The sequence below is a fragment of the Oryx dammah genome, unplaced genomic scaffold, assembly GCF_014754425.2.
Source record: "Oryx dammah isolate SB20612 unplaced genomic scaffold, SCBI_Odam_1.1 HiC_scaffold_4, whole genome shotgun sequence".
Classification (NCBI taxonomy): domain Eukaryota; kingdom Metazoa; phylum Chordata; class Mammalia; order Artiodactyla; family Bovidae; genus Oryx; species Oryx dammah.
Window position 1 is genome coordinate 59,345,425 of NW_024070188.1, and position 288,358 is coordinate 59,633,782.

The 288,358-nt window shown below is 40.4% G+C and overlaps 2 protein-coding genes across 5 annotated transcripts in view; both read right to left on the reverse strand.

Annotated features, from left to right (window-relative positions):
• The window catches only part of SLC2A12 (solute carrier family 2 member 12), a 67,483-nt gene extending 53,782 nt beyond the window's left edge, over positions 1-13,701 (reverse strand). The window contains exon 1 of the mRNA XM_040239267.1: positions 13,368-13,701. Coding sequence (XP_040095201.1) covers positions 13,368-13,482 — 115 coding nt within the window. The 5' untranslated portion in view covers positions 13,483-13,701. The remainder of the gene's footprint in view (positions 1-13,367) is intronic.
• Positions 13,702-101,726: 88,025 nt separating this feature from the next.
• Positions 101,727-211,822, reverse strand: SGK1 (serum/glucocorticoid regulated kinase 1). Of its 4 annotated transcripts, XM_040239270.1 has the most exons (14): positions 211,504-211,822; positions 166,108-166,323; positions 130,262-130,337; positions 106,952-107,027; positions 106,436-106,511; positions 105,920-106,024; positions 105,733-105,816; positions 105,500-105,631; positions 105,122-105,234; positions 104,660-104,783; positions 104,127-104,222; positions 103,513-103,668; positions 103,320-103,409; positions 101,727-102,916 (listed from the first exon to the last, which is right to left on the reverse strand). In XM_040239270.1, the coding sequence occupies exons 1-14, from the start codon at positions 211,570-211,572 to the stop codon at positions 102,749-102,751; spliced, it is 1,581 nt and encodes a 526-aa protein (XP_040095204.1). In that variant the 5' UTR covers positions 211,573-211,822; the 3' UTR covers positions 101,727-102,748. The 4 variants fall into 4 exon arrangements, with proteins under 4 accessions (XP_040095204.1, XP_040095207.1, XP_040095205.1 ...); XM_040239273.1 differs by lacking the exons at positions 130,262-130,337; positions 166,108-166,323; positions 211,504-211,822 and adding an exon at positions 109,821-109,990; XM_040239271.1 differs by lacking the exons at positions 130,262-130,337; positions 166,108-166,323; positions 211,504-211,822 and adding an exon at positions 108,076-108,524.
• Positions 211,823-288,358: the final 76,536 nt, after the last annotated feature.

Here is a 288,358-nt window from a genome sequence, read left to right on the forward strand (position 1 = left end):
AAAACAGTACATGCAAAACTGCAACTTCTAGAATGCACCACTCCACTGGCTTGTCTGAGCGTTGTCTCTTCTTAACACTGATTTTCACATTCTAGAATACCACTGTCCTTCACTTGTCTAGCCAGAGTTGCTGAAATCTTGGAAATTGTAGCCCCTAAGAGATATAGAATGGGAAGTGATGGTGATAGGACAGGGTGGGAAGAATTATACCATGGAGTAAAACCTTCTGACCCTCTCAAAAAAGCAGCTCCAAGAGGTCTGTGGAGATGTCATCCTTTGATTGATGAAAATTCTCTCAGTAGGGATGCTCAGTGACAGATTGTGGAAAGCTAAAATATTACTCCTTGTTTTATACATTGGGCTTCTCCAGTGGCTCAGGAGTAAAGAATTCGCCTGCAATGCAGGAGCCCCAGCAGATGTGGGTTCAGTCCCAGGGTGGGGAAGACCCCCTGGAGGAAGGCAAGGCAACCCATTCCAGTATCCTTGCCTGGAAAACCCCATGGACAGACGAGGCTGGCGGGCTATAGTCCATGGAGTGGCAAAGAGTCAGACACAACTGAGCAACTAAGCACAGCACAAGTTCTAACCCACTGATAAGTATATCTGGCTTTAATGTTATTGCAATTTTGCATCTCTTCCCATCTTTTCAAGAGGATTTTCAATAGACAGTTAAAAGGGGGTGAATCTGGAAAACAAACCAGCAGCCATTCACCCAGAGACCTCTGACATCTCCAGGAAGGAGATTCTCAATCTGTGTGAATTGTGGTGAGTGAGGCACATTTGAAAACTGATAAAGTCTTCAAAAAGGATCTTCATCCCATCAACACTTACTAAACATCAGGAAAAATAGCAACATACACATTTGTCCTTCAAGATTCCATACATATGTGTAGATGTGCTGAAATAAAAGGTTTTAATTCAAAGTGTGAGTGAATGCAGAGTAGCTGCCTACCATTCTATATTTTCTAATCATTAAATGTAAAACTGTTAAAACTATTATGTGAGAATTTGAAATTATTTTTCTGTTTAAAAAGGAGTCCAAGGACTCAAAAATGGTTGAAAGTCATCCTCAGTGCTTTAAAAATTCTTTAATTAAGGAAATGAATAGGGAGGAAATAACATTGTAAAGCTTGTGGATGTAAAGTTCCTAGGAAGAGCATTTATTTACTAAAAACGAATACCTGTAGGACCACCTCAGGGTTAAGGGAAAAGGCCATGGGTCATGTTGATAACACAGAGGTGAGCCATGGGAGGGAGAGAGAGAAAGGGAGAAAATGCTAAGAAGCATGAATTTGTGTGTGTATGTGTGTGAGACAGAGAGAGAGAGAGCTCAAGAAAGAAAGAACAGAACCCAGAAATAAGACAAATGGAAAAAAGGTCAGGAGAATTTGTCAACTTGTAGAGGATGCGTAAGGATGAGGAATGAAGATAAGAGAAAAACAGTACAAGAAGTTTGTAGCTTCTAGCAAAAATTGGTTGACAAGAAAGTCCCTAAGGTGGATTTGACAGGAGAATTGTATGAATGGGTCCATCTAATATTTAATTGCACTATAGCCCTCTTCAGATTGTCAGTAGGAATCTACCAAGAACTTGAGTGAATGGGATTTGAGTATATGAAGGAAAAGATTGTAATCCATGCGTGGACTAGAAGAAGGATAAGAGAAAAGACCAGCTTTGGGAAGCAAAGGGCAAGAAACCAGGGTAAATAAGAAGTTGGTGCAAAAAGTGATCAGAAACCACTTTCTGATCCTAAGACTCCTAAAGTACACCAGTATACTGTGTGTGTTTGAGGATGGGCAGAGAGCTGGGGAACAAAGAGGCATGTGACTTTAACTTTATGGGAGCTGGAGCTATTTTTGTTTAATGTTAAAAGAATAGTGGGACTTTCCTGGTGGTCTAGTGGTTAGGACTATTTATTTTCATTGCCAACGGCCTCATGTTCAATCCTGGTTGTATCACAAGCTGAGGTGCAACCAAAAAATAAAAACTAAAAGAATGGTAAGGGTTTAGAGGCATGCAGGAAGAGTTTTCCAAGACCGCCTAATTCTGTCACCACTATCATCACGTTCAGAAACTTTTCTTGATTTCTGTAAACCAATAAGATCTTTTCTCAGTAATTCCTTCTGTCATGTTACTTATCACACAAAGGTTGCATGACATGTCCCTACTTAACACCTTCAGATTTGTTCATAACCTTCTTTCTCCTTCTTTGAACTCAGAGCTTTCATCAGACAAAAATATTTGTAGTTCCTTGAATGTGCCATTCTTTCCTCTCCAAACTCATATACAAGCTATTTTCTCTGCTTAGAATGTTCTCTGTAAACTTATTGGCCTCAGTGATACTTTCTTGACTCAGCTTAGACATACTGTCTTATAGGATCCCCTGTGCACTACCAAGGCATATGTGTCTGGTCACCTCCTCCTGTCTACATTTCTTGATCTCTTCTCTCTCATCACCCATTGGTAATTGCATCTGCATTACACAGATGTCTCTGGTTTACCATTGGACCCAGGTTCTAGCATCAGGTCTGATTCTAGGAGATGCTCAATATTTGCCAAATGATTGTCATTACTTAGATTCTTATCTGTCTGATGAGTTGGTAAAACTTATGGACCCAGACAGTATTTTAGATATTTTTATTTTTTACACTGAAGTATCTTGCACTGTACCTCTTACACAGTAGATAGTCAATAGCTATTGCAGAATTAGAATGGGCTTTAGTTTAACTCAACAAACACTTCACTCATTCACTGATGTAACAATTAAGCATGTACTCCATGGCAATACCATCTTGGACACAGAAGGCAGACAGGTTCATCTGGATGGACAGTGCAGTCAGCAGGGTGGGCGTATCGAGCACTGTGCGGACACATTTCCTAGGCTACAAGGTAGCGTTACTTGTGCCGTGTACACATGATCCCTGATGGCAATACAAAGGAAAAGGCACAGTTCCTACCTCATATGAGCCATACAGTACTTTCTAAACAGCTAGCTCAGAGATCTGATAGGTTCAAGAATACATATTTTAATCCAGAAATTTATAATCTTATAGAAAAAGACATATCATATGGAAAATTAGGGTACTAGTTAAAATGAGATGCAATGAAGTTCTGAAACAAGGGTAATGGGGACCCAAATTCACAGATCAGAACACAGAACAGAGCAGAAAGTAGAGACATCAGTGTTGGATGGTATTGTTGCTCAAGCGCAAAACCCTGGCGTGGATTTAGAATGTGCAAAGTGAAAGTGTTAGTTGCTCAGCCATGTCTGACGCTGTGCGACCCCATGGACTGTAGCCTGCCAGGTTCCTCTGTCCGTGGAATTCTCCAGGCAAGAATACTGGAGTGGATAGCCATTCCCTTCTCCAAGGATCTTTCTGACCCAAGGATCAAACCCAGGTCTCCTGCATTGCAGGCTGATTCTTTACCATCTGAGCCACCAGAGATTTATAACACTGAGATTTAGATCTCTAGGCTATTATCCATGCTGCATGGAGCAATCATTTTGCTTTTCTCCCAGAGGTACCTCGGCTTAACACTGAAGGTACAGTTTGGAATCAGAGTACCTGGTTAGTTAGCAGCTAGACTCTGACATGTCTAGTTTAACCTTTCTGTTCCTCTGTGTCCTAAAGTACAGATAATAATATCACATACCTCATAAAGTTATGAGAATAAATGAAATAGCAAAGTAGCTGGTGCACACTAGTAAGTGCTTAGTAACTGTTAGCTTTTGATCTCTTAGCTTCAGTTTCCTTATCTGTCAACCGGGGGTAATGTTACTTCATGGAATTACCCACAATAATCATTCAATAACGATCTGTTTAGTCTGAATGGAGTTTTGCCAAGAGAACACACTGGTCATAGCAAACACCCTCTTCCAACAACACAAGAGAAGACTCTACACATAGACATCACCAGATGGTCAACACAGAAATCAGATTGATTATATTCTTTGCAGCCAAAGATGGAGAAGCTCTATACAGTCAGCAAAAACAAGACTGGGAACTGACTGTGGCTCAGATCATGAACTCCTTATTGCCAAATTTAGACTTAAATTGAAGAAAGTAGGGAAAACCACTAGACCATTCAGGTATGACCTAAATCAAATCCCTTATGATTATACAGTGGAAGTGAGAAATAGATTTAAGGGACTAGATCTGATAGATAGAGTGCCTGATGAACTATGGATGGAGGTTCGTGACATTGTACAGGAGACAGGCACCAAGACCATCCCCATGGAAAAGAAACGCAAAAAAGCAAAATGGCTGTCTGAGGAGGCCTTACAAATAGCTGTGAAAAGAAGAGAAGCGAAAAGCAAAGGAGAAAAGGAAAGATATAAGCATCTGAATGCAGAGTTCCAAAGAATAGCAAGGAGAGATAAGAAAGCCTTCCTCAGCAATCAATGCAAAGAAATAGAGGAAAAGAACAGAATGGGAAAGACTAGAGATCTCTTCAAGAAAATTAGAGATACCTAGGGAACATTTCATGCAAAGATGGGCTCGATAAAGGACAGAAACGGTAGGGACCTAACAGAAGCAGAAGATATTAAGAAAAGGTGGCAAGAATACACAGAAGAACTGTACAAAAAAGAGCTTCATGACCCAGATAATCACGATGGTGTGATCACTTACCTAGAGCCAGACATCCTGGAATGTGAAGTCAAGTGGGCCTTAGAAAGCATCACTACGAACAAAGTTAGTGGAGGTGATGGAATTCCAGTTGAGCTGTTTCAAATCCTGAAAGATGATGCTGTGAAAGTGCTGCACTCAATATGCCAGCAAATTTGGAAAACTCAGCAGTGGCCACAGGACTGGAAAAGGTCAGTTTTCATTCCAATCCCAAAGAAAGGCAATGCCAAAGAATGCTCAAATTACTGCACAATTGCACTCATCTCACAGGCTAGTAAAGTAATGCTCAAATTCTCCAAGCCAGACTTCAGCAATACGTGAACCGTGAACTTCCTGATGTTCAAGCTGGTGTTAGAAAAGGCACAGGAACCAAAGATCAAATTACCAACATCCACTGGATCATGGAAAAAGCAAGAGAGTTCCAGAAAAACATCTATTTCTGCTTTATTGACTATTCCAAAGCCTTTGACTGTGTGGATCACAATAAACTGTGGACAATTTTGGGAGAGATGGGAATACCAGACCACCTGACCTGTCTCTTGAGAAACCTGTATGCAGGTCAGGAAGCAACAGTTAGAACTGGACATGGAACAACAGACTGGTTCCAAATAGGAAAAGGAATACATCAAGGCTGTATATTGTCACCCTGCTTATTTAACTTCTATGCAGAGTACATCATGAGAAATGCTGGGCTGGAAGAAGCACAAGCTGAAATCAAGATTTCCGGGAGAAATATCAATAACCTCAGATACGAAGATGACACCACCCAGAAAGTGAAGAAGAACTAAAGAGCCTCTTGATGAAAGTGAAAGAGGAGAGTGAAAAAGTTGGCATAAAGCTCAACATTCAGAAAACGAAGATCATGGCATCCGGTCCCATCACTTCATGGGAAATAGATGGGGAAACAGTGGAAACAGTGTCAGACTTTATTTTTGGTGCTCCCAAATCACTGCAGATGTTGCTTTCAGCCATGATTTTAAAAGACGCTTACTCCTTGGAAGGAAAGTTATGACCAACCTAGATAGCATATTCAAAAGCAGAGATACTACTTTACCAACAAAAGTCCATCTAGTCAAGGCTGTGATTTTTCCAGTAGTCATGTATGGATGTGAGAGTTAGACTGTGAAGAAAGCTGAGTGCTGAAGAATTGATGCTTTTGAACTGTGGTGCTGGAGAAGACTCTTGAGAGTCTCTTGGACAGCAAAGAAATCCAACCAGTTCATCTGAAAGGAGTTCAGTCCTGGGTGTTCATTGGAAGGATTGATGCTGAAGTTGAAACTCCAATACTTTGGCCACCTCATGCGAAGAGTTGAATCATTGGAAAAGACCCTGATGCTGGGAAAGATTGAAGGTGGGGGAAGAAGGGGATGACAAAGAATGAGATAGCTGGATGGCGTTACCGACTCGATGGATATGAGTTTGAGTGACCTCCGGGAGTTGGTGATGGACAGGGAGGCCTGGTGTGCTGCAATTCATGGGGTCGCAAAGAGTCCGACAGGACTGAGCAACTGAACTGACCTGAACTGATGGAGTGAAATCTCTCTAACAAGTAAGTAAAACTTTGAAACAGTCTCTTACTGATAGCAAAGGAAGTAAAATGATACCTTGTTTCCAGCATAAAAATTCTGCCTTTTCATACATTCCTGAATTCCTTTTTTTTTTTTGGCAATACCTACACAGTTCAGTTCAGTTCAGTTCAGCTCAGTCACTCAGTCGTGTCCGACTCTTTGCGACCCCATGAATCGCAGCACACCAGGCCTCCCTGTCCATCACCAACTCCCGGAGTTCACTCAGACTCAAGTCCATTGAGTCAGTGATGCCATCCGGCCATCTAATCCTCTGTTGTCCCCTTCTCCTCCTGCCCCCAATCCCTCCCAGCATCAGGGTCTTTTCCAATGAGTCAACTCTTCACATGAGGTGGCCAAAGTACTGGGGTTTCAGTTTCCGCATCATTCCCTCTAAAGAAATCCCAGGGCTGATCTCCTTCAGAATGGACTGATTGGATCTCCTTGCACAATGGGACTTACGTCATGAAAAATTCTTCCTGTGATTTTGCCATGAGTTTTCCACAATTTTGTTTCCCAATAGAAATGAAACATTCATTAGCTACGGATGCTCTTTCACAATACTAACTGATTAAAATTGCAACTTTCCCCCCTACTCTTTGTCTATCATCTCTATTTTATTTCATGCCCTGTGGCATGTGAGATCTTTAGTTCCCCAGCCAGAGACTGAACCTGTGGCTCCTGCAGTGCAAGGGCGGTGTCTTAATCATTAGACCACCAGGAAATTCCCTCTCTTATTCTTAAAAAGCCTTGCACTTCTGAGGCTGAGATGCCATATATAAATTAGCATTGCACATGGCTCATAACTTGCACAAAGTGTGTGGAAACAAATGCATACAGGGGCAACACATTATAAAATAACAATAATATAAATAAAATAATACGGATGGAGCTAATAGCCACAGAGCCTAATAATGGCAGGCAGACCTTCGTCATGATAGTTTTTGAAAAACAATTACTTCCAGTTCAGTTCGGTTTAGTTGCTCAGTCATGTCTGGCTCTTTGTGACCCCATGGACTGCAGCACGCCAGGCCTCCCTGTCATCACCAACTCCTGGAGTTTACTCAAACTCATGTCCATTGAGTCAGTGATGCCATCCAACCATCTCATCCTCTGTCGTCCCCTCTCCTCCCGCCTTCAATCTTGCCTAGCATCAAGGTCTTTTCCAATGAGTCAGTTCTTCACATTAGGTGGCCAAAGCGTTGGAGTTTCAGCTTCAGCATCAGTCCTTCCAATGAATATTCAGGACTGATTTCCCTTAGGATGAACTGGTTGGAGATTACTTCCAAGGGATGCACAATTCTACAATTTAAATAATACTTGATTTTCTTAAGGGGAAAGTAAATATTCCTATAAGTCAAAAATTTGCATTTTTCTCCCTGATACTTCAGGACAACAGTATAAAGTGAGTCATGGTCAAAAAGAATGAAAGTTCCTAAAGTGAGAATAATGTGATAAATTATTTTAGTCTCATCACTTCTACCTAAATCGTATAGAAAAATTAGTATATCACTGAATCATAACCATTTAGCAAATGCATAAATGAGCATGCTGTGATACAGGAAGAACAGCTTTACCAAGGAGCCAAGACAGAAAAAAAAAAAGAAAAAAAAACTCATGACTTTACGTTTACTATAAAGGTGGTATATTTGGCTCAACATTTCAGCTGGGAAATACTTGCAGGGATTTCAGGTTCTGTATCTTTTTTTTTTTTTTTTTGCCATGCTGCTTGTGGAGTCCTATTTCCCTGACTGGTGATTGAACTCAGGCTCTGAGCAGTGAAAGTACAGAGGCCTAACCACTGAACTGCTCTGGAATTTCCAGAGATTGGATACTTTCTGAGGGAAGACAGGATAGGGAATTATTCTCATTTGGTATTTGGTCAAATAGCTGCTTGGAAAGCAGTCTGTTTCAACTTTTCTCCTTTCTCACACCATGACTTGGTGTACTTCTAGGTGGCTTTCTTTCATTGCCTTATTTTATTCGCTAACTCATCCACTTAGGGAAGGCTGTTCATGAGAAAAAGCTGAATTTGGGAGCCCCGATTCCATTCAATTTAAATGCTTGTGCTCCGCAACAAGAGGAGCCAGCACCATGAGAAGCCGGAGTACCGCATGGCAGAGTAGCCCCGACTTAACACAGCTAGAGAAGGCCTGCACACAGCAATGAAGACCCAGCACAGCCAAAAATTAATCAGTTTTTAAAAAAGAACTGACTATTCTTCAACGACAAAATATCCCACACATCTATAGCAATTAAAAACTGCATTTTAAGATTGGCTGATTCACCTTTAATACATACATGAAATTATTTTCCATAGTCACCTCCAGAGTGGACTCGTATTTTGAGTTCTGTTTTTCTCAGCTGCTACAGGGTCTAGACCACTAAAAAGTACTCCCTAGAGAATACATAAAAAATATACCTGAGGGCTCCCAGTAGGGTTCCTTCCAGCTATTCACCAGGGTTGTTCCTAAGAACTCAGTCATTCAGGTCCTGCCGGCAATCTTACTAGACAGAAGGGTGATGTTGAAAATATCTAACAACCACACCAAGGTACTGTCCTATCAAAATAGACATCGGCTTTAAACCTGCTCGGGCACGCTGGTATCCACAGGCTAATTTCAGGCCCTCCAGGCCAGGGGCACTGTTGGTGGCCCCTTGTCTGCCAAGCTCTGCCACCACAGGCTCTCATCAATGCATGTCTGCTGCTGTGGGGGCAGCCTAGAGGTGGTTTGTGACAAGTGGCAATCTTCCCTGACCTCTCGGGGTGACGTGATACTAAAGGGGGAAAGATCCCTGCTGTGTGAGTCAAACACCATTCACCCAGGGAGCAGTGGAACAGCTCCCGCCATATTTGTTTAGAGGTTTCTCCCTTACCTGGGAAATCCAATGGACAGAGGAGCTCATACAGTCCATGGAGTCACAAAGAGTCGGACACGACTTAAACCACCACCACCACAGGTCCCAGAGAAGCCATTTACCCAGGTCTCACTGTCACAAAACCCCTCAAATTTATATTTTTGATGTGATTTCCAAATGAGGTGAAATGTACAGACCCAGAGATAAGCTGATTGAAGAGAAAGAGGAGATGGTTATCTTTAAATTTGGTCTTATTTTCAGCAAAAACATCTATACAGTTCAGTTCAGTCACTCAGTCGTGTCCCTCATAAATTCAAATGTCTATAAATTCTGCCATTTCCTTGGGAATATCAAGCCATACACAACTTTTTTGTTTTTGCTGTTGTAACTGCCATTTATTTGTTAGATGCACATGCTTTTAAAAGCACAAGTTTTGTCACAGGTTTTGTCACTTTTTCTTTTGATACATATATACTGTATACGGTTTATTTAAAAATTTTTCCCTGCTTTTTTAAAGGTATAGTTGACTATATATTGACTAAATACCTAATATTATATTAGTTTCAGATGTCACTTTTTAATATGTGGAAAGCCTGGGAAAATGGGAATGGCCAAGGTCTGGGTCTTCCCAAAGTAACTTCCCAAAGTTGGTCTCACAGTCAAAGCTCTGTTATCAGGTCAAGGTGGTCAGTCTGACCTTCTCTTCTCTGATAACAAGTCTATTCCCCAAAGTCTTCTCAGTCTATCTTACAAGTAAACTTCTCCTTGAGCTGTCTGAGGAAGCCTGAGAAGGCCAAGCCTGACTCAATTCAAGAGGGATCGGTTTAGGCTGACTCTGAGAGCCCAAGGCTCACAGTAGGAGCACAGTAAAAATGCCCCAACCTCGAAAACATGACCTGCATAACCTGAGCAGTGATGGACCTGAGGGTTGCTAATGTGATCGTGAGCCAGGAGCCGGCTCAGGGCCACAAGGGATGCGAGGGGAGCAGAGAAGCAGCCAGGCCACAGGGCTTTCTTTCTACACTCCCCCCTTTCCACTAAAGAAGCGCCATGTTTACCTGTCTCACGTACTGACCACCTACTCAGACTCCATTTGCGGAAAGGAGTTCGCAGCTTTAAACAAGGCGATGGCACCCCACTCCAGTCCTCTTGCCTGGAAAATCCCATGGACGGAGGAGCCTGGTAGGCTGCAGTCCATGAGGTCACTAAGAGTCAGACACGACTGAGCGACTTCACTTTCACTTTTCCCTTTCATGCATTGGAGAAGGAAATGGCAACCCACTCCAGTGTTCTTGCCTGGAGAATCCCAGGGACGGGGGAGCCTGGTAGGAGGCGTCTATGGGGTCGCACAGAGTCGGACACGACTGAAGCGACTTAGCAGCAGCAACCATAGTGCAGCCGCCTCGCTAGCAGAGGTGTGCATTTCGTGAATCCCAGACCATGGGACTGCGGCAGCTCAGGCTTAGAAGAGTCTGGGAGGGGGGAAGTGTCGTCAGTGTCGCTGACTCAGTGAGCCTAGTTCCAGCGATCTGGGTTCCAGTACATCGGGCAGCTGGATCTGCGGTGTGGAAAACATGTACTCACACAAGTATTGTGCTGTTTCTGACCTTTCGGGCAGACCTGAGAAGGAAAAGCAGAGCGAGTGGGGTAATGGAGGACTTAAGGAAACCCCCTTCCTAACCAGTTGTTGAATCATGAATTAGAGGAGCCTGGGAGACCCAGCTTCTGAGGTGAAGGAGCAGGCCCCGCTGGGCCACAGGCTGCCAGGGTCCGCTTTGATCAGCCACCCCCTGAACTTGGGCCAACCACACATCTTCTGGACTCCTGTTCTCCTTGTGTGAGGTGCTCTAGCCATCCATGTTTCACACCTCATCTATATCTTGCTGGCTTTAAGTACCAAGATTTCAAATTAAGCTCAACCTTGCCCTACAAGGTCAATTATAACATGTCTATGAAAGCTGAAATGTTTACTAAAAATGTACCCACTTAAGCCATAACTTCTTGAAAATGAATTTTAATTCATTAGCTTCTAGCCACTGGAACAAAGCATTCCTTCCAGTTTAGAGGGTTTGGCCAAGGAAAACCTGCCAACCCTTCTCACTATGCACAATAGCATTAAGGGGTGCAGTCACAGGGCTTTTGTTCTGTTTCATTTTTCAGGATCTCAAATGCTTTAATTACCTTATTCTGGGTTTATAACTCATTCCTCTTTGCACATTGTTTTTCATCTAGGAATACAGAACAACTTGCTACCTTCAAATGCAGGAAAAGAAGGATAATTATTAAGCGTATTTTAAACACTTGAAGTTTCCTGAAGGAAGCTATGGAAGTTTAAAATATAAAGAGGTTGAAAAAAGTTTTTGTCAAATATTTCATTTGACATCTTTGTAAATCAGACAAAAATACAACCCTGATAGAAAAGGCGAATTAACTTGTCAAAACAGCTGAGCAAATCCATACTATGTGTTAATTATATATGTAGATCTGTATAATTGCCTTTGGGTACCAAGAATGCCTAAGACAATTTAGGAAAATTTATGAAAGTAATAATAAGGTTTGTATTTGTCTAAATACAAGCTACATATAGCACCCATCAAAGCTGTATTCATTAAGGAGTTAAGAAAAGCATTTAGGTTTCTTCTTCTACATGATAAAGATTCATTTAAAGTTAAATGTAAAAGACAATTGATGGTATTTATTCACTTAGTGTTTCTTTTCAACAGTTTAAAGTTGTACTTTAAACTGAAAGTTGTGTGTGTTCAGTCTTTAGAAGCACACATATTTGCTTTCCATTGTGAATTTGGACAATCTGACCTATTAAAAGGACATTATGCTTTCAAAGACACATCATAACTAGTCCATTTTTGATTGTTACTGTGGAGCCCCCTCTAGCATAAAATTTGTTTTCAACTTCTTTGTGACATTTATCACTGACTCTATATAGTTAATGCTTTTGTCGCTATTACCACCTCAACTCATCCTCTAGCTCAATCTTGCGAGAATTGAGAGAGAAGTTCACCACTCTTTCTCTACTCCCCAATACAAGTTTCTTTTGTTTGTTCTTAGACTTAGATCACACTTAGAGAAAGTGGTAGCTCTGCTGAAGAGAGGACTGGGCCATAGTGTAAGGGACCCCAGATATTAATTCTTGACTAGAAGGAGGGAAGTTAGAGAGGGCTGAGCTGGAAGAGGGCAGGGGAGAAGGAAAGCTTCTCCATTTACGAGGAGGGATTGCTTGGTGCCTCAGTTCCAATGTGGATTCAGTTCCAAGATCAGACAATCCCACCATGAAAACCTAAGCATATAGGGGACTTCACCTGGTGGTCCAGTGGTTAAGACTCCGCCTGGGAATTGGGGAACTAATACTATGCATGCAATAAATAAATCATATTAAAACAAAATTCTTTTAAAAGAACAATTGTTAAAAAAGATCCATCCCAAGGTGAAAAATAAATGCTTTTTGTATTTATTTGGTGGTTTGGATTATTCATGAAATTCTAATATATGGCCTGGGAATGTATTATATGTTTAGAGGGAGCAGAGCTGAGAGAAGCAGGGGAAGGGGGTATTATTTGTGTTTGATTTCATTTCATATTACAATGAGTTCCTATTCCTTTGAAGACTAATTGATCAGGAGAGGCAACTAAATGTAGGCAGTGTGTTTGTGAAAACTATAAATATGGAAGTGAGGAAAGGCATTTGGTTTAGCAAAGTTAACTAAAATGAATGAAAACTTTTCCGAATTTCACCTCCAAGGAGAAGTACTAAACAAACCTCAGTCTAAGATGCCAGTTTTAAAGAAAGCAGGAGCAAGTAAGCAGAGGTTTTAGACTCCAAACAATGCTCAAATTCATTACAAAAAGATGCTGGGCACTTAAAAAGAAAGTTGAATTTATTGATTATGTAACTAATAATTTTAGGAAGCCTCCTTAAAATGCTGGTTTTTAAAATGGTGGTTAGAATGTCCAATTGTTACAGATTATCCATGTGTGACAAGAAATGAAAAAAAAAAGTGTATGTGGGGGTGTGTGTGGGTGTCTTCATCGGCGCGATTATCTTGCCAGTCAATTTCTCCAAATGAAAGAGATTTATCCCTAATACAGCCCACACAGAGGAGGGGACCCGGCTTAGGAGTAGAGAGACTTCAGTTTTCACATTAGAGCTCCTTGTCGCTTCTCCCACGAGATCCTGTCCCCTTGTCTCCAGGCACCTTGCACGCTCACGTGGACACACACAAGCACACGCACACACACGAGTGAGACACGCGTCCAGCGCGCTCCTCTCGCGGTCCCCCAGCCAGGCTGCCTCGCTTTACCTCGCGCCCAGGGAGGATGCGGGCCGCCGCTGGCTCTGTCGCTGCCATCAGTCTCCGCCGCTCGCCCCTTCGGTTTCAGCAGACTGGGGCCCTCTGCGTTTTCAACAGGTACCATGGTCACGTAGAAGTTACAGCCGTTCCCTGGGCACCAAACCACCCCGACTTCCCCAACTGACACGAGCGGTCACTTTCCCCATAGTTGCATGCTAAAGAAAGGTGGGGAAGAAAAAAAAAAAAAAAAAACTTCGAGCAAAGCCAATGTGATTTGTGACCAACTTTGTTTCTATTTCCGAAAGCTTTGCCCTTTTCGGTGACACAGGCTGTTGCTATTCCAAGCAGCCTATCACAGGCAGTGGGAGGGCCGAATCTCCGGAGGATTGTTTTCGCCTGCAGATGAAGAGTTGGAAGCAAAGGATTTCAAGGCTTGGGAACCTGAGCTCTGACAGTGTTTGGCCCTTAGGTGGTGGGGAGCTCTCCTCTTCCTGCACCTTTGAAAAGAGGCAGAGAAAAGAAACAGGCAGATCCAAGCGCAAACTGAGGGAGGACCTGGAATACTCACAGATGGTATTAATCTTGCAGAGGGAGGAACAATTTATGCAGAGACACACCAGAAAGGAAAGTGTGTCAATTTTTCTGCAAGGCTGTTATTCCAAGAGTCATGACACTTGGGGAAGTCAACAAAGCATGAAGCATAGTCACTGTTTCAACCTGATGTTACCCTAGGTAAACACTATACATACTCGCTCTCTCCAAGGCTTGTCAGACAAATCAAGGCAAAGTCATAATGCACAGATTCTGTGGACTTTTTGCACCCTGGGGTTACAGCAAGATAATCCAGTTTATTTATGCATAGCTGTCTAAAGGAGGAACTGACCCTAAATTTCTTGTTGCGTTGCCCGATAGCCTGATGGCAGAAGGAGGGGCATTTCCAATTCTAAGAGGCTAGACTTTATGGCCCATGGTGTGGCTGTGGTATCATCCAATCTGGAGCAAAATCAGGGCCTGAGAAGAAGGACTTTTCCCCCCCTGATTTGTGACTATATTTCTATAAAAGACCTTATAGAGTCATGACATTTTACCCTCAGTTACATACTTAGCAAACCATATTTCCTGAAAAAGCTTAGAGAAGAAATTGGGATCATTTTTGAAAATCATTAAGAGTAAAAACTAAAGTTTATGGGAGCACTAATGTGCCAGAAATTATGCTGAGGGCATTAACGCAAATGATTCTTTTTTGGGGGAGGGGAGAAACTGTGAGGCAGGTACCCATACTACAGAGAAGAAAATGGAGGCAAAGTGACTTACCTCAAAAATAGCCGCTAGCCTGTGGTGTAGCTGAGACCAGGAAGCCAGGTGATCTAATGCCATAACTCTTATATCCTAACTGTCAAGCCTTGTGCTTCTCTGATTTTCTTGATTTCTGTCACTTTCAGCACTTCTTCACCTGAAGAAGATGAACCGCAGCTTTTGGTCCTTGTCATTCCTGTGGAGAGAGAAACAAGTTCGTGCTTGCAGAGGCAGAAGCTGAACTGTGCAGAACTCACTTTCATCATTTTGGCTGGATCCTAACACACCTCTAAATTAACTTATGATTTATACGTTTCCTTTGCTCATCTTTAGATGTTTCCATGTATTTCTTTTCCTTCAGAGAATCAGGCAGCAAATGGAAACAAACCTGTGTTGATTCAACTAGTGTTTATCATGCACCTATTATATGTCAGCTGCTAGTGCTGGAAAATGACAGTTATTTGAGTGTAGCCCAGCCCCCTTCCGATTCAGAGGTGAGTGGTTCAGACTCCAGCAGATTAGCCTGTCCCCACTATAGAATGTGTGGTGCGGTGATGCTGTGGCTTGTATTTGTTCCCAGGATGTGTTATCACTGTAGGAGCAACAGTTGTTTTTTTTTTTCTTTTAATCTTCAAGACACATGTATTCTAATCAGCTCTCGATATTCTCTTGGTTTCTGTCTTCTCTCTGCTGGGAATCAGTGACCTCGGCTGGGGACATGTTCTTGCAATGGATCAGCTGTATAATTGCTTTTGTTTAATGATCTCAGGCCCTGTGTCTCCAGCAGCTTCCTGGCACCATGGATGTGTTCGGGTGTTTTCTGTAGTCTTTGACCAAGTAGAAGATAAACCTAATTCCAGCATCCCTTACTATGGTGAAGAGCAGTTCAGCAATTCTCAATTTGCTTTCTGTAGCCGAACCACATAGGACCTCCTAAGGCAGAAACCAAGGAGACATGCAAAGCAATAGCACGCATTGTGACTGACCACACTGCTCCCGGTCCCTCTAATTCTGTTCTTCATTTCCTTGTTGACCCAGTGGGGGCCACTGGTTCTCCCCAGCTCTATTCTGTGCTCACTTCTCTCTTTTAAACAGAGTAAAGTTTAGGAGAAAAAGTCTTTTCTCCCAGACTAATGGGAAATATTCTTCTGACGAAATTTCCTGAAGAACACTGTACTTCTCCTTCATAGTATTGTGTACACTTACCGTGATACAGTTTCATTATAGTTACATACAGCAGTTTGATTCAACCTTCCTTTTTTCTGCTGGATCACAGGCTCTGTGACAAGGGACTGTGTCTGTTTGGGTCATTACGGATATTCCAAGTTCCTGGCACAGAGTGAATGCTCAGTAAATATTTGCTGGATGACAGACTGATTCCTGTAAATCCAACTAACTTTAGCATGACTAGAATGTAAGCTCCATGAGGGCAGGCCCCTATGTCCATCCTGAGCATTCATTCATCTCTGTGTCCCTAACTCTAAGCATAGTGCCAGACATGCAGCAAACCTCAATAAATACATGTTAAATAAGTGACTGCTCACATATGGGCTCTTAGTGACCTGATTAACTGTGTAGTTTTTAAAAACCCCTTTGACTACTTTCTGAAACACTTTGTCCTTTTTTTCTTTTTTGGTACTCTCTTTAAAGCAAGTATCGCCACAGGCTGTCCCTCTTTAAGGGAATTTGAGCCACTACTATCCTTAAAAACTGTTCCTCCACTTAAGGAAGATATAATCAACAGATGGACAGTTCATCTCCCATAATTTCAATAATTTTGCTACATACCATTTCAGACTGGGCTTCCTTGATGACTCACTGGTAAAGAATTCACCTGTCAATGCAGGAGATGGGGGTTTTGTTCATGGGTTGGGAAGATGCCCTGGAGAAGAAGGAAGTGGCACCCTACTCCAATATTCTTGCTAGGAAATCCCATGGACAAAGGAGTCTGGCAGGCTATAGTCCATGGGGTTGCAAAAGAGTCAGACATGACTTAGTGATTAAACAACAGCAACCACCACTTCAGACCACCTGCTCATAGTTAATGCTACCAAATCCCAAACTATACATTACAGCTTATAAACTGACAAGGCAAATAAGAGGAGATGAAGAAGAAGGTAAGCAGCATCACCTCTGCTGTATATCCTCCATGTCTATTTTTATGATGATTTTTCTTAAACCTTGCAACAACTTTGTGAAGTAAAGAGTACTGCCTTCATTTGGCAGAAATTGAAACGTGAGAGGTTTATGAAACAAGTCACAGATCAAGGAAAAAAAAAAACACTTTCCAATATTTCATCCTGAAAATTTTCAATCTAGGAAAACCTAGATTCTATAATCAACATTTTACTATGCTTGCTCTTTCACCTGTGTATCTGGATTTTAATCCCTCTATCCATCCATTGATTCATTTTAGATTTTATGCATTTCAAAGTTGGTTGAAATACTTTGGTATGTATGTCATTAACTAGAGTCCAATAATTGTTTAGGTTCTTTTTATTTCCTTTGAGAAATTTTACATACAATAATATGCACAAATCCCATGTGTAACATTATATAAATTCAGAGACGCACATACATATGTCCACTCCAAACCTCTACTAAGTTACAGAACATTACTATCATCCAATTAGCCCTTTATGTCTTATCTGAGTAACTTCCCATCAAAACCCCTAGCAGCAACCAATGTTCTGATTTTCTCCACATGGGTTACCATTCCCTGTTCTAGCTCCTCATAGAATGGAATTAAAGAGTATATACTCCTGTGTAAGGCTTCTTTCACTGACCATAATTTTGACATTCATCCATATGTTTGTGTGTATTAGTAGATTATTCTGCTTATTGCTGACTAGTATTCCATGGGTAAATATATCACAGTTTATCCATTTTCCTATTGATGGGCAACTGTGCTGTTTTGTTAGGGCTATTATAAATAAAGCTCTTATGAGCATTCTACAAGTCTTTTTGTAGAACATACCATTTCAAAGCACAGCAGTCCAAATCTATTTGATTCCAAAACTCACATGCTTTTCACTACACCCTGTTGCTTCTCTGTGTTACATCCCATTGCCCTATGTTTTTGTGAAATGTACCTCCTGAGTTTTTATCCTAAAATAGTTCATTACAATATAAACACAAATGGCAAATATGATCTCTGGACAAAAAATACCCAGATACCAATGCAGGTCTTTTTAGCCATAGTCCAATAAAATATTCAACTTGGTAGGAGTTTTTTGGAAGAATATTTATTATTTTACATGTTCATATTATCCAAATAATTTTTTCTAAGGGTATCCAATATTTTTTAATGGGTAGAATATTAGTAGTTATAACATTTTGATTAAATTTCCTCAGATTACAAAAGAAGTCTGATTAAATTAATTCTATGTCCATTTGATATAAAATTATAAAATGAATTGTTAAAAGAAGGATAATATAGCAAGATAATAAAATATTATTTGTATTATTTGAAATGAAAACATCAGAGGAGAAAATTACATGTTGATTACCACCATAATAATTTTTTTAAGTATGCATATTGGCAGAGACTAGAAGGGAATTTGGAAAAATTGAAAATAACAAATACACTGACAGAGTAATCTTAGGTCACATAGGAATTTAGACTAGTCCTAATCATGGGTAAATCATGTGTAAAACGTATTTTCTGAAAAATATTTTCTTAATGTTGTTATAATACTGTCTATCTAATAAGTATAAATCTGGAGAAAAAGTGCTTCAAATTAGGGTTGCCATATACTGTTGTGCAGTAGGTACATCACACAATTATAGGTGGGTCATTCACATTCCCTTAGACAGAAATTTGTTTGTTTACAAAACATTTTCCATAATCAAAGTTAAAATGTAATTTGCACAAAGATCCACTTGGGCAGTTAATGGGGCTGTTCAAATTATAATCTTCCTCTGCTTTGCAATGTCTTATCTGTTAGTTCGACCTATATCTGCTTTTGTATTGCTTAGCTCTATGAGCACTCTTCTCCATTCTATTACCTATTTTTCCAATTAAATTATTCTTAATTTTTAAATTTTCCTCAGTACAGTTACATCCTCTTTGGATGGCAGCATCCACAAAGAGTTATTCAATGACCAAGCCTTTCCTTTAGGCTATCTTTCTTTTTATGCCATAATGGCAGAAAAAAAATTACTCTTTATTCCCCATACTTGGTAAATATTTGGTTTGAGTGTCTTGTGCAAGTTTGCTAAGTAAGTTCAGTTGTGTCCAACTCTTTGCAACCCTACAGACTCTAACCCACCAGACTCCTCTGTCCATGGAATTCTTCAGGCGAGAATAGTAGGATGGGTTGCCATTTCCTCCGCCAGGGGATCTTTCCAATCCAAGGATCGAACCTGGGTCTCCTGCATTGCAGACAGATCCTCTGCCGTCAGAGCCACCAGGAAACCCACCCCCATCCCTACTGTCACTCTCTAAATCCAGACCACTTTCCACCTCCCATGTGGACAGCTGTAGTGACCTCCAACTGGTCTACCTCACTGCCTTCTTTGATCCCCAAAGCCCACTTTCCTTGCTACAGCCAAGACTTTTGTCTAAAATCTAAACCCTTAAAAGGTTCCAGTTGTTTTAAACCTTTGACCAACTGCCAACTGTTCTTGGGCCTAGTCTACATTTCTTAATGAGTCCTAAAATGCCCAGCATGATCTGGCTTCAGCTGATTTCTCTGGCTGCATCTCCTGCTGTTTCCTCACTGGAAACTGCAATCTAGTCCCAGCTTGGACTTTATGATGGGCCAGTGCCTCCTCGACCTCATACGCTTTTTAGACATTCTTGTCTCACTCCTCACTGTAGTTGCCTCAGTCTCACCCCCAGCACAACTGACCAAACTAAGAATAGAGTTCCCATGTTCAGGGAGCCAAAGGGATGAGCCAGGATCCTCTCTTTGGGGGTCTTCGCTCTCTAAACTAAATTAGAGATTGGTTATATGTCAGTCAGATTTCTCTTTGGGAATTTTAAACAGGAAGGAATTTGACACAGGGAGCTGGGGGCTTATAAAATCATTGGAAAGCCTGAAAGATTCAATTCCAATCATTGAGAAATGACTCCCAGAATAATACAGAGCCGACTCATCAGCTGAGCTCCTATATCTAAGGCTACCTAATGGAGCAATGAGTTCAAGATGCATTGTTTAAATCTAGACATCAGTTTTAAACACAACTACCCCACAACTGTGGGCTTCACAAGTGGTACAGTGGTAAAGAATCCACCTGCCAATGAAGGAGATATAGGAGATGTGGGTTCGATCCCTGGATCAGGAAGATCCCCTGGAGGAGGAAACGGCAGTCCACTCCAGTATTCCTGCCTGTGAAATCCCATGGACAGAGAAACCTGGCAGACCACAGTACGTGGGGTCACAAAGAGTTGGACAGGACTGAGCATGCACAACGCACTCCACATCTGCATTCTCCAAGAAGTTGTGGATGTCAAATACCGCCTCAGGCAAATCTCACATTCACTTAATCTCATAGGCTAGTGGAAACTCCCAAGGAGGCAAAGAAAATAGCCTCCCATCATATCTACCTTCTTTTTTTTTTTCCCTACCATTTTGCAGATACTTCCAACCAACCGATATCTAGAGCCTGATTGCAAAGAACTCTAGGAAATGTAGTTTTCTACTCTATCCAAGCAGAAGGAACAGGGAATGGAAATTGAAAGGGCCATCCACTGAATCCACCAATGGTGGGTATGTTTGGATTAATATGAAGTGAAGCCTGGGGTCAGAGCTACGGCAGGCCATGGCAGGCCAAAATCTGTACAAGCCCGAGTTATGGTAGAGGCAGCAGAGGAGATGTGCAAAATAAGAGAAAGCTGGGTGGAGAGGAAGCAAGAGAATGAAAAATCACAGAGTGAATCAGAGAAGTGGAACTCTCAGGTCAGGCCCCGGGAGAATTGGCTTCTGTCTTTCTATGAGGTCTGGCTGGGCTCTATACTTGCCCTTCAATACTTGAGGAATTGGGAGGTACGATCTTTCCCTTCCTTTCCCACTTCCTCCCCATCTCCCTCTGCCAGATGCCTCAGTCTACTCTGTCCTGCCTTTCCCCAAGTTGGGCCAAGGACCCCACTCCCTGCTCCCATGGCATAGAGTGCACTGCTGACATAAGGTGATGATTTCCTAAACTGTTCTCCCTACTAGACTATAACCACTGTGCCCACCCGGCAAGTTGTGATCACATGTTCCCTGTCACTCCTCCAGAGTCTAGCGTGGTGGCTGAAACCTTGAGTCACTCATTAAATATTTACATAAAGAAACACAGGAGAAAAAGATAGAGATGAGCAATAAAAAAAAGATGAATAATAAAACTTCAAATTGATTTTGTATTGGTTCATTATAAAGTCACTTTGAAAGTAGGTTCTAGGACTAGCTTTGGTTTTAATTCTGGCTGCATCACTTACTAACTTGGGAACCCCTTTATGTCTCAGTTTTCTCATCTCTAAAATGGGATAATAATAGCACCCATCTCTTAGAGTTCTTATGAAGATTAAATGTATTAGTATAAAGAAAGTATTTAGAACAGTATCCTACCATTGTTGTTGTTGTTGTTGTTGTTCAGTTGCTCGGTCACGTCTGATTCTTTGTTACCCCATGGACTGCAGCATGCCGGGCTTCCCTGTCCTTCACCATCTCCCAAAGCTTGCTCATCAAACTCATGTGCATTGAGTCAGTGATGCCATCCAACAATCTCGTCCTCTGTCGTGCCCTTCTCCTTCTGCCTTCTACCTTTCCCAGCATCAGAGTCTTTTTCAGTAAGTCAGCTCTTCGTATCAGGTAGCCAGAGTATTGGAGCTTCAGCTTTAACATCAGTCCTTCCAATGCTTCAGCATCAGTCCTTCCAATCCAACCATAGAGACCCTCAATAAATAACAGCTGTTGAATCCAAAGGGCTCCATGGAAGTACAGGTAAGTCTAGGAAAAAAAAAAAAAAAGATTCAAGAGTAAGATCATATAAATGCTATTGTATTTTTTGTTTATTATTCACTTGACTTTAAGCCATTCAAATGATTCTTCTGGGCTATTTCCTTATCTCTAAGATAGCAAAACATACACTTGCTTTGCCAAAAGCTGATAAATTTTGCCATGCAGCTAAGCTCCCTTCTTTTGGCAAAACCTTGTAATTTTCTGTTGGGAAATGACTTGCCATTTTGACCTGCCAACTAATGTGCACCATCCCTTAGCCAAGGGGTAGGCTTTTAATGCCTGCCACAACAAGTAAATGTTCTATCCCTGGAATGTGAGTCTTGAGGGGTGACACAAGGTCAATACCTGAGTGGAATAGTCACTCATTCCTGATAACAGAATAGAAAACACCACCCACTATTACCTATTTCTCCAGAAGTTTCCTGGTTTCTCCCAAGACTTCGTTCTTCCTGTTTTTTCCTGCAGTCCTATATAAACCAGTCAGAACCCAGCAACACATTTGTTTTCGGCTACTGTTGACCAGCGTCCAAAGATTCCTTAGCAAAAATTATCTCAAAGGACTGTGGTTAAGATAAAATCAGAGAAAGTATTTGAAAGTACTTTGAAAACTGTTCAGGTGCTATATAAATATAATTTATCCACTAATGCAATAGCAGTAGCAACCATAGAAGAGAGTCAAGTTAATAGCAGTTTATTTGTTTATCCAGACAACGTCAGGCGCTCTTTCTAAATAAGGACAGATACAGCATATGACAGTAGACTGGTAACTGACACAGTGGTGATCAACTAGAAAAGTCCACGCATCTCCAGCCTCTACAATAGCATGACCTGACTCAACATTTCACAGAGCCACACACCCAGCTGGAGGCCCCAGTGAGATCTTTAACTCTCAGACGAATCTGGGGCCTGGTCTCACTACCAGAGGATTTCCCAGGCGGCTGGGTGGTAAAGAATCTGCCTCCCAATGCAGGTGCTGCAGGAGATGCAGCTTTGACCCCCTGGGATGGGAAGATTGATTCCCTGGAGGAGGAATCCCACTCCAGTATTCCTGCCAAATAATCCGACGGACAGGGGAGCTTCAGCTGAGTGCCGAAAAATTGATGCTTTTGAACTGTGGTGTTGGAGAAAACTCTTGAGAGTCCCTTGGGCTACAAGGAGATCCAACCAGTCCATCCTAAAGGAAATCAGTTCTGAATATTCATGGGAAGGACTGATGCTGAAGCTGAAACTCCAATACCTTGGCCACCTGATGCAAAGAACTAACTCATTTGAAAAAACCCTGATGCTGAGAAAGAATAAAGGTAGGAGGAGAAGGGGTCAACAGAGGATGAGATGGTTGGATGACTTTACCAACTCGATGGACATGAGTTTGAGTAAACTCCAGGAGTTGGTGATGGACAGGGAAGCCTGGCGTGCTGCAATTCATGGGATCACAAAGAGTCAGACACAACTAAGTGACTGAACTGAACTGAACTGGGGGGACCCTGCTGGGCTACAGTCTATGGGGTTGCAAAGAGTTGGACAAGACTTAGTGGATGAGCACACATGAATGCTTACCACCAGGAGAGAAGGGGAGAAGAGACAGTGCCAAGAAACAATCAGGCCCCATCTTTCAAGCCCCATTTTTAGAGCTTACTTTATGAAATGGCAGGGGTCAACGTCCCAGTCCTTCTTTCCGTGTTGGTAAAGAGAGTCAGTACCTTAAAGTGGAGAGAATCAACTCTGGAGTCAAGATAAGAATGGATTGGCTAGGACTGAGCCCATGTCTCCTATAGCTCCTGCACCGCAGGCAGATTCTTTTCCTCTCCTAGCCACCTGGGAAACTCTCTTGGGTAGGGTGGTACTTCCTATTTCCTCTTCTACAGAGGTTTGAATTATTAACAGACATTCTGAGGAACTGAAAAATGAGGGGGCTCTTTTATTGTCCACAATGTTTGAGAAATTCCATATATGATATACTGTACTGAGAAAGAAAGTGAAAGTCACTCAGGGAAGCCCATACTGTACTTAGGACACCAAGAAACATTTTATATTTAAGAAAATTTTCAGTATAGACACAAAATAATTTAAAGGTAGATTCTCAGCCTCTGAGAATCGTGTTAGAAGAAATCTAATTTTAAGGTAGATTTCCCCTAACTTCTTTAATTTTAATCCTTCTTTTCTACACAAAAAAATAAATAAAATTTTTAAAAAGCATTAATTTTTAGGAGGACACAGTTTGGACAATCTGTATTCAGATGCTGGTGGGATTGGGGTGGTTTTGCTCACAACAGCCCACGCCCCTGAATTTACTCTTCTCTGCTGCCCCCTTTTGATAGACAGAGGGAAAAGCAGGTTTTCAGGTACAAGGGGCTAAAGGACCCTGGAGACTGCAACAGTACTTGCCAATGTCTGCTGGGAAAAGAGAGCACCACATTGATGGGGGCGTTGCCTTTGTCAGCTGCTGTGTGCAGTTTTGTGGGTCTCGTTAGCTGCTTGCTCCTGCTGCCTGCCTGCCTGCCTGCCTGCCTGGAGTAAAGGGAACGTAGTTGTTCTTTCAAACACTCATTCACCCGTTTTCACAAATGTCATGTACTATGCACCCAGCCCAATGCATGGTGATGAGGTGGAACAATGAATGCAACTGGAAAAACTCACGACCTTTCCAGTTGATCTGACTGCATTCTTTGTACCTGTGCCCTGACCTTCATTTTGACTCTAATACTCTTCCTTTCTAGACATGGTTCTCTGAGACTGGGACTTTTGATAGAGGGTTCTTACAGGCATTAGTGTTAAACAGGCATTAGTGTTAAATCAAACGGTTGAATCAGTTCAGTTCACTTCAAACGCTCAGTCATGTTCGACTCTTTGCGACCCCATGGACCACAGTACTCCAGGCTTCCCTGTCCATCACCAATTCCCAGAGCTTGCTCAACCTTAGGTCCATCGAGTCGGTGGTGTCATCCAACCATCTCATCCTCTGTCGTCCCCTTCTTCTCCTGCCCTCAATCTTTCCCAGCATCAGGGTCTTTTTCAATGAGTCAGTTCTTCGCATCAGGTGGCCAAAGTATTGGAGCTTCAGTTGGTTGAATAACAACTTATTTTTTCACCATGAAATATAAGCTCATTCTTAAGTTCAAATAACCACATTAATGTGTATCTTTTATGGCACTCATCTCCTTTTTTTAATTCTTGTTCTAAAATAGAGAGATAAGAGTTGGAGAGAAGAAGGGATGTTTGCATAAGCTAGAACTTGAGACCTGAAGTTGGCATGAGGAGCAGGCAGGCCTAACACACATCTCATGTTGAAAAAGCTGCAAAAAAGAAACTGGAACTCTCAAATCATGAAAAGATATAAAGGAGCCCTGAATTTCTTTTAAAAAGTAATCTTTTCTAGGAGTATAAGAGCAACCCCTGTATCTTCCAGCCTGACCAGAAAGCCCGAGTTACAGGCTAAGCTTTTGGAATTCGTTTGAGGGTGAGGGGAGTCCCTGATGGAAATTAATCAGGGAATAAGTGACTATAGGTCCCAGGCTGAGAAAAGTGGGAGGATTAAGTAGATGGTGCCACATTGACAGATTTCCAAGGCCAGAAGTGATGTCAACTGATGAGATATCCCAGGTGTGTTAGTTAGCAAACTAACAAAGCTACGGTAACAAAGTACCACAGACTGGGTGGCTTAGACACAGAAACTTAATTGTCTCATAGCTCTGGAGGCTACAAGTCTGAGATCAAGGTGTTAGCAGAGCCATGTGTAACCTCAGTCTTCAGATGGCATTCTCCCTATGTGTTCATGTGTCTATGTGTTCTCTTTTATAAGGACACCAACCATATTGGATGAATAATGACACAAGTCTCTTTATAAGGACACCATCCTACTCCCGTATGACCTCCTTAACTAACTGCATCTGTAAAGTCTCTATTTCCAATAAGGTCACATGCTGAGGTCCCGGGGGCTAGGCCTCCAATATATGAATTAGGGGAGTGGGGTACAATTGGGACCCCACTTGGAGAAACCTTTCTTCAGACATTGTGTCTGATGTCTGAGAACTTCAGAAAAGGATTCAGAGTTGACTAAAAACCAGAGGATGCTGCAGGTCAGTTCCCTAAGTCCACTCTTGAAGGCTGTTGAAAAGGTTGAGATCTGTATTTAAACTGGAATTAGAGTCTTTGGTACAGAAGCGACTGGTCTGGGAGATACACACCTGTAGCTCGAACTTGCTCATTTAAACTGGGCTTGCACACACCCACCGCTGAGTGCCTCATGCTGCTGCACGTCCACCCTCACTGAACCTGTGTTCCCTCCCCCTACCCAAATGCTCTCCTATCCATTGAACTAGGTGAAGGAAAAGGGGAGAAGAGAGATGAGGAGCCAATTGCTCACTTCCATGCAAACTGGAGCGAGACATGGATGAGTTGACTTCAGCAGCCCATATCTTGCCTGCTGTGGCAGATGGGAATTTAGCAAAGCAATAAAAAGCCCTGACTGCTCTTGTGCACACTTTGGGGATCTTATTGTGGACATCCTTCACCTGGGTCCCCTGGGATGGGGTGGTGCTGAGGCACAGAGAGTACCCTCTGGCCTGGTTCATCCCTCTCCATCTAAGAACCTGGTCATTGAAGGAGTGGCCTGGAACCCAAGTGAAAAGACCACAGCATGGAGCAAGCCCCTAGTGGCCCCAGTGGAGACTAAGGGCCCTGCTTATCCCAGTGTGGGAAGATATAGAGAAAGCCACTGAGGGATTAGGGAAGCCCAATGGCTTCGTGTTTCCTTCTCTTGTGGTCGATGATGCACAAGAGTGACTTTGCAGCTTGGCAGAGGCAACTCGGGTGCATTTGCAGTGATCTCAGCAAATTAGGGAGAGAAGCAAGGAGTGGGGGAGCTCCGCACACCAAGAAATTAGGCTCAGCTGGCTCTTTCTGTGTTCTCTTTTACTCCACACTACAGGGACCCCCCAAAATGAAGGGAAGAACAGTGAGGAAGAAGAGGGCCCAGTCCCCGGTTAGGGGACAAGATCTGGGTTTGTCAAAAATGGACTCTTCCTCTCTGGCTGCCTTTAAGCCAAACATTGCTCCCTCAAATTTCAGGTTTGTTGGGGCTTCACTGGGTGAAGAAAATTCTAAACCTGAGATTCATGATGAGCTGGGAAGTTGCCTTGCTGGGAAACAGACCTGGGCCCCTGGGAGGTATGACAAAGCCGGGAATACTGTTTTCTTTTCAGAGATTCCCGGATTGTGCAAGAAGGTAGGAGAGAGAGGAGAATGATAAGATTGTTTGAAAATAGCAGTTTGCGTCTTGCTGCTCCTGTGTGTTTACCTCCCCCATTCCAGAAGACAGCCAGGCCCCAATGTTCCCAGCAGCCGCTTTGTGTGGCGAGGCTGGAAGGAGCGGTTGCCAGGCACCCAGAAGACACCCCTCCTCCTGGCTTTTGTGTTGCCTAGGCCTGCGCTGATCCCAGGGAATTGTGCTGCCTGAGAGCGAGAGCCAATGGAGTGAGTGCTCAGGGTAAGAAAGACCTAAGCGCCTGAAGGGACGTGCTCCCCTCCAGAACTGGGGAGTGGAGGGGGCTTTTGTGATTCCACATCCATTGAAGCAGCACTCTTCACCCTAACATATTCACAATCTTGAGCATTTAGGGGCAGAATCTGAGAGGAACTGATTCTAGGTTCACCCAGAGGGACCATTCCTTCCCTCCTCACCTAGTTCTTCCTGGAAATCATACAGAGCTGCCCCAAGCTGTCCCTCTCACGCTGGGGGTTGGTGAGCAGAGTCAGTCAGTCGCTCAGTCATGTCCAACTCCAACTGCACGCCAGGCTTCCCAGTCCATCACCAACTCCCTAAGCTTACTCAAAGAGAGCAGAGAACAGAATGCATTCATTTCAATCCCCAAAGGCTCTTTCACATACACAAAGCTCCTCAGGCCTCCTCTTACCACCCAGTTCTTTAGAGTTATTTTTAGTTCTCGTATTGGATTTTTTCTCTGGCCTCCAATTCTCACTAGAGCACCTCTCAGCTGTTATAACCAAATGAATTTTTACATTCTCAGTATTTATAGGGTTTATGTTTTTAGTGTCTTCAGCTCCAATTAATGTATTCATAATTTGTCTATGTGTTACCATATTGGTCGACTGGACTGGGGTCCGAACCCCTGCTGAGACCCTTTGTCTTGGCCAGGAAGGCTGTTTCTCTTAAGTGGATTTGTGCAGCCAATAATGAAACCAATGATGAGACTGGAATGGCACAAGCTTTATTCAATGGCCAAAGAATGGAGAAGCAGGAACCTAGTTCACAAATCAGCTTCTCATCCCAGTTTGGGTGGAGACATCAAATGCATATGATGATTGAAGTAATAAAGGAGGGAGTTGGCAAGAGTGGGAGGAATATTCATGACATATCCAAGAACAGAGGTGTGCTTTGGTCCCATATCAGATGCAACCCTCCTTTTCATTCCTCATATGGGCTTTTCCCGTTGTTGTCATGGCAGTTTTCATGGCCCTGGTTGGTGTGTTATTTAGCATGCTGATGTGTTATAATGAGGGTATAATGAGGTTCAAGGTCTGCTGAAAGTCAAATCTTCCACCATCTTGGGCCTAGCTGGTACTAACCAGTTCTTTTCCTCTTTGCAGCTTCCTCCTAAAACTTCAATAAGAGTAATTGGTTTCCATTTAAGGGAGAGGCAGGGGTGTGATTCTGGGGCAACAGCCTTGGTAATATACAGAGTGACTTTTAAAACTGGTATTCACCATACAGCAGTTATAAGATGATGATTCAGTTCAGTTCAGTCACTCAATCATGTCCGACTCTTTGTGACTCCATGAATCGCAGCACGCCAGGCCTTCCTGTCCATCACCAACTCCCGGAGTTCACTCAAACTCATGTTCCTTGAGTCAGTGATGCCATCCAGCCATCTCATCCTCTGTCATCCCCTTCTCCTCCTGCCCCCAATCCCTCCCAGCATCAGAGTCTTTTACAATGAGTCAGCTCCTCACATGAGGTGGCCAAAGTACTGGAGTTTCAGCTTTAGCATCATTCCTTCCAAAGAACATTCAGGACTGATCTCCTTTAGGATGGACTGGTTGAATCTGCTTGCAGTCCAAGGGACTCTCAAGAGTCTTCTCCAACACCACAGTTCAAAAGCATCAATTCTTCGGTGCTCAGCTTTCTTCACAGTCCAACTCTCACATCCATACATGACCACTGGAAAAACCATAGCTTTGACTAGACAGACCTTAGTCGGCAAAGTAATGTCTCTGCTTTTGAATATGCTATCTAGGTTGGTCATAACTTTCCTTCCAAGGAGTAAGCGTCTTTGAATTTCATGGCTGCAGTCACCATCTGCAGTGATTTTGGAGCCCCCCAAAATAAAGTCTGACACTGTTTCCCCATTTATTTTCCATGAAGTAATGGGACCAGATGCCATGATCTTAGTTTTCTGAATGTTGAGCTTTAAGCCAACTTTTTCACTCTCCTCTTTCACCTTCATCAAGAGGCTTTTTAGTTCCTCTTCACTTTCTGCCATAAGGGTGGTGTCGTCTGCATATCTGAGGTGATTGATGATTATGAATATACTATTCATTAAAGAACTAAGTGAATAATAAGTCAGGATACATAAAGAAATGTCTTCATATGTCACTAAAAGCTGTGACACAAGGAGAAAAAAACATGTTCAAATGTTAAAATCAAATAATTTATTGTCTTATTCTTTATTAAGTGCTCAAAATCATACCATGTTTTAGATTGCTTTTTATTTGAACCTATAATTTCTTATAGATTTTTTTTTTAGTTTGTAATTTTGCCTACTTTGTAGTCTCACTAAAAGAAGCATATACCTTTACCTTCTCACTAAAGTCATCTAGCTTCTTAATATTTGTCAAGGTGAATCCACTCACCTTCTTTGACTTGTTTTAGTTTGAACAGGTTGTTTTCCAGATCCACTGCATATTCTTCATCATAGTTTACTTTCTTCTTTCTTGACCTCATACCTTCTTCATTTGATTCATTTTAAGTTTTCCTGAAGTATAGTCACAGTATTTTTTTCAAAAAGGTAAATAGTAGAAAACTATTTGAACTATGCAGTCTAAGAATCCCTTTATTTTGTCTGCATGTTGAATTAATGATGTGAGTAAATACATAACTAGGTTAAAATAAGAACTTTGAAGGCATCCAGCAAGAGGATGTCTACCTAATTTTCCTTCCTTTTAGAGAAACTTGCATTTTTCTTTCCCTTTCTTAAAATCTTTTAAGCTGTTTTACTTATCCCTGGTATCCTAAATTTTTATATTTTGGTATGAATTTTTTCCAGTAGTCATGTATGGATGTGACAGTTGGACTATAAAAAAAGCTGAGCACTGAAGAACTGATGCTTTTATTTTTTTTATTTACTAGGATATGTATTTAATACAATTAATATTTATTATAATGTTATGATTAATATTATGACTTTTTCCATTAGACGATAAGTGTATTGTTTTAATTTACATATTTGATGACAATTTTTGACAGAAGTACCTAGAAGTACTTTTCTCTAATTCTCAAAAAGGCCTCATCTGGGCTAGTGGTGACCCTAACAACCCATGGTAAGGGAGGTTTTATAAACCAGAGTTCTTCCCAAATTTTATAAAGTATCCTGGGTTTTTGAATGCTGATCAAATTTCAGTAGTACGTCTTGTCACTTTAGGCAAGTCATTTAACTTTGTGAGACATATTTTCTCTTCTGTAAAGTCAGAGCTGGCCTGATGATAATTTTGGTCTCTTTTTCTCTATAACTACTTTACGACTCTCCTTATGGAGCAGATACATCTATGACCTGCCTGAGAGGCATGGATCCTTGAGGAGTCTTCCAAATGTATCCAAAACATTGAAAAATATCTCAGAGCTAAAATATCATTATCTTTAATGTAAATTTCAAGCAAATTGTTATTGAAAAAAGTATTGCAAAAAAAAAAAAAGAAAAACTAGTATTTTTGAACATCTACTAGACATCCGACTCTTACATTCTCTCAGACCCTTTATAACCATGCTGTGGGTTATTGTTTTCCTCAGTTTGTGGAAAAGGAAAGAGCTAGTATGTGGTAGAAACAATCACACTGCTTCTCAGAGGAACTTCTAGTGTCTCATGAGTCTAGGATAAGGAAAACGGGAAATATAAATACCAGTTTTGTCTGAAGGAGGCCAAAAACGGTAGAAAAATCTGGAAGATGTGAGCATTAAGCCTATCAAAAGATTTAGACCAGGGATTCACAAATGTAGCTCAAGGGCTAAGGGCTAAATTGTTATCTATCCATCCCTACCCAGATCCTACCACCGCCACCTTTACTACTGAAATCCTTGCTGGACAGCTTTAATTGGAGGATAATTGCTTTACAATGTTGTGTTGGTTTCTGCTGTACAACACGGATCAGTCATAACTATATATATATATGTATATCCCCTCCCTCTTGAACCTCCCCTCATCCCACCTCTAAGTCATCACAGAGCACTGAGCTGAGCTTCCTGTGCTATACATCAACTTCCCACTAGCTATCTATTTTACACACACACATATATATATATGTCAATACTACTCTCTCAATTTGTCCCAACCTCTCCTTCCCCCACTGTGTCCCCACAACTGTTCTCTACATTTGTGTCTCTATTCCTGTCTTGCAGATAGGTTCGTCAGTACCATTTTTCTAGACTCCACCGGTATGCTTTAGTATATGACTTGTTATTGAGAGCCAATGCAGTGTTTCTATCAACCTTTACTCAAGCTTATTGACATTTCCTTTTCTAGCACTAGATCCTCCTCTTCAATCCTACCCCTTTATCACTTAAAGCCCAAACCAGTTGCTATATTATCTTAGTGGGTTCCCCCTCCCACCCTAGTTCCCTAGTTCCCATGTCATCTGAGTGCTCTTCCAGACTGCAAGTGGAATCAATGCAACACAACGTTGTTGATGTTCAGTTGCTCAGTCGTATCCGACTCTCTGTGACCCCATGGACTGCAGCATGCCAGGCTTCCCTGTCCTTCACCATCTGCCAGAGCTTGCTCAAACTCATTGAGTTGGAGATGCCATCCAATCATCTCGTCCTCTGCTGTCTCCTTCTCTTCCTGTCTTCCCTCTTTCCCAGCATCATGGTCTTTTCCAGTGAGTCAGTTCTTCACATCAGGTGGCCAAAGTATTGAAGCTTCAGCTTCAGCATCAGTCCTTCCAATGAATATTCAACACAAGCGTTATCTCCTAACTGATTACATTAAAATGAATGGTGTAATTAAAAAACAGAAAACTGCCATAACAGATATGTCTTTACTTACTTATAGATTATTGATCGCTACATAATTATTTTTGACAAGTGGGACTAGGCCTTAATCAACTTTGATCCTTTTCAAATAGCACAGATATTTTCTCAACTGCCATATGTCTCAAGTATCATACCTGCTTATTCTGATTAGTATCATATGCCAGAATATGAGCACAGTCTCGCAGAAGGTTTAATTTATATCCCTCAACATAATCATTTTTCCTTCAAGGAGAAAAATAAAGGTTTATTTGTACAACTTGATAAATAATTCTCACCCCATACAATTCACACAAAGTGCACAATTCAGTAGTTTTTAGTATAGTCACAGAGTAGTGCCTCCATTACCACAAAATCAGTTCTACAACATTTTCATCATCTCCCTCCCCAAAACCCTAAATTCATTAGCAGTCACTCCCACTTCTCCCCAACATCCCCCATCCCTAGGCAACCACTAATCTACTTTCTGCATATAGAGATTTAACAATTCTGGACATTTCATACAAATCAAATCACACAATATGTGGCTTTTCCTGCCTGGCTTCTTTCACTTGAAGTTTGTCCATGTCGTGGCATGTATCAGTACCCAATTTCTTTTTAATTGCTGAATAATATTCCATTGTCTGGATATGCCACATTTTGTTTATTATTTGATGGGTATTTGACTTGTTTTTATTTCTGGCTGTTATGAATAATGCCACTATAAACATCTGTTTACAAGTTGTGTGGGTGCATTTTCATTTTTTTCTGTAGCTAAGAGTGGAATTACTGGATAATATGGTGAAAGTGAACTCGCTCAGATGTGTTCAACTCTTTGCAACCCCATGGACTGTAGCATACCAGGCTCCTCCATCCATGGGATTTTCCAGGCAAAAGTACTGGAGTGGGTTGCCATTTCCTTCTCCCTGATGCTTTTAAATTGTGGTGTTGGAGAAGACATTTGAGAGTCCCTGGGGCTGCAAGAAGATCCATCCATTCCATTCTAAAGAAAACCAGTCCTGAATATTCATTGGAAGGACTGATGCTGAAGGTGAAACTCTAATACTTTGGCCACCTGATGCAAAGAAATGACTCATTTGAAAAGACCCTGATGCTGGGAAAGATTGAAGGCAGGAGTAGAAGGGGACGACAGAGGTTGAGATGGTGGGATGGCATCACCAACTTGATGGACCTGAATTTGGGTAAGCTCCAAGAGTTGGTAAGGGACAGAGAGGCCTGACATGCTGCAGTCCATGGGGTCACAAAGAGTCAGACACAACTGAGTGACTGAACTGAACTGAACTGAATTGGTGAATCTTTTCTCTCCCCACCTATTATTCCACATGAGCTTCTCTGGTGGCTCAGACAGTAAAGAATCTCCCTACAATGTGGGAGACCTGGGTTCAATCCCTGGGTTGGGAAGTTTCCCTGGAGGAGGGCATTGCAATCCATTCCAGTATTCTTGCCTGGAGAATCCCATGGACAGAGGAGCCTGACAGGCTACAGTTAATGGGGTTGTAAGAGTCAGACATGCCTGAGTGACTGAGCACACACATGCATTAATCCACACAACAGTTTTCAATCTAAGTAGTGAGATTTTTCTTTATATTTCAGAATTTTTTCTCTGTATTGGGTTGAAAAAAAGTTCATGGAAAAACCCAAATGAACTTTTGGGCCAAGCCAATATTTCTATTTCTGGAACTCTTATGGACCAGATTTTGGTTTGATCTATCATGTATTAGCTAGCTATTGCTGCACGACAAATCATCACAGCTTAAACAGCAGCTTAAAACATGTACTATCCCATTGTCTAGCACAGCTTATCTAGGTTCTCTGCTCAAGATCTCAAAAGGCTGTGGTGATGTCAATTGGTTTACAGTCTGATCTGGAAGCTTGCCTGGGGAAGGATATGTTTCCAAGTTTGGCAGAATTCATTTCCCTTCAGCTGTTAGTCTGAGAGCCTCTCAGTTTGGGGGGAGTTTAAATCCTGGAAGCCCCTCTCAGATACTTGCCACATGGACCTCCCAATATGGCTCTTTTTCAAAGCCACCTGGGGAGAGAGAACCCTGAGCACTAATCTAGCAAGAAAAGGTCTTGAATAAGGTAATGTAGTTCCTTATTACATGTGACATGCCATCACGTTCATTGTAGCCGATTCACTGGGAGAAAGTTAAAAGTCCAGCCCACACTCAATGGGAGCAGATTATACCAGAGTTGTGAATGCTAGGTAGGGGGTGTCATGAAGGGGGCCGCCCTAGAGTCTGTCTGCTGAACCCCAAGTATCTCAGTCAAACCCCCTGAAGCCATCACACACAGTTTTTTATTTGTAAATGTTTTTAATCTATGCTCTGGAAGATTTCCTCTTTGTTGTTCCTGAAAATAAGAGACTTGTGACGGAGGAGATGTGACCTAGGTATGTCTGACCTTGACTGGACCTTCTTGTAAACATATTAATGATATTTACTGTCAGATGGGGCGGGGGGAGCCAATTAAGGTGGTCAGTTAAGACAGCCTTATTGTTGTTCATTGACTAAGTGGTCTCCAATTCTTTGTGACCCCCTGGACTGCAGCACGCCAGTCTCGCCTGTCCTCGCCTATCTCCCAGAGCTTTGTCAGATTCATGTTCTTTGAGTCCGTGATGCTATCTAACCATCTCATCTTCTGTTGCCCCCTTCTCCTTTTGCCTTCAATACTCCCCAGCATCAGAGTCTTTTCCAGTGAGTTGGCTCTGCACATGAGGTGGCCAAAGTCCTTACTTTCACCACCAGACACACCCACAACTGAGCATCATTTCCACACTGGCACAGCTGCTGCATTCTTTCTGGAGCTATTAGTAATTGCCCTCTGCTCTTCCCCCGTGGCATATTGGACACCTTCCGACCTGGGGAGGAGGGTGGTGCTCATCTTCTGATGTCATATTTTTTGCCTTTCCTATTGTTCATGGGGTTCTCTCAGCAAGAATACTGGAGTGATTTGCCATTCCTGCCTCCAGTGGACCATGTTTTGTTAGAACTCTTCACTATGACCTGTTCATCTTGGGTGGCCCTGAATGGCATGGCTCACAGCTTCACTGAATTACACAAGCCCCTTCTCCATGCCAAGGTTGTGATCCATAAAAGGGAAGACAACCTAGAGCTGGAAAATAAAGGCATTCTCAGACAATGTTCTACCATTTACTCTTTGAAAAAAGTATTGATGATTTATCTCAGTAAAACTTAAAATTAATCCCAGGGAGGAAAAGTATCAAGTCAAGATTGTAAAAAAGCATGAGCTTTATGGAGTTATGTGGCATGACTTGTTGCGGAATGGACAAGACACAACTATGCCATGTACCTTGTTTAGAAATCTGAAAAAAAAAAATACATTCTTTGGAGGGAGAAAGAGACGTTTTAAAAAGCTGTATCTGACAGATGGGGGCTTCTCCTGAAAGAAGTGCCACGTCCGTCCCTGCTTCTTGCCAGTAATCTTTGAGTTATTAGTGAAGGTTGGTGCTAGATGAGATCTGTGATTCGAGTGTGTCGGCTTTGACAATTCAACTCTTCTGCTCTGAAGGCAAGTAGGTGGGTAATGGTCTTGTGGGAGGGTGGGCACAATAAAGCTTTTTTTTTTTTTTCTCAGTTCTCTTCGGTTCCCTAGGTAAACTTCAATTTCTCTAGAATTAGTCGTTCTGTTTATTTTTCTTGGTCCTTCTTACTTGATAACTAATTTTGGGAAGCTGTTCTTGGTTACCTGGCAACAAGCTAGCTGAGCCTGATGCTTCACTCTTCCTAGGGGCAGAGCCTGAAATTTCCTCTGTAGGCAAGTGCTCTGCCTGCCTCCACTGGGGTGAGGGACTGGTACCCAAACTCAACTTCTCACCTGCGAGTGCATGCTCAGTCTCTCAGTCATGTCCGACTCTTTGCACCACCGTGGACTATAGTCCACCAGGACCCTCTATCCATGGGATTTTCCAGGCAAGAATATTGGTGTGGGTTGCCATTTCCTACTCTGGGGGATCCTCCTGACCCAGAGATCAAACCTGCATCTCCTTCATTTGCAGGGAGATGCTTTACCACTAGCACCACCTGGGAAGCCCAACTTCCCACTTAGCAGGCCCTAAAATTCTCCAGATGTGGACAGCTAGCATTGCTCAGAAGGCTCTTAAATAACCAGCTTCTAAGTTCAGACTTCTCAGTACTCCAGGCCAAACTTTTTTTCTTTTTCCTCACATTCAAGACCATCATCATGCTCAATTTATACAAAGGATGAGAAAAAGGAGTAAGGGCATCTGTGCTGGGATGCCCCACCACGTGTTCAGCTGCTCCCCAGATCAAGTAGGCCTCTCTACAAGATGAGAGACTGGGGTCCTTCCTGCTTCCAGCACAGGCAGCCTCTGGGGGCTGTCCAGATGCCCCTGGCTGTGTTTTGCTTGTCCTAGGGTATTTTTTCCTATTTCTTTATGAAGGATAAGACTGATGAACAGAGGTGGCTGACACAGTTTCCAAAGGCACTGAGTGCCTCTGTTCTCCCATCAAGGCTCTTCCTGAAACCAGCATGCTGTAGAGGAGGTGTGTGTGGATATGTGCACACACACACACATGCATGGAATGACAGGGTTTACCTTTGAGTGGAAACTCTGCAGAGGACATTTAAGCTAATTTTGTTGGCAAAAAGGCTAGGGCTTCACTCTTACGTCCACTCTTGTTAACCCTAAGCCCAGTGTGATAAGTCATCCCTTTCTTTAGATACCACATCTGTGTGGGTTTTTTTTTTTTTTTTTCTCCTAGCATTAACGAGAGTATTAGCCAGTGGCTTGTTAAGTGTGAGGTTAGGGAAGACAGATGGAAAGGCAGCCACTAGCCCACATTCTGCTGAAAGCCTTCCAGGGAATGCCGCCTCCTGCCTCCCACTCCTGCCTTGGACCTGCTGATGCTAAGCTTAGCCTCCCTGAAGCTTCAAAGAACATCTGCCACCTCGCCCATCACCTTCTCCTGGGGTTGCTCAGACTGGCATGTCGTTCAATCCCCAGTCTTCCTTCTGTAGTCCAGAAATCAGCTAAAATATCATTGCCTCTTGTTTTCCTTCCTCTATTTCTTTATTTGTAACTCATATACTCACTTAACATTTTGAACCAGAAATCTAATCCTTTTATTTTAAAAAGAGTCTGGGTTTGAAACAACAGGTAACTGTTAAAGCCTGTCATTTGTGTTTGGATAGAATTTAAAATGGACTTCCCTGATAGTTCAGCTGGTAAGGAATCCACCTGCAATGCAGGAGATCCCAGTTTGATTCCTGGGTTTGGAAAATCTCCTGGGTAAGGAATAGGCTACCCACTCCGGTATTCTTGTACTTCCCTGGTGGCTCAGATGGTAAAGAATCCACCTGCAATGCGGGAGACCTGAGTTCGATCCCTGGGTTGGGAAGATCTCCTGGAAGAGGGCATGGCAATCCACTCCAGTATTCTTGCCTGGAGAATCCCCGTGGAGAGAGGAGCCTGGTGGGGTACAGTCCATGAGGTAGCAAAGAGCTGGACACAACCGAGTGACTAATTAAAATAGGCACTTTTGCTCTCAATTTTGACTACAGCTTCAAAAGGTTGATTCAGATATCATAGGTAACAAATATTCCCACATTTCTGAGTGAGGTGCTGTACCTCCTATATGGCGCTAACAAGGAAGATGATCAGGAGAAGGAGAGGGTGGGATAATTTGAGAGAATAACATTGAAACACAAACATTACCATCTGTAAAATAGATAGCCTGTGAGAGTTTGATGTATGATGCAGGGAACCCAAAGCTGGTGATCTGTGACAACCTGGAGGGATGGGGTGGGCAGAGAGGTGGGAAGGGTCACATCGGCCTGTGGCCAACTCACGTGGATGTGTGACAGAGACCATCACAAATTGTTGTTGTTCTATTGCTAAGTCATTTCTGACTCTTTGCGACTCCACGGACTGTGGCATGCCAGGCCTCCCTGACCATCACAATATTATAAGTATCCTCCAATTAAAATAAATAAATGTATTTTTTAAGAAAGCTATTTCTGTGACCCTTCCATCTTAACATCCACCAGAGGGTGTAAAAAGGTAAGGCAGAAAAGAGAGTTCCTTTGAAAAAAGTCAAGCCAAGTCTCTTTTCTTCCCCTGACACCAGACATATGGAAAGGAGAGGACTACTTCCTCTTTACTCAGGCCTAGTGAGAAAGGCTTCAGAGATACATATGCAAAACTTGATGAGTGTTTCTTAGTGTGTGGGAATATTTTGGGGCTATACATAAGAAGACAAAGCTAAAAGGCTAAGCTGAAGCCATGTGTGAAGACAGGGAAAGGGAAGAGGGCTGCGATGGGGACAGGTGGTATACTCAAGTATGCTTGAGTATACTCTGGACCAAGTGGACAGTGAGGTTTGTAACTAAATCCATCTGGAGTCTACATAAGAGATCAACCCAATGATGTAATCCCATCAGTATCAGGGCAAGGGAAGCCCTCTGGGTCTGGTGCTGAGGGTAGTGGCTGTCACAACTGTTTATTTAGAATATACATCATCCACATCAGAGGGCTGGATGTGAGGTCTCACGAGGGGCCTCTGAGAACCCTTAGGGTGCTCAAAGAAAACTGTCTGCTTGGAACCTCCATTGTTGGTTGTTCAGTTGTTCAGCTGTGTCTGACTCTTAGTGACCCCATGAACTGTAGCCCGCAAGGCTCCTTGGTCCATGGGACTTCCCAGGCAAGAATACTGGAGTGGGTTGCCTTCTCCAGGAACCTCCATTACCCATCCCCAGTTACAGCCTCAGATCAGCTGGTAGAGAGGAGACAGAAGTTCAAGGAAATAGAATGGAAACTCTATGACCATGCCCCTCCTCCCCATTGCAAGTTTCCAGCCTGAGGGCAGCTTGAGCTGCATAAAGAAGAAGCCTTCACTTAATAGTTTTGGAGTTCTTACTATACATGGAACCAAAAATATTGGTATTAAAGCTGTTGCTATACTTAGAAGTAACTAGAGGTCTTCTTTTTGAAAAAATTTTCTGAGAGTTATTATAAGATTTTTAGGACCTGCCTTCAGTTTCAACAGACAGAGAAGGAATACCTCCTCAGGGCAGGTTTGAAAGGCAATGAAGAGGAAGAATCAAGTTGCTTTTCTGCTTATACTTTGTGGAAGTTATATTTCCATTTTGCTTACTCAGATCCAACTTTCAAATGTACTTTTTGAGGAAAGATGAAAATAGAATTAGAGATAGCAGTTGAGATGAATAGATAGACCATATATTGTCAACGTGTCCAAATATGAAAATGTTCATTCATTGTTAATTCATCAAAAATAAATTGATTACCTACTGTGTCCAATGGGAGAGTCAGAAGCACAAACAAATATAGCACAGTGTGACCTCATAACACAGACATAGATACAGAATTATATAGAAGAAATCTTCTCCTAACTCAGGCTGCTCATTTGCATTTCTTATTTGCATATATTCAGAATAAAAGTTTACTTGGGAGATCCACTAATCCTAAATTAGGAATTTCCTAGTAGGGAAATACAGAGACCGTGGTAGAAGAAGGACAGAGAAGGGCCCAGGCCATAAAAAGGTTGGGCCAGAAGACTATTTGCTCACTTCACGACTTTGCTGAGTCAGAGTTATTTGCTAAGGGACAAGTTTTGCAACAACTATTATGCAAATTAAACCCAATATTCTGTGATTAGAGCACGGTAAGAACTGGCATATTCATATGCCTTTTTTTTCCCCACATGTTAAAACAAAAAAAAAAACTAAACTAAAATTATTTCTCACTCCCTTTTTAGGTTTGGCAAACATTATGGCAAATGAGAAGAAAATAGAAAAGTTTTAAATGCTTTTGGCATTTGGCCTTAGTCAAACATAAGAATTAGAAGTGACAATAAGAATAATTTTTATGATTTTAGGATCTTCAAGTCTTTTTTCTTGGAGTTCTGAATTAAGTAAGGATAGGGACTGTAGTGTATTTTTCAAAAGTCTTGAGGAAGATAATTATTTTGTTTTTATTCTGTCATATTAAGTAATATTCACTCTTCAGAAATATGATGTTTTGCTCATCCAGCTATTTAGATGTTCCACTAAATCTGACCACCCTTAAATGAACTTTTTGGATTTCCTTCTCTGTACAATGGGCTTCCCAGGTGGCGCTAGTGGTAAAGAACCTGCCTGCCAGTGCAGGAGATCTAAGAGATGTGGGTTCAGTCCCTAGGTTGGGAAGATCCCCTAGAGGAGGGCATGGCAACCCACTCCAGTTTTCTTGCCTGGAGAATCCTATAGACAGAGAAGCCTGGCGGATTGCGGTTCATGGGGTCGCAGAGTTGGACACAACTGAAGTGACTTAGCGCACACACATTCTGTACAATAATTTTAACAATTTTTGTATGGAGAGAAGAGAAGGCTAAATTTAGCTTTTTATTTTGTTTTTAACATTTTGTGTAGCTTTTTTGGTTTGTTTTCTGAAAAATTATTTAGGAGTCTGGGCTTTTGTTAGAAAAGCCTGATTTTTGTTTGCTTCATTTCTATTTTTTCCCATTATTTAGTATTTTAAACTTCTTCTCTTTGAGCCTCATTTACTCCAGTTTACAATTTCTTTTGCCCAAATAATAGAATAGTTTTGTGAAAAATAACAAAAAAAGATCAACTTTTACACTATCCATGTAACTAGATTGAAGGAAGGCCTTAGTTTTCTGCTTCCTATCCTACCCTCCAAATCTTTCAATAACAGCTACCCTTTCAAAACAAACAAACTAGTAACAGTTATGAATATGAGCTACAGTATTTACATGTGGGAAAGACTGAATTATTCTAAATTAAATACATCAGCTATGTTTTGTGGGGCGGAGGGGTGGTTGTCTGAAGGATCTGAAGACTCATATAGTGCCTCAACAAGAACAGTTTCTGGTTTTCACTACATCACTGTTGTCGTTGAGACACCCACCTGTTACATTCCTACTACTGAGAACTGTGCCTAGCACATGATGGGTAGTTAATGTTTGTTGAATAAGTGAATGAATGATTACTCAAAGTGGACAGGAAGGTCTGTTCCTTAGGTGTCCAGGGCCATGACTCAGTTGTTGGTGTCTGAAGGGGTTAATACATAGCCTTCTCTTTTGCCTCCCGCTTAAAGCTCACGACCAACTGAGAAATAAACGCAGAAATAGTGCAGATGGAGATCAAAGTACCATTTATGATAGTGATAAAGCTGTTGGGGAAAATGGCCAAATGGTTTGCTAACACTAAACTCCAGAGCTAGGCTGGGCTCACCCATCCAGTTAGACTGGTTCACCCACCCAGCCAAGGCTGATCTGGTAAAATTGCAATTTACCTCTATTACAGCAAATCCTGGAAAACTGACAGTAGAACAGAGCAAAGAAAAATGGAGAAGACCCAGGATGTGCAGGCCTAATTCCTTCTTCTAACTCATTCATCAGAAAGGTTGTTTCTCTTCCCACTGAGCATGGAGAGTTATGGATGGAAACAGGTTAGTTTTTGACTCTGTGGTGGCCTCTCCATATGAGAAGAGTCATCAAGAAAAGGAATAAGTGGAATCCCCATACACCAGCATTTAGTTCCTCTATCAGTTTTGAGCCACTTCATAATGGATGTCTTATACTTTTGGGGTTCAGGCACCTACCCATCCTGAACCTCAAACCACCTGTTCTTTCTCAGGCTCTGGACCTAATACTCCCAGCATCCCTGCCTGGCCAGTCCTGGCTCCTCCACTCTCAGTGGGCTATCCTTCCAGAACTGAAGGGCAGGTGGGGGCCGGAAAGGGCTTATTCTGAGCGGCTTCCACCTTGTGTTCTGCAATAAATATATCCCGGAAGCCAAGGAGCACTTGGAATTTAGTTTCTTAGGATGTGAGAGGAGGAAAAACAACTCTAATTCCTCAGTTTTCCTACAGAATTAAAAATAAAATGCAAATAAATACTCCAAAATTTATTCCTCTCATCTTGTTAAAATAGCATTTCAGTTTAAGGGAATGGCATTTCGGTGGATTGATTTAAAATTCATCATTGATAAAAGAGAAGAAAGACTACACAGGGATTTCCCTGGCGGTCCAGTGGTTGAGACTCTGTGATTCCACTTCAGAGGCATGGGTTCCATCCCTGGTCTGGGACCTAAGATCTCACATGCCACTTGGCTGGCCAAACAAACAAGTTTAAAAAAAAAAAAAAAACCTAAAGAAAAAAAAAGAAAGAAAGATAAGGTAAAATTTAACTCTTTCTGAGTGTGTCACTGAAAGTTGAGCACGAGAACTCAGGCTTCATAACTTGTTAAAAAGAAGTCATTTTTAAAAAGATGGGACTCTGCCAGTTACAAAATAGTCAATTCTTAACTTTATTCTTTAAAATGGGCCTTCTGGTGGTACACTCGGTTGCTTGATGAAAAGATATGCCTGACTCAATATGACTTTCAAAACAATTTTGCTGCCAGGAAGGCCAGCATCAAAATGTAATGATGCTGTCTGATGTAATGATGCTTCTCTCCTGGTGGTAAGCATTCAGGTGTGCTCATTCACTAAGTCTTGTCCAACTCTTTGCAACCCACCAGGGTCCCCCCAGTTCAGTTCAGTTCAGTCACTCAGTCATGTCCAGCTTTTTGCGACCCCATGGACTGCAGCATGCCAGGCCTCCCTGTCCATCACCAACTCCCAGAGTTCACTCAAACTCACGTCCATTGAGTCCATCTCATCCTCTGTCGTCTCCTTCTCCTCCTGCCTTCAATCTTTCCCAGCATCAGGGTTTTTTCAAATGAGTCAGTTCTTCGCATCAGGTGGCCAAAGAATTGGAATTTCAGCTTCAGCATCAGTCCTTCCCATGAATATTCAGGACTAATTTCCTTTAGGATGGATTGTTGGATCTCCTTGCAGCCCAAGGGACTCTCAAGACTTTCCTGGAGGCCCAGTGGTCAAGACGCTATGCTTCCATTGTAGGGGCATGGGTTTGATCCCTGGTTGGGGAACTAAGATCCCACATGCTGTGCCGTGTGGCCAAATAAATAAATAAATACAAGTGGGAATGGGCTTTCTCCCTGCGTGTGGTTGGAGAAACAAATCAGATTTATGCAGCTAGAATAATAAAAGGAGAGATGCCAATTCTTAACGACATCTTTGAACTTACAAGTCAAACCAACCCTACTGCATCTTTCTTGTTTGTCTTATTTAATAAGACATCTTTCTTATTTACGCCATTAGTAAGTAGAAAAAAATTAAAAGGAGTAGTAGCATCTTTAGCTATTTTTTATCATAAATTTGACTTTTAAAATTAATTCCTGTCACTAGGCAGGGTTTCAGGAAGCATAGCACAAGATAGTTACATTTTGATAAGGAGGGAGAAAAATAAAAAGATGAAAGAGAAAACAGAAATAAAAACAGAAGGGAATTTTAAAAGCCAGCCTTTGCACCCACATTTTTACCAGACTGAAACAAAATGAGAGAAATAGAAACCATCCAGGGAGTTTTTCATGAAGGAAAATCACTCAATTTAAAAGGTTTTCCTTTGTTTGGAGATTATGCCTTTCTAACTCTTTTTGGTGTTAAAATATCCATTAAAAAACACAAATGGTGGTGGCAATAGTAGTTGCTTTCAACTCCATTTATTTCTCCATTTGAAATAAAAACAGGGCAACTTAATTATGGTCCCTTAATTATTAAGAAAAAAAAAAAAAAGGTGTGTTGGTCCATCATATCCAAGGCTTAAGAATCACTCCATCAGGGGATGGGGTCTTCCCAGGTGGCGCTAGCGGTAAAGAACCTGCCTGCCAATGCAGGAGACGTAAGAGATGCAGGTGTGATCCTTGGATCTGGAAGATCCCCTGGAGAAAGAAATTGCCACCTACTCCAGAACTCTAGCCTGAAAAAAATCCCATGGACAGAGGAACCTGGCAGGCTGCAGTCTATAGGGTCACAGCGAGTCGGACATGACTGAAGTGACTTACCACGCCACCAGAGGATGGGCTGATAGCCAAGAGCACATGGATTCCATAGGAATCTGGGTGAGACAGAATAGGAGGAGGCTCAGCCTGAAAAAGGAGGGAATGAGAACATAGGGAAGTTAAGGCAAAAACATGACGGGAGAGCAGAATTCAGGGGCCTTTCCATCCCCTTCCTTTAGGTTCAGCCTAGTCTGAAGCAAGGACATGTTCTTCCAGCTACATCACATCGCTCAGCATTACCCTTATTGTTAGACCTTTGACTACGTAAATGAAATATGTATGTTTCACAGTTCCTGTACAATGTGCATTATTTAAGTGTTTTCTTTTAGAGGATTCATATAACTAGTCCACACCTAGGTAAAGAAGGAAGACAAAAAAAGCAGAAAACTAAAAAGTAATATTTGATGTTTGGCATCCTCTCTCTCATTGGATAGTCTCACTAACTATCTTTTGATCACCACTCTATAGATGAAGAAATTGAATATCTGAAAAATTATCTGAGGCCATGTATGTGTGTGCGTGCGTACTCAGTCATGTTTGACTCTGCAACCCCATGGACAGTAGCCCTCCAGGCTCCTCTGTCCGTGGAATTTTCCAAGCATGAATACTGGAATGAGTTGCCATTTCTTTCTCCAGGGGATCTTCCCGCCCAGGGATCGAACCTGCATTCCTTGCATCTTCTGCATTCGCAGGTAGGTTCTTTACCAGCTGAACTACCAAGGAAGCCCATCTAAGGCCATAGAGACACTGCAAAGCATGGAAGCCTAGTCTGAACCAAGGACATGTTCTTCCAGCTACATCACATCGCTCAGCATTACCCTTATTGTTAGATGCTCAGTCGTGTTCGACTCTGTGTGACCCCATAGACTGTAGCCTGCCAGGCTCCCCTGTCCATGTGATTCTCCAGGCAAGAATACTGTAGTGGGTAGCCATTACCCTTAACAGAGTTCAAAACTGCTTGTTGTTTTATTTTTTAAGTTCTTATAGTTTCTCTTTAAAAAAAAAATAAATTAGTTTATTTTAATTAGAGGCTAATTACTTTACAATAATGTGGTGGTTTTTGCCGTACGTTGACATACATGAATCAGCCATGGGTGTGTATGTGTGTCCCCCATCCTGAACCCCACCCACCCACCTCCCTCCCCATCCCATCCCTCAGGTTGTCCCAGTGCATGGGCTTTGAGTGCCCTGTTTCATGCATCAAACTTGGACTGGTGATCTATTTCACACACGTTTCAATGCTATTCTCTCAAATCATCCCACCCTCGCCTTCTTCCAGAGTCCAAAAGTCTGTTCTTTATATATGTGTCTCTTTTGCAGTCTCACATATAGGGTCGTTGTTATCATCTTTTTAAATTCCATATATATGTGTTATATACTCCATTGGTGTTTTTCATTCTGACTTACTTCACTCTGTGTAATACGTTCCAGTTTCATTCACCTCATTAGAACTGATTCAAATTCGTTCTTTTTAGTAGCTGATTAATATTCCACTGTGTATATGTACCACAGCTTTCTTATCCATTGATTTGCCGATGGACATCTAGGTGGCTTCCATGTCCTGCTGCTGCTGCTGCTGCTAAGTCGCTTCAGTTGTGTCCGACTCTGTGTGACCCCATAGACAGCAGCCCACCGGGCTCCCCCATCCCTGGGATTCTCTAGGCAAGAACACTGGAGTGCGTTGCCATTTCCTTCTCCAATGCATGAGAGTGAAAAGTGAAAGTGAAGCCGCTCAGTCGTGTCCGACTCTTAGCCACCCCATGGACTGTAGCCTACCGGGCCCCTCCGTCCATGGGATTTTCCAGGCAAGAGGACTGGAGTGGGCTGCCATTGCCATGTCCTAGCTATTGTAAACAGAACTGTTTGTTTTAAGGTGTAAAGTATATTATGATTAAAAAATTTTACTGAAGAATATTAACCATTGATATTGTATTTAATTTAGATTAATTGTAAAATGAAGCTATCAATTTGGGGATTATAAACCAACTGCTGATAAAAAGTTTTTCAACCCAGAAGAGAAGGGGGGTGATGAAGGGCAGAATTTACAGAATTTCCTTTGTTTCTTTGGAATTTAAATTCATTAGCCACAGAAGTATATAATAGTAGTTTGGATTTTGAAACTCCTTTACAGAACTTCCTTAGCATGTTGGAATTAAACAGACAAGCCATCATTTTACATCTTTACTAAAGTGGTACCAGGTCCTTAATCAGCAATAATGTGAAAGGAATACAACAGAAGGGAAGAAGTCTGGGAACTGATTTTCAGAGTTTAATGAAGTTCACTTTAGCTACATATTTTAAGGGAATACTAAGTACAACAGAACAAAACAATGAAATTTACTCTAGAATGTCTTGATTGTGAATGTCCTTTAATCCTTGGAGAAGGAAATGGCAACCCACTCCAGTACTCTTGCCTGAAAAATCCCATGGACGGAGGAGCCTGGTAGGCTACAGTCCATGGGGTTGTAAGGAGTCGGACATGACTGACTTCACTTTCTAATTTCTTTCTTTAATCCTAAACTTTGCCATTGTTCATAAAATGTTCCATATTGATAAATCTCGTGATAGAATCAGAGAATGTCTGTCCGAAACTATAAATTTCAGACATATGATCCAATATGATTCAGCTATATGATTCAATCTATAGCTGAAAAATGATGATTCAGCAGATTCAGCACTTAGTAGTAAAATAAAACCCATTCTCCCAATCCTGATTTCTAATAGATTTATATATCCTTTTGGGCTACTTATAAATCTGGAGCTTTGCATGGTTTTGACTTCCAAGTTTCTCAGCAATGACCACATCTGTCATCAACCTCATTCACCCTTGCTGAAACAGTGGAAACAATTCTTACTATCACAGTAATTCAGAACTTTCTTAATGCAACAAAAATATATGGAGCTTTTGAAAGCTCCATATATCCAAGAGACTTAGAAGTATAGCTCTCTGCCCTTGACTTTCCATGGAATGGAATCAGCTTTCTCTTATATATAAAACACAGGGATTGACTACTTCATATGTTTTGAAAGTACATTTTTTAGTTTGCCTTTCTACTGCCAATTTCTAAACTAGGGTAAAATTGGCATTTTTGGGGAGGACTGAAAAAGAACTCCACACAAAGGAGAGTTATATAAGAACTAAATTTGAAGGCTTAAGTAGTTCAAAGACAGAAATAGAGACTCTGTTCTCTGGAAAACCCCCCTGATCAGCAACATTTCAGCTATGGTGACGACCTGGAAATCGTGGGTTAAGATCCTGTGACCTGATTTCATCTGCCCTTCATCAAAACTGTAGACAGAGAGTAAGAAAAGCGACCTTGGTAGCAGGAAGATGGTCGGTATTATCATTTAGGTCTTGGTTTTGCTAGCACTCAGAGCTAAGTTTTGTCTTTTTCTGTTAAACAAAGACATCAGTTCAGTTCAGTCGCTCAGTCATGTCCGACTCTGAGACTCCATGAATTGCCACACGCCAGGCCTCCCTGTCCATCACCAACTCCCGGAGTTCACTCAAACTCATGTCCATTGAGTCGATGATGCCATCCAGCCATCTCATCCTCTGTCATCCCCTTTTCCTCCTGCCCCTAATCCCTCCCAACATCAAGGTCTTTTCCAATGAGTCATCTCTTCACATGAGGTGGCCAAAGTACTGGAGTTTCAGCCTCAGCATCAGTCCTTCCAGTGAACACCCAGGACTGATATCCTTTAGGATGGACTGGTTAGATCTCCTTGCAGTCCAAGGGACTCTCAAGAGTCTTCTCCAACACCACAGTTCAAAAGCATCAATTCTTCGGCCCTCAGCTTTCTTCACAGTCCAACTCTCGCATCCATACATGAGTGAGTGAAGTCGCTCAGTCGTGTCCAACTCTTTGCAACCCCATGGACTGTAGCCTACCAGGCTCCTCTGTCCATGGGATTTTCCAGGCAATAGTACTGGAGTGGATTGTCGTTTCCTTCTCCAGGGGATCTTCCCAACACAGGGACTGAACCCAGGTCTCCCACATTGTAGACAGACGCTTTACCATCTGAGCCATACATGACCACTGGAAAAACCATAGCCTTGACTAGATGGACCTTTGTTGGCAAAGTAATATCTCTGCTTCTCAATATGCTATCTAGGTTGGTCATAACTTTTCTTCCAAGGAGTAAGCGTCTTTTAATTTCATGGCTGCAGTCACCATCTGCAGTGATTTTGGAGCCCAGAAAAATAAAATCTGACACTGTTTCCACTGTTTCCCCATCTATTTGCCATGAAGTGATGGGACCAGATGCCATGATCTTAGTTTTCTGAAATAAAGACATCAGAATGATGTTAAACACAGGACATCAGCACCAGTCAAGACCTTCTGTGACCATGATGGACCAGGACAAAAACAAATTCACGAAGTAATCATGGCTGAGCACAAACAAAAGGGTAAATGTTCTTTGAGCCAAAAAAACAAAATGAGCAAACTCCCCCACCTCAGCCTGGCATGTAGAAACGATTGCTGCTTCCTTACTAATTATAGCATTCTCTCTTTCTAGATAAGATGCACTAAGATACCTGCTTTTGAAGTCCTAGCCCTCAGTGCCCTAGAATGTGACCTTGTTTAGAAAAGTGGTCATTGTACACAGAGACAGTTGAGATGCAATCATGAAGAAGTGGAATAAGCCCCTAATCCAGTGTGACTGGATTCCTTTTAGGCACAGGAAATTCGGGCACAGACATGCATCCAGGCTGAACTTCAAGTAAAGATTGGTATTATGCTACCACAAACCAAGGGACTACCTGGAAGCCAGGAGAGAGGTCTGAACAGAGACTTCCCCAGTGCCCTCTGAGGCAACATGGCCCTGCCAGCACCTTGATCTCGAACTTCCAACCTCCAGAACTCTCAGATCACAAATTTCTCTCATTTAAAGCAACTGTCTTGTGGTTCTTTGCTATGGCAGCCCTAGGAAGTGAATGCATACTCAAACTCAGGATGATTCTTTTTTTTCCTGGCAGCATTGTATCCAAAGGGTACCTGACTTCCTTGAACTCTGCTGAAAATCACCTAAAGTGAAAAGTGAAAGTTGCTCAGTCATGTCTGACTCTTTGTGACGGCATGGACTATGCAGTCCTTGGAATTCTCCAGGCCAGAATACTGGAGTGGGTAGCCTTTCCCTTCTCCAGGGTATCTTCCCAACCCAGGGATGGAACTCAGGTCTCCCACACTGCCATCGGATTTTTTAAAGCTGAGCCACCAGGGAAGCCCAAGAATACTGGAATGAGTAGCCTATCCCTTCTCCAGAGGATCTTCCCGACCAAGGAATCAAATCGGAGTCTCCTGCATTGAAGGCGGATTCTTTACCAACCAAGCTATTAGGGAAGCCCCAAATCACCTAACACACGCCCACATCCTAAAGTCTTTACTCACGCCCTCTTAACACAGTTCTCCATGCTGTCTGTGCTTTCCTTCATTACAATAAGTTGATAAAACCAACCTGTTTAACTACAACTGTGTTTCTGGTGACCTTTGGCTGAAAGGCATTGACACAACTCAGGAAATCTTCTTTTCCCCCAGTAATGTGTATAATTATTGCTTGTTTCAATTATTTTAGTCACTTCCCCTGCTCCTGCCCGACTCTAGGAAAACTTAATTTCATAGCAAGGATGTCTATTTTCTACTATCTTTTCAACATGGCAAAAAGGTTTCTACACATCACTGGTTGGATTTTATCCCATAACAAATCAACTTCTAAAGTGGATTTATTTATTGTTTCTACATCTTTAAGTTCATTTGAACTGCTTTACTATCTTTCTACTTTCATTGTCTCAGTGCCCTTTTTTCATTTCAATTTTAGCTTTTTCTCTCCTTATAACTTTCTGGTCTTATTTCATATAGGCCATATCATTTTTGAATTTTATTGAAAAATTCACACAGTTTTTTCTTCTGGCTTCTATGATCAATCATTTTTTATAGGTTTCCTCTTAAAAATTTTTTAACATCATGAGTCTTTCTTTTTGAGTCTTTTGTTCTGTAAATCATTTTCAAAATCTCTGTACTGTTTGTTGTGTATATGGTCAGTTCAGTTCAGTTCAGTCGCTCAGTTGTGTCCGACTCTTTATGATCCCATGAATCGCAGCACGCCAGGCCTCCCTGTCCATCACCATCTCCCAGAGTTCACTCAGACTCACGTCCATCGAGTCCGTGATGCCATCCAGCCATCTCATCCTCTGTCGTCCCCTTCTCCTCCTGCCCCCAATCCCTCCCAGCATCAGGGTCTTTTCCAATGAGTCAACTCTTCGCATGAGGTGGCCAAAGTACTGGAGTTTCAGCTTTAGCATCATTCCTTCCAAAGAACACCCAGGGCTGATCTCCTTCTGAAGGGACTGGTTGGATCTCCTTGAAGTCCAAGGGACTCTCAAGAGTCTTCTCCAGTACCACAGTTCAAAAGCATCAATTCTTCGGCACTCAGCTTTCTTCATAGTCCAACTCTCACATCCATACATGACCACAGGAAAAACCATAGCCTTGACTAGGTGGACCTTCGTTAGCAAAGTAATGTCTCTGCTTTTGAATATGCTATCTAGGTTGGTCATAACTTTCCTTCTAAGGAGTAAGCGTCTTTTAATTTCATGGCTGCAATCACCATCTGCAGTGATTTTGGAGCCCAAAAAAATAAAGTCTGACACTGTTTCCACTGTTTCCCCATCTATTTGCCATGAAGTGATGGGACCAGATTCCATGATCTTTGTTTTCTGAATGTTGAGCTTAAAGCCAACTTTTTCACTCTCCTCTTTCACTTTCCTCAAGAGGCTTTTTAGTTCCTCTTCAATTTCTGCCATAAGGGTGGTGTCATCTGCATATCTGAGGTTATTGCTATTTCTCCCAGCAATCTTGATTCCAGCTTGTGCTTCATGTAGCCCAGCATTTCTCATGATGTACTCTGCATAGAAGTTAAATAAGCAAGGTAACAATACACAGCCTTGACATACTCCTTTTCCTATTTGGAACCAGTCCGTTGTTCCATGTCCAGTTCTAACTGTTGCTTCCTGACCTGCATATAGGTCTCTCAGGAGGCAGGTCAGGTGGTCTGGTATTCCCATCTCTTTCAGAATTTTCCACAGTTTATTGTGATCCACACAGTCAAAGGCTTTGGCACAGTCAATAAAGCGGAGATAAATGTTTTTTTGGAACTCTCTTGCTTTTTTGATGATCCAGCAGATGTTGGCAATTTGATCTCTGGTTCCTCTATCTTTTCTAAAACCAGCTTGCTGCTGCTGCTAAGTCGCTTCAGTCGTGTCCGACTCTGTGCGACCCCATAGACAGCAGCCCACCAGGCTCCGCCGTCCCTGGGATTCTCCAGGCAAGAACACTGGAGTGGGGTGCCATTTCCTTCTCCAGCTTAGATTATCACTAAAAAAATTCACCTCTGTGAAGGGATATATCCACTGAGTCCCATCTATATCAGCAATCCCTAGCTGATTCACAGATCCATGGGAATAAATATTAATTGTTGCATGTCACCAATATTTTGTGGTTGTTTGTTATGCAATATTAGCTAATGGTATGCTATGCTATCTCATTTGTTTGCTTGCAAATTTATTGTTCCATGATAGAGATGACTATACGTATCTAGAATCTACCAAATTGGGTGAATGTATACCCTTAATTTTATTTTCTGACAATTGGCTGGTAGCTGAATTTCTCTTTAAATTTGTAGCTTTTAATATTAATAGGTTAGTATATCCAGCTCCTAGCCCAAATTCTAGCAGCTAACAAATTACATTACTTTGTTCTGTGGCACCAATGGGATTTTATCCTGCCCTCTCTACCAGTTTTCTGACACTGAACACAAAGAGACAGTGAAAGACGATTCCCTGCAGAGCTGGCATTCTCTAACTGTCCCACTTTAGTTATGGAAATGCCATATCCCCAGGTTTGATGCCTTTCCTGCTTCTTGTCCAATTGTCTTCCCCAGGTTGCATCCCTAAATGGATGTAGGAAGAAAGGTAATAAAAGGACCACAGAAATGGTGGGTAGACAGGGGAATGGCAATCTTGCACGTAAAAAAGCAACAGTCACGGCGGAGGGTGTGGGGGCAGGGGGAGTGTGGGGGAGAAATACCCGGTTTTCTTTTTAGTCTAGTCCTTATATTTCCAGGCCAGGAGCTGATGGTTTGCAAGGTATTAGGGTTGTGCAGTTTCTCACACCACAGTACTGGCTAGATGTTTCCATCCAGCTTGTACATTAGAGTTAAGAAAATTTCTCTTAGACACTTAATTTTCAGTGTTGTGAGATTTCCTAAATTTCTTTTTTTCCTCATATATTTCTTTTTTCCTAGGAATTTTATTAAGAAGTAGAGACAGGTAAGAGGCTCCTCAGCAGATGTTGTTTTAAATTACGGATTACAAATGAATAGAGTGATATAACCAAAGTATATATTCCTTGTGGGCAGAGACTAAATTCAAATTTCTTAACTAACTTATAGCATAGTATCAGCATACAGTAGTTGTTCAATGGATTTTCTTTGATAGACAAAATCAGTTTGCTCTAAATCATAGATAATCCCTGATTATGCAGTTGGCATTTCTTGGCAACTGAGGAAGGAATTTCATACCCACGGCCAAGGTCAATACATTCCGCTCTTCAGATATCAAGCCAGTTCACTATTCACTTGATGTAAATTAGTACCAAGTTCATAAGTTATTTGTGAGGATCTGAGTATCACTTAAAGCAGCCGTTAAGTGGTGCTTTAAGCACCAAAGTATCACTTAAAGCACCACTTAAGACAGTGGTTGCCATTTCCTTCTCCAGACGATCTTCCTGACCTAGGGATCGAATCCATGTCTCCGGCATTGGCAGGTGGATTCTTTACCTGCTGAGCCACCATAAATTCCTTACTATTAGAGCTCTGGTTCCTATTATTTGTATTAGAAACTGACACGTTGACGTACAGTCACTGAGGCACCAACACAATTAAAATTCCAGAATGATTAACCTCAAAATAGGTAAAATCAACAAAAAAATAATTACTTCTGTGTCAAAGGGGAACTCCCAGGTGGCTCAGTGGCAAAGAATCCACCTGCCAATGCAAGAGAAACAGATTCAATCCTGGGGTCAGGAAGATCCCCTGGAGCAGGAAATGGGAACCCACTCTAGTATTGTTGCCTGGGAAACTCTATGGACAGAGGAACCTGGTGGGCTACAGTCCATGGGGTCACGAAAGAATCGGACGTGATTTAGAGACTAAACAACAACAAACAAAATGTCAAAGGAGATATTTCTTGTCTAAACTTGTTCATGATTTAAAAAATCATTGACAGGCATTAACAGCAAGTAATTCCATATAAATTAGTATCTGAGCCCTAAGAGCAGAACAGAGAAGCTTCCTTTAATTTTGGTGTAGCAGCTCCCTGAAGTATTCAGCCTTTGTAACAATGTTGACATTTATTCAACACAAAGTGATTTTAGCCACTATTAGAAAGCAGAGGTTGAATAAAATCAAGTACCATTGGAAAATCAGGCAAGTAAATATTTACAAATCATATTTACATAAGACAAAAGATTTAAGGGATTTTCTATTAAAGGCTTTTATTTATATTGTGATGCTTCACCTCAGTAAATCTGCAATAATGGAGGGATTTAAAATTTAATTACCCTCTAGCTTTAAAAACCTTTGACTTTGTAGTTATTCAGTTCTGGGGAAGATGTGTTTTGCTTGTCTTTTCAAGTAAATAAGACAAAAATAAATATTTAAGCTTTTGAAGTGACATATGAACAGAGCTACAGTCTGGAGAGCTACAGTCCATGGGACATGGACACGGTAGAGCAGCTAACACAAGGTACATGTATGTGTGTGTGTTAGTCACACAGTCGGATCCGACTCTCTGTGACATGGATTGCAGTTTGTCAGGCTCCTCTGTCCGTGGAATTCTCCAGGCAAAAATACTGGAGTGGGTTGCCATTTCCTTCTCCAACAAGGTATATAAGCATGCTTAAATTCTATTTTCATGCACACACTGTTTCTCTTTGATAAAGTGAGTCCAACAAAAGTCCTTCAGAACTGTTGTGAATTTAAGGTTTCTAGAATTTTCTTTTGCTCCAAGTGTTAATTTAATGCTTGAAAGTTGGAGAAAAATCATAAAATAATAAAGCAACAGTGTTACTATAATAAAGCAACAGCTAAACTCTTCTTCTAAAAAGCCATAAAGAGCTGCTTGTTGTACAGAGCCAGAATTTTCTGTAAGGATCCCAGGTCTGCTGGGCAGACTTTCTCCAGCCAACACTGCCATCTATTGGTAAAATTATGACAGTATCTAGCAGAATGAAATTTTGGTTGGTGACTGAAGGCTTTGTTTTTGATTTGACTTTGGTTTGTGTTTTGAATTTTATTCGAATGGGCCCGGAAAGAGAGGGTTTCTTTTTCTTCCTGAAAGAAGTTCACAATTTGATGTAGTGATTAAGCCAGTGATTGGCTGGCTGAGCTCTTTCTTACCTGTGTGACCTTGGCAAGTGACTTAAGCTCTCTGGGTTGTTGCTTTCTCATCTATAAAATGGATGTGCCTGCCACAGTGCCAGGAATGCAATATGTGTTCAATAAATATTAGCTCTTATTATTTCCTTCTTAAGGCAAATCTGAATGAAAGCTTCCCAGTTATTTTCTAGGGACGTTCCTGAGTTTTAAGATATGTCCCATTCATTTGTTTTTATGTTTCAGTAACTCCCAGTGGCAGAACATGGCAACCCACTCCAGTGTTCTTGCCTAGCAAATCCCATGGACTGAGGAGCCTAGTAGGCTGCAGTCCATGGGGTCGCTAGGAGTCGGACATGACTGAGGGACTTCACTTTCACTTTTCACTTTCATTCATTGGAGAAGGAAATTGCAACCCACTCCAGTGTTCTTGCCTGGAGAATCCCAGGGACAGGGGAGCCTGGTGGGCTGCCGTCTCTGCGGTCGCAGAGTCGGACACGACTGAAGCGACTTAGCAGTAGCAGCCACTCCCAATGGCAGAGTATAGTAGAAAGTCTTCCCTGAAGTTTTAATTTCCATCTCTTGAAATTTTTCAGTCTTGAAATATATTTGATTGAGAATCATCCAGAAAATAGCCTCTTTTTTTTATGAGGAGTAGTTTTGTCTTGAATTTTTTTACACTTTTCTGTAAACCCAATTTATTATGGTGACAAAACTTTAAAAAGATAACTATAAACAAATAAAAATATGTAATGCTTTGGGAAATGCAGCCTCTACCTAACTAAGAGCAGCTTTTAAAATTTAGATTTAAAAAGATTATTTAGTTTGGCTGTGCTCTGTTTTCATTGCTGCAGAGAGCTTTCTGTAATTGCGGTGAGCAGGGGCTACTCACCTCCTGTGGGGCATGGGCCCTAGGGTGCATGGGACTAGTTGCCCCGAAGCACGTGGAATCTTCCCAGACCAGGGATGGAACCCATGTCCCCTGCACTGGCAGGCAGATTCTTAACCACTGGACCACCAGGGAAGTCCTAGAATATGGATATTATTACAGAAGGCAAACAGGGGGCATTCCATGCAGTCTCAGAATGGAAATTCACTGAGCACCACTGTGACATTTTCACATGGCTTCTTTCCTCCCGTTAGCCATCTTGTCCACTTTCTTCCCTTTAAGATTTATTTTGTAAGCTCTTGCCCTTTCCATGGGGCTTCCCAGGTGGTGCTAGTGGTAAAGAACCCACCTGCCAAAACAGGAGACATAAAATTGCCTCTCTTTTTTCAGCTCCTGCCAAATCTTCTCTTCTTTGATTGCCCTTATCAATATCAAAAAGACCCTCTAAGAGAGCCGTAGGGCCCTTCAGAATCCTCTTCAGAAGGTCATGGGGAGGCTAGTAGAGGATGCTTCCATGTTATATACATATTTCATAAATTCCAGTGAACACAGTGCAGTTTACATAGTAACCATGAGAGAGTTGGAGGTTAACTTGGGCTTTTGCTGCATCTCTTGATCTCCACTTGAGAGCTCTCTGAGGCAGGCACCCACTTCTCTTAGAGAGCTATTTTTGGGTTGTGGAAATAAATGAAGACCAACCAATGAGGAAAGCAAATGCTATTTATTCACAGCTGCAAGAAAGTCCGTTATCATTATGTGTGTCTTGGCTGAGACTTGAGGCCAGCAGAGGAGTGGGAGAGCTTTGTAATGGAACAAAGAGAAGGCTGCAGATCTGCCCTGACTGGGGGCTGTTGGCAGGCTAACAAGAAGTGGGGCATCCTATGTGATTGGTTGAGGGTGCACATTTGGCTTTCTTTAGCTAGTCCTAAGTTGAAAGTAAAGACAAAAATTAGGGAAGTGGTCAATTATTAAGTCATGGCCATTTGGGGCCAATTTGTTCAGAAGTTATTGTTTAGCTTCTTGGATTGTTACTAGAGATAGTAGTCAGACTTCCTCCAAATTTGCCATCTAGCAGACTGACTTTCTGGGCTGGTCACTGCAGATAAGGGGGTTGGTTTTCCAGGCAGGTTGTTGCAGGTTGTGAGCCAGAATTCTATTTTTAAGTATGATCTGCTCATTGTCATTTAAATATTGTCTCTTGGGGTAGTGGAGGAGTAGGTTGAGGTGGCTGTCCAGTGCTGGCTTCTTTCATGCCCTTTGCTGTACCTAACTCTGTCCATAGGGGCTGGGAGCTGTAGCTTCCCCCAGGGCACTCTGGAAAAACAGCTCCAATCTCCATGGATGCTCTTTCTCATGACTACATCTATTTTGCTTTGGCTTCTCTTCACTAAGTGCTTCATCAATGTAGTAAGCTCAAAGATTTCTATCTTTTAGAAATTCCTTGAAATTTCTGTTCCATTGATGATACCCTTTTTTTTATTGTGTCCTTATTTTTTTCTGTTGTTTTGATGGCATTTTTGTAGTGAGTGAAGCTAAGTATCTTGATTCCATGATAACCAGCAGTGCTCTTTGTACCAGAATGAAAAGAAGAAACAGTAGTTTTCCACCCTTATTGCTACTGCTTGGAAAAAAGTCAAGGCTCTGGTTCCTAAGAGATATGTTCTTCTGTACTGCCTCCCAATGCAGTGGGGCAAAACTACTTTCGAACTTCTCAACAAATACAAAAGTACTCCTGAACACAAAACTACTCTTGAATTTCCTTATTTTCTAGGAATTTTGCTGAAGAAAACCCTATCTAGTTTAGTTTGAAAGATTAGGTGCATCAAAGAATTAAGTTGAGCTGCCATGGTTTTGAGCACAGAAGGTGAGGACCAGAGGCTGGAGGAAGGGATGCTATTAATCACAAAAACCCACGAAGTCATTCTGTATATCTTATGCAAATAAAGTCAGTTAATAGAAAATCTAAATTTTATTTGCAATAAGGAGGGACTCAAAGTCCCACCAGAATATGGTGATTTGCTATAAAATTATTACATATATTCCTTTCACAGAAAGGACATTATTTTTGATAGGGTCAATGTTTATTTGCTCCAAGATTCTTCTTATACAGAAATGGTTACTAGATTGGACATTCATGTGACACTGTAGACATTATGTCACTTTTTAAATAATTTTAATTTTGAGGAGCTACATTCTTCACTGCTGACCAATTTTGTCAAAGTTACATTCTATAAAAATAAAAGAAGGTTTTCAGAAATGCATCCAGAAAATTATTCCTTAAAATTTTGCTATATTAGGTGATATAAATGCATAAAACAAATAGATTGTACATCTTAAGCTTGTATAATGTTGTATGTCAAATATAACTCAGTTAAATTGTTTTGGCTTTACTGCTAGACTTAAAATAGATCTTAGGGGAAAAAAGCTATACATGGCTGCCCGTCAATAGCACTTTCCTTACTATGATCAGGATTCCGTTTAAACTGGAAGCATTTACATAGGGATAGCAGTTCTGCAAATTACTCTGGTCATTGGACATCACTAAAGTCATGACATTCTTTTGGCTCAGCGACCCTTTCCTTTCAAAGATAGTGTTGTTGTATTCAATATAAGAAAAGAATTAATTTTAAAATTTAATTTTGGCTCATAGATAGAACAGACAGCTCTTGTAAGTTACAGTTGAGATAAATTTTCCTAGTATTTCTAGTGTTTTCTTTGTAAAGTTGGCATTAATATCAATGCACCCTGTCATTTATTTAGTATTAATCATCAATTTTTCAGAAACAAAATTTATTTTTCTTCAAAAACTTTCTTGTACCCTTGATGATTTCACAGTCTTTATTCATTGAATCTTGTTGCCTATTTTCTTTTGCTTATGACACTAATTTCACTTAAGATAGCATGTAAAATTAAAACAGATAAAATAAATTAAATAACATTTTCTCAAATGTTATTTTCTGCTTGTATTCTAAAACCTATTAATACATCAATAATTTCTAAAAGATCATTGCATAGTGCCACTAGTTGAGTTTCAGTGTTGATTTGCCAAACTGTGTTTTACATTGTGTTCAAATGTATGTCTGTTAAGTGCTTTTACATACAATCTATCATTTCATTGTAGCCTAAAATCAATAATTTTAAAGAGATGTCCTGCTGGAATTTGTTTTTTATTTCCAGCTTATCATACACACACACACACACACACACATGAATGACTACAATATGAGGAACAAATTATCGCAGATCTTATAGCTTCCAAGCAAACCTGGAAGGGTGGCTGACCCTTGGCCAACCCCTGGGAATGAGGCCCTTGGGGTGGGGGGTTTCTTTTGCCTGGTGATTGATGATTTTGTTGTTTCCATCTGGATTAATGGATCATTCTGTACCAGCTTGTCAGGCTGCCTTGCGCAAACATCAAGCTTGATAAAGCATGCCTATTTTCGCTGTTGGGGCTCCGAGTTTCAGTTTCCATGGCTGGTTGAGTAGCAGGATATGCCTGTGTGATCAGCATCCCATGAAACCCTCAGGTTCTGAGACTTTAACAAGCTTTCCTGAACATTGGCACTGCACGTGTCTCACTACAGCTCTCCACCAGAGAAAAGGCACAACCTGTGTGGTCTCAGATGAGGAAAGACTCAAGAAGCCCCTCTTAGCTTAGCTGTATTCCACCAGTGCAGCACTTTTCCCCTGCTGTTTTGGCTCTGTGTTCATTGCTGTAAGAAACCTTATTCATGAGCATAATCTGCTATTGAGTCTGGTGAGTCTTTCTAGAGCTTCGCTGAACTTGAAACAATTATGAGAATATCAAAACATGGTATTATTAATTCTATTATCTACTGGACAAAATTCCTCAAATGTTCAAATACAGACATTTTTACTTTCAGTTCAGTTCAGTCGCTCAGTCATGTCTGACTCTTTGCGACCCCATGAATTGCAGCACGCCAGGCCTCCCTGTCCATCACCAACTCCCGGAGTTCACCCAAACTCACGTCCATCGAGTTGGTGATGCCATCCAGCCATTTCATCCTCTGTCGTCCCCTTCTCCTCCTGCCCCCAATCCCTCCCAGCATCAGAGTCTTTTCCAATGAGTCAACTCTTCGCATGAGGTGGCCAAAGAGCTGGAGTTTCAGCCTCAGCATCAGTCCTTCCAATGAACACCCAGGACTGGTCTCGTTTAGGATGGACTGGTTGGATCTCCTTGCAGTTTCCAAGGGACTCTCAAGAGTCTTCTCCAACACCACAGTTCAAAAGCATTAATTCTTCGACGCTCAGCTTCCTTCAGAGTCCAACTCTCACATCCATACATGACCACTGGAAAAACCATAGCCTTGACTAGACAGACCTTTGTTGGCAAAGTAATGTCTCTGCTTTTCAATATGCTACCTAGGTTGGTCATAACTTTCCTTCCAAGGAGTAAACATCTTTTAATTTCATGGCTGCAATCACTGTCTGCAGTTTAGTAACTGACAAATCCAAACATAATCGTCTGGATTATAAGACGTTCTTATATTGAGAATTGCTTATCTAAAATGATTTAACATGTGTATACAGGCTTCCCAGGTGGCATTAGTGGTACAAATCTGCTTGCCAAATCCGGAGACACAGGCTCGATCCCTGGGTTCAGAAGATCCTGTGGAGTAGGAAATGGAACCCCACTCTGGTATTTTTCACCTGGAAAATTCCACAGCAGAGGAACCAGGCAGGTTACATTCCATGGGGCCACAAAGAGTCGGACACGACTGAAGGACTGAACACACAGCATGTATATATTATGTTATTTTTACTACACTGTTTTGAATAAAATATCAGAAGTGTTTTATTCATCACATCACTATAACTTTAATCGCTTGATTTTGTATTTCATCCCCTAAGTGATATATAATAATACATGGCATGAATGTTTATTTTTTTATATAAATGTTTTGCTATAATGTTAGTGCATTTTGGTTTGGTTTCTGCCAAAGGAGTAAAATTCCCAATATCAAACTCAAAAAAGTTTCTTGGATGATTATCTTGTCTCAAACATTGTTTTGCTGAAATCTGAGCTATACGTTCATACATTCATCAATAACCAATACTGTTCCTCACAGTCCATACCATATTCTTGTTTTTTCAAATCAGATCTTAATTTTGAACACATACCACTATGATTGAGGTCATATGACTAGGCTTGCAAGATAATTACAGTTCTCTTGGCTCATCAGCTATGGAGTTGGAGGGATCCAGGTAACATACCACCTACCTTATAATTTACTGGGAAAATAAAGTTCCATTTCTTAAGCACTACCAGAGCAGAAACCTTATCGATTGTGTTCAATACTATATTCTCGACCTGGAAAATTGTTTGATTCATATTAGATCTTCAAAAATTATTTAATGAATAAGCAAAGCATTTTCCCAACTAGCACTGTAATCCTATATAATCACTTTCCTTTTTAATTCATTGTAAAAGAAGCTATCAATTTTTCAAACGCCAGATGGTGATGGTGAGCCCACAGGTGCCATAGATTTTCTTACTGCCACAGGGTATATCTGTGAAGCTCCAATCCTGCATGGTTTACAGGACCTTTGTTCCCTAAGGCAGTGATGCCCACTGATTCCAAATCTCAGTCTCTCACAGGTCCCAGAGGTGCCCCAACTTTGGCTTCTGTATTAGTTTCCTGAGACTGCCACAAAATTGAGTGGCTTAGAAATGGATGTTTCATAGTTACGAAGGTTGGAAGTCCAGAATCAAGGGGTTTACAGGGCCGTGCTCCCTCTATAAGCCATAAGGAAGACTCTGCTCTGGACCTGGTATTTTTCTGGCTTGTGACTGCATGACTCCAGTCTTCATGTGTATAAAGCCTCCTTATGTTTGCATCCATTTCTAAACTTCTTTTAATAAGGATGCCAGTCATATTGAATTAGGGGATACCCTACTCCAGTATAACTTCACCTTAACAAATTACATTTGCAATGGCCCTATTTCCAAATAAGTTCACTTTCTGCAAGGTACTGGGTATTAAAATTTTATAGAATTTGACAGAAGATGCAATTCAATCCATTACAGACTCTAGGGTACAGGATATTATTACAGCTTTTAGTGTAGTCTCTAGGGTACAACTATTAGTTTACACCCACTGGCGCAGCCATTGTCTCCAAAGCATCCTGAAGTTCAGAGGACCTTCTAAAGCTTAGCCACCAAGCTCCCTGTCCTACTGCTGAGCCCAAGCCCCATGGTTTGTCCCCTGGTGGGGCCCCTAGGGGGCCCCTGAAGACCATTCTGTACAAAGGCCATATGCCCACCTTGAGAGAGAAACGTAGAGGAGATTTTAAAGTTAATGTTATCTCTCGGGATGGCTTCATGGCCTTTCTATATTTTGTACGTTGCCCCCCTTTTATATATACTGCAAGCCAACATGAGAGGCCAAGAGAAGTGCCTGCTTAAGCCATCAAAATTTCTGGCTACAGCAATTTGCTCATTGGTATGCTGGCAATATGGACCAATTGGAACCAGACTTTTCTTTGCATTTGGGAGAATAAACGTTCTTTCCTTTCTCTGCACCTGGAGCTCAAAGCAATTAACCCTGAATCTCCATCACACTTGAAGAGATGTTGCTTAAAATAAACCCCGCACAGCCGGAAGCAGGGCTCAGTGTTAGAGAGATTCGGTCTTAAGACATTCTTTAAGCTTCTGGTTCAAGCCCTATCTGATGAGGTTTTTTTCAGTTACATGAAATTCTCTTTTTGTCCCCCTACAAACACACTAGTTAAGCCAGTTTGATTTAGGTTTCTAAACATATATATTAAAAAATGATAACCAGTGAATACTTGTCAGCTGGGGAGCCTACATTTCACTTTAAACCTTCCCCATCTCCTACCTTAGCATCTCCTGAAGGGATGATAAAATGTAGTGTTAAGATGACCTTTCCATGGTAAAACTAGCTTCCTCAAATTACCCCTCAACTAGGCCTGGTAGCATTGCAACCACAGGCAAAATGACCAGGACTTGGAAAACATCCAGAAGTTTTCAAGATTCTTACAGTCTTGTGGACACTAAAAGTAGCTGGCTCAGAGTTGAAGGTGGTTGTGCACGCGCGACCAGAAGAATTCAGAGTTTTTCCTAGAAGTGTTCTCCCGGGTGTCCTATAGACTTAAGAGGATGTAGTTTAAGATATCGAGGTAAAGGAGGAGATAAAATAGATAATGGATATTTTTGTACTAAAATTTAAATTGAGAAATTTAGATTGAAACACCAAAAATGTATTAGCTATTATTCAACTGAATCAAGATCTCAGAAGTATGATTATAGCACTGCATATATTCTGATACAATAATTTAAAAAAATCTCAGATGAAATGAAAGAGAAAAGGTAAGATAAATACTATGAGTAAAGAAAAAATTGCATGAGCTTGGGAATCAAAGTTGAGTTGAAATTGTAATTCTATGTCTGTAAACAAGTTATATAATCTCTTTAAGACTTTCCTCATAGACAAAAGAGGTTTATCATATCTACCTTATATTGAGGTTGTGACAATTAAATGAAAAAAGAATGTATGTAAAATGTGTGGTAGAGTAGGAACTCAATTATAATTATTATTGTATTGTTTTATAAGGAAAGGGTGTTCATATTCAAAGGTGACCTGTTTGATCATTTTAGGTGTTATGAATTATGTGGCAAATATAAAATTGTTAAGACTGGTGGCTCAGTGGTAAAGAATCCACTTGCAATGCAGGAGACATGGGTTTGATCCCTGGATAAGATCCCCTAGAGGAGGGCATGGAAACCCACTGCAGGATTCTTGCCTGGAGAATCCCATGGACTGAGGAGCCTGGAAGGCTACTGTCCATAGGGTTGAAAACAATTGAATACAACTGAGGAGACTGAGCATGCATACAAAACCGTGAAAGCCTTAGAAGTGCAGAATAAATGGGATAGAATTAACTTGACTCATGCAGGAAAAATAATTAATGCAACACGAAACACTTTGAGTTCTACCAAAAAGGACCACACTTAGGGCAAAGAGCTGAAGATTTTCTAACACATAAATGATTGGTTTTATATGATCCCTACATCAGGAATCAGTATTTGGCATTAAGCAGCTATCTATAGGAGAAGGGGGCGACAGAAGATGAGATGATTGGATGGCATCATCAGTTCAATGGACATGAGTTTGAGCAAACTCTGGGCGACAGTGAAGGACAAGGAAGCCTGGTATGCTGCAGTCCATGGGGTCTCAGAGTTGGACACAACTGAGCAACTGAACAACAACATTATCTACTCATCACCGCTAAACCAGATGGCACCAGAGCTCTGCCCAGGCAGGAAGGTTCTGCAATAGATGGCAACAACCTCAGCCAATCAGAGCTCCTCCTTTGAAGTGCCTGAATGGGAGACATTCAGACATGGATATAGTAAATGACATAGAAGAGACGCACACAAAGAAACAGCTGTTAAATAGAAGCCAAGAGGGGTAGAAATCACAAATAAACAAGGGTCAGTCATTAACCATAGGAGCAGGAGAAGCACCCAAGAGAGGAAGTGCTGAAGCAAAACGTTGGAACAGGAAGCCACTAGCACCTGCCTCTGAAGGGAGATGGCCAGGAGCCACTCCAGGCTCCAGGGAAGCAGGTAGAGCACAGAATCTCTGTCATGGGCTCAGTGAGGGGGTCCATCCATGGGAGACCTGGCTGTGCCCCTGCTCCTAGGGTTTCCTGTCCCTCTCACTTCTCAATGCATCCTCACAGCAAGCCTCCTGTGAACTGAGATGCTCTGAGTATGCCTCCATGTCTCAGGAACTAGAGCAGAACTGAAATCGCCTCCTAATTGCACAGCCAGGAACTTTCACTTAAGTGATGCCAGGAAGCTCTCACTACCGTCAGCCGACAGACTGGCTGAGCCTGCCTCACCCGAATAGTAGATCGACAATGTTTGCTCCCATGGGCACTGTTTCCTCTACTTTCCTTTAGCAGTGGCTCTGTTTGGGTAACATTTTATAATTTTCATACATTCTCACACTGATTGTCTCATTTGACACTCTTTTTTTTTTTTTTTTGAGGCAGCAGAGTAATGAATGGGCTGCCCTACTACTGCTGAGGTAAATCTGGAGACATGTACAAAAACTGACTTGAAATTCAACATTTAAAAAACTAAGATCAAGGCATCCAGTCCCATCACTTCATGGCAAATAAGAAGAGAAAAAGTGGAGACAGTGACAGATTTTATTTTCTTGGACTCCAAAACCATTGCAGATGGTGACTACAGCCATGAAATTGAAAGACTCCTTGGAAGAAAAGTTATGACCAGACCAGCCTAGACAGCGTATTAAAAAGCAGAGACATCACTTTGCCAACAAAGGTCCATGTAGTCAAAGCTATGCATTTTCCAGTCACGTACAGATGTGAGAGTTGGACCATAAAAAAGACTGAGTGCTGAAGAATCGACACTTTCAGACTGGTGCTGTAGAAGGCTCTTGAGAATACCTTGGACTGCAAGGAGATCAAACCAGTCCATCCTAAAGGAAATCAACCCTGAATATTCACTGGAAGAACTGATGCTGAAACTGAAGTTCCAATACCTTGGCCACCTGATACAAAGAGCTGACTCATTGGAAAAGACCCTGATGCTGGGAAAGATTGAAGGCAAAAGGTGAAAGGGGCAGCAGAGGATGAGATGGTTAGATAGCATCACTGACTCAACAGACAAGAATTAAGCAAACTCTGGAAGATAGTGAAGAACAAAGAAGCCTGGGGTGCTTCAGTCCATGGGGTTGCAAAGATTAGGACATAACTGAGCAACTGAACAACAATGAACAACAACAAGGTCAATGGCTAGTTTGAAATTTTGCAAGTTCAGGAAGCTGTTTATTATAGCAAACCTTGGACGACAGAGGAAAGCAGTAAGAATGCTGGGACAAACTGGATCAGAGAAGAGACAAACCAAGAGAAGATGGGATGCATATATAGTGCTTGAGGGTAGATGTAATCAAAGGGGTCCCAGGTGAGTTCCACTCACAATCATGACTAGTGTACCTCACGATGGTCCACAGGTCTGAGAACTGCCGCAATCCAGCCTGTCTAGTATTTGTCCCATCTCCTTTCACGTTCAAAATTATCCCCATCTGAACAACAAATTGTATGATTGACTCATAATATGAACCTGAAGTATTGTGAATTCATAAATTGAGGGATATAAAAATATACTTTTTATGTATAAGTAGGATAGAAAAGCATATTTAGAAAAAATAACTTGCAGAAAAGTGTCAGTGACATAAGTTTCAAGGGTCTTCCCTGGTGGCTCAGATAGTTAAGAATCTGCCTGCAATGCTGGAGACCTGTGTTCAGCCACTGGGTTGGGAAGATCCACTGGAAAAGGGAATGGCAAACTACTCCAATATTATTGCCAGGAGAATTCCATGGACAGAGGAACCTGTTGAGCTACAGTCCATGGAGTCGCAAAGAGCTGGACACGATTGAACGACTAACACTTTTACTTTCTAAGTTTCAAAATCAAGATCTGGATCTTTTTTAAGCAGATCAATCAGTCAGAGCAACTCTTTGAATATTTCAGTTCATGTTTCTGCCCACTGTGTCCATTGCATTTGTGCGTTGAGGGTCAAAATCCTGTTCTGATCGGTCTTTGTATGAGATTGGAACTATACATATCTGCTTCTTGTTATTTGTAAAATGTTTAATTGCAATGTTTTGAACTCATTTGAAAGTCCCCTGGAGAAGGGAATGGCAATTCACTCCAGCACTCTTGCCTGGAAAATCCCATGGATGGAGGAGCCTGATAGGCTACAGTCCATGGGGTCACAAAGAGTCGGACACAACTGAGCGACTTCACTTCACTTCACTTTATATTCAGAAGGGCAATTTTTCAGTAGGTAGACATAAAAGTTCTTGAAAGTGTGGTTTCATAACAGCTGAGTTATACTTAAAGGAGTGACTGAGTTTGCCTGATTATTGGAGCAAAGGTTGGTTATGGGCACCCATATTCACTTGGCCATTTTTACAAAAACACTTATTTTCTTCATGTGTGTGTCTCAAAATCAAAGTCTGATACAGTCACATTTGCCAAAGTGATTACTGATTCTCCTACTTTGGGTCAAGATTTTTATCATCCTGGTTGTTAATATTTACATCTCAATAATTCTTTCTGCTCCAGTCTAACCCTCAAGCCAATACATTTTATACAATGTTGAAAGATTAATTTCCCTAGAATACTAGTTTCTTTTAATGGAATGATTTCTTTATTCTACTTTTTAAATGTATTTTTTAATTGAAGGATAATTGCTTTACAATGCTGCGTTGGTTTCTGCTGTATGACAACACGAATCAGCCATAACTCTATCTCTCCTCCCTCTTGAGCCTTCCTCCCACCTCCACTCTCCTCCCATCCCACTCGTCTAGGTCATCATAAAGCATCAGCGTGAGCTCCTTGTGTTATACAGCAACTTCCCATTAGCTATCTGTTTTACACATGGTAATGTATATATATACACCAGTGCTACTTTGTCAATTCACGCCACCCTCTCTTTTCCCCCACTGTGTCCACAAATCCACTCTCTATGTGTTCATCTCCATTCTTTATCTGCAGTAGGTTCATCAGTACCATTTTCCTAGATGCCATATATATGCATTAATATATGATATTTTTCTCTTTCTGACCTACCTCACTCAGTATAGCAGGCTCTTGGTTCATCCACCTCAGTTCAACTGATTCATAATAGTTCTTTTTATGGCTGAGTAATATTCCATTGTATATACGTAGCACAACTTCTTTATCCATTCACCTGTCGGTAGACATCTAGGTTGCTTCTATGTCCTGGCTATTGAAAATAGTGCTGCAGCAAACACTGGGGTACATTTTGAATTGCGGTTTTCTCAGGGTATGTGCCCGGTTGTGGGATTGCTGGGTCATATGGTAGTTTTATTCCTAGGGGTTTTTGTTGTTGTTGTTTGTTTGTTTAAACTTAGTTGTTCTTAAATTTTTATTTATTGACTTAAAAATGTTGGCTACGCTGGATCTTTGTTGCTTTGCATGGGCTTTCTCTAGTTGTAGCGAGTGGGGGCTATTCTTCGTTGCTGTGCACATGGGCTTCTCTTTGTGGCGGCTTCTCTTGTTGTCTTGTTGTGGAGCACAGGATCAGTAGTTGTGGCCCCTGGGCTTAGTTGCTCCACAGCATGTGGAATCCTCCCAGACCATGGACTGAACCCCTGTCCCCTGCACAGCCTGGTGGATTTTAATCCACCGCACCGCCAGGGTGGATTTTTTTAATGAACCTCAATTCTGTTCTCCATAGTACCTGAATCAATTTACATTCCCACCAATAGTGCAAGAGGATTCCCTTTTCCCCACAACGTCTCCAGCATGCATTGTTTGTAGATTTTTTGATCATGACCATTCTGACCAGTGTGAGGTGATACCACAAGGAAGTTTTGATTTGCGTTTCTCTAATAATGAGTGACGTGAGCATCTTTTCATGTGTTTATTGACCCATCTGTATGTCTTCTTTAGAGTAATGTCAGTTTAGGTCTTCTGCCCATTTTTTGATTGTGTTGTTAATTTTTCTGATATTGAGCTGCATGAGCTGCTTATATATTTTGGAGATCTTTTGTCAGTTGTTTTGTTTGAAGTTATTTTCTCCCAGTTTTATTATCATTTCTTTGCTCAAAAATATTCAGAGCCTCTCTGCCCTCTGTCTTTAAAAGAAATTAGACTCACTCCTTTGAATAAGTGTCCAAGTGTTCCATTAGTTGATTTCATCCCTCCCAACACTCCTATGGCTCTACTATTGAGAGTTTTAATTCTTGAATTTGACCGCACACCAGCTTTATATGGCCATTTAATTTTTTCTTAGTGCTAGACTTCATTTTCTGAACAAAACTGAAAGGTCTGTGGTGACAGTGTCCTGATTATTTTCCCTTCTCAGGTACAGGCAATTTACAACTGATCTGCTAGACTCTAAGCTTCTTGAGCATGAGAATGAATCACCTTGTCCACAGACTCTAGCAAAGCATCCGATGTCAAATTTACGTTCAGTAAAATTGCTGAATTGGATGTGTTAGAACGGGCACATTACACAAGCTGAACAATTCACCTTTATGCCAGCAGATGTCGCTACATTTAAGGTGTTTTAGCCTTGGTACTCTTGCCTGGACAATCCCGTGGATGGAGGAGCCTGGTAGGGGGCAGTCCATGGGGTCGCTAGGAGTCGGACACGACTGAGCGACTTCACTTTCACTTTTCACTTTCGTGCACTGGAGAAGGAAATGGCAAGCCACTCCAGTGTTCTTGCCTGAAGAATCCCAGGGACGGCGGAGCCTGGTGGGCTGCCATCTATGGGGTCGCACAGAGTCAGACACGACTGAAGCAACTTAGCAGCAGCAGCAGCCTTAGTTTTAGTTAGGATATTAAACCAGTTTAGGTATTAAACTGTCACGGTAAAGGTCTACCTCATGTTATTATAAATTTCTAGAATTTCTTTTTCATTGCTGTTAGGAGTTGTTCCTTGACGAGTCTCAAATTGTGCATTCCCTTTCCATTTTCTTCCATGCATCGTTTTTTGTTCGCTGGACTCACAAATGATGATGATGGTCATAATAATGACTGAAATTTGTAGTGCTTATTATGTGTAAGGTACAGGGCTGAGCACTTCACATATATTACCTCATTAAAGACTCATGACACACCCCCCGCCCCCCCCAACCCCCATAAAGTAGGAACTCATGTTGCCTTCATTTTACTAAAGAGACTGCAGGAGATTACACAATGTAATAAAAAAAATTTTTTTGACAGATGCAAAGTGACCGAACCAGAATGCAAACCCAGACATTTAGACAATTTTAGCATGATATCACTAAGCCTTTCTTCTGTCATTACACGGTTTTTGTAAACATAATTTTTCTAAAATTTTAACCTGAGTGCCTTATGTTTGTTTACCACAAACAATATATGTTTTAAATTGGATGGACTCATGACCCTCAAGTTTTCTAATAAGCATCTCTTATACTTATTAGATTGCTACATTTTTCAATACCATGTATAATTCCTATATACAAGGGGATACCCAGGGAAACTAGAGAAAAATGATGCTTGAGCTTTTAAGCTTCAAAACCCAAGCTTCTCTCTTAGCTCCAAGTGATGTCTGGTGACAGACATCACTATAGTAGTTATCTTTGGTGGATTAAATGGGAGAAGCTCACAAAGGTCTCAGAGACACTGAAATCATTGTATGATCATGGTTGTGGTTTCATATGTGTGCGTGCGTGTATGCATTCACTAATTTGTACACTTATGACCTGTGCACTTAACTGAATAAAAGGACAATAAGAAGTTCCCAATAGCATCGGGCCTTAGTGAGTCTGGTCTTAAAGAATAAACTATGATTGTTCATTTCCCAAATTGGTGGCAAAGGAAACTGAATCACAGACACATTTAACACCTAGGTACTCTTTGAAATATTTGGGGAGGCAAACCCTGAGAAAAGACTAGATTTCTAGCTAATCAAGCAGACAGGGGCTTCGAGTATCAAGATCTGCTCCAAGTTTTAATGTTAAGTGACCTCATTTATAACAACTGGCTAAAAAGAAACTTTTGGAATCAGCTAGAATTAAAGTCATGTTTGACCATAACTAGCTCAGCCCTAAAGCCAGCTCAGCACATTTCTGGTTTCTAAAAAAGCGTTACTAAGATGATTCATCAGCCAAATGCTTTCACAAGAATGAGCAATAATGAAGAGAAATAGCTTTGTTGGTTTGTGTGTCTTCATTTACAGGTTTCTAAAAATTGCCTTTTCTGTCATATACCTCATTTCTCTCCTTGACTTTTCTCTTTTGTATTTCATGTCAATGTTTGTCTGACAACAGTTAAAGATCAAATTTAAAGCCAGAAAACCAGTGAAAAAGATATTACAAAGGCGTAGATGGCTAATCTCTGATATAAGGATTTCACATCTTCTAATAACTTATGTTTGTGTTTAGAGCTACCAGAAAATTTTTTTTACATGTGTGGAGTGATGAAGCAACTGGTCTACCCCAAGTCCCTCAGAGTAGTCAGTTAAATAGTAATAGTGATGATGATAATAATAACAGCAGTAGCAGTAGCAGCAAATTCTATAATAGTTATCATTTTAGGAGGCTAAAGTTGCTTTGGCATACAGTTGCCGCTCTGTTTTAGTGAGTTCTGCATCTGAACATCAAAAGTGGTTTTTTTTAAATCCCAGAAATTTTCCAAAAGCAAAATTTGAATCCACATGCTGGCAACTATTTACATAGCACTTATATTGCATTCAGTTCAGTTCAGTTCAGTTCAGTCGCTCAGTCGTGTCCGACTCTGCGACCCCATGAATCACAGCACGCCAGGCCTCCCTGTCCATCACCATCTCCCAGAGTTCACTCAGACTCACTTCCATCGAGTCCGTGATGCCATCCAGCCATCTCATCCTCGGTCGTCCCCTTCTCCTCCTGCCCCCAATCTCTCCCAGCATCAGAGTCTTTTCCAATGAGTCAATTCTTCTCATGAGGTGGCCAAAGTACTGGAGTTTCAGCTTTAGCATCATTCCTTCCAAAGAAATCCCAGGGCTGATCTCCTTCAGAATGGACTGGTTGGATCTCCTTGCAGTCCAAGGGACTCTCAAGAGTCTTCTCCAACACCACAGTTCAAAAGCATCAGTTCTTTGGCGCTCAGCCTTCTTCACAGTCCAACTCTCACATCCATACATGACCACAGGAAAAACCATAGCCTTGACTAGACGGACCTTAGTTGGCAAAGTAATGTCTCTGCTTTTGAATATACTATCTAGGTTGGTCATAACTTTTCTTCCAAGGAGTAAGTGTCTTTTAATTTCATGGCTGCAGTCACCATCTGCGGTGATTTTGGAGCCCAAAAAATAAAGTCTGACACTGTTTCTACTGTTTCCCCATCTATTTCCCATGAAGTGATGAGACCAGATGCCATGATCTTAGTTTTCTGAATATTGAGCTTTAAGCCAACTTTTTCACTCTCCTCTTTCACTTTCATCAAGAGGCTTTTTAGTTCCTCTTCACTTTCTGCCATAAGGGTGGTGTCATCTGCATATCTGAGGTTATTGATATTTCTCCAGGCAATCTTGATTCCAGCTTGTGTTTCTTCCAGTCCAGCATTTCTTATGATGTACTCTGCATAGAAGTTAAATAAGCAGGGTGACAGTATACAACCTTGACGCACTCCTTTTCCTATTTGGAACCAGTCCGTTGTTCCATGTCCAGTTCTAACTGTTGCTTCCTGACCTGCATACAGATTTCTCAAGAGGCAGGTCAGGTGGTCTGGTATTCCCATCTCTTTCAGAATTGTCCACAGTTTATTGTGATCCACACAATCAAAGGCTTTGGCATAGTCAATAAAGCAGAAATAGATGTTTTTCTGGAACTCTCTTGCTTTTTCCATGATCCGGCAGATGTTGGCAATTTGATCTCTGGTTCCTCTGCCTTTTCTAAAACCAGCTGGAACATCAGGGAGTTCACGGTTCACGTATTGCTGAAGCCTGGCTTGGAGAATTTTGAGCATTACTTTACTAGCATGTGAGATGAGTGCAATTGTGTGGTAGTTTGAGCATTCTTTTGCATTGTCTTTCTTTGGAATTGGAATGAAAACTGACCTTTTCCAGTCCTGTGGCCACTGCTGAGTTTTCCAAATTTGCTGGCATATTGAGTGCAGCACTTTCACAGCATCATCTTTCAGGATTTGAAACAGCTCAACTGGAATTCCATTAGTTATTTATAAGCAGTCTTATTGTTTAGTCACTAAGCTGTGCCTGACTCTTTTGCGACTCCATGGACTGTAGCCTGCCAGGCTCCTCTGTCCAGAGGATTTCTCAGGCAAGAATATTGGAGTGGGATATTCCTTCTCAAGGGGATCTTCCCAATCCAGGTATTGAACCCATGTCTCCTGCATTGACAGGCAGATTCTTTACTCCTGAGCTACCGGGGAAGCCCATAAGTAGTCTAGAGTTGATTTAAAGTATATGAGAGGATGCATACACGTTATATGCAAATATGCAAATACTATGCCATTTTATATAAGGAACTTGAGCATTTTGGTATTTGTGGGGTGGGGGTGGTCCTGGAACCAATTCCTCAAAGCTATTAAGGGGTGATGGTACCTTGTTTCTGCTTAAGAGGACAGTTTCTCAACCTAAATACTTCTGGTTGCTATGCACTTATTAGTCATATGACCTTGGGCAAGTTAGTTAGCTTCCCTGAGCCTAAACTTTTTTTCATTTAAAAAAATGGAGAAAACCTTATCCCTCAAAGTTTCAGTGAATTGGAAATGTTTTACCACTGTAGGTGTGTTTGATATATAGAGGACAACACACCCCTGTGCTTTCTTTCCCTTGTTCCATCTGGAAGACTGCCATGATACCTTTTGCTGTAAAGGCAATGTTCTACTCTTCTCAATTGTCACATGGGAGTGCTGCTTGTAGATGGTTGTACACTCAGCTGAGAAAAAAACATGCTGAGCTCTGCATGGGGTTCCTGCCTTTCAGCCAATAGGTCAGTGTGGTCTCCTTGCAATGTGTGTGTGCAGTGAGTGAAAGTTGCTCAGTCATGTCTGGCTCTTTGCGACCCCATGGACTCTATAGTCCATGAAATTCTCCAGGCCAGAATACTAGAGTGGGTAGCCTTTCCCTTCTCCAGGGGACCTTCCCAACCCAGGGATCGAACCCAAGTCTCCCACATTGCAAGTGGATTCTTTACCAGCTGAGCCGCCAGGGAAACCCTGGTGTGTGTGCCGAGTGGTGGATAAATTTCTAAAATATTTGACTGCACCAGAACGTATTGTTTTACATGTGAATTGGAAAATGAAAATATAAAAGTCCAGAAATCAGTTTACAAACAAAAAAGGATAGGTCTTATAATGTATTTGGGGAAAAAAAATGTAAATCCTTAGTCATGTCAAAAGTTGTGCATCTCTAATTTTGAGAAGATAGTCATTGACCTGTGGTGATTCATTTATAAATGAAAAGGAAATTAAAAGATACTTATATGCTGGAGCTGCATCACTGTGTCTAAGTAATATTTCTATAGAATATTTAAGTTTGGGGGAACAGCCTTGTATGAAATGAAAAAGCTGGTTATAATGGCTGCATTCACCATATATTTAATTATGGAGTCAAAGATTCTTCGGTTTCACCTTAGGTCCATTGTAAAGAAAGTGAAAGTGTTAGTCATTCAGTCATGTCTGACTCCTTGTGACCCCAAAGACTGTAGCCTGCTCAGCTCCTCTGTCCATGGAATATTCCAAGCAAGAATACTGGAGTGGGTCACCATTCTCTTCAATGCCTCAATAAATAAGTTAAAAATCCCTACTGAGAACTAAATATGTATAAAGTGCCCAGCAGTATTTCACAGAAGGCGCAAACACCAAAAGCCATCTTGGTAGCAGAATGTTTGGCTGTTCCTCTCCTATAGACAAAGGCTGCGTCTGTTTCTAGCTGGTAGAACAACAGTAATGGTCTAAAAGGAACTCTAAGAAGATTTGCAGAATTATGTAGATTTCTCAAAGTACAAGCAGCCTAAATCCCCTTAACACAGTTATCACATCATGGGAAATGATAACCCACTCCAGTATTCTTGCCTGGAGAATCCCAAGGACGTAGACGCCTGGTAGGCTACAGTCCATGGGGTCGCAATGAGTCAGACACGACTGAGCGACTTCACTTCACTTCGTTCCTGTAGTAACACTGAAAACTTGTCCAAAGAAAAGGAAGAAAAGTTCTCAGAAGCAGTGAGTGGAGGGAGGGTGGTTGAAAAGCACTGGTCTGTTATATAAAGAAGGCTCTGGGAACATTAGATGGTCTCTTGAGGAATCCCAAGGGGAGAAGGTACTCAGACAGCCCTGGAAGAACTGAATTTAATTGAGCGCCTTCTGAGGTGAAGAGGCCAATTTAAAGTAAGAGCAGTAATTTTAGCTCAAAGTCCTTGTGACTGTTCTCACATGGGGCACAAAACTATCAGCGTCCCTGGAGGATGTGGAGCTATTTCCTCCATCCTGCCGTGGCCCCACTAGATCTTTCTTCTTTTCATTCTTCCTGCTCTAAACACAGAAATACGCACCCTTCCCTGCTCCTTTATAGAAAAAGTGACTACTGATCTAAATAACTGTTTCCTAGGTATCTTCAGGCTTCCCTGGTGGCTTGGATGGTAAAGAATCTGCCTGCAATGCAAGAGATGCAGGTTCGATTCTGAGTCAGAAAGATCCCCTGGAGAAGGAAATTGCAACCCACTCCAGTATTCTTGCCTGGAGAATTCCATGGACAGAGGAGCCTGATGGGCTACAGTCCATGGGGTCACAAAAAGTCAGACACGACTGAGTGACTAACACTTTCACTTTCACAGTATCTTCTATGAAAGTTCTACTCCTTCTCAGAGCTGTTCATTTTTCCCAAATGACCTCAGTTACTCTCTTCAGGCTTATCTCGCCTCTTGGAGCAAATTCATCAAAGAACTGCATACCTTCCCTGCATTCAGACGCAATGAGCTCACAGATTTTACATGTTTCAGTTATTTTCATTCGAATCCTTCTCCCTCTAAAACATGTGGCATTTAAAGAAAATGCATCAGCAAGTTATTTGAAAATATTTGTGATTGTGTTTCATGTAGTGTTCCCATGAAAAGAAAAGAATATTCATCATAAGAAAATCATTCTTTTGCATCAGAAACCAGCCAGCAGAGTTATCAACCCACGAGCTCACTCTTAAGAAATCATCGGCATAACTCAGATTCATGCCAAATTCTTCCAAATGCAACATTCAGTTATTGGAGACTGATTCCATTCTAATTTCTTTTCATAGTTACGGCACAGAATCAAATCATTTCATATTCTTGACTGGATTTTTGTGTGGAGGGCATTGAAAACCATGAGGACTTCATATTGGGGGTGGGGAGCTGTGGGCCACAGCTGTCCTCAGAGATGCACATGCCAGGCTGGAGAGGCCAGATGTCCTAGCATTGGGGGAGCTTGGGCATATCCCGATTGGAGCAAATAAAAGGGCCTCTCTGTGAGGTGGAAAGGGCAACCAAAATGCAAAAGACTCTCTCTTATAAGCAGTGAGTTACTGGCCTTTCCCAGTGAATCATGGAACAGAGTGTCCTACATTTCTCAAACACTCCATAAACCAATGCAACTGTGCTTTCTGAAATAGGTGGCTTCACAAGAACATTTATGTAGGGGGACACAAAAGCCGAATTCTGGAAAACAGGCTGGGGTGGTTCTTAGAAACGCTTTGAGAGGAATAGAGCTTGGGAAATGCTGGGAACAGAGCAGTGTGGAAGGAGCTAAAGTTACCTCCATGGGAAAATGAAAATATTTATAATAAAGACATCAGGAAGCAAGATTCTGAAAAACACACAGAGATACAAATAGAGTGAACTGTGGATTGCCTGGATTGCCTGGGGCTATTCTTGTTACTATTTCAGAAGGTCCATGAGTCCAAAAAGAGAGTCAATAATTAATTAATATAATTAAGGTAATTCAAAATACCAGAGATCATTTGTCGCTAAACTTAAATCCAGCTTTTCTCACACAACCAAAAATATACACATACATACATAAATATATAAATAGGTAGCCAAAAATTGCAACACGCAAACCCACAAAGGCACACAACGCTTATTCTTCCTTTTGGCTATTTGAGCAATTTTGTTCAAATCAATGAGATGAAGTGGAGCAAGGCAGGTGTTCACACAGGTCAGGGTGACCGTGTGTGAAGTGCGTTCACGTGAAACAGCAGCGTCTTGGTGTGAAGTGTTGGAGCCAGTACAGGGTCAGCTGGAGGCAGAGTAGACACGCGTCACTCTAGGAAGGCAGCCCAGCTCAGGTCATCAGAAAAAGGTGATGAGGACACCCATGCAGGGAGGGGGGTGGCAGGAACAGCGGGAAAGAGGCCCTTTCCTCCTCACAGAGAGGTCATTTTATTTGCTCCAGTCGGCATATGCCCAAGCCCCCCCCCCGGTGCTAGGATAACGATAAAGGAAACAGGTTTCTCTTGTTGCAACAAGGAGTTACAATCATGAGAGAAGACAAGAATTAACTGAATTGCCCATGGAAAAGAAATGCAAAAAAGCAAAATGGCTGTCTGGGGAGGCCTTACAAATAGCTGTGAAAAGGAGAGAGGCAAAAAGCAAAGAAGAAAACGAAAGATATAAGCATGTGAATGCAGAGATCCAAAGAATAGCAAGAAGAGATAAGAAAGCCTTCTTCAGCGATCAATGCAAAGAAATCGAGGAAAACAACAGAATGGGAAAGACTAGAGATCTCTTCAAGAAAATTAGAGATACCAAGGGAACATTTCATGCAAAGATGAGCTCGATAAAGGACAGAAATGGTATGGACCTAACAGAAGCAGAAGATATTAAGAAGAGGTGGCAAGAATACATGAAAGAACTGTACAAAAAAGATCTTCACGACCCAGATAATCATGATGTTGTGATCACTCATCTAGAGCCAGACATCCTGGAATGTGAAGTCAAGTGGGCCTTAGAAAGCACTACGAACAAAGCTAGTGGAGGTGATGGAATTCCAGTTGAGCTATGTCAAATCCTGAAAGATGATGCTGTGAAAGTGCTGCACTCAATATGCCAGCAAATTTGGCAAACTCAGCAGTGGCCACAGGACTGGAAAAGGTCAGTTTTCATTCCAATCCCAAAGAAAGGCAATGCAAAAGAATGCTCAAACTACCACACAATTGCACTCATCTCATATGCTAGTAAAGTAATGCTCAAAATTCTCCAAGCCAAGCTTCAGCAATATGTGAACCGTGAACTCCCTGATGTTCAAGCTGGTTTTAGAAAAGGCAGAGGAACCAGAAATCAAATTGCCAACATCTGCCGGATCATGGAAAAAGCAAGAGAGTTCCAGAAAAACATTTATTTCTGCTTTATTGACTATGCCAAAGCCTTTGATTGTGTGGATCACAATAAACTGTGGACAATTCTGAAAGAGATGGGAATACCAGACCACCTGACCTGCCTCTTGAGAAATCTGTATGCAGGTCAGGAAGCAACAGTTAGAACTGGACATGGAACCACAGACTGGTTCCAAATAGGAAAAGGTGTACGTCAAGGCTGTATATTGTCACCCTGCTTATTTAACGTCTATGCAGAGTACATCATAAGAAATGCTGGACTGGAAGAAACACAAGCAGGAATCAAGATTGCTGGGAGAAATATCAATAACCTCAGATATGCAGATGACACCACCCTTATGGCAGAAAGTGAAGAGGAGCTAAAAAGCCTCTTGATTAAAGTGAAAGAGGAGAGTGAAAAAGTTGGTTTAAAGCTCAACATTCAGAAAACGAAGATCATGGCATCTGGTCCCATCACTTCATGGGAAATAGATGGGGAAACAGTGGAAACAGTGTCAGACTTTATTTTGGGGGGCTCCAAAATCACCGCAGATGGTGACTGCAGCCATGAAATTAAAAGACGCTTACTCCTTGGAAGAAAAGTTATGACCAACCTAGATAGCATATTCAAAACCAGGGACTTTACTTTGCCGACTAAGGTCCATCTAGTCAAGGCTATGGTTTTTCCTGTGGTCATGTATGGATGTGAGAGTTGGCCTGTGAAGAAGGCTGAGTGCCGAAGAATTGATGGTTTTGAACTGTGGTGTTGGAGAAGACTCTTGAGAGTCCCTTGGACTGCAAGGAGATCCAACCAGTCCATTCTGAAGGAGATCAGCCCTGGGATTTCTTTGGAAGGAATGATGCTAAAGCTGAAACTCCAGTACTTTGGCCACCTCATGAGAAGAGTTGACTCACTGGAAAAGACTCTGATGCTGGGAGAGAATGGAGGCAGGAGGAGAAGGGGACGACAGAGGATGAGATGGCTGGATGGCATCACGGACTCGATGGACATGAGTCTGGGTGAACTCCAGGAGATGGTGATGGACAGGGAGGCCTGGCGTGCTGCGATTCATGGGGTCGCAAAGAGTGGGACACGACTGAGCGACTGAACTGAACTGGAATTAGAAAAACTGGTGTAAGTTTCCCCTTTAATCTAGACAGATAAGAGAGATACAGAGCTAGGGCAGAGAAGGAGAGGGAGAGAGGGAGGGAGGGAGACGGGGTGGGGCAGAGAGAGAGAGAGTCCCAGAGAAGTCCTGGGGGTAGTGACACCCCAAGACTAACTAAAGTGACAAGCACACCCAACACCCTTGGTCTTTAAATACCATTTTCCACTAAAAGGAACAAGAGCATTTTGGATAAATGGCTGGTTTCAGGGCTAGATTAACATCTCTTTTGCCAGAAAGTAATGTTCAAATAATATGGGGAATGGTTTATCCCTGGCTGTAATTATACTTATTATGTTCTTACCAAGTGTCATCAAACATTTAAATAAACAACATCACTTCAGCATTAAAAAAATATAAAATGGTGACATGATTAAAGTACATGGAAATCCAATTAGAGAGGTCCCCACATACCAAATTTGGGACAATTCGAGCACCAGAATAATGATAATGGCATTAGGACCTATTAAATAAAGCAAGAAATGAGTATATATTGAAAAAAATGAAGGAATGAGTCAATTGAAAGTTTGATGAAGAATGGTTTATTTACACTGTCTCATTCCTTCCTGTTACAAGACACTCATAGGGGCTTCCCAGGTGGCGCTAGTGGTAAAGAACCCACCTGCCAATGCAGGGGACTCAGGAGACACGTTCAGTCCCTGGGTAGGGAAGATCTCCCGCAGAAGGGAACAGCGACCCACTCCAGTATTCTTTCCTGGAGAATCCCCTTAGTGGCTACAGTCTGTAGGGTCGCAAAGAGTTGGACACAACTCACATGTGCACAGGACACTCATACCAAATATTTATCAAGTATAGGGAATAAAGAGTAATTTTATAGTCTATCACACCCATTTTAACAAGTAGTCCAAGGTAATATTATGGGGATTAGGACAATTTGAAATTCTGTGTCATTGAACAGAATGTAAGGCAAAACCCATTGTTTCTGTGATAATCCTGCCAAAGATGTGTAATTTGAATAGATCATGAAGAAATATCAACAAACTGATATTGAAGGATATTCTACTAAACACCTGGGCTGAAATCTAAGACATCAAGTTCATGAAGTCAACGGAAAAATGGGGAATTGTTTCAGACTGAAGGATACTAAAGACATGTGACAATTAAATACAAGACAGGATTCTGAACTTTTGCTAGAAAGGACACTGGACAAATGGAAAAGCTAAATTGAAGTCCAAGGACATGTTAGATGATTGTAATGTTATCAGTGTTAACTTACTGATTTTGATGGTTGATTGTGGTTATCTGAGAGAATAGCTTTGTTTGTGGAAATAGACACTAAAAAAGCTGGGGGTGAAGAGGCAACACGTTAGTTAGTCTGAAGTAATTCAGGAAGAAAATTTTGGTACTGAAATTTTTCTTAGTTTGAGATTGTTTCAAAAATATTAAAGTAGAAAGGCCCAGTCTTACAGATTAACTGGTGGTGGGGGTTTAGTTGCTTAGTTATGTCTGACTCTTGCAACCCCATGAACTGCAGCCCCCCAGGCTCCTCTGTCCATGGAATTCTCCAGGCAAGAACACTGGAGAGGATTGCCGTTTTCTACTCTAGGGGACCTTCCCCAGCCAGGGATAGAACCCAAGTCTCTTATGTCTCCTGCATTGGCAGGCAGATTTTTTTTTTTTTTTTTTTAACCACTAGTGCCACCTGGGCCTGGTTTTAAAGACTGGAGAGTCAGGCTCTCTAGTGAGGACTGGTTTGCTCATGATCTGATTTGCCTTGGGTTCCCTTCTCTGCAATGCTTCAAACCTGATGTATTTTCAGGTTCTATATTTCAGGTTCTCCTTACTTCATTCTATATCTCACAGGTGACAGTGAAACAGTTTCTTTTTTCTTTATTTTGCTAAGTTATAACTGCTTTGCCTAAGGCTAGACCATGATCAGCTAATGCTGTGAAGATAGCTTTGGAATCTGAAATAAACCTCCGCACACAATTTAATAAGATCTGTTATTCCCCAAGTAAGTAGAGTTCCACTTTTTAAGGGGCAAATGGAAATAAGTTAGAAAAGAATAAAACCAGGCTGTAAGTAAAAGAGTGTCTTGGATAAGAAAGAGCCCAGAGTGTAGAAGGAGATCCCCAGAGACCAAATCCTAGCTCTGTCACTCGCTAGTTATGTGACCTAGCGTCACTTACTCTTCCCATGTCTTAGAATTCTAATCGGCAAAAAGGTTTAAGATGAATACAAACATCATGACACAGTTTTATACCTTGCAATTCAAAAGAACAATGCCTTCATGACCTATTATGGAGTGAAAAAACAAGTTGGTATTATGATGTGATATTTAGGTTGAAAGTGCACTAACTAATGCTGTATATTTGTGTGGGTCTACATAAATTCACATAAAACCTCAAACAAAACTGATTACACAAGAAATTGTTACCTTTTAAAATTTTTTTACCTTCAGAGGAAAGGAACTAGATTAAAACTACAATCAAAGAGAATTTAGCTTAGGGGTAATGTTAGTTTTCTACAAAGAGAATGATTGTATATCATTTACATAATTAAAGGTTGGTAATAAAAATTATGTTACAACATTTCTGTATTATTTTAAGCACATGGTCAATTTTTGATTAGCGTCATAAAAGGAAGTGAACAATGTGCTTGGATCCAAAATATTAAGCTGGAGAGGAAATTCGATGTATTTTCCTCTGGGAAGATAAGAAATGTTATTTGTTGACTTTGTCTCCAGCTGATTTCCAGCTTAGTGTTCTATAGAGACTAAGAATAAAAGCTGTCTTCATTTCCCAGGTGATGTCTAGCCTGGTGGGAAAGGACACCAGTCTGGAGTGACAAAAAAAAGGGGGGGGGTGTGTGTAAAAGGTGCTGTGAAGCTCTGTAGGCTTTGGATGAAAGGTGACAATTTCTTTCTTTGCTCTTCTTGGTTGTTACTGCTGTTACAGCTTGGAGATCTGGGCTAGTTAAGGTTTCATTCCACTGGGGGTGGTTGTGTTGAATGACCTTTGGAAGTAACCAGGTTTGGATTTCTCAGAGAGAACTTTCCACCCCTGTGTGTTTTGCCTCTCTGAATACATGCTTCAGAATGGCGAGTAAACATGTGGTGGTGAAGAATCAAAGCGAGGACCTAGTCATGTTTACAGGGAGCTTCCACCAGTTGTCCTGCAGTTTCTGCACCAGCACCAGAAGTTCATCTGTAGCCAGGAAGAGGGGGTGGTGACCTTGCTGGTGAAATGGAAATGGGGAGCCAACATCTCCCCTTACAAGAACAAGGCCTCACATCCGGGCTGGAGAGATCCCTTGTGCCTTAGCTCTAGAATATTTAACCTCTCACTTTTCCCACTTGTAAAGTGGGAATGATAATAGCACCAACACATGTAACCCAATGCCCCATTTACGAAGCACTTCTAACTCTTAGATTAAAAAAAAAAAAGAAAACTTAGAAAATGCATCTGTATTACTCAGTGGGATAATGGACCAGAAACAGCCTCCTTTTGAAAAAGTTAAACTAATAACATTTTTACTGGTTATTTGATCTCAGTATTTGTGCCAGATGCAATGGATATAATACGATTTCTTATGTTGCTTGCATTTTTACAATGAAGCCACAGAAAGTTCAAAATCAAACCACTGCCATTTTTGAAGGTGGAGAAAAGAATATAAAACAATTTTTCCTGATTTGATAAAACTAAAACTTTGGCTAAAGAGAAAATACAGTGCTTATACCCATTTAGTCAAATGCCTTAACATAAGACTGATTTAAAAGGACTTGAAGTTCAGGAGTTGGCAAAAATTGGAGGCCACCAGGATGCCAGATTTTTCTGATGGGCTCTAAGGAGAAAATGGGATAGAAGAAGCCAGGAGCCAAAGGCTTCCATGAGAAGCAGAAATAATCCATACACAGTAGGTCTCAGAAAAGAGGAGCTTGAGGAACAACAGCCAGTCTCTTCAGTGTGTCTGCTAGCTCTGTCCCTCCCTGACCCTCAGAAATGATGCTAGACTCCTGGGAGTTTCTTCCTGGAAATTAACTCCAGGTTTGGATTTGGAAGCTGCTTCTCATCGGTTAAGGGTTACTCACAATTCATTTTAATTTTTCTATCTAGAAATTGGATGTGACTCAATGCACTTGGTCTGTAATTTTAGGCAAGCACAAGAGCTGGCACGAACCGCCTCCAGAAAGAATGTTATGAAGTTGCCACATACTCAGATGCTGGCAAATGGAGCAGACTTGATCTCCATCTGAGCCTAGTGACTGCCTTGGATCCTTGTCAGCACAGATCTGCAGCTGAAGTGACTTATTTCATCCTCACCCTGTGATCCTAGGTTTGTGTCACTTTTACCTGAGCATCCATGATGTACGTGCTAGAAGCAGGTGTGTTTTGGATGATCTGGATTGCACAAAGTGACCTTTCTCAGTGACTGCCTTAAAGTGCCCCCCAGCAAGTGAGGATCTAGTGTATTTTTAAACTATCACTTCTAAGGAAGGGTTTTGTGTTCAGTCTCCTGCACACTAACTCACAACCCACACTGATGGGGAAATCTGTGATAAGAGCAGTGTACTCTCTTGTGAGAGTTTGGTTGGAGATTGGGGACTGAAGTGGGGAGCCTGGGGGATGTCTATTTCCAGGCTGTGTCCCAGGCTGTTCTGGCAGTTGCTGTGATACTGGTTCAAAATAAATGTTATGAGGCTTTTCCCAGATAATTCCTTAACTCTAATTTCCCTGCGGATTCTTTTGTGAAACATCAGTGGCTGAAATAAATGTAACTCTAGTCAAGCCTCTAAGAGAATGGGATGTGGTCCCTTTGTTTTGGTAGGAAGTAGTCTGTCCCAGCAAGTAAACTGCAGACATGGTACCTCTATATCATGATCACTTAAAATAGTCTACTGAATGGCTTTTTCATTTTCTGGTCACAATCTGATTCTAGGACTCTTTCTTAGTTATTTCAACAAATTGCATGAAAACTTGGGTTTAAGTGACAAAATGTCAGCAGAAATTTTTAAAAGAAGCTAAAAATAATAGATTTATGTCTGTAGAGCACTTTGCTATACTTCTAAATGGCTTTATTTGATTCTTAACATTTCTGAGAGATTATCTGAAGTGTGAAATATTTAGAACTAGAAGGGAATATGGGAGTTACCTGTCCAGGTCTCTACCTGATGAAGGAATTTCTAGTACAAATTGCCCACCACTTCCCGCTTCCACCACCCAAAACAGTTGCAGAATGTGAGGGTTAATTTTATGTGTCAGTTTGTCTGAATTCAAAGATGCCCAGATAGCTGGCAAAACGTGATACTGGAGTATGTTTGTGAAGGTTTTTTTTTTTGGAAGAAATCTGCATTTGAATTGGTAGACTGAATAAAGAATATTGTCTTCACCAATGGGAGTCCTCATTAATGATTGTCATCATCTGATCTGTGGAGGGCCTGGAGAGAACAGAAAGATACAGGAGGAGTGTATCCTTACGCTCCATTCATTTAAGCTGGGACATCCATCATCTCCTGTCTTCTGACTTTGGTGCTCAGGGACTTTGGACTCGGACTGAATTATGTCACAGGCTTTCCTGTTTGTCCAGCTTGCAAATGGCAGATGGTGGAACTTCTCAGCCTCCATAATCATGTGAGCCAAATCTTGTACTAAATCTCTTGTGTCTCTCTGTGTGTGTATAACATACATATGTAAATAAGCATGCATGTACGGTAAGTCATTTTAGTTGCATCCGACTTTTTGTGACCCGTTGGACTGTAGTCAGCCAGACTCCTTTGTCCATGGGGATTCTCCAGGCGAGAATGCTGGAGTGAGTTGCCATGAGCTCCTCCAGGGAATCTTCTCAACCCAGGGATCAAACCTGTGGCTCCTGCATTGCAGACGGATTCTTTACTGCTGAACCACTAGGGAAGCCTGCTTATATATATAGGTCCTATCGATTCTGTTTCTCTGGGGAACTCTAATAACTCTGGGATCACCACCAAGATTTTGCTGTCTCCTCAGATTGTGTCAGCCTCCCTTTGATTTCCACCCATTTCTAGTTCTGTCCTGCCACACAGAATGGCAAGACGTGACTAATTCTGCTCTGCGCATAATTTTTGTAGGCAGCTATCGTGCTGTCCATCTGCATACCCCCTTTACTCCCCTCTCAAATCAAGTATCTCCCCAAACTCATCCTTTCCCAGCTAGATAGTTGCTATATTTGCTTACGGAACCTGCTTTCACTAACTTTGCCATCTTGCTCCTTTCCATCTGAATGGTTTTCTTGGAATACCTTGCTGTTGATAGAAACAAAATTTTTTTCTCTTGGTACTATTTATTGTTAAAAAAGGTGGAGGGGAGAACTGGCTTTTTTTTTTTTTGGACACAATATTTCCGTTAAGAGCAATTTGATTTTTGGAAGCCTCATTTGCACTTAACTCATACTGGAAAATGTGAAAATGCAGTCAATTAAGTTGGCTAATGTTCACATGTACAATTTTTTTTAATTAATTAATTTTTTTTTTTTTTTGGCTGTGCTGGGTCTTCATTGCTGTGTGGTCTTTCTCTAGCTGTGGCGAGCTGGGGCCACTCCCGGCCTGAGTTGCTCCACGGCATGTGGGATCTTCCCAGACCAGGGATCAAATGCATTTCCCCTGCATAGGCATGTGGATTTTTATCCACTGCACCATCAGGGAAGTCTTTCCATGTGCTATGAAGTCCAACATTTTTGTTCGAATAGCTGTGAAGTTGATTCTTTAAAATTTTATCTGAAACTCTCTATATATTTTATAAGCATTTTTCATCTCATGTGATTCAATAATTGTTTTGAATTCTAACTTATATATCATGTTATAGGTCCTTTTCTGTCTCAAGTTTAAATTTCAAGCTATTGAGTTGTTTTGTTCATTCATTTGTTTTGTTGTTTATTTCTTTGTTTTGACTAATTGACCAGTTGTCACTGATGTAAGTACTATCCTCCTTGCTTTTCTAACACAGAGATGTTTTTTAAATGTATGGGAAGTATTGCACAAATGAATGATTCATTCATTCACTCAACAAACACTTAATGAACACCAGGCACTAGGAATTCCAAAGAGATCTGCTTGATAAAGTCTCTGCCCTCAGGGAGCTTGCACTCTACAAAGAGACGTAAATAAACGATTGCAGAGCATGGTATAACAAAGGAAGTAAACATGATGGGGAGACAGAATAATTTCTAAGAAAGCTGCTTTAGACCGAATGGAGAGAACACATTTTCACCGAAATGTAGAGCAGGTGAGGCTGCCTTCCCGGAAGAAAGTGAAAAGTGAAAGTGAAACTTGCTCAGTCATGTCTGATTCTTTGCAACCCCATGAACTATACAGTCCACGGAATTCTCTAGGCCAGAATATTGAAGTGGGTAGCCTATCCCTTCTCCAGCAAATCTTCCCAACCCAGGGATCAAACCCAGGTCTCCTGCATTGCAGGCAGATTCTTAACCAGCTGAGCCACAAAGGAAGCGCAAGGATACTTGAGAGAGTCATTTCCTAGGCAAGTTGATAAGAAATCTAGGGGTCCCCAAGGAGAAAGGGCTCTGGAATTCTCAAGGAGGAAGAAAGGACAAACTTTTTTCCCTTCTCTACATTCCTTCAGTGCAGTTCAGTTCAGTTCAGTTCAGTTGCTCAGTCGTGCCCGACTCTTTGTGACCCCAGGAATCGCAGCACGCCAGGCTTCCTTGTCCATCACCATCTCCCGGAGTTCACTCAGACTCACGTCCATCAAGTCCATGATGCCATCCAGCCATCTCATCCTGGGTCGTCCCCTTCTCCTCCTGCCCCCAATCCCTCCCAGCATCAGAGTCTTTTCCAATGAGTCAACTCTCCTCATGAGGTGGCCAAAGTACTGGAGTTTCAGCTTTAGCATCATTCCTTCCAAAGAAATTCCAGGGTTGATCTCCTTCAGAATGGACTGGTTGGATATCCTTGCAGTCCAAGGGACCTTCAAGAGTCTTCTCCAACACCACAGTTCAAAACCATCAATTCTTCGGCACTCAGCCTTCTTCACAGTCCAACTCTCACATCCATACATGACCACAGGAAAAACAATAGCCTTGACTAGACGGACCTTAGTCGGCAAAATAATGTCTCTGCTTTTGAATATACTATCTAGGTTGGTCATAACTTTTCTTCCAAGGAGTAAGCGTCTTTTAATTTCATGGCTGCAATCACCATCTGCAGTGATTTTGGAGCCCCCCAAAATAGTCTGACATTGTTTCCACTGTTTCCCCATCTATTTCCCATGAAGTGATGGGACCGGATGCCATGATCTTCGTTTTCTGAATGTTGAGCTTTAAGCCAACTTTTTCGCTCTCCTCTTTCACTTTCATCAAGAGGCTTTTTAGCTAATGTATTATGCCTGAGGACAGTCTCTGGATTAAACCTTCTGGCTAATTCTGTAAATTATGGGAGTAGACCTGCTCTTTACAAGGATTATATAACAACAATGTATTATGCCTGAGGACAGTCTCTGGATTAAACCTTCTGGCTAATTCTGTTATTTTAAAATGTAAATTATGGGAGTAGGTCTGGTGAGGTCTTTACAACCTCCAGACATTCTTTGGATTCATTGGAGAGTATATAACTTCATTGCTAATACTAACAAGCGGGTACTCTTTCTGCCCCCTTCTGATGCCTATGTCAGAAGCTTTCTCTATCTCCTTTATAGTTTAATAAAACTTTATTACACAAAAGCTCTGAGCGATCAAGCCTCGTCTCTGGCCCCGATTGAATTCTTCTCCTCCGGGGCCAAGAATCCTGGCGTCGTGATTTAACAACAACCTTTCATACTGAAGTAGGAAGCCCAAGAATACTGAAGTGGGAAGCCTATCCCTTCTCCAGCAGATCTTCCCGACCTAGGAATCCAACCAGGGTCTCCTGCATTGCAGGTGGATTCTTTGCCAATTAAGCTATCAAGGAAGCCTTACAGGAAGAGAGAAGAGCAAATGGGAAATCCTGAGACAGGAAAGACCTTGACCAATATATCCAGGGCTGAGATGCATGATATAGTTTGGTCTCTGTCCTGTTCTGACTCTGACCTTGACGTCCAGCACAGGATTTCTTGGGTTTCCTTGTGACTTCACCTATCAGAGCTCAGGGAGGAGCCATTCCCTGGAGCACAGCCCTGAGTGGAGAACACCAGCTGCTCACCAGCCCGCATCTAGCGAGTGTGGGATGCCTCTCTAATGGACCATTTTAAGGGACATTTCCATTTGAAAGAGCACGTGAAATCTGAAGTCACAGGCTGAGCAGGCCCAGACACAATGCATAGGTTTTGGAAAGTCTCCGGGACTGTCGGAGCTCCGTGTAAGTGTGCCTGCTGGTGCACTGCTCTCACACAGCACAGGGCGCAGGGGATCTTGCAGACAGAGTCCTTCCATTAACCTTATGGCTGCTGCTAAGTCGCTTTAGTCGTGTCTGACTGTTTGTGACCCCATGGACTGTGCCCGCCAGGCTGCTCTGTCCCTGGGATTCTCCAGGCAATCCTAGAAGTGGGCTGCCATTTCCTCCTCCAGGGGATCCTCTTGACCCAGGGATAGAACTTGGGTCTCCTGAGGCTCCTGCATTGCAGACAGATTCCTTATTACCTGGGTCCCCTGAGGCTCCTTCCCTGGTGGCTCAGACAGTAAAGCGTCTGCCTACATTGCGGGAGACCTGGGTTCAATCCCTGGGTCAGGAAGATCTCCCCGAGAAGGAAATGGCAACCCACTCCAGCATTCTTGCTTGGAAAATCCCATGGATGGAGGAGCCCGGTAGGCTACAGTCCATGGGGTTGCAAAGAGTCAGACACGACTGGGCGACTTCACTTTCACTTTCCTGAGGCTCCTTTATTGCAGGCTGATTCCTAACCTTATTACCTGCTTTCAATCTTCTCATGTCGCAGAGATATTATGCCAACTCAGAAGCAAAGTCATCTGGAAAATTAATATCGAGGTCTTGTGATACCAGGCTCTTGCCGAGGTTAGCTCTGTCCTCCAGTTTCCCTTCTTCGCCACATCATATTCAACGATGAGGACACGGGCTGAGGAGGACCCACCCTGTGGGCCTTTCTCAAAAGTCCATGACACAGAGGGGAAAACAGCAAAAATATGGTCAGAGCTCCAGAAGAAGAGAAATATTAATAAAAACTGAGTCTACATGGATTTCCTCCAAGCAGCCAGCAGAAAATCATGTGTACTTATTTTAACAGCACTGCTTTGATTCTAGTAATGTTCTAAGAGGGATTTTAACCACCCTAACTTCCTCTGTAAAAAATGAAGAAACTTAAATTAGCAGCCCGCAATTTCTTGATGCCATGTAGAGTAAGGTCCATGACGGCTGGATGACTGGACATCAAAGAGGGAAATATACTCAGGTCAGTGTGAAACAGGCTCTGTTTTCACCTGTCACTCTTCTGACTGGGAAGCAGTGGAAATATCAGAATCTCTGGGGTCTGCAGGACTGACCTGAGGCCTGTCTTTGCTGTTTACTCTCTATGGAAATGTTATTTGCCCTTGCTAGCCCCAGGTTTTCTCCATAACTCAGGAATGACAAGTACTTACCTGATGAAATAAGATAATGTATCTACAGTGCTTAATACATAGGTAGGTTTCACCTGCTGTTAGCTCTTTCATCTTTCCCTCCCTTCTGAGCTATTTTGAGTTATGTCCAGGACTGTGTATACTTTCAGTAGGACAGAAAACTCTCTTATAACTGGAACAGCATTTGACACGTTTCCTCTGCTCATACATAAGGGGGAATGACCTGAAAATCTGTCTGCAAGGCAAACCTGCCGACAATGTTGAGGAGACTTCTCTGTTCACCTTGCTTGGATATCCAGAAGTAGTCATTCTTTCTGATGGCATTTAAAGAGGCAACCCAAGAAGTAAGAGCCACGTGTTTTAGTTCCATTTCTGCTTTTAACTAGTTATGAGACCTAAGATGACCAATTAAGTTTTGCCTCCTCCTTCATTAGACCAGTTGAATTTGAACATCTGTCTAAGCCCAACTCTTTGGCTATTAAATAAGAATTTCAGTATAGTCACTAGATGTCTTGGAATTGTGAGTAACTTGTATTTGCATTCAAAGACAACAATGTTATATATCATGCTCTTAAAAACACTAATTTCTGCCTGCTTTTACACATTTACATTTTTTCCTATTATTTTAAACTTTTTGTACCATTTTAGAGGCCAGAGAAATATGAGTGATGCATTAATAATCATGGGACCTTTGATTAGATGATATTTTAGGCAAAGTATTAATCACATATTATGTATCACGCACTGTAATAGTCATGGCTTTCCCTCATCAAGGTAGGTATCATCATTATTTCCAATTTACAGAAAAGAAAAAGTGAGTATCAGGGAGATAAAATCATTTGAGTAAGATCACAAGGCCAGTAAGAGAACACAGCTTTATTTGGTGTTTCTGACTTGACATTTCACTGCTTCACACAATTATACTGTAACATGGAGAGCACACTCCTTCCTGCTGATTGTCAGAATTAATTTAAACAAAAGAGCTTCAATGTCTTCCACTGCAAACCCACTGCCTCCCAAACACCCAGATGTATAAGAGGAAAAGTTAGACTCTTGATATTAAAAACAACAACAATTGCAGCAGCATTAAAAACCACAGAGAAACAAATATTCTCAATTCCTGAGCGAAGTAAGGCAATAACTTTTGTACCGTGAATAAAAACGTTGCCTGCCTCTCTGGCAGCAGAGTATGTTGCAGCCAGCAAGTCACTACTTGCCATCCTCCGCCTCACACCCCACCTTGGTGAGCCCTGAGGGAACTGGGGATGAAGACAGTGGGCTCCTCACTGGCAAGCCCTCACCCACCCTGCAGACGCACCCAGAGGGCACTTGCGATGCAAAAGCACAGGATACTGACCCTAGGTGGCTAAGGTGCAGTCAAAGGAATGATTTCAACATCCCAGCCGCTTACATCTTCCCAAACAGGGAAAAAAAGTGCTAACTCATTAACTCAAGATATCTGATGTTCTTTATTTAACAGTAATCATCTGAAGCTCTGACTGTCTAGACTTTGTTGCAAAAACTCCTATATATCCTGGCTCCTCCCTTACCTCTTCAGATCAGAGTTAACTGAGAGGCTGCATCTTGGGCTTAAGTCTTCAGTTTTGTCTGCTGAACACAATATAATTCTCAACTTTTAGGTTGTGCTTTTTATATTTTTCAGTTGACACTGTGATTATTTTAATTATTGTGTAGGTCTTTGACTAGATTGAAAACTCCCTGAAGGCAGGGACCTTGTTCCTTTTTCGCTTGTCATTCTATCACTAGCTCTAAGCTCAGTGCCTAACACTGAAACATACTCAATAATTTTTGTTTTTAATTAAAGCAGTGCTTTGCATATGAATGAGCTTAACAAGAAAAGCTGCAGGTATGATCTCAGCAATTTTAAGCACAACTTATGGGCAAGTCAAGAAGGAATAGGATGGTTCCAATAACACTCCCACCTTATCTCTTCATGTTAAATCACAGACTGTTTATCAAACACCTGGGTTGCAATTCTCATGACAGCTACGAAAGGTAAAGCATTCTGAGTGAAATATGAATTCGTGACCTAAAATTTGGCTTTTTTTTTTCTTTCTGTCTTATCAAAATAAAATTCACTGGCAATACTTCATATAAACAATATTTATAAATAAAAAATCAGAGAGAAATATACAGAATGTGAACAAAATGCCTCAGTAACAGACATGGGATAAAGGTAATATTTACCCCAGACAAGGGGAAGAGACGTAAGAGTCAGGTATCATTGCGTCCACTGGGTGGCGCTGCAGACTGATGCTGACCACTTAAAGAGTGTCAGAAAATTTCTAAAGTTAACGCCTGTATGTAAAAGTTTCATCTTTCATTTGATTCTTACAACAGCTCTATGAGGAATGTAGCCTGTGTATTCCTGTCCCTTAAACACCGACTTTAGACGCCATTAATCATTAAAAACGGCCTTTCTGGAGATCTGTAATACATATTAATGGAGATTTTCTCTTTAAAATGGCCCATTCACTTTTGAGCGGCGTATTCCAAAGTTATTTACTGGTAACCTTTGGTTCCTTTCTCCACTTTCAAGTGTCTGTCTCAAAAAGACAGTCTCTGTGGAAGGGAGACTGAAATAGCTGGGCTACACATTCCTGGGGCTGAGGTGGGGGTCACTGCTCAGTAAAGATACCAGGCGGAGAAGGCAATGGCACCCCACTCCAGCACTCTTGCCTGGAAAATCCCATGGACGGAGGAGCCTGGTGGGCTGCAGTCCATGGGGTCGCTAAGAGCTGGACACGACTGAGCGACTTGGCAGCAGCAGGAGCAGCAAAGATACCAGGGTACTCACAAGGCGCCCCAAGTTCTGGTGTCAGAGCCATGGGCGTTTATTAAACTTTTTAGAGGTTCTATTTTAGCATTTGCAAGAAGGAAATGGAAAAATTTTACCATTTGCCTCACTAGTCTAATAACATAGAATGAGTGTTCTGTAGATGTAGGTTTTCATTTCTCTGGAAACTTACTCCATTTTCATTAAAATTCTTCCCATTCTTTAATGATGTTCAAACGATGAGCCCCATATTGAAGACTCTCTTAGCCTTTCAAACCCAAAGGTGGCTACTTGCTGTGTCTGATCATTAGTTAACTAATCAATAGCAGTATATTTTTTTGCTATTTTCTTTTATTGGACTTCCCTGGTGGCTCAGAAGGTAAAACGTCCTGCCTATAATGTGGAGACCTGGGTTCAATCCCTGAGTTGGGAAGATCTCCTGGAGAAGGAAATGGCAACCCATTCCAGTATTCTTGCCCGGAAAAATCCCGTGGGCGGAGGAGCCTGATAGGCTACAGTCCATGGGGTCACAAAGAATCGGACACAACTGAGCGACTTCACTTTATTACCTTTATAGTTTTATCTTTCGTATTTAGGTCTTTTTCGGTCTAAATGATGTTTATTTTTAAATGTCATGTGAAATAAAGATCTAATTTATTTTTCTTCAAATAATGAGCTAAATTTCCTAACATCATTTAGTAAATTTTCTGTTTTCTCCAAAAAGAATCCTTTTAGATTTACACTGGAAATTTACTGAACATAAATTTTGGGAGGATCAATATTTTTGCAAAATTATGATATCCGGTCCACTAACATAACATACATAACATAATAGAGCTATTGTTTTTTCCTCTATAAACAGAAAAAATTTTTATTTTTCCTGTACCAAAAGTTAGAACTTTTATTGCTGGTAGAGAAACACTGATTTGTATAGGTAGATATTGGATGAGGCATTCTTGATGAGCTTCCAAACAGGTTTTATAGTTTGTTGATCCTTTTGGCATTTCTGTGTAAATAATTACAGCATCTGAAGCCATGACAATGTTGTCTTTTCTTTCCTGATTCTTACACTTCTTATGTCTTTTTCCAGTTTTGTCTTTATTTGTTTTGCATGGCTGGGACCTTGAAAACTATGTGGAATATGTTGAATAATGACAAGGATTCATGTTATCAGACTTTCCTTTTATCTCTCTGTCTCTTATCACTTTCTCTTCCTCTATTTCTCTATCTCTCTGTCCCTTTCTTCATTGTGGGATTTTCATTTAAACAAAGTTTAAAAAATATTGAAATAGAGACTTGCATTTTCTCTGTTTAGTAATATCTTTTTTTGTTAATTAATACTCAGCCTACAATTTACTGGTTGCAGCTGGAAGTGTGGCATGCCTGGGAATCTGAGCACACAAGACTGCTCTCCATGCTTCCAAAGGCACACAGTGAGAGGAGCTGACTGGAAGCCACATTTTAGGTTATGAAACTTACAGACAGAAGGTCTTTGCGGTCCCAGCTCCTCACTCCCCAGGCAAGTACCAACAACACCATTATTTACTGTCTTGTTAAATTAAAATACATTTTTCGCACTCTGACACATTACCTTAGATCTTCTACAGTGAAGAGAAGTGTTTTTAGTCCTAATTTGGGAGAAAAGAAACCAAGGCTCAGAAAGACTGGGTTTCAAGAATTAGAGATTTTCCTAATTTATTACACTGCCATCCCTCAGCATATCTCTTCTTGGCTTCCTGTTCTTTGGGGCCCAGGAGAGCCTGGTCATCATTTTCCTTGTTCTTTTATAGAAAATAGTAACAATTTTAGATGGTTATAAATAATGTGTGAGTCAATGAATGGTCTGCTCTAAAGAGGGTGCCTTAAATATTCCTGGGTCATAAACCAGGGTGCCTCTCCACTTCCTTTCCAAAGCTGGTAATGGAATTCTGATGGACATTGGGGTCATCAGGTGTGTGCATATGGTTAGAAGCTGGGAACAGTCTATGTCAAGCTGGAGTGATGGATTTTGTGTTATCTAATGCCAACCTGGGCTTCCCAGGTGGCTCAGTGGTAAAGAACTCACCTGCCACAACAGAAGATGAAGGAGACACGGGTTCGATCCCTGGATCGGGAAGATCCCCTGGTAGAGAAAATGACAGCTCATCCCAGTATTCCTGCCTGGAGAATGCCCATGGACAGAGGAGCCTGGCGGGCTCCAGGCCGTGGACAGAGGAGCCTGGCGGGCTGCAGGCCGTGGACAGAGGAGCCTGGCGGGCTGCAGCCCGTGGACAGAGGAGCCTGGCGGGCTGCAGCCCGTGGACAGAGGAGCCTGGCGGGCTGCAGGCCGTGGACAGAGGAGCCTGGCGGGCTGCAGGCCGTGGACAGAGGAGCCTGGCGGGCTGAAGCCTGTGGACAGAGGAGCCTGGTGGGCTGCAGGACATGGGGTCACAAAGAGCAGGACACGACCAAGCATGCACAGCATGATGCCAAACTAGTGTCCACATAAGCTTCTTTCCTCCCTGTTGCATGGTTGGGAGAAGCAGAGCTTTCACTCCTCGGTTTCTGGGATTTTGCTTATAGTTGTGTTGCTCCTGTATGAACAGACAAGAATGCAAAAGAAAGGATGGCCCATTGAATTTTACATAATTGCATATGACATTAGACTATAACACTTGCCTAAGTTTCTGGCCGCAAACTCATTTCACTTGGCCAACTAGTGGTTTTTGGTTTTACTACAATTTTAATTTCAATGCTTTTAAGAGAAAACGCATGTTCATGGCTTCTTTTGTCTTAATCTAATCGGATTTACAGCCCTGGCTCCTGAAGGCACTGAGTTTATGACCCCTGGAACTGGTGGTGACTCCCATGTCCTGACATTTTTATGGTTCTATGATATTGGAAAGGACAGGATAGTTGATAGAAAGAATGACTTGAAGGAATGTAGGCATGGTTGGAAGGGAAAGTATTATCCCCCTCCTCAGGTCACTTTTATGAAAACATTCAGGTATGCTGTAGGCACGAAACAGCTGGAAAATCAGGATGATTCCTAGCTGTGTTAGAAAGAGTGTAGCCAGAGTGAAGTTGCTGAGCTGTTAGGTTTTAAGCACTGTGGACCAGGCAAAAGTCATGCACAGCTGCAAAGGGCAACCTTGAAAGTCAAGTCCCCTGTCTCAGTGAGCGTACTGTTTTGTTTGTTCTGCAACATGAAACCAGATTGCTGTGTCTTCATTTCACCAGATGAAAAAGTCGACAAGTGGTTTAAGAGTTGCATTACATAGAAATTTTTTAAGCCCTAGACTCTTACAAGTGAGACTTTAAACTTTTAAAAAGTATGAACAATTAGGACAACTTAAAAAAAAAATCAACCAGCAACCAAGACACTTCTTCTGTCCCGCCTTTAATCCTAATTCTGTGTTATTGGAAGCCTTTATGTTTACCTATGCACATCAAATTTCTGAAAGGATACACAAAAAAGCTTACTATTGGTTATCTCCAACAGGGGAAAATTGGGATGGGAATTGCTGAGCATCGAGCCAGTTGTGAAATTATTACTTATTTTGACCCATCAAGTTTTTACTTATTTACTTTAACAACAGCATATGTTATCCATTTACATATAAAAAAAGAAAATCTAAGAAAGCATCATGTATTTCACATTCTTTCCTCCTCCCTAATTATCTATTCTTCTGTTTGCTATGATTTTAACAGTTGCCACGTATGTTTGAGAGACTGTATTTTCTCTAAACTTATCCCAAACTGTCCATTATTATTAGGTAGCATATAACCAAATTCAAGTATCGGATCTTTTCTGTATGTCCCTTTTCCATGATCTTTCAGAGGAAAATATAATCATTGTTTGCAATTCGGACTTCAAGTTGTTTCCAGATTAACCCTAATTAATCTAATGAAGTGAACTCTAATTAATTATCACCAAAACAAATAGATTTGTCCTGACCTTCACTAGCAACACTGCCACACACTTGAAGTCAGATGGCTTAGGTCTGGCTAGGGAAGGCGATGACTTTGGCCTCTGGAATGCCAAAGTGGCAGTAAAATAAGGTTGAGCAGAACCATATTAAAACCAACTGGATGTCATGAACAAATTGGCAGCCACTCATCTGTTTTATGTATGTGTCTGTAAAGTGACACTATGTCTTCATGCTCATAATCCTTGTCCTGCTGTTGACCAGAGTGATTATCTGTCCGTGTGTTTTCTTGTGAACAGTCTGTACCCTCTATATTGTTGTTACAGCATCGTCATCATGCCTGCTGTGGTACAGTAGGCGGGGCAGAGAACAAACCACACCGAAAGGAGGAAACCGAGAACCCTGCCTGTCAGAGTCCATGGTTTCCAAGCTGCCCAGACATGCAAACGTAATGTTATAGGTAAACACTGAATAAGCATCTAGGACTGCCCTGTTCTTGCTGCTAGAGTCCTTCACAGAAAAGGTGTGGAAAGCAAACAAAACATATGTGTGTGTATGTGTGTATATATATACATATATATATATATCTATATATGAAGCGTGTTCTTATAGAGCAAATATGCAGTGGTCAAAGCAAACTAGGAAAGACCAAAAGTCAGCCACATGAAGTCTCAGCGACAATAATTTGTTAGGTTTGGTGACTGGCTAACAATTTTCAGCAATGTGAAAACACATTTAACCAGTTTCTCCAATTGGGTTTAATTAATGTGGGTGAGTGTGTTTTTCTTAATAGAAGTGTTCTGATTCACAGCAGGTTAGGTTTAACATCATTCTGCTCCCAGTACAAGGCCTGAGGCATACAGAGTAGAATTTTAGGAGCATTTTGATGGATGAGGTGAGAAATGTCTTAACAGGATGGGGTAGAGATTGAACACAATGAGTAACATCTTGCCTTGCCAAGTACACTGATTGATTACCTATTGGCTGATTCATCACATCCTGGGGATATTGGAGAAACTAGTGGGTGGTTTTTGTCCTAAATGTTATTGTTGCAGCTGAGACAACCACTCCAATAAGTGGAGTCAATTACATTAAAGAAATAAACTACATGAATACATCCTTCTTCTTCCTTCATTCCCATCAATTCACAAAGTTCCATTGATTTGAGGCCTTCAAAATCTTTCTCTGTCCTTTTTTTCCCCACCATCAATGGAACGATTGTCAGAAGTCTCCTAAGTGGCTTCCTTATTATTTTTTTAATCCCAAAGCTCTCCCCACAATTACAACTCTTGCCAAGAGTCACCAGAACATGCCTTCTGATCATGCCTTTTCCTCATGGAAAACATCCAAGTGTTTCACTTTACTACCTAGTGAAATCTAAACTTCCCGAGACTTTCAGGAACATCAGTCACAAGGTCCATCTCCCTATTCAAAATGACTTCTTGCCACTTTTTAATACATTTCCCCCCTATAATCTGCTAAGCTCAGTTCAGTCACTCAGTCGTGTCTGACTCTTTGCGACCCCATGAATCGCAGCACGCCGGGCCTCCCTATCCATCACCAACTCCCAGAGTTCACTCAAACTCACGTCCATCGACTCAGGGATGCCATCCAGCCATCTCATCCTCTGTTGTCCTCTTCTCCTCCTGCCCCCAATCCCTTCCAGCATCAGAGTCTTTTCCAATGAGTCAACTCTTTGCATGAGGTGGCCAGAGTACTGGAGTTTCAGCTTTAGCATCATTCCTTCCAAAGAAATCCCAGGGCTGATCTCCTTCAGAATGGACTGGTTGGATCTCCTTGCAGTCCAAGGGACTCTCAAGAGTCTTCACAGGAAATTGAAAAAACTAATGAGTGGGGAAAGATGAAATTAACTAGCATTTTAAAATTCCAGTTCCTTCTGACCTTGTCTCATTGCATAACTGTGAAAAAACAGGCAGGGGATGCCTGTTTCCCCCCTAAAAAAACTGAAGTTAGGAGATGTTTGCCCTAGTTATTACTTGTCCAGTGCAACAAAGTGGGTTGGGGGAGCTGGGATTCTGACCTAGGTCTTTCTGAGATCCACCCTTTTTCCAATATTCCATTCATTGTACTTATACAGGTTACCCTCTGGCACCCCCACCTCAACTCTCCAGACCTGGAATGCCCTCTTTTCTGCCTCAACTTCAAAGCCAGTTGCTAAGACAACCTACCTGGACCCTCAGGATTTCCCTAATTTTCTCTGTCCCAAATTCCCTGAAAATGTAACCCGTTTTCTTGACCCCCAAACTGGATAAGATGTTCCTCCTCTGGGTTCCCATAACACCCTATTTTTATCACATCATATGTTTTTCCATTTTATTTATTTACTTTTAGCTATGCTGGTCTTTGTTGCTGTGCACGGGCTTCCTCTAGCTGTGGTGAGTGTGGGCTCCTCTCTAGTTGCGCTGCATGGGCTTCTCATTGCAGGGGCTTTTCTTACTGCCGAGCACACGCTCTAGGTGTGTGGGCTCAGTGGTTGTGGTACATTGACTTAGTTGCTGTGTGGCATGTGGAATCTTCCTGGACCAGGGACAGAACCTTTGTAGCTTGCATTGGCAGGCAGATTCTTAACCACTGGACCATGAGGGAAATTCCATATATTTTTTAATAACATATTTATTGATATATAACAAGCATATAGAAAAGTCACATAAGTGTTTATCTTGATGATATATCAAAAAGCAAAATCAGGCCTGAAACCACCAAGATCAAGAAATTACCAGTAAGCAACCAGAAGACCAGCCCCCTCGCTTACCCTCTTAATCTCCATTCTCTCCTCCCCAAAGGCAATCAGATCATGACTTCTATACAGCTTTGTTTGCCTGCTTTTAAATTTTATATAAATCAAATCATACAGTGTGGTTTCTATGTCTGTGAGGTTTATTCTCTGTTATTGTATATAGCAATTATCCATTTGTTTTTTTAAAATATGGTATTACACTATATCTATTCATTTTACTAATTATATTTATTTTGCTGTTGGGAGACATTTTGAATTGTTGCCATTTTGAGGCTCATATAAATAGTCCTACTGTGAATATCATTGCAAACTTTTTATTGAATATATGTGGACTCTTTGGGGTGCATATACCATGGAGTGAAGCTACTGGGTCATAAGTTATAAATATATTCATCTTTATTTAGTAGAAAATGCCAAACATTTTTCCAAAATGATTGTACTGATTTATACTCTCACTGCAATGTGTATTTCCAGCTGCATCTCATCTTCATCAGCAACTTATAAATGTCTATGTTATAATTGCAAATTCTTTTTTTTTTTTTTTTTTTTGTCACACCACACAGCATATGGACCTTCTCTGACCAGGGATCGAACCCATACCCTCACAGTGAAAGCGTAGAGTCTTAACCACTGGACCACCAGGGACATTCTATAATTGAAAATTCTTTCTCCCTCCCCACCCCACTTTCTCTTTTTCTCTCGTTACCTTAGCATGACACTTAGAAAGTATCTGAGTAAAAGTCTAGTGAAAGAGTAAGTAAGTGACTAACAAGCACAGAAGTGTTGGCTTCTATATTCTTGTCACTTAAGAGGTGACATTATGCAGAATAGTGTGGTTACATGCATAGGCTTTGGGACCAGACTATCAGGATTTGACTTCTAACCTCACCATGTCCTCACAAATTACCTTTCTGTGCTACTTTCTTCACTTTGACATCAGAAGGTCAATGAATTTTGTATAAAGTACTTAGAGCAACGCCCGGCATATAATATGAATTCTATAGTATTAACTGTTCGTGTTGTCTAAGTCTTAAGGCTTATATCCTTTTAGACTCCCTAGAAACAGAATCTCTAGGGAGATTCTAGTAACCTAGAGAGTTTAGAAGCCTGTTCTAGGCAGCCAACCCCTAGCAGCCAACCCCACAGAGAACTTCTAAACTTCTGAGGTTCCCTTTAGCCCTCATTCTCCACTGGCCTTATACCATGGGTGGGTGCCCCAAGTAGATGACAAATTCCCTAAGCATGGTACTTGAGTTATGTTCATGGTAGCAGTGGTTTCAAAATCCCACTTCAATTTGCGGGAATCTTAGCTGAACACATTCCCCCTAAATCCATATTTGAGAGGCTACACAGCTGAAAACCTATAGAGAAATGAATTGTTCCTTTTATCCACCATCATGCTCAAATGTAGTTTCAAATGCTGACAAAGGTGTATCCCACACCCCTAGATAAAAGATACTTCTGCACATGTACTGCTTGACATCATAGTGTTTAGTAAATATTTGCCTTTTTTTTTTTTTTAATATATTGATCCTTTGTTCTTCCTGGACTTCCCTGTTCTGGCCCTGTTCCCTTCCCACCCACTTGTGTTTGATCTAATCTCCTCCTGTTTGTGTGACAACACTCGGGTCTCCTCTGGCTCTTATCTGCTCTCCAGCAATGTATATCAGGTCTTACATAGCAACTGACTGAAGCCAGAAGCCACATTTCTACCCTCAAAAGATTAAAAAGCTTTGTAATCCATGATGAGCTCCTCTGAGTTATGTCTAATTAGATGGGAGAATGCCAGCTGAAAGACTCATGTTAAGATAAAAATGTTTTAAGTACTTATTGTTCATCGAGGGGCTCTCAACTGTTATTCATCAAAAGAATGAGGGGAAGATACACAGAAAGCCTTTCTGTCAGGCCTAGGATCAATCTTTACTAGGACTTTATAGATTTTCTTTATCATTGTAGCTGACTTTTGAGCTTCCCAGGTGGCGCTAGTAATAAAGAATCCACCTGTCATGCAGGAGACAGAGGAGTCACAAGTTTGATTCCTGGATGGGGAAGATCCCCTGGAGGAGGGCGTTGCAACCCACTCCAGTATTCTTGCCTGGAGCATCCCCATGGACAGAGGAGCCTGATGGGCTACAGTCCATGGGGTCACAGAGTTGGACATAACTGAAGTGACTTAGCAAGCATGTGGTTGACTTTGGCATTTGCGGTAGGTAAGGGGTTTAAAATGCAGCTAGTGTCTAGAGGGAAGAGCAGTAACTCAGATGCAGAGCTTGATCAGGGGCTACCCTTCAGCAAGATATAAGAGCCATGATAAAAGGAAAAATGACTGTCCCCAGGGAAATCCCCGTGCAAACTGAGAGGTCAAGATAAAGGGTGTGCAGTAGGCCTACAGCCGCAAGACCAACTATTGCAGGATCCCATGTATGCGAGGCATTTCTGGAAGGCCTAGAAAAGAGAAAAACTCCAAACAACTTGTGTACAAGATGATGATCTCCTACAATGCTCTTTTCCCTTTTCCCACAGGAACTGTTCCAGTGGGCCGACTGCAGGCGGGCCCAGGCAGTGCTGGGTGCATACCCGCTCCAGAGGCTTCTGATCCAAGTCAGGGATGTGTCCCTTCAGGCTCCTTCTCGGAGCTGACACTGGACTCAGTTCGGCTCTGGTTACTCTCAGGAACCAGGAGTCCTGCCGGCTCAGCATTTTGGGAACAGAGCCACTTATCCTCGTCCTCTTTAGTGGCATTCTCCTAGACTTGCAGACTATTATCTAGATTTCCATTTCAACAAACTGCTTTATGGACCAAGTCTGCCCTTCCCAGCAGGCTCTGTAAGGGCAGAGGTGTGTCAGCTTTGCTCTTGCTTTATCTTCAGTACTTGGAATAGAGCTTGGCCCAGTGACGGCACTCAAGTATTTGTTAAAGAATTACCTGTTACTTCAGACAAGACAAAGGTCGGGACAAACAGCCAACTTCACAGGGCAGGCAATAAACACAGGGAACATTACTTCATGACTGTCCTTGAGGCAGTTAAATGGACAAGGATTTGTTTGGATGGATTTGTGGATAATGACTGACATCATAGAATGCTGGTAAAGCCCTCAGATAGAAATTGGCTTTAGGGAATTCTCTGGTGGTCCGGTGGTTAGGACTCAAGAGCTTCTACTGCCAGGGGCACAGGTTTAATCCCTAGTTAGGAAACTAAGATTCTACAAACCGCACAGTGTGGCCTGGGAAAAAAAAAAAAAAAAAAAAAGACTTTAAGACTGCCCTATCGAAAATCCCATGGACGGAGGAGCCTGGTAGGCTGCAGTCTGTGGGGTCGCTAAGAGTCGGACAAGACTGACTGACTTCAGTCTCACTTTTCACTTTCATGCATTGGAGAAGGAAATGGCAACCCACTCCAGTGTTCTTGCCTGGAGAATCCCAGGGACAGGGGAGCGTGATGGGCTGCCGTCTATGGGGTCGCACAGAGTCGAACACGACTGAAGTGACTTGACTGATTCTCTTCTGGAGTCGGAGGCTGATGCTTCTGGAGGAGCGAGCCACTGTCAATCACAGCAGCATTACCATGGTTTTCGATTTTAAATGGATCTACTATTGTTCCCTTAACTGAAATATATAAAATAACGCCCATGACACAATTTCTGTAAATATTTTTCAAGGTTTTATTGCAAACCAAAGTTGGTTTATCACACACACAAAAAGGTGTGTGGTGGGGAGGGGAGAAAGAATTGTACATATTATAACCATGTTAATTACAGTACATTAAAATGGTGGTTTACATTACAAATAAGCCTGTAAGTTTAAATATACTAGTGTTATAACCCAATGTACAGACTTTCTTTATACAATACATACAATTATCAGGAATGCAAAAAAAAAAACCACAACATAAATAATGCCCATTTTATAGGTGACATTTTTAAACAATGAAAACACCAGGCTCTGACTGACAACTGGGGCATTGGTCCATAAAAACCCTTTCTAAAAATAGAAATATTTGTAGCAGCAATGCTTTCTTTAAGCATCTGGATACAAGTCATTGCAAGACCATTTTCAATAAATTTTAGTTATTAACTATATCTTACAAAAAAAAAAAAAGTCTACACATAAATTTATCTTCCAAATATGGAAGAAACAAACAATGTCCCACGTTGTAGTGTCCTGCAAGTGTCACATTGATGCTTATAACTGAGTCCTTCTGTGAGCAAGCATACCACACTCATACGGCGGATCACACAGGGAGTCCACAAGGAGAAACAGAGAACGAGAACACTCAGCAACAGGAAAAGCTTTGGAGCTAACACGATCTCATCAGAAAAGGCACATTTCATAAGATTCGTTATCGTGGCCCGGACAGACCTCCAGAAGCTCCTTCTCAGAACAGCGTCTGCCTGCCAACGAGACCACTGCATCTGTCTCGGGCGGCCCTCTACTGCTCATTTCAGAGATAGCACCACATTGGAAGGAAGAATAAAGAGGAAACTCTCACAAGCTCACTGAGGAGGATGTGCTCTTCAAAAAGCTTCCAGCAAACAGTGTGCAATAAGACTGCCAAGATGTGCAAGCTTCCAGGGATGTGCAAATTCTCTTTTACGATGTCCTGTCAGCTGGCAGCTCTGCCAAAAGGTTAACTAAAAAAATCCTTTGCAACCAACCCTAAGACCGTTCAGAGGAAAGAGTCCATGGGAGGTGCATAGGAAAAGCCCAGGAAGGCCTCAGCCGCTTCCTTGACGCTGGCTGTGAGAAGGAGGCTGTCCGGGGACCGGCCGATGGAGTTGGGGACCGGCTCTTCGGTGAATTCAGGATCAAAGTGCCGCAGGTCGCTGGGTCCGCTCTGTTGCAGGAAGAGGAAAAAAACAAAACAAAACAAAACATGCTCCATGTCAAGAATTCACAGTGGAGACAAGGCAGGGAAATTCTTGTGCAAGCTTTAGGTGCTATACAGAGACCATCACAAACCATTTCAAGCACAAAACCCACAGGCCACGTAAAGTTTAAACTATGAAGGTCATGTTTTCTTTCTGTCTTTCGCTACTTTAATTTATAAATGTGTTGAAAAATTATGTGAGCTTCATTGAGATAGAAGTTCTACCTTTTCTGTGGGTAAAATAATGGTTTATGAATAAAATATCTGCTAATTTATTCCTTGGGGGGGCCCCCACCCCCACCAATGCCATCAACTCTGACTTAAAAGAGAAGCCCTTGGGTTTCCATACATGCCCAAGAGAGCTACTCACCACATTTGGGTTAAAAGGGGGAGTAATCTTCTTATTAATGAGATCTTCCCAGTTAATTAGGGAGAAGAAGACATGATTCTTAATCTCCATCTGTTGAGAAAGAAACATGAATTTAGATGCCTGAAATTCAGGAAGGGCAGTGGGGTCTAGTGCTCTACCCAGACAGCCTAGGAGGACAGGAAACGTGACTCACAAAGTCATCCTTGGCACCCAGCCTCTTTGTCCTGTCCTTCTGCAGGAGGCCTTCCAGGACGTGTCTTGCAGAGTTTGTAATATTTGGCTTCAACTGGAGGGGCTTGTTCAGAATGTTGTCGTACATCTCAGCTGTGTTTCGGCTATAAAAGGGAGGCTGAAAGAAGGGGGAGGATTACTTACTAGTCAACTGGAAGTTCTGGAGAGCACTCATTACCAATAAAGACTCAGACTGTAATGCATGAAGCTGGATTTGACAAAGTCTATCACTTGACAGGTTTTCTTTGCCCTGGATTTTTTCAGTGACTATATTTTGCCACCCTGATGGGAGGCAGGGGTAGATGCTAATAAGCCATGTTTTTCACTCTCACATACGTTAAGCGTGGTCAAACCTAGTAAAGCGTGAACTTACAAAAGAAAAATCCACTAGATAAGGGTTTATCTTAAGACACCTATAATTTAACCAATATGCTTGTCACGTCAGCATTTGTTAAGCTTACTGATAAATAGACATGATGATCAAGTCTGCAAAGGGGTTTGTGTGCCCAGATGAGTCTAGGGGGAGAAATGTATCAACCCAGGGCAATATTCCCCGATTCTCAATGGGCTACTCACCAGGCCATACAGCATCTCATATAAGACGGCCCCCAGGCACCACCAGTCCACGGTTCTATCATAGGGCTGCTTATGAAGCACCTCAGGCGCCAGATACTGAAAGACCAGGAAAAGAGAGTTCAGAGCCCCTGAAACCAGGCACTGCCAAGACCAGGGGTGTGCCTTCAAAGGGCTGAGACACGCTGGGTCTACTTGGAGGATATATTTCTCTAGACTATTTCCTGATAAAATCAATGCCTTTGAGGCTGACTGTCCACTTATAGTCCTGATATTAGAAAGCTAGTGGGTACCCCTCAGCTACCTTGAGAATTTAGAAACCTTCTCTGATCATGGATCTTATCAACAGCTCATTTTAACTAAAGCAACATGAGGCTTTGGAATTTCTCAGGCCTCCAAGAGTAAATCCATTTTACTTGCACTGAACTGGACTAGAACCCTTCTAAGAATACTCTTTCAGTAGTTAAAGGCACTAGTGCAATGATCTCTTCCTGGAGGAGTGGGTAGACCAGGCACCAAATCAAGAGTGTGCCTACCTCGGGCGTGCCGCAGAAGGTGGACGTCGTGCCATTGTGTTCAATGTTCTCCTTGCAGAGTCCAAAGTCAGTAAGGACAATGTGTCCTTGTGAATCTAGCAAAATATTCTCTGGTTTTAAGTCTCTGTTTAAAAAAAAAAAAGTAGTCACATAATTTAATTTCACTGCATGAGTAATTCTCTGTAAAGATCATTGCTAGGGGTGTTAGAAGCACTTTATATTCACTGTAGTTGTGTTAGTAAATCTAAAAGGGAGTCCTTGTTCTGTTAATCTATTCTGAATTAGGCACAATCCGTATTGGCTAGTTGCCTAGTGGAAGGGAGTCAAGACCAGTCACATGCTGGAGATCTGGTTTTAGATGAACAAGTTATGCCTAAACACAAATTATTTTAAGGTGCTGTCAAAGCTTGGGCTATGGTCTCCTTTACACCAGAAGGGCACCTTAAGAGCTCTTCAACTCACCTATAAACGATGTTCAGAGAGTGTAGGTAACCCAAGGCACTGGCTATTTCAGCAGCATAGAATCGAGCCCGTGGTTCCAGGAAGCATCGCTCCCTCTGGAGATGGTAGAACAACTGTAGAAGACAGAACAGAGTTAGCCTGGGTTGCCAAGCCAGAGGACAATGCATTGAATCAGTCTTGACATATATATAACTAAAGAGGACAATGGCAGGAAGCAGCCCTAAATAGTCTATTAACTATCTGAATGCTGGCAGGCTAAGGGAAACGCTAATTCTGTTCACTTTTCTCCTAACTATCTTTTACAAACTTTCCTCTCAAATTAAATGAAGTGGGCTATGCACAGACTCCCAGGGGTCAGTTCCCATCCCCTCAACTCACCTCTCCACCGTTAATATAGTCTAGGACGAAGTACAGTTTGTCGGCCGTCTGGAAAGAGAAGTGAAGGCCCACCAGGAAAGGGTGTTTCACGTTCTTCAGGAGAACATTCCGCTCCGACATAATATGCTTTTCCTAGAAAAAGGACAATGAAGATTTAGTGGCAAATTTCAACTTGGCGCCAAGATTCCAGTGTAATGTTTAGTGAATGTCTTATCTCCAAGCCCAGCTCATACCTCCTTCTTTTTCAGGATTGCCTTCTTTTGTAAAACTTTAACTGCATAGAATGCTTCTTCTGCTTTGTGTCTTGCCAGGAGAACCTGAAATTTAAATTAAAAATCATTTTCCTGTTCACATCCAGGGAGAATGTAAAATTAGCGTATGAAAGACTATAAACAATGAGAGCTTCAGACGTGAGATTACCTTTCCAAAACTGCCTTTTCCAATTACTTTCAAGAAGTGAAAGTCAGATGGTTTAGCATGAGGATTGGATGATGGGCCCAGGTTGATTTGCTGAGAAGGACTTGGCTGGAAAATAAAAGATTTTCCTTTAATCTTTTCCTTGCTTCAAAGGAAGATTGCGATAGTAAAGTACAGGCAATGTAAGAGATGGGATATCTGCAAATGTCTGGGCAGGTCCCCACACATCTATAGACACATTTCAAAATACCTTTTGTCCATACATGTGCATATTGCAAAACACAGTATGGAAACTGTACACAATCGGGCTGTTCTTAAGCAGGTAACACTTTTATGAAATATGCCTTTCAAAATGCTCCACTGATTCATACTTAAGTGCTTATGTCAGTTGTCTGCTATGAACTAACAAGACATTCCTGCCTTGATACTAACTAAAATGCTATTTTAATTCATCCACGTAGGGAAACTGACTCATAATAAGATTCCTCCATTGATGTATCACGAATAGAGAACACTTACTGGAGGAGAAGGGTTGGCATTCATAAGCTCAGGCTCCTGAGGTGGGGAGATTTTCAAAATGGACTGAACTTCAGGGCTGCAGAGAGGAAAGAACAATTTAGAACATCCTAACTCGCCACAAGGGGGCAGACAACACCAACAGTGAATTTCTGGCTCAACTCCGGAGGATTCAGCGTTTAAACTAAAAACACCCGAATCAATTACCGTTAAAGAAAATAGCTAAAATAATAAACCCAGTTAAACACAGAGATGGGAGTTGTTCTTCAAGGAGAGAGGAGGTGAATGGGGAAAACATGAAAATTTTATCTTGCATCTCTAGTGCAAGCCAAATCAGCAAATTAATTTTAATGATTTAAATGACTTAAATAATTAGAATTTAAAGAGAAAAGGGATCCCCACCCGTGGGAAGTCTTTGGCTTCCTGATCAATATATTAACGGGAAGTACATCTTTACTGCTGGTAAATGGAAACTTCACTACTTATTTTTATTTACCCCAATTCCCCCCGGAAACTTACTGTTTGCATGCATAGGAGTTATTGGCAATCTTCTGAATAAAGTCATTCAGGCCCATCCTTCTCTGTTTCATAAAAGCTGTGAATTAGAGAGGAGAAACGTTTAGACAACGGCTTTGTAACATCCAACGCCACACACACTAATCTGATCCGGGGCATTCAAAAACTTCCACTCCGCGTAACCTAGAAATAACCTAGAAGTCCAGCCGCATCCCTACACTCACCGATGAGAATTGCTACCATGCCTCTCATTCTGGAGTAAGTGAGGGTGTCTCTAGCAGCCTCCGTTTTCACCGTCATCGCCAGAAAGTGAGCACGGGGAGTCGTTACAAAAGGGAGACCGGCTCAGCCAACACTGCGCTCAGTCCCCGTCTCCTGCTTTATAAGCGTTGTGCCGCCGCGGGGGCGGGACCCACGCGACAACGAGTAAGCAGCGCTGTCCGGCCCCGCCCTCGGCCCCGCCCCCAGATGCCGCGCGGCTCGACTGGCGGCAAAGCGGTCGGCTGCCGGCGGTTCCGCCCCCGACGAGAGGGCCAGCCGGGAGCAGGGGTTGAGGGGCTCGGGGACCGCCCCGGGATGGCCCGGCCGGGGACTGTTATCCGCCTCCCTCGGCTCCCGGGCCGGAGACTGGGAAAACCGCAGGCGGAGGGGGTGGGAGGGAGGGAGCAGCCGGGGTAATTTTCCACCTTTCTCATTTATTCCGCCTTGCGAGGAAATCAGAGTCGCGGCAGATCAGGAAATCAGAGCGGTTTCTGCCCGGTGCGCGGCGATCGGGGTGGCTCTGTGCCCGCTCTGGTTTCTCAAACCCTCAGTTCAGATTCACCCCCTGCCCCAGCGCCGACTCTGATCCTCTCCCGTAATTCACAAGGCAGTCTCCCAAGCCCTCGCAGGGCGTGCAGCGCACCATCAACAGTTATCTCAGGCGCAGAGCGGCAGCGCCGGGGGAGGGCGGCCCCTCACGCCCTTATCTTCGGAGTCAGCGTGGTCCCCCGGCTCCCGCCGCCCTCCTTCCCCGGTCCCATCCTCAGTGCAGCCCCAGATACCCCAGCCCCCTTTTCCCGATCCGAGCAACTAACTAGTGGAAGAGTGCGCAAGGCAAGTCTCCGCGTGGCGGCAGCGGCGCTTACCCAGTCCGGTCAGCAGGAAGGACTCGCTCCTTTTCTGCGCCTCGGCCCTCTTTTTGTGGCGGGGCCGAAGCAGGGACTCGAGCCGGGCCCTGGTCAGCGCGCCCTGCATCTCCCCCATGGGCAGCGGCGGCCGGGCGCGCAGCGGGCTGGGGCGACAGGAGAACACTGACGTTTCCTTGAAGGAGCCGCCGTGACTCAGGCCGGGCAAGATTTCCTGCCCCGCGTCCCAAAACAAACAAATGGCCCTTGTGCACGGCCGAGCCGCTTCCGAAAACGCCTTTTTTGTGCTTTTGGCCCAAGCCAAGCAAGGCTGAAAAATCCCAGAACTTGGAAGAGGAGGAAGGAAGGAAAGAAAGAGGGAAGGGGGAGGGAGAGAGGTCAGGAATGTGGAGGGGAGGGGGCGGAAATAAAATTCGTCTCTGCACTAAGGGGAAAAAATATGCATTTCACTTTTTTTTTTCTAATGTAATCTTTGGGAACATTCTGTCCTTTCCGCATGTAATTTTTCCCCTTGCATTTTTAATCCCCGCCATGCTAAGAACACGTGAGGAGGTGGCAATTTAGGGGACCGAGCTGGCGTGACCCGGGATTGGTGCGGAGCCGGCACCGCGGGCACCATCGACTCCCGAGGTTCCCTCTCCCGCTCCCCGAACTGAAAACTCCGCTAGGTCGCACCCCATGGTCTTTGTACTCGTCTTCCCTAGCCCTCCTCCGGTTTAATTCAGGGCAGACCCTGGAGTTTTACAACCTTGCTCTTTCTCTCGAGTCCCTGGTAACTGTGACTCCCGAAAGATTAGCGGGGCGCCTCCTCCGCTCCAGAAAGCAAAGGAGGGAGAGGAGCGCTGCAGAACCGCCGTGCGGTGCCTTTCAGTAACCCCGCCGCTCGGAGATGCCTGGGAGCTGCAGCCTGACCGCCGGTGCGAGGACTACCGCCAGCTCAAGGAAGCCAGGAGCATAGCGACTGGGCCAGGAGCCGGGAGGGGACTGAAAGCTACAAAGTTCGCAGAGTCGAGCGCCTGGCGCTGGTCAGTGATGTCTGCGGCGGCTGCCCTGCCATGACCCCTTACTTGCCAACGGCCTTGCCATTTTAAAGTTGCCTACTGGATCTGACACACTCCGAAAGATCAGCTGTCACACCAAGAATAGCCTGTGAAGGGGTTTTTCTTTAGTCTTGGGTAGGAATTTGTTTTGCAGCCACAACCACCTCAATTTGCCCGAATGTGATCTGTAGCCTCAACTGCTTTTTGGTTTGTTCAGTTACAACAGCCCGAAACTGGCAGAAGAGAACAACACATCCTGGAGACTGGCTGGGAGATTTTGCTCAGCACCCACTCTTTAAAAAGCACTTAACTACTACCTGAAAGGGACACTTCCAACCCAAAGCAAGGTTTTTAGGAAACTCCAAATCGCAGAAACTGGCCCATTTCTGCGTCATCTTCCATGGATTCATCATATAACATGCCTCTATGATCGCCCATGCCCCCATAGCCCATGCTTCACCTCAACAAGTCTAGCCTGGGGCCTGCTCCCACGAGGTTCCTTCCCCTTTTGAGAAAGTCAAAATTTTGAAGAACGCCCAGAAACACCAAACTGCACCAAAGTTTCTGCCAGTTTGATTTTTAAACATTGAGAAACTTCCAGAGACTCACTTCCTGTGCCCTCCCCATGCCAAGTAACCCCAAATCCTCTGCAACATCTTTGTTTTACCCATTCCATCCAAATGATAGTAATAAAAGCAGACAAACCTTTCAAAGGGGATTTTATAGCCTCCTCTTTCATTCTTCAGGTTGCTTAGGATATGAAGGTTGGGGATTCCTTTCTAGAGGCTGGAGGGAGAGCTTAGTTATGGCTAGAGTAGCCTCCCTGCTATGTGCCTTAAGACTGGAAGCTGGGATGACAAGGGAGCATGACTCAGAGGCAACTGCCCCAGCTTTGTTATGAACCCCACTTTATATAAAGGCAATTTCCATACAGGAAGGGAACAAGCTGCAAAGTTCACCACTGGGCCACTTTATTCCCTTCATTGCAACATCACCCAGAAAATTACAGTCATCAGTGTCCTGGGTTTATTACACCCCCAGCAAGACACACAAGAAATGTAACCTGACTGATTATCATCACAAATCAGTGCAGAAAAAATTCAAAACACACGCACAGGGTTCATTTTCTGTCAAAGACGCTCTTTCCCGCATTCCAGGAGGAACGAGGAATTTAAGTCAGAGGGCTCTAAGTGGAATAGAGAAGAGGCACAACCATATGATTTGTGGTTGGAACCGAAAGGCCTTCTCTGATGTGCTCACCCCTCCCCCTCCCCTAATGTACAGCCTTTGGAGACAGACGGTCTGCTAAACTTATCATTTAACGGGGAGAATCAAGTTGTTGAGACTGGCTTTTCTTCCAACCGGATACCTGATGGGTGGAGCAGGCGCCCCCTGTTCTGTCCCAGCAACCTAGTAAGACTTCCGAACAGGAAGGTGACACACGACGGCGGGTGGATGGGGTAGGGGGGAGGTAGTCGCGGCAACTGTGTGAGACGCGCGCCTAACTCGGCACAGGCTTTAGGTTGTCTTGTGGCCACTGTTCCGACGCTTGATCTGTTCTTCCTTCCCGTCGCCAGCCTCTTTCTTTGGTACAGATAGTGCTCCCACCGGGAGGAATCCGGCCCCTTCCCTCCCACTCCGTGAAGGTGAAGTGGCCGGAGTTGCGTCACCAGAATCTGTCGGTAAATACAGTCTAGAGGGCGCTCGCGTTCTCCGGGAGAAGAACTCCCGAAGGCGCGTTTCCGCCACCTCTCTCCTGGGGCTTAATCAGTTCCAGGTAATTTCCTCTACACCTCACGCAAAGAAAATACATAGACGGCTAGATATGAGATCCGCTCATCACCTCCTCACTCCTGCATGCCAGTCGTCTCATTTATTCCTCATACTGGGAAAACTGCAATCAAAACCCCCAGACGGGAATTATTCACCAAGACATAACGTTTGCACTGAAACAAAACATTTCCCAATATATATGTATCTTAATATGAAAATTATTTTAGCTTTTCTTCTTAGTGATTAAGTAAAAATTTTCCTGATTGATGAATTACAAATATGGCAACCTGAGAGTTTTACTGAGATATGACTGTTTCCATTTAATTTAAAGGTCCAGAAAACAAATTCTTGGTATTTCTCAACATATTAGAGAAAGTATTTTGAAACATAACAGGACTTAACTTTTTTTTTTTTACTGTTAAAGTGTGCTAATGTCAACATAAAATAAAATCATGGTTTCACTAGCAAATTTCAGAACACAGACATTGATTTCTAAAATGATTTATCTTCTTCTCAGAAGCCTAAATATGAAAACATACAAATCTTGGGGATTTAAAAAGATATGGCATTTTTTTCCCCATTTTAATACCACTGCAATTTACAAATATGCAAAATAATTAAGTTCCCCTCTTGAGTTACTTCTTTAATGTATTGGCTGTGTTAGTCTTCAATCCTTCATTCCTAGATACAATATCTTCCATTGATAATAGAGCAATATAATTATTTCATATTGCTCAAAGTGTCATAAATTCTAGAACAATCCTGTGCACAGTTTAGGTTCCCATATTTATTGGTTTATTGGTTAGTGTATAGAAAATCTTTTCCTTGGAACATCACCAAAGAAAGTACATCCAGAAAACATAATTATTACTCTAGAGAGCAACAAAATGCATTAGTTTTTGTTGAAGGTAGTCGCCTAGTGCATGTCTTTTTTTACCATATTCATCAAATAGAAAATGATGATGACGAACTTATTCAAGATAGCTGTTACTAGCAATAATAGTAATAGTAATAATGGTTGGATGGCATCACCAACTCAATGGACATGGGTTTGGGTGGACTCTGGGAGTTGGTGATGGACAGGGAAGCCTGGCGTGCTGTGGTTCATGGGGTCGCAGAGAGTCGGACACGACTGAGCGACTGAACTGAACTGAATTACTAGCTGCTGCTGCTGCTGCTAAGTCACTTCAGTCGTGTCCGACTCTGTGCGACCCCATAGACAGCAGCCCATCAGGCTCCCCCGTCCCTGGGATTCTCCAGACAAGAGTACTGGAGTAGCTTGCCTTTTCCTTCTCCAGTGATGATAGTGAAAGTGAAAGCGAAGCTGCTCAGTCGTGTCCAACTTGCAGGGACCCCAGGGACTGCAGCACCAGGCTCCTCTGTCCATGGGATTTTCCAGGCAAGAGTACTAGCAATGGTGGTTAAATCAAAGTCTATTTATAGAACACAGGTTCTATAGTGATTATTACCTTCCCTGTTCATAATTGCCAAAATTGACATGCATAAAGGGGTTAGGAATGTGATACAGCAGATAACTAAGAGAACACATTATCTAGAATAATAGTGTTGAGTTATTAAAACCCACAAAACTACAGGCTTTATTTATGCAGGGCTTATTTTTCCCCGTTAGTGGTTTTGAATAAACAAGACTATGCACTGTAAGATCCTTGGAATAGAGTTGTGTTAAATAATGTAGCTAGCTGTCTAGTCTACAGGCCTTACTTTGTTTCTTCTAACAGCATTTGTACTTTATTAAGGATTAAGCAAGTTCTTTTACTTCTGAGTTGAACAGATGATAGGCAAAATTGTGAAGTAACAATACTTGCTTTGAAGGGCAGATTTATCTCCTTCCAGTAGCCTTCCTTTGTCACTGAAGTAGACTTCTATGCCTCTTTCACCTGCTACCCACCGCAGTGGCACACCCTGTGGTCCCCCAAACTCTGAAATATTGCCTCCTATCTCCTTCCTGTCAATGCCAATTGCTGTAAAGCCCTGCTCTCAGTTAATCATCACAGGAGATGTTGAACTGATACATCCTTCATCTCTTCCTTCCTTCCTTCCTTCCTCTCCCACTGCCTCCTTCCTTGCCATTTATTCATTCCTGCAAGCATTTAGCAAGCATGTATCAAGTAAAAATACTGGTTTGGCCAAAAAGTTCCTTCAGGTTTTTCCATACCATCTTATGGAAAAATCCGAATGAACTTTTGGCTAACCCAATATTAAGATCAAGGAACATAAATATGAGTAATACGGTTATCTAACTTCTAAGCACTCATTCTAAGTGGGGAGACACACACATAAATTATGATATGACACGATGACTGTTAAGACAAAAGAGTTTGAGAATTCTGCCATAGAACAAAGAGAAATTTTCTACTGGGGAGGGCAGTGGACTCAGAATTGTTGAGGAAGGTCTCCACAAAGAAGTGATATTTGTGTTGATACTGGAAAGACCAACTAGGTACAAAAGAGAGAAGTCAGTCTAGGCAGAGGACATAGTGTGCGCACCAAACTTTACGGTGCTGTGCAGCATCTTTGCATAATTTGGAAATATGGTCCTTAGTCACAAGCAAATGAATATGGCCCTCTTGGTGCTACTGCTGAAGTGTGAAAACAGCACTTTCAGGTGAAATAAAAAATATCTTAGCTGCCTCTCCCCTCTTCCTTTCACTGCACCCCCCCCTCCAATAATATGGAATTAATAATGTTTTAGAAAACATGTTCATTTGAAGGAGTGCTGATTATTAGCCTGCAGAGGGACTTTTCTATCTGATACAGCTCTAGGCATGGTGGAACTCATTGATTCATTCACCCACAGATTCTTCTAGAACTATGCATCAGACATTGCGCTAGATGCAGGAGATACAGTAGTAAACATGATCTCACCTGGTAGGGGGCAGGTGCTGAATTACCTTCAGAGGTAGATTGAGTCCTATTGTGAATAGATCTAAAAGCCACAGAGGAAAATCCCTTTTAAGTAGCAAAACATTACAATGTGTTTTGAAAAGTTAATTCAAACCAAAATGTGATTGATCACTCAACTATCACTCACTCCTTAAAAGGATACTTGCTTTTTTTCTACCCTATCTCATTGAAAATGAACAAATTTGCATACATAAGCATATATAAAGAAGTGTTGGAAGTGGGAGTGGGGAAATTTATGTAGTTGGAAGATGGATGAATGAAAGTTTAGACAAGCATAGTTATAATCTAGCAGGCATAGTGACATGCTAAGTCACTTTAGTCACATCTGACTCTGTGACCCTATGGACAGTAGCCTGCCAGGCTCTTCTGTACATAGGATTCTCCAGGAAAGAATATTGGAGTGGGTTGCCATGCCCTCCTCCAGGGCATCTTCCCAACCCAGGGATGTAACCTGAGTCTCTTATGTCTCCTGCATTGGCAGGCTCTTTACCACTAGCATCACCTGGTATGGGCCACTTAATCTGCGCTGTCAAGGTCAGAGCAGCTGGATGGGAATTCCTTCAAAGGCTTGACAAGGTTACCCTCTTTGTTTTTCAAAGTCCTTCATCCTCCCTTGGTCTCCATGTACACAATGTTCCAGAGTAGGCAATAAAAAAATTAAATGCCATGATAACAGAATAAATTCTTACTACCAAGTATTTGAAGTAGAAGCTAAATTTTAAGATGGAAAAAACAGAGAGTAAGCCACAAGCTAAACCAAGGGAGTTTTTGCTTACTCAAGGTGGATGGGAGATAATAGAATGTAAATATGGGTCCATTGAGAAGGGAGAATCAATCAAATCAGCTCAGAGAAGACAAGCAGCACAAAAGATACATCTTCCAGTTGTTTAGCTTACCCTTCAGTTACAGAGAGAGGTATAAACTCCAACCGATGGTGGCCTGTTCTTTAATCTTTCAGGCCTTCATGGAGCGCCTCTTTTGTGCCAGGCACTGTGCTAAGTCCTGTATCTAACAAGGATGCCCAAGATGAGCAGTGTTGCTATACTCAGGGAGGGCAAAGTCTGTATTTAAATTGTTAAATTGAGCAGCACTTTCCCAAAAGCACAAGTATGCTTACATATAGTTCTACTTTTCCTAAGGCCCTGCTATGCCTTAATGCCATTACAATAGAGGCTTGGGCATGTTGAACCCTTTCAATTATCTACTTTTGCAAGTGAATGTGCAGGAAGTTTCCTTGCAACTCTCATACTGTACAATTCTGTGATATCCAGGAAAAGATTAATCTAAAAAGGAGCTTCTGAAGGCCCACGTCATGTGACTTATTTTAATAATGCTCCATAGTCAACTAATTCTTTGCATGCCTCTCCCTGCCCTCCATTGTCAAGGATTTGGGGCTGTTAGTTATTTAAACCTCAAGGGTCTTATTTAACTCTCAGGTGTCTCTCTGAGCTTTGAGTTCCTTGAAGACCAGGCAGCACAAACAATTTATGCTGCTCCTCCGCCTAGCTATTACCGATTAGATCCTTCTTCCCCTTTCCCTTCCAGATTTATGCTGTCTAGGCTAGCTGTTCCTGCAGACCAAGCTTGTATCTGGCTCAGAGAACCTTGTGCTGTGTCCTTCACCTGGAATGCTTTCCTCCCTGGATGCTCACGTGACTGAATCCTTCTTGACATTTGTCACTCAGAGTCAACACCGCTTACACAGTGTCACTCATCCTGTTTCAGTTATCTGCATATTAGTTTTATTAGCTGACTTTTTGAGCACTTGTTATATGTCTCCCCCAACTAAAGATATCTGTGGCTATCTGTGAGCCACGGATAGTACCTATCTCTTCTGCAGAGTATCACTGATTTAAATGTTAATCTCACACAAGAAATAGTCTCATAGAAACATCTAGAAGTGTTTGACCACATACCTGGAAACTACGGCCCAGTGAAATTGATACATAAAATTAACTACCAACAACCCAGCCCTTGTCAACTTGGACCCATATTCATCTCCTTAAATCTCACTTAATCTCTAAAAAGGACAGTGACAAGGTCATGTTTCTACCTGACATGATGCAACTATCCTGCATACAACCCAGATCCTACTAATCCTTTCCCTTAGAAGAGGATGCAAAGCCTTGTAGGTTGTTGACTGTTTTTCTTGAGCACCAATTGGTCTTAAAGGCCCATGTCTCCTTCCAAACAAAACGAGGAACCAGCTGCACTGCTCTTAAGTTCTGCACACGGAAAGAATTCTCCCTCACTACTGGCCCCCAGCTATGTCCCAGGAAGGGGGTATCATACTGGAGCTATCCACGTCTGTGATCAAAGCTGAGGACTCTGATTCTTCCAGTAACTTTGTGGTGTCCTCTATCACATGAGAATAGGACACAACTTCATCTCACACCGTGACACGAAAATGCCAGAACCCACAGATTCGATACTAAGCACCTGGATTTTTATTTCTGAGGTTTCTATATCTCCGTTTGCTTTTTCTTAGTGCTTGGTAGATTTGGGTACATTTCATTATTTTTAAAACATTCCTGGCTGACTTTATTATTTGGGTTCTGTTGTTTTGTAGTCCTCCCACTCTCCTTTAGGCTAATAATTTACAATATTCTTTGTAACCCTATGAAAATTGGGCACTGCAACAGTTCATCAAGCAAAAATTCCACGAAAGATCACTGTGATGCGCTAATTATACTATCTGACATCTACTTAACATAATTTGAAAATATTGAGTAAATGTATGGAAGGCATTGTCTTGACACTACACAATTTCTGTGGGCCATTCAGAAGGTCACCTAAAGCACATATTATATTTTACTCAATGGCAGCACAACTTGGTAATGAGAAGTAGGCAAATATCCCAGATGTCAGGGTCTGAAAAGCCCTGACTTCTTGATCTGCTACTTTGGGAGGTGCCCATTATATTTCTATAATTGGCTGTTCTTAGAATTGCAGAAGTTATGGCAGGAACCCTATTTCCCTACAGCTTTTCTTAAAGTTTTAAAGCCCAGCCCCAACTGTGAGACCAATAATCCCATTGATCTCATCACCACTAGCAATGGCTCCCTCAGCCGAGCAGGAATTTTAGGAATTAGTGTACATGTTTATATTTTTCTAGTAACTTGAGGCACTGAAGAGCAGAATTATTTTGTGTAATTGTCTTTTGTTCCTTCCAAACATATGCCTTGCTTACAATCAGTGTTCAGTAAATATTGGGTATATTTGATGGATAAATCTCTTTGCTGGACCTAACATAATTTCTCCTACTTATCTTTATTTCTCAGATTAAAACCCTAAAATGGAAATTAAAGGATTCAGTTGTTGGCTTAAATTATACATTTCAGTGAGAAATGTTTATTCTAGATTTGTTAATAAGAGTAAATTTATTTTTATTTTTATTTCCTAGATCAGAACTTCCACAATTAGCCATTAGTACAAGTGTTAGTTGCTCAGTTGTGTCCAACTCTTTGCCACCTCATGGACTGTAACCTGCTAGGCTCCTCTGTCTGTGGAATTTTCCAGGCAAGAATACTGAATGGGTTGCCATGCCCTTCTCCAGGTAACCATTGGAGCCTAATTTTCTAAGAGCATATGGTCATCCCATCAGATGATTTTGATAGTACTCATTTGTTTCAGAGTTGGAATTATTAAATGCTTTTAACAAGATTAGTTATTTTTCTGTCTCTGCCTCTCTTTCACACACACACACACACACACAAAACTGTTTGGGACTTCCCTCATGGTCCAGTGGTTACGAATCTGCCTTGTAGCATGAGGCACGTGGGTTTGACTCCTTTTCTGGGGACTAAGATCCCACATGCTGTGGAGCAACTAAACCCCTAAGCAGCATCAACTGAGGGACCACTGCAAGGGAAGATCCCACATATCCCAACAAAGACCCACAACCAAATAAATAAATATTTAAAAAAAAAAAAAAAAGGAAACTGATGGTTTGGCCAGATGTTTCAGGTATATTAACTACTTCTGTTATTTATTTTTCCATGTTTCATAATCACTACTTCACAAAAGGTATAAATAACATCTAGAGGAATAAAAATAAGCTTTCTTTTAAGATCACAAGAAAATTACAGAGAAGAAATTAAACAGATGTGAGCAAAAGATAGGAATCATGAATAATACTTCCCTTTCTACACTAAATAAATATGGTCACTGAAGAAGTTACTATGGTATTATTTGTTTATAGAATTTTATGCTTAAAATTGCTTTCTATTCTATCCTTATTTATAGAAGATTTAAAAGATATCAGACTATTACTATCATTAATATCTACAATGATTCTACTTCACAATTCATAAACTATTCCTTAAAAATCTAAAGCCTTAGAACAGAAACATAGATCATCATGAGAAACCTATTTGAAATTCATTCTTCAAATCATGTTGTTTTTATGTACCAACATAAATCCAGTTTGGCAAGTTCTGCTTAATCAGTTTTTGAATTTACCTTTTAAAAGCAAAAGCATTTTTCTTTTTTCTCTTTAGCTCCTTGTAAATACTGTGCTTTTATATCCACAGCTGCTCTTGTAAGCAACACTGATGGCCCACAGCCTTCTGACTTTCCTTTTAATTATAACAAATAACCAAAAAGCAGAAAGAAGCCCAATGTACATAATTTCTGTCTAAGCCCCACTTACCACTCTTCTCTGCTTCCTATCTCTTTCCACTTTCCATATTCTTTTCTTACAACTTTCATTATTTAAGATTATCAGTTTCTATAAGGTTAACAGGAACCTTATAAGATACTCCAAGATAACTATTCATTTTCCATCTCTTTTCTTAAAACAGTTATATATTATTATGTACATGTATAGATATTATATGTAATATACAGTATATGCCACATTAATATTATTTAAATGTTAAAATTTTAGAATTTAAAAAACACTAGAAAGTACATTTCCAGAAAGAGGTCAAAAAGGAACAAACATATCAGATATAGGTAGAGTACTTCCAGGAATAATAGCAAAAGTTTCCAACACAGGTAGTCGTGTTAGAACATGGTCTAACATATTGCCTTCCCCAGATGAGCCAATTATTTTTCTTCACAGAGCAATTTTTTCTGATATTCACAGTCTGCTTTCTGATCATTTATCTCACAAAGAGACTGGGTGAGGGCATGTGTCTGGACCATTACAGACCCATTGCCATTTCCAAAAATAACCCCACCACTACTCACCTTAGATCTACTGTATTCATAGGCCATGTGTATGAAGGATAGGAGAGTTCATAGCCAGCACATTAAATGCTCCTTTTCTCTTTGTTTTAAAGTTTGAAACCATTGTGTATATATATGAAAGTTGGAGTTTTTATTTGAACAGCACCTCCAGCCTCATTTCATGCTATTCATAGAATTGTGAACAGATTCCATTGGTGTTAAAAGGATCCTAGGGACTATGAACCTCCCTATGATATTCCTGATAACCATTTATTCAGTTTTCTCTTTTTCACTAGACTTACCTCTACTTCCAAGGCTATCTCTACCATTGTCAACTAGCATCAGTTGGTAGAGTTTTTTTCTTAGACTATGTTTAAATAACCTTATGAAATTATTTTAAGGAATAGTTATCCTGCATGTTCTAAAGCCAGGCACTTAGCCAGACGATGCTAACATACTAATAAGCAGAAATGAACATGTTCTTCCCTGTAACTTCCACAGTTTAGTGCATTTATTATAATAGCTAACATTGAATGATTATACTAAGTGGCAGATATTATGTTTTAGTGCTTTCTATACAATTTCTCATTTAATCCTCATAATGACCTTATGAAAAACTGTTATAAACCCCTTATTCATTCTTAAGATCTGAGGCTTAAAGAGATAAACAACAGTAGCTAGTATTGGCAAAACCAGATTGCACAAGGACCTACTGTATAATACAAGGAACTATGCTCAATATTATATAATAACGTATAAATGAATAGAATCCGAAGAAGAATATATATATATTCTGAGCGACTGAGCGACTTCACTTCACTTCATACACATATATATATGTATAAATTAATCACTATGTTGTATACCTGAAACTTACATGATGTTATAAAATCAGCCCTGCTACTGCTAAGTCACTTCAGTCATGTCCGACTCTGTGCGACCCCATAGACGGCAGCCCACCAGGCTCCCCCGTCCCTGGGATTTTCCAGGCAAGAACACTGGAGTGGGTTGCCATTTCCAAATCAGCCCTAGTTGAATAAAAAATTAAAAAACAACAACAAAACAAAACAACCAGGGGACTTCCCTGGTGGTCCAGTGGTTAAGAATCTGTCTGCAGGACGTATATCTGATCCCTGGTGGCTCAGATGGTAAAGTGTCTGCCCCCAATGCGGGAGACCTGGGTTCGATCCCTGGGTCGGGAAGATCCCCTGGAGAAGGAAATGGCAACTCACCCCAGTACTCTTGCCTGAAAAACTCCACGGACTGTCTGCTAAGGAGCCTGGTAGCCGACAGTCTGTGGAGTCGCAGAGTCAGACACGACTGAGCGACTTTCACTTCACTTCACAGGGAAGATCCTATATGCCATGGGCAAATAAACCCCTGCACCACAGCTAAGCCCACACACCTAGAGCTTGTGCTCTGGCTTACCAAGAGAAGCCACCGCAGTGAGAAGCTTGAGCATAGCAATGAGAGAAAGCCCACGCACAGCTTTGAAGACCCAGCACAGCCAAAAATAAACAAAAAAAACAACGCAGAATGCAAGTGTAGGTTCTCATACCAAAAGCTCTACTTTTAACCAGTAAAACAATCTGCCTCTCTGTTTTAAAAACCAATCCTTCATCTGCAGGCAACTATCATGATTTTAACTTGTATTTACACTATGTTATTCATAGCCTACCAGTGACTGTCTAGTTTGTCTACCTAAGCTTTCAAGGCAGAAAACTCTTGCTTCCTTGTCCATAGAGTGACAGGCACTCTTCCTTGTCCTAGCAGAGTGCCAAGCAGAAAGAGATACAGTATATTTAATTTCTGTAAAACAAACCCCTTCTTGGCCTTAATTTTCTCCTTTCACAAGTGCCCCACCCAATGGCAAACTCATAGGTCAGTTAGAATCTCCTCCTTGACTGCTATTTCCTCAAACACTTGTGTTCACATTCAAACTACTTTCATTACAAAGCTCCCCACTTACCTTTTTGAAGCAGTAGAAAGAGAATTGGAGGAGTTTCCAGGAGACCTGAGTTTCCAGCTCAGTGTTTTAGAATGTATGACTTAATATTTAGCTTTGGGCAGAGCACTTAACTTCTTTTAAGTGTCCTCAGGGTTAACACCCATTCATCATAGTTAATCCCTCAGGGCGATTGGAAAGATAAGATTAGGTATGGGAGAACAATTTGATAACTCAAGTATGTTATGTAATTTAATGCCTATAAGAACAGTGTAGCTGAAATATTAATATAAAATTTCCCTTTAAGAGCCAAAATGTTAATAAAGAACTGATTGCCATATGTTTCTGAGGAGAAGGGGTCAGAGTTCTCAATGCTACATTCACTGAAGTCTATTCCAAAGGCCCCAGCCCTGTCTAAACCATTTTTTCCCCTAAATCCTCTTGCATTTTCTTTTTATTTTCAAATTCACACCTTCATATAATAAAGGAACTTCAAAGTAAGAAAGAATCTTAGAATTGATTTACTTCAATAAACTCTCATTTTACAAATGAGTTTGCTTGGGTCTCCCTGCCCTAAATTTTAATTCTATTTTCATTTCTGAGTATCCCAATTTACATAAACCTCCCTCTCCCTAGTTTCAACTGGATCCATCCTACCCCTTCCTTCCTGTACCCTCACTCCCTAATCCTGCACCTACCCCTCTCTGTGGGCCATTTCATCCCAGGGGAAATCTGTTTTCATTACTGTCATTGGCCTATTCTTCTTACATACAATTTTAAAGTTGTAAAATCATTTTTCTTCAAATTTTGTAAGCTATGTTTATATTTGATGGGGCTAAAATATTTCTGTTATTATGATAAAACAGTCCAAAACCCTTTATTCAAATGATATAGATGAACTTATAGAAGTAGACTCAAAGACACAGAAAACAAACTAAAAGTTATTAAAGGGGAATGTGGAGAGAGGGGTAAATTAAGTTTGAGATTAACATATACACCAGTAAGACAGAAATATATGACCAACAAACGCTTACTGTATAGCTCCAGAAATGACACTCAATATTTTGTAATAGTGTATAAGGGCAAAGAATATAGAAAAGAATACATATGTATATATCTGAATCATACTGTTGTACACATGAAACTAACACAAAATAGTAAATCAACTATACTTCAATAAAAAAATAGAATTTAAAAACTTTTTTTTTCATTTATTTTTCCTATGATATACATATTACCTCCTGGACTGTCTTATGTCTATGCATCATGTATTGTAGGACACTTTCTTGGGCAAAAAGAAAGTTGTCAAAAGCTGAATATTTCAGCATGTTTAAAATAATAAAATGCATGAGGGCATTTTAACATTAGCTGTAACTAAAATCCACTAGATTTTTTAAAAATCTACTATTACATCAGTCTGGTATAAACTTATAAAATGAGAAAAGATTTATTAAAATATGAGAAAAATAACTTCGCTAAAATTATTGTTGCATTTAAGCTATTTTGTTTATTTATTTTAAGTGAGGGGATTTCCTGGTACCATTTCACTTGTCAACCACAATATAATGTCCTTTAATACTATGGAAATCAAAGATCTTAGACATGAAAAGAATGATTTGGATAAAATGGGCACAAAGAAGTACTATGATGTGGAAATATTTTAAAAGAATGTTAGGGAATCAGAAAAATCAGCCCTTGTGAAAAAATTGCTAGTGTAGCCTTGAGTTTCCCACATGGCACAGTGGTAAAGAACCCACCTGCCAAAGCAAGAGACAGGAGACACAGTTTCAATCTCTGAGTTGGAATGATCCCCTGGAGTAGGAAATGGCAACCCACTCCAGTATTCTTGCCTGGAAAATTTCATGGACAGAGGAGTCTGGCAGACTACAGTCCAAAGGACTGCAAAGAGTCAGACACGACTGAGCTGAGCATGCACAGCCTCGAGTCAAACAGCAGAAATAACAAGTATTTTGGCCATAATCAAGAGGAAGAGAAAATCATGACTTTAACAAGGAGAGAAACAGACTTTGCTCTAACTGTAAAGCTTCATTGACACAATTCAAGGGAGAGAGAGGGGGTTTCTCTGGAGTGAACTGGCTGAGTCTATAGCCACACCCTTATTCATTCACACACCAGGGAGCAGGACTGTCATGAGATCAGATTTGATAACATTTTGCTGTCAAACTTAAATGCTAGATGCCCATGACTCTAAGTATCCTTAAACAGAAAACTTTTGAAATGACATTTTGTTACTCACTTACTTACAGGAATAAACAACCTGTCCTTGAACTTGGAACCCTTTAAATCAATTTGAACCCTCTAAATCAGTGTAAATGGTTAAAGTTATGCAAAACTAAGCATTTTTGTTTTTTTGCTATATACGGATCCTTGCTGACAAAGGTGATATTTTATCTAAATGACAAAGCAATGTCTATGGTTCTTTATAGTTTGAGGGTTCTTTCCAGTCCAACCATATATTTATTTTCAGAAAGCTTATCAGTGCTATGTGTGGGGACCCAGATAACATGGATGATGAGCTTCTTAGTTTAGGGAGAAGAAAATAAAATAATAAACAAGCAATGGGTTGATTACATGAAATATTGAGTAATGACAAAATAAAATGTACTCTTCTTTCAACCCATAGTTTGCAGACCTTATATATGGCAGGGGGATGAGTGTTCAGGTTTATAGAAATGACATAATTCTTTCTCCAAAGAAAAAGAGTCATCATAAATTGACCACTAACCATATGCTTGACAGAGCTGTAAATTATTAATACCTTTACCTGAATTATCTCCTTTAGTCTTCACAAAAACTATGATCTATTATAATATTCTATTTTTGCATGTGATATCATTTGTGCAAAGTCACACAGGTAATAAGCATTGAACTTAGTGGCAAACTCAGGAGGCCTTCCTCAAGAGCTCACAACACTAACCACAGCAGAAGGTCAAGTGTTGAGCAGTTTTCTGCTGATCCATGCATGGGAGGCATGACCAGATGGTTTGCCGGTCAGCTCTGATGTGAGTCCAGTTGACAGAAAGAGATGCGGTTCAGGAAACTGAGGATGATTGTGGCTTCCTGATCAAAGATGGGGGGAATAAATACCAAGTGTGATTTTGAAAAGTTTGAGTTACAGAGGTAGGGGAGGTCAAAAGCATCCAGGAATGCAGAGTTCTTATGATTATGCCCCTGTCCTTTCCAAAGCCTAGCACCATCTTGCTCCCACCAGTGAACAAGTGCATGGTTACTCAATCGTGTCTGATTCTTTAAGGCGCTATGGACTGTAGCCCACCAGTCTCCTCCGTCCATGGGATTTTTCAGTTAGGAATACTGCAATGGGTTGCCATTTCCTCCTCCAGGGGATCTTCCAGGAATCAAACCTGCGTCTCCTATGTCTCCTGCATTCCAGGCAGATTCTTTACCCACTGAGCCACCAGGAAAGCCCTTCCCATCTGTGACATCATGTGTTATTTGGAATTTTTTGCTGTGGGTAGGGTGACTTTCACTGAGATAGCTACCATTTTCAGTTAGGAACTGAGTAAATGAGGTCAGTCTACCTGAGATCTTCATGTATCCACAGATTTTTATTAAATGGTTTATCTCTAATAGCAAGAGGCAAAAGTCTACACTGGCCAATAAGTATCAGCTGGAAGGTTTCCATTGTAGCAGAGTGTGTTTAAATTTTCTCATATTTGAGAATGTATTTAACATTCTCATAAGATAATGCCATATTTGAGGGATGAAGCAACTGTTTCCTAGATATTAAATATGAGAATGTTATGCTTTTTAAGAAAAAAATCTAGAAATTATGTTTTCTTCATTTTAAAAGATCTGTGGAATGAAGTTTTCCCTCTCCTTATATTAATTCAACGATCTAATTTTATGCATTCTCTGAAACACTGAAATATTTCTGTAGTCCATATGTTTCTAAACTATGAATCATTTCATTTCTACATTTGGTGCAGAAAATATTACTGCTCCCTAATAAATATGAATATTCTTCTTTATATTGATTTGTACATCCCCCCAAATTTGCACTTAATTTTAAAATGTGATGAATCACTATAAAATAGAAAGAGATAATGATAATTCTGAAAATAAAAGGGAAAATTTAATTTTCCCTCTGGGAAAAATTTATACAATAATGAAACTTGCTCTTTAACTTTTGTTTGAATGAAATCTAGACATTTTGAACATCCCAAAGGTAGAACTGCATTTTGAGAACTCAGGGAGAACATGAAGAAGCTACATTTTCCTATCTGGCGAAACAGGTGCCCATTAAAATCATGGCCCTGGCAAAAGAAACTTTATTGTTTAACCACTTCATTATCTGACTTCCTCGAAGTAAAGACCATTATCTGTGTTGCTAATAATAATACCTGGAAAAACACACATTCAAAAAGTGTCGGGAAACTCATCCTACTTTGAAATTCTCATTTAAGAGGATGTTACAGGATACTGCAGGACCAGCAATTGAAAAACAAAGGTGTGCGAAAACAAACAAATCAGGTTTCAAAGCCTAAAAACAAAGATAATAGGAAAAAGCCTAAACTTGTACAGCCTGTTTGTTTTTTGTCAGAACAAATGCTGGGAATGAATGAGAGAGAGGATGAAAGAAGTGTGGTGGGAAGATTATGGCTGGTGAATTTTCCATTTCTTTTCTATAATGAACATATGCTACTACTTTTATATTATGTATTTTTTTTAAAAGCTTTTAAAAAATTACTTTTGTTTCTCCCATCACCATATATGTATATGGCAACTGAGCACACCAGCCCCATCCTCTGGCAATCATGCAAAAAGATATTGAGTATGAAAATTAAGGCCATTTCACCAGATTTCAAGGCAAGCTAACCCTCAGTAATTCCCTACTTCAAAACAAAAGATTTTTAAATTTAACTTCTATTTCTATCAAACCATCTTGACTAATTATCTTCAACACTGAACTCTACTTAAAGCAGTACATCAAGAGACTGTACATTGGATTAAATGAAAACAAAATACTCTCTGATTATGGGTGGCTTTGAATGGAAATATTCCATTTACTGATATATATTTTCTGAAGGAAATGATGAAATCATTTCATCACCATTATTTTAGGAACTGGTAAAAGTTACCCTAATAAAGGGCTTCCTTGATGGCTCAGATGGTAAAAAATCTGTCTGCAATGAGGGAGACCAGGGTTTGATCCCTGGGTTGGGATGATCCCCTGGAAAAGGGAATGGTAACCCTCTCCAGTATTCTTGCCATGGACAGAGGAGCCTAGGTGAGCTACAGTCCATGGAGTTGCAAAGAGTTGGACACAACTGAGCAACTAACAGACACATACACCCTAATAAAATTCATACCGGAACTAGAATATTGTCTTTGTAAAGAATCCATTCGCAGGCTCATAAATTTGCATGTTGCAGAAGGACAGCTGCAGAGTTGCTTTGGCTTGTGCTTACACTTCACAGCATTGAAGGCATCTAGGAGAAGTTTTAGTTGGTGTGCTGATGTCCTGATAAAGAAAGGGCATACTATGGTGTAGAAACTACAATGGAAACAATTGCATCCCTCAGATTCAAATTCTAACAAAACTGCTAATAGACTAGAAGAATGTTTAACTTTCTAAACCTCAGAGATCTACATCTTAAAGAACATTGATTCTAGTCTAGATATATCATAGACAAACTGATAAAAAGCCAAAGATTAAAAACAAATTAAAGCAGCCTGTGAAAGACAGCATACTATAATCAGGATAGCAATAATTTAAATCATCACTGACTTCTCATCAGAAACTATAGAGACCAGAGGCCATGGACCAAATCTTCAAAATGGTAAAAGGAAAAAAAAAAAGTCATCTACTCAGAATTTTATACCTAGAAAAAAAATCCTTTAAGAATTAAATAAAAATATTTTCATTTATAAAGGCATATCATAAAGATAAAAGAAAACTGAGAGATATTGCTAGAGAATCACTGTATCATAAGAAATGCTAAAAGAAGTTTTTCCATGCTAAAAAGAATACAGAATTGTAAAGTAAAATAAAAAATAAATTCATTAAAAATAAATAAATAAATAAATAAAATCTCAAAAAAAAAAGAAAAAAGAAAAAAAGAAATTATTTACAAGGAAAACTGGATCTTTAAGAAAAAATAAAGAACATCAAAAATAGTAAACATCTTGGAAAATACGAAAAATAGTTTTCCTCTTATTTTCCTTTAAATCTATTATACTGTAGATTAATTTCATATGTAGAAGTAATATATATGTAAGCCATAATGTACAGGATGGGAGGATGAGTGGGATAGCAAGTTCTCTTCAATGGTTTTGAAAACTTATTAATTGATCCTCAGAGCCACCACTAAGTCAGTAGATGAGTTAATATTGAATTCTAAAAATACTCAAATGATTTTAGAGAAGTCATAAAAGGAAGAACAGCAAATGAAGAAAAGAAGGAACATGAGGAAAACAAATACTAAGACGGTATGGTTATATCTAACAATTACACTAAGTTAAGCGGTCCAGCCTACTCCTTGGAAGGAAAGTTATGAGCAACCTAGATAGCATATTGAAAAGCAGAGACATTACTTTGCCGACTAAGGTCCATCTAGTCAAGGCTATGGTTTTTCCTGTGGTCATGTATGGATGTGAGAGTTGGACTGTGAAGAAAGCTGAGCACCGAAGAATTGATGCTTTTGAACTGTGGTGTTGGAGAAGACTCTTGAGAGTCCCTTGCACTGCAAGGAGATCCAACCAGACCATTCTGAAGGAGATCAGCCCTGGGTGTTCTTTGGAAGGAATGATGCTAAAGCTGAAACTCCAGTACTTTGGCCACCTCATGGGAAGAGTTGACTCATTGGAAAAGACTCTGATGCTGGGAGGGATTGGGGACAGGAGAAGGGGACGTCAGAGGATGAGATGGCTGGATGGCATCACTGACTCGATGGACGTGAGTTTGAGTAAACCCCAGGAGTTGGTGATGGACAGGGAGGCCTGGCGTGCTGCGATTCATGGGGTCACAGAGTCAGACACGACTGAGTGACTGAACTGAATTGAACTGAAGTGGTCCAAACTTTCCAAGTAAAAAGAAGAGATTGTCAGATAATCTTTAAAAGGAAAATCTAACTATATGAGGTCTGTAATAGAAGAACTTTATAAGACACAGATAGGTTGAAAGTAAATGGATAGAAAAGATATATACCATGTGAAAAGTAGGCATCAGAAGGCTGACTTGGTTATATTAATGTCAGGAAAAAAAAAAAGCAAAAAACTTCAAATGAAGATTTACCAGAGGTAAAGAAGAATACAATTCATCAGGAAATTATAACAATTATAAAAGTGTATGTGCTTAATATTAGCATTTTAAAATAGGTAAAGCAAAAACTGACTGAATTTTAAGAAGCAAAAGATCATTCTATCACTACAAGTAGAGATTTTAATATCCATGTCTCAGTAACTGAATAACTACCTCCCCCCACCAAAGCACTAGACACAGACCTCAGTCTCAGAATTGATTATTGGAAAGGATCTTTATTAGATGACCTGCTACTGCAGAAGGGATACTCTCTGTAACCCCGCTGCTAACAATTTTCAGAGTTTCTAAGGTGGTTAGTTCTGAATGATTCCTATCACCATTTCTGTACATGTCCTGCGTTCATTTTTCTTGTAACATAATTTCTTCATTTCCAAAAAGTACCTGAGCATCATTTTCTGGATCTGGCCTGTAAAGATTCTCTTCTCATCTCATTCTCTTTACTTAACTTTAAGAATCACTTACATTTTAATTGTAATGTTTTGCTCTATATAGCTTCTTTACAACCTAAGTGCTGTAGATCTTAACAGCAGTATTAGCCAGTGGACGGTTTGTTTATTTTGTGGCTGTACTACCACTAATGGACTGCAACGATGGCATAAACAGGCCAATTCACTTTCATGCTTCTTCATCATTCTTCAAAAGACATAAAAAAAGACAGAATATCTTTTTTGACAGATTAAACTGATAACAATTTTAAAATATAAGCCTGGTTTTTTAAAAAAAAAAAAAAAAAAAGGCAGCAGACTGTTTTTCACTCTTCTCTTCAACCCCTCCCGCTTTTGCAAATAGGCATGGTTTTTGACAATCTTTTATAAATAAAAGATTAAAGCACCAATTTAGCTCATGCTGCTTCTCAAAGGAGAGCTACTTCTTCCTAGGGAGAGTAATACAGAACTGAGCATGCAGGCTCTCCATCCTACCACCAGCCCCGGCGTTCTCTGCTCATCAGCTTTGGATGTCAGCTACCCTCTTTCAGCACCTGATCTCATCTCTCACACAATGGGGTGTAAGGACAGGCTACCCCTCCTATTTCACAGGGTTGGCCCAAACCTTGAATTGGATTTTTGCAAGCATACTTTGTAAAACCAGGAGACCTAATACAAATAGTCGGTGTCTCCACTGTTCTTCACTTAATTAGACCCTATTTAAATAGAGAAGGTGAAAGCTCTAGTATCACTGTCTTAATTATTTTGCTTCTTTCTCATTTCTAGTGTCATTACTTCATGTCATTAGGCCTCACGGCTCAATGTGTTTGTGAAAAAGAATGAAAAAGCGTCTTTAATTTCCAGTAAAAGCACACTCTACCTTTGGTCGGAGTGCAGTTTTTAATTATACAACAGAAGCATATTTCCCAAACTCAGAAAGTGACATTCCTCTACTTCTGATTAGATTTATACTTTAGGATTGATAGCACAAGTCATATCTGCCCTCCACTGAGTATATGACTTGCCTTAGGGTTTTTAATGGGCTTCCCTTGTGGCTCAGCTGGTAAAGAATACGATTGCAATGAGGGAGACCTGGGTTCGATCCCTGGGTTGGGAAGATCCCCTGGAGAAGGCAAAGGCTACCCACTCCAGTATTCTGGCCTAGAGAATTCCATGGACTATACAGTCCATGGGATCACAAAGGGTTGGACATGACTGAGCAACTTTCACTTTCACTTAGGGTTTTTAAAACCTTTCTTCACCCTGGAAGAGACACTGGAACCTGTGTATTTGCCCACCTTATCCTATTTCTCTATCCTCTACTCCATGAAATAGACTCATTGCTTTGTTCCCTCAACAATTGGATATACATAATTCATAAACTGTATTTAATGGTATACATGCTTTAGATATTGAAAAAGAAGAGATTTACAAAGGGACTTATAAAAAAGTGATTGTGAAGTACATTCTAGCGTTGCACTAGGTATAATGAAAAAAACAAGCAAAGCCAAAATTTTTCCTCAAACCTTGCCTTTGTGTAGGGTTATTACTAGAGCATGCTTCCTGTAAAGCATAGGGCCAGAATGTACTTTTCCAAAAATACCTGAGTCATCATTAGTCCAGAAGGTTCTTGGGTCAGGCTTGGTCAGGATGTTGGCGTGATTACTTGGCTCTTTCACCTTGAAAACATAAGGAGGAAAGAAGTGATGTGAAAAACTGGCTTCACTGTTTCAGGCCTACAGATCAATGGGCAAGATTCCAAGGTTGAAGTTTGCACATACAGCACATCTCTGCCCTTATTAAGGTGACCTACCCTCCTGGTTTGGCCAGGACTATGCTGCTTGTAGCACTGAAAGCCTCAAATGCTGGCAAACCCTTCAGTCTTGGACAAACTGGAATGGATGGTGACTCCAGACCTGATGCGGTTTCACTGCCAAAGTGCATGGGAACTGGAGTTCCTCTCCTACTTTCTCCCTCTTCCTGTGCCTTTTGTGGTATGCAAAGTGCACGCCTGGATGCAAAAGTCTCTCCCCACCATGATTAGCAAGCTTATTTATGTAATGTGTATTCTTATATCACATAAAAAACATTTTGGACTTCTATATAATAGAAATGGTACTTTCAGTATATATGCTTGGGAAAACACATAATAAGGAAGAGCTACTTTTAATCCAGTTGCACTTTAAAATGAATTCTTATTTTATCATTATAACAGAATCTGTATTTTAAAATAGTAGCACATGCATATATGCAACATATATTATTTATTTAACCTAAAGACTGCCTAATGCACATTCAACTAATAAACTTTTTACAATAAACACCAGAGAACTGCAGACCTGCAATGATCATTTTATTTACTTTGTGTGTGTGTGTGCGTGATTTTATGACTGTGATGTTTAGCTTTCAAACATATTTTCAATTGGAGAAATACAAATCTTAGTGTTAAAGTGGAAGTTACATTTATATATATATATATATGTTGCAATGTGATATTTTGACTCCTGTGAAAATTCCCTAGTATTTATTATTTAAAGGATAAATTTCTTCCATTCCAGCAACAGTCAAAGTACTCTCAAGATACTCAAAGTACACCTTCTATTGCAGCAAGACTGTCACGAACTATATTGTTTGGTTCTGTTGGCATTTTCTTTCCAGAGCAAGTCTTTATTGAAGAAGGAAGCGGTGTGTTCATTTACAGCTTGGCACAAACTCTTTCTCTTGTTCTGAATTACCATCAGGGGCTGTGTAGAAATCAGGATCTCAAGGGGTTCTTTGCGTCCCCCACATTCACTGCAGCACGACTCACAATAGCCAAGAGGTAGAAACAATCTAAATGCTTATGGACAGATGAATGGATAAAGAAAATGTAGTATATACATACAATGGAATATTATTCTGACTTAGAAGGAAATCCTGCCACATGCAGTAACATGAATGAAACTTCAAGACACTATGCTATGTGAAATAAGCCAGACACAGAACAAATACTGCATGATACTACTTACTAGAGGCATTAGTAGTGAAACATGTAAAAGCAGAAAGTAGAATGTTGGTTGCCAGCGTCCGGGGGAAGGAGAAATAGGAAGCTGCCATATCACGTGTATAAAGTTGCAGTTATATAAGAAGATTAAGTTTTAGAAATCTGCCTTACAACATTGTGCCTATGGTTAACGTTACTGTATTTCACACAAAAATTTGTTTAGAGGGTAGACTTCCTATTGTGTTCTTACCCCCACCCACAACAAAAACATCTACTAATAAAATCATCACCCCAGGTCTGTTAGTGTATCAGATATACACACAAAATATTTCATACATAAGTACGTAAGTGGTCTACATTTTATTAATGGAATTTTCTGGTAATGTTGTCGCTGTTCAGTGGCTCCTGTGTGTCTGACTCTTTGCGACCCCATGAACTGCAGCACACCAGGCTTCCCTGTCATTCACTGTCTCCCACAGCTTGCTCAAACTCATGTCCATCAAGTCGGTGGTGCTATCCAGGCATCTCATCCTCTGTTGTCCCCTTCTCCTCCCGCCTTCAATCTTTCCCAGCATCAGGGTCTTTTCCAATGAGTCAGGTGGCCAAAGTACTGGAGTTGCAGCTTTAGCATCAGTCCTTCCAATGAATATTCAGAGTTGATTTCCTTTAGGATTGACTGGTTTGATCTCCTTGCTGTACAAGGGATTCTCAATAGTCTTCTCCAAAACCACAGTTTGAAAGCATCATTTCTTCAGCGCTCAGCCTTCTTTATGGTCCAACTCTCACATCCATATATGGCTACTAGAAAAACCATAACTTTGACTAGATGGACCTTGGTCAGCAAAGTAACGTCTCTGGTAATGTAGTACATTTTTAATTGATAGGAACCATAATTTTAGAAGTCAAATTGTGGTGAAAATTATCATTAAAATTTAAATCTTAAGGGGGAAAAAAAGAATATGCAGATCAGCAGCATTCCATGGATAACATTTTGAGCAGCAAAGCAAAAACCCTCCTCAAACTTCACTAAACAGCTCCAGTCTAAATTCCTTCAAAGGGATTACATCTTCCACTGAAATATTTCTCCCTTTGTTAGAAAATTCTTTACAAGTTGAACTGAAACCTGGATACCTGAAAATTTTTTCACTGGTTCTAGCTCACTCCTGAGTTACATAGAAGAGATCTCCTCTCTCTTTGATAATATAATACCTGGAATATTGGAAAATAGATAATATTTTTCACGTTAACCTTCCCTTCTCAGGTTAGCTGATGCTCTTTCCTTCCAATGTTCCACATGAAATGGTTTTAAGTCTCTTTTTTGAGATCACTCTACTCCAGAATAAATCCTCTAGGGTCTGTGAGCTAATTCCTTAGGAGCTCTCAGGCCAGGGCCAGATAATAGCCTCAGAATCAAGGAACTGGTTTTGAGAAACAACTTGGGAAGGACTACAAGCATTATTTCCAAATGTGAGTAACTAAAATGTTTCCCAAGAACCTGTAAATTGAAAGTACTGTGAAAGTAAAGAATGCACTGTGACTTATCCACACTTTGATACTTCTTTACTTGAAAGGTTCTAATTGATTTTATAACTATGGACCCATTAGGGAAAACTTCCATGTATGAGCATTCTTCCTGCATTCAGCTCTAATTGTGGTGTTTGTGTCAGACATCATTCCTTGAAATCTCATTTACTTATGAATAATTCTTTATCACTTTTTGTTGGAAAAATCTTCTATATTGTTGAAGTTGCTTCTGTTAAACTCAGAGTTAAACTCAGAGTTATCAAGAATGCCTTCTTGCTCTTTGTGTAAGAAGAAAATGCTATTTTTCATGATTCCCAAGCACCAAAGTGCCCACAGCAAGGTCACTATAGAGTTCATGGAGTATATTTTTAGCACAAGTTTATACAAATTCATTCATAATTATATAAACTGCAGTTGTTTGTAAGTTATGCTCTGAAACTGATTCCCATAGTTTTAGATACTTCACAGAATGAGAAAAGTCTATATCAGATGTCAGTCCTGCTGAGTCTTCACAAGACCTTTCATAAGTGGCTGAAGTAGTGATAAATCCACAATAGGTTCTTTGGTTTTTTTCCTTCTTTCCCATCTTAGGTTACATGATGTTCAAAAGTAAGCAAGAAAATTTATATCCAGAGAAATGAAATTTTTCTTCTCAAATTGCTGTTGTAAGGCTTTAGAAATGTCCCTTGGACACTACCACAGGATGTAAAACCATCCTGCAAACATTAATTTTGAATTCAGTTCTGTGTATCTGGGAGGAAGAAAACCCTTCCTTGATCTTTTTCTCTTGGATGGGTTTATTACATTCAAAGCATATTTATTAATCATTTATTTAAATCCCAGATGCAACCCTGATGTTTATAAGGACACAAAGGAAACTTGACCATTTGGATTTTATGTTCTGATTTGGGAACAGCATATAGATAACCACAAAATCATATGCAGCCTGATATTAAGTACCTCTAAACCCAATGTGAAGAATGTGGCATAGTTATTAAAACTGGTCAGTTTAAAGGAGGAAGCAACAGTGTGGGCAAAGCTGTCATACAAGGCTTCAATGATGAAGATTTGACATGCTTCCAAAATAGTGACAGGACTTCCCTGGTGATCCAATGGTTAAGACTCCGTGCTTCCACTGCACGGGTCACATATTTGATTCCTGGTTGGGGAACTAAGATCCTGCGAGCCGTGTGGCATGCCCCCCCCCCAAAAAAAAAAATTACTGGCAATATTTGGATTGGTGGGGAGGCAATAGAAAAGTGTACAAATTGGCAGAACAATACAAAGGCGTGGAAGCACGATTTAACAAGGTGTGCCTTAGCAACTGTTGGTTGAACAATTTCATGGGAGTAGAAGGCTCCTGGGAGAAATGATTGGGGACTAAGTAGAAGCCAGATAGTGGAAGGCTTTGAATGTCAATGAGTCCTTCACCCTGAGGAAATTCAAGAGCCTTGGCAGTTTGTGTGAGAGGCCAGAGTCAGAAAAGACCCAAACTGAGGAGATTAGGGGGCTGCTGTACCATCAGAGGGTAGTGGGTGACAGCAGGAATGGGGACTGTGACTATGGAAAGGAAGGGATGGTTGTGAAGGGGGACTGGGATCATTTGGGAAGGCTTGATAATAGGCTAAGCATGAGGGAAGATAGAGGAGCCCCAAACATTCCAGAACTTCGGAACCTGGTGACCAGGAGGATGGTCAAATGTGGTCTCGGCTGTCCCTAGTCTCTGGCAGCTAAAGGGACCATTTGCACTGTGTTTCAGCTAGCATGCATGGCAGGCTTGCCAGGCCCCGGTGATCCCCTGTGTATGCGCTGGGTCTTCAGTCCTCCTCGGAGCACTTGCTCTGTCTCTTATTTGCTCAGACTACACCCTCTTGGGGTATCTAGTGGTAAGGTTTCAACCTACATAGTCATGGGTAGGTAGGTTTCACTGGCTTCCACCCCTGGGCTACAATCCTGGGCTACACCCAAGACTGATCTCCTTCAGAATGGACTGGTTGGATCTCCTTGCAGTCCAAGGGACTCTCAAGAGTCTTCTCCAACACCACAGTTCAAAAGCATCAATTCTTCGGCACTCAGCCTTCTTCACAGTCCAACTCTCACATCCATACATGACCAGAGGAAAAACCATAGCCTTGACTAGACGGACCTTAGTCAGCAAAGTAATGTCTCTGCTTTTGAATATGCTGTCTAGGCTGGTCATAACTTTTCTTCCAAGGAGTAAGCATCTTTTAATTTCATGGCTGCAGTCACCATCTGCAGTGATTTTGGAGCCCAAAAAAATAAAGTCTGACACTGTTTCCACTGTTTCCCCATCTATTTCCCATGAAGTGATGGGACTAGATGCCATGATCTTCATTTTCTGAATGTTGAACTTTAAGCCGACTTTTTCACTCTCCACTTTCACTTTCATCAAGAGGCTTTTTAGTTCCTCTTCACTTTCTGCCATAAGGGTGGTGTCATCTGCATATCTGAGGTTATTGATATTTCTCCTGGCAATCTTGATTCCAGCTTGTGTTTCTTCCAGTCCAGCATTTCTCATGATATATTCTGCATATAAGTTAAATAAGCGGGGTGACAATATACAGCCTCCCTTCTGAATTCTTAGTGTTGGGGGAATGAAATGATTTAGAGTAGGGTCAACTCAGAGTAGCTGATGTTCCCATAAATAATTAAGAGTAAAAGAAACTATTCCCCAGCCCAGGCTGATCTGATATTTAGTTTTTGACACTGTCATCCAAACCACTTTTTTTTTCTCATAAAAATGCAGAAAATTGTGTAGGCTATACTCCATTACTGAGTATATTTGTTGGAAAAATTATTAATGAATGGCTTTCATCTTTCAGATTATTGTCTGTGATAATAACACACTATGTGGCTTGGAAAAAGTAATCTTCAAAACTATCTGTATAGATTCAGACTCCATCTGATAAATCATTTAGATTTGTCCATGACTGATCCATGTCTAGTCCTTGATTAGATTTCTTTCCTCCATCTAAGCACATGCTTTCCCGTGGTTTTCAATCATGGAGGAACTTAAAAAATAAACACCAGTGTCAGGGCCGCAGGCAAGAAGAGTGGAGACTAAAGTGTCAGTATAATTTTAAGCTCCCCAGGGATCTCTAACATGCTTAAACCAACTTCAACCAAACAGAAATAACATGGATTAAGTCGTATTTATCTATTAGGTACAGGGAAGAAACTAAATATGATTATTTCAAGGTCATTGTACATTCTAAAGGTAACATAAAGAATGACCCCCAGACTGAAGTGAAACGATGAACAAACATCCACACCTAGGCTTTCTGGGGAAAACAAATGTTTTGAATATCTCATTGCAAATGAAAATATATTTCTTAGTAATTTTCTCCTTGAGCTTACCTCCGAAAAGGTACTTGACAGGAGGGGAAGACAAAATAGAAATTTGGATCTAGACTTTGTGTAAGATTCTAGGAGAAGTATTTCTACTGCTTCTCTATACAGAAGCTATGTCAGATTCAAGGCCAATATGATTATAATTTGCTCTGTGCTATATAACTCTTAATGTTTAATTTTCTTTTAATAAAAAAGTCTGATATTCAATTCTCTAGTAACAGTGTAACCATAGAATCTAAATTGTCAAATGCAATTGCCAACAAATGCACAGTTTATTTTTTTTCCCTCTGTGAACGGAACTAGACATCTTCATTTAAGTGCCCAATTTTTTTCTCATGCAGTGGACTAACTGTACAGTATTTAATGGTCCACAGGTCTAAAAATATTTCTTATATGCTTTGGCTTACATAGACTGCTTCTGCAAAAACAGTTAATAATCTTGCCCTCCCATGAGTCCAGAATGTTAATTTTTTACAGAGGTTCCCAGATGTGCTGGAAGACTCACTCACAGCAGATCCGGCCAACATTTTTTTTTTTTTTTTTTTTCAGCTCTCATTTGACCTTTCTTGTATCTGATATGAAACACATGTTAAAAACAATACCTGACAATTATGAAATACAGTTTTTGCATAAGCAAAACCACCATAAATACATCTTTTACAAAGTTTTGAATGGCAGAGATAGAAGGTTTTCATTGCAAAACTGTGTTAACGTTTAGCCAAGTTAATCATACATCTTGACAATGATTCTTTATCCCACATCTCTTTGGTATTCAGTGGGTAGGTCATTAGGCCTATGGAGAAATAAGTAGGAGAATGTCCAGGGAATGAAAAACATCTATATAACATGTGGAGAAGTGGATAGTCTTACTGAGTACTAAATTTCAACTTTAAGAGATGCAAAGTTCTGATCCCAGCCAGATCGCTTGAGCTCTAACTTCTGGGAAGTAAGCAGAATAACAGTGTGAGTCTGAGTATTCCAAGGAGATCCTGCATGGGTTGTTTCCCTTTGCAGGCATTCCACATGCAGCTTTACTTTTACCTTTTCTTTCTGTCTATATTTTCTTTTCTATTTATTCTTCAGTGGGCTCTAGGAAATCCTTACATGACTTGAGTTCATATTTTATCATTTCTTATAGAGATCCTATAATATTTATGAAATATAATTGTGGATCCAGAGTTTGGCCAAGGATCAAATAGACATTCCAGATATTTAAAGGCAAGAGACTACTATTAAATAAGCAATAGTGCTACCCTTAGCTATCTTAAAAGGGAAGTAAAGGTTACTACAATCTGGTATTGAAATTTTCCTTAACTTAGAATATCAAGCATTTCAAGTCAGTTTATTTCAGTATAATAATTACTATATATATATATATATATATATATATGGACTGTTTACAATGGGCCAGGCACATGAATTACCTCATTACTCAGTTTAGCCTCAGAACAACCTCTGGGTATTCTTGTCTTTTTTGCAGGAAAGAACAAAGTATGGACAAGCTAAACTTCAAAATTTTATCTAGGAAGGTGTCATCAGCCAAATGGCAGAGCATGTACCTCTAAGCTCCTGACCCTGATAGAAACATCAAAAAGTAAACAAAAATTATCAACTAAATTTGTTAAAACTCTGGAAAACAGTCAAAGGTTTACAATCAAAAACAATAAAAAAGGGAGAGGGAGCAAGTTAAAAATTATAAGAAAGCTTTGTAATGTTTTTAGCTGCCTGTACTCCACCCCCACCCCAGTTTAGTGACAATCTTGCAGAGTTGCAACTCCCCCACCCCCACAACCCACATTCTTAGTCCTTGTTCTCAGGTGGTATGTTGGTTGCTGAGTGTATGTCCCTTGGAACTTGTCTGGGAGTTACGTAAGGGCTGAAGCAAAGCGATAATTACCCATCCAGCTCAGAAAAATGGCAGATATTGCTGGAAAACCTTGTAAGGAGATAAATAAGCTGTAGCTTTCCAGGACAAAAGACTGTAGTTAAACCAAAGGAGGAAATGCATTGTGTTCAATGTGTTTCACATACACTAACTTGCTTTATGCTTACAGCATCCTTATGAGAAAGGTATTATTATCACTTTCGTCACTTTACAGATGAGGAAACTGAGGTACCTTGGAAAAGGTAAAATTTTCAAGCCCATTTGAAATTTATCAAGCCAGTTTTAATTGTTAAACCACACTGCCTCCAAATATATAGGTAGTTGAAGTCAAATGACTTATAACTGTTACACATGAGTATATTAATAAAATCTTATTTGAAAATTAAAAAAAAATTTTTTTTTAAATTAGGGCTTTATATCTCCCTTTTTAAGCTGTTTGAAAGAGAAGAACAAATGAAATTCATTCTCAGTAGCATCAGTGTTCACTTTCTTCAAAGGTGATATAAAATATATTATGGTTTCAATCATTAGTTTGTTGTGGGGAGATAAAGATGACATTTCTTTTACCCTAAAAAAAATCAATATTGAAGTCATTGAAAGGACTGATGCTGAAGCTGAAGCTCCAATACTTTGGCCACCTGATGCAAAAAGCTGACTCACTGGAAAAGACCCTGATGCTGGGAAAGATAGAAGGCCAAAGGAGAAGGGGGAAGCAGAGGATTAGATGATTAGATAACATCACTGACTCAATGGACATGAATTTGAGCAAACTCCAGGAGACAGTGGAGGACAGAGGAGCCTGGCGTGCTGCAGTCCAGGGGGGTATGAAGAGTTGGACATGACTTAGTGATTGAACAACAAAAAAGATGATACTTGTTCACAAAGTAATCCTAAAAAATTGAGTAAGGATAAGTCTCCATTTATAGGAAATAGAAACAAAAAAGGGAGAGAGAGGAAGCAAAACAAAGCACAAAAAGTATACTTCCTGAATAAAAAGGAGTTTTTCTATTGCTTGTTACTTATAATTTAGATCTTACTAGGTTATAAACTCTGTAGAAAAAAGACTGTTCTGAATTATTCACGAGTTTCCAGGGCTATAGCATAGTTGCATACTAGCATCAAACTTAGTAGGCAATCAATTGGTAACTTTGTATATAAAGGAATGATAAACTGCGGTTTTACTTTTAAATATCTTATTACTCAGTTTTGCTCAAAACAGAATTGTGTCCTAGGCAAACAGATACAGGTGATTGCTCATGTCACTTTATTTTCTGTGTATCCGAAGGTTTCCCATGGTGAATTCCAAACACTCTTTACAAACAGAAGGAAAATTCAGGACTCATACCTGCTGTGGTTGGTTGCTACAAATCACTGGAGTCATGGAAGAGAGAGATTAAGGGGTAGATTTATGACAAGGCTTGGTTTCATGTATACTGTGGTTGTCAGTTACCTTGACTTGGTCCCTAAACTCTCTCTTATGTTTTCTGTTGAGTATTCTAACCTGACAAGAGTAAACCTGTAGCTGGATTTCCCTGATGGAACAGTGGTTTAGATTCCATGCTTCTACTGCAGGGAGTGTGGGTTCAATGTTCAATCCCTGTTTGGGGAACTAATGTCCTACATGCTGTGTAGTGTGGCCAAAAAATATTTTAAAAATATTAAGAAAAAAGGAAGAGGAAACCTGTAGCATTCAAGTGCATAAAGAAAAATGAATTGGAACAGTATGCTACATCAAAATCTGCTAAAGTCACTCCACTTTCTTATATTTACTCTACGACCATTTATATTGATCACATATGCTTAGTTTTTTAAAAGCGATAGAAGAATAGTCTGTCTGAATATTCATGAAAGTGATCCATTTCTTAACTAAGTTGATTATTAAGGGGAGGGACTGCTCCTGATTATCTGTCCCCAATCCTACACCACGAACTGTTTCTCATGGGTCTTCCAAAAAAGGTCCGGGCATATGGACACAAATACATATTTGCAATGATGTCTTCTGTGTGTGAGGGCATGTGTGTGTACATGCATGCTTACACATACATCTCTAAATTTTGCTCCCTGGAGAAAAGAGCAAGAATGGGGCCTTAGGGTCAGAAATGGGGAAATCAAATAAAAAGGAAAAGGTTTGCTTAGAACCTTTGCAATTCTTTCCAGACTCAATACTTCTTTCACCAGTATTTTGTTTCCCAGTTTAAGCCACTAAGAATCTGTACACAAAAAGTCATTTAGTTCAGAGCATAAGAGTATGATGTGATAATTAACAGAATCTGACCTTGCATTAAAACTGCTGAGTAAGGCTGGAAGAAAGTCATTCAGAACACATTGGTTTATGTAACTCTCCTTGAGATGAATTAGACTTTAGCTTTTGAAGTTATGGAAAATCTGCCTCAAGGATTACTCAAGTAGATTATAATTGAAGACCATGCACTGGTTTATCACTACACTCCTCAAATAATTCAAGCTATTCATTGGAAAGCTTAGTGGAAAATGCCTGCTCAAATATTTTCAATAAAACTTATTTGAGTCTTTCCCATGTAAGAAGACAAGTTTAGCAATGATGGTATTTGGTTAGAATATTCATGTTTCAAAAGATAATTGTTTTCATAATAATATTCAGATTAATTTCTAATGGCAATATTTAATGCTGGCAAGGGTTTAGGAAGACTAGTATTCTCATAGGCTGTTCATTTTAATTTTCATAACACTTTCTGAAAGCTATTATAATTTAAGAATTTTAAGATCCTCGATACTTTTATTTGCTTCATTTTAGGTAATTTGTCCTTAATAAATAATTCATATGATTATATGCACAGAGCTATTTTAACATTGTTCACAATTACAGAACGCAGGTAGCAACCTAATTTTTAATGAGAAAATGACTGAGTAAAGAAAGACATAGCCACTAGTCACGTGGTGCCTCTGAAATGTTTCTGATGATATGGAGAAATGTTACCTATATTATGTTAACTAAAAGAAATCACAATATAACATGGTATTTCAACTGTGTATAAAGGATAGACAGGTCAGTGCATGAAGCAATGTTTGTTGTTTTACTGTAGTGGGATTATAGATGCTTTCTTTTATTTCTTCTTTGATTTTTCGTAATAGTACATTGTCTTCATAATTTAAAAATTATTTAGCATCTACATCTATAAATGTCTGCCTATCTATCTGCTTATCTTAACGTAAATAGAACTACTTTGTCCATATCTAGGAAGTGTAGTATAGGAAGGAATGTCCTAAGGATCAAGAAAGGCCCTGATAAAAATTGTTACTATAAAAACAATAAATGAACAAATGATATGCCTTTTGAGCTATAATCTCATGCTTCCTTCAGCACAGAGTTATTGATAAACATGAATGTGTGTGTACCTCACCTCTAGTTTTCTCTTCGAGTTTGGTGTTCTCAAATTTCTCTGGGCCTGTGCAAAGACAAGGCCCTCTAGCACAAATTCACGACAGGTTTATTTTATGTCATGGAGAAAAAGGGGATGGGAAGAGTCAAAGTTCCCCTCTGAAGATTTTCCTTTAAGCTCTAGGACTTTATTTCCATTATTTTCATTGCCTACTTTCCCCATGGAAATAATTTTTTCTATTGCCTACTTTTCCCCATGGATCTGATTCTCTTCCAAGGTAAATGAAAATACACATGCCAGGGCAGCATTTTACTGAACTTCCCAAAGACCCACACTGAATAATGCCAGTGTCAGTCAAGGTTACCAGTTATGAAGGTCTGAAACTTCAGAGGGAGTAACAAAATTAATGAACTACAAATTGTATACTTGCATCTACTATAATCATTTTCAGCCTGATTTCCAAAAAAAAAAAAGGGGGGGGGGACAATAAACCTGAGATTCAAATATAATTCATGCAGAAATAGCTCAAAACATTTCAAAAGGCTCTAAATTTGTTCATAATCACACTGATGCCAAATTAAATTGGCCTAGTTATTGTACTGGTATTATGCAGCTAGTTTCTGGGTTGGTGTTTTTGTTTTTTGGCTAGAAACTTACTGGAAAAACATAGAACTGGAAAATTCATCCAACATTAAATGGAGAGAAATATTGGGAACAAAAATTAAATAGAGAAACCATAAAGATATTTTAGCTCTAGTTATAATTTCTATAGATGTTTCCTGGATAAATTTTATGTAGGTTATGTTGCATTAGACACCCATACTTGAAACCAATCAGTTGCATTCAAAGCAAATCTGAATCTAGATTCAAAAATCATGTTTCTTATAATAAGACATTTAAAAAGACCAATATAAAAGTAAATAAATGTAAAATGAGAGTATGAGGTGAAGGAGTCATAGACGATCTTAATACAACCCTGAAAGCATGAACTCCTGGAACCCATGTTTGGAGACTTAATTAGAGAACTTAGAAATTATGTAAAAGATAACCAGGAAGAAAGCAAGATGATTCAAGTAAACAGGGCTGTTATTCATTTTCTTGAAGAGAAGTCCAGATGGTAATTGAACACATTTTTTGGTGTATGGAGAGCTTTTTTATTAGGAGGTGGTGGGCTATCTGCATTATGCATAAAACAAGAGTAAAAAGGCAGGGTTTGAAGTATAAAGGCCTAGTTAAACAGAGTAAGGCCTTCCCTGATGGCTCAGATGGTAAAAAATCTGCCTGCAATGTGGGAGATCTGGGTTCGATTCCTTGGTTGAAAAGACAAACATCCGTCTAGTCAAAGCTATGGTTTTTCCAGTAGTCATATATGGATGTGAGAGTCAGACTATAAAGAAAACTGAGCGCCAAAGATTTGATGCTTTTGAACTGTGGTGTTGGAGAAGACTCTTGAGAGTCCCTTGGACTGTAAGGAGATCCAACCAGTCCATCCTAAAGGAAATCAGTCCTGACTATTCATTGGAAGGACTGATGCTGAAGCTGAAGTTCCAGTGCTTTTGCTGCTTGATGTGAAGAGATGACTCACTGGAAAAGACCCTGATGCTGGGAAAGATTGAAGGCAGGAGAAGGGGACGACAGAGAATGAGATGGTTGGATAGTATCACTGACTGGATGGACATGAGCTTGAGCAAGCTCTGGGAGTTGGTGATGGATAGGGAAGCTTGTTGCGCTGCAGGCACAGGGTCGCAAAGAGTCTGACATGATTGAGCAACTGAACTGAACTGAAGCAGAGTAAGAGTATTTCTGTGTTAAAGTGAGACACAGGTTGAGGTTGGGCAATCTTCTGTAGAGCCATAAAAATAATTATTGTGTGGTATCTTCCTTGGTTGGCTCTTTCTGAAGGGAAGGGACATACTCACATCCCTTCTAGGACAAAGATTCTAGTCCCTGAAGAGAATCTTCTTCAAGCCAGGGAGTTATTGTACACTCTGAAGCCAAATTAGCTGAACATGGTAAACCAAAGAGAAGAAAGAAAATTAAGGTAAAGATGAAAACGTAGCTTCAAACTCCTTTTAGAAAAAAGAAAAGGGATTACTAAAAAAAATCATGAAATTCATTATCAAAAGGTTTAGAAAGATTTTGAGAGAAAGGAAGTAGAAAACAATAACTATTGTAAATAAAGTAAAAGATCAAGTGTTTCACCTAAATTATGAGCTCAGTACTTCTAATCAACTCATTTTTCCAAACAAACCATGACGAAACTTAATTTCAAAACAGAGTTGGACTTCTCTGGTAGTCCAGTGGTTAAGACTCTGTGCTTCCACTGCAGGAGGAAGAAAGAGGATCCCACATGCCACAGTGCATGGCCACTAAATAAATAAAGAAAATTTTAAAAATGTACAATTAAAAACAAAAACACAGAAAGTTTAGGTCAGCCTGGACTTGGAGGTTAGATGTTCCATGGTAACACAGGGCCACATATATGAAAGGCTCCTTAGTCAGTCTTAGCTGATTATCCCTTTAGTTTCTGACTTCTCTGTGTGAATTCTAATGTGTAGTGAAAGGATTGTAGTACTGGCAGTTTTGTCCCAAAATAAATTGCGAGTCAGTTGTGAAGAGAGGATTCCAGGAACTAGAATTTAAGAGTGAAAGAAGTTAAAAAAATTTTTACATATGACTCAGTTCTAACATATTTTACATACGATTGGGTATTTTCTCTTCCTATAATAGCTTCTATGCTTCATCCCCAGAGTTAGCTGTTTCTATCAATAGCCCTAGATAAGTCATTTTTAAAAAATCATTAAGAAATGACTATTCTGCAGTAGCTTGCCAGCAACTCAAATATCCGAAATAGCTATATTGTAACTAGTGAATGTTAAAGGTTTTTGAGATTAATTATACTAACTGCAGAATGGAATGGTCTGCTACCTTTTGAGTTCCAGTTTTCTCCTTAAAAATTAGGAGGATATTAACTCCCAAATACTAATGGGATTTAGGTAGAAGCCACTGCTACCGTTTTTTTCCCTATACCTCCTACATCATTGCAGTTGCACAACAAAGCACCCACAGCAAGCATCTCTAATGCTGCTGTATTATTTATAAATAAAATCATTGTTGAGTGAGTACATTCCACTCTTGAGATTCATTTTCATTGGCCTTATTTTTATAAAATAAACTCAATTCCAGTTATCCATGCACTTACTTCTTAGGAAGGTTTTACTTTATTTTATGTCTGCTTGTCTGGTCTGAATCTACTGAAGCAGCTTGCCCCAAAATATTCTCTTTTCTCAAGCAAAAGTAGACTGAAGGGAGCAAATAAGTTAACATGTTTGCAAATCCAGAGAATTGAAAATAAACTTGCCGTTGAGAATAGTATACTGTAGATAAGGGGCTTTTCAGGTGGCCTTGGTGGTAAAGAACCCTCCTGCCAATGCAGGAGACACAGAAAACACGGGTTTGATCCCTGAGTCAGGAAGATTCCCTGAAGGAAGCCATGACAACCCACTCCAGTATTCTTGCCTGGAGAATCCCATGAACAGAGGAGCTTGGCGGGTTACAGTCCATAGGGTTACAAAGAGCTGGACACGACTGAGTGACTTAGCACATACATAGCACATACTATAGAGAATTCATATAACACAAAATTTGGTACCTGTCAATGTGTAAATAGAAAATTACCCCCCAATATGAAGGCACCCTCAATTTATGTGACTTAATAATTATTTAAGGTATAATTGTTCTGGAATCTAAAAAAAATTTTTAAGAGATTATATATATCTCTGGGAAAGGATTCCCTTCCAGCTGGAAAGATAATCTTTCTTCCATTCTCCCACCTTTTGCATAGAAAAGTAAATAACTGACTTCCTGCCTAAGCACACCTGGATTATTTCTCATGAGAGTAACAAATGGGTTGATTTAAGAATTAGAAAAATGACCCTAAGGTCTAAGAGAATCATTGACTGAAGGATCCTGAAAATCTGGTTTAACTCTTTCATAAATGAAAAGAATTCGGTATGAAAACTGCTTTTCAGAAACCTATTAGCTTCAGGAGGAAGGTGAGTCTCCTTTCAGCATTAATTACACTAACTGCTATATAAAGAAAAAGGATTCTGGCAGCTACTTCCCACATGGCAGAAATCCAGAACAGACCTGAAACCAAGGAAGTAAGAACGAAAGTCAAATGGACTGACATAAAACATTTTTTTAATCGAGACTAAAGAATATCAGTTCTCTCATATGATTCCCAAAGTCAGTCAGTTGTTTTTTTTTTTAATACCCTCAAAACTTTCATGCATCACAAGATGGTCTTGAGATACTAGCATGGAAATAATTAGTACTTTTAATTATTACAACTGGGAAATGAGGCAGACCAGCCTTAATAAGGGTTTTCAATCTGCAGCACATTAAAGTAAAAACTTTTTCCCCCTAATATTGAAGTACATTCTACTGACGAACATGCAAAATGAGTTATTTTGCAAACTGGAAAGAATATAATTGAATTCAGAACAAGTTTGATGTGTTAAGAAAGGAGACATCTTGGAACTCTGGGAATCAGATTGTCTCAGATATTCATTAATACATTTCTAGAACACGTTATTCATACAGCAGTGTTTGTTAACTACTTAAACTCTAAATATATTTAAATACTAAATAATGCTTATTTTGAGGATCAAAACAGAAATTGAAAATTATCATATGCATTAAGAGAATACCAAACAATATATCTGAATATAGTCTAACAGCTGAAAAGATACTTGGCAAGAACAGAACTGGCATTACATTACCCCAGATCAGCAGTAGCAAGCACATCTGGAATCCTAATGATCCCAGGAGCTCTGGAGCCTCTGGGGGACAGCCATCTGGTGCAAAGGAAATCTAGACTGAGTGTCCCACCCACCCAACAAAAAGAGCCTCATTGTGCTGCTGTGAAAAGCAGTGGGCCCTTCTTCCTCTGATTACATATGAGCTTCTCAACCAGTGAGTAAGCAAGAGAATTATATGTGCACTGGGGGTTCATAACAGACTTAGATCTAAAACCACAACAGCATGGCAGATAAAAAATAGGGTTGTAATGGGGAAGCAAATCTCTTTTTTTAAAGGACATCAGCACATTCTGTTACCTTTATCTAATCTTTCTGCAATTTCTTTTCGATAATATCAGTTTGTGGGCTTCTTCAGGCCTCCATTCTTTATCTGTAAAATGAAGGGTTTGGGCTACATGAATTTTATGGTCCCGTCTAATCTCAACATCCCCAAGTTTGTGATTGTAGAGGCTATACTCTGGGCGCAGAGAGAAGGGGCTATGGAGAAGTAAGGGATGATAGCAAGCATGTGAAGCTGGTTCTGGAAGAGCTTGGTCCCTAGTGGCACCAGATCATTGGGGGAGAAGGTGATACTCGAAGATGACCTCTCAGATGATGATAAATGTGTTTTATAATCTTGCCATGTTATCTTTGCTCTAAACTGTCTACAAATCATGCCTCTCTTGTTGGGTCCACCTCACATCAAACACACTGTAGGAATCTCTGGTAGGTAGTTAGAGAGAGGACCTGCCATTTCAGCAGATAAAAATGAGATCTCTGTGATGAAGAGTAGGGGTATAAAAGAAAAGACTGGAGGGCATGATGAGGAGAAGAACAGCCAGTGAAACTGAGGGAGGAAGGGCTTCCCTGGTGGTCCAGTGGATAAGAATCTGCCTCCCAATGCAACATACATGGGTTCGATCCCTGGTCGGGGAACTAAGATCCCATATGAGGTGGAGCAACTAAGCCCGCATGGCACCAACTACTGGACCTGTGCACCAAACTAGAGAAAGCCTGTGTGCCACAGTGTAGACCCAGAATGGCCAAAAAAAAGGAGAGAGGAGATGGGGGAGGGTACAGAAAGTCTTAGTCAAGAGAGAACTACAGAATATAAAACTTGGAGAAGAAACAGTATAGGATAATCATAAGATGCAGCAAATGTCCATGCCTGTTGGTGATGTGAAGTGGAGGTACAGAGTTCTGATGAAAGAATTTGAATAGCTATAAAGCAGGGAGAACCTTGTGGATCTGCTAAATATGGCTCTGAATCCTGGTTCTGCTACTTAATGTTCTGTGTAAACTTGGACTTGTTCAATACTGTTGTTATCTTCATCAGTAAGCTGGAAGCAATGGCATGTCTTTTTCTCACAATGCTTGTGGACATTAAATAAGATAATACATGTCAGGTGTTAAAGATTCTCATTGGTGACCAGAAGACATTCAAAAATAATATATCAGTGATTATAACTACTACCGTTGTTATTTTTGGAGAAGGGAATGGCAACCCACTCCAGTATTCTTACCTAGAGAATTCCATGGACAGAGGAGCCTGGCAGGCTACAGTCCATGGGGTTGCAAAAATCAGGCATGACTGAGCAATAGTGGGGATGGGAGGAAGGGAATTGATCTGAATTGTTAGTATTAGCTGAATCATACAGAAAATATTGAATCTGCACAGAATGATTGCTTGTGAAAGAGTAGAGAAGAAAATTATTAATCAGCCACCAAAGTGATTAAGGAATAGGAAGAATTGTCCTGGAGGTTAGTAGATGAAGACCATAAGGCTGTAGTTGAGTAAAGGTGGTGAAGTTTCTCAGAGGTTTTGTTAGAGAGCACCTGCCCAGTTCTTGGCCTCTGGGCAGAAAAAGCTGGAAAAGAGGACATTTCTGCTCAAGAGTGCGGGAAAAGCTGTGTCATCTCCAGTAAAAAGCCAAGCCACAACTAAGGCAGCACTCTCCTAAGGATGTTTCTTTATAAGAGATTTTTTTGGTTCAGTGAATCCAGATAATACTCAGGCTATTCTGTCTTGGGGATTCACAGAGCACACTGTCCAAATGGAGGTGATGAGAAATCTAACCTGGCTTTTTCAAAGCACGATTGGCAACAAACCCTATTTAGTACATGGCACATATTGCCATGTTGCATAACAAGGTAAGAAGGTGGAGTGAGGGTTTTGAGGAAAAGTTGATTGATGATATGATGGCCTTTACTGACAACAGTCCCAGAGGATGCTAAAGAAAAGGAAAGTGATGGAGGTTGATAGTGTTGCTGAGTGAGAAAAACAACAGACCAGAGATGAGTAGGATGAAAACTGAGACAGGGATTGAGAGGGCTGGAGTGTTTGCTGTGATGCTGGGACTCAGGCATCACTGAGCTGAAGGAGGAGAGCAGTGAGAGGAATGTGAGGGCAGGTTGATGGATTGCTGATCTATTAACAGATGTCTCTTTGACTCAGTGTTGAAATGGAACTTTGAAATCAGGGATAAAAGTGAGGCACATAGGTGGCCTGGGCCAGTGGTGGAGCTATTTTGAATATGTGAAATTTATCCAGTATAGCTTTATAGCTCTTCCAACATTTAGAATTTTTTGTTTTCAAAATAGTAACCTGTCCTTGAGTATAAACTAGATTATATAGTGACAGTCTGAATTCCAACTAGTGATAAAAATCCTTAAAAAGATTCTCAAATCTTCCAAATAAAAAAATACTTAAGTGTTGTTAATGATACGTTTTCCTATTTAGCTTTTGCCTTCTGGTATAAGAAATGTAGAATCAGTAATAATGGATGACTATGAGAATAATAAAGAATATATGCCATCTTTAACATACTAATGATTAAGTTTTAGTTCTAAATTGCCTGAATGGAGGCAAATTAAAAGTACATTACAAAAGTATAATTGGGGCAATTCATTATATACGAAGTTATGGTCCTGTTATTTTCATTCTAATTTACAGTTTTAACCTGAAGAAATTAAATTGCTAGTGGTTTTCTAATCTATGCTATTCATTAACCCTGCACAAAGGAATTCTACTGTCTGGCTTGTTCTCAGAAAGCTTAGGATGTTGCTTATTAATTTAATAATTATTATTTATGTTTTAAACATTCTATTGCATTTGTACCTTTATGCGCAAAGAAAAATTGTCTTGATAAGGTTAAAACTAAAGGTGAGAAAACTCTAAAGAACAATCTAAAAACTCTAGGAGCTGTGGTTTTATTCATATTTTAGGTCCTAATAGTTTAGTCTTCCAGGCAGTAATTATTTCCTAGAATTAAAGACACACCTGCTTGAGATTATTTTGAGATTATATAGAAAATCCGACTTTCTGGAAGGAGCTGCAATTCAATGGGAAAAAACTGTCAGTGAAATTATTTTTCTGTGAGAATATTTCAGGTCACATTGTGGGTTGAGCAAATAATCTGTGTAGCTTTGTCCATCATAGGTATTCAGGAGAGACCTAGCGTTCAGAATTGGGCTAGGTAGCTCAACTGGTAAAGAACTGCCTGCAATACAGGAGACCTCGATTCAATTCCTGGGTTGGGAAGATCGCCTGGAAAAGGGACACGCTACCCACTCCAGTATTTATGGGCTTCCCTGGTTGCTCAGATGGTGAAAGCATCTGTCTGCAATGGGGGAGGCCTGGGTTCTATCCCTGGGTTGGGAAAATCCCCTGGAAGAAGGCATGGCAACCTACTCCAGTATTCTTGCCCGGAGAATCCCATGGACAGAGGAGCCTGGTGGCTACAGTCCATGGGGTTGCAAAGACTTGGACACGACTGAGCATAGCACACAGGCTTCAGAATCGGGGGTGGGAATACTAAAAATTCTGCCCTAAAGAAAAGCAACCTTGATGATCTTTCCTCCAGTTTTCCCACCAGTTCCATTCAAGAAATTTGGAAACGAGACTAGAAATAAGTTGACAGAATACCTTGACTAGTCAAAAGGTCACTTGTTTTAGAAAAGTAACATGGACACAAGATTGTTTAATAATGTAGCTGTTCTGCAACCTTTACTTCGTCTTTTAATTCTCTTTTTACTGAACAAAAAGACATAGGTCATAGCCTTTGATTAATAAGTGTAGTAGCCTATGCATGTAAATTACAAAGTAAAGAGATATAGCCCATTGGACTCATGACACATAATTCAAAATCACCACATGATATTCTCTATTAGACCTGTTTGATTTCTTTTAGACTTGGGAAACTATGAAGGGGGTTGGGGGAGAATGGAAACAGAGAAACAGAATCCATGTCTATACATTCTCTTGTTGAAACTATATAGCAACCCTGCTCAGTTTGTATTATATCCATTTTATAGATGAGGAAGCTCAAGAATACAGCTGTTAAGTGTCAGCAATGGGCTTTGAACTGAGATCTGACAATAAAACCATGCTGGATACAAAAATGAGCTGGTGATAACTTTTTTTTCTTTTTTAAATACCTGTCACTATCAAGTAGGATGCCCAGAGATATGGTGGGCTGAACAGAGTGCTTAGGAGGTCTTGTTCTCACTGCGTGTTCTACACAGTAACCCTCAAACACCCACAACTCATTTCCTACCCTCACCACCTGACCCCACCCCCTTCCCTGTCACTCATGACAGGGAAAATCACTAACTGTTTTGAGAACGTTTTTGTACTGTAGAATTGAAGAAGAGGAAGAAAGCAATGTGTTCCCTCCAGAGAGAGAGGGGGAAAATCCATCTTTGATGAGACATCCTGTGTGGTAATTGTGAAGCTTGGACTTCCCCAAAGTGAGGGAGGGTGGCATGCTGCTGCTTGTCACATGGCCTCAGTTCAAAGTCACATGTGCTGTGGCCTTTTGTAAAATGTATCTATATATGGCCCACACAAATCCACAAACACAGAATCCAGAATGAAAGTCACCCCTGTGGTGCTCCACAGAAAAAAATAGCACTTTTTTTTTTTTTTTTGATGAATTAAGTGTATGGTATATGCCACCAGGAGGAAATGAACCCTCTGAGCTTAAACTTGCACATCCTCTCAACCTGAAAGGTTAATTTTGGTGGTTAAGGTTAATAAGACTATGGTTATTTGTGTTTTGATATGAGTGTAACTTGACTGATTGGGAAAGCAGGTGCTGGGTTGATGCACCATCCCCGAGACCCATGAGTCATGCCACTGATTTACAAGCTGTCCTTACCATGAAAATGAAAGCCAGAGCCAACTTTATGTCATACAATTTATGCCATTCACTGAAATTATAGATAATTTCAGCCTGTGCATTTGTGAAGCAGTCTATGCTGTTTGTGCTTTAAACATCTTTTGTACTTGGTATTTCTGACTTGTCGAAATAAATATTATCCTTCATAATAACCATTACCAATCCATTATGAGACTTCATGAAAGTACATACAGCTTTTAGGCTTAATCCATGAAATAAAGCCTTATGACTCCTCCTTGCATCTTTGATAAATAGCCAAGTTCCCACAGCTGTTATGATTTCCATTATGAAGAAAATTGGAACTTTTGCATTCTTCAGTGGCTGAAAAATCACTATAAACCCCCCCACTTCTTCAAATGCTATTATTTTCTTTCTCCTCGTGTGTCTTGCAAACCATGGATCTGATTAGTGTAGCTGATTAGAGCATTGTGCTATAAGACCATGGCCCTTGTTTAAGCCCAGGGAAGGTCAGTCAGATTAACCCTCCAAGTCTACTGAAAATTTGTACTATTAGTTTTCTGTGAGATTAGGCAAGAGAATATGAACAGATCAAGACAAATCCAGTCTTTAATGCTAGGAACCATGCTCACCATTGATACAAGGTCAACGGTGTCATCTTCCCATACAAAGACTGATGACGCTGGTGCAGAGGCATTTTAAAAACATCCACTTTCCTTGGCCTTTTACTTTTTACTTATAATCACTCCCAACAGAAAGAACTCCCTAAATCTGGTCCACGTAAGCTCTGCCTCTGCAAGACACAGTTAGGTTCCTCAAGTCAAACACAAAATGGCTTAGAGCTTGTGATCATTATGTATTCCCTCTCTCGTTTTCTGTCTCCCACTCCCTCCAGCTACCAAACTTTGAAACTTTCAATTCTTCCACATCTTCATTTTATCTTTCCTTTTCAGTCACTAAAAGACAAACCCGGCAAATGACAAAGTTCATTCATGGTTTCAGACTCTTCTTTTTTATCCTCCTCCCTATTTTAATAATGAGGAAATTTTTAGTAATTTGGTTAATGTTACCCTTTTCCAAATCTGGAATCCTTGTTTTTCTTTGCAAAACAAGAATCAAGCTTATTGTATTAATTCTCAAGCATGTTTATCCACAACAGGGTCAGAGCCATAAACCTTCACCCAAAGCCATAAATCTCCAGGGGAAGAATTTCTGGAATCTGACTCTCTCCTATCCATTCTTTATGCTTTATGATAACACTGTTGTCATGGAAATATTTCAGTGGACCTTTGTTTCCTGAGGATAGTCATAAATTATTTAAAATGACTTGTGAAAAGCCATAATGATATGAACTCTTTGTGTCCCCGTTCAGCTTCATTTTCCTTGCTCCAAATTTACTATGCCACTAGAGTTTTCCAGGATTTTGGTAACTTGTCCCATCTGCCTGGGTTTCTTTTTTTAATTGAAGCGTAGATGATTTACGATGTTGTGTTAGTTTCAGGTGTATAGCTTATGTATAAACCGAATCACTTTATGTGTATATATATGTGGTGGTTTAGTCACAAAGTCATGTCCGACTCTTGTGACTCCATGGACTGTAGCCTGCCAGGCGCCTCTGCTGGTGGGATGTCCCAAGCAAGATGAATGGAGTGGGTTGCCATTTCCATTTCCAGGGGATCTTCCCGACCCAGCGATCGCATCTGGGTCTCCTGCATGGTAGGTAGATTCTTAACCAACTGAGCTATCAGGGAAGCCAAAACATATATATTCTTTTTCAGATTCTTTTCCATTATAGATTATTCAAATATACTATAGTTTCCAGTGTTATGTAGTAGGTCCTTGTTTATCTCTTTTATATATGTGTAACTATTAATGCCAAATTCCTAATTTGTCCCCCTCCCTCACTTTTCCCCTTTGGTAACCACGTTTGTCTTCTATATCTGTGAGTCTATTTCTGTTTTGTAAATAAGTTCATTTGCATCGTTTATTTAAATTCCACATATAAGCGGTATCATGTAATATTTGTCATTCTCTGTCTGACTTAATATGATAATCTCTAGGTCCATCCATGTTGCTGCTGGTGGCACTATTTCATTCTTTTTTTATGGCTGAGCAATATCCATTATGTATTATGTATACACACACACACACGCACACGCACACACATACACATACATGCATATATATCACGTCTTCTTTATCCAATTCTCTATCAGTGGACACTTAGGTTACTTCCATGTCTTGGCTGTTGCGGATAGTGCTGCTATGAACACCGTCTTTCAATTTTTTGTTTACATTTCTAATCTGCTGAAGCCTTCATTGACCATCAACAATGGACTATGAGACCCTCTTCAGTACAATTGGTACCTTCTCCTTTGGTACCATGTATCACTGTACTATAACTGCCTGGTTAATTATTAGTATTTTCCCCTCTCCTGGAAGGTATTCTGTGAGATACTACTTATTGCCTGACCTATAATAGAAGCTCTCAATAAACACTAGTTGAGAGAAAAAAACCAAGACTGTGTCATGGGCTGAGAGAAGATTCCACATTCTAGTATCCTTCTTAGGCAGTGACTGCCTGAAAAGTCTGCCTGCATGCTAATATCAGACTGCTTTTTAAAAAAATAACTCAGTGCTGCTGATACGGCAATGCTAAGGCAAGTAGTCATTCATACGTCTCTTTTCTTATTTTTTTTTCTTCTACCAAGTTAATGCATGTAGCATTTTCTACTCTACAAAGATTTAAAACTTCTGTTCCCTGTGTTACTTAACTAGGGAGCCACCCAGCCAGAGGTGTTTTCCCGCATGAAGAAATCTAGATGAATCTCTTGAAAGGGCATTTTAAACTCAACTCGGACAGAGAAGGAGAAATATTGTATGACATCCCTTATACGTGGAATCTAAAAAGAAATGATATCGTGAACTTACTTACAAAACAGAAAGAGACTCACAGACTTAGAGAACGAACTTATGGTTGCCAGGAAGAAGGAGGAGGAGAAGGGATAGTTAGGGCATTTGGGATGGACACATACACAATGCCGTATTTAAAATGGATAACCAACTATATAGCACAGGGAACTGTGCTCAATATTATGTGCCAGCTTGGATGAGAGAGGGTTTGCAGGGAAATGGATGCATGTATATGCATGACTGAGTCCCTTCACTGTTCACCTGAAACTATCACAGCATTGTTAAACAGCTATACCCCCAATACAAAAAAAAAAGTTTAAAAAATAAAATAAAATCTATTCACAAAGAAAACCACCTATCAGCACAAGAAAAGTGAATTGAGGACAGAGTTGTTTATTTATAATTATCAAGGCTGATGGACATTGGGAAAGTACACTAAAATTATCGATAGCAAGCTGTAAAGTTTGGCTTGACTTCAGAGGGGTTTTTAACACGTTTTCAAGCCAATGTCTGCTACTCAAGGTCGATACAAAAAGTTTAATCTTCTTATGGAACACAGCTGAGTCACTTGCATAATATCAGTGTACTTCTATTGGTTGTCATGATTCTCTAAAGAGATGATGTCACCAAATCAAGCTTTGCTAGAATCTTGCCTAGAAATAGGTTGATTTATTTACAGGCTCACAAAGACAAGTGAAAATAGAATGACTTATTTATTGTGAACAACATGGACAAATGTGTCTTGGCACATTTAGGTGTTTACCCAAGTATCTCTGTGTAAACAGAATGAACGAGAAGCAATTTACTTTGTGTGAATAGGAAATATCAAGATAGTATCAATCACTTTCATTTCCTCTGTCTTTAGAAGGTTTTTAAGAAGAGTCTTTTCAGGTCCCCAAAGGTAACGTTTAGAGTTAAGGTATATCATTATAAGAAACTTATCAGTAAGTCGTTCATAAAATTCTTCACATTTTTGTTTAGCTTGTTCTTTATAGGGTAGTTTACACTAAAGGGATACATCTTGATAAATTAAATTCTATCATTTCAATAAATAATCCAAGAAAAAAATGTAGGTGTAAATTGTGAGGAACAAGAAATAATGACACACAAAAAAATCAAATGGCATAGAGTTAAACTTGCTTTCCCTTAAATTCTGTTCTTGCTTGTAGATTTTTAGTAGTTTGTAAAAAGCCTTCTTTTAAAAATTTTAAAGTCTCAAAACTACTAAGGAGGGATATTATTATAGTGGAAAACAGCCATATGGTTTCTGGGAAAGGACTATACTAAAAGGAATAAGTTTAATTAGAAGCAGGATAGATTTGGTTACATACAGCAAGAGCCAATGAAATATGCTCCAACCCAAGGGTAAGTGTAACACTGGCTAGAGATTTCTAGAGAAGACAGGGAGTAACTTTCCTGGAATATTTTATGTCCTAAATAGCCTGGATGGATTCCCTTATTCCTTTCCAGACTAATCTCCTGGGAAGTAGGCATGCGGGTGGGATGTACCTCATAGGAGAGCTTAGGTAATCAAAATGAAGTGAGCTCTGAATGCAGGCATAAACTTGTTCTATTCCAAAGTCTGACTCTCAAATATAATTTTTGTGACTTAAATCATGTCTTTAAATACAGCAGAAGTGTGTGCCAGGCTGTGGAGAAAGCAATCCTTTGGTCAGTGCCTAGAGGGGAAAGCTGGTGACCTGGATGCCATGCTGCCTCCTCCTGTATTCTAATCCTGGCAGAACGTTCCTCCCCACCCCCTGGCACAGCCGCCCCCCCGCCCCGCGCGCGCCCCAATCTCCGCCCACACAGATTCCCGGCCCTCGCCTCTGGAATCACTGAGTTGGATGAAGGTGGCCTCCTGGCTCTGAGAGCCCTGGAAACAGAAACTGGAAACACAGAAGTATTCCTGGAAGAGGAGAAACCGGTGTCCTGGTTATCAGGCTGTCTAGCCAGACATAAAAGGTGCACGAGGCACAGACGGGAAGCCCTAATCACCCAGGACCTGGCAGTCTTTCATGTGCTGCCCTTCTGTTGGCAACAGGGCCTTGATCTGTACCTCTTTGGATGGGGGAGAGTGTGCTTATTTTAGCTTTAGGCTAACGTAGATATTGGGCTTCCCTGGTGGCTCAGTGATAAAGAATCTGCCTGCCAATACCAGAGATGTGAGTTTGGTTCCTGGATCAGGAAGATCCCTTAGAGAGGGAGGATAACTACTCCAGTTTTCTTGCCTGGGAATCCTATGGACAGAGGAGCCTGGCAAACTATATTCTATGGGGTCACAAAAGAGTCTGTATGATGACTAAACAACAACAGAATGTATACCTCCTCTCTAATAGTACAAAACCCAAGCCTGTCTCATTTTTGTGGCCATAATAACCAATTCTTAGAAAGGGGGAAAAAATCTGCCACAGATAGACTTGGAAGAAGTTGAAGGAGAATGTCAAACTACATAGAAATAATTCATTTAAATTAACAAAAATAAATGCAGAATTCTGACAGATAAAGAGGCAAGGATAGAACAAAACAGTTCCCATGAAGACTTTACAAGTAATGAATTAAAAAATTAGAAAAAGTTCTTAAATTTTTTGGTAATGAAAGAAATGCATATCACATCACTGAAGTGTCATTTCATTAAATGAACAAAAATTAAAACGTGTCACTACCTTCAGAAGTAAAGCCCTTGTGGAGCAGGTTTATTCATATAATGCTGGTGGCATTTTTATTTATTTGATTTTTTCTAAATTGGTCATGAAAGTATTTTGCCAAGAACACAATCATCTTTAAACTCTCCTCCACTGCTTTGGATTTATACTAAGGTCCAATTTATTCTAACCTCATTCAGATTGACGGGGCAAAAACATTTGCAGGCTTATCGAAAACAGAAAAAAAAAAAAAAAAAAGAAAGGCCTAAGGGTAGGTCTATGGTTACATTAAATGATATCAATTTGATACAATATTAACCATAATAATTATTAAATTTATGTTACAAGATAAAAATGTTTTCAATAAAGGTTAAGTAGAATAAAGTCAGCTTTACTATTATACATACACTATGATAACAATCATGGGTAAACCAGGTACCCAAGAAGGAAAACTGAAAGAAAACACAGAAAAATAATAAAAAAGAGTTGGCACATGTAAAGTAATTAGAATTATGTTTGAACATCTCAATATTGTTACTATGATAATTCTTAACTAATTTTTGAAAATCACAGGGAAAAGTCAGAAAAGAGATAGATTTATAGTAAAAGACATTTAAAATCTAAAAATGGAAATTTCAGCTAAGTAGTGACTCTTAGCGAGGATAGCAAGGCAATCTTTCCTCTGGTTCTTAGCCAAAGAGAAACGCTTGAATTGTAAGTTACTTGGGATACTCGAAAGTACTGTAGAACAAAGGGGGAAAAAAAAAAGCTGTCAAAAGAAACCAACAGAGTTTCTCCTATTTTATATACCGCTGCCTGAAATAGGTCTTTTTTAAAAAAAAGTTGCTTTTCTAGGAAAAAAACAAACTCCAATTTTGGGGGGAACTAAAACTAATTATTTTTTCCAATTCTGCCTCAGTCTTAGAACAATAATATTCAGATGAATATTGACAATAGTGATCATAGGAGTTTTCACTCTCCCAAGAGGGTAACTAAGTCATTTTCAATGTTTCTTAAGACATATTATTTTCCAGGTAGCTGCCTTTGTTGTTGTTGTTATGATTATTATTATTAGGAAAGTTTGGAAATATGTGAACATTTTGCTTAACACTGATTTTGGGACTTCCCTGAAGGTCCAGTGGCTAAGACTCTGAGCTCCCAATGCAGGTTCAATCCCTGGTCAGGAACTAGATCCCACATGCAGCAACTAAAGATCCTGAGCACCACAACTAAGGCCCAGCACAGCCAAATAAATTAATATCTTAAAAGAAAGATTGATATACTTGTTTTAAAGTCTTTTTAGCTTTTATTATCCTTAAGTGTATTTGTCAACTAATAATATCAATATTTCAACTGGGGCTTCCTAGGTGACTCAGTGGTAAAGAACCTGCCTGCCCATGCAGGAGACATGGGTTGGATCTCTGCATCAGGAAGATCCTCTGGAGAAAAAAAATGGCAGCCCATTCCAGTATTCTTGCCTGGGAAATCCCATGGATAGAGGAGCCTAGAGGGCTATAGTCCCTGGAGTGGCAAATAGTCAGACACAACTAAGCCACTAAACAACAACAATGTTTCAAGTGCTATTTATGGAGGGTTTTTTTTTTTAGGAGTTTCTGCACAGACTCTCTGATTTGATTCCCATCCTCTCATCAGCTAGGTGAAGTGGGCAGCATTGTTCAGGGTTGGTAGGTGAGTCTGGAGATCAAGTTGCATGTGAATGGTCATGTGACCTGTCAGTGGTAGAGCTGCAATCCAGCTTCATTTGGTTCTAGATAGAACGCCATCCACCCCATCACATTCTAGGGCATTTTCTTGTCTCTGCCTTAGTCTAATCTTTTGCTATTTGTGATAAATATCTTCCCAAAGATGACATGTCTTAAAATTTGGTGCAGAAAAAGACTACTGTGTGTGATAAGCTTAGAAATCGCCAGACACCCCACCCACCCACCCCCGACCCCAGAGACCATGATCGGTCATGCTAAGAGCAGAAAAATGGGGAAGAGGGCCATTGGAAGGACTATTACTTTATTGCCTATAAGCCTCCACAAAAACCCATTTTTATTATTTAACTTGAAAGAAACCAGAAATCTATAAAGCCATCTGGCTGACTCAAGTCTATCGTTTATAGCCTTTTCTTAAGAAAGATCAGAAAAACTCAAGACCATGTGAAAGTAAATCAGTATGGAAACTATTCCTCAGCTGATCATTTTACTACCAAGCTTCCTGAGATTCAAAGGAACAGCTCAACAGTTTTGAGAAGAAATATAAAGGTAATGGTGTACCTCCCTGAGCCACAACAGCCTGACAGATGGAGAGAAGGCATCCCAGACGCTGAAAAAGCCACATGAGGCAGATGCCCCCCAGAACTGTGTCAAGTTGGCTTAATTAAAAGTGCCTTCTATTATTGTCTGTGATGATTTGCGGAGGAAGAAGAGGCAGCGGCTTTATATTTAATCATGTCAAAAGCTCAACGTTAATTCTTGGGTTAGTAATGTGGTTAATAATTTCTCCAAGTTGGCAGCTCTTTCCAGGGAACTGACTTCACTGGGTCTGAAAACCTGTGTGCAGCGCCCTGGATTCAGTTGTTGGCCGCTGACTAAGCATCTTTAGAGCTATCTTCAATTGAAAGACAGACAGAGAAGTCTAACAAAATCCTCACTCAGCCAAATCTATCCCATATGAGAGGGCGAAGTTAATGAGAAACCGTCATGAGCCCTTGGCATGCAGCGTCTCTGGAACGTAAGTGATTTATAACCAGCATGGACTACAGTTTCTTAGTCTCTCCTTTTCATGTTAAAAAAAATTCCATGAACAAAATTTCCATTTCAGCTAATAAAAGGCAAAGAGGAAAAAAAAAAGAGCACGTTAACTTTGAGTATGAAGGCAAGACCCAGAGAGAACACAGGAAAATGAACATGTAAGATTTAAAAATTGTGGGGAGCTGAGAGAATGAATGGATGTGCACACTAACGAACATCACAAAGGGCAGGGGGAAAATGACAGACAGGCAGAAGGATAAGCAAGCCATTGTGGGAGCACAAACACTGTATGTTTTCATTTTCCTCCAATGCCTTTCTTTGTGGTGTAGTAATGGAATGATCTCATAGTGTGAAACCATTTTTTGTGATGGTGCCTGACTTTCAACCAATGCAACTTCCTCTCTACAAATGAGTTTTCTAGTGAGCATAATGTTCTCCAAACTCACAGGTAATATACTAATATGATCTTGAGAGGTTCAACCAATATTGACAAAGATAAACTCCTTGACTACTCTCCCCCATCTCATCTCTCCATTTGAATCCCAGGAGAGTTGTAATCACCATTTCAGTTTGATACATATACTTCCAGATCATTCTGTTTGCATTTACATAGACATACTCATACACTCATAGATTCACATACAGATACACAGACATGAAGAGAGAAATGATAAATTTTTTAAAATGTGATTATGCTATAAACATATTCATCTTTAATTTGCTTTTCTAACTGAATATCTCTATGTCTGTTCCCACTCTCAGCACAAATAAGTACATATCTAAGGTAATGGTAGAGATACAGATTTGCTAAGTTAAAAGGCACAAGATTTAAAAAATTTTAATAGACGAGCATTGCTAAAAAAATCCTCCCGCTACTAGTGTTTTGGCCTATACTTTTACCATAACTATCAATTTTTCAACCTTTGACAATCTGATGGATTAAAAACAAATGGATTTCATTGTTTCCATTTGCATTTCCCTGGTGGAACTGTGGGCACTTAAAATAGTGTTTAGTTTTAGTTTTCTTTTTTTATTTCCACTGTAAGCCCAGAGTTATAGGAAGAATGTTTGTGAATTCCAGGTGGGTGGTTGGCTGAGAATGGCAGTGCGACTCTCATATTGTTTTCAGTTTCTAATTTGGAATTTGATGAGATATGCTTGGTGATCTGATTCTTGGTCAGCTTTTGTAACTGTTTCATATGTGCTTAAAATAAAGTATATTCTTTACTGGATACTAATCTCAGCATAAATCAGATATGGTTAATTGTTGTATTAAAGTCCTCTATCCTCACATATTATCAGTCTTCTTGAACTGGCAATTCCTGGGAGAAGTATGACAAAAATATTCTTCTATGACATGAATTTTTCTATTATATGTAGCTTTAAATATTTCCATGTTATGTTACTAAGTGCATAAAGGTTGATGAATGTTTTCTTTTCTTAATAGGTATCTTTCATCAGTGTGAAATATTCCTCTTTGTTCCTTTCAAAATTTTTTTGCCTTACATTGTATTTTTTTCTGAGATTAATATTGTTAACACTGTGGTGGTGGTATAGTCGCTAAGTTGTGTCTGACTCTTGCGACCCCATGGACTGTAGCCTGCCAGGCTTCTCTGACTATGGGATTCTCCAGGCAAGAATACTGGAGTGGATTGCCATTTCCTTCTCTAGGGGATCTTCCCGACCCAGGAATTGAACCTGGCTCTCCTGTGTTGCAGGCAGATTCTTTACTGACAGAGCTATGAGGGAAACCCTGCTTTCCTTTTATTATGTCTTGTGTGGATCATCATCTTTTTTCAACATACTGTGTTCTTTTGAATACAAAAGCTTACAGTACTCCAATCTGTTAGGTATGTCTTTGATGTGATCCTTCTGGACTGTAGTTTCTCATCAACCTCTTTCTCATCAATCCTACCTGCCTTCTGTTTTTCAGAGATTCTTATCCATAGAATGGCATACCTTGTTTTCTAGCACTATTATAAATTAAAATGTGTGTGTGTGTGTGTGTGTGTGTGTGTTTTCTGTCGTTTAAGGGAAGAAGAGATGACATTAAATGTTCAGGCTGCCATCTTGATCCAATCCTATGCTTTCCCTCACACCAGATTTCCTTCCCCTCACACCAGATTTCCTTCCCCTCTGCCACTCCAAAACACTCCTTTTTGGGGACTTCCTGGTTGCCCAGTGGCTAGGACTCTAAGCTCACAGTGCAGGGAGTCCAGGTTCAATCATTGGTTGGGGAACTAGATCCCACATGCCACAACTAAGATACATCATAGCCAAAGAAATAAATAAATAAAAATAAATTTAAAAGAAAAACTAAACCAAAACACTTGTTCTTGTTTTCCAGCTAGGATGATCTGGATATTGGAGGTGCTGTGAGAGAGAAGGTGCAGAATAGAATTTATGAATATGCTTAGTCAGCATGTACCCGTTGAAAACCTAGTATGGTTTCCATCTCTTTAAGAACTAAAAGATGACTTCAACTTTAGTTCCTCTGGCATGCATATTCAGTAACAGCATACACAGCTCTATGTTTTCCTTTTTCCATCTCATCCCCAGAAAGGTCTGCTTAATAAACAGTCCATTTTTAGACAGCACTACTAGTAACATCACGATATTGTTTTTCTGAGTGATTTACTGGCAGTAGGTACATCCCAGTTTCTTCCATGGAAAAGACACATTTAAAGGCTACTAACTAGACAATTGGCAAGACCTGGCACAAACTAACAGCAGTATATATTTTACTGATATTTTGGCCATTAAAGGTAACATTTAGACTGTACTATTTTTAAAGTCAGAAAAAAAAAACAACCCCTCACAATTATTCATAAAAGACTTGTGCTTTGTTAGCTTTCTTATTTATTTGAAATCTTCTCACCTCATTTTCTATGCTTTATCTTTATACATCAAATATTGTTTTTTTTCTCATTTATAGGTCATCAAATTCCAACCACAAGATTTCAGACTAAAAAGGGCTTTAGAGTTAATTAGGTTAGGCCAATCATACAGTGTTTAAGAACTTTTGTGACATGTTCAAGTTCATATATTGACCTTGGGGCAGAGCTATAGCAGAATGTGGATTGCTTGACTCCAGAACACCATATGTAAATATATGTTTACAGAAGACTTTTAAAACCCCATCTCATCTGCAAAGTACCAAAAAACTCCTAGGAAGAATCTCGATGGCAAGCATGAATAATCTTAGTTTTCATAGGAGGGGACATTGAGCAGGAAGGATGAATTGATGACTTGCTTGAAATAATCCACATCAGGAGTTGTTGGGGACAACTGGAGATACTACCAGGCCTCTGCGTCTAACAGCCTCTCCATCTCCTCAGCACACATCTCCACTTCCTAAAAGGACAGAGGTGACTTCTCAAGGAACTATTCCTAAAGAACACAAAGTATAGCTTTACCTTTTTAATTTTTTTGTAGAATCTCAGTTCCCCGACGAGGGATTGAACCCATGGAACTGGGAGTAGAAGCGTGGTCTTAGCCACTAGAATGCCAGGGAAGTACCTAGATTTATTTTTAGACTGTCAAAATATAAGTGTCTCTTTGATTTGTGATGACCTTAAGGAAAAAACCCACCTAGTCAGAACCAGGTTGTTGTTCTTTAGTCTCTAAGTTATGTTTGACTCTTTTTGTGACCCCCATGGATAATATAGCCCCCCAGACCCCTTTGTCCCATGGGATTTCCCAGGCAAGAATACTGGAGTAAGTTGCTATTTCTTTCTCCACGTGATCTTCTCAGGGGTTCAACCCACTGTTGTCTCCTGCATTGGCAGGCAGATTCTTTACCACTGAGACTCCAGGGAAGCCCGAGTCAAACCCAGGTAATCTATTGCAGATTGGAGACTGAGTCACCTATAATCCTGGATAAAGTAAAATAAAAATTCCTTTCAGTTCTTTGTTTATTGTTTCTTCTTGAGTAGAATTTCATTTATTCATTAACTTAGCTCTCCTCCCAACAGCTGAGCATTTTAGTAGGCCCTCCAGTAAACATTTAGGACTAGCCATTTGGGCTCTATATAGGATTTGCAGAGCTCTCTCTCTGCCTTTGAGTCATGAATAGTTCTTTAGACTCTAAGGAGTTGGCAAACTCTTTTTAGACACTAAGAGTCCAAGAGTCTGCAAAGTGTGACTGGTGGACCAGCCACATGTTTTTGTAAATAAAAGTTTTATTCGAACACAGTCAGGCCCATTCATTTGTGTGTTATCTATGGCTGCTTTTCCTACAAGGGCAGAGCTAAAGCAGAGTGACAGAGGCTGTATGGCTTACAAAGCCTAAAATATTTGCTCTCTGAATCTTTACAGAAAAAGTTTGCCAATCCTTGGATTTAAAATCTATTTGTTGCTTTTTATGATTAACATGGATTTGAACCAGTGACTAACTAAAAAACAAATTTGTTGTTGTTGCTATTTTAGTTGGTAAATCCTGTCCAATTCTTTTGCGACCCCGTGGACTATAGCCCACCAGGCTCCTCTGTCCATAGGATTTCTTGTGTAAGAATACTAGAGTGGATTGCCATTTCCTTTATGAGGGGAAACAATAAATGCCTTGTGATAAATGTTAGTAGATCAGCAAACTTCGAACCTACGCATGGAAGTCTAATTCAGTGTTACAGATTTACAAGCTTAGCTAACATGTACATCAGCAAACATAAACAATAATGATTTCTATTTGCATGGCACTTTATAGATTATGAAATATTATATATGTATCTCATCTGATATTTCCAATAACCCTAAAAAGAAGGGTCTTACTTTTTCATGAGGTAACAGTTTCAAAGATATTGCCTTTCTCAGGGTTAAAAGGAATTCAGATTCAAGCCTTTTTATCTTTATTTTTTAGCAGCTAAATTGATTTATTTGTCTCTGCAAATTTCTGACTTAAAAAAAAAGGAAGGAGGAGTTATTAACATTTATCATCTTATGATGCACTAACTTGAAATAATATAGTGGAAGATTACCTGCAATTAATTGTACTTTGTATTAACATGTCCTGTTTTCTTACTGTTAGGTTTTTATGTCAGTAAGTTAGTAATAATATAAATATATAATCTGATGGTTTAAAAAGTCAAAATAAATAAGACTAATTGAGTTTTAAGTTAAAAATACAATATTAAATCTTTGAAATCTTAGAACTACGAAATAAATCAGTTATTTGGCTTTCTTGAATAAGAGAGATTATTATACCACCCCTCATCCCCACCCCTGAAAAAAACCTCATGCAGTGGTATAGAAAAATTAAAATATAAGTATATATGAAAACTTATTGATAAAGTTCTCTGTTATGGGTCAAATCATGTTGAGCAAAAAATATTTCAGTGGTGGTTACAAACTTTAGATGACTGTTATATCTCCTGCATCATATAAGAATTGATCTCTGTGTGATCAAACAACTTAGGAGCAACTTCTAGTTGAACAAAACATTGCTGTATCAATCTTGGAGTAGCATAAAAAATGAAGACTACCTATTGGATGATTCCAATGGATGGTATCTGGGAAAGACAAAACAATGGAGAGAGCAAAAATATCCATGGTTGACCAGGAGTTGGGAGAAGAGAGGGATGCTTAAGTGGAGCACAGAGGGTTTTTAGGACAGTGAAACTATTCCGTATGATACTGTAATGATGGATACACATCATTATACATTTGTTCAAACCCATACAATGTGCAACATCAAGAGTGAACCCTTGTGTAAGCTATGAACTTCCGGTGATGATGTGTCCGTGTAGGTTCATCAGTTGTAGCAAATATTCCACTCTGGTGGGGAAGCTGCTAGTGGGAGAGACTGTATGTCTGGGGTTAGGGAAGGTTTGGGAAATCTTTATACCTTCCTCTTGGTATTGCTGTGAACCGAAAATTGCTCTAAAAAGTAAAGTCTTTTGAAAAAATAGCTAGTACAATGAGCTAACACAGGCCACAATTCTACATTCTCCTCAGAAGCTTTACAAATGTGCGTTAAAAAAAATAATAAATTTCAAAGCATACTCTGGAACAGATACAAAAAAACACACAAAGACCTAGAATCCTTTCAGGAGAATGGACCCACAGCAAACTTACTTCACACCCGGATTGAGTTTCCCACGAACATGACTCCTTCTCTTGAGAGAGAACCCCTCTTTGGAAAGCATGGTCTCCCAGGCACGTCTGACACAAGGAAGGCTCAAAGTCTGGTTCCCCTGGTGGCATGTGCACCACCGAGGGGCCTGTGTACTTCAGGCTGGGACTCTGATGCTTGTCCACACTGACCATTGGGCTCTTGATCCATCTTCGTACCTACAATGTGCAAAGGAAAGAAAAAATGTGTTTTACCTACTTTGATGTCTAATGGGGCAATGGTGGGAAATTTGGTGGGATGGACACTCTTGAAAGGAGTCTCTCCACTTCTCTATTAGATCTTAATCCGAATCCATCAATGCTGGCTACTCACTTACCCAGTGTGTGGTTTTTGGCTGATCATTTCAACTTACTGAGACTGTGTCCCCATCTGTAAGATTCGGGGAATAATATTTCCTCTGAGGTTGTTGAGCCAGATGTTAAAATATTTGAAAATGTCCAAGTGTTTTGCCTGGCACACAGTGTTGAGTAGGTGCCAATTTTACGTTGACTCTTACTATTATGTTTATGTTGACAGAATGATAGTCACAAATGTTTAAGGTGAATTGCTAGATATTGTAACCAACCAGAGAAAACACTAATGCCAGAGCTTAGGATCTAACTGCTGCTAAATGAATTAATACATATTTCACTACTGTAAAAACTTGATTATAAACAAAGTTGCTCCTGGCTAGGAAATTATCTCACTTTTTTTTCTTAAAGTTTTAAAACTCACCACTTCCCTTACTTTCATGTAGAATTCTTGTAGAGAGGAAAAAAAAAAAAAAAAGTAAAGCTATTCTAACATCAAAAGGATAAAATTTATGGGATTTCCCTGATGGTCCAATGGTTAAGAATCTCCTTCCCAGTGAAGGGGATGAGGATTCAATCCCTGGTTGAAGAAATAAGGTCCTGCATCCCAAGGGGTAACTAAGGCCACACACAACTAGAGAACGCCTGTGCACTGCAACAAAGACCCAGTGCAGTCAAAATTAAAAAAAAATTTTTTTTAAGGATAACATTTATATAGCACTTTAAATACGAAAGGACTTCCCTGGTGGCTCAGACGGTAAAGCGTCTGCCTACAATGCAGGAGACCCACGTTCGATCCCTGGGTCGGGAAGATCCCCTAGAGAAGGAAATGGCAACCCACTCCAGTATTCTTGCCTGGAGAAATCCATGGATGGAGGAGCCTGGTGGGCTACAGTCCATGGGGCAGCAAAGAGTCGGACACAACTGAGCGACTTCTCTCTCTTAAATACGAAGGACACTGTTCTTGTATTTAACAGGCAGAGTTTTGTTTAATCCTCAGAATAGTCTTACATGACAGGTACTATTACTAATCCCATTTTGCAAATGAGAGGACAGAGGCACAGAGAAATGAAGCAAGTTTCTCCAACACACAATACTGGTGTTAAGCAAAGGCAGGACCCAGCATCTTGAATCCAGAGTTTACTGCTTTACAAGCATGCAGTTTTAACAAGTGCTGGAGTACTTGATGACTTGTCATCAAGTGCTTGAAATTTATCCTGATTTAATATGTCTTTTTCATGTTCTTTGAAACTCCAGAGGATTCTTTTATAGTTAAACAATTGGTGAAAATAGTGTATACTAAAAGGATGAAAAAAGTAAAATCATAGTACTCAATTTTAGTCAGTAATGCTGACAACTAGATTTTTAAACTTTTTAAAAAAAATACTGAGAATAAACTAAAATTGTAATAGCATAAGAATGTTTAAGCAATTTGATGGACTATTATGCCATCACTAAAAATAAATATTGTGAAGACCCTGTGGCAACATGAAAAATGTTTAGAACGCAATTATACGAAAAAAGCCAAATACAGAATTGTTCAATCACTATAATTGCAAATGTAAAAATACATGTACTATCTATAGCCAAAGCTATAGACAAAGCAAGAAAGTAACAGGCAAAATAGAAACTGATATGTTTCCTGTTAGGATCATGGATGCCTTGGTTCTCCTTTTTACAGGGTCCTGTTCTTTAACTTTTTTTTAAAGAATAATTTCTTTTAAAGTATATAAGAATCTCAAGCAAATAAAGTCACCATATTTCTTTCTTTGGTTACATATGTATCTTTTAATTGTGTTATGTATAGTTAGTCTTTTAAATGCCATTTAAAATAATCTTTTTACATTTACTATCCTAATGTTAACATTGGGAAGATTTCCATCAGTATTTCTTGCACTCTGGGGCCCCATAAGCATGTTAGTAGGTGCATTCAAAGTGTTTGTTTGATTCACTAATGAAAGTCTAAATGAAACTCTCGAAGTTAAAAACTACAGTAGAAACTTTCTTCCTGATGATAGTACCAAATGTGTTTTTGATCAATCTAAAAAGTACTAAATTTCATTAGAGATGGAAACTATTTTTTATTCTTCTTCAGAGAGATTTGAGCTTGAAGTTTGGTAAGGGTTCCTGATTAGTTGCCAACCCTGTGTTTTAATATCAATCTATTCTGACTGACTTTCAATGTCTCTTTTGCCAAGTAGATTTAACTTAGGGGTTACTATGAATAGAATTTTAAACAGATTTATCATCATATAAATTTCTATGACCTTACTAAGAATCTAGGTGTATACAGAAATATAAGTTTCATATTTATGGACCATGATATCTAGACTAAGCCTTATGCAATATGGTCTTAGAGTTGCTCGATGTATAGTGCAAGAATTTCCATGTGACGGAATCTAACTTTTCATTAAGTTACAGAAAAAAAAAAGGGAGGGTGGTTTATAAAGGGACAAGAATTTAGAGACATCTCACTTCAGAGAATACAAATGATCTGTGAACTTCTGTATGTTAGAAACCATAGGGATTAAGAGTCACATAAAGGACTGTCATTTTGTTTGATAGCAGCTAAGAATTTCCAAAATGGTTTAGATGACTGAGCATAGGCTGTCAAACAACCCATTCGTTGTTTTTCAGTTGCTCAATCAAGTCTCATTCTTTGCGACCCCTGCAGCATTCCACACTTCCCTGTCCTTTACCATTTCCCAGAGTTTGCTCAAACTCATGTCCATTGAGTCAGTGATGCCATCCAATCATGTGATCCTCTGTCGCCCCCTTCTTCTCTTGCCTTGAATCTTTCCCAGCATTAGGGTCTTTTCCAATAAGCTGACTCTTTGCATCAGGCAGCCAAAGTATTGGAGCTTCAGCTTCAGCATCAGTTCAACAAATATTTAGGGTTGATAATTTGAGAGTTGAAAGAGACCCAAAGTTGTCCAAAGTCACAATGTAAATTATTGGGTGGGGAAAACTACACATCTTAGTTTAAGCAAGTCAGTTTCTACTAGCTTCTACTAGGATATAAGCCAGCAAACTCAGTGCCTTCAGAGGCTGGCAAGAACAGGAAACCTGTAAAGCCTTAAGACTAGGGTATAAAAATAGGGAGTGTTGGAGATTGTGGCAAACTAGGAGCGCATGCTTGCTAAGGGTTCTTAAATTTAAATTTTAAAAATGAACAAATAAACAAATAAAACCCCCAAGCAAACAATGGTGCCCAAATAAAGCCCTAGTCAAATATACCCTACACCTTCAAGGATCACCGCTTGAACCTTGAAGTTATTCTTTCAACTAGAGTATGTTTGAATAAAATGCTATGAAGTAGAAATAAAATGATTTGGTATCTTCTAACTTAAAAAGAATCCAGTAACTTCCACTCAAGGGTTTATCACTCACTGTTGGAGACCAGCTACGAGTCAGGCATAATCTAGTCATTGAAAATTTACAAGTCAGAGCCCCTAAAACTTACCCTCATGGAGCTCGACTTATGACTAAAAGAATAAATTTATTTATTAAGGGAATAAATTATTTAAATAAATAATAAGGGGGGAAGTAAAGCAGAGAAGAATGATCAGGCTCATAGGGGATGGGAGGACTCAATTTTAACTTTATGGGATTTCTGGGGAAAGATTCAAGCCGTAAAGCTGAATGAGTTGGACACTTGAAACCAGGCTTTTTCCAGGGAAAAGGCCCAGTGACTTGCCAGGATCTACTTGTGATGCATGTGTCATATTCCTGGGGCTTTGGTTATTAGAATCTATTATATTTCAAGTAAAGTGAAAGTGAAGTCGCTCAGTCGTGTCTGACTCTTTGCGACCGTGGACTGTAGCCCACCAAGCTCCTCCATCCATGGGACTCTCCAGGCAAGAATACTGGAGTGGGTTGTCATTTCCTTCTCCAATATTTCAAGTAAACTAACTGAATATATGATTTCCTCAAGTCTTCTCAGAGGCAGTGTTTTGAGACTTAACACCTCGCCCTGGGGACAGGTCTCTGATTCCAAAAGACCTACAACAAATTAACCCCCTTGGAGTCTCACAGACGCGGGACTAGGACCCTCCCTCTCTTTCCACAGAGAATGTGGAGAGGAACGTGTATAACTATTGCCTTTCTCCAGATCCGTTAGGCGAAAAGGTGTTATAAAAATAGACAAAGTAATACATTTTGTAACAGGACGGTGACTGGCAGCAATCGCCTGCTTTGTCTAGAAATGGTTTATCTCCTCTGGCTAAGCCCTCATCCTGGCTTCCGCCTGTCCCTCCACACTACTCCTTTACACATTTCATTGCTCCGGGGCCTCCCAAGCGGTCTTCTTGGCCCGATCCATGACACGGTTGACGACGTGTGCTTGAGCCTGAGAGAACGGCTGGACCGGGGTGAGTACACGGGCCCTCCCTCCGGCCGTGGACGCAGGCAAGGTGCCCTCCGAAACTGCTGAGTGCAGAACCTCTCTCCCTGGGCCCCGAGGGACTTCCAGCTACAAGCGGCCTATTGTGTTCCTTCAGGCGATGAATTGCACTGCTGGAGGGAGTCGCTGACAGCGAGTGGCTTGGGGAGCCCCTCAGAGACCTGTCACAATGGCTCTCGGAAAACTGGAGCAGCTGCGTGTGTGAGAAAAATCAATGCCCGGATACAGGCTGCCATCCCGGCTCCTAGGCCACCTGGTCCTGGTTTTATTCAGAGTCACACACCCGTTTGTGGCTAGCCTTGTAAACAAACACACACTGAGGGTGAGACATCCTTCTGACCCTGGACGAATCAGGAACTCCCTCACTTGGGGTTTCTGGAAGCCTGTTCTCCAAACTGCAGGAGATTTTTTAAAGCAGCAATTACCTCTCCAGAGGTCAAAGAGTAAAGCCTTTTAACCTCCCAGCTACTCTTGCTGAACAGTGTGTATGCAAAATATTAAGCCAATTTCTTAGCTAAATCAGTCTGTCCTGGTTTTGTTAATTTCTTTATTTGAAAAAAAAAAAATCTCTACAAGCAATAATCCCTGACTAGAAAACCACCAGATGGGATTAAAGAGATTGGCCAGCTTTGATGGATTTTCCACTAGTGCTTTTTTCCCATTACAAAGTAGTAAACAGATATTATTCTTAATTTACTATGTTTAGCCGTTAGCCGATAATGATGTCAACTGATGCAGAACCATTATAGAGTGTTCAGGTACTTATCTATGAATTCACAAGGCAGCATCATTCCTTTTGTTTTTTCCTTTAAGTCTAAGAGAACTTTGATGTTGGACGCAGATTTTGGCAATTTCCAGAGGGGTGTTTTTTATTACAGAAAACGGACTGTTTGTATGATGCCACCATAACCTTCAATTCAGATATATTCAAGCAAATTTTCCAGTAAAATTATTTGAATAATTCAACTGATCATGAAAAGAGATCTCCGCACCTATTCCTTTTCCAGAGGGGTGCCTGCCAACAGGCTGGTTATGACATTAATGTAATTTAGGAGAAGGATCCTGGAAGGCAAATTCCTCTCACTTTGGTGCCTGGGGCTGCTTCACAGCATGAGTCCTAAAATATAACAGGGCTGTGAGACAAGGTCAGTGATATTAATCTGATTTGTTCACTTCAGCTGTCTGTGGTCATCATCTAGCTTTCATTTCTTTTGAACATCTGTAGTGTTTATTTCTTATATAAAACTATGGTATTCTGGTGCTTCCCTGGTGACTCAGTGGTAACGAATCTGCTTGCCAATGAGGAAGACATAGGTTCGATCCCAGGTCCGAGAAGATCCCACGTGTCTCGGAACAGCTAAGCCTGTGTGTCACAACTATTGAGCCTGCACTCTGGAGCCTGGGAGCCACAGCCACTGAAGCCCGAGCACTCTAGAGCCTGTGCTCTGCAACGAGAGAAGCCACTGCAATGAGAAGCTTGTGAACCACAGCTAGAGAATAATCTCTACTCGCTGAAACTAGAGAAAAGCCCAGGCAGTAATGAAGAAGACCCAGCACATCCTAATAAATGAATAATTTTTTAATTAAAAAAAATGGGATTTTGATGCTCACTGGTTGTTATCCTGTGTCATCTGTCTAACTGGAGCATAAGGGGGAGGACAACATCTCAGGCTTCTTTTTGATTCCACAGAGGCTAGCCTTAGGATTTACAAATAGTAGGCAATAGAAGCAGGAATTGTTTGATTATTTTTGGGCCGTAACTATATTTATTCCTTTATACATCTTAACACTACTTTGCTACCATCCTCAATCACATATGCTCTGCATAACTATTTCCCTTACAAGGCAACAGCTCGGCAGAGCAGACTCCATGAGAAGACAGAGTGGCTTCTGGAATTCCCCATCCTTTCATGCCATCACCCTTGGGACTTCCCGGTCCTTTCTTCTCAGCACTGACCAAGGTAACTGCATCCTGTTCTAGGTTCTCAGGGTCTCCCCCTGTGTTTCCCCAGGCCTAGGCTACGGGTTGTGTGGTGAGGAGGATGAGGGGGGAGAGGCAGCATTGAGAACGCCCACATCTCTCCATTCTGTTCTACACTGTTACCAACACCCTCAGATCCGTCTCCTGCTACAGCTGCCAGCTGCCCTTTCTACCAGCATGCGGTGGTGAGGATTCAACACCAAACACAGTCCTTACACTTCAGCTCTGTAAATCTCCTTCCTCCTCCTCCCTATTGAGGACCCCACCCCATCCTATCCCACCCACCAAGCTTTAAACAGAAATAGAAACAGCTCAGAATTCACCGACCTAAGTCATTCTTTGGAAATGGGGGTGAAGTTTTTTTCAGTCCTTTAAATTCTGGGACTGAGATTTTAGTTTTGAATTAGTCTTTCTTGGATTGAGAAAATTAAAAGAAAAAAGACAAAAACAAAAAAGAGGAAGTAGAAGAGAATTATTTCAGGTAATGTCTGTAAAGAACAGTATGTGCCACGTGCTTTTTGAATTGAAATAATAAGACTCAGCAAAAATGGCAAGGCTGGGCTGATCCCCCGGAAAGAACATGGCCGGCCTGGCCACAGCTAACCCACCCACACATGCTTTGGCTCCTCTGATAGTCCCCTGTTCCAGGAATTTTTACTTCTCTCTTGGCTACTGTCTCCTAGCATATTGTTCTTGCAATATCTCTAAAAAGCCATCAAACTAACTAAACACATAAGACCACCTTTTCACCCACCAACCTCCTGGTTATAAAAACCCTTTCACCACCACTGCAGCCCTTTTCCTTCTTAGCTAAGCTGCATGAAAACACCATCTCCATCTCTTTACCTTTCATTTACTCCTCAACCCATTGCAATTTATCCATTAAACAAATGTTATAGATCACTTTATATTTTCTGGGACTAAAGGGAAGAATGTGACAAAGAGTCTTATTCCATTAAAACAAGTTTTTACTGCGATGTCAACAAACTTCATTCCCAAATACAATGGATCCTTCTCAGTAGTTAACCTGGTTGGCAAACTCTGTAGCATTTAATGGTTTTAACAAAAGTTCAACTCTTCCGCCTGGCATTATGCTGGGTGGTGGAGACACAAAGAAATATAATTGCTTGAGTGACCTTTGAGTGCGGTTGCTTGCATTTCAGAGGGTACCGCCCCAGGAGCCTGTGGCTTATCACATCATAGGATGTGTTAATGTAGCAAATAGTTAAAAACATGAGCTCTAGAACCACACTTCCTGGCTGCAAAGCCTAGCATCACTGCTTAGGCAACTGGTTGAGCCTTCTCAAAGCTCAGTTTCTACATCTGTAAAATGAAGATAGTAGTAATACCAGTCTCATCAGGGTTTTGTGAGGACTAAATGAGATAATGCAAGTAAACTCAGTACTTGGCACTAGGTGAACACATGATTACTATATTAACTATTATAATTATGGTTCCAAGCCCTGAGAGAGTTTTACATAAAATGCCATGACAGAAAAAAAATGGGAGATATTTGGCCCATTTCTCCCATTGGCAGAAAACAAGGAAGGCTTCCTGGAGGAAGTGATGGTTAAACTGAGTCTTGAAGGCTGAGTTAAAGGAAGCCAGGTGAATTGAAATAAGAAGGACACTTCCAGCAGAGAGGATGACAGAAGCCAAAACACAGAGATAAGAATTAGCACAGGATGTATTGAAAATAAGGCCAAAAGGAGAGGCAGGAACTGAAGCTTAATAGAAAGGTTGCGTCATGAGGTGATGAGTGGTCACTGAAGTACTTAAAGCAGGAGAGTGGCATGGTCCAGTGTATCTTTCAGTGCAGTACGAAGGATGATTTGAGCCAGTCTAGAACACAAGTTGGAGAAGGAAATGGCAACCCACTCCAGTGTTCTTGCCTGGAAAATCCCAGGGACAGGAGAGCCTGGTGGGCTGCCGTCTATGGGGTCGCACAGAGTCGGACACGACTGATGTGATTTAGCAGCAGCAGCAGGACACAAGTAACTGGATGAGTCAGAAGTCGTTGATTAGAAAAGAAATAATAAGGGCCAAAAAACAGTAGCAATGCAGGTGAAAAGGGGGAATGAGTCAGTAAATCACTCTATCAGGCAGCTCTCAAGTCTACAGCCTTTTCTCTATCTGAGAAACATGATTTTATTGTATTTTATCTGATTTCTTCAAGCCAAGCCCTAAATAGTCTTGACCCTTTAATCCATTCTTAGTGAAACCATGGTATTTTTCCAAATGCAAAAGCTAATCTTGTCCCAGCTTTAAACTCTTCAATGGTTTCCCCACTATGGCAGCAGTGGCTTTCAAACCTGTTTGGTTAGGATGGATGTGCTGTAAGAAAATGCTGTAGAGTCCCTGGTGGTCTAGTGGTTAGGACTCCACACTTTGACTGCCATGACCTGGGTTCAACCCCTGGTTGAGGAACTGAGGTCCCACAAGCTGCAGGTGCAGCTGAGAGAGAAAAAAGGAAAGAAGAAAATCCTGTGCACATACACATATATAATAATGTAGAGAGAGAAAACTGAAACAATTGATCTACCTCCAAACTTACTCTTTACACGAAATGCCCTGACATTTTCTATTCTAATATATTCATTTAAAATACGTATTAAATGATGCAACCCACTGACGATTCATGACCCACTGACAGGAGACACACAAATTGATGAACACTCATCTAAATGGTAAAGTCTAAACTCCTTGGCCTGTGATACCAATTCCCCTAAGATCTGGATTCTCCTTTCCCATCATGCCCCCAGTGCATCCAGTTCATCCCCCATGTCATTCAGTTTGCAGATGTCTTAAAGACTGGTTTCTTAAGTCTTTCAGTTCAGTTCAGTTCAGTCGCTCAGTCGTGTCCGACTCTTTGCGACCCCATGAATTGCAGCACGCCAGGCCTCCCTGTCCATCACCATCTTCCAAAATTCACTCAGACTCACGTCCATCGAGTCCGTGATGCCATCCAGCCATCTCATCCTCGGTCGTCCCCTTCTCCTCCTGCCCCCAATCCTTCCCAGCATCAGAGTCTTTTCCAATGAGTCACCTCTTCACATGAGGTGGCCAAAGTACTGGAGTTTCAGCTTTAGCATCGTTCCTTCCAAAGAAATCCCAGGGCTGATCTTTAACTGTATACAAACTCTTTCCTCCAACCCACCTTGTCCATCTGGCTCAGCCTTGCTAAGTATCACACACTTGGGACAGTTGGCTATTGTCTGACTTCTCACCACCCCTTGACCCACTAGGGTATTTATTTGTTCAAATGGAAACACCCATTCCCTCTGGTTTACTTGTCTGTTTCTCCTACTAGAATGTGAGTTTCACAAGGAGAAAGACACTGTTTTCTCATTTATTCATTAATGTAGCATTTACAAAGTTTCTTTTGTGTGTTCCCTCTTCCTAAGCCCATCTCCTCCCCATTTCCTGTCGGCCTTGACATTGAGCTGAAACTTCCGAGGAAAGAGGCTCACTATTATGCCCCAGAGCACGGATCCTAATATATAATAAGTTATAAAGAAATATTTCTTTGCTGGCTTAAAGTCTGATACCATTTAAGGCACAATGAAGAAAAAATAAGAAGCAATTGTCTTTAAGAATCAACAGGGAAGTCAACAGCTGTAAAACAGTGCTAAAGCTAGCTGTCCTCATTAGGGACAACTAGGACACAACTGACCACAAATGCACACAGAGAACTCAATGGACATGAGTTTGAATAAGCTCTGGGAGTTGGTGATGGACAGGGAGGCCTGAGGTGCTGCAGTCCATGGGGTCGCAAGAGTTGGACACGACTGAGCGACTGAACTGGATGGGTTAGAATACATCCTGGGGAAAGGCAGCCTCGATTAGAGGAATGAGCACTGTGTACAGAGGGCATCTTGGGGAGGCACATCTACGTGCGTTTCTAAACCCAGGAGAGCTTTTTAAAAAATTTAGGTTCACCAGTGATTGTTAACAATTTAATATTTTATTTTCAAGCTCTCTGTGTCCGGGTGAAGGTCAGGGAACACTGAATGAAGCAGGAAAAGAATGGGGCCTTAGTGGTCTGGGGGTGTCAGAGAAGAGGGCAGGAGGTGACCGGGGGTGGGGCAGACCCAGGAGGAGGCAATGGGAGGGGTTATCTCTGAGGATAATGTAGAGTGGAAGTGCCATCTGCATCTGCTATTGAAAGGCTACCTTATCATCCTTCAGATCCCTTTCCCTAACCCAAATGTAATATAGTATCAGAGGTTTATTATTTCATACAACGGTTAAATTCCTTAATAATCTAGGTACGGTGGTGGTTTAGTCCCTAAGTCATGTCTGATTCTTGCTACCCCGTGGATAGTAGTAGCCCACCAGGCTCCTCTGTTCATGGATTTCCCAGGCAAGAATACTGGAATGGGTTGCCATTTACTTCTCCAGGGTATCTTCCTGACCCAGGGATTTAACCCACGTCTCCTGGCAGATAGATTCTTCACTGCTGAGTCACCTGTTATTCTGGAGTGAAACAGTCAGTTTACAAGTTATTTGGGTTTTCTCACAATTTACTGAACAGAAAAAACATTTAAAATATAAAAATGATTTTCTACAGAAATGAATGAACTGATTTAGGAGAACAGGATTCTCATTCTAGCTCTGCAATCATGTGAGCAAGTCACTTAATTTCACTGCCCTTATCTGTGAAATGAAGAGCTTGGAGCGGGTAAGCCCCACAATGCCTTTCAGCCACATCACAGATTCAAGGCTATTTCTTCACTGGGTTCTGCTACAACAGTCTGGAACTCCTACTTCTACAGTGTGCTGTGCTTAGCCTGTTGAATGAACAAATGATCAAGTGACATTTGTTTTTACCCACTACATTTTCTCTCTGCTTGCCAATCCAGTCACATTCATCTACAACTGTATATTACCTCCATTAGATAAACTGGAAAAAAACAAAAAACCAAAAAACCCAAAAAACCTCACAGGGCTCTTAAAATAATCTTATGGTCTTAAGGGCAGTTGTTAGAGAATCCATTTAAATTGCAATGATACAGACTGAATGAAAGTCTCATTATTTGAACAGTGTACATTCCTTAATTAAATTGCAAGTGCTAAATGAAAGGGAGGATGATTAACATCCAAAATGGGGGCTTATTACTACTCCCTGATGTTCCTGCTTCTTCCTCGAATCTTCTTATAAAAGAAATTGCACAGTACAGTCAGTTTCAATTTTATGCAAAAACAGTTTTCCTGCAAATGATGCTTGTGCTGCACTGGTAATGGTTTCTATTTCGGTATTCTATTTTTTCCCTCACTTCATGTTTTATAAAGAAAATGCTAAGATTTAACTGTTCCCTGAAAACAAGAAGAGAGTCAAAGCTAATAAATAGATATTTAGTAAGTCTCTTACTATGTTCAAGAATTCTGTGAGGTACTGAAACTGTGGGAGATGGGAGAAGGGATTCAGAATGAATTGCAGATGTTTGAAAGTCCTATGAAAACTGCTGAAATCTGAAAACTCACTGCGACCTCAGGACAATTGAGACAGAGGAAAATAATCATTACTATGAATCTGTGTAAGTGGAGAAGGAGAAAAAGACATTTTTTTTTCAGGACAGATGAATTCTGGGGATGTGAAAAAAACTAATAATAATATTAAAACAAAGAATTAGAATCAGAGAGAGTCTAGCGAACAACATTATCCCTAGTGATCCCACCCTTTCCAGAAATGCTGTAATCTGCCAATGGATAGCAATACTTTTCATCATCAGCTGATGTGCTGTTGAAGGAAAAATAAGTAACTGAGAAAGGGGTACAAAATCCAGAAATACATATTAATGCATTATAGTAATATGGTCCTCATTAAACTCAAAAAGAAATAGCAAACTTTTCAGCTTTATGGGGAGAGCATCATATATAACTCTCAGGCAAAGATAACTGTTTAAAATCTCATGCCTCTGGCCATGGTGATTGGTCCAAGAGTTGGCATGTGACCTAATCAGTACCAATCAGAATCCTTCTCTGCAATCTTTTCATACAGAAACTGGGAGGTAGAATTTTCTTCTTTTTGGATAGCAGATGCTAGGGAAGTGTCCTGAGGAAATACCAGCAGCCTATCTCTTTATCACATGAAAAAGCCTGAGATAATAATCCACCTAGTGAGAGGCAGAACTGAGAGGCAGAGACACATCACACCCGGATTCCAGATAAAGTAAGCAGTTTTTAAAAAAATTTTGTTTACTTTTATTGTAATTTGATGCAAGGAATATAATTCCCTGGGAAAAAAAAGTTGCTTTTAGATAGATATAATTCGAAATATTTCACCAGTTGAACAGCAGGGACACAGAGCGCAAGACATTATCTGTAGGACCCAGGCAGGTTTGTCTGGAGATCCTACTGTTCCAGTTTCACTTCTTTGCTTTTAGATTGTAGAGAGTTCTTGAAGAGTCCTTTGGGGCAGGCAGAAACAGCTGGGTTGGTTGGAGTGAGAAGACACTCAGAAGGCTCTGGATAGTGGCTATACTAACCCTTATAGAAATATTTCAGTACTTCAGAATCAGTATGTCTTGCCAATGCATGTCAACTGGACATCAGCCCTTGTTTGGGGAAAGAGAAGATGGAATTCGGGTTATTCTCTGCACAAATGACAGAGCAGACTGTGTGAAAAAGATTGCATATAGCATAAAAACTGTCCAATTGCTTGAACTCAAATTGTTCTTACAGTTTGGATTTTATGGTCTTTATTTATATCCGAAATCAATAATGACCAAAATTTCATTTCTTTCCATAATCCAGCTATCTCTCAACCCTCCACCAAGTGCCAGAAGATAATAAAAAGTGTTAAATCATTTGACTGGCCATGTCCAGGATTAAATAAGGTAAGTACTTTCATTTCATAAAGAAATATAGGGCAAATACTTGGTCTGGTAGCTCAGATGGTAAAGAATCTGCCTGCAATGTGGGAGACCTGGGTTTGATCCCTGGGTTGGGACGATCTCCTGGAGAAGGGCATGGCAACCCACTCCAGTATTCTTGCCTGGAGAATCCCCATGGACAGAGGAGCCTGGTGGGCTACAGTCCATGGGGTTGCAAAGAATCCGACATGACTGAGCAACTAAGCACACATTCTGATATAAAAGAAATTAATCCTGATTAATCAAAAAATAGGAAATAATTTTTCAAAAAATGAAATAAAAGTTTTAAAATGGATTTTGGTGGATACTTTGGGTAATAAATCCACCAAAACAAAACAAAACAAAAAGTCAGAGTATATGAAAACAAGGAATTTGAATTCTAGGCTGGTCTCTAGTGAATTGAGTATTAAGGAAACACTGCAGTGAAATAAGAACTGTGGTCAGCAGATAGTGAGCTCAATAGAACATTTTCTCTCCTCAGTCCCACAAGGAATGTTCTTTAGGAACCCAGGAGTCATAGGTTAAGTGATGATTAAACACTACTGCAGTAGGCTACTCACTTCCCTTTTCCTTTCTCTTTCGCCCGCTTCCAACTTACCTTACACTTTCCTGCTGGTGTCTTCTTCCTAAAACATAGTGTTGATTATATTACTTCCTTACTTAGTACCTTCAATGACTTTTTATTTTCTACTGAATAAGGGCCAAGTCACTTTGTTTAGCTATTACCTGGAATCTCTCCATGCTCTGGCCCAAGTAATGTTTACTGTCTGATTCCCCACGATTCGCCTACCTTTCTGCCATGTACCAACCAAAACAGATGATTTGATCTTCAGATCCTTCATTTCTTGACCATTGAGCTTCTGGATTCTCATATGTTCTTGTCAATAGGAGTGACTTTTATTCTTCATCTCTTCTCAATTTTGCAGGGTCACATCTTACCCAAACTTTAAAATCTGGCTCTAAAACCATCTTCATGAAGGCTCATTACAACTCCATGAAGTATCTTCCTCCTTGAACCCCACATTTTTACGTCAAACTTCTCATGTGAGTCAGTGTACTGTATGGTACCATGATTCACGTACTCTTTAAAGATTCCAGCTAGTATTTATTTTCATGGATGATGACCATGAGGTATATTCCTCTCTTGGGATTATGAGAAATACAGAATTTTTCACCATAATATCCCACAAGAAGGGTTAGGAGAGAATAACTTGTCATGGGTATGTGAACCAGGAGAACTTCATTTATACTCAGAACTCCCCTGAGGGTTCAGTCTCTAAGACTGATTCTTTGCCAGCTGCCATTTCTTTTTCTAAGAGACTGCAGGAGACCTTGAGAACTACTCTAAAATTTCTAACAGGTCCTTGGACCAGTGATTTCCACAACATTTATTTGATTTTGACATTTATTTGACTTAGGGAGTGATCAATGATTTACTTATAATTTTATCACCAAGTGCTTTTTATTCATAGGCTTTAATATTTTTACTTATCACTGTCTTCTCATTATAGTTGTTGCCTGCCTAGTCATTTTCCTCCAGAAACATATAAGAGCCAGCATGAAAAGGTGTGGGGTTGATGTGCTTGGTTCATTTTCCTAGGAATCCTCAACTCTGTTCTTGATCATTTTGCTCTCCCAGGTGAAGAGTTTCTCCCAGTCTCAGTCTTCCAGAGGCCTCATTCAGTCTTCCAGAGGCCTTTCTCTGTTGAAAGACCTCTCTACCCTGCAAAGGATATTTTCTATTATCATTTTATTACCTATATCTTATTCATGACTGTCTTGAGGGCACATAGAAATGTCTAAGTATTTGTAGATGAATATATGGGTAAAGGGGTGAATAGATGCCTTATAGCAGCAACTTAACTTCTTAACTTGTGTCATTTAATTGATGGTAAATTTTTAAGAATAAAGATTTCACTTTAGAGATCTTTGTTTCACTTGTCACCCTAAGCAGAGTCTTGCGTGGATCAAGTTCAGCAAATATTTGCTGTATTAGTTGCTAAGTAACTATCTGTCACCCTGTGGGGTCTGAATGAAATAGTGGATCCAGTTTTTGGAAATTTCACAGTCTCATTTTCTGTTCCAGCTTCCTTGAATTGAGGCCATAATCATACTTTTATGATCTTGATCCAACTTTTTCATCCATGTATCCATTCACAGCTTTAGCTTTTGTCAATTTTGATGTTTTTTCTCACTATCATAGTACTGTTAGAAGATCTGATTTCAAGTGTTGTTCCTTGGACTTAATAAGTGTGATTTTAAGTAGCTAATAAACTTTTGAGTATTTCCCCATCCATTAAGAGGTAATTATCTTACTTATCTAAAAAGTGGTAAGAATTAGAAGACAACAAATGATAGTAACAGGAAGGCATGTGAGCCCTCTGTAAGTATGTGAAATGAGTATACAAGTATCAGTTCAGTTCAGTTCAGTTACTCAGTCATGTCTGACTCTTTGCAACTCCATGAACCAACCACAGCACACCAGTCTTCCCTGTCCATTATCTACTCCCAGAGTTTGCTCAAACTCATGTCTACGGAGACAGTAATGCCATCCAACCATCTCATCCTCTGTTGTCCCCTTCTCCTCCTGCCTTCAATCTTTCCCAGCATCAGGGTCTTTTCCAGTAACTTAGTTCTTTGCATCAGGTGGCCAAAGTATTGGCGCTTTAGCTTCAGCATCGGCCCTCCCAATGAATATTCAGGGTTGATTTCTTTTAGGATTTACTGGTTTGATATTCTTGCTGTCGAAGTGACTCTCAAGAGTTTTCTCCAACACCACAGTTCAAAAGCATCTGTTTTTCGGCACTCAGCTTTCTTTATGATCCACCTCTCACATCCATACATGACTACTGGAAAAACCAGAGCTTTGACGAGATGGACCTTTGTTGGTAAAGTAATGTCTATGCTTTTTAATATGCTGTTTGGGCTTCCCTGGTGGCTCGGAGGGTAAAGCATCTGCCTGCAATGCAGGAGACCCGGGTTCAATCTCTGGGTCGGGAAGATCCCCTGGAGAAGGAAATGGCAACCCAGTCTGGTACTCTTGCCTGGAAAATCCCATGGATGGAGAAGCCTGGTAGGCTACAGTCCATGGGGTCACAAAGAGTCAGACACGACTGAGCGACTTCACTTTCACTTTTTTTTAGGTTGATCATAGTTTTTCTTCTAAGGAGCAAGCGTCTTTTAATTTCATGGTTGCAGTCACCATCTGCAGTGATTTTGGAGACCCCCAAAATCTCTCACTGTTTCCATTGTTTCCCCATCTATTTGCCATGAAGTGATGGGACCAGATGCCATGATCTTTGGTTTTTGAATGTTGAGTTTTAAGCCAGCTTTTTCACTCTTCTCTTTCACTTTCATCAAGAAGCTCTTTAGTTCCTCTTCACTTTCTGCCATAAAGGTGGTGTCATCTGCATATCTGAGGTTATTGATATTTCTCCCTGCAATCTTAACTCCAGCTTGTGCTTCATCCAGTCTGGCATTTTGCATGATTTACTCCGCATATAAGTTAAATAAGTATAATGACAGTATGCAGCCTTGACGTATTCTTTTCCCTATTTGGAACCAGTCTGTTGTTCCATGTCAGTTGTTCCTGACCTGCATACAGATTTCTCAGGAGGCAGATAAGGTAGTCTGATATTCCCATCTCTTTAAGAATTTTCCACAGTTTGTATGATCCACACAGTCAAAAGCTTTGGTATAGTCAATGAAGCAGAAGTAGATGTTTTTCTGGAATTCTGTTGCTTTTTCTATGATCCAGCAGATGTTGGCAATTTGATCTCTGGTTCCTCTGCCTTTTCTAAATTCGGCTTGAACATCTGGAAGCTCTCGGTTCACATACTGTTGAAGACTAGCTTGGAGAATTTTGAGCATTACTTTGCTATCATGTGAGATGAGTGCAATTGTGCAGTAGTTTGAACATTCTTTGGCACTGCCTTTCTTTGGGATTGGAATGAAAACTGACCTTTTCCAGTCCTGTGGCCACTGTTGAGTTTTCCAAATTTGCTGGCATATTGAGTGCAGCACTTTCACAGCATCATCTTTGAGGATTTGAAAGAGCTCCACTGGGATTCCATCACCTCCACTAGCTTTGTTTGTAGTGATGTTGCCTAAGGCCCACTTGACTTTGCTCTCCAGGATTTCTGGAGAGCATCTTTCATTCTGTGAAGTGCCCAAATGATGCTTTTTTCTTTGGTCCTAGGTGTTAAATGAGTCTCTTCCTTACAGCTCTTTTATTATTCTTTGAAATTTTATTTGCTCTTATAACTGTTCTTTCTGGACTTCGCTGTGTTTCATTAAATAATATTTCTAATTTGTGGACTATTGTATTAAGCTTAAATCTCCTAGCTGCATATTCTTCCTCTGAGTAAAGCTTCTCACATGGTTCTAATTTTGCAAAATATAAAGCTAATGCTTTTCAAAAGTCATCCAACCATTCTGTAACAGATCAGGACTTGGAGAAGGTTAGGAAACTTACAAACTTAAATAGCAGAGTTTTTCTTACCAAACTAGGTAACATCTCTCAGCCAAATGGCTTTAGCAATGTACTACTTCCACAGATTTTTCTATAAGAGTGTATCCAGAAAAACAAATTCTATTCTATATAGATAAGCATAGAATACAGAATTTTTTAAAAGGCTATTTTTGAAATGCATAAATGGCATTATAATGTTGTAATGCCTAATGCAACTGTCTGCAAATCTCTCAATACTATTGATGGAATCTTGAGAAAATAACTTCAAAGCTAGGAGGTGACTTAGAAATCAGCCTGCAAAATACGTATTTAATGTGTGCCCTGTGTACCCAACCCTGATGCCATCATGCAAGCCATTCTCATGAAAGACTTCTCCCTTGAGTTTTACATTCCTTGGTGTATACTTCATAGAATTTCTTGCTATAATTATTTTTCCTACTCTTCAGCAACTTTGGCTGAGATATGGAGCCAGTATAGAATATAATTACAATGTAATAATCATCACTTACCACTGGAGATGAATGTAAAAGATTTTCTCATTTAAAATGAGACACCTTTTAACTCTAATCATTAGTTCTTAGACAGAAATTATGCTTGTTTAAAGTCCCTATGTCTAGCTATCTTGAAGGATATTGTATGTATTCTGATAGTGGTTAACATAATCTTGTTTCTGTTCTCATTTATTTCATTAAATTAAATGCAATTATATTAATTCAAAAGAATGTAGACTTTGAAATATTTTAAAAAGAAATTTCTAAAAGGGTATTATTTTATATTGAATATACTTTTCACTACTATTTTTCACCTTTTAAAATCTCCATGTTGCTCTTAATTATTTTCTCTCATTTTCCTGGAAATGAAGATGTTATTAACAGACATATTTAAAAACTTCCAGATTTTACATGTGGTGAAAAAAATATTTTTAGTCCTTGACTAGAAGAAAAGTTTATTCATTTGGAATTTGAAGTTACTCTAAAACATAAGTATAATTGACATTAATTTTCTAGCTAACCTGGGTTTTCAGACCTTATTTCAGAATTCTACATATACTAGCCTGGTAAAGAAAACATCATCTCAGAACAGTGATTAAATGACTAATTTTGGTTACTGCATATAAATGAACAAGAAGAAAAATATTAACTGTTCTTTCTAAAGTCAGTTTTCATAGAATTTCTTGCTTTCCTCTCAGAGACTAGATTTCAGAGGGGAAAAAAATACACTAAAATTCAAATGATTATTCGAGAAGTTGTTTTTGTTTGTTTTCATTGAATTTTTGGTGCCTTATATTAACAGTGAGTATGTAAAATGTCATGATTTGTGAGTGAGGTAATATCTGAGGTTACAGAACCTGAGTTTGATGTTTCTTCCCCATTCTAGACTCATAAATGTTCAGCATTCATTCAAGTAAAACTCTATTTCAGTAAAAATGATGTCAAATTTCTACCAATGATTCCATCAATAATGTCTCAATACACTAAAACCAGTTTTCTATTACTGAAGAACTACTGTGTCCCAGGCACTGTGCAGTTATCACCTCTTATGCATAACACCCCACAAAGCCAACATCATCTCTATATATAAAATACTAAGCTTCAGAGAGGCCACTTGACTTGCCTAAAGTCACCGAGCAAGTAAGATGCAGAATCAGGTCCAACGTTTTTCAGAATCTTATCTACTCGTTTTGCTGCCTTGCCACAGAATGTACTACACCACCACAACAAATATACAAACACCTTTTTATCCTAGTATTTGTCATATATAGTATGTTTGGCATAATTAAATTATTTTCAGCAAAAGTTCCTTGAGCTTGAGCTTACTCAAATTTATTGAGAAACAAACAGAAACAACATTACCATAAGTACATCTGATGATGGTATATTAGAGAGGTGTTTATTAATTCTGGATACAGCTCCCCATCTGCTTCTTCAGAGGAAAATCCAGTAATGTGATTTTTTTCCCACTGGCCATAATCAATTGAACAAAAACTAGTCTAAATGAAACATCTACCCAGGGCGTAAAACAAAATATCTTTGCAGTCAGTTTTACAAATTGGTTAAGAGGTGTTCCCAACTATTTTATGATGAAAAATAGTTTTTGGTTCATCCTCAAAGGTCCCTTAACAAAGAGGAGAATGAGTGTGCAGGGTTGCCACGGGAGAGCCTCCATGAACCATAAGGAAAACTGCTCTAAACCTGAAACTGGCCAAAACAAAAGAATCCATAAAATTACAGATGTGGTGCCGGGAAGTCCTAAATACTTTCCCCTCATACCAGAAGTGCTTGGAATCTTAGTAATTTTTGCTTTCTGTTTTCTTTTCTACGCGCTTAATAATTTTCCTTAGTCGATGTCTCATCATTAAAAAAGACCAAGTCAACCCTAGGAAATCATAGGCAGGAAACCACATTTTTATTCCACCACTCCTAAACCATCACTCACAATATTCAGTGTTGGTATAGATAGCAACAGATGTTAAAATGTGCATTGTAACTACAAAGGCTCTTTTAATGTCAGTTTAATTTAAACCTTAACCGCAGATTTTTTCCACAGATACAGCGAGAAACCACAAGGATCCTCTTGTCTTAATACTCCTTCCACATACTGCAATAAAAATTCTTGTTTTGGAAACAGAGCAACCTTCTGAATCACCCGTCATGACCCGCTGTGTCTGCCATCGTCAAACCACATGTTGTGTACATCACCCTTCTCGGGGCCAAGGGGGAAAAAACCTGTTACCCTTTCCCACCCCTTATTTTCACTGGGGAGTTTTGGCTACACAGCTCTAAAAATGACAAGTGTATTAAAATCACAAAGTACTTTTAAAAAATACTTTAGAGAATGGCAATGAATTTAAACAGTATTTACTGAGTCTTTACTATGGACAAACTAGCGTGTTCCTTAGGGGAATAAACAAACACATAATTGAATAAACATTCACTATTCAGGAATTATACAGTTTAGAGGAGTGTTGTTTACTAGAAATATAATGTGAACCACATAAGTATCGATAATCTAAAATGTTCCACTAACTGCATTAAATAAAGGAAAATGAAAGAGAAAATTAATTTCAATCATATAATTATTTGGCTTCCCAGGTGGCACTGGTGGTAAAGAAGAGAAGAGGGTTTGATCCGTGGGTCAGGAGGAATCCCTGGAGGAAGGCATAGCAACCCACTCCAGTATTCTTGCCTGGAGAATCCCACTGAGAGAGGAGCCTGGCAGGCTACAGCCCATGGGGTCACAAAGAGTCAGACATGACTGAAGCGACTGAGCATGAACATATAATTATTTAACCCAACATAATCAAATATTATCATTTCAAAATGTAGTCAATATGAACTTATCAATGGAGTATTTTATGTTCTTTCTTTTATTTTTTTTTCATAAAAGTCTTTAACCTCTGGTATGTACGTCAACTTACTCTCAATTCAGACTAGTCACATTTCAGGTGTCTGATAACCCCATGGAGCTAGTAGCTATCATATCAGACCCTAGAAGTGTCGTACTTGAAAGAGATAAGGACCTAAATGGCTTCAATACAAGTTCATCTGGTTTAGGGAGAGGAGGAACTTTTCCATGGAAGAAATGGCTATTGAAATTGGTCCTCGAGATAATGCTTATGAATTGGAGAGATGAAGAGTGTAGTTCACACTTCAGAAACTGCAGAAGCAGGAACTTGGGGGAAGGAAAATTGCAGGGAATTGCAGCTCTGTTCAACCAATGGGGTTTCTCATTGTGCTCAGAATAATGACACAGCTACACATGTTAAGGAAGTCTGTGAGGTTCTATTGCTTTTTTTGTTTATTTCACTTTATTCCACAAACTTGCCCTTACTTTCAGACTCTCTACTCCAGCTTCTCAGCCTATACACCTCTTCTCATAGATTCCTCATTTCTTCCCACCTAGGTCTTTATATAAGTAGTGCCCTACCTGGAACTTCTTTGGTTTGGCGCATCACTGCTTCTAGCACCTTACAGATTGCTCAGAGAATCAGTCTTCAGTAAATATATTTGAATGAGCAAATGAACAATTGCAGGGAACATGAAGAAGAAGAAAGAGGAGGAGGAGGAAGGGAAAGAAGGGCAGAGGAAGGGGAGAGGGTGTAGGAGGAGGAGGATTAGAAGAAAGGCAAGTGGGAAAGAGAGTTAAGGTGGTACTAGTGGTAAGGAACCGCCTGCCGTTGCAGGAGACTTAAGGGACTCAGGTTTGATCCCTGGAGAAGGGAACGACAACACACTCCAGTATTGCTTGGAGAATCCCACAGACAAAGGAGCCTGGCAGGCTCATGGGGTTGCAGAGTTGGACATGACTGAGTGACTTAGTGCACACACAAGTGAGAAAGCATGGTGACATGCTGCTGAGGACCTTGGGTTTACAGGTTTGTAATGAATTCTGGAGCAAGCCAGTTTCACACTTGCTTCTTGCATGTGAAATGTTTCTCTGCAGCTCAACCATGTGTGAGATAGTTTGTGGAGTGAAGAGAGCTAGGCAGGAGAGAGCCCTGTAAGGAGCCTTTGGAAAGAGCTCAGATGAGAATTCATCGGGCTCTGTGCTGAAGGAGAGTAGTGGGTGTGTGCACTGGTTACAGATTACACCAAGAGAGCAAATCATTCCACAAATCATGTTCTTAGAGGTGATAAGAGCTTTTGCCATTTTACAAATGAGGAAAGCAAGACTCAGATAAGTTAAAGTCCTTTCCTGTAAAGAAACCATGGGGTTCATTACTGTGCACAAATGAATTTCATTATGAAAATAAAGCCCAGGAATAGATTTGATGTTGTAAGAAGAGGGATTATTTTATGTTAAATTAAATAGATATAGAAAGTGGAAAAAAGAATGAAAAAGATTCAAAATTCATCTAAATTATGAAAGAAATGACTTTTAAAAGTTTTTGACACTAGATATTGCTGGCCTTAAAACCCTGAAGCTGATAACACATTCAGTCAAGGATTCTGATTTTAGCAGTCACTTAAGTATTTCCATTTGCTAAGAATGTTAGAAGTGGTACTAATACATCTTCACAATGATTGAAATGTCAAAGGGTTCCTATTTCAAAGGGTTCCTATTTCAAAGAATTAAAAATGATCCAAAGTGGGAAATTAATGGTAGCACCATGATCACAGAAGCTTGTTCTCTAAGTCACATGTCATTTTTATAATTAGATAACTTGCTTGTTTCTAGGGTGTTCTCAGTTCAACTCCATGTTTTTTGTCTGAATTTCTCAGAAGATGGTAAGAGGAGGGAAAGAATATTTTTTAATATTTAAAGAATTCAGCTCCAGCAATCTGTACTTTAGGATCTAGGCAAGATAAGATGACTCATCATTTGCCAGTTTCCAGTAAGATATGAAAGTCTCACTATTTCATTGAGAATGATTTGTAATTTTTTAAACTTCTAAACAGTTTTTATAACTAAATAAGAAAACATTACAAAGGAGTTGTAGATAGAATATTTCATGAGACCTTTCTGGTCACAGTGTCCCTGCATGGCAGAAATTTTAGATTAGAGGCAAACAAGAGTATTAGGAGGTCTGTGTTTATTTATTTGTCAAAATATTCTAAAAAAAATCAAGTAGGCTCTGTGGTTGATATTGCAAAGCATAAACAACTTCGACTGGATAAAAGTTTCACTTTATGCCAGTTGTTTTGATATTTTGTAGGTCAAACTTTGAAATCAAACCTTTAAACCTCAAAATTTGATAGTATTTACTTGAATAAAAGCCTGTATTTTAATAAAAAAAGAACCAGAAGTCAAACTACTCACTGAAAGACTACAATTAGACTTGGACTCCCCATTGATTATCTTTGTGAGTTAGAAAAATAAATAGTATAAAACCAAACTTACAGAAGCATGGATATTAAGGTGATTTACGAGGATACAAGAGACATAAATCAGATATAATTATCTGATTTTTCAAAAATGAATCCTATTCACCTCCTCAAATGGTCTCATAATTCTTTGATGATGCACAGTAGAGAAGTGCTTATGTCAAACTGAAAAGTGGAGGAGAAAGATAAATGGTAGGTCCAGGTAACAATTAGAGATGCCAGTATTCTTCCTAAAGATTTCACTCACAGAACGTATGCTTTTCCCAGAAGGCATTAGGGGAATGCAAGGCAACCAGTTCTTGGGAACTTAGCAACACATGTTAAAAAAAAACCTCTACTTTCGTATCCACTGCTGATGATCATATAAGAAGAGTCAGGTCTTTCTGAATCTTCTTCCAAAGAGGTGGTCTGTGGCTGAAGCTCAGACCCTGAGCAAAAACAAGCAAGAAATCCATACCTCTGAGGCCTCTCCCAGCCTCTTTTCTCTCAGGGCTTCCTTCTCCCCACTTCCCATCTTTACTTTTCTCCAGCACATTTCCCATCTAATATAGTGTGTTTTACTTTTGAAAAATTGTGATGAAATATACATAACCTTTACCATATTAACTATTTCAAAGTGTGCAGTTCATTCACATTGTGGTGCGACCACCACCATCCATCTTCAGACCAGTCTTCCTAAACTGAAAGGCTGTACCTGTTAAATAGTAACTCCTCATCCCTCTTCGGAGAAGGCAATGGCACCCCACCCTAGTACTCTTGCCTGGAAAATCCCATGGATGGAAGAGCCTGGTAGGCTGCAGTCCATGGGGTCGCTAAGAGTTGGACACGACTGAGCAACTTCACTTTCACTTTTCACTTTCATGCATTGGAGAAGGAAATGGCAACCCACTCCAGTGTTCTTGCCTGGAGAATCCCAGGGACGGGGGAGCCTGGTGGGCTGCCGTCTATGGGGTTGCACAGGGTCGGACACGACTGAAGTGACTCAGCAGCAGCAGCATCCCTCTTTCCTCTCCTCGCTCCTGGCAACCACCATTCTACTCTTGGTCTCTATGACTTTGACTACGATAGGTGCCTTGTAACAGAGGAATCACATAGTTGTTCTTTTGTGACTGGAATGTTTTACTTCATAAATTTTGTTTATTGACTAGCTCACTTGGTGAGCATGTAAGCATCTAGGTGAGGAATTTCTTTCTGTATTATTCTCTGCTTTATTTCCAGTGCCTAGAAAGTACCTGGGACCTAGGAGATTCAGAATAAATGTTTGTATCAATGAATGGCACTGATGGCATACTGCTAAAAGGGGGTGAGAATCAGTTGAACAGAGGACCACTGAGCACCTTTACGTGTTGGACATGGTGGATATAACAGAGATAAAGCCACTGGGCTGGCCTCAAAGAGCTTGAATGTGTGTTAGTCAGTTGATTGAAAGATAATCAATACCATAGTGAAATCAGTCCATAATTGAGCAAAGTTCACTGCCAAAAAAACAGACATGAAGTTCTCCCAATCTTGGAGGATCATGGAAAAGACCTTCAAGGGCTACCTTTAAACCCCACCCTTGGGACTTCCCTGGTGGTCTAGTAGCTAAGTCTCTGCACTCCACTGCAGGGGGCACAGGTTCAATCCCTGGCTGGGGAACTATGCCTGCTGTATAGCCAAACTGAAAGAAAAAAAAAAGAGGTATAAATTACATCCAAGGAAATGAATGAGAGTTGGCCAGGTGAAGAGTATGAAGTTCTAAAGAACATTCTAAGGAAAGGGAACCATGATGACAGGGAATCTTGCCTTTTCTGAGCCTTGAACCCTTCTGACAATCTGGTGAAGCCTAGGGGTCCCTTCCTAGAATAAGTTTTTAATGAATAAAGTAAAATGCATAGGATTACAAAGGCAATTGATTATATTAAACTGCAGGTAGCAAAATTTTTTTAATATTTCAGTACTATATACTCAGCACTACATGTGATTCTTTCTTGCTGTATTAGGTACCAAGGTTTAGATGAGAGATAATAACAACTATAAATTTCTCTGTAATGATGATCACACATAATATATTGTAGTACTTTCAACAGTTGCCATGTGATATGAAAATATCTGTGATTTCTATTAGTGGTAAAATTACAGGTCCTAATAGTGGCTCAGATGGTAAAGCGTCTGCCTGCAATGTGGGAGACCCGGGTTTGATTCCTGGGTCGGGAAGATCCCCTGGAGAAGGAAATGGCAACCCACTCCAGCACTCTTGCCTGGAAAATCCCATGGACGGAAGAGCCTGATAGGCTACAGTCCAAGGGATCATGAAGAGTCAAACACAACTGAGCGACTTCACTTCACTTCAATAATACTACTGCCATTTATTGGTTACATTCATAATTGGAGGAAATACTAAAGTTCAATTAGTTTGGTGAAAATAAACGTAAGTTTTGTCCATCCAAGTTTCTGGATTCCAATCAGAGACATCTCTCTCTGTGAACCCCAGATGATGAGCCCCAGGATTGATGGTGAGATATATACGTGGAAAAAATTAAGTTACTCAGCATGCTTAGAGAATGAAATTTGTGGATGAGGAAAGAGAAGCAAAAAGAGAAAGACAGGAGGGGTGAGAGAAATAAGCAAGGGCCAGGTGTTGGTAAGCTTTACATGCAATACTAAGAAGTTAGGAATTTATTTTGAGAGCTATGATGAAACATTGAAGTGTTAAAAGTGCGTTTACATCAAGCTCCAACATGTGTTCTAAAAAGTTCTTCCAGACTGCAGTTTGGAGGATTCTGTGGGGGTAAAACTAGCTATAGGAAGCCAGTTTAATAGTGGTAGCAATTCTTTAGGGAAGAATGGAGGAGGCCTGAGTTAGGGAAGAGGCAGTGCAGGCGCTCAGGAAGTAAAGAAAGTGGGAGCCAGAGCTATTTAGAAGATAGAATTGACCAAAATAATAATAATAATAATAATAAAAAATCCCAGACCAAAGAATCTGACAAATATTAGCATGAAAATAAAGAACTCCATTTCCATTTTCTGAAGTTCCTGCAATAATAGATGATGAGTATAAAATGCCTGGTGAAAAACCACAGCAGTTGCTAGAGAAGTGATGTGATGTAATGGAAAGAGAATCTCAAATGTCACCAATTGATGTGGACCTTCTTACCTGTGTGACCATGGGAAAGTTACTTAATCTTTCTGATGCACAGAATCCTTGTTGGTAAAGAAAGGCTAAGGACACCTACCTGCATTGCTGAATTATTAGACACAGGGAGAAAGAAATCATTGAACATTTTCTAAATTAAGTGCTATAAAAATGCTACCTGTGCTAGTAAATATAATCCATCACTAAAGGGTAATTATTATAAGTCAGAATTTGCTAAGAGTTGAAGAGGTATTTGAAGAAAGTAAGCCATGCAATTTCTAACATCTGGTTAAGTGTTATGGATCTCATGAAACTATAGCTGACTAGGAAAAAAGTGTAGAATTTAGCTGAGTGTGGGTAAGGGTGAGGGATGGGCAACAATAAGACTTCTCAGATAGAAGACTGGTAAGACTGACAAGATGGAGGCCTAGTCTCTGTCTTCCTGAGATAACAGAGGTGATGAGTTATGCCAAGGAGTAAAGGGTATAAGGTATTAGGGATGCTGAATGTGTCCCAAATGTGGAGGACTTAAACCACCCAAAGTGGTCAGCTGACATTATAGTAAAACCTATACAAAAATATGGTTCCTAATATTATTTTATGCTTCTGCTTCATAAGACAAATAACAAAGATTTCCAATCTGGAAAAATTTCCAGTTTGGAAATAGTGTCTGGATATGTCTGTTTATTCTAGCTTCAGAGAAAGAATTAGGCCATTTCCTTCTGACAGGGTTTTGAAGCCTCTGGTAGCCTTGTGATTAGCAAAACTATGACTTTATTTTTGCCTTGTGGTAGGTGGGGATGAATTATGTAATTTAAGCTAAAGCATATTAGCACCAGCTATTCTCAAGAGGGCCCAAATACCTCAGTTCTTCACAAAATGAAATACTTCTTTGAATTAAAAAAAAAAAAAAAAAGTACATCAAGAAAAAGAGAAAACCAAAGTATAACAGTAGATATCTGAAAGAATTTATTGCCACAAAGAAGGAACTCAGCTTCTAAGGCCAAGTTTGCTACTTCTCTACAAGACTCTGGAGAAGTTCTGTCCTCTTTCATTGCCTTTTTTCCTCAAGAAATTCTCCACTATAACCTGACTAAAGTGCAGAGATTTCTTAATGGGAGAGTCAAGGAAGTGAAAGGCAAGGAGGAGTGGATTTAGAGATAAGAGTGAAAAAGACTTTTTATTAAAGAGTCCAAAAGATAAGGTGATGGGGGTGGCTTGCACCAAAGCCCTGGAAATAAAGAGAAAGGGATTAAAAACAAAAGTCATTTTAGAGGTAAACTCAATAGTATGTGCTAATTAATTTATTGCATTGATGTTGGAAGAAAAGAAAGAGGAATATGTTTAGGTTTCTGGCTGTAACAACTTAGTCTTTGGCAATTTTAGCTACTGAGCTGGGGGAAATTGGAGAAGGAATAAAATTAGATGGGAAGAAAAATGGGAAGAGTTCAATTTTTGGACATGATTAATTCAAGTTATCTGTGAGACATTTGAACAAGAATATTAAGTAGGCAACTGGGAATAGGAATCAGGCATTTAGAGAACTGATCAATTTAAGAAAGACATATGGATTGAATTTAAAGCACAGGAATGAATAAATTGGTGTGTTGCAAGAGAGGGAGGAAGGGGAGAGAAAGGAGAGTGTATGGGAAAGCAAGAAAGATGGAAGGATGAGAGGGAGAGAGAAAAGAGAAAGAGATGGTGAGAGAGAGAGATAGGCAAGTTAGCCAACCATGCAAGCTGAACCACTCTCATATTCCCCCAGAATCCCATAGAATGGAGAGGAGGAGCCTGAAATGGAACTAAGAAATAGCCCAGAGGTAGGAGGACAGCCTGGTCAGCCCTGGGCCACGAGCTTTTCATGCAAGAGTGGTCCACTGGGCGGCATGCCAAGAAAGAGGAAGTTGAGATGATGGATAAATGTCCACATGACAAGAGAAATAACAAAGAGCTTGATCTTAGAGTTCAAACAGAGGGATGAAAATTCATTGCAATCCAAGTTTCTGAGCCTTTAATAAGAAATACTTTCATGAAGGGGAGTGGGAAAAGAATTTTAAGAGTCATCTCAATGTGCATTCTGATTTAGAATTTCAAACTCATATCAAGTCTTGACTTGGCAATGCAAGAGATTAGAAAGGAAAACCTGGCATTACATTCAGATCGAATGGCATTAATAACTGATTACACATTGGACCTATGGGTTTAGGCATCTGTTCTTTCCTCAGTGCTTTGTGCACATTTAGCTAAGGAAGCAGAGTAATTTGGTGTCATTTGATTTAATGAGATCTTGGGCAAATGAAATATCATTTCAGCAATGAAGCTGGACCACTGCCGTTGCTCTAGGGAGAAGTATCCATAGAAGATAGATTAATTGTGTTCACTAGTTCTTAAGCCTCTGGAAGCACTTAAATAACTCAGTAAAAGCGTGAGCCTAGTGACCATGCAGAAGTCTTTTGAGAAATGACCTTTAAGCAATAAAATCCAAAAACAAAGTAGTCTGTGAGCAGCATGCTTACAAGTAGACTTATAAGTGAAATCACAACTTACGCCATAACAGAAAGTGTAGAAAGGTAGGTCATAATTTTGAGGTCTGTCTTGATACTATCTAACAGGCTTTGAGCACTTAGTATATACTAGGCATTGAGGTCAAATGCTTTACACACATTATATCATTTAATTCTCACAACAGTTCTAAGAGGTAAGAGTTGTCATTAAAACCCATTTTACAGATAAGTCAATAGGCTTAGAACTTCCATCGTTTGGCCGATATTACAAAGCTGGTAAGAATGCAGCTAAGAATCTAACTGGTTTTGTCTGATCCTTATTAGGAGGCCTTAATAGTTTTGTCCTAAGTTTGGGTGTTTCTTCTACTTTTTGGGCTTCCCTGTTGGCTCAGATGGAAAGAATCCACCTGCAATGTGGGAGGCCTGGGTTTGATCCCTGGGTTGGGAAGATCCCCTGGAGAACGGCATGGCAACCCACTCCAGGATTCTTGCCTGGGGAATCCCCATGGATAGAGGAGCCTGGTGGGCTACAGTCCATGGGGTCACAGAATTGGACATGACTGAGAGACTAAGCTACTTTTTTTTTTTTTTTTAATTTTTTAAGCTACTTTTTAGTGTAACTCAGAATGTTTTGATTTTAGAAGTTTAGAGGTGGGACTTCCCTGGTGGTCTAGTGGCTCAGACTCCATGCTCCCATTGCAGGGGGTCTGAGTTCAAAACCTGGTCACAGGGAACTAGATCCTGCATGCTGCAACTAAAGATCTTGCATGTGCAAGGAAGATGAAAGATCCCACATGCTGCAACTAAGACTTTATGCTGCCAAATGCATAAATTAAAAAAAATGTTTAGAGATAAAATCAATACAATTGGACACAATTTGGAAAAATTACACTATGACTCAATGGCACAAATAGAAATATTTAATAGTAGTAAAAGTAAATTGCCTCTCTTTCCACTGAGAGGTGAAGTCTATATTTTCACGTCTCCAATCTGAACTGGCCCTGTGGCTTTCTTAATGAATCAAATGCAGTGGAAGTCACACTGTAGAACCTCCAAGTCTGGGCCTTATGAGATTGGCAGATTCCACTTTTCTCTTAGAATATATCCTCTCAGAAGCCATTGGCCCTTTAAGAAGTTTGACCATCTTAAGCCCATGATGCTGTGCGGAAAGTCAAGCTACATGAAGAGAGAGAGAGGCCAACAGAGGAGCAATGAAGAACTAGATACGAGAGTGAAGTTTTCTTGAACTTTCCCGCCCAGCCTAGCCACCAGCTGAACGCAGCCCAGGAAAGGACCCAGCCAACATCATGGAACGGAGCCACGAATGACTCTAGTCAACCTGAATTCCTAATCCATAGGATCATAAGCCAAAAAAAAAGAAGAAAAAATGGGGGGGGGATGATTTCAGCATTCAATTTGGGGTATTTTTTTGAGGGGGGTTATTTTGTTATGCAACAATAGACAACAGAAATATAGTATACTTTAGGGGGAAAAATGTATACTCTGTTTTGGTGGGACAGAGAATAAACTACTACTACTACTACTAAGTTGCTTCAGTCGTGTCCGACTCTATGCGACCCCACAGACGGCAGCCCACCAGGCTCCTCCATCCCTGGGATTCTCCAGGCAAGAACACGGGAGTGGGTTGCCATTCCTTCTCCAATGCATGGAAGTGAAAAGTGAAAGTGAAGTCGCTCAGCCGTGTCCGACTCTTAGCGACCCCATGGACTGCACCCCACCATGCTCCTCCATTCCTAGTTTTGAGTCCCAGTGGCTTATGTAGGACAGCCAAGATGATAAACCCATTAGCTCTGTGGCCCAGTGGTTAATTTCATTAAGTCTGAAGCAAGCAGCATTGTCAAGAGGAAAAACTCAGCAGAGAAGCACTTCATAGTTTAGAACTACATTTTCTCCCGTGTATGCTGTGTATTATCATAGTGATGCATCAGAGTAATCATTATCCACTTTTTAATGGTTGGAACTCATCCTTGATAGGTCCTTTTTGCTTTTTTCTTTATATTATATACACCATCTATCTTGATTTAGAGACTATCTGAGGCAGGTTACAGTGAGAAACAACAGAATTAAAATAAAAACACAAGCTCAAAACCAACTTCAGCAACTGAGAAGTCATTTCTGAAGATTTGTCTAATTTTTTCACTGAAATTTACCTTTAAATTTAGCTTTGAGTTTCCTGGCAACTGAGGCAAACCTGTGGGATTATATCATGCTAACTGTGATTTGTTTCAGAAAAGAAGAATCTTTCGCCTACTGCTAAATTATAAGGGCAATTTATTATGTGGATCTCTTCACAGGGAACAGTAAATGATAGGAAAAAAAAAAAAAACAAAACACAAAAATCTAGCTTCCAAAGAAATGTCATTTAGAATACAAATATGTCTCAGACTCGGAGTGTTCACATATGCCTCCATTTAAAACAAAGCAGAATTAAATATAAGGGACTTTTCATTTCAATAGGGGTTTTAAGATTAACACCTCTCTCCCATTATCAGAATTTCATAATATCCTATCTTTTTGTTTCAATTTATTTTTGAATAAATAAATTGGATTTATTGATAACCCTCCCAGTCCCAAGGATTTATTGATAACCCTCCCAGTGCCAAGCCCTGAGGGTAAAATTGGAAGCAAAAGAGAGAGAAGGTCCTTGTCCTCATAGAGATCATAGTTCAGGAAAGTGAAAGTGAAAGTAAAGTCGTTCAGTCATGTCTGACTCTTTGTGACTCCATGGACTGTAACCTACGAGGTTCCTCCATCCATGGAATTTTCCAGGCAAGAGTACTGGAGCGGGTTGCCATTTCCTTTGCCAGGGGATCTTCCCAACCCAGGGATTGAACCTGGAACTCCTGCATTGCAAGCAGATGCTTTTACCCTTTGAGCCATAGTCCAGGAGGATATTAATTAATGTTAAGGATGTTAATTAAATAGCTACACCAATATGTGATTACAGATTTACAAGTGCCATAATCAAAAGTACAAGGCATTATAAAGAGTATATACCAAGTTCCTGGGGATGGGGTAAGATGGGGAGACTGAAGGTAAATATAATTTCTTTTTCTCTTATTTTTAATTGAAGTATAGTTGGTTTACAATGTTGTGTTAGTTTTAAGTATACAGTAAAGTGATTCAGTTATATATAATTTTTTAGATTCTTTTCCCTTATAGATTATTACAAGATAATTGGGTTTAGTCCCCTGTGCTATATAGTAGGTACTTGTTAAAGGAAGATATAATTTTTATATCTGCATTCCTACCATAATGCCTAACACATATAGCTCAATTCATGTTGGCTGCTGACGATGATAATACAAAAAAAAAAAATGGAGGTAGTTTCAACACTGATTCTGAACCTGTTATTTGAAAGATAATGACTTTAGAAAGAAAGACAATGCTAGAAATTTTCATTGTTCTGATTTTTGGAAAAGAATAAAATACATAACGAAAGAGCTGTCAAGATATCAGATTAAAAAATTCCATCTAATTGAGATTAGGTCCAAGGGTTACTCTCAGATGACTGATTTAATGTGTTTCCTTTGTCCTAGAAGACTAATTATTAGCAATGGCTTCCACATCTTATTAGTGGCAAGGTGAGAAGGTATGTGCCCTTTTACGTAGAAACTGACTAATAGACAAATAAATTAGATATGACTGCTTTGTCAAAGCTGATAAGCAAGGCCCTGTATATAGGAAGTGCTAAGTCCTGGTTTTTACTATGTAACATTTAATCTTTTAGGTTAAGTGGTTGGAAGAGAGAGCAATTATATTGATATTGTTCAGAGAAATTCATTTAGAGATCATTATTGTTTAGTTGTAAGCTCTTTGATGCTGTATTAGACATCTTATCAGCCATCAAGCTCCTAAAGCTTTATTACATAACATTTAGCAGCATTTTTTTCCTCTAAATTACTACTTACTTCTAACACATCCCCATATTTTTAAAAACATATTCTCATGTACCAGACCCCTGTATATAACCTGATACTCTCCAGTGTGATAGATTTCCTGCAATATTGTTTCCTAGAATTTACAAATGATTTTGACAAAGTAAAAAAATTATACCTTAGAGCCCATCCTGTTGGGATGTTCTCCATTTCACATATAACTGAAACTTCAATGATCAAGAAAAACTTTGGTCATGGGTTGAACTATGTCCAGCTCCCAAATTATTATATTGAAATTCTAACCTTAGAACTTCAGAATGTGAACTTATTTGGAGATAGAGTCTTTACAAAGGTAATCAAGTTAAAATAAGGTGGCCCTAATCCAACTTACTAATGTCCTTATAAAGGGCTTCCCAGGTGGCGATAGGGCAAAGAGTCCACTTGCCAACGCAGCAGATGCATCCCCTGGGGAAGGAAACGGCAACTCGCTCCAGTGTTCCTACCTGGAAAATTTCATGGACAGAGGAGCCTGGCAGGCTACAGTCCATGAGCTGCAAAGAGTCAGACACAGCTGAGTGACGGAGCACACACACAATGTCCTTGCAAGAAGGGAAAATTTGGACAGATAAATACAGAGGGAAGATATAGGGAGAAGACGGCCATCCACAAGCACAGAAGAGAGGCCTGGAACAGACCCTTTCCTTGCAGCCCTCAGGAGGAACCAACTTTGCTGACCCCTTCCTCTGAAACTTTTAGCTTCCGGAACTGTGAGGCAATACAATTGATTGCTTAAGCCACTCAGTTTGTGGTAGTTTGTTGTGGTAGCGCTAAGACACTGATACAAATTCTATTTCAATGAAAATCAAAGATAGTGTCTGGAAGCTTTTCTTACTTCTCACCCAGAGATGAATTAGAAATTCTATAATCTACTTCCATGAATTAAGTGCCATAGATGTCTTTAATCATGGAAAACTGAGATCATGGCATTCAGTCCCATGACTTCATGGCAAATAGTTGGGGAAACAATGGAAACAATGACAAACTTTATTTTCTTGGGCTCCAAATTCACTGCAGATGGTGACTGCAGCCATGATATTAAAAGATACTTGCTCCTTGGGAAAACAGCTATGACCCACCTAGACGGCATATTAAAAAGCAGAGACATTACTTTGCCAACAAAAGTCCATCTAGTCAAAGCTATGGTTTTTTCCAGTAGTCATGTATGGTGGTCCCTTGGACTGCAAGGAGACCCAACCAGCCCATTCTGAAGGAGATCAACCCTGGGATTTCTTTGGAAGGAATGATACTAAAGCTGAAACTCCAGTACTTTGGCCACCTCATGAGAAGAGTTGACTCATTCGAAAAGACTCTGATGCTGGGAGGGATTGGGGGCAGGAGGAAAAGGGGACGACCGAGGATGAGATGGCTGGATGGCATCACGGACTCGATGGACGCGAGTCTGAGTGAACTCCGGGAGTTGGTGATGGACAGGGAGGCCTGGCGTGCTGCGATTCATGGGGTCACAAAGAGTCGGACACGACTGAGCGACTGAACTGAACTAACCTGTATGGTGGTGAGAGTTGGACTGTAAAGAAAGCTGAGTGCCGAAGAACTGATGCTTTTGAATTGCAGTATTGAAAAGACTCTTGAGCGTCCCTTGGACTGCAAGGAGATCCAACCAGTCAATCCTAAAGGAAACCAGTCCTGAATATTCACTGGAAGGACTGATGCTGAAGCGGAAACCTCAATACTTTGGCCTCCTGATGTGAAGAACTGACTCACTGGAAAAGCCCCAAGATTGAAGGCAGGAGGAGAAGGGGATGACAGAGGATGAGATGGTTGGGTGGCATCACCGACTTGATGGACATGAGTTTGAGCAAGCTCTGGGAATTGGTGATGGACAGGGAAGCCTGGCCTGTTGCGGTCCATGGGGTTGCAGAGTCAGACACGACTGAGCAACTAAACTGAACTGACTAATATCTTTGATAGCTCTTAACTCCTTAAGCTCTACAATTCCGTTAAACATATTCTTCAGTAAAACACTAATACTTCCCTGGTGGCTCAGACGGTAAAGCGTCTGCCTACAATGCGGGAGACCCGGGTTCAATCCCTGGGTGGGGAAGATCTCCTGGAGAAGGAAATGGCAAACCACTCCAGTATTCTTGCCTGGAAAGTCGCATGGATGGTGGAACCTGGTAGGCTACCGTCCATGGGGTCGCAAAGAGTCGGACACGACTGAGCAACTTCACTTTCACTTTCAGTATATTCATTCAGCTTTTCTTGTTATTACAAGGATATTAAAAAGAATCGTTTACATCTAACAGCATAAAAATACCAACCCAATCATCAAAATAGAATCCAGTTTCAAGTTCTGTGCTCAAATCTAGTTTCTACCAAGCCTGACCAAACAACATTGTTTCACTACCTGTGTTAGAGTATTTTAATTCATTAATGCCTTGGGTTCTAGTTCTTCTTCACTTTTATGGGTTGCCATGTCAGCACTATTTAAAGCAGTGAAAAATGGACACTAAGATTTTCTTTAAATTCTTTCTCATTATCAATGCCCTCTCTGTTTCACCGAGTATTGTTATTATAATTACACTTCATCTGCCCTCCCCCAGTCCTTTTGCTTTTATTGATCCATTAAACACATACTACTGACATGTTTACTACATATTATACTATTATGTACCAGACACTCAGGGAAAGCTCTGAATAAAACAGAAAAAATCTCTGGGCTCAGGGAGTTTATATTCTAGGTTTTAGAGAAGCTACAAGAGACTGTAAAGAGAGTTCATTTTTAATGCCTTTACTTTCATACTACCTCTCTACTGTTTTGTTACTTAGCTTTACTTGAATCTTTTTAAATACTCTAGAAGCTACATACTCAGTTTTCTTTCTTACACTTTTTTTCCCCCACAAATAACCCAAATTAGTACTGATCTAGAAAGATTTAGGTTTCAAAGGATATTCAATTTTCAGAAAGAGCAATCTATAGAAAAGATATTTGTGACTAGAAAACGTTGAAAATACATATTTTTCCATATCAAACGATTTTATATTTTTTCCTTCTTGGAATATTTTAAAGTCGGTTCCACAAAAATTTGAGTCTTAAAATGTTTTAACTATTTGGGGGCCCTTTTTACCTTGCTATTTCTATAAACTAATATCTTGGAGCTGTCAGGATCTTTGATACTGGCTGATTTCACTCTACCAGGCTCGGAGGTGGCAAGATATTCCTGAAGCCACTGCATGAGAAGAACACAGGTTCCCTGTTTCCTGTGGAACACGAGTCTAGGGATATTTTCTGTCAAGCTTTACTCTCTTTGGCCTTGATGTGATCCTATCTTTCAGAGACAGGAGAGAGACGGAGAGGGGTGGAGGGAGAAAAGGAAAAAAAGAAGAGGAGGGCTAGAGGAAGAGAAAAAGAAAAGAAACTTATGACTAGTCATCCCCCAAACAAAAGCATTTTGAGTGACTGCCCTGACTTAGGAGGACAAAAGAGACCAAGGTGACCCCCATGCTATAAAAATAGCTCAGCGGACTCTTCCCAGAAAAATGTCACAGCAGGCTCTGGAAAGCAATTAGAGTAATATTTTGGCATCTTGCATCACCAAGGGGAAGATTCTCCTGCCGTCCTAGTTACAGCCTTGATTTTCATTTCTCTTTGTTGTAAATACTTATGAAATCATTTCAGAATGCTGCGAAGAAATAGGTGTGAGAGAAAACAAACACTAATAGTAATCCTGTCCGCAAATGCCGGAGCCGCTGCAGAAAGAAGCCAAGGCAGCACCTAGCCCGCCTGGCTGGCTGCCCTCTCCATCACCCTCCTCGTGCCTCCTTCTCCTCTTCCTCCTACACAGAAGCTTTCAAAATTTGCTAGCTCACTGTGTAGGCTGCCAGAGGAAGCTGGCCAATGGCTGGGGCCACCTGCCCTTGACCAAGGATCTGGGGAGGTGGCTGGCAGATGACTTTCTTGTTCCCAGCTCTGGCGGATGCATTGAATCTAAGGAACTGGGCAGCCTGCTTTTCTGCTAGGAAGGATTGGACTTCTGAAGGATGGGACTCTCCAGAGAAGTAGTCGCCACTGCTCCAGTTAAAGCCCTTTGAGAAACTGTATGCCTTGTGAATTTAGCTTTCTTCAACTCCATGCAAGGGATAAACATCCTTACCCCATCATTGGTGGAGACTCTATGCTCCAAGCTAGGAACCAAGGTTCTAGTTAGCAGGTAGGAAACAGCATCCCATGTAAGTCAGGAGGCTTCTCCTTATCTGCCAGTGTTAAGAACATTGACTTCAGGAATTCCCTGGTGGTCCAACGGTTAAGACTCAGCATTTTCACTGCTGTGGCCTGGGGTTTAATCCCTGGTCAGGTAACTAAGATCCCACAAGCTTTGAGGCATGGCCGGGGCGGGGTGGAAAAAAAGTATTGCTTAACTGTTTGGATTAACTAGTGTGCATAAAAATATATCACACTTTAAAAAAGATAACATCATGATATTTCCTTTAATAAAAAACTATCTTTAGCTTCACTTAAATTACTGATTAAGCTTTTCTATCCATTCAGTTTCTATCAGTTCTTCCCCTTACACTTCTATAATCAGAAATCTCCAAATGAGGGCATGTGTTTCCATGACTCGCCATGCTCATTTTAGATTTGCTTTATCTTGTTAAGCATTTATAGATCATAAGATATGGGTGCGTTCAGAATGTTTCTTACAACAGTTTATGTGTACTTGTTCTGCAAAAAGTGGAACTTTTAAGGAACTCACTTTCCTTTCACAATATTTTCGAAGCATTGTGGCGGAATGAGAGCCTAACTATCCTGGGCTTTCTTGAGAACTGCCAAAGTGACAAATATCTGCTACTCCTTACCTGTGTACTGTGCTACTGAAGAATCATCCTCCAGCCCAACCTAACCTAACCAGTCCCTGCTCCAGTCCAACCCCCCTAAGACTCACTGTGCAAAGCAGAAAAAACCTCTTCAAAATTCTCTTCACACTAAGGGGCTCCTGAGATCACATTGAAAAATGAGGAAAAACCATAATAATTGGGAAGGTGCTTTAAGGATTCTAGGTAAGAGAGTATACAATGCATAACGGATAGTGCTGAACTCAGTGATTAATACTAATACAAAATCAAAAGAGAGTAGTGGATCATGGATCATCACTGTGTCTGTCTTGTTTGTCCTGACAAGAAAATCATTACAGAAAAGAAGTTGTGGTGTGGGCACTGATCATTAAATGAGCTGAGTTCAAGGTTCCCTGCCAGCTGCTAAGTGTAGTGACAACTTGTCTTCAAGTTGGATTTAAGTTATTTTTCAAAGTCCTCACATATATTATCCACATCTAAACACAGAAGTAAAATGCATTACCTTCCTAAGCCATTCATCTATCTCAAGACAGAAACAGGAGGACAAGGCAACCACTTAGGGATCACTTAATACAAGGATTCATTGATTTATTTGATTCATACGTTCACTTAACAAATATGGTTTGACTAGTAAGGAATATAGAACTGGCTCAGATGGCAAAGAATCTGCCTGCAGTGCAGGAGACCCAGATTTGATTCTTGGGTTGGGAAGATCCCCTGTAGAAGGGAATGGCTACCCACTCCATTATTCTTGCCTGGAGAAGTCCATGGACAGAGAAGCCCGGCGGGCTATAGTCCATTGGGTCATGAGGAGTCAGACATGACTGAGCAGCTAACACGCACACACAGGAGGGGATATAGAGAACAAGGTAACGGGTTCTCTATCCTTAAGGACCTTCCTGCCCTATGGGAGCTCCAGGTGGGTCCTGCGGTTACAGCACAGGGTGACTGCGGTTGTGTTCTATGCCCTCGAGTGCACACGGGTGACTCACATGGCTCGGACTTTAGCTACTTCTGAAGAGAGTACAGCAGAAGCCATTGGCATCTCCACTGTGGTTTCAGGAAAGTGAAAGGAAAGTCACTCAGTCGTGTCCGACTCTTTGCGACCCTATGGACTGTAGCCTACCAGGCTTCTTCATTCATGGGATTTTCCAGGCAAGAGTACCGGAGTGGGTTGCCTTTTCCTTCTCCGGGAATCTTCCCGACCCAAGGATCAAACCCAGGTCTCCTGCATTGCAGACAGACGCTTTACCCTCTGAGCCACCAGGGCTTCAGGAAGTATGATTAAATATATTTTGGATAAATCCAAGACAGACTTCTGATTCCTGCTGTCTTCCAGTGGGAAGTCATTCCAGGAGTCCAGTGGGAGACGTCATTCACCACAGCTGTGACCACCACGATCTCCCCACTTCCCTCCACCCCACATAATGCTCTCTGGATGGAATTTACATCCCTACGGAGGTGATTGTCTCACTGTCATTTACTGCAGTGGCTCAAATGGAAATACTGGTGGTGCTAAAGCTGACTGCCTGAATTTGGATTCTGGCTATACCTCTTTTAAGCACCATGACCTTGGACTGCTTACTCCTCTGACTCAGCTTCTTTGGCTGTGAAATGGGCATAACGGAGTGATTGTAACAATTATACCAGTAAAGTGTTATACTAGGAGGCTTGACCCTTAGGAAACATTCAGTAAACGCTAGCCCCCTGAGAAGATGTAAAGAGCTTCCCATAAAAAAAGGACTTCTATTATCATTCCAGTTCAGCTGCTTTCAGGAGTTGAAGGACACAGAAGCCTGGCGTGCCGCAGTCCATGGAGTCAAAAAGAGTCAGACACGACTTAGCGACTGAACAGCAACAAATAGAACAGTCAAGGGAAGTAAAATATAAAGGGATGAAGTTTTAGAAACGGTGGTGTAGAATAACTACTTCAGAGGAGGTTGATCTCATTTCTCTGCTCCTCTAGAAAAAAACATCATCACTAGCCTGAAACCCTTTGCTTTATTCTCCATCATTTTTAGAGAAAGGAGGAAGCTAGGGCCATCAGACCTCTTTAAGTCTCTTTTGACCACACTGGATTGTTTAGCATCACAGATAGGATGTGCAGTGGTGAAGGATAGAGACTTTGCAGCCATATGCTTTGATCCAACCCCTGACCCTCCCACAAACTAGCTGTATGATATAGGATTACTCTCTCTACCTTGGCCCACGACACTTCATCTACCATATTAGGATAACAATAGTATCTCCCATAGACTTTTCATGTTTGAGAAATTAAATGCATAACATACTTCAGCCTCTTAGAGCAGTGATCAACAATATTAGGGCTGTGTAAGTATGGTGGTGGTCAGTCTCTCAGTTGTGTCTGACTCTTTGTGACCCCATGAACTGTAACCCGCAAGGCTCCTCTTTCCATGAGATTTTTCAAACAAGAATACTCAAGTGGGTTACCATTTCCTACTCCAGAGGATCTTCCTGACCCAGGGATCAAATTCTGGTCTCCTGCATCTTCAGCACTAAACTTGAATTCTTTACCCCTGAGCCACCGCGGTAAGCATAGGTGATAGTCATTATAAAACATTGTCATTAGTAAAGAACAATGCAAAAGATTGATTGTTCAAATGCACAAAATCGTGATATACTGAGTCAAAACAAGTTCAACAAGAAGTGTTTTGTCAAAATTGGTGGTCACGAGGCAGTTAGTACTAGGAAGATGAACTGGGTTTTGTCCCTACTGTATTTCTTAAAGAATGAATGAATGAGGCCTGAAGAACTGAATCAGTTTGAGAGCATAAAAAAAAAAAAAAGACTCAATCTGGAAGTGAAAATCCTACCTGTGAGGAGTGGCTTAGCCCCATTTTAGTTGAGTAAGTGATTCACCTGCCAAGCACTCTTTCTACATCTTTAAAATAGGTAAGTCAATGCAAGAGTTTCTAAGGTGCATATTCCAAATCTAAAATTCCATCCTGCCTAGTTATCCTCTGAAATGTTATGAAAGATAATGTGATTCTGTCTTTAGAAGTCTTAAAAAGACCCTGATGCTGGGAAGTATTGAAGGCAGGAGGAGAAGGGGATGACAGAGGATGAGATGGTTGGATGGCATTACCGACTTGATGGACATGAGTTTGAGCAAGTTCTGGGAGTTGGTGAAGGATAAGGAATTCTGGCTTGCTGAAGTCTGTGGGGTCGCAGTCAGACATGACTGAGCGACTGAACTGAACTGATTTACATACCTGATTTAAGGAATTTCCAAAATGGGTTATCAAGTTGAACATAATCTCATTTTTGGTGTTTTCTGAGTCATAACACAGGCTTTCCTGGTGGCGCAGATGGTAAAGTATCTGCCTGCAATGCAGGAGACCCAGGTTCAATCTCTGGGTTGGGAAGATCCCCTAAAGAAGGGAATGGCTACCCACTCCAATATTCTTACCTGGAAAATTCCATAGACAGAGGAGCCTGGCAGGCTACAGTCCATGCAAGAATCTGAACCATGACCAAATCTTTAAATCCATGAAAATGGATTATCTTTAGCAAACCCTATACCTTTTAAAGCTCTTAGATTTTGACAATAAAACTGATAAGGACATTTTCCCATTTATCTTAAATGAATTTTTCAGAGATTCTAAGAATAAAGAATAATCCATAGGCATCTAATGTTAACTTATCATTAACACATACAGAATGGAAGTAGAATTCTTACCGAGTTTAGCTTAGCTATTCTCAACTAAATGAAATTAAGCTGATTTAGTTGAGCTTTTAAGACATGGCGGTGGCAAGCATAAATCCAAAGGATTTGGGGGAAGTAGCACCAGGACTGCCTTTCTTTAGATTGTGTTCCTTGAGGCTGGGTTCTCCAGAGCTGCCTCAGTCATGACTGAGGGTTGGAAAGAAGCTTCAAGAGAGTCAGCTGAGGACTAGTCCCCTTTGTATGTTTTATAAATTGCATAATGGCATAAAGATTTTACTTGGGGAGAAAAAAAGATTCTGTTATGGAAGAAAAAAGGGGGTGCGAGTGTGATTCAAAAATAGAAGGTCTGGATTAAGAACATGGGCTTTGGGTCAAGGAAAATTTAAATTTTGGCTCTGCTACTTTTTAGTTAAGTGATATTGGGCTGGTTGCTTAATCTCTCTTAAGCTGTGCTTTGCACATTTAATGTTTTCTTATTTCACAGGATGACTCTGAGGATTTCATGAGCTAATACCTATAAAGCACTTGACCCATAACTTCTAGAACATAGCAAGCTCTCAATAATTGGTGCTACACTTACTCTTCTAAATGAATCACAGGGTGGATCTTTCTGCCTTCCCTTTTGGGGACCTTCTTAGGCTTCTTGTGAAAGATCTCAGAGGCATAGGAAGCACTAGTTAAGCTTTCTGCCATCAAAATTTGGGTCCAAACCTCCAAGTTTTTAGTAAGCCCTAAAAAAATCTATGGGTTTTTTCCAAGATCTATTCATGGTTTAATGTGGGCATTGGACAAAGGTTCATTTTGTAAGACTGTCTAAGTAGGTTAAAAATAAAATATGCAGAAATCTGTGGAACTTCAACAATAGAATATAAGAAAAATGGATTATTCTTAGCTGAGAACAAAGGCATTCTAGTATATAAATGTGCATACAGCTGTATAGAGAAGATCTGGGAAAGATAGATGTAAACATTTACCTCTGGATAAGAAAGGCAGAGGGATTTACCTGGGTATTATCTTAATGTTTTACACATTTACTTAAATATCAGCTGTGTAGTTAAAGACCCCAAACAAACAAAGGAATAAAAAAGCAAAACCTATACCAAAGTCATGGTACAAACTGAAATGAACTTTCAGAAAAGATCATGTATGGACAAGAATCAAAGACTTTATCCCTTAGGGCCCTCCATGATTTGACACAAAGGCATATTCTGCTGTTTTGTCCTTGAAGAGTAAGGACAACAAGAGAGGAGGTTTCTGATACTATCTCCAGAAAATGATAGACCCAGATTCAAAGGCAGATGAAGCTGCGGGGCTGGATGCGTGTGTGCATGCTAAATCGCTTCAGTCGTGTCTGACTCTTTGGGACCCCATGGACTGTAGCCCACCAGGCTCCTCTGTCCATGGGATTCTCCAGGCAAGAATACTGGAGTGGGTTGCCAGGCTCTCCTCCAGGAGATCTTCCTGACTGAGGGATAGAACCCATGTCTCTTAGGTCTCCTACATATCTTGGTTTCACGTTCTTTCTCTCTGCAAGCACTCAGGTTAGACATCAGTACCCTGGCTAGTTCTTTGCAAAATGCAAGGTCTACAGAGGCAGCAACTGAAGGCTACTGTTAAATTCTGCTTTTAAGCAAAAAAGAAACTAGATAGTAAATTAACAGTTATTATAGCACATTTTGATAGCAAAGAAAATAAAAGAAAACTTAAAATCTACTTGACAGTTACTCAGTTGATTCAATATATCTGATTGAGAAGTATTAAAGTAAATAAATAAACACAAACCAAAAACCAAACAACCAAAAAAAAAAATCACCATCACTGTCCCCTCAGTACCACCAATCAATTAATTAAATGAGAGTAAAGAGTTTAATTAATTCATTTATTTAATTAATTAAATGAAAGTAAGGAGTTTAACTACTGAGTTATCAGCTATGGCATTTTTTATTTATTATCCAAACATTTGTTTACTGTGTTGGAAATTGTTTTTTTTTTACAAAGTGCTTTTTCCTTGGAAAGAAATATCTTGGCTATAGGAAAAATGAAGAAACATGGTGGACTCTGAGAAGTGGCACTGCCTTGCTCCAATTCAACTTGAGTCTCCTCCAGCGGGAGACCTCCTTGCCAGGTGCTGAGGCCTCCGGTGCAGAAGCCAGGACAACATGGGTTTTGCTTTGGTTTTAATGAATATGTTTTGACCCATGGACTTTAGGGAAGGTTTTGCTCGACTGAGGGGAATTCAGTCATAGGTGTGTGGGAAACTGTGTTAGCCCTCTGACCTGGACTGACAGGCTATTCCAGCCCTGCCTTCCCAGCTTGCCCACTGGGTGCAGGACGTAGTCCAGCCCAGTGTGTAGTTCACAGTGTTCTGTTGGTGGTTTAAGTGAAGGGCTGTGTTTCCAGAGCAGCACGGGAAAGACCTGAATGAAGGAACCGAGAATGAATGAACAGAATCATTTTGATGGACTTGCCCTAGGGTATCAAATAGACCAGGGCAGCTGGGGGCTGGAGGAAGCTGCTGTTGCTTAAGAAACGCTCCACAAGAATGTCAGTCATCAGTTGCTTAACAATCATTCATTTCTTACCTCTCACTTATGTATAAATTTGCAGATTTACGCAGACCACCAGTGGGACCATTACAATGAACTGAGTTTACTGTGAAATACAAGGAAAACCCGCTCCCTTTTCTTTGCTCATTTACAAGCAATGTACCATTAATGTCCCGAACGGAAGAACAAGAATTTAAGAAATAAAAATATACAGCAGCATAACCCCATATTATCACTTGAATTCACACTGCCCATGAAAGGCGGTTGTGCCAAGTAAAATTGAGGCAACCTGAAATAGAGGATTTAAAATGCTGGACTCCATCAGTTCTCTGAAAGGTCATTTTAGTCCTTTGCTATTTTTACCATAGATAGAGACTCAGCAAGTTATTGGCCAGATGAATCTGGGAAGCTGGAAGCTGCTGCTTCTGAGGCAGGAAGATGATAAAGCTGTACTTGAGACTGAGTGAATGAAAGGTGTGGGAAAAGTTGAAGCCTTCAAAGATGAGAGAGAGCAAGAGCGCACCACGGAATTAGTACCCAACCAAATTAACTAGCCAATAACTGTACCCAGGCGAATTCTCTTTGAAACTGTAATCTTGTGGCTTTGGTTGGGAAATTCCCATTCCCAGCTCTAAACATCTGGGACATCTCAGGCCCAACCCCCTCCTCCCAAAGCAACTCTGCCTAGGTGCCCTCACCCTCAAATCTGCATCAAGACAGGTCTATTTCCCAGCTGGACCACTGAGACCAGACACACACGACTTCCATTCTGGGCTTTGCCACCGAAACTCGGGCTTACCTCCGGCAAGCAATCAAAGGCATTTCAGACAAGAGCAGAAAACAAAAGAAGCAAACAAAACCCGTCCTTACCCGTTTCTTAAAAAATTGGAAGGCTGAGCATTTCTTGACTGGGAATCCATTCATGTCTTTGTTTACCATTTTCCACAGTGGGGAGTTCACGGTTAACAGATCCAGGGTGGCCCCCACCTGGTCAATGCATCTGGTTCCCGACTTGCCTCCTGGACTAGCTGACGAAGGCCGAGCGGGATGGAGAATGCAGCGCGGCTTAGGTTTTCACTCACACATTCTGCAGCACCGGCTGCTGCCGCAACCTCTCTCCGCTCTCAGTTTCCACCGACAGTGGCTCTTCTCTTTCCATCACTGCTCCGAAAGGCAGGCATCACCGCAACAGGACCCCAGGATGCCCCGGATTCCGAGGAGAGGCTCTGGCTGCTGCCCCGCAGGAGAAGGGCACCCCCTGCGCGCCCCCAGCTACCTGGCTGCTCTGCGGCGTGTGCACTGGGAGAGTCGCTCTGCTCCAGGTGATGCGCTTGTGGAGGCTGCCGGAGAGGAGAGCTGTTTTTGATTGTGCAAGTTCCAGTGGGAGCTGTATGTAGTTAAGCAGCTGAGAGAAGGAGTAAGAAAGAGCAGAAGCCAGAGGAAAGGGGGGGGGGGGGGGGGCGGGAGAGCCGCGCCAGAAAAGCAGAGGGAGAGGGAAAGCAGTGCTGGAAGACACAGCGATTCATGAATATCTGAGCAGCGCGGATGGAGAGTCGGCATCAGCGCAGGATGCACTGAAAAGCAGTTGACTCCCTTCGGGAGGTTTACTTTAATAGCTTTTTTCCCTTTTCTTTCTGTTGTTAGGATCCTTTAAATCAGATTTTCTTATAACATGCAGAATGTTTTAATTTTATGCTCATTGAAATTCTGTTGGTACATATTCCTGGGGGCGGGGAGGGGAGGGTTCTCAATGGAAATTTAATCAAATTTATTCCCGATCTGTCCAAATGCGGAGACAAAGTGTAACAATGGATGATCTCTCATTATGTAGAACCTTGCTAGTGTCCTCTTCCTACCTGTCATAATATAATAGGCAACTGTGAACATTAGTGTGTGTGTGTGTATTTTCCACTAAAGGAATCTGTTTAAAAAAATAACACAATGGGCATATATCCGAAGCGTCTTATGCAAAAAATACAAAGGGCATTACCAAAAAGTGTCACTGAATCCATTTAACAGAAAGGATGACTCAAAATGAATAAGAGGGGAAAGCGTTTTCTTCCCCATCAAGTGAAAATCTACCCTTCCTCATTTTTTGCTCATGTTATTCTTTGCACATTAAATTCATTTTTGAAGAGCCATGTAGTTTGTGTGTGGCCAATTTTTCCATGTTTACTTTTTCCCGTCGATATTTTATGGGGATTTTTAACAAAGTTGATAGCTAAATAGAGAGAGCAAAGAAAACAATCTTGGCATCCAATTGGGCACTGCTACGACATCAGTGTGTGGCTTTCTGCCAGTCGACTGACCTCACGGTGCCTCTCAGAAGGTGCCTCATCCATGAAATGGAGACAGTCACTCGCTGGTTCATTCACTCATTTATTGACTTAGTCATTCACTTGCTTGCTGTGTCATTCCATGTATCTATATGCCCAAATGGAGCAAGTGTCCCCAGGATGTAGAGCCTTTTCAATGTCACCACAAAGGAATATAGTTAATAAATGAAGGAAAGATACAATGTCTACTTGATAAAACGAATGGCCAGCTCATTAAAAGTGATATGCCTAACATTGTTAACATATTTATAAGACAGTCTGTGGCAAGGTTAACTGGGAAAAGAGGTGCACTGATTTCATTGAATTGGAATATACATCTTTAGAGCTGGACCAGGTTTGGTGGGAAATAACAATGAAATCTTGTTAGCTAAATGCCTTGAGATTTCCAAAAGAAAATGTAGCACAACCACGTGATGGTATTGTAACTGAAGAAAAAGAAATACTTTATTTTGGAGAGATATGTTAAGTTGTCCGAGATGCAAGGAGTATATTATTTAAACTCCAGCATCGATAGCTTTTTGGGGTTCTTCTAAAGAGTTCATTAAAACTCTGGTAGTTTGCAGAGAATTTTTTTTTTTTTTTTTTTGTCCCCATTCCGTGGTTTGTAGGACCTCAGTTCCCCCACTAGGGACTAAACCCAGGCTATGGCAGTGAAAGCACAAAATCCTAACTGCTAAGCAGCCAGGGAACTCCCCAAAGAGAATTATTGAGGCAGGTAGAAATGTCCTTTATCATGATGATGGGGTAGATTATGTGATTATGCATTTGTCAAAATTTATCAGACTTTATATATCAAGGAGGAAAATTTTACTCTAAGTAAATTACAGTTCAATAAACCTGATGAAAATAAATCATGGCCATTCAAATTCTTTCCTGTTTCTCATACTGCCCCTTCCTTAAAAGTATTTTAAGAGATATTAATTGAATTTGAATGATATGCAAAAGAAGGCCTCTCTAAGCATCCTATTGGAAGTGGGAACTAGGGACCTTGCCTTGATTCCACACTGATACAGCACACATACCGGTTTTCAGTGCACTGTACATTTATTTGGAGTGAAGAAGGGAAGGTTAATAGAAACCATAGAGGAGGAGGTGAGGATAAAGCTAAATCCTATCCCTCCTTACTGCTATATGACACCCCTTGGAGCTGCTACACTGTCACTGAGTCTATACTGAGTCTGTGTTAGATCCTGTGGTAGGCCCTGTGAATGCAAACATTAGTAGTTTATGTTCCTAATGAAATCACAGCCTACTAAAGAAATACATATCGTTGAAAGAATGATATATTGTATATTTTAGAAATAACATATATTATGCAATATATACTGTTGTTTTTCAGTCACCAAGTCATGTCTGGCACTTTATGACCCCATCGACTGCAGCATACCAGGCCTCCCTGTCCCTCACGATCTCTCAGAGTTTACCCAAGTTCATGTCCATTGAATCAATGATGCCATCCAACCATTTTATCCTCTGTTGCCATCTTCTCTTTCTGCCTTTATATGTTATATAATAAGAATGATATATATTGTATATGATTCTATATATATAAGTGTTAACTTCACCTTGTTTGGAGGGGTGGCTGAGTGGTTTAGAGAGGAAGGCCTGGGAAGTTTTCCTCAAAGTTAGTTCAGAACTTTAAAGAACAAGTGGAGGTTGGTCAGAGGTTGGTCTCTTTCTCCTTGGTCAGAAGGAGAAGCAAAGGGCAGGGGTTCTGACCAGATCAGGTAGCCCATTATTTGAGATGATGCTTTGATCACTGTAATAATAGATCAATGTGTTTAACGTACTGTGTTGGCTTCTCAGGGAAAAGCAAGCAACTCTCATCTATTACCTCTCTTTTCATAAATAAAACTGCCTGCAGGTAGGCTCAGAATGACTGCTCTTTATAAATTTTTCCTTTGCCAAGCTCATTAGTATCTACAAAGGACCGTAGACTACCTCTTATGGTAGAACAGAAAATAACTCCTGGACTCTCACAACATCTTGCTTACATATTAAACTTGTTTCAACTTAATTAATTTATTTTCTTACTTTTTTTTTTTTTCATTGAACATGCTCATTCATTTCTGTAGCTTCAGCATACAGTATAATGCCTGGACCATGCTAGGCACTCAATGAATGCTTTTTAAATGAATTGAAAAAAACAAAAACACTGTGTAAAGCTAACATCAGTGACTCTGTCACCAGGCCGTTAGTAAGAACTGTTAAATATTTCTGAAACTCTTAAACCATAAAGTAAACTCCCATCATTATTAATGTGCTGAGCTCTAATTAGACCCAGTGACCCTTAATTCTTCCCAGTTCTTTAAGATTCAATGACTTTGAGACCCTGGGATGACACATCTTTTTTATTAAAAAACTCTCACGTTGAAAAGAATCTCTTAATCCTCTATTTGCTTTTTGGAATATATTTACTTTTCCTCTCAAGTATAATGTTTAGACTATAACACAAAGAATAAAATAAAGCAAATAAGTAGGACTGACTACCAATATATAAAAGACATGGAGTGAGGCTATGTTGATTTTGAAGATCTGGTTACTAATCTCCCTCCCTTAATTGTATGACCTTGAATAAGTCCCTTCAATTCACTGAACCTCAGTTTCCTCATCTGTAAAATAATAACAAAATGCATTCTGTTTAACTCATAAGGCAATTGTCAGTATCAATGCAAAAAATAAATTTCATTAATAGTTGATTTACAATGTTGTTAGTTTCAGGTGTACAGCAAAGTGATTCAGCTATGCTTATATATACATATTCTTTTTCATATTCTGTTCCATTATAGGCTATTGCAAGATACTGAATATAGTTCCCTGTGCTATACAGTAAGTCTTTGTTGGTTATCCCTTTTATATATAAGAGTGTGTATATTCTAATCCCAAACTCCTGATGTATCCTTCTCCTTTGGTAACCATAAGTTCATTTTCTATGTCTGTGAGTCTGTTTCTATTTTGTGTATAAGTGCATTTCTATCTTTTTTTTTTTTTAGATTTCACATATAATTGATATCATATGGTATCTCTCTTTCTCTTTCTGACTTACTTTACTTAATATATTAATTTCTAGGTCCATTCATGTTGCAGCAAAAGTATCAAATAATATGTATTAATCAAAAGGCCTGGTAAAATAATACCTAACTCTACATTTTTGGTTTTACTGAAGTTAGACAGGTATATTGCTGTAGTACTTTTTAGGAAGTTCACCTTCCATAGATCAGATTTTTGTGTGTGTCATATGCTTAGTTGCTAAATGGAATGTGAATTCTTTTTTTTTCCCCCAAAGCAACCTGGAAAACATAAAAAATGATAAACAACAAAAGATCTGTCTAGTGACAAATGTCCCTAAGGAGAAAAAGGCACAAATAGACCAAATGATGAGAAATGTTTTACATTCCTATTTGACACAGATGACTGGATCATTTGCTTAAAACTCCAGCCACAGTGGTACGTATGCAGTTAGGAGTTAGGAGAGCCCACTGGGAATTATGGATTTATTTTTGTATGTAGGAAAGAATCTGTCTTTTAATTAGAATTCTTTGGTTTCACCAAATTAGTTTTCATTTAATTCATGCATGTATCAAAGGATAAGTTACAAAAGAAAAATCAAGACTTAAATATAAGTTTATGATATTTTTCTTTGAGAGAAAGAATTATGTACGTAAGAAGAATCAGTACCAGAATGGGTTCATGGAACTTTGCAGAAAAGATGCCGGTAACTATCGCATCCCTTTTGTAGATGAGAGACTAAGTAAGGCTCAAGTACTACAGCCTTACAGTTGGTTTTCATTCTAACTACATTTACAAAAGAAAAAGAAAGTCATGCAATTTATAGATATACAGCTTCCTCTCAGAGATAATATTTATTAACTATATTCTTCTAATTGGCAAAAATATCTAATTGGCAAATATATTTTCAATGTTATCTGATTTGACTATCTATTGAATGTCAAGTATATGCTGGTCATTATAAGAAAAAGAACAATCTAATATAAAGACCTGTATTTGTCTTAGCAAATCTTACCTAATGATAATATTTAATTCACATTTAAGGCACTTGACATTTTTTTCATGGTATGGTTTTAGCCAGATCACCAAATAAATTGGACTTTTATTTATCTCTATTACCTGAAAGATTTTTAGATAGAAGGGCAAAATTTAGTTCCTTAGTTCAAGAGACCCTGTAGCAACTGATTAAAAATTCAAGACACCTCTCTACATTTCTCTGTTGTTATTTGCTTTTAACCTGGGCCTGCTCCCCAACACAGGAACCCACACACACATTGACCTCTCTTCCTTTGTTTTTTCTTTCATTGTTTCCACATAATAAAGATATCAAACATATTTATGACATAGCCTTTTCTGACATGAAGGTATTTAAAAAATTGGCTCTTTCTTGTGACAATGTGATAACATGTAGCCCAAGGGGGCAAATCAATTTGTTAGTAACTGCTCATTTGAATATTAGTGATAATTCATTCAACATAAACAGTGAATTTGCAGCTCTGCCAGATTTCACATTTATGCATCTATTTCTGTTCTCTCACTTAAATCATACCAGGGATTTAGAATCTACAAAGCTTGTTTATTTTAAAGAAGATATATTCCTTTGAACTCCTTTAGACTTGACCATCCTAATTACAGTGATCTCTTTTTTCCTGAGTCAGGATGCTTTCAACAGGCAGCAAGACTTTGCCATTGTATAAGTCTCATTGGTGGAAACCTGGAGAACATAAAAATTCAGACTCAATGTGTGCACACACGTGTACCTACTCTGTGGGAATGAATAGAGCAGGTCAGGAGAGCATTCTATCAAGGTCATTATCATCTGTGAATTAGACTGCCTTCTGAATGACTTTGAGAAATGAAGTAGAAACTCTAGATGGTAATGGATTTTATAGCCTTATTATTAGATGCAGTTCTGGGCAGTGGGGGAATATTTTTAGCAATGTCTCTCCTTTTTCTCTCAACATTCAACCTTTAAGATCAAGTTCAATATGACTCCTAAAAATGAGGTCAGAAGTTGTATTTTCAATTTGATTTGTCCAAAAGATGTTCATTAACTATTTCTCTATGGAGAGCACAAATGAACACTGGCTTGGAGGGCTGCTCTTGTCATTCATCTTGCCATGCTCTGTACATGATGCAATAGGCTACTGGGATTGGTATTGATTGAGAAGATGCTAGAGGGAAATTAGCAGCCTATAACAGAGTTATGGGTTCTCCATTTTACAGGCACAGTCTTTGGCTTTATTTCTAAGAGGCCCATGCAGTGAAAAATTGAATCAGTTTCTCAGATAATTCAAATCAAGAGGGTAAGTGATCTGGGTAGATAGGTCCAATGGTGGGAGTGGCCCCAGAAGAGACACAAGAACCAGGAGCCTCATATCTTAGTATCCTAGAAATTGTTGTGCCTTAGGGTGAATTGATCCCTGAATGGGATTGGCTTCAATTTGAAACTCTCTCAGAGTTTAACTGGGGTTTATCTGTTTTGTAAATTATGCTTATTTAAATTGAACACTATTTCATCTAATTTGGCTTATTTTGTTTTCAAGGGAAATCAGACACCATGTATATATAATGTCAACTCGAAACTATTAGAGTGGCAATAATAAACATTGAAATGAATAGGGTCTCCCCTCCAGTTAATATGGTTTAGTAGAATTAGCATGGCTTTGTATAGATGGACTGGAATTCTGCCTCTGAAACTTACTAGTTATGTGATTCCAGGCAAGCTAAAAATAGACATAATACTACCTAATTGATTGACTGTGAACATTAAAGGAGATATACACATGTGTACATATTTCTATATCTATGTGTTTATATCTGCCTATGACAATTTTAAAACATGGTTGCTAATACTTCAATTTGCTCTCATTGACAAGTTGGATCTGGTTGATGACCCCTTGCTTTGAATCTGATTGGGCTTGTGTCTTCTTCAATCAATATAACACAGTGAAAGTGCTGTTATGTGACTTCTGAGTTTAGGTCATAAAAGGTCAAATTGCTTTATTTTGTTCATCGCAACTGTCTTACTTGGAGTCCTGAGCCACCGTGTAAGAGGTTTGTGGCCTAAAGACCACAATGTTGTGAGGAACCTCAAGCTGCATGAAAAGGCCAGGAGTAGGTTCTCTGGTTGATGGCCTCAATTAAGCCCAGCTTTCAAGTCAACCCAGCCCAGGAACCAGACATATGAGATAAAGTTTCAGATAATTCCAGCCCTGAAGTGTTTGAATCATCTCAGCTGTTTGAGATTTTTCAGCTGAGCTCTCAGGCTTTGTGGAGCAGAGATAGCATTTGTGAGCATAACAAAATGATATTCATCTCTGACTATATACCTCATAGATTTTAGGTGCAATGCTTAGTGTTTGGACATTTACAAAGAACAGTATTTGATCACAGCCAGTTCCTAGAATTGTAGAGTGTAACATACAGCTGCAAAGGACCCTAGAGATCTTTCAGTCAAACCCTTCATGTATAGATGATAATAGGGAGGCCCAGAGAGAGACTGACTTGCCCAAAGTTAATCACAGTTAGTGACTTTCCCATTTGAATCTAGCCAGTCACAGGAATATATGAAATCTATACAAAAGAGAAGAGAGGGAGTTCCTTGGTGGTCCAGTGGCTAAGACACCGTGCTCCTAACGCAGGGAGGCCTAGCTTTGATCCCTGGTCAGGGAGCTAGATACCACAAGCTGCAACTAAAGATTCCATGTGTTGCAACTAAGACCTTGTGCAGTCAAATAAATAATTTTTTTTAAGAGAGAATAAAAAATATAGTAAAATGTATCCATCAAGCAATAGGACAGCAAGTATTTGTTGATGATTCAATCATTTTTTAGGCACAAGGTTCAGGACTAAATATCAGTCACATTTCTTTAGGATACGACTCATTTTTCCCTAGATCCAGGCTTTGGCTGCCAATCCTTATTCTTTGTAACAGCCTCTTGAATAAAATCTGCATGAAGAGTGGTATCTCCTTCTTTTATTGACTATTCTTTTTCTTTCTTTCTTTCTTTTTTTACTGATTACAAAATCAAACAACCTCTCCCTATAAGTAACCTTCTTAATCAAAAGAGATAAGCTCAGACAAATGGGATTCTGGTAAATGACTGAGAATTTAATTGAATTTGTGTCATAAGGTTTTCATGAAACTTTCTCCAAGTTCCTAAAGTCAAGAGAGCTATAAGAATTTGAATGGAAGGTTTAGATTTTTTTAGATGGGATGGGGAAAATAATATTTAGTTCAAAATATAATAGCACATTCTGAAGAGAAGCTAGCTATTTGGGAAAGTTATGTGCAATCAAAATCACTTGGACTGGACTGAGAAAGGTCATCTATTATAAATGGTTAAACATTTTAGTGACTATGTTTCTCTTTGGATTTGGCCTTTCCTACACTATCTTGTCACTGATGTACAGGCTTGACATTTGAACAGAAGCTGTTGAATGGAGTGGGGAAAGACCAGTATATTCTTTAAAAATTCTCCTGTTTATTTATTTATATTTTAAAAATACAAACTCCTTATCTAGCCTATCATTTTATGTTTCTATTTTTAATTTTTAATATAGGGTTTCACTGGAGAGTTCTGCCTTGATTCCCTTCTCAGCTTTGGCTGAACAAAATACTAATATTTAACTTTTCCGAAAGGGCTTAAAGTGTACTTTCAGTGGAATACTTTTATTTTTACCCTGTGTGTGCTATTTTTATAATAAAGTGGACCATTGAAAAGCTTTAAAATGTAATATAAATTTGTTTTGTTACCAGGCATTCTAGGTAAATGACAATCTTATGAAAAATAACACCTCTCTAATTTTAAGTGTCTATATGCTAAACTATATTTGTGTAGTCTACTAGATACGTATCAATACTGTATTGGGTGAGGAAGGAAATATGGTCTAAATAAAGGACAGTGAGTTTCACCTCTTTATCTCATTGATTCAATATGCATATTTAAATCAGTTCAGTTGAGTTCAGTCACTCTGTCGTGTCCAACTCTTTGCGACCCCATGGGCTGCAGCATGCCAGGCTTCCCTGTCCATCACCAAGTCCCAGAGCTTGCTCAAACTCATGTGCATTGAGTCAGTGATGCCATCCAACCATCTCATCTTCTGTTGTCCCCTTCTCTTCCTGCCTTCAATCTTTCCCAGTGTCAGGGTCTTTTCTAATATTTAAATCAACCACAGAGGAATAGTAAAACAATGGGTTGTTGTACTAGAGTCAGTGGGGTCTAATGACTAAAATAGTAAAAATGCCAGGGTTTGAATGTCTTCATCATTTCCTTGCTATACAATTTGAAACACATGATTTAAGCCTTCCAAGCTTCTTTCTGGTTTTTAAAGATGAGACAACAGTGGTACCTATCTCTTTGAGTTCTTAGAATAATTGAGAGATATATGTGAGTTGTTTAGCAGGGTTCTTGGCACACTGCAAGGTATGGCTGCTGTTGCTGTTGTTACCTGAAAACATTCCTAGAAGAAGATGTCATTGAAACTGGTGGCTATAACGGAACATTCAGAGCACAGAAGGCAGAAAGCATTTGGAGTGAGTGTTCTGTCAGGAGCTGGACAATACTTTCATAGGACTATGGACCTAGTTTTTAGAGGGGTCTGAGGATATTAAAGCAATCACCTGCAAGTAAAGATTTTCTTTAATTCACATTTATCTTTTGAAAAATACATGCCAATTTTGTATTGTATTACATAATATATGCTCATAGGTATTAGTATAAGAGTAATATGCCTCTTTCACCTTGCACTACAAGTCCTCAAGTATAATTTCTTTTCTTGGGGGCTGAGACCTACTTTTTCTGTGGCTTCTGGCACTCTGTCCTTGTTGCCAGATGGAGAAACACAAGGGGAAGATGAGAAAGAAGTCACATGCAGGCTGGAGGCAGGAGTTTAAGTTGGACCAGGTTATGCCTTTACAAAAAGGATGCTAAATGAAATATCCTAGTAGTATCTAAAACACTAGATTGTGAAGGCTTTTTAACTGCCAGACACTGGGTTAGGCACTTTATAAGGAGAAGTAAGAAGTGTTAGTCCCTCAGTTGTCTCCAACAGTTTGTGACCCCATGGACCCGCTAGGCTCCTCTGTCCATGGGATTCTGCAGCATGAATACTAGAGTGGGTTGCCAATCCCTTCTCCAAGGAATCTTTCCAACCCAAGGATTGGACCAGGTCTCTTGCACTGCAGGTGAATGCTTCATCTCTGACCCATTGGGAAAGCCCATTTCATAGATATGAGGAGATGTTTTGAAGAACAGAATTTTTAACTGAATGGATGCAGGGCATGGAAGCATATTATGACTAAAACAAAGACTCTGATGTCAGACTGCTTGGGTTTTGTTCTTCACTCTGCACTGCGTTCTAGCAACGTGACACTGAGAAAGTTACTTAACTTCCGCCCCATAGTTTCCTCATCTAAAAATAGAGCTAAAAATATACTTACCTCAGAAAGTTTCTGAGAAGATCGAAATGAGTTATTATATGAATTTTGAAATATTTCCACACCCATGAGAAGTTTTGTGCAATTATTTGCTTGTTGCTATGGGAAGCTGAAAGAGAGGGAAGCTATGTGTGCAAACACTCAAGGAACAGTTGCTACAATCATGTTGATCAATGAACTGATATTTTTGAAATTTCTCTCACTGTTATAGACATCCCACCTCACCACCAATGTTTCAGTTCAGTTCAGTTCAGTCGCTCAGTCATGTCCGACTCTTTGTGACCCCACGAATCGCAGCACGCCAGGCCTCCCTGTCCATCACCAACTCCCAGAGTTCACTCAGACTCACGTCCATTGAGTCAGTGATGCCATCCAGCCATCTCATCCTCAGTCGTCCCCTTCTCCTCCTGCCCCCAATCCCTCCCAGCATCAGAGTCTTTTCCAATGAATCAACTCTTCACATGAGGTGGCCAAAGTACTGGAGTTTCAGCTTCAGCATCATTCCCTTCAAAGAAATCCCAGGGCTGATCTCCTTCAGAATGGACTGGTTGGATCTCCAGACCAAGTCAAAAACTTAACACTTGTTAGGGGCCAGGTGGGCTTAGGAAATGAATGAAACTGTCAGGAACTGAGATGAATGGGGCCCTGTGAAAAGGGTTGCTGCTACTCAGTAACTAATCACCCACAGAAACATTAGTCGGGTGGTGTCAGGTTGTCTGACATTTTATAGAAGTTGCACAACCATATATTTTTAGAAAATTTTCTAAGTTTGAAAAACTCTCTATGAAACAAAAATTTATCTATAGGCTGGATCTAGCCCTTTGTGGCCACTTCTAGGTTCTCTATTGCCTTAGTGGATATATAAAACCATTTTCTTTCATGTTCCCCACCAAAAAGAGGGAGGAAGAAAGAGGTTGCTGGGCTCCAGGAAGACAATTTTGAAAGGGCTGCGGTTTTCTCAGGTCTGGGTGCTGGGGAGGTGTAGGCTGGCTAGCTACGTCACAAAGCGTAGTCTGGGGTGGGGTGCCCCCCCTAGACCTGGACCCCCTCTGTATGTGTGTGTGTGTGTGTAGGGGGCTGCTTCTTGAATGTCCTACAGATGGTGACATTTATTGCACTTTAAGTGTCAGGGAATGACTCATTGGCTACCCATGGAATGACTATTTTTAGTATCTTCCAGACTCCTATTGCTTCATCCTCAGACATACTTTACAATATGGAAGAACCAAATGTAGCTAAAAGGGATGACATTTATTGATAACTGCTGCCAAATGTAACATTTGAGGCTGTAATTTCAATGAGCATTCATTCTACAACTATTTCTTGAGCATCAACTACACTCTACCCTAGTCACACTCTTTCATCTGATCCTCCTTGTGATGACAAGCAGTACAATTATGTCAGGGTTCAGTGTAGGGCAGTAAAGGTAAATGAGCTCAGATGAATTTCAGGGCATGAAACTTTGATCTCACAAGTTCAGGGCTTTATCAAATGATCCAATCAACAAAACCTCATTCAGAAAACTAAATACCAAAACTGACCATCATTTTATTACTGTCATTCAAGTAGAAAATAAAATGACCACCACGAGGTTATTACATTTAAAAAGAAATCAGCCACGAAGCAGATTGAGAATTTAATACTACTTCCTTCAGTTAAAAAAATTATTGAAATACAGTACATATATATATTTATCTGGGCTTCCCTAGTGGCTTAGATAATAAAGAACCTACCTGCAATGCAGAGACCCAAGTTTGATCTCTTCCCTTGGTTGGGAAGATCCCCTGGAGATGGGAATGGCTACCCACTCCAGTATTCTTGCCTGGAGGAGTCCAAGGACAGAGGAGCCTGGCAGGCTACAGTCCATGGGGTTGCAAAGAGTCAGACACGACTAAGTGACTAACACACAGAGTCTCACACACATACGAATATATATATATATATATATATATATATATCTCGTTGCTTGTTGCTCAGTCACTGAGCCTGTATATATATTCTCTTTTGTATATTTTTCTATTACAGGTTATTACAAGATATTGAGTATAGTTCTTAGTGCAATACAGTAGGTCCTTGTTGGTTATCTATTTTATATATAGTAGCATATATGCTGTATTTTAATCTCATACTACCAATTTATATTTCCCTGTCTTTCCCTTGGATTACCAAAAGTTTGTTTTCTATGTCTGAGTCTATTTCTGCTTTGTAAATAAGTCATTTGTGTCATTTGCACCATTTTTTTAGATTCCCCATATAAGCGGTATTTGTCTTTCTCCAACTTACTTTACTTCCTTCAGCTTTTTCTTATTCCATGGAGTCCTATAACTCCATAAATTCCAATATCCTGAAACATCAGATTAAATAACAACATTTAATGACTGATAAAAATGGTAACATTTTTATTACCCTAATTTGCATCTTTAATATATTTCTGAAGGTATTTTACTCATTCCTACCACAGCAAATTCAGGGGTTGTCTCTCTCCTGGTTTGTCCCAGCTCAGAAATTTAATTTGCCTTCTAAATAAACAGTGCTCACATTAGACAGGGTGAGACTCAAGGACTGAAACCCTCTAGACTCAGCTAGCCACATCCAATTTGAGGATGCATGATTCATTTCTACTTGACTGGTACCATTCAAGGTACGCAGATGAAGGAACAAAGGAAGAGGTATAAATACTTTACTGCTCACAGCAGACACTACTACAGTGTGAACACACATTCCAGTACAGCTCTTCTTGCCTTCAATTGGTTTTTCCCTACACACAATCTCTTTAAGTCTTTTAGATCTTGGGACTCAACTTGCATAATCTTCTGCTTCATAATCTAATTGAGTGGAAATCCTTTTCTGTGGTAATGGAGAGCTCTAGAGCACAACAAAAAAATGCAAATGTCTATAATATGCAATACGCTGCTTCCCTGGGGTATTAAGACTTTTAATGGGAAAGTGACACTGACTCAAAACCTTAATCTTTTTCAATTTCCATTTTGCTATTTCATATTGAGTCAATTGTCTTATGTCATATACAAATGTTTCCTACAAGAACATAGATCACATAGACTATTTATTATAAGGATTCAATTAGTTCATATATGTAAAAGACCTAGAACAGTGCCTGGAACATAGTTAAAAGTAAAATCTTTATCATCATCATATCATCACCATTAATATAAACTTTGCTCTACAGTTTTTGTCATATTATTTCTTTGGGCTGTGTGACTCTTACCTTGCATTTTGTGTCAAGACCTCTATGATATCAGGATAGGAGTGTTTACATCAAAGATTCGTCACACTGGGTCATCTCTTGTGGTCTAATGGCTAAGAATCTATGCTCCCAATGCATGTAGCCTGGGTTCGATCGCTGGTCAGGGAACTAGATCCCAGATGTCACAACTAAGACTTGGCATGGTCAAATAAATAAATATTAAAAAAAAGAGAAAAAGATGTGTAATACCACTTCATGTTCACTAGCTTCCATTCTCTCTTAGGCATGTGTTCCTCACAGATGCTTCCAGATTGGGGCTCCTTCAAAGAACACATCAGCAGATTTTTACTGAATATCTTCTGTGTGTAAGGCACAGCAGTTTGTAAAATATCTTCAAAATTTTTCTTTGCTCCTAAGGAGCTAAATACACGGTTAGACAAAACAAGAACTGAATTTAAAATATATTTTTTTAAAAAAGGATTATATCTTGAAATATTAATGTGCACATTTTTCTGGTGTATTCTTTCATCTGGCTGTTCCCCCCTAACCCCACCCCACCTCCAGCCACAGTGAAGTCAAAACAAGCCTCACAGAAACCTCTATCCTAAGTGGGAGCTTATTATTGTACAGGGAGCAGGGTTTTACTCCCTCTTAAAAAAAAAAAACAACTAGATCTGAAGAAGGGAGAGCAGAGGACTAATTCGCCACAGAAACTGGAGAGGAAGAGAAGAACCTTCCATCTTTGAGACTAGGGAAGACAGAAGCAGCAGATCTGGCAGATTATTGCCTAATGAGGCCCCTTTAGAGCCTTCGAATGACGGCCTCCTCTTTCTCTCCCGCTCCTTGGCTGGAGGACCCACCATCTTCAGGTGCTAAACTCCTGCAAATCCATTTTCTACTTCGCCTCCAACAGAGATGAGAGGGGCACAGACGCCTTACGAGGAAGACAGAACCCTCAGATCAAATTAGGACCCACCAAACCAATAAGAAATTCCCCTGTCAGTGAGCACATTGGTGGCTGCAAGATCCCTAATATATAATAGAAAAGAATGGGTATAGGAACTAGCATCTAATGCATTTGCTGTGCTTTCTCTCTCAGTTGTGTCTGACTCTTTTCGACCCATGGACTGCAGCCCACCAGGCTGCTCTGTCCCTGGGGATTCCCCAAGCAAGAATACTGGCATGGGTAGCCTATCCGTTTTCCAGGGAATCTTCCCAACCCATAAATCGAAGCGGGATCTCCTGCATTGCAGGCGGATTCTTTACCAGCTGAGCTACCAGGGAAGCCCAATGCATTTAGAATAAATCAATTTGAATAATTATTAAGTGCATAAAAACTGGCACTGACAAGTGGCCTATTAACTTATATGCAGAGTCTGGCCTATGAGGTCTGTGTTATACTACATCCAACTCACATGAGGACTTGAAATCCTTCCATAGACACATCTTCAATAACCACTTTAATCCCTCCTTTTAACCAAATAATAAAATGCTGTTCTGTTAGGATTGACTCAAATGATTATTATCACATGGCTCTCTTGGATAAGTGAAAAAATTACCATGTAGCAATATGATCAATACAGGGTTTCAGGACTGACAGGGAAGAATTGAATAATTGACTTGTATGACAGATAGTTTAACATTGCCAACAACATTACCAAGAGAAGTACTGAGAAATCAGCTTGTCCTTTTCTTACTTATAGACCTGTGTTCTCTGTGTTGGATGCCAGTTAACTGAAAGAATTCATGGGTCCAATAATTATCCATCCACCTACCCAATCTATTCATCCATCCATCCATCCATCCATCCATCCATCTATCCACTCATCTGTCTATCCAACTGAATGGCTACTATTTACTAGAAATTCATCTAAGAGAAGGAATTTTAGCAGTGGAGACAAAAGTATTGGTGCTTATATTTAGTGGGGACAGAAAGACAAGCAATAAAATAAATAGGTATAAAATGAAGCAGATCATAGAGAAAAAGAAAATGGGATAGGGACATATGAAGTGCCAGGGCTCATGGAAGGAAGGCTTAAATGTAAGAAGAACAGCAGGCAGACTTCCCTGATGGTGGAATAGTTGAAAATCTGCCTTCCAATGCAGGGGATGTGGATTCAATTCCTAGTTGGGGAACTAAGAGCCCACATGCCTCAGGGCATCTAAGTCCAGGCGCTGCAACTACTGAGCCCATGCATTCTAGAGCCTGTGCTCCACAACTAGAGAAAGTTCATGCACCACAATGAAGACCCAGCACAGCTAAAACTAAAAATTTAAAATAGAAAGAACAACAGGGAAGTCCTTTCTGGGAATGAAGTCGCTTAGTCGTGTCCAACTCTTTGTGACCCCATGGACTGTAGCCTACCAGGCTCCTCCCTCCATGGGATTCTCCAGGCAAGAGTACTGAAGTGTGTTGCCATTTCCTTCTCTAGGGGATCTTCCCAACCCAAGGGTTGAACCCAGGTCTCCCTCATTCCAGGCAGATGCTTTAACCTCTGAGCCACCAGGGAAGCTTTCTGGGAAGGTGAGTTCAAATGAAGGCTTAAAGGAGCCCATGGAATAAGCCCTGTGGGCAAAGGGAAACAAGCTGGCAAGGGAACCAGAAAGGGCAAGGCCCTAAACAAGTTTAAGATACATGAAGGCTATTGTGGTACAGGAAACTGAAGTTTCCAGAATTCCAATGGTTTAATATTTCAATAGATTTGTAACAGCAAATTACACATGATGAGCTTTTTGGTCAAAGTAAATTTACACCTTTCCTTTGCTTAAAATTATCTACTGACAAATGATGCTTAAGATAAATATTGACCTAATTTCTTAATATAGTATTATGTTCTTCTTTGGAAATAGAGTATTAAGTCATCCCAGCAGGATTGGCAGTTTCTCTAACACTGGCACCTAGAAAGTTGGTGATGATGGCAGTCAGTGACTACAATCCCAACTGCCTACTGACAAACTAAAATAAAAATTGTCATGGCTTGACCTCATTCTAATGTCAACCTTTAATCATCAGAGTAACAAGGAAACTATTTGCAGTGTCATGCACCTTCCTTGATGTCCCTCTTTAGATTTACATAGTTTTGCAGTCTTTCATGGAGGTTGACACTCAGCATGGTTTGGCTTGTCATTATTAACCAATGTGATATTAATCTAGGAAGAGTAACTATTGGACCAGGGCAAGTGATAGGAGCCAACATTGTTGTTTCATGGACGAAAGTGACACTTTCGGCTGCAAGGTTTATTCATCCCTTAAAGTACTTTACTCCCCGGCAGCTCTCATAAGGCCGATAGCTCATTTTTATAAGGGCTATTTTCACCCTGTATTCTCATCCACAATCTAGGCCTTCAGACTAAGGGATGGTTTGTGATCCTCAGAATCTAGAGGCGCCATATTGCACTTCACAGCAAGAGACAATCTGTCTTCATTTGAAGTTGAATTCTTGCTGCTATCATGGAATTTAGTTCGAATGCTTTTATTGGTGGTTAAATTGCAAAAACATTCATCTTTTCATCATTTTAATCTCTTCTTTTGAGCAAAGGTAGATAGAAACCAGGGCAGAACTCAGTTATCCTTGGGCTTCCCTTGTGGCTCAGCTGGTAAAGAATCCACCTGCAATGCGGGAGACCTGGGTTCAATCGCTGGGTTGGGAAGATCCCCTGGAAAAGGGAAAGGCTACCCACTCCAATTTTGTGGCCTAGAGAATTCCATGAACTGTATAGTCCATAGGTTGCAAAGAGTCAAACAGTTATCCTTACTGTGAGCCAATTTTGAAGTCTACCAGACCTCCTAGCTTGTACTTAAATTATCCATGAGTGATCTCATAATTTATTTCTCATGGTACCGAAGAACCTGTGTTATGTAAATTACACATCTGGCTTTCTCCAACTCTTTTCCCACCTGGCTCCTTTTTCCCAGAAGTGAAACCTTTCTGTGTGTGTGTGTGTGTGTACATATGTGTGTAAGTGTGTGTGTGTGTGTGTGTTAAGGGGTAGGTACAGCTCTGAAACAGAAGACAAGAAGTGGTCTTCTTCCCCACCCCCATTACATGCTTACCAGTGCGTTTCTCCATCCTTTGCTTAACCTCTGTCTCAATTTCCTGTCTCATCAGTAAGAGGAGGATACTGTTTGCTTAAAAGGACTTTTGTGGGGATAAAATGAGCTGATATATGTGAAAAAACAAAGAAACTATAACTATTATCACAGTTTTAATACATCATCCCTACCTCCCTGCCCCCCAGCGGTTAACCCAACACTTCTATTCTCCAGCTTTGGAAAACTGATTCAAAAGCTATTTCAGTTACTCCACATGTGAGAGGAGGATAGGTCTTATGCAAATTTTCAGCACATTATCTGACAACTGCTCAATAAATAGCAATGTTGTGGTTTACAGGGGATGTGGGGAGTATGCCGAAGGTCTAAACAAGCCAGATCCCTACAAACCCAACCTCTCAAGACCTCAGGCTGAGCTGAAAGCCTGGGACAGGACAGTGAGGTGGCGGTCCCCCATCCCAGGGTCTGGACATCCGTGCAGGCGGCCCTGCCCTTTCCTGGCCAGGGTGTGGACAGCTGGCCTGATGCTTAGGGCAGGCGCCAGGGTGGTGCTAGATGGGGCAAGGCTTCTAGGTTAACCCCTCCCTTGGAAATGAATTCCAATACATAACTGCAGATTTCATTCATCTTAACAAAGGACAACTTCTATTCAGCTTGATTAAAACAAAAAACAGATTTCTTTGGAATTATCAATGTAGAGTCCCAGGTGCCACCCATTTGCACGTGTGAGAACCCTGAAGAATAGCCAGTTATTCTTGGCAGTTCAGTGTCCAGAATGCTGTTCCTCTCCCCAGGTGTTTCACACCAGGGCTGTTGTCTGCCATCTCAGCACTCAAAATGAGAGACCTGTAGACCTTATAGGAACTTAGCTTTTTGTTCTGCTTTGGCTTTAAGCCAAGATGTTTACTTTTGCCCATCTGTGCAAATTATTGAATAGTACTTCAACTGCACATGGCACACTTTATTTTATTACAATTTGGAAGTAATCAAGTTATCTTCAGTTAATTTAAAGTGGGTCGATTGTTTGCCAGACAAGGGTTAAATCTCTCTCTCTCTCTCTCTCTCTCACACACACACACACACACACACACACACACACACACACACACGAAACATAATGTTTAGTGCATTTGAGCAAATTTTTATTGAATACCTACTTAGTCACAGGCACTGTGACTCTGAGCAGATAGAGATGGAAATAATGTGGGTCCTGTCCTCAAATGCCTTTCGTCTGGTTGAGGGTGGAGTGGGTAGGTCACAGGAAACCCATTTGTAAACCCACGGGAAGAAAACGCCGCTGGGTGGGGAGAGTAGGGGAGGGAGGGAGTTAGGCAGGGGAAGCCTGGAGTGGAACTTCCAATCCGCTTGAGTGGCATCTCAGAGGATGAATAGGAGTGATGAGTGGGCGGGAACTGTGAGAGGGAGGAGTCTATGACTGGGGAAGAAGAGCAAGGCGAACAGTACAGAGAGGTGCACAGCATTATGCCTGGAAATAAATACAGATAAGGCAAATGGGAGGCAGGATACGGAGGACGATGAGCATGGAGGGAAGACAAGCAAAGTTGGGTCCCTGGAGGCCTCTAGGCATGCTAGGAATTTGGACTGTACTCAGGACAGATGGCGGTTGGAAAAGGTTGGGCGTGGCTCTTTGTATCAATACTTGGTCCCATCCCTGGAGGATCCAGGAATTTTTGAGATAACCCCTACCAGGCCACCAAGCCTCAAGGAATGTCAGAAAGGCCCCACCTATGAAGGCTGTATTGACCTTAACAGCTGATGAATGCAATGCCTTCTGCTTCCAGACATCTCTCAGGTACAATGCTTGCTACTAAATTTTCTTTTTTAAATTTTATGTTGGAGTATAGTTGATTTAGGAGATGGTGAAGGACAGGAAAACCTGGCATGCTTCAGTCCATGGAGTCGCAGAGTCTGACAGGACTGAGTGACTGAACAATAGTTGATTTACAATGTTGTGTTAGTTTCAGGTTTATAGCAAAGTGATTTAGTCATATATATATCTATTCTTTGTCAGTTTCTTTTTCCATATCAGTTAAGTAAGTAAGTGTTAGTTGCTCAGTCATGTCCGATTCTTTGCAATCCCATGGCCTGTGGCCTGCCAGGCTCATCTGTCCCTGAAATTCTCCAGGCAAGAATACTGGAGTTGGTTGTCATTTCCTAGGCTATCATAAAGTATTGAGTATAGTTCCCTGTGATATACAGTAGGCTCTTGTTATCTATTTTATATTAAGAGCCTGGTGGGCTGCAGTCCATGGGGTCACTAGGAGTCGGACACGACTGAGCAACTTCACTTTCACTTTTCACTTTCATGCATCGGAGAAGGAAATGGCAACCCACTCCAGTATTCTTGCCTGGAGAATCCTAGGGACGGGGGAGCCTAGTGGGCTGCCATCTATGGGGTCACACAGAGTCGGACACGATTGAAGCAGCTTAGCAGCAGCAGTGTATATACATTAATCCTAACCTCCTAATTGATTCCTCCCTTCACTACTAAATTTTCTTTTCCAAATTTCAACTCCACGTTTTAAAAAGTATTGGGCTAGATTATATTAACAAAGTGCTTTCCAACTTTAAAATTTTTCATGTTAAAAATAGTGACAGCCTTCACTAAGATAAAAAGATTAAGCTGTTCTCATCTGAGTATAGGGAGCTCCAACTCATACACCCCTTCTTCAAGTAGAAGGGCTGAAGGAAACGTTGTATCTTGGCTGCAAACCATTTGAGGCAGTACCTTGACCCTCTGGTTGGGAAACTTTGCCTTGACTTCTATTCCAAAATCTTATTCATCAACTCTGCTGCTGCTGCTGCTAAGTCGCTTCAGTCGTGTCCGACTCTGTGAGACCCCAGAGACAGCAGCCCACCAGCCTCCCCCGTCCCTGGGATTCTCCAGGCAAGAACCCTGGAGTGGGTTGCCATTTCCTTCTCTGATGCATGAAAGGGAAAAGTGAAAGTGAAGTCGCTCAGTCGTGTCCGACTCTTAGCAACCCCATGGACTGCAGCCCACCAGGCTCCTCCATCCATGGGATCCTCCAGGCAACTCTAATGTTTCTAAACAAGGATGCTTTTTGTGAGACTATTATTTATCAAGTACCTTCCATGTGCAGCCATGGGACTGGGTATCAGGGATACAGTGGCGAGCCAGATAAACTGGGTTTCTGTCTGGAAGGAGCTTAAAAGCCAGTGATGGTGGTTAATGGGGAGGGAGGTGGACTCCGAGAAGAAAATAAGAATTACTATAAAGCATGCCAGACATGACGGAAGGAATACTATATTTAGTAGCATGTAAGACCAGGATCCTAGACGGGGCGTCAGAAAAGGCTTCCCTGCAGGAAGTGACATTTCAGCTAAGAGCTGGAGGATATGTAGGAGTGAGCCAAATAAACAGAAGGAAGAAGAGTGTTCCAGGCAGAGGGACAGCATGAGTAAGAGTCCTAAGGCAAGTGGGAAATGTACCACTTGTAAGAATTCAAAGAAACTCTCTGTGACTGGAGAGAAGCATGGGGGATGGGTACACTTAGAGATGGGGAAAGGGAGCAGAAAGCAGACCAGGGCTGGTTAGGGAGGACTTTGGCAGTCAAATGAAGCAGCCCTTGGCTGCTGCTATGACCAAGCAGTACTTAAAATCCTCTCCTTATTTTACATTTGAAGCCAGGGATGCTCAGAAAGTTTAAGTGGCTTTTCTAAAATCAAATGACCATGTATTGACAAGGCCAGTGTGTCTTCTTTGGGTTCCCCCAGAATCAGACCTTGACACAGAATTTCATTAGTTGGGTGGGCTTGCCTGGTGGTTCACTTGGTGAAGAATCTGCCTGTAATGCAGGAACCCCAGGTTCGATTCCTGGGTTGGAAAGTTCCCTGGAGAAAGGAATAGCAATCCATTCCAGTATTCTTGCCTGGAGAATTCCATGGACAGAGGAGCCTGGTGAGCTATGGTTCGTGGGGTCACAAAGAGTCAGACACGACTGAGTGACTAAGTGAGTGACTGACACAACACAAGAAGAGGAAACACCAGCAAGGAACTGGAAAGGGAAGCAAGAAGAGAAGGCTGCTGGTAAAAGGTGTATTAACACGCAGATAACCACTGGGCAACTCGGCCTCAGTCCCTGGAGAAAACTCACACACACCTTGGAGTTCCTGCACCTGAGGGGATGGGAGCCAGTCATCCCAGTTCTTGCCAGTTTGGGGTCAAAAGCCATGGTGGGGGTGAGGGGAGATTTTCCTTCTCTGGCACTTCCAGTGTATTACATGAGTGGGTAAAGTGGGTTTCAGGTCCAAAGAACACCCTCAGACAAAAGATGCAGGCATTTGGAAACTGGTCAGAGTGTGTCAGATGTCAGAATTTCAAGTGGGAGGACGTGACCCAACATGGTAATATCTGATGCACAGTTCTGGGGTCCCCGACATCTGGGGTCCAATTCTGAGTCCTCACACCATGCCTCATAGACTGGATTTCGCTTGAATTGATGACTGGAAGGCGAAAGATGTGTAGCTGGCAGTGTGTAGTGCCAGTAAAGTCACAGAACACTCTTGAAGCCTCTGCTGAGTCCTCAGCAACCCTCAGATTCTAGGCCTGTGTCTCCTTAATCACAGCACTTACATCCCATAATTCTCTGCCCTCTGGAATCTTGGTACTGAAGGACAATATGCCGTTTTGAGTGGATACTAGCTGAAAAGGGTCAAGTCTAACCAGGGAAATAAATGAAACTCCACAAAATAAGAATTTAGTGAAGCTTGAGGTGTTGAACAAGGTCAAGCCCTTAGCTTTAACAGCTGGATTTGCTTGAAATTTTAGGGGTGATCTGACTCAGGATTTTTCCAGAAATGAGTAAGTTATAAGTCTGGGGAAACTGATATTTAATGATTTCATTTGGGGGCTAAAATGTTCCTGGTCATTTATATTAGTAACAGTTTTTCTTAGAGGCTGTGAGACCAAAGGCAGGACAGATTTTGGCCCTTCTTTTCCTTCCTGGCTCCGCCCTCATCCAACATTTACTCTGGGGCCCTCGGATTTATATGGTTCAAATAAATTTATGTGGTTCAAATGCTGAAGGCTTTCATAATCCTGAAGGAGACAGACACACAGATGAGGGCACGCTAACCAACAAGCCATGTTATGGGCCTTAGGACAACCCATCAGCCTCTCTGGATCTCAGTTTCATTTGGAAGGGTTTTCATGGATGATATCAGTGGTTCTCAACCTTGGCTTTCCTTCAGAAGCACTTTGAGGAGCTTTGAAAAACACCCATGCCCTGGTTGACCCCAGTCCCAGAAATTCTTTCTAACTTGCTCAGAGGAGGCCCCCGGCAATGATATTTTCACAAAAGCTCTCAAGGTGACTCTAGTGTGTCTTGAGATTGGAAACCACTAGATAACAACTTTCAAGTTTGGGGTAACTGTAAAACTGCTGCTGCTTCTGAACAGAGTTTGCTTTCTGTGTAACTCAGCACAAGCCAGTCAGTATAACTGGAAATTATGTTCCATGGTAAAACATACCATGAGGGAAGTGGTGCCCTGGGTTAGGTGACCACATGTTGGCCAGGACTTGGCCTCTGAGTGGATAGCTTACCTCAGTAGGGCGCATAACATCCTCATTCCAGAAATAACACGTGCCCACATTTTTTTTTCCCCTCAGAAGACACATTCATAATGCCAACAACTAATTATCATACCAAGAAAACAAAAACTGTGAGGGAGAGCAGAGGCGGGTTGGCAGCAGCACTGAGTTGTACAAACTATGACTCACTCTTGTTCTAGGTTGAAGCATCTTTGTAGCATCTTTCTGAGAAGGACTTGGTGGTTGCTTTGCAAAGGAGAAGAGGCATCATACTTCACTGTGTGTCTGAAAAGAAAGGGAGCTCTTCTCCAGTCTCCTGCATCCTCTGGTTTACTTCAGATCACACAGCCCAGTGAACTTTACATAGTGGGAATAGAGAACCGTGGGCGTCCATGTCTTTGTTCTGGCTTGCTCGCTACACTAACAACCACTTCTATTATGTATAAGGCAATTAAAGGATGAGCTTAGAAGCTGGCATCTTTCCTTTAAAGTCAAAGCCAGAAGCTTTTTGCTTGCTCTTTTGGTAGTGACAGTTTCCTATGAAAACAGATTTCTTATTGGCGATAATGTAAGAGCTGGTGGAGCAATCTCAGCTCATGGTTAGCTTGGAGCCTGTCCCATGCCTTTCTGAGATCTTGTCTGTGATATACGGCTGACAAAACTGCCCCCTAAGAGTACCATCCAACATGTTGCTCTCAACATGGATGATCTGAGTTTCTCTAAAGGGATTGATTCTTCCAGAGCATGTTGAGTGGATGAGCTGGTGGCAGGTATAAACTACTTGTACTTTTTCCTCTCTGGTAGTGAAGCCAGCATTGCTCCATCTAATGGGATGTCTACAAAAAGCAGCAGGAACTTCATTCATTCATTCACTTGCTAGGTACATTTCCTACTTCATCTTTTATAGCAAGTCTTGTTTGAAAGAACTTTGAAATGAGTACTGATGACTGGGGTCACAGGGTTGAATTAGTCAGTTGATTACAAAGGGACCCTCAACTGAAAAGACAGAGACACATACCAACCCAGTGAAGATCTGAGTGAGTTAAAACTTCGAGTGACATAACTCTCCCAAACTAACTTCATAATGTACAGTGTGGGCATGTAACAAAGGCATTGCAAGACAGGATTTGAGTGTTTCCAATTAGATAAGAACAGCTAGAACATGCTTAAAAGATTAACACTGGGGAGAAACATTTCTAACCAGACTGTATATATGGACTGTAACCCGCCAGGCTCCTTTGTCTGTGGGATTTTCTGGGCAAGAATACTGGAGTGGGTTGCCATTTCCTCCTCCAGGTGATCTTTTTGACCAAGGGATCAAACCTGCATCTCTTGCATCTCCTGCATTGGCAGGTGGATTCTTTACCACTAAGCCACCTGGGAAGCCAGAGACATTCATACGAATGCAAGTCTGACCGTGTCTCTTCCAAAGACCTCTCCTTGGCATCCCATTGGCTGTTAGTTCAAGGCTGGGCCTGAGAGTGTTTGTGTTGCCGGTGGCTCTGACCTGCTGAAGACCTCCTATAGGGTCTGCTCCTGTTGTCCCAGGGACCTGCTTGCTCCCTATCACCTCACACATTTAATCATCAATAATGCTATTTTAACTTTTACAGGATGAGACACTATCTCATGGTTTCTTCTGTACCTACTGTGTTCTTTGCTTCCATGAAAACCCTGCCCCCTTTCTTCCTCCACTTTCCTTTCTCCTAATGATTGTCTGGTCACTTCCTATTTCTCCTTCAGAACCAGCTCAAAAGTCAGTTTCTGCAGGACTTTCTCTTCAAGACTCCTGACACTTCCAGGATTAAAATCTCTCTCCTTTTTCTATTTCTGCATCCTTTTCACACTTGATATTGCATCAGATTGCTTAATTTGTTTATATAGCCTTTTCCATTCATAAGCTTCATGAGAGAAGTGTCCAGTGGATTTGTCTCTATTTCCTCAGTAAGTAGACAGAGCCTCAGATACATCACGCTGCTGCTGCTGCTGCTAAGTCTCTTCAGTCATGTCCGACTCTGTGTGACCCCATAGATGGCAGCCCACCAGGCTCCTCTGTCCACAGGATTCTCTAGGCAAGAATACTCGGGTGGGTTGCCGTTTCCTTCTCCCTGATACATCATAAACAATCATTATCTGTTGCACAAATGAATTCTAGATTTTAGGGTTAGCAATTACTCAATATTCAACACATGTTAATTTATTCAATTAAAATACATTATTCAATAAATTTCAAAAAACCTGAACTCTCAGCTGAACTGTAATATAAACTTCATACATAGTGGTACTCTTTCTAGGTCCATAGCTTTGAAATTCAAAGAAGGACTGAGCACAATCATTTTATTAATAGCTCCTGGCTGGGTCTATAATTATTTATGATTATATCTTTCATATAACTGTTGAATGGCATCACTGATTCAATGGACATGAACTTGGGCAAACTCTGGGAGATGGTGAGAGATAGGGAAGCCTGGAGTTCTGCAGTCCTTGGGGTCACAAAGAGTTGGATACAACTTGGTGACTGAACAACAACAACAAATATCTTTCAGATTTCCTTGATTTTCCTGTTGTAAACTTCTCAGAAAGATCAATCAAGCAAAGTAAGCAAATAGTTGAAGTTTGATTTAAACTGTTTTGGTCTCTTGGGGCTTTTGTTTGGTACAGCACAGGCAGATTTAGTAGGGTACAAGTTTTCTACAATTTTTATATCAATAACCTCAGATATGCAGATGACACCACCCTTATGGGCAGAAAGTGAAAAAGAACTAAAGAGCTTCTTGATGAAAGTGAAAGAGGAGAGTGAAAAAGTTGGCTTAAAGCTCAACATTCAGAAAACTAAGATCATGGCATCCAGTCTCATCACTTCATGGCAAATAGATGGGGAAACTGGCTAACTTTATTTTTCTGGGCTCCAAAATCACTGCAGATGGTGATTGCAGCCATGAAATTAAAAGATGCTTACTCCTTGGAAGGAAGGTTATGACCAACCTAAACAGCATATTTAAAAGCAGAGACATTACTTTGTCAACAAAGATCCGTCTAGTCAAATCTATGGTTTTTCCAGTGGTCATGTATGGATGTGAGAGTTGGACTGTGAAGAAAGCTGAGCACCGAAGAATTGATGCTTTTGAACTGTGGTGTTGGAGAAGACTCTTGAGAGTCCCTCGGACTTCTCAGAGATCCAACCAGTCCGTCCTAAAGGAGATCAGTCCTGGGTGTTCATTGGAAGGACTGATCTTGAAGCTGAACCTCCAATATTTTGGTCACCTGATGTGAAGAGCTGACTCATTGGAAAAGACCCTGATGCTGGGAGGGATTGAGGGCAGGAGGAGAAGGGGATGACAGAGGGTGAGATGGCTGGATGGCATCACCGACTCAATGGACATAGGTTTGGGTGGACTCTGGGAGTTGGTGATGGACAGGGAGGCCTGGCGTGCTGCAGTTCATGGGGTCGCAAAGAGTTGGACACAACTGAGCAACTGAACTGAACTGAAGTTTTCTACAGACAATGGGAAGACAACACAGTCAGTGGTAAAACAAAAACAAGAAAATCCTAGGTCAGACAATGTTGTGGAGAGTGCCTGCCATCATACTTTCCACAAACCTAAGTCTTTGGATACCTGCTAATTCTCTGATTCATGTCTTCATGTGATGTGAAGTGTTACAGTCATCCTCTCTCCTTCTTGATCTCACACAAATAACTCTTTCCTCGGAAACAGAGAGGTAGATTACTTGTCAGTACCCCCTCAGCACCTTCTCTGAATTGGGAGTGATTCATTCTATGTGGTGTCAAGCCTCTTTGTTTGACTAATGTCTCATTCAAGTTGTGCAAGTGACTAATAGATGGGAAAGTTTTCTGGAGAAAGTGAGTTTGTTGCTGTATTAAATTTCTTTAATCTGAGAGTCTGAAGAATCTCAGATCGGCTCTTGAATTGCTGTGCTTTTCATTTTGATCAGATACTGTTAATTCAAAAATGGTTTAAAAGTGTCCTAAAAGTTTAGATTTGCTTTTCCGAAAATTTTAAACCAGAGGACTTCTGCCTTTAAACAAACTCTGCAGATCAAGAGATTTTATTTAAATTAAGCAGTAGTCTCTAAATGTGTGACTAGCCTTTAAACAAATTCTGCAGATCAAGAGATTTAAGTTAAGCAGTGGTCTCTGAATGTGTGACTATTTTATGAGCATTATATGGAGTAAATGGAGTTTGCAGTACTTAGTACATGGCTCCTAGATTAAGACATCTTGAAAACAGTGGTCCTTCTTACTGTTACTAGTATTTTCTTAACTTCTCCTGGACCCTGTTATTCAGTACTGCCCTAAGGCTCTGCTTTTCATTAATAATGGAAAGCCATTTCTTAGTGTGAACCTGGTATTTACTTCTCTTAAAAATACTGACAGAATAAATATATTTTCCTTCTGTCTATAAGGACCTTACAGGAGCCCTCTAAGAAAAAGGAGAGGGGATGAATTCTAAGTCATCACTGTTAAGAGACACACCTGTGTACACACATTTACATTCATGAGTTTATACTGATACTTCTATTTCTGACCCTACACTGTAGGGGAAATGCAGGATGTATTCTACCTAACCTTCCCCTTTCCTGATTTGTGACTCCTTTTTCCAACAGTTGAGAGATCTTTCTTTCACTATCCATGACAGATTTTCTTTTTGTTCAATCCTAATATACACACAGAGGCTTTCCTGGTGGTTCAGTGGTAAAGAATCAGCCTGCCAATGCAGAAGACTCAAGTTCAATCCCTAGGTCAGGAGGATCCCCCCACTCCAGTATTCTTGCCTGGGAAACCCATGGAAGAGGAGCCTGGCGGGCCACAGTCAATGGAGTCTCAAAAGAGTCAGACACAACTTGGCGACTAAACAACAGCAACAGTTCAGTTCAGTTCAGTTGTCACTCAGCAATGTCCAACTCTTTGTGATCCCATGGACTGCAGGCTTCCCTGTTTGAAGCTTACTCAAACTCATGTCCATCGAGTTGGTGATGCCATCCAACAGTCTCATCCCCTTCTCCCCCTGCCTTCAATCTTCCCCAGCATCAGAGTCTTTTCCAATGAGTCAGTTCTTCATATCAGGTGGCTGAAGTATTGGAGCTTCAGCTTCAGCATCAATCCTTCCAATGAATATTCAAGACTGATTTCCTTTAGGATGGATTGGTTTGATCTCCTTGCAGTCCAAGGGACTCTCAAGAGTCTTCTCCAATACCACAGTTCAAAAGCATCAATTTGGTGCTCAGCTTTCTTTATAGTCCAACTCTCACATCCATACGTGACTATTGGAAAAAGCAGAGCTTTGACTAGATGGGCCTTTGTCGGCAAAGTAATGTCTCTATCCAGGTTGGTCATAGCTTTTCTTACAAGGAGCAAGCATCTTTTAATTTCATGGCTGCAGTCATCATCTGCAGTGATTTTGGAGCCCAAGAAAATAAAGTCTGACACTGTTTCCATTGTTTCCCCATCTAATAGATGCCATGAAGTGATGGGACCAGATGCCATGATCTTAGTTTTTTGAATGTTGAGTTTTAAGCCAACTTTTTCACTCTCCTCTTTCACTTTCATCAAGAAGCTCTTCAGTTCCTCTTCTTTTTCTGCCACAATCATCTGCATATCTGAGGTTATTGATATTTCTCCTGGCAATCTTGATTCCAGCTTGTGTTTCATCTAGCCCAGCATTTTTCATGATGTACTCTGCATATAAGTTAAATAAACAGGGTGACAATATACACCTTTGATGTACTCCTTTCCTAATTTAGAGCCAGTCCGTTGTTCCATTTCCGGTTATAACTGTTGCTTCTTGACCTGCATACAGATTTCCCAGGAGGCAAATAAAGTCATCTGGTATTCCCATACAAGATAGTTTCTGAATTGCTAGCCCACACCCATGAGAGATGTAGTGTACTTGAGTGTTATTTTAGTACAGTTCTTATTATCTGTTTAGCTTGTTAGTATATACACAAAATACTATTTCCCATAGTTACTCAGGTTAATTCTTTGCTCTCCCATCTCCTTCAGTGTGGTTTCATTATTTGTTTGTACTACACTTCATTTGTTATTGTTTGCATTCAATTTTGCCCCTCCTCCAGCATCATCAGATTTACAGTGTTATCGTTGGACACGACTGAGCGACTTCACTTTCTTCACTTTCATAGTAGGACTGGGATTTAATCAGTCACATAGCAGAATTGCTTTGCAACCTCTTCTCTTTACCATTTGCCTCGCCCCTATTTCCTGGTTTCATTTTCATGAGAGTGTTTAATTCAAAGAAAAACTGGTTTTAAGTCTGCTTCCTAATCCTTTTAATTTGGGAGGAGATTGAAATGAATAGTTAAAGGCTTTTAGGTAGGTAGCAGGTGGGTGGAGGAACAATGGCCTGGAGCAAGGATAATTTGTAAAATAGAGATTTCAGTGGAATTGAAAGTCATCCATAAGCATGCTGATTTAGCAACAATACAGTGAAGAAGGGTCATATCCTTAACCTCTGACCTGGGTTGTTTGGTGGGGCTTGATCAGTGCCAGGAAACCCATCCAACTGTAATGTGTTTAGAATTAGCAGGCCCTTGCCCAATAAGCTTCTGTGGTTTGCAGGGTCTCATTCCCTGTAAAGTTTAGCTAAGTATTCTGTTTCTGCTCATTCCTTTATGTGTTCATTCATTTGATTATCTATTGACAGACACAGACCAGGGTGCTTATTCTGGGTGCAGGACTTTAAAGAAGATATACAATTGCTGGGTCTCTTCTAGTCATCAAGCATCCTTCCACCCAGTCCCACCGTCTGTTTTGTAACCATTCTCAACAGCCATAAACTATTGGGGAGCAAAGCAATTAAAAGTCATGAAGTTATTGGGACTTCCTTGGTGGTGGTCCCTCAGTGCAGGGGTCCCAGGTTCCATCCCGGGTCAGGGAACTAGATCCGTCATGCCACAACTAAGGCCTGGTGCAGCCAAGTAAATATATATATATTTTTAAGTCATGGAATTATGGTCAGAATCAACTATCCAAAGAAAACAAAACCTCAGGCTTTCTGGAAAGGGAGTTATTTCGAAAGTCTCATTTCATACTCTCTCCTACCATCTAGACTTTAGGGAAAGGGGTTAGCTACTTATAGGCCTTGCCTTAGTGCTCTTTCCTGAAGCAGTTCAAACAGCCCTGCCTGGACATGAATTTGAATTGGTGTAAAGAGTGTTCTGCAATAATGGAGGAAAACAGTCTTGTGGTAGTGCTGGGAAACCACCGGCTGAAGGTGATTCATCAGGCAGGTCAAAACAAGGCCAATGCAAATTCTAAAATGTTTGTTTGTCTTGAATGCTATTCCCAGCATAGTAAACAGGACTACAACCATGATTGCAAACAGCAATAACAATTTCAAAAGCACCTATGGTGGAAATAGGATAGAGATTATCATAAACACCCAAGTTTAAGGATTTAAGGTACAGTTGAAGAAGACAATTCAGTTTCAAACTTTGTAACCCAGATATTGTTAACATCAGTTTGTTCATGTCATGTTTCACTGAAAGATGTATATGTCGACTAAAAAAAAAAAGCACAATGTGGGAGTTCCTCGGTTGCCGGGGTCCAGCCCCGGTGGATCTAGCGTGATTCAAAGGGGAGACGGACAGGTGAGGAAAACTTATGTATTTAGAGATATAAGATTAGATTAGGAAGAAATAGTATAGTAGGAAATTTAGGTGGAGAAAAAGATACTGAATAACTTGGTTTACAGGGAAAACCAATAAAACCTCAAGACAAGAGGTTTGCACCACCTACGTTAGGCCACTGGCGCCCACTTGAATATCGAAGGGTGCCCCGCCTTAGGCTCCCTTTTGCGTGGGTCTTAGCAGCCAGGGCAAGTAAGTAGACGTGGTGAGCCTCCCTGCTCCAGATGGGAGTTCAGCCGAAAAAGGGGAGAAAAGAACGACATGGGGAAGCCCAGCGTCGGTGCAAGACTCCAAAACTTTATTTTTCAAAATCAGCTTATATACCCCAAGTTGTACATAAAGAAATAGTGGAATATGCAGAGTTATGCAGGGGCAGCAGCCCTGACCCTCATTGAGACCAGGCTTTCTTTTTGCATACCCTCTCATATACAAAAGGTCTCAGGTGGTTTACATTATCTTCTGGCCAAGAGGCCTGTTAACATTTTCATGGCTCTCTTCCTGGATAATTGTCCAGAAAACTCCTTTCCCTAGAAGTGTTTTTTTTTTTTTTTTTTTACTCTGCATCACCCTCAAAGTACTAAATAAAGTTACATTCCTGTAGAACAAAGGTGCAGTGGGTTATAACAAAGAAAGTACTTAACCCGAAGATCTAATGTTGCTAATACCAGGTCTACTACCTGTTTTTCTATATACCAACTATATCTAAAAATAAAAGATATGAAAACTTGGCAGCAAGTATTGGCTCAACAAATGAAACCTTTAATCAGTCCTATTCTAATGATTTTGACTCCTCGGAAACCCCTGCATTCCTAGGATGTTTTAAGCTTCTTGTGCCTCCTGCGATCAGGAGACCTCAAACAATCACATGAGCGGCTGTACGAGTCCTGCAGACAGGCTAGAAAGCCATCAGAGGGGTTTTTGGATTGAAACATTCGTACTATGCCCAGGAGATTTATTATCTAAAAGCTCTAATTTTTTCCAGAAAAAAGTGGTGGGGGGACAGCCCCCTTTTAATGACAGAAGAGTAGGTGGAAAGCATAACACAGTAAAGCAGGCAGACTCTGGTCTTGGGGGGTGGATGCTCAGGAAATTCCAGGGGGAACCCCTGAAGCCTGATCATGTCCTTGCGTTTTGTCAGGCTTCCTTCTGCATGACCTTGTCACGGGCAGGATTCCTCATACTGGCCCCTGGCACTTGGTGGTCCAGTGACTGGGACTCTGAGCTCCCAATGCAGAGTGTCTGAGTTAGATCCCTGGTCAGAGAATTAGATCCCATATGCCACAACTGAAGATCCTATATGTCACAAAGAAGATTGATGATCCTGTGCACCACACCTAAGACCTTGTACAGACAAATAAATAAATACTTGTTAAAAAAAAAAAAAAAAGCACAGCGTGAGAGCTGAGTTAAGTTTTATTTGGGGCAAAATGAGGACTATAGCCTGGGAGACAGCATTCCAGATTGCTCTGAGAAATTGCTCCAAAGAGGTAGGGGGAAGGTCAGTATACCTGTGATTTTGGTGAAGGGGGAGTTCATGCAGTCAAGTGCATATTTTTTGCAGAAGCTTTATACTAATCACCAGGAACAGAGGTCACCATGGAGGATTTTAGGGCTTTTTTCTAGATATGAGGAAATGCAAGAATTGGGTGCATAAAGTCTTCTCCTGAGAGTATCTAACTATCTGAAACACTTATTCTGTCAGATTTTCTCAGAGGACTGAGTGCTTCTTTCCTGATATCCACCCTGAACTGCTTTCAAGAGGTATTGAGAGTCAGCACCCACAGTTATTCGTAATTTAATCCTTACAGAGGTAGATGACAAGTGCCAGTGGTGAATGCCAGTTTGTAGGTGATGTAAAATATCATCCATGTTGAATGTGCTTTATGTGTTTTTTAAATTGGCTTATAGTCTTTGTGGGAGGATCAGGCACTCTGCCTGGATAATCTCATTTTTTCTCTTTCCTTTTCTTTAAAAGGAACTCCATTTTGTTTTACCTCAGGGCCTGATTGAAGTGAACACGTGTGGTTGGGCAAGGACTGAAGAGTGAATCAAATAATCTTTTTTTCTCAAGGAATAAAACCTCATCTTTTGTGGTTTTGTTGGCAATCCTATTCTACCCCCCCCCCCCCCCCCCCGCCAATGTTTACCAGTCAAGTGAGTATTTGGAGCAATATTCCCAATAGAAATGTTATTTGTTATCTTTGGGGGGTTCGCACTTAAAAAAAATTGTGCTTATTGTCTCTTATTTCAGAATTTCATTGTGGGAAAATCCATACCTACCCAGTGGCCTCCAAGGTGTTTCTTGGAAGGTGTTTCTAATTGTGACCTTATCTGAGCATCATCTGAATTATGCAAGGGTCCCATATTATGCATTCAGGTTGCATCTTCATTGAGAAACAGTTTGCATAAAGTTATTGGCATTTCCTGCCCCTGTTAGGCCAAAACTATCTTAAAAACAGCTTTTCTGCCTGGACTCAGGTACTTTTGCTTCACGCCCAGACCAGAATCAGGAAATGAAGAGGCATGTGTGAAAAGGAAAATTACTGGGGTGGAGGTTTGGGGTGGGGAAAGCGGAATTTCTCAATATTTTCATGGCTCAAAATGCTCAACATGGATATGTCATCAGGAAAAAGAAAAAAAAAAAGAAAGACTTACTGTTAGTGGAAATTGCCACTGGTCAGATTCTCCCCTGTAACTTCTGAGCTGGGTAGATCTGAGAGGCTGCAGGGTTAGTCTAGCTAGTTAAAACATTCAGTTCCTTTGCAAGTGTTTTGAGGGCTTATACAACTTGGCAAAGCTCTTTAAGAAAAAGAATACAGATTAGAAATACAAAATTAGGCATGAAAATAAATATCTGTCTATAATGAGAAAAGAAATACTAAGGATTACCAAATTTTAAAAAGATGGCAAATGCCTTATATATTACAAAGTCTATAAAACAACACAATATTTATATTAGCCTGACACACTTCTATAATATTCTTTTTTTCACATTTTTTTTTTGGCTGCATACTCATCAATCACTTCTTCATGTTCAGGGCCATCAAACATGAGGTGAAATCTGATGGAGGGGAAATTGGAGTGGCAAGAAATAGTGATTTTTATAATTTTGACTAAAATGTCTCACTCTTACAGATTTTATAGAAACTTATGACAGTGTGAACACATTAGGAGGCCTTTTTCCCTTCCAGCATCTTAGAAGGAGCCCACGTAAGAGATGAGCCCTGATGTTTAACCTTCGTTAGCTTTATGGTGAATCACCTATGATCTGATGTGAATGTGGGCAAATGACTTAATTCTCTGACCTCAGTTTCTGTATCTGTCTATTTCACTGAATTCTTGGGAGGACCAAATAAGATAAGTGTATATGATAGCCTGGAAAAAATGAACTCATTTGGTTTTTAGGTTACTCAGTACAAGCCTCAGTTTATTGTCAAATCAAAGAGTGTTTTGAAGAGTTCAATAGATGGAATAGTAATTCTATTATGGGGGTATACTTTAATTTTGTCAAAAAAAAATTACCCATTCTCAGCAATCCAGAGCACCAGAAAATAAAAAGTTTGGTGGAGCCAGTTAGAAGAGGACTTAAAAGGTTTTGGAACTTATTTCCAGTCTTTTGAAGTAACATGTATCTTGGCGAGCATTGGGCCTTTAGGTATATCTCGGGTGGAGATTTTTTTTTTTTTTTAAATCTGAAAAAAAGTGATTTATTTTTAAAGGTGGAAGGAACATTTTTTTTTCTGATTTATTTATTTATTTTTAATTTTACTTTACAATTCTGTATTGGTTTTGCCATACATTGACATGAATCCACCACGGGTGTACATGCGTTCCCAAACATGAACCCCCCTCCCACCCCCCTCCCCACAACATCTCTCTGGGTCATCCCCGTGTACCAGCCCCAAGCATGCTGTATCCTGCATCGGACATAGACTGGCAATTCGATTCTTACATGATATTATACATGTTTCAATGCCATTCTCCCAAATCATCTCACCCTCTCCCTCTCCCTCTGAGTCCAAAAGTCCGCTATACACATCTGTTGTCTTTTTCGCTGTCCTGCATACAGGGTCATCATTGCCATCTTTCTAAATTCCATATATATGTGTTAGTATACTGTATTGGTGTTTTTCTTTCTGGCTTACTTCACTCTGTATAATCAGCTCCAGTTTCATCCATCTCATCAGAACTGATTCAAATGTATTCTTTTTAACGGCTGAGTAATACTCCATTGTGTATATGTACCACAGCTTTCTTATCCATTCATCTGCTGATGGACATCTAGGTTGTTTCCATGTCCTGGCTATTATAAACAGTGCTGCGATGAACATTGGAGTACATGTGTCTCTTTCAATTCTGGTTTCCTCAGTGTGTATGCCCAGCAGTAGGATTGCTGGGTCATAAGGCAGTTCTTTTATAGATGCAGGAAACTTCCAGAATCTGAGGGGATTCCCAAAGAGGAAAGAGAATTTCATTCTGGCAGAACTGAGGGCATTCAGAATGAGGCCTTTATTGTTGGCAGATATGATCATGGTGAAGGTTGAAGGGAGACAGATACCATCTTAAAAGTTACCTGGAGAGCCAGTCCTTCTGCAGAAAGATAACAAGCAAAAGACACATTTAAGGAATACAGCTTGACCACAAATTAGATTTTTTTTTACTGAAGGCAAATTTGAACTGACTAGTGAACACATGTGCACAGAATTTTATTTTCCTATGTGGTTCAACACAATGAGGTTGACGCAAACTCTTTCCCTTTCTTGTTTCTAAACACTTCTACTTGGTGCTTTATAGATCATGTCTTTCATCAACAAAACACTTTGCACACCTTGTATCTCTGACCTCTTTTCAAGACACGCACTTCATCTTCTAGACCCAACTAAAACTCTGCTTTCCCTTGGAGACCTTGTGCATCCCTCCCATGTAGGGGTGGTTGCTTCCATACCTTGTGTATCCCTGGGCCCGAGGATGGAGTAGCTGCTTCTCAATTCTTGCAGCCAATTCCAAATCATTTCACTTTCTTAATTTTCTTTGAGATTCCTGAATTTTGTCCCACATGCCCCCCTCCAACCACTCTTTTTTGTCTACCTGACTGCAACACAGGATCAGTGTTGGCTCTTCCCCTCAGTAACTAGAGGAGTGTCAGGCACCTAACAGACCTTCAATCAACATTGGAAAGAAAGAAGAGAAAAAGAGAAACACATATGTTGAGGAGGTACCTGTTCCCTCTTGCCTCTATTCAGATCTGCAGCTTTCTTGGGTCAGATGTGTTAATTTCCCCAACACAGATCATATCTGGTCCCATTTCCATGGCTTTGTTTCTGTTCTCTGCACAATCTAATACATCAGACCCTGATCTTCTGCCTGTCTTTGTAATTTTCTCTTTTAAAGCTTCTAACATCCAATACCCTTAAAAAAGCTTATACTGGCTGTTAAGTCAAACCAATGTCTTTCTTTTGGCTCATGTTATACTTGAAGCTAAATATTCTTACACAGTACTTGCCATAGATTTTGGCAATAAGTGTACTTCAAGTGTGACAGGAGCCTTTGTTTTCTTTATTCAATTAATATAAATCCACCTTTAGGGCAGAGATCTTTGCTTATTCTTCCTTTAGATTCCTCACCATGCTTATCCCTGTGCTGGATAAATGGCTTAATAAATATATATTATAATCTATTGATAATAATCACATGGCAATCAAGAAAGTGTTCAATTTATTTGTAAAGATCAAATAAATATATATATATATAGACATGCAAATGGAAAATACTTTTATATTTGCTGAAGAAAGACATAAGTAAAGGTAAATAATTACTGGAATTAACCTCACTGTTGTAGAAGAGTCAACAGATGCTCAGTGAATTCTGACCCAGTTTATGACCAGTTGGGGAGGAAGGACTCCCTATAAGCGTGTGATACAGTCTTGGTTCTGAGGACCAGAGGCTCTGACCATCCCTAGGACATGTCCTCATTGTGATGATGGTCAGCACAGCATCAGCACCTGCAGTGATCTGCTTCCCAGGTTACTGGGCCACAGTGAATAATCTGGCTATCTTAGGACAGCCCATGGAGTCAGAGCCATGTCCTGTTTCACAAGCTGGGTGCCTTTAGCGAACTTCCAGTATTCAAGGGCTAGGGCACACAAGAATTAGGTGAAGGAGGCTGAACAACAATTAGTTTTGGTGGAAGGAATGAAGGATGAACCCAAAGTATCTGGGCCATCCTCGAGGGAGTGTGTTTCTTCTGAAATGGTTGGCAGTAATTCAAACCCAAGAGGCCTTCCAATTCTGAAGAATTAGCAATTGCAGTTCTGAGAGAATGGAATTTTTCCCTTTTACTGGATTTCCAGACTTAAGAAATTAAATTCTATTTTCCTCTGAAAATTTTGGTGAAAAATTATTTGTTAAAAAATACTGCCTTCTTATTTCCCGCCCCCACATCACTTGTGAGATCTTAGTTCCTTGACCAGGGATCAAACTCATGCTCATGGCAGCTTGGTGAAAGCACCAAGTCTTAACCACTGGACCACCAAGCAGTTCCTACCCTCTTACTTCCTACATGCTCCTAAGCATAACTGTAGGAAGGACGGAATACTGACATTGCTGAGTTGACAAGAAAGAATGTATAATTTCTCATCCAGATCTACTCACCTATTATGTATTTGTATTTTGTGGAACATACTCTTTTATCCTCCTGAAAAACATTGCACATTCACAATAAGATGGAAATAAGTCATAATCAAATGCCAAAGTGGTAACAAAACAATGATCAGATATGGACTGTAAAACTCACTTTAAAATGTATTTTTAAACATTTTACCTTTTAAAGGAGATATCTGGAGTGCTGTTATATTGATTCAAAGGAAATTTGTATAATCAGATTTTCTCTAATCAATTCTTTTCCTCACCACTGCTTCTAGCCTTGTATATGATATCCTCAAAGGCAATGGTCTTCAAGTTCCTGCTATAGTAACAAAGTATTACAAATGGGATGACTCAAAAAAAAATTTATCTTCTTACAGTTCTGGAGGTTAGAAGTTCAAAATCAAGGTGTTGGCATGCTGGTTCCTTCTGAAAGCTGTGAGAACAATCTGTTCCAGGTCTCTTGCCTAGCTTCAGATAGTCTGCTGATTGTTGTTCAGTCACTCAGTTGTGTCCACCTCTGTGATCCCATCGTCTGCAGCACACCGGGCTTCCTTGTCCTTCACCGTTTCCTGGGGTTTGCTTAAACTCATGTCCTTTGAGTCGGTGATGCCATCCAATCATCTCATCCTCTGTTGTCCCCTCTCCTCCTGCCTTCAATCTTTTCCAGCATCCAGGTCTTTTCCAATGAGTTAGCTCTTTGAATCAGGTGGCCAAAGTATTGGAGCTTCAGCGTCAATATCTGTCCTTCCAATGAATATTCAGAGTTAATGCATCACCTGATTTCTGCCTTCATCTTCAGCGGCATTCTCCCTGTCTATCTTTATGTTTAAATTCCCTCCCCCACCTTTTTTTTTTTTTTTAAATAAAGATGCCATATTGGAGTAGGGCTTCCTTTAATGATCTCACTTAACTGTTTAAATCTAAAAAGATCTCATTTCCAGTAGGGTACATTCTGAGATGCTGGAAGTTAGGACTTTAACACAACTTTTTGTTTGTGGTTGGGGGCGGGGGTGCATAGTTTAACCCTTAACAATCCTTATTTATACCCAGTCAATAATCACTATGAAGGGCCAGCTCTCACAGCTGTTGTTCATGGTGTGTGTCTTCCTTGTCATATGTCTAGGTACTTCAATGAGATTGGTGATGTTGGTTTTCTAAAAAGAGAAAGGTTGAGGTGTCTATAAATGTGGCCTCCGTTTCAAAGGGTTGTTGCAGGGGAGAGTATTGCTGAAACAGAAGTTCAAGTGCATTTGGGATCACCAGGCCACTGCTTGTGAGAGTAAATGCTCCCTTATGTATCATATGAGTCCCATCACATTCCGTTACTCATATGGGTGAAAGCAAGGGAAAGAGTGAAATTAAGGGAAAAAAAGAATTCTAAGAAAACTTGATGTGCAAATGTTATAACCCTGATATTTTTTCAACACTTTTACCACTGAGTGATTACTGACCACAACTATGCATGGAGAATCTACTAGTAATAACATGCACAGCATACAAAGGACTGTGTTTTGCTTCTTGGATTGTGCCCTTGATTAGTTGCTCATCACTTATCCCTGCCTAAGGCACAGTGGATGATAGCATCCATCCAAATGACTCAACTAACAACAAGCATCTTGCTGGGCATGGTGAGATGACTCAGAGATGAAGCTAAATATCAATCAAGAAGGCTGTTTCTAAGGTAAATGTTTAATAAATCGGTACTGAAATCTAGGTGCCGAGTATACTGTGTGTTCACTGAAAATTTTCAACCTTGCTGTGTGTTAGAAAACTTCTACAATAAAATATTTAGAAAAAAATCATGTAAATCAAGCACTGTGGATAACTTTTTTAGAGTGAAAGAGCAAGGTCTGTTAGTATCCATTTGTTGTAAATGTAGAGAACATTCAAGTGCAGAGAGTTCAGGGCCAGTTTTAACTCTCTTGGTGATGGCTGGTTAAACAAAGACTCATCATTTCTGGTTTTGATCTCAGTTTTCTTATTTTAAATTATTAGGATGTGGTAAGCAGCCTTCTTATCTTGTTTTACTTTGTTTTATGTGATTTTCAGCTGCCAGATTTTACCAATCTACACACTTTAAAAACTAGCCTATCACTGCTTCTAAATCTTCTCCATTTATTTGTGCCCTAGGTATGATTATGAATTTGATAGCAAGGGTACAGCAAGATGTACATAAAATAGGACCTTCCTATGTTGTGAGCTATCTTTTCTTCAGTTCTAGAGCAGAATTGTGAAGCATGCAGTTTCTAGAGTCAAATTTCCTTGTGTATTAGAATCTCAGCTCAGTAGGTCTTCGAGCAGATTATTTAACCTTTTTATGCCTTATCTTAAAGTGCAGACAGAATTAGTTTTTGCATCATATTCTGTTAGTGCCCATAGTAAGAGATCAATAAATTTAGCTATATCTCTCTAGAAACTTTATTTTATCTGCCCTCCTTCTTTCTCTCTCTCTCTGTCTCTGCCTCAATTCTCTATGTCTTTATCTATCCAAATCTATTTCCCTCAGACCACGGATGTGCTGAAAAAAGAGGTGTTTCTCCTGTCCTGACAGTGACCTTGGGTGGCTTTCATCAACCCCATTCTGTTTCCTATTATGAAAAGCAGCCTTCTTTGTTTATGGAACACCCTTGGCATCCAGTTTGCATCTCCCTACGTCACGGATAACTGCTTCCTTTATGAACAATTTCTTCACCAGCACTATATTTTTTCTTGCCCTCTCTAACCTTTTCTACAATAGGGTCCTGAACTTCATCTACTGTCCTCTGGTATAGATCTGGTTTCTTCAGATGCCAGGTGAAACATTGAAGCAAATCGCTCTCTTGACAAGCAATCAATCCACAAATATTTATGTTAGTGTCCATAGGATCAAGCCACCAAAACCTGTACTCTTCTTTTCTTTATAAAACCAGCATTTAAAATCAGCTATGGGGATTCCTTGATAGTCCAGTGGTTAGAAATCTGCCTGCCAATGAAGGGGACATGAGTTCAATCCCTTGTCCAGGAACATCCCACATGCCTCTGAGCAACTAAGCCCCAAAGCTACAACTACTGAGCCCAGCATGCACTCTAGAGCCCGTGCTCTGCAACAAGAGAAGCCAATGCAATCAGAAGCCCAAACACTGCAACGAGAGAGAATTCCCCACTCGCTGCAACTAGGGTAAGCCTCTGCATAGCAATGAAAACCCAGCACAAACAAAAATAAATAATAATAAAAAATTAAGTCAGCCATGATGATAACAACAGCAAGAATGATCTCCAGTAAGTTAAGCTGGTTTATATGTAGATACGGGTTTTTTTAATTTAATTAGTTACTTAATTTATTAGACTGTGTCAGATCTTAGTTCTGGCATGGGGGATCTTTGTTGAGGCTCACAGGCTCTCTAGTTTTGGCGTGCTGGCGCCAGAGGGCTTGGGCTTCAATAGTTGCAGTATGGGGCTTCCCAGGTGGCTCTGATGATAAAAAAAATCCACCTCCAATGTAGGAGACCTGAGTTCGATCCCTGAGTTGGGAAGATCCCCTAGAGAAGGGAATGGCTACCCACCCCAGGATTCTTCCATGGATAATTCTTCTCTGGATAATTCCATGGACAGAGGAGCCTGGCAAGTTACAGTCCATGGGGCGGCAAAGAGTCAGACATATGTGGGATCTTAGTTCCCCAACAAGAAATTGAACCCGGCTCCCCTGCACTGCAGGGCAGATTCTTAACCACTGGACTACCACGAAGTCCCCAGACACAGGTTTTTAAAATGCATATTACAGAATGTCCAAACAATGTGTTTGTGGCATGTATGTAGGCTCAAGAAAGAGCAATTCAAACATCAGCAGCACCAGACATTGCTATACTTCCTAGGAGGCTGACATAAAACCTGTTTGGGGGAAGGCAAAGAGTTGGAACATAGAGAAGGGAATTTACAGTGGTGATGAAAGGGCCTCCTGGGTATCCCTTAGTTAGATAATGATTTTCTTACTGTTTTCTTTAGAGATATAAGCTGGGCTGTAATGCCTCAGAAACAAAACAAATTCGTATTGTTAACATGTATAACTAAAAGAATCTTCATTTTCAGAAGATCATCGTCAGAGGTAACCGATACTATTCTGTGTTCAAAACACATAAATAGGGTCTCTATACTCATCTCCCATGTCTGAAGTCTGAGGACTGTCTACTAGTAACACATCAGAGGCACTTAGAGTGTGGCTTTCAAATGCAGATTCAAATCCCACAAATAACTGCAATATGTCTTAGAGTTCGAGAACCGCTGTCTTTTGGACCTTGGGCCTGAATAGGGCCCATTTCCCGTCTGGCAGGACTACACAGTAAAGTTTGAATTACTCAAGAAAATGCCTTAATAATGAGACATTACATGCACATACGCACATCACTAATGTCAGTTAACTTTCAGAAAGCTTATCATTTCTCAAAATCAGTGTTTATAGTTGTGGCAATAAAGGTTAACTTTAAAAAGAATTCCTTGGAAATGAAAAAATAACACTAATTGCTCAGCTTAATCTTACGAATGTAATTCAATCATTTCCTGGAAGCAGATGAAGCTCTCATCAGGGACTGTAACCCAGCTGGACACAGTGGCTTCCAAAAGTGGAGTCATCCCAGGTGAAGGGGAAACCTCGGTCTTGTCAGGAAAGTGTTATAATTCCTGTTGATTAGCTGAGCCCTGCAAACAATGGAAAAAAGATGATGGATAAAGGAATAGTGTCTTCTTGGGATAATTTAGCTCTCTGAAGAATTTACTCGTGCAGGGCTAAGGGAAGGCCCATTCCTTCCCTGGCAACTAGTGAAGAACTTTCATGGACCATGTGCCCAGAGACCCCCACCTGTCCTGAGTGTGGATGAGGGGGAAGGGCAGCCCTCCTACTGGAACCACCTTGAGTCAACATTCCCCACCTCATTTTCTGCCAGGCTTCCCTAGTTTTGAGTCCAAGCTACCTTTGATCTTAAGTCCCTTTGCTCCAAGGTCTACCATGCTACACCATGTAGTCTGAACAAATAATATATTATTTGTCCCTCAAATGGCAATATGGATGGAGATTTGGACTTCTAGGAATTTAAGTACCTAGGGTAATGGGCAGTTTAGTTAATCAGGAAATTAGTTCTGTTAATTTTGTTATTCTGTTAATAACAATTATAATTATTACAGTATTGTTTTGGTTTGTTTTCCAGACATGCTGCCAAGTCGCTTCAGTTGTGTCCGACTCTGTGCGACCCCATAGATGGCAGCCCACCAGGCTTCCCCGTCCCTGGGATTCTCCAGGCAAGAACACTGGAGTGGGTTGCCATCTCCTTCTCCAATGCATGAAAGTGAAAAGTGAAAGTGAAGTCGCTCAGTCATGTCCAACCCTCAGCGACCCCATGGACTGCAGCCTTCCAGGCTCCTCCATCCATGGGATTTTCCAGGCAAGAGTACTGGAGTGGGGTGCCTTTGAATTTGCATTTTAGGGTAGAGCTTAGTGATTTTCAATTCTTGCTGCATATTAAAGTCATTTAGGGGGCTTTAATGAATTCTAGTCTGGTCAAGTCTAGTCTAGTCAAGGCTCTGGTTTTTCCAGTGGTCATGTATGGATGTGAGAGTTGGACTGTGAAGAAAGCTGAGTGCCCAAGAATTGATGTTTTTCAACTGTGGTGTTGGAAAAGACCCTTGAGAGTCTCTTGGACTGCAAGGAGATCCAACCAGTCCATCCTAAAGGAGACCAGTCCTTGGTGTTCATTGGAAGGACTGATGCTGAAACTCTAGTACTTTGGCCACATCATGTGAAGAGCTGACTCATTAGAAAAGACCCCGATGCTGGGAGGGATTGGGGGCAGGAGGAGAACGGGACGACAGAGTATGAGGTGGTTGGATGGCATCACTGACTCAATGGACATGAGTTTGGGTAAACTCTGGGAGTTGGTGATGGACAGGGAGGCCTGGTGTGCTGCGATTCATGGGGTCACAAAGAGTCAGACACGACTGAGCAGCTGAACTGAACTGAAATGAATGAATTCTAACACCCAGGCCCCATTACAGGAAAGAGTTTGATTCCATCTAAGGGAGGTTCTGAACAACACATTTTTCAAAGCTTCCAGGTGATTCTAAGTGTAGCACCATTGCTAGTTTTATGACATGATACTTACAAAAGTCAATTATATGAAATCAACCACCATCAACAACAAAACTTTTGATTTGACCACACCCTAATGATTCAATAGTTTATGCAGACATTATTCTTAGTTTGACATTTTTCTGGGAATTTGACTACCTTTCACAATTTAAGTGGCAGGAGTTTAATTCCAGGATCCAGAACTCCAAAAATACAGGCAGAAATATTCTATTACACAATGATGAAGCAGTAATAACAAATCGCCTATTCATATATGTGGGGCTTCCCTCATGGCTCAGTGGTAAAGAATCCACCTGCCAATGCAAGAAACACGGGTTTGATCCTTAGGTCAGGAACATCCTCTGGAGAAGGAAATGACAAGTCACTCCAGTGTTTTTGCCAGGGAAATCCCATGGACAGAGGCACATGGCAGGCTACAGTCCATGGGGTTGCAAAACAGTCAGACACAACTTAGTGACTAAAAGCAACAATATTCATATCTGTGTACTGTTTGGAAGCAGGATTCAGCAAGAAATTCAGTCAGTAACATTGCTAACAAAAGCTTGTTTTCTCAGTTTGTCCATAAAATTTCCAACCTCAAAACTTGAGAGAATTTAACCTCTATGAAGCCCAATATGTGTAACAAAATCAACTGGAAAGGTTTTGCAGTTAGCTTACATTTAATTGATTTGGGGCACTTTAGTCTAGAGCTAATCTGTTCATGGAGCCAGTCAATGCTGTGAAAACTTCATTTTGCCACATATGGCTGTGTCCATCCATAAGCCAGGTTAATAACTTTCATGAGAGTGAGAGCAGGCTAGGACAAGGTTGGTTTGGGTTTTAAGGACAGTAATTACCTGAGATAATGCTTCCACCAGGTCCACTAGATGTGGGGAGGTCCCTGGACACCTTCCCAACAGGTGAGGAAGCAGTTGTGTGCCCTTGCTACCTGATGTCGCACCCCTCAATTTGACATGTACAGACTGCTATATTTATTTATGTATTTTCAGCTGAGCTGGGTCTTCATTGCTGTGCTGGCTTTCTCTAATTGCAGAGACTCGGGGCTACTCTCTCGTGGCAGAGCAAGGGCTTCTCACTGTGGTGGCTTCACTTTTGCAAAGCCCAGGCTCCAAGTGTGTGAGCTTCTGTAGTTGTAGCACGTGGCTCATTAGTTGTGCCGCATGGGCTTAGTTGCTCTGCAGCATGTGGAATCTTCCTGGACCAGGGACTGAACCCATGTCTATGCACTGGCAGGCAAATTTTCATCCACTGTGCCATGAGGGAAGTACACACCCCTCAATTTGTGAACTGAACTGCTGGCCTTTAATGTTGGTGAAAGATAAATGTAAAGAATTTATGAGAGCTAAGTTGCTAAGCCCTTGAGGAGGAGCACACATATCTTAACTTTCTATGGAGGGTGAGGGGGCAAAGAGAACAAGAGGGTACAAAAAACAAAAGAAACTAGTATTTTTTTAAATTAATTTTTATTGGAGTATAGTTGCTTTACAATATTGTGTTTGTTTCTGCTGTACAGCAGAGTGAATCCATTTATACATGTTTATACATCAGTTTATACATCTACCCACTCTTAAAGTCTGTTCTGTAGAGGTTATTACTGAGTACTGGATAGAGTTCACTGTGCTATACAGTAGCATTCTTATTAGTTATCTATTTAATATATAGTAATGTGTATCTGCAGCCATAAAATTAGAAGATGCTTACTCCTTGGAAGAAAAGTTATGACTAACCTAGATAGCATATTGAAAAGCAGAGACATTACTTTGCCAACAAAGGTCCGTCTAGTCAAGGCTATGGTTTTTCCAGTGGTCATGTATGGATGTGAGAGTTGGACTGTGAAGAAGGCTGAGCGCCGAAGAATTGATGCTTTTGAACTGTGGTGTTGGAGAAGACTCTTGAGAGTCCCTTGGACTGCAAGGAGATCCAACCAGTCCATTCTGAAGGAGATCAGCCCTGGGATTTCTTTGGAAGGAATGATGCTGAAGCTGAAACTCCAGTACTTTGGACACCTCATGAGAAGAGTTGACTCATTGGAAAAGACTCTGATGCTGGGAGGGATTGGGGGCAGGAGGAGAAGGGGACGACAGAGGATGAGATGGCTGGATAGCATCACGGACCCTATGGATGTGAGTCTGAGTGAACTCCAGGAGTTGGTGATAGACAGGGAGGCCTGGCATTCTGTGATTCATGGGTCGCAAAGAGTCGGACATGACTGAGTGACTGAACTGAACTGAACGGAACTGAACTGAAGTGAATGTGTATCTGTCAATCCCAAATTTCAGTTTATCCCTCCTCCACTTTGATAAACATAAGTTTACTTTCTCCATCTGTGACTCTATTTCTTTTTTGTAAATAGGTTCACTTATTCCATTTATTATGTTTTAGATTCCACGTATAAGTAATATTGTATGATATTTGTCTTTCTCTCTCTGATTTAACTGCACTTAGTGTAACGATCTCTAGGAAACCAGTATTTTAAAAGGTATCCATTTAGATGGTGTCCTTAGCTAGTGTCTGCCCCTGGGAGGCAAGTGTGTTTGGCTGCTGCAATTACTTAATCCCTGCACCTTTACCATGAAAACTGGGGAGGTGGAGGTCGGGGAGCAGGAATCCAATGCAATTGTTGCTGACATCCATTTAAAGCCAAAGTCATAGAGAGAAGTAATTGGATTGAATTGAAATATAGTTTTAGAATGAAAGTGAATGATTTGATTCATCTAATTCAGTTAAAACTTTAGATCATCTCATTTAAATTGCCTGCATTTCCATTTATATGTCAAATCCCTGGCCTTTACCAAGAAGGCAAAGTTTTCCTAATATAAAATAATGGAAGTCTCTTCACTTCTCCTTCAAGGCAGTCCTTTCAGCCAGGACTGAAGGTCAGGACCCAGGTCCTTGTGAAGACAGTCTCTTTCAATGCAGTGTTGGTTGAGTCATAGAATGTGAGCTCCAGAAGGGACCTGAAATGCTCTAATGTTGCCTAGGTCTCTCTCCAGTTGCAGTGAAGCCTCCACATTCTGATCCTCTGGGGGTTTTGGTAGCTATGGGAGCCGGCGCTACCGTGCTGGAGGTAGCGCCGTGCTGGAGCCTCTCAAGGGCACCTAATCATTCCCAAGGGCAAAAGCCATGGGGACTTTGCAACAGATCAGGTAGGAACTAAATGATCATTTCCAGAATGAAAATCAGTCTTACAGTTCAACACGATACTTTATCTCCCAAACCCAGACAAATGGAACCAGCTAACTAAAGCTCATGACTAGCTAGGCTGATGACATGGCATGAATTCCTCAGGACTTACATTGGAGCACCCCTTGGACTTGGTGTTTCCCTTGGAAGAAGGAAGTGCAGCAGAGCCTTCTGAGCTGGTAAGGAAACACAGAGGGAGGCGGGGGTAGGAGGGGTAGTCCTGCTGTGGCAGGTGGAGGCCCCAGGAGAGGGGGAGATAGGCAGCAGGCCTCCTCATTATCGCTCACTCATTTGCTCTCAGTAAAGCAGGAATGACTGACGTCATAAAACAGTGCATTTCATGATTGGATGGTTAACACAGACACATTTCCACTGCAGGTGGGAGTCAGGCTTTCTTGCCTCTCTGTGTGCCCACTCCCAGGGCAAGTCTGAAATTAATGTCTTCAAACCCTCTGTTCACCTCATTCCTTTTATTCCTTTGAGATTGTCAGAAAGCCTGTGCTGTTTGTAGTTAATACCAAATTGATTTATTGTTACCTCTCACTAAGAGCAGTATTATTTGAGGACATACATTTTTGTATCCATTTAAACACCCATGTCACCATTTATGTTTTGTCTTATAATGTGATCTGCTTTCTCCATGTTGCCATTCTTCTCCAATAACTTGTGTACATATATGAACCATTAAACTATGATTATTTATTCACTCAGCATACCAGGCAAGGCAGCAATATAGATAATTATTAACTCAATAAGTGTTTATTGGATAACAGCTTCATTTAAGGCACTAAGCCCAGGTCTTAGGGTGAGTACAAAAATGTCTGATTTAAATCCTCTCCCAGGGGCTTCTATTCTAGTAAAGGCGATTAAGCCATGGACACAAATGACTAACTCAAAGAAGAAAGTGGCAACTGTGAAATACTGAGAAAGTGCTGTTAAGTCTGCTGAAGAGAATAAGTTAATGTCTGACTTGGGTCTGGAGAGAGTCAGAAGGTCAGAGAGTATTCTATCCAGGGGAGGCTTTTGGTGCTGGGTTCTGAGGGATTCAGGGGTTTGGACAAGTCGTGGTGGGTGGAGATGCGGTGCCCCAGGTAGTGGAAATAGTGGGGACGATGCCTAGCCCTAAGAAAATACTGAGCACTTTCCAGCCCCATAAACTAGCTGTTGGGTTGTGACACAGAACAGGCTGAAGGTGGTGAGAAGTAAATGCTACTAGAGCGAGATCCTGAGAACACTTTGGTGGCAAGCTAAGGAGTTGGAACTTTACCAGTTCAGTTGCCTGGGTTCAGAGAGACACGAATCTTGAGTCCTCCCAGAGGAAGGATTATCCTGGCAGCCTGGGCCCTCCCCAGCTTGCACCTGGTGTGTCTGTGGTGAGCTCCGAACACCTGGCTGTCCTGAGTCATATCTGCGCAGACACCCACATTCACTGTCTAGTCTGCAGCCCTGCCTTCACCCTCAGTCCACGGGAATGTGACCCTAAGCATCTGTTTACCTCTCCCATGGGTTGGCGGGGGCGGGGATGTCTTGTCCACTCTCCTGTGCCCAATACCAGCTGCAAGCTGGGGAGGGCTAGACTGCCTAGGGGAGGGCTAGACTCTAGAGCAGAATGTAGGTGGGGGCGTTCAAAGCCAGTGATTCTGGTTCTTTCCACTCTACCATATCTGCCTCCCATGTTTTACTTTACTAATGATGTGTTTGTCATATAAATGGGTATGCCTCTAAGAGAAGGAAGGGTAACCTTCATCTTGGTAGTGCTTCTCAAAAATTGCTTTTTGGTGTAGAGACATCTAAATAGCCATATCAGAACTACCATTTGAAAGACACTTTTAAGGCATTCACTCATGAATACTTGTTTGAATAAGTGAATAGAATGAATGCTTCCTATATGATAGATACTGTGCTAAACTAAATAACAGCTTTTAGGTAAAGTGAAGCAAAGTATGAAAGTGAAGTCGCTTAGTCGTATCCGACTCTTTGTGACCCCATGGACTGTAGCCTGCCAGTCTCCTCAGTCCATGGAGTTTTCCAGGCTAGAATACTGGAGTGGGTTGCCATTTCCTTCTCCAGGGGATCTTCCCGATCCAGGGATTGAACCCGGGTCTCCTGCATTGCAGGCAGACGCTTTACCATCTGAGCCACCAGGGAATACCAAGTGAAGCAAAAAAATATGTTTTACATCAAAACAAAACACAGTCTCCTTATATTACCATTTATAGTTGCAAGAGTAAATGAAATAATATAGTATAGACTTACTATAATATAGTAAGACTATAATATAATATAGTTTTAACACATGGCACACAGTAGTCATTACCTAGCTATTATTACCATTATTAACTCTCTTCCATGTGAACTATCCAGCTCAAAAAGTTTTTAGTGGAAGTTGATGTATTTTGCCTCTCAGTTTCAGGTTTTAAATCTTTTAACCATCAAAAAATTGACACACATTTCTTGAAAAGATCAGAAATTTAGTTTCTTGAGTTATGACAACCCTAATGTAGGAACTCTGGTTGCTACTGCTGCTGCTGCTTCGCTTCAGTTGTGTCCGACTCTGTGGGACCCCATAGATGGCAGCCCACCAGGCTCCCCCGCCTCTGGGATTCTCCAGGCAAGAACACTGGAGTGGGTTGCCATTTCCTTCTCCAATGCATGAAAGTGAAAAGTGAAAGTGAAGGCGCTCAGTCGTGTCCCACTCTTAGCGACCCCATGGACTGCAGCCTGCCAGGCTCCTCTGTCTATGGGATTTTCCAGGCAAGAGTACTCGAGTGGGGTGCCATTGCCTTCTCCACTCAGGTTGCTAAGGACTGTGTAAATCAAAGTAAAAAGACGGATGTGACAACTATCATTTTATTCTCCTTTAGTTTGGTCATTTGGAGGAAAAAAAACAGGTTTAGGAGATGTTTGGGCTATGTCTGAGACATTGGAACAACATTCTGAAAATGAATCAGTCAGCATGATGATGCCAACTGTGTATGGCTCACTTCTGGACTGATCTGCCAGTCCCAGAGCTGTACTGCCATGCTATTCATGGGAATGTGGATGAAAATCCTTGTGTTGAAGAAACTCCCAAGTCTTCTGTTCCCTATTCAGAGCAATGGAAATCTCCCTCCACCCTAGAGATTGTAGCATAGAGCCTTTCCCTTGATCGAGAGCAGAAATAAATGGTCTTGGCATAAAAATTGATTTTCCAACACCACAAGATTTTGTGTGAGTTATCCAAGGACAAAATAGCTATAAAGTGAAATCTTAACACAAGCCTAGAGAGTTCTGAACCTAGATTTACAGACATAATAAAAAGGAAAGGTTACTACGTCAAGGAAGGTACATTTTACTAAGGAAATGACGTTTAATCCCAGTGTTTTTATTTGTAGCATTAATATCATATGACTATGTTTTATGCAAAGCAGTAGGCAGAGAAAAAGAGAGAAGAAATTAATTTTGAGCCTAAATATACCAATGAATAAACAAGTTGAAAAAAGATGATTTTATAGGCAAGAGTGCTGGAGTGGGATGCCATTGCCTTCTCCATTAATATCAGAAGGCTCACCCAATTTGTCTTGTACAAGAACAACAAAAACACAAATCTATCATGTTGGTCAGAGTATAAAAGTTGCAAGAGCTTGTCATTTCCATTTTTTAAAAGAGGAAGCAAATGTGTCTGGCTTACTCATTTTCCCCCCAACTTTAAGTTTTCATCTTTAAATAAACATTACGGAGACTTGCTGACTCACAGCACTTCCCTTCTTCTTGGCTCTTTAAGAACCAAGAATGGCATCACCAAGAGAGTGGACAAACAAATGATGCAAGTTATTCATACCCCAAATCAGATAATCATATACATTTATATCTGTTAATTGGCAAAGTCTGCATGAGATCATCTTGAAAGAGGAATTGATTTTAGAATCCTGGAGCAAATGATCAATCCAGCAACAGTTTTTACATTTGCTTGATTTGCCCCTCCTCTGATATGTTAGGCACATGTTCTCTTGCTTTTGTAATACTTCAGATTTACATTAGCACTGCTAGCACCATAACACTTTATATTTATTGGCTTAAGTATCTCTTTCCCCAGTCACATGAATTTCCTGAGGCTTGACTATCTTAGCCATCCTGGTTTCAGTAAGTGGACCAACTGCCATATCAGCCAGCACATGGAAGATTCCACTCCAAAGCACTGATAACGGCAATTTTTTTCTTTTTTGTCAGCATTGGAGCTAAGAAGGAAACATCAAATTTGGTCACCTAGGGTGAGGAATACAGGTGTAAGGCTGCTTGAAGACACCCACAGTTATTGGAGAGATGGAACCACTACAATGGCTTCCGAACTGCTGCTTGCCAGTGAGATTTTAAAACTGTTGCCCAGTGAGATTTTAAAAATACAACTTGAATTAGTTCACTTCTCTGCTTAAAACCCTCAGTGCATCCAAGGATACTTGGGATGAAGACCTAAGCCCTCTCCTGCTGATGAGGCCTTGAGTGACATGGCTCCTCTCCATCATCTGCCAGGGTGGATCCATTCTCCCCTTCATCCTTCAAGGTTGCTGTTTTCTGGTTCATCAAAACAGACAGCTCTTCCCGCCTCAGGGCCATTGTTTCTGCTTTTCCTCCTGCCTGGATCTGAGAGCCTGAGCAGCATGCCAGGCCTTCTGCTGTCTTTGGCTGCAGACTCCTTTTGTTTGGCCAGTCCAGAGATTTTTAAAGCTTGAATTTGAATGCCTTAAGGCCAGTAGACTTCCTCCAATCTGCCTTAGGGCCTTTTGTTTTTCTTTCAGTCTTACCTCTGCCAGGTACACATTGGTGTTAGCTGCTTGCCACCCAGAAGGAGTTTGGATTTGCAATCTCTTGGACTAATTAATTCCCACTAATCAAACAGTGATCTTTATAAATGTCATTTCCTCAAGGAAGTCTTCAGAGCCCCACACTGTCAAAGCATCCTGTACTTTCTCTTCATAGCACTCAACACAATTGTAATTAAATAATTGATGGTGTAATTAGGTGTTAAAAGCCCATCTTCTTGGTAAGGACTCTACACTGTATCCTCAGTGCTTTACCTACAGAAGGCACTCATTTATTGAATGGATGATAAAGCTAAACTATTCCAAACTTAATAATATAGATAATTCTCTGAAAGTTTAAAACAAGAATGATAGACAGACATCTTCCTGGGATTTATTGAAACTGAATCCTTTCACTGCTGAGACACTACCATCCCCTCACCCTGAGATGATAACACAGTGTTAAGTTTGTCAGGACAGTAGTTTCATACCAATGTACTATGTTCAAAGAACAGAAGATGCAGAGATGGCGCCAGGCTCCCTATACCTGATTAAACCAGAGCATCTCTACCCTTATCTTTATTCATCTTCTATCTTTTATGTAAATACAATGCACTCCTGCACAAGGTCTGACTGAACAAAGCTTTCCTCAAGGTGGGAACAAGGTCTGCCATAGACTGTAGTAGCAACAGCTCCTTCCAGTATTGTTAGTGGGATCCTTTTACCTGATCCTCTGTATGTAACTTTTTTCTCTCTCTCTAGAAACTTGTAAGATCTTTTCTCTGTTCTAAGTGTATGTGATCAGTGACAATGAATCTTAGTGTGGGTCTATGTTCAGTCTACTGTTAGGGGCATTTTAATTTAAAAACTCACTTTCTTGAATTCTGGAAAACTCCCTCAGTTTTTGGTTAAATATCCTCCTTTGTCTATTTTTTTCTCTTTTTCTGAAATATTATCAATTGGATGATGAACTTTTTGGACTGGTCTTCTAACTTTTGTATCTTTTCTCTTTTATTTTCTATCTTTTAATTAATTTTAAAAATTTCTGTGACATTCCCAGAGCTTTATTCTCATCCTCTTATATTAAATTAAAAAGTTCTGCTATTACATTTTTAATTTCTAAGATCTCTTTTCTAAGTATTCTTTGAGTATTCCTTTTATATAATATTCTGATTTCATTTCATGGTTATAATTTTGTTTCTCTAGTATGTTAATTAGGGTGTGTGTGTGTGTGTGTGTATGTGTATGTGTGTGTGTGTGTGTGTGTGTTAGTCACCTGGTCACATTCAACTCTGTGACCCCAGGGACTATAGCCCTCCAGGCTCCTCTGTCCATGAAATTCTCCTGGCAAGAGTACAGGATGAGTCGCCATTTCCTCCTCCAGGGAACCTTTCTGAGCCAGGGATTGAAATAGGGTCTCCTGCATTTCAGGCTGAGCCACCAGGGAAGCCCATTAAGATGTATGTATACTTTATTCTTTTTGTTCATTTAACACTTGTGCCAGGTTTTAAGTTATAGTTTCTCAGTTTTTAACTTGCAGAAGTTTTGCTTTCTGTCCCTATACTGAGGGATCTGCTGGCTTGTGTTAGGTCGCTCAGTTGTGTCTGACTCTTTGAGACCTTTTGGACTGTGTTAGGCTCCTCTGTCCGTGGGAGTTTTCAGGCGAGAGTACTGGAGTGGGTTGTCATTTCCTCCTCCAAGGGATCTTCCCAATGCGGGGATTGAAACTGCATCTCAGGTGTCTCCTTTTTGCAAGCAGATTCTTTAACTGTAGCGCCACCAGGGAAGCCCACCCATCTTTTGGCTTAGAGTTCTTATTTCCCAAGAGTGGAATACTCCACTGGGAATACAATAGTAGTTCTGTTGAATTGGAAGATGACACTACCACCTTGCCAGTTTGGAATCCTCATGCCACTGAGCAGAGCGGAAAAAGAAGGGGATTAATCCACCGGCTAACATGGTTCATTCTAATTACCAAGAGGAAATTGAGTTGCTGCTAAACAATTGGAGGCCTTTATGTGAAAGCCAGGGGATTCTCTGGTCTGTCTTTCAGTATTTTCAGGTCCAAAAGTAAAGCTGATAGAAAATTACAGCACCCAAACAAGTCAGAACCACAGGATTCATAAGATTTAGGAATGGAATTGGACCATTCCACTGGGTAAAGACACCTTGAGTTTCTGGATAAGAATAACAACAACAACAACAAAAATGAAATGAGTAGTGGAAAAAGGAAGTCAGAAATATTATTCTCATTCACTTATATTTTGTCCATTCCACTTTTTAGCTGGTTATGGTTGGAATATTGATACTCTAATTTCTTTTATTTTAAAAATTAATTAATTAATTTACTTTTGGGCCATAGCATGTGGGATCTTAGTTCCCCGATCACACATCAAACCCTGGGATTGAACCCAGGCTTCCTGCAGTGGAAATGGAGCACTAACCACTGGCCCGCCAGGGAATTCCCTTGATAAGCTATTTTAGAGGAATATGTAGCTTTTTAAAATTCATTCATTCATTAATTTTTGGCTATGCTGGGTCTTTGTTGCTGCATAAGGGCTTTCTCTAGTTGCTCCTGGCAGGGCTACTCTTCACTGCAATGCGAGGGCGCTCCTTGCAGTGGCTTCTCTGGTTGAGGAGTGCAGGCTCTAGGTGAGTGAGCTTCAGTAGCTGTGGCTTACATAAGCTTAGTTGCCCCCACAGCATGTGGAGTCTTCCCTGATCAGGGATCGAACTCATGTCTGCTGCACTGGCAAGTGAACTCCTATCCACTGCTCCACCAGGGGAGTCCAGAAGAAGATTTTAAGACCTTGTTATACTAGTAAAATGGTTCAATTCTGTCTTTTTCAATTGCTACCAATAATATAGATTTCTGGTATAATTAAAACTCAAGTTTGGTAACTAAAGTCTATAAATATCTATGAGGAACTTAGAAGAGTATTTTGCTGAGTTAATATTTGAATTAACAGAAAAGATTTCAAACATGTTGAAGACTTCAAACAGAAAAGACTTCAGCCATCCTATTTGTGATGTTGTTCGTATTCAGTCACTAAGTTGCTTCTGACTCTTTGTGACCCCACGGACTGCAGCACGCCAGGCGTCCCTGTCCTTCACTATCTCCTGAAGTTTGCTCAAATTCATGTCCGAGTCAGTCATACTATCTAACCATTTTATCATCTGCTGCCTTCTTCTCCTTTTGCCATTAATCATTCCCAACCTTAGGGTCTATTTGTGACACAATTTCCTAACACAAGAAATGAGAAAATTAAGAAAATAAGCTAGATTACAGAACTAGTATTGATATCAAAATTTGGTATTTTTCATCTAGATGTCTTTGTCAGGTACAGTTCTGACATAAAATACAAACTACTGTTTCAATGCTGCATTTGGTGTTCTGAAATCAACATATAGGGCAAATGTTGACTAAAAATTAAACTAGATAGTACATAAACTTGTAATATGAAATAGAATGTGTACTGGGTATTCATCACTTGGAGAAAACCTAAAATAAAGCTTAATCTAAAAAAAACCAAAATTGTATGTGTGTGTGTGTGTGTGTGTATGTATATATATATACATACATACACACAGAGAGAGAAAGAAAGAATTCACAATGCAAGCTTTTACCATGAAATAGAAATACCTTCATGTCAAAAAGAGAAAACATTTTTTGAGTGTTAAGTTTGACTAAGTGAAAGATACTTGCTTTATTTATTTTATCTTATTTTTAAAATTATTTTCAAAACCAGGTAAACGGTTGTTCAGGCCTCCTCCACACCCAGTTCTCTAGAGCTCATCTTAATCCCATTTTCTTCTTATCTGCAAGCCTACACACTCCTAATCCAATTACTCTGTGAACTGGAGCAGATTTTTCACCTGTACCCCAAACAGAATTCCAGGCTTATCTTTACATTACCAATATCTGATCAAAGTGCTCAGCTAAACATGGAAATAAAAGGACCACTTACTCTCGATCTGTATCCTTCAGCCCATGGAAAAGTGGCAGAAGCTTTGAAATTAGAGCTTTTTCATAAGATCACCCAATTCAAAAGATGGCTGGTCATAACACAAATCTCTAAAGCTGGAAAGGAAGAAGTCTGAAAGTGCATTTTTCCTTGCTACAGAGAAGTTTTTCCAGGAGTGAGAGTTATGGGCTGGTATAGGGGTTGGGAGAGGTCAATTCCACTGAATTTATTTCAATGGAAAGTGAATGAAGCCATGTTTATGAGCTGTTTTAAATTCATAGTGATATTCTGAATAAAAAAGCTACACTTTAAAATTTGTACTGTCATTGCATTTTCAAAGTCTAACTCTGGCTTAGATGTATTATACTTAAATATAATATCAGAAGTATGCTAGCACTGACTTGCAACAGCAAATGGTTAAATTGTTAGGAATTTTGTGAGCCAGTTTTCAAACGCAGCCATTATTAAAAAATCAAATTATATAAACTTAAAATGTAAATTATTTTCAAAAGAAAAGTAAAAAAATCCTCAAAACTTATTCCATTTTACTATTATTTATGCCCTTGAGGTTATGTCTATGGTGTTGATATTAGGAATGCCAGATAAAATCCAGGATGCCCAGTTAAATTTAAATTTCAGAAAAAAAATGAATAAATTTCTAAGCACGTCTCAAATATCACATAGAAATTCTTACACTAAAACAATCATGTATTGGTTATCTGAAGTTCAGTTTTAACTGGACATTTTGGCTTTTTATTTACTAAATCTGGCAGATTCTGTATGGAGAAAATACTATATAATGATGCATTATAACACATTTCTTCTTTACTCCCTGTCCAGTGAATTTATATTGAAGGCTTGACATCAGTCATGGTGTGTGTATTTATCACATAAATACCAACACACTGCAAATCAGGGCCCTCACACCCTAACCGGTTGTTAAATATTGACCAATACACTGTTGAGTATAATCCACCTTAATCATATTAAAATACTACATAATGCTGTACAGGTGCTTAGAAAGAATTGATCCTTTGATTATTTGGTCATTGCAATGAAAATAAATAAATCTACACATATGCTGTTATCATTTTCTCTGTGCCTATTATTCCATGAAGAAAGTGATATTTTCATGAAACATCTAACAGACTAATTTTGTCCTGAGGTTTGAGGGAAACTATGCTTTACTCAACATTAGGATTCTCCATTAATCACCACAAATGTAAATACATTTTAAAAATCCCTTAAATGTTTATTTCTTCTAGAGAAATCCAATTAGATCTTTATATCTACCAGTCTATTCTTTTAATTCATATGCATTTGAGGTTAAAATAGTCTGGAGAATCGTAGAGAGAGGACTAAACCTGGGATAACAAGTTAATTAATATGAAGAAGATATACAATAAAAGCTATAGTTTCTTTGTTCACTCTTATCTCTGTTGGGGTATGTATTGATGCTTCCCAATACTGTTAGTACATATTTTAGAGGATGCAGCAAGCTAAATGTAATTGTGTACAGGTCAATTCATTAAAAATATTTTCACTTTTTTCTCCTTCAAATTAAGTGAATGAAATAAGAGAATGGACCAGTTAATCATTTTAGTAGCTAGGCTCTAGGGAATTGAGGTCGGTAACCTTGGTGGGCTGATAAAGGAATTTGATACCAAGGAGGACTGGCAAGATCAGGTTTCTGGTTGCCTTGTTTTAATCATTTATGTGTTCCCTATTATTCATAAAGAGAGATAGACTGCTGGGAGCTCCAAACTCAAGTTCATCAATATTGCACAACAGATACTGGTGTTCCCAGGAAAACTAAGTCAGAATAGTGCTGATCACCAGAAAACGTGAAAGCCACGGAAATGATTTGTCTGCGAACCTGACGTCTTTAAATCTAACTTCAAGTCCTATATGCATGGATGCAATAAATATAACTTAGTTTTAACTATACTTGTGTACTTTTGTTGTTGCTATTCAGTCACTAAGTCGTGTCCTACTCTTCGTGATCCCATGGGCTATCGCCCTCCAGACTCCTTTATCCGTGGTATTTCCTAGGCAAGGATACTGGAGTGGGTTGGCCATTTTCTCTTCCAGGTGATCTCTCTGACCCAGGGATCAAATCTGCATCTCCTGCATTGTCAGGAGAATTCTTTACTGCTGAGCCACCTGGGAAGCGTATGTACTTTTAGGGTGTCACTTAAAATATTTCACCCTGTTTATCATTGCTATTGTTTTCTTGTTATGGACCTGCCACATAACATGTCCTCAGCATATCATAAATGTTTCAGAAATAAATGAAGACATACAGGCTTGTAGAGGAACACACAGCATGTACAATGGATGGACAGCATCTCCTTGAGATGCAGGCATGGAGATTCAGACTGCCCTTTGAGGAGTGTAGGATGTTAAGTGTATCAGTCAGAGACCATCTGTTCGGTTCACCTGCCTCGCGGCCTTCAGTGTTGCTTCTGAAATAGAGTGTGTTGCCTAAAGCAGCTGCTCAGTCCATCCCAGAGAAGCAGACCTGGTGCAATGCAGAGCCCCAGCTGTTCAGATGTCTTCCCTCCGTCTGTCAGAGAATCAGCTGTAGATCCTATGGAACTCAGGGGCTCCCCCCATGCAAACATGGGTGTTTTCAAAGGGTAGCAGTAAAGTAAGATGATCTGACGGATGAAAACCTGGGTTGAATCCCAGTGGATCACTTCAGCACATATTTTTCTCATCAATATGATGAGATGTACATGACCCATACATAGGTCCCTTCCATACCTGTTAATAAAACTCTGCAATGTATTGCCTACAAGTATAACATTCTAGAAATATATATATCAGGCTCATCTCAGCTGTGGCTTTACAAACTGCTGGCTTCAAACAACTCAGCTCATACTTTTTCACTCTACCATGATGGAATAATCATGATATAACAGTGAGAAATTACCCCTGATGACAGCTTGTTTAACTACTTAGTATTTATTCTAATTATTAAATAAACAAACTCTTTGATAACTCTTGTGACCTTGGTAGAATGTTAAGTGAATTGGATCCCAGGGAGGGCTGGCAAGATCAAGTCTCTGGTTGCTTGCTTTTTAAACATTCATAGGCACCTGTAGTCTCTGTGTGTGTCTAGAGAGTCACTTAAATAGGGAATAAGCGATGTGTAGGAACAAAACTGTTTGCTGAATGGACTGTTTTCTTTACCCCAAATCAAACTGACTATCATCAGGGTATTATTGGAAACTCTTTTTTCAGTACAAAAATGTCAGGTCGGGTCTTTTAATTTCTCTCAGTGCCCCTGGTCACTACACACAGAAGAGAACAGTGAGTTTGGTGACAGATTCTCTTTGTCTACTGGTTTGTGTCCTGTTGTTGAATTTCTTCTTCTAATTGATTTTCTTTTGAGGTGTTTTGTTGTTGTTGTTTTGTTTTTTAATTTAGGAGCTATCATTCACTAAGTAAAGTTGTAGATTATGCACTGAATATGTTTTTTAAAAATTTCTCTGAGTGAATAACCAGTGAATGCCCCTAAACATTCATTTTCAAAAGCACAATATTGATCCTAACAAACATAACATTAGAATACATCAATTGAGGCAATGCATAGATTATCTACCGATTAAAAAAACTATCTTAGAACTTTAAGACTGGCATTAAATAGGACTATCCATTTATCTTATGAGTCAGTGTTTTTTCAAAATTTTTGACCATGATCCTCAATATGTATTTTTTACTATGATCCAGTATATATGTGTGTATCTGAAGAAAAGTTTTAATAACATATTTTTCTTACTATGTGTGATGGGCTGTGATATTTTAAACAGTCTCTTTTATTATTTTTTAAATTATGGCTATAATTCACTAAATTGATTCATGATCCACTAATGGGTACTGACCTACAGTTTGAAAAATAGTGTTTGAAGCTAATATACTATCAAGCCTATATATATATAACAAATATCAACAAGCCATGTTATAATGAAGCAGCTCTACAGTGAATATTTGCTTAAAATTAGCAACAATATAGATCGCTTTTCATAGTTATTGATGGAGGCTTGGGCCAGGAACTACTAGTTGCTTCCTGCAAAGAGCCATCAGTATCCATGTTGCTCTGTTTACCTGGCAGTTAGGTGTGATCATATGACTGAATTTTTGCCAAGGATGTGAGTGGAGGTGATTGTGTTTCTTCCAGTCCTGCTCATATTAACCTCTCTTCCCACACATGCTGCTGGCCGAATAGAGAGAACTCTGATTCTCAGGAGGGAGAGTCCACCTCCTCCATTTGTGCTGTGAAGTAAGGAATTCTCCTTTGTTATGATAAGTCAATGAAATCTCAAAGTTTTGTAGTAGTTTGCTTATCCTGAGCAAATTGTTGGTCTCCTTCAAAAGTCTGCCATGTTGTATTTGCCTCCACTTCAACTTCCTTCAATCCGTTTGTCATAGTGCAGCTTCAGTGACCTTCCCGTATAAACTAACCATTTCAAGTCTCTCCCCCTCATGCCTAAGAGATTCCAATGGCTTCAGACTGCCTTCAGGATAAAGCACAGACTCCTTAATGTGGCCCTCAAGACTATCTGGTTTTGGCCCACCTATCTTTCTGGTTTCATCTCTCACCTTGTTTACCATCTCTTATCATCTCTCCCCTTACTCTCCTCATTTTGATTACATAGGCCTTTTCTCGCTTGTTTCTACTCATTCTCTCTCTGGCCACCAGGCTTTTGTATATCCTATTCTTTCTGCCTAGAATATAGGTCGATAATAGACTTTGCAAATCATATAATTTCTTCCCCAACTACTGAAATCTGCCATCTTATCCAAAGGCAGCTGCAGACACTATGTAAATGAATGGGCATGGCTATCAGCTGATCAAATATATATTTATAAATATATGTGATGAGCTGGATTTGCCCCATGGCCTTTAATTTGCCGACCCCAAGCCCAGAATGTTCTTTCTACCCTTTTTCCTAATGAACAGCCCTATATACGCTTTATCTCTTCCCCAAGGGAAACTTCATTGATACCCCTAAGTCAAAACCTCCTATTATATAGTCTTATAATTCCATATATTAATACCTTTATGATAATTATTACACTGGAAATACTACACTGCCCATTAGTGGTCAGAAGGAGTTTACAAGCCTCTTGCTTATTCATCATTATTCATTCACTGCTATTCATTCATTGTTATGTGTAATAAATGAGCACCTGTGATTTGTCACCTTGTACATAAGACAGAGTAAAAAAGGTCATTGTTCTAGCCTCTGTGATCTAAGATAATATATTCACCCATTTGTTGAGTTGACAAATTGCAAGGAGAATTCCAAGGTATGTAAGACATGAAGTCATTACTTTGGTTATGGGGATGGTTGTTTTCCTATCTGAAAAATAAAAACCAGAAAAAAACCCCTCAAAACTGAAAGCAATAAAAATAGTGCTTTTAGGGGATTTCCCTGGTGGTCCAGTGGCTAAAACTCCATACTCCTAATGCAGGAGCCCAGGTTTAGTCCCTGGTTGGGAAAACAGATCCCACATGCTGCAGCTAAGACGCTGTGCAGCCAAAATAAATATTTTTTAAAAGTAGTGTTTTGGGCACCTTGAGTATAATATTCTTACAGGTGTAGTCATTTGATTTGCAGGATTATTGTTGTTTTTTAGCCACTAAGTCATATTCGACTCTTTTGCAACCCCACGGACTGTAGCCCATCAGGCTCCTCTGTCCATGGGGTGCTCCCGGCAAGAATATTGGAGTGAGTTGCCATTTCCTTCTCCAGAGGATCTTCCCAACCCAGGAATCAAACTTGCGTCTCTTTCATCAGTAAAGGATTCTTTACCAGTGAGCCACCTGGGATGCTGTTGGTTGAATATGGAATGTACTGCTGACCCAACCACTAATTTTCTCCTTTCTATGTGCTGGTCAACCTGAACAAGTTTTGTAGTTTTCTTTCTGGATTTCTAAGCCTAAATATTTAGAGGCTTTTACCTGTCAGACTTGAGAAGCTGCAGCACCAACAGAATTGGAATCGGGTGCCACACTGCCCACATCGACTTTGGTCAGAAACAGATGGGTTCATCCAGCCCTCTTGATTTCTTATGTTACATGGTAGCTCTTTTCTGCAAAGAAGGCCCAGAGAAAAGAAAATACTGTATCAGTGAATGCAGACATAGAAACCAGACTTTCCAGATGATTCTGGGTGTTGCTGACTACGTGTATAAGTTTATATGGAAAGAGGCTAAGAATATCTTGAGCAAGACGACATTATTGCTCATACTTCAGTTTAAGAGGGAAGCTGTCGCCAAGCACAGACTAGGGCAGGCACTGGTAGGCTTTACACCCAGCTCTGATGGATTTCATCAGGCTAGAAGTGAAAGTTGTTTTCAAAGCAGAGTCACTTTAAATCAAATGCAAAAAAGCACGTGTTCCTCCTTGTCTTTCCCTCAACCAGCTGCATCTGGTCCATAGATTTGTTTGGTTTGGCTTTCATAGTGTTTAAATAAAACCCCAAACTGGATTTGTTGATATGGGAGATTTCATATAAAAATCTAGATTTCTGGCATCTGGGAAAGCTGGCAAGTCTGGGTGGTATTGCCATGTGGGAGGGTGGCTGGATGCTGTGCGGCTCAGAAGAGTCACAGACTTGCCAAGACCCTGTCCCTGACTGACCACCTTCACTCACTCATGCCACAAGAAGTTTGTGTTTTCCCTTGCCGAATAGAAAACAGGCTCAGGGGCGTAGAAATATTTTGATGTTTTAAAGAAAACAGCTCTTATTAATCCCACTGTGTTACTTGGATATTTGTATATCACTTTGAATTTTTATAAGTATCTTCCCCTCAAAGAACTCAAAAGATTATGCAAAAGTTGAAGAGTTAAAAACCCACGGACCATTCCTGGTCAAGTGGACTAGATGTCCTGAAAGATGGCTGAGTTTAGGAAAATACCTAGTTGGAAGGGCTGCAGAAGGACTGCACCTAGAAGGGCACCCTGTTCATACCAAGTCTCTCTGTGGGCCTTTGAAGGACTCTGAGAAGGTGAGTCAGTGAGGATAGGCATTCTCATTTTGTCTATGAGTTTAGACAGAAGTGCAGAAGTATCCCCTTCAGCCCACAGGGACTTGTTAGGGACCTGGCCACCGGGCAGGTCATATGCCAGCAGACATAGCTTAGAACATGAAACTTAAAGGCTAAGTCACAATTCACCAAATGAATGAGGACTTTAGAAGCAAGCTAGTCAGCAGGAACAAAGTGAGCACAAGCTTAGAAACACTAATAACAATATTGAGTGCTGGAGGAATCATGAGAAATTTCCATTTTCCTCAACTGTGTCCCCTGTAATACATGAGCATTTATGCCAGTTACACTGTTGACTAGAGCCCTTTTAGAGCCTGCTACTCAAAGATTGGTCCATGGACCAGTAGCATCATTACTCAGGAGCTTGTTAGTAACAGTATCCCAGAAACTATTCCAGAGCCACTGAGTCAGGTGCCCAGAAGATTCACATATACACTAAAATTTGAAAAACATGTCTTATGAGGGTAATGAAGTTTGGGACCAGATAATAATAGAGGGATTTTTCTTTCTTTTTCCTCCCTCCTTTGTTTTAGAGCTCATCTGGCCATGAAGGTAAATATACTTGAAACCTCAAAACAATGGAAATAATGCCCAATATGTCAAGATGAGTGGCATGGAGGCCCAGAATAAATAACAGAATTACTATTATTTCATTTTTAAGAAGCTATTGTTTTTCCTAAATAAATTGAGATTCAGTTAGCTCATCATTTTTTAAAATCATGTAGATAGTAGATACAACCGAGATCAGGTAGAAATAGACTCTTTAAAACAATGAAGCCCAGTCTTGCTCTTTGGACTCAAACACTAATAAAAGGAATACAGATTATTGAGTTATTTATTACATTCATGAGCTTACTTAAATTCCAGTTTATGGCAGGAAGCTATATAAAAATATTCTTACTTTTTTTCATTTAATGAGTACTGGAGATGATAGATTGGCCTCTATGTGAGATAAAGGTATCATTATTGAATGCATACTATGTGTCTAACTCTTCACATAGTTCATAAAGTCTCCACAACAGGCATGAACCAGCCTTAATTTATAAATGGGAAACTGGAGGTCATAGACATTAAGTTGCTTATGTAAGGTCAGAGGATTATTGTTTTGCAGTTAAGATCTAAACACACACTTGAATCTGAATCCCGCATTATTTTCTTTTCCCTCCAAGGTACCCTGGACTGAACTGAAGATTTTTTACTTCTCTTTTACCTAGCAACTTTTCCTTTGATCTTGACCATCAGAATGGAAAAACTTTTTTTTTTTTTTTCTTAACTTGATTTCATCTTTCCTACTTCCAATCATTGGTCTTCCCTGGTGCATCAGTGGTAAAGAACCTGCCTGCAAATATGGGAGATATGGGTTCTATTCCTGAGTCCGGAAGATCCCTTGGAGAGGGAAATGGCAACCCACTCTAGTATTCTTGCCTGGGAAATCCCATGGACAGAGGAGCCTCATGGGCTACGGTCCATGAGGTTTCAGAGTCAGACATGACTTAGGAACTAAGCACACACACACACACACAGTTACAACCATTAAAACAAACAAAAATACCAGCTGTATTTCTAGTGATTTTTTCCCCCTGATAATAGAATCAATCAGGTTCATTTGGTGAAATTTGGAAAATATGGAAGAACACAGTGAACAAATGAATAGCACTCATAATCCTATCACTCAAAGATAACCCTACCACTCAGAGATAGCCACTATTCACGTATTATATGCTTCCATTGACAATGAATATATATATAGCTCATTAAAAATAGACTCATCCTGTGTAACTATTTTATAATAAATGTTTCCTCATGCCAATGGATATTGTTTCTACAATATACTTTTCAAGGTTCCCTAATATCCTACACATAGATATAACAATGTAAACTGAAGGCCACATTCTAAGCACCTTGGCAATGTTATCTCACACAAACAAAAAATTTAGTAAGTGGTTTTATCTTCACTTTATATGAGAAATGGGGGGCCCACAGAAATAGTGTGGTGTTATTCGATTTGGATTACATGTCTTTCAATGACAGAGTTAGGACTGGAACTCTCAGAGTCTAGATTCAGAGCAACATCCCTAGTCCCTTTACTCAATAAGTCTCACTGGAGCTTCAGGAGTCCTTTTAAGAATAGCAGATAGATTTTCATTAAATTCTTCAATGTAGCACAGCCACAGTCCATTTTTATGGTTCAGTGTCATGGTTCCTTTTTTTTTGCTTTATCCTTTCGTCTCCTTCACAAGCTTATATTTGTTTTTAGTATTAATTATCTTTGTCGTCAATTGAGACTGTGTATGGATGTGTACCCTATCCCACATCCTGACAAATTCAATAAATGGTAGAGAAAAATAATTGTTATATAGATATATCTTTTAATTTTCTCCCCTTCTTGCCCCTCTTCTCTTCTCCTCTTCTCTCCTCTTCTCCTTCCTTCCTTCCTTTCTTCCTCTTTCCCCCATTCTTTATTTCTTTGCTAGGCTTTAGCTATTTGGTTTTACTCACCAAGACCAAGCTATCCTAAAATACATACAGTATTTTATGAGAAAAAAGAAGCCTGCTTTCATCATTCCAAATCAAATCTTTGGGCATTTCAAGTAATACATGTTACAGCTTTGAAGAATAAAGATATTGAATGGTGAGAATTTAAAAATATTGAAGGGACTTTCAGATGGCAATTTTGTAATCTGAAACCTTAAAAAACAAAACTTGGAGACTTAAAAAGCAAAATTTTATAACCTGAGATGTCTCTTTGCACATTTATGAAAACTGTGGAAATTTTGTGGAAAAGCAAATCTTTATGTGAAAAGAGAACTTGGAAATTTTAAAATATGAGTTGTTATTCTGTTTCCAAGAGCTGATACAGGAACAGTAAACCACAAGTGAAACTGTTAGATGACACTAAGAGTAGTAATAATGTTAATTTTCTGATGTCAGAAAGATGGAAAAAGGAAGTACACACTTCTGCAATTGAATTGAACTAAAGCAACTCAATGATGCCAGCTTTGGTTGAATAGATGAGTCTGGCCACTAACAGAGTTTCCTTACAAGCAGGCCATGGCCAAAAGGAGATCAACAGACAAGATGCCAAAATCATCAGCCAGACTTGCCATTGGATTCCTTTGAATCTTTTCTGTGAGTGCTGGTATTAATCACTGAACTTATACACAGGAATGCCATAATTACCATATATTTATCTCACTTTGCTTCACTGAGACTATTTTACTAATGAATGATTGAAAAATAAAAACAGGAAAATGGTTAAGAGCAAAAGGTTTGGCATGGTTTGAATCCCAGCTCTGCAATGTACTTGTTTTTGCCAACTCTGGATCCCTACCTTCATCTTCTGGAAAAGTCACTTTCTTTTTCCCTTTCTTCTCTTATGTTGTGTCAATAATCAAGATCTCTGCCCTCCTCTTGAAAAATGGTAAGGCATGTTACCTAAGCCTTACCTAAGGCATGTTACCAATCAGATTCAACTTCCCAGAAATTAGGCCATGTCCAAAGGAAGTGAGCAGAATAGATCATCTCTATGGTGGTTTTCCTGAAGGAAGTGATTTGTTAGTTCCTGCTACCTAGATGTTGGAATTTTTTATGTTTCTTCTTCTTCCAATGAGCCAGTTATTTGTTCTCCCTTGATTCTGTGAGATACTCCATGCTCTTCCAGTATGTTTCAGTTTTACTTAAGTTAACCAGAATCTATTTTTCTTGGATTCAACAAGGAACTTGAATAGTCTAAACAAATTAAGTAAAGCATAACTCTAATCTCCATACATTTCAGCAAAGGTAAAATATCTAGTTCAACCTATAGCTAAATCTATTACAGCAGATTTATAATAATGACCTCAACATACTTGACAATACTAAAAACATATTTTGGTAACTGTGGAATATTTACATCATCTTCCTAAGAAGTTACTTCGTATGTAAAATTTTGAAAACCGGGACTTCCTTGGAGGTTCAGTGGTTAAAACTCTGTGCTTCCAATGCAGGGGATTTGTATTTGATCTCTGGTTGGGGAACTAAGATCCCACATGCCTGGTGGCACAGCCAGGAAAAAAAAAAAGAAAGAAAGAAAAAAGAGAGAGAAGAAAAGAATGCCTATTTGCAAGACTTGTGAAGATTAAATGGGAACATGCCTGGAAAATGTCTAGCACAGCACCTCTTAGAGTAAGTGATCTCTATCTATTGGCTTAGTGGAATACTGATCTGGTATTCAGTTTTAATAAATAGATTTGATCTGAAAAAAAATGAACCAGTTTCTATAAAAGTATCTAATCAATATTTTCACCATGCAAGTGAGCAGTTTTAATTTCCCTTAGAAATTTATTGTGGTGGTGGTGGTGAAGTAGCCAAGTCGTGTCCTCTTGCGACACCATGGACTGTAGCCTGCCAGCCTCCTCTGTTCATGGGCTTTTCAAGCAGGAATACTGGAGTGGGTTGCCATTTCCTTCTCCAGGAATTTTCCTGATCCAGGGATCAAACTCAGGTCTCCTGCACTGCAAGCAGTCTTCTGCATTGCAGTTGGATTCTTTACCAATTTTGCTTTAAATAATGAAGTGATATAGTAAGGAGGTATTTTCAGATGTGTATCAACTAAGGGAATAACTAATTTAGTCTTCACTGTATATGTATGTTAACACGGATGTGTATTTGCATACATAATAGAGCCAACTGGACTTGTTCTTAAGATTGTGTAGAATATAGATATATAGAGAATTAAAACCAAATCCGAGATAACCTCAGCTATTCATTCTAATAGACTCATGTACCTGAACATTTAGGCTTATACAACATTAATCTCATTCTAGTTGGCATTTGGCATAGAAAATCTTTAGTTAAAGCTTCTTCTGCTGAAGCTGAAGTTTAAGAGTGTCAGGTCATTTTTTTATGTTTCCACAGTTTCAAAATTTTACTCATTATGGGGAAAGCACACCAGCGTCTGCTTTTCCCAAGAGCCTTCCCAATGAACTGGATTTACAAAGCCATTTAGCCTGCTCTCATGAGGCAGTCCAATTCTGCTAGCAGAATGAGAGGAGGAAGGTGTTGTGAAAGGCACTTATCCAACAACCATTCCTCTTTGATAGCTAACAGAATCCTAATTTCATTCAGATTCCTAAATCTCAAGGCAAGTGGTGATCTCCAGCAAATGAATCTCATGCATCTTAGCCATTCATGGTAATTTGGTTCCCATTTGCTGGTAGTTGGTCTAGTGTTTTGCATGTGACCAACTTCTGGCTGAAAAGGTGTAAGGGAATCTGTTGAGAGAAGGAGCTTCTAGAAAAGAGTTTTTTCCTGGTTAAAAAATGTAGAGACTTGTGAAAAGCCTTTTGACCTTTAAGCCTTTCTTCTTGTCTTGAAGTAGCTAAGTGAGGATGACTTCCTTATAGCTATATCCATTTTCCTGTAACCATGAAGTGATGAGATAACTGGGTAAAAAGCCAATATACTAAAAATGGCAGAGTGGAAATATAAAAAGAGCCTGAACACTTGATGTCATTTTTAGCCACTGCTCCCAAAATGGAAGCCAGACTGTATACCCCTGGATAACTTGTTAACTGAGATCACTGAATGTCTTCCTTACTTTTCTCTTACTTGTAGCTGAAAGCATTTCTAAGGGCATTCACACTTATACACCTTTTCTAAACCCTTTAGTTTTAAATGCTTTATATCACCAGACAAAAGATCATTGTCTGACAAGAGACCCTGGAAATTCCTGCATTTTTATCTCTCAAAAATGAGCTAGAAATTCTGTTCAGTGTTTTACTAGCAGATGTCTCGGGAGTTGGGGGGAGTAGAAGGGGAGTGGGGGGATTGTTTGTATTTGCTACAACTCTCAGAGTAAGTACCTTCCAGTATAGCAAGTTTAGTTAGCTAGACAATCTTACAATAAGGGATGGTGAATGGGACCTGTAGGGAAAATTCTCAGTTGTCTTGTCTTAGAGAGAATTTTAGAATCAGGATAAAAGAAAGCAGTTACTGATAACCTGGAATGCAAAGCATTTTTCAGTATCTATAGAAATTAGGAGTGGGGCATTCGTTTGCATAGAAAGTAGCAAAACTTTGAAAACATGTCGGATATTAAAAAATAAAAATAAGAGAGCAATGTTGTATTACTATAGGGAGAACTGTAGCCTCTTGAACCTCATGGCCTATTTTTCACAGATAGAGAATTCTAGAAGCTGTCATCACAAAGACTGCTGTGCTCTTGAAGATGCCCTGCAGGTTTTCAATGCTGAGGCGATTTCCTGAATGCATAATGTGCCTGAGAAGAAACTTCTGAGGGAAAAAACTTGTTTTTTCAGTTAGCAGAGTGACTTTCAAACGTTTTTTTAAACCACGACTCACAATAAGATATGAGCTTCCCAGGTGGCTCAGTAGTAAAGAATCTGTCTGCGAAGCAGGGGATGCAGGAGATACGGGTCTGATCCCTGGGTTGGGAAGATCCTCTGGAGGAGGAAATGCAACCCACTCCACTATTCCTGCCTGGAGAATCCCATGGACAGAGGAGCCCGGTGGGGTACAGTCCATGGGATCACAAAGAGTTGGACATGACAGAGATATACATTTTAGATGTCTAGTATAAAGTACATATGTGTATGAACACATACCCGACTGAAATCAGTTCAGTCACTCAGTTATGTCTGACTCTTTGCGACCCCATGGACTGCAGCACATCCATCACCAACTCCCAGAGCTTACTCAAACTCACGTCCATTGAGTCGGTGATGCCATCCAACCATCTCATCCTCTGTCATCTGCTTCTCCTTCAGCCTTCAATCTTTCCCAGCATCAGGGTCTTCTAATGAGCCAGTTATTCGCATCAGGTGACCAAAGTATTGGAGCTTCAGCTTCAGCATCAGTCCTTCCAATGAATATTCAGGACTGATTTCCTTTAGGATGGACTTGCTGGATCTCCTTGCAGTCCAAGAGACTTTCAAGAATCTTTTCCAGCACCATGACTGAAATAAGTTTGATGAAAAGATACTTGTTCTTTTATTGTGTGATGCCTTCTCAGATGTTCTAATCTAGTCATTCTGTTTTCCTTTCCATTTTTTAAAAGGGGTGTTTTTAACCTACTAAACTGATTTCACCACCTGCTAACGGGTTACCACTTGCAGTTTGTAAAAGCACTGAGTCAAGATAGTTTCTGTGGCAAGTTATAGCTCGTATGAGTTCAACAGGTTTGAACAATGTGGAAACTTGTCTTACAGAGCAGAAATCCCAGAGACAGGGCGGACTTCAGAGCTGCTTGTCATCAGTCGCCAGGTCTGATCTGTCTTTGTCTCTGATCTGACTTCTACAGTGCCGTCTTCAATCTTAGGCTGCCTGCCTTGCTGGCTTAATAAAGTTGGTGTGTTGGACATTTTCAATTATTCCGTCAGATCCACCCTCTGCCTTTCTCTGTCTGCGCTGGGCCCTGCAAGACCCAGCTGTATGGATTACATGAGCGGGCACCCTTATCTGCTGACTTCTGCCTGGATTCCACCAGTTGAAAGATCCTTCAGGAAACTGAGCATAGAGAAGAGAATGAAACTGAGGTATCTGCTTACTTACCTGTGAAGTCAATGTGTACTAATCACATTCTTTCACCCAGGTAATTAAAATACCCTAAATCAAAGAGCACTGAGACAGATTGTTCCATACTGCCTCTAGCCTCAGCTTCTAGAAATTCTCTCGATGATGGTATGGGTTGAGTTGCTCCTTCTGGGAGCAACTCCATGTGAAGGCAAGATGGAATTCCCTGGGGCCCTGGCCTCGGAGGTTAGGCTGACAGTGGCCACTCCTCCCAGTTATTTCACCAGCATCTCCCCAGGACTTTGCCAAACTCAGCCATGACTGTTTTCACTGTGCTCACTATCTTTGTCCTTCTCGGCCACTTTCACGCCTCCTTGCTTTTCATATCTCTCCACCCTCTCCCACGAACCTTTTCTCCCTTCTCTTTCCAAAGCTTTTACTTGTGTCAGTTGAGTGACAGTCACAGTAACTTCTGGGAAGTGACTCAGTCCTACAGGCTTTTTATCATTTGGTAAAGTAGGCAAAGGTTTAGAGCAGTAGTTTGTGTTCTGAGGGACTTCCCTGGTGGCTTGGATGGTAAAGAACCTGCCTTCAGTACGGGAGACCCAGGTTCAATCCCTGAGTTGGGAAGTTCCCTGGAGAAGGGAATGGCTACCCACTCCAGTATTCTTGCCTGGACAATTCCATGGACAGAAGAACCTAGCAATCTACAGTCCATGGGGTCTCAAAGAGTTGGACACAACTGAGTGACTTTCACTTCTGTTCTGAAAGCATCTAAGTGAATTTCTCTAACCCCAAAGTCAGCTAATGAAGGAGGAAGTATTTGGGGCACATGGTATAATCAGAAGGCCTATCAGAAGACCTAGAGAATTAGGATGTATTTGGGGAAAATATTGAATTCCACATTTAAAGACAGACATTTAACATCTGCCCAAGTTCTCTCTCATTCCATTTCTTTCTTTTCTTTCCTTTTCTCCCTTGCTTCCTTTCTTCCTCCCTTCTTCCCTTCTCCTCTTACTTCCTCCCTCCCTCCCTCTTTTTTTCTTTCATCTAGCCATCCATCTATCCATCCAACCACCCATCCACCCCCAACCTACCTACTTACTACATTTATACATTTGTTAGTCACACCTACCTACCTACCTATCACTAGGTAATAGCTGCTAGACAACTGCGGTTCTTTGTTTTTACATAGAGAGCCTATTTCAAGGAAGTGAACTTGTTTCTTTTTTTTAAGAAACAGTCTTAAAATTACCTTCTGAGTTGCTTAGTTTAGGGAGAGTGAAAAATCAGTGTTGCTTGTGGGAATGCTGGGTCCCTGGGGCTCAAGGAAGTGAACTTGTTTCTTTTTTTTAAGAACCAGTCTTAAAATTACCTTCTGAGTTGCTTAGTTTAAGGAGAGTGAAAAATCAGTGTTGCTTGTGGGAATGCTGGGTCCTTGGGGCAAGCACCCGCCCTGAATCTGGGCTATATCACTTCCTCCTAGTGTCCCTGAGGCCTCTGCTTGGGTCTGGTTCACTGGTGGGCCATGGGTGGTGACTTCTCTGGAAAGTGATTTCATAACATGTTTGCACATTGTTTTGGAGTAAAGGTTGCCAGAGATTGAGGTGTTGGTTTCCATTTTATTTACCCTTTTAGGAGGAGACTTTGTAGTAAAGATGTTTTTCTAAGGAAATTTTTCACCTTGGGGATGGATCCACGTTTTGGTAAATAATTAGATTGTACAAATTTAGTATATCATCTTTAAGAAAAAGTATACAACAGTGGTTATGAATTAAGTATTTATTTTGAATTATAAAAAAATCTCAACAAATTACACTTAAAAAATATATATCATATACCATAAACATCACATAATCTGGAAAAACAATGTAATATTCACAATTAATGAATTGCTTTGGCACACCTCTTTAATACTGTCTTATATTATGGCTGTGTTTTCCTGACTTTTCATGTGATAATAGCTTTTAAAAATAATTTTTCATGAAGAAAATAGTCTGCTACTATGTTTGATTGAAATTTATTTCATATTATTGATGATTGGGATGAATCAGACACTCAACTTCTCACAGAAGTTTTCTGTAATATTGCTAAATATTAGTGTTTTATAGAAGGAATTCTGACTAATTCTATTTCTCATAACTATTACAAAAAAGGCAAAAAAATGTTTCATTTATTATTGCAAATTTACTTTTTGAATTTTCATATGAATTTTATTTATTTTTTTCTCTTTATTTTAAGCTTTAAACTTCTTATTTTTTTGAATTGGGGTATAATTTATTAACAAATATTATGATCATTTCAAGTGAACAGTGAAGTGGCTCAGTCATACATATGGCTGAGTTTCAAGCATGTTCTTGACAGGAGAGAATTTCCAATGTGATTAGATGTCATGAGAAGTAAATCTTCCACTTACGATTTTAAATGTCCACTGATTGGAGAATTTTCCATCGACTAGTTTTTGGTTTCACGTGTTTCAAAAATCTTTTCTCCTCCATTGTTGGTACACTGTGATGCTAAGTGCCATAGGAAACATTCATATACTGATACAACTCCTGGGCCCCATCCTTTTAAAAAAAAAGATTGAAGTATAACTGGTTTACAATGTTTCAGGTGTATAGCAAAGTGATTCAGTTATACATACACATATATGTTATACCTATATACCTATATTCTTTTTCTCATGAAAATTAGTGATCATTTTTATTTCTCTTAATAGTTAACTTTGTCCAAGAAGAATTTTCTTTTTATGTTTCCTTCAGAAAAGCAATAACAATAATATCAGAATAATCACCATGCAATAAGAGTTGAATGTGTGAGACAGACTCTGTATATTACTGCATTCAATCCTCAACTTCTATTGAGGCAGATGGTATCATAACTTTCTTACCGAACGCAACAACTATCTGCTCAAGACTATAAACTTGTAAGTGAGAAAACTTTAGAAACCTGGTCCATTTATCCACAACACTCATGTTCTTTCCTTTCAAAGGTCTTGCCCTTAAATGAGAAAACTTTAGAAACCTGGTCCATTTATCTGCAACACTCACATTCTTTCCTTTCAATGGTCTTGCCCTTCGGATTTATATCAGATGAGTATACAAAGCTATTCAAGGGAACAGAGTCTTCTTTGCCTCTCTAAGGAACTGGACAACACTTGTAATCGGGGACCTTGAACCACTAATTCTAACTCAGTGCGACTCTCTTTTTGTTCGTCCCACATCATTCTTGGCCCTCACGGTCTGGTCTGGGATGTGATGCTAGTCCTTGCTTATCATCTTCACAAGTTTGAAGTTCTCTGTCTTTCTGACTGAGATGCTGTGCCTGTTTTACTTCCTGTGACCTTTGTCTGTGTTCGATATCAGCATCATTTTTTCCATGATGATGAGGGTGGGGGAGCAGGAGGGCACAATAGTGTGAGTGCCAAACTCGAAACAAGATTCTCATCTCCAGGTCTGTGGTTCCAAACTCTATACGACAGCTCCCTGGGTCACCCCAGCAAATTCACAGAGACGCCAAGGAATGATGCAAATTTCTGAGGAAAACAGCAACACTCAACATTTGCCAAATGGCACATGAACCAATGGCTCAAGGGAGTTCACAGCTTCAAAATGAGATCACATTACACTTCTTTTGATGACATATCTGTGCAAAGCTCTTTTTTAGAGATTGTTGAGATGAAAGGAATTGTATCTGATTCTAAGATTTCAGAAGCTGTGTAGGGCCCAACAGGTAGGCACACACATCCTATCAGTAAGTAGTTATGACTATTTAAGAAGGAAATAATTATTATTTCTCCTCTCAAATTATGCTTTTTTCCCCCTAAACATCTAGTGAATTGTTAGGACATAAGGACTTGCTCAGTTGTTTGGACCTAACTACTTAATAAATAGAATTTAATAAGGTATTTTTCTGGGCTCAGGCATGTCAAGAAGAAATTACTGAGACACTAACAGGCTCCATGAACAGATACTTGGGAACCTCTATTCTGGACAACAAGCTAAAGTACTTTAGGTGTTTCATTTTTAAATTTTTTAATTTAACCCATTATTTACTTTATTTTGAATACATTTAGAAAATATGGTTTTACATCAGTGGCCAATTGGATTTGCTAATTCGTGAGACCCGAGTTACACAGATATATTGACTTGACCATAGGATATAGCTAGGCTAATCCTGGTCCCCACCAGGGGCAGACCTATTGCCATAAGACACAAAACAGATGAGGACGTATGTATTTTTCAGATAGGTTGTCTCACAAAAAAGCAGGCAAGAGAAAAAAAGAGTCTGAAGGTAAGAAAGTTCAGTTTCGTCAAATAAGTCAGCTGACCCCCTGCTTAGGGAGGAGAGGGAGGAGGTAGGAAGAAAAATCAGAAATAGTCCTGGTGGCACTGTCTCCCTGTGGAAATCTGAATCAAGGAAAATGGAAGTTCTTCCTGCCTCCCGGGAAGGAAAGAGGGTTCACACATTATAAAATGTGTGATTGGGAGGCTGGACATTGTGAAACAAATACATCTCTGTTGTAAGACACAAGGCTGGTTGCAAATAAATTGTCATTTCTTTGTTAGTGAGTTTGAAGCATTTTTCATGTTATCAAATTGCTTTAGCTCTTACATAAATTGTCTTTTCATGATAAGTATATTTCTTAAAGGTCATCAAGATTTTGCCCTCTGGGAAAGGAATATTTGTGATATGTCTGGCAAGGAACAGAGTAGACAAAGAGCCACAGGTGAGGACAGGGAAAATATTTTATCAGTTCCTAGCATTATCATCCATGATGAAAATCATTTTCTTTTAAGTTCTCTGTATTCTTGAGATAGTTGGAATTGTTTTCCCCTGCAAATACCTTCATGCCCTCACCCCTCTCTTCCAGGCAAACTTGAACCGCAGATAAACTTCTACACTTGCTTTGCCTTTATGACACTGGGGAGATGGCCCTGCTGAGAAAATGCAACAACCAGCAGAACTGGAATCACTGCACATTCATAATCACAGCCCTAAGCACAGCCCTGCAAACCTGCTCCGCTTCTCCAGAAAGCTTGCTCTCATTCTCTGCAACTTCATGCCTTTTCCCTTCTCTAAGGAGGAGACGCACACTCCCACACACCCTCCACCCACTCTCAGTGATGAATCATGTATAAGGCTATGGCGAGAAAGCTGAAAACATCAGTGAAGAAGCACTGTTGATCCCCACCACCAAATGCACACACTACCTGTGTTTACACCTTAAGACAAACCGGTATAAACGTCCTCCCTGATGAAAAGAGAGCAACAGCTCATCTTGTGTCAAAAATTGATCACAGGTACCCTGAAGGCCATAGCTACCTCCTTACCTGCCTCATTGTTCCCTTCCTTCCTTCCTTCCTTCCTTCTTCTCCTCCTCCCTCTTCCAAATAACTTTTCTTCTCAGTAGGACAGTCCAGTAGAAGCTTCCTCACTACGCAAGTCTCTACTCCAGCACACAGTTGACTCTGGGTATCTGTGAATGCAGAGGGCTGGCTGCACTACATCATTTTATTTGAGAGATCTGGGCATCCATGGATGGTCTCCATGGGGGTCCAGGAACTGATCCTCTTGGATACTGAAGGACAGCTGTGTAGACATCCTGCATTGCTCTCCAAACCCTCCCCTGCCCTGGCCTGCACCCCCTGCACCCTGCCGTGGCATTTCCATCCGAAGACAGCTGTCAAAGGGCTCTTCACACCTTCATCACCCTGTTAGGTTGACTGTATTTATTAGGAGTAGAGAAAGCTCCCTAGTGGGTTGAAAGGACTCGAGAAATGGCTTCCGGACTGCTTGTGTTGGAATCTTTGTATAGAGGCTCAGGAATCTCCATATTCAATGAGTACTCCAGGTCACTCCCAGCTCCCAGGGTGAAAACAGAAATTCCTTTCTCTAATGGGTTGCAAGCTGCTCTAAAGTCATCAAACCTTGGTGGTCACAAGGGGCTGGGGACAGGGTAGGGGTTGGGCAGAATAGGGAATAACTGCTTAAAGTGTATGGAAGTTTTCTTTTGAGAAATGATGAGACTATTTTGGAACCAGAGGTGGCAATTGCATAACACTGTGAACGCACTAAATACCATGGAATTGTATGTTTTACAATGCTAATTTTATATTATGTAAATTTCACCGCAATTTAAAACACTTACTGAGAAAAGAAAAAACAAACCTTATTTAATCCTCTCA

Bases quoted from the DNA above. Each gene is read 5' to 3' on its own strand.
- SGK1 (XM_040239270.1), bottom strand. From the start codon at position 211,572: ATGGTAAACAAAGACATGAATGGATTCCCAGTCAAGAAATGCTCAGCC. The intron at 107,028-130,261 runs GTATTTTTGGAA...TCTAATTCACAG, and splicing joins CTGGACTAATGATGACTCAG to CTTTTATGAAACAGAGAAGG. The intron at 105,235-105,499 runs GTGAGTTGAGGG...TGTCTTCTACAG, and splicing joins ACTATATTAACGGTGGAGAG to TTGTTCTACCATCTCCAGAG.